Genomic DNA, 252,875 nt, shown 5'->3' with positions numbered 1-252,875 from the left:
TTATTTAGAAAGACCAACATGAATGTAAATGTACACATACTTGTATAGTTCACGTGTTCATACTTCCTCTTAATCTACTTTTTAATTATTATTCTAATGGATTATTTTGCCATTGCATAAAATTAACGCATTTACACTGCTATTTACACACATAGATTTTGAGATATTCCGGCGGCTTTCGAACCCTTTCTGACCTCCGGAGGTGTATTGGAGCTGTTGGTGGATCATATGGTGGAAAGTTGATCTCTTCTTAACGAATATAGTTTAGTTTATGATGTTGATCCTCCAATTGTGAAGAGAAGTATAGCTTATATTCATACACAAATATATACAATACAATTCAAAGTATAGATAAAGAAAAATAACAACAAAAACAAACACACACACACGCTGTGGACACATATAAAACATACAATATATACATTTGCTCTGTCATTTGACAGGAATTGACGCTTATTTGAATTAAAGTATGTTTACCATTGTGTTGTGATTACAATGGCATTTATTGTCAATAAGTATTTCTTGCAAAATTTGACACAACAATAAAGCACTGGATTCGACATTCATCAGTGATGTCGAGATCGGTGAATCCTCTTAACATCTCAACAAGTTGATGGTAAAGATTTAATAAAATCAAGCGTCTAAATTGTTCTTCACCTTAGAGGTTTGTAAGTTTGGACCATAGTCGGCGTAACATTAAATATTGACCCCGTTGAAAAGTGACCCTGCCCGTTATTTTATGACCCCAGCCACGCATTAAAAATGACCCCGTTGAAAACTGATCAGTTGTATGCAGGTCATATTTCAGCTTTGAAAATACAGCAATACATCCATTGAAAACGAATTACATGTTGCTGGGTTCAAATGCAAAGTTAAGAAATGCATGTGCACTCAAATTATTCGTAGACAATGTACTTATTGAAAATGTAACTTCGAAGAAATTGCTTGGAATTGTTATTGATTCATCATTGTCATGGAACCTGCAAGTTGACTTTGTCTGCAAGAAAGTAACTGCAAATGAAATGGCTTCAATTTGAATACCGTTGCAAATATCAAACGGCTGTTATGGTATATAAATCTATTAACAATCTTACACCGAGTTATATAAGAGACATTATAAAGTAATCAAACAATACAAGATATTGATTACGATCTTCTACGCGACAAGACATTGCCCATATTCGACATAAAACTCAATACAAGAAACACTCGTTTGCATGCTACAGCGGGACATTTTGGAACTCTTTACCAGAACGAATACGTAAATCGAACACGGAAAAGACATTTAAAGCCTGCTGCAAAAAAGTATTTTTACATCATCAATTGCAAAAACCGTTGTAAGAATTGTACGCATAATTCCATGACTATTGTTTTTACATTATATATATCTCGAGTAAGGTGTTAAATACATGTGTGACTGTCCTACTTACTCAGTTAATAAATTTTAATGATACGATTTGTTAACCTTTAGGTACAAATTGATGTATTGTTCGGCATTGATGTTATAATTAATGTATTATATTCATGTTTCTTTATGTTTTCGTATAACATTTTAATACGTACCCTTTTGAAATAACATAAATTTATGCTTGCGTTTTCATTCTAAGCATTTATGTGTGTGTGCGTGTGTATGTTCTTTCAGAAGGCCACATTGTAAATAAGTCGTGTGTAATGTTTGTTTATAATATGATGCCTATGTCTTAATGTGTTACCTTCTTTAAATAAAGTTATTATTATTATTATTATTATTATTATTATTATTATTATTATTATTATTATCATCATTATTATTATTATCACAATAAGCTTATGCAATACGCCTTTTACCATCTAGTTGTAAGATAAACATCTTTGCATCATTTTCATATTTTTAAGTGATTAAAGGGGCTCGTTCACAGATTGCCAAATTGCACTTTTTAAGATATTTTGTTTTATATTCCGAAATAAACTAATGCAACGCATTAGATATGTTAAAGTGACACTCTTATTCAAAAACAATACGTACACATGTATAAAAAAAACATCAATTTTGACAAATACACCTTTAACTACCTTCTAAATAATGCATTTAAGGAAACTATTTAATTACTTATAACGGGTTTGTAACAGGTTTTTTTTAAATAGCAGAAAGCGAAAATAAATAAATGATTATTGAATGCTAATACATTATTTACTGTGATCTACTATAGTCTCATAAGGTAGAAATACCGTGTTGGTATCCTTCATATGAACCATTGTTTTCGACATTTATTCATCCAATTAGGAATATTTAAACAATATTACTAATTGTGGTAAAACTTATTTGGGAGTAAGAGTGCATCTTTGCAAATTGAAGACTGACGACTTGATAATGATTGCATGAGCATTGACGCAGTGTAGCAAGGGACGAAAAACGGTCCTATTTGGTCAACCTCGTACGGACGGATGGACGAACGGACAGGAAGATCGTTGTTTGCCCTCCCGCATCAGAAAATGTATAGGGTTTAAGAGCAATTTGTCTCTGCCACATTCATACCTCATTTATTTAAATCATAGCACACCATAACTAAGATGCCCGAATTCTGCCAGGTCTTATCGACGACACTATAGAGCGACAAACAAGCTCTTCGCAGCGACAAATGATAAAGAGCGACAACGCCATTATAAGATGAGTATATGAAAATCATATTTACTTGCACTTACGTTTTGTTTATACCCAAGTCACTGTGTGGGAATGGACACCGGATATAGCTAAAAAATGATCAATCGATAAGCGTTTGATTTTGACACATGGTCACTTTTCTATCATTTTTTGTATTTTATGTTGATATATTTAACAAAATCGAAGAGTTTTGAATTACTTGATACTGTGCAATATACGACTATGATGGAAATATGTCTCCTCTTTTGTATAATAGCCCAATTCACTGCGAAAGTTTCATGATCGCTCACAAATGTTAATTTATGTGGTACGATTTCAAACATAAATCAACAAATTGAAAATAAGAATAAAAACTGAATCGAGCGATTTCATTGTAATTACATTATCTAGTAATGTGTAAAATATCAATATGATATATTTTGTTGTTACGGAGATATTCATACCTTTTGATGCCCTGGCAGTGTACTGGGGATAGATGAAGCAAATAAATAACTGCACAGGGGATAGCTATTAAGTGGACTGAGGATAGTAACGATGTATTCAGAATAACGAGACTGTGATAATAATTACGGCTATTTATCTATACGCGAGCTCGAGGGTAATTGTCCATATCGAGGGATGAGAGCAAAAACATGTTGTTGATTTTTTTTGTATCTGTATGCACTTAAAACTGTTTCATTCATACATATTAGTTGAAATACGCCGGTAATCTGATTTATTGAGTAACACAAAACATATGGCCGTAGAAATTTTGTGGTGTTTGCTATTCATATATATAGTATTGCTTTGTAAATCAAGTAGGTACGTTTTTGCACACAGAAAGTCACCAGTAAGGAATGAGATATTGTGATCAAATTTGGAATACTTAAAGCTTTTTTCTTAGCTTGGGTCGATTTTGGTATTACTTAGAACAGAATAATGGTCTCTCTTCGTTCATTTCAGTGAGAAAGAATGTATTGTGACCAACCCTGATATTTACGCAGCGTGCATATACGTTCATTTAGGAGAGCATGGATCAAACTCATTGTTAACTTAAGTTTGCTCAATAATTTCTTATCAAATTGTACTCTCACTTTTTGCAGATTATTTGAAAGTTTGAAATAGACATATACATGTATATTAACAGTGTTACTATCAATTTTTGTCCCATTTTATATGTTATCACCAGGACACAAATTTCTCAACTTTGAAACTATCCCCAGTACAGTACTGTGAACATTTCTAAGGGCATTTCTTTAACTGTTTAAAAGATACATTACCATATTTCTCAATAAAATTAGTTGAGCTTATGCTAGTGAAATCCTTCGATTCAGATTTTTTATTTATTTGATATATTTCCTAAAAATAACAATACTTGTCGAAATTCTGTAAGTTTGGAGGTGATCAGCTCAGATTTAAAGAAACATTTTACGAAGTCTGCTAAATCGTAAGCACTTTAAAGTATACCATAGGCCAAATTGTTTGGAGCGGTATTTGGTTCAAAAATGAAATTGGCAATTTGTTAACATTTATATGCTTTATTAATAATCTGTTTCAATACATTCCATTCATGTATTGTTTAATTCGTTGTAATAAAGTGTTAAATCGTAAATTACATTTCTGTAACTGGCTAGCAAATTTCATGATGTTACAAACCGCTATGTGTCTAATGCTAAACGCCAAACCGCTATGTGGCTAACGCTAAACGCCTAACCGCAATACGCCTAACTCGATTTCGATTACGAAACTAAACATGTAAATGTCAACTTATCACTGTTACTTCGTTTGATTTCAAATTGTCTTCTTAAATTGCAAATCGGAATGTGTCTATTGCTTAAGTTCAAACCGTGATTCGATATTACTAGAATTTGATTACGAAACTGAAGATGAGCTTATCAATGCTAACTCCAACTAATCACCGAAAAGTTACTTCCCCTTACTTTGAAATTGCCATTTGTTCTATGGTGGAAATCACAGGCATCTGGAGCATCGAGTTCCTAAAATACCTCGGCCAGTATCAAACAGGAATTGGCCTCGGAAATAATATGGTCCATCATGGCCTACCAAGGAGATGTTCAGACACCCAAGCGATATGTTAGACCAAAGACAGGATGAGGGAAGAACTATTACCACCTATTTGTGTGTAAGTGTACATAGCGACAATCAATTATGGATTTATATAATTGATTATCATTGAACTCGGACATAAATAATCGACTTTCAACTAAATTATGAATGTTGAAGATTCTTGGTCCTTTCTATTGCGACATATGGATTTCTGTGTTGAGAATTTTATTCCAGAGTGCAATACTAAGGGGAGATGTAAAAAACCAAAATGGATGGACTATTACTGTGTGAGAAAGGTCAAGAAAAAGTATCATGCATGGAAGCGTTACACCTACAGCCGTAGTTATAGGGACTATCAATCATACTGTAAAATAAGAAATAGTACAACTAAAGCTTCTCGGTTCTCTAAAAAGAAATACCAAAAAGGTGTAGCAGAAAGTTCAAAAACAAGTCAAAAATCGTTTTGGAGTTTTGTAAAAGGGGAGACAAATACCAGGAGTGGGATTGGTGATCTAAGAGATAAGAACGGTAACATTGCTACTTTAATTAAAGACAAAGCTAACATTTTAAATGATTTCTTTGCATCAGTATTCATGAGGGAAGATAACTCTGAAATTCCTAATTTTGAGGATAAGTTGGATAAAGAAAATTTCATCTCGGATATTATTGTATCACCTCAGTAGTGTTAAAACATTTAAAAGCTCTAAATGCTTCTAAAGCGTGTGGTCCAGATAACTGCCATCCTTTCTTTTTAAAGCAATGTGCTGAAGAAATATACATACCGTTGAGCGAAATATCTCAGAAGTCAGTTTCCACCGGGATCCTACCATGTGATTGGAAACTAGCAAATGTAACATGCATTTTTAAAAAAGGTGACAAAACAGACCCAGGAAATTACCGCCCCGTGTCATTGACTCCTGTGATTTGTAAACTGCTTGAGAAAATAATTCGGACTGTTATAGTTGAACATTTGTCCCGTCATAAACTTTTGTCAGACTGTCAGTATGGCTTTCGTAAGAACAGAAACACTATTATCCAACTACTGTCAGTATTGGAGGATTGGACTGAAGCAGTTGACAATAATATTCAAGTTGATACAATATACATTGAATTCAGAAAAGCTCCTGATAGTGTACCTCACCGTAGACTTCTTAAGAAATTAAATGCATATGGTATTTCTGGACAAATTTTGAACTGGCTTGAAAACTTTTTAAATGGACGCAAACAAAGAGTAGTTGTTGATGGTCAAAAATCTGAGTGGAATCCAGTTTTGTCAAGAACTCCCCAGGGCTCCATACTTGGGCCGATTCTTTTCATAATTTTCGTGAACGATATACCGGATGAAGTTGGATGCCTCTGTAAAATGTTTGCAGATGACTGTAAAATCTATAATGATATTCTTTCCGCAACTGATCAACAACAGCTTCAGGAAGATATTGACCGTTTATGTCAGTGCAGTAAGGACTGGTTACTGAAATTTAATATTAAGAAATGTAAAATTGTGTCATTTGGTAATGAAAATTTTTACAATGACTATAACATGATAGATGAGAATGGAAATGTTCACAAACTTGCAAGGGATTTTTCTGAAAAAGACCTGGGTGTGCTCTTCACAAATAATTTGAATTTTGAAACCCACATTAATAATACAGTCAACAAAGTAAACAAAATCATTGGGCTTATTAGAAGGAAATTCACCTTCATGGACAAATCCTTGTTCTTAATATTGTACAAGTCTCTTGTTCGTTCCCACTTGGACTATGGAAATTTAATATACTTCCCATACACGAAGAAATGTAAGCAAGTTCTGAAGAATGCGCAACGTAGAGCCACAAGACTAATACCTGAATTTCGTGGACTTTCCTATCAAGAACGATTGAATGAACTGAATCTCCCAACATTGGACTACCGTAGTTAAAGATTTGATATGATACAAGTTTTCAAAATTATTCACGAAGTTGATGACATCAATGCAAGTGTATTTTTCAATTTTGCGGACAATAGTGGAACAAGAGGCCACTGTTTGAAGCTTGCAATGCCTAAAGCTCACAAGTCTATTCCACATAATATTGTTACATGCAGCACCGTGAACAGTTTTAAATCACAACTGGATAAATTATGGGCACACAAACGTTTTGATCTAAGTGATGTGTATTAATTTCATCAGCAAACAATCAGACCGGAGTGAATTTCAATATTTTCATTGATAAACAAAATCAGATCGGAGTGGAGATTTGCATAAAAGTAATCTAAAGGGATCAACTAGCCTAAAGGGCTAAACATTTCCCTAGAAGACACAAGGTAGGTAGGTAGGTAGGTAGTAAGTGTTATTTTATATACCTGATATATTTTATTAAAATATAAAAAGTGCCCATATGAGAAACTTAATGGAAATGTCTTTAATTTTAGTGGGTGGGGTTAAGTCTGCTTCCAATTGACAGATCCTGAGATTGTAAATAATATTTTTTGAGCTCCAGTGACCAGTGATAAAATTAAGAACACAAATACTTGTCAATACTTTCTTTGAAATACAAATAAGTCTGAATCTGACTTTACTTAAATTGATAGTAGGTAAGACTTTCTTATAATGCACCAGTCAATTGTAACCATGGCCCACAGGTCTGGGGGTATACTGGGGATAGCCGAGCAAACGGGCCGTGTTTTTACCTTTCAGGTGGCCCTGCAGTGCTGCGTGAATGCGTTGGTTTTATCTTCGCTTTAAATATAGTGGGAATGAACCTTACCTAGGGTCCCTTGGGGCAGGGTTATTTGGCGGGAATTTTACCATCTGTACGTTCCTGAAGGGCAAGGTTTTAAGTCGGGGTTGGCTGGACCAAAAGTCAAAGTCCCCGCTATTCCCCGGACCTGGGGGGGCAGTGGTTACAATTGACTGGTGCATAAACACAGTGTTTTTACAAACTTCATTTTTTATAATTAAAATTTACTTTTCTGTAAGTTTAACCATAGACGTTTGGTTTATATGTCCGTGCTAAAACATACCTCTTCTCCAAATATAATCTTTGACTGTTAGTGACATAGTTAAATACATTTATTCATCAAAGTTTTTAGTTTTAGAGTGTTTTGATAACTGAGAACTCAATGTAATGGCACAATTGGATGCCTGTTCACTAATATAGCTCTCAAAATAAATTAGATCATCATGCTAGTGGTCTAGCAAAATGGGTTTGAACACACAAACCAGCACACATTTCTTTCAAGGTTAAATTCTATAATATCAACCGTTGGTGGTGATGCAGAAACATTGCAAGATGCTGACATTTTTACTGTGTCAATGAATATTGCAGACATTTAAATTTCAATCTTATCGTTATTTTCAAAGGGCAGTATGGTACCAGTGGTGCAACCGGCTCTGAATTCCTGGCTTGTTCTGATGAAAAATGGCAGAAGGGGTAATGGTTGTGTTGTTTTCAAAATTCGGACAATTATTAAACAATTAAGTACCCTACTGGTTTTAACCAAAATGTACTTGCATGTTTGTACAATTAATCAACAAAGAATGATGGTTATATCAACATTGTATTGGAATTTCAACATGATAACAATTTCATTTTACATCAAATCTTAAATTTGGTCCAAAGTTTAAAGCTGCTCTCTCACAAATTGACAGTTCTTCTTGGTCGTATCTCAAAAGCCTTTCAATTGATATCAAAGTAGTAAGGGAGGATTTAAATTAAATGTATACAAATAGATGGCTTAAAGCAATATGGAAAAATGATTTTTTCAGCAGTTTTCCAAACAATTAAAATCTGTCATATTATGTGTGACCTTATATGACTAAATTGAAGGATTTATGCCAAATTTTCAAACTTGAATATAAAAGGCTGTGGTCTGATATAATGTCAGCAGTCTAATATAACTTTCTAGACATTTGCACAATAATTGCCAATTTGCCTGTTAAAAGACAAAAATAAAAAAAGGTGTCAGAACAGTAAATCTGTGAGGATGCAGCCTTAAAATGGTGTGGCACTTAATAGTTTTTGAATAATTTCTATATATGTTATTGTACAGGCTTTTAAAATAATTGATCTGAAAATCTCATTCCTATTAGTTTTGTTATATTTTATGATTTTTATTTCAGGCACTGGAATGTAATCAAATATGCCATTGTACTGAGGATTGACCTGCAATACATGGAAAACATGTAACACAACTGCAAAGCCAACCTGGAAGGGAAAATAAGTACAAGATGGAAACAAAGTGGAACAACATGTTCAGTGGAACAACTTGATGTTTGAGGACTTACATACTGATGTGAAGTTGCAGATAATTGTCAACTGTTGGCCTGTGATTAGTAAATACAAAAAGTATCATTGATCCCTCGATGCCTGAAGCAATACAATCCGAAGCTGGACATTAACTTTACAACCTAGTGTCACGTAACGGAGTTACGTATAAAACACTTTAAAGTAATAACAAAAAATTAAAAGTAGACTTCAAAGTTTATTTGGAACGAAAAACAAATATTTCATCATAATTATAAAGATAGATTTGTATGTAAATTGCCTAGACCTAGCTGTTGACAGATCGTGATAGCCGCTGGCTATTAGTCCAATTAGCTTGACAGTTCATGACTGTAAAAAGACGTTCTTTGTATGTAACCAGAAATTAAATGGGTGGTTGATAGGCACGCCTGTCAAGAGCTAGGAGTATATATGAAAGCATGTTGGAAAGATAGTTAGACAGGGGTTAGGCAAGGCAAGGAAAGCGGCCTTGGGTCCTTAATGGACGGCAGTTAGGATGCGGGATTACCTTAAATGTCATGCTGTACTTAGACTTGATTATTATACTTAGAAAGAACTGGAACAATAAAGAACTAACATTCGAACGGTTGTTGTTTAATAGCTAAAAGACTTCCAACAGTTAAAGTGAACACTTAGAGAGTTCTGTAGCTGTTACGTCACACTAGATAGAGCCAGACTCCTTAATTATGCTTGGTAGTGCTACTCAGTGGTAACCCTCTTGCAGTCAATTTTTAAACAGTTAAATATATTTTTCAGAGTATTTGAGTGAACTTTACATTTAATCCGGACACATATTTCTTCACTGTGGATCATTTTAACAATGGAAAGTGCATATTTATATATATTCATGCAACTGTGTGGTAAAGGATTCATCTACGCTTAAAACATTTTTCATAAGAAGGAGAGAAGATAACAGAAACAGAAACAGATGGAATTGGCAGACCAATTAAAGAAAAACGATTTTGTTTAGTTCAATTTAAAATAATTTAGTCTCTTTAAAATGTGAAAAAATGAATGTGGTCTAGAGGATAAGCCTAGGTGTCAGCCTCAAATCCAAGGTTGTGGGTTGACGGTTCAAGCCCCACCGAGATACTTTCTGATGACCTCAGAAAAAGGATGTCTGTACTAGTTTCTACTAAGGCTACAGACTTGAGAGTGATTATGCAAGCTTTCAGCCTGCCTAGCAATCTAGCTGAAATGATTAGGTTTAAAATAAGATACTTGCTGACTTTCAAACAGTTTTTTCCATTTGTGTTGATTTGTTTTTCAGAATGTTTATTAGAAGTGATGAGCATTGCTTACTGCAACTAATATTCATTTTTAGCTCGACTATTCGAAGAATAGGTGGGCTATACTACTCGCCCCGGCGTCGGCGTTGGCGTCGGCGTTGGCGTCCGGTTAAAGTTTTAGGGCAAGTTGGGATTTTCACTAATATAAGTCCAATATCCTTCATTCAATTGACTTAATTACTTCACACAGTTGTTCAGGGCCATCACATGATGAGGTTAGATCACTCCATGTTATTCTTTACACAGATTATGGCCCATGATTGACTATGGAACTTAGGTTAAAGTTTTAGGGCAGGTTGGGATATTTATTGATAACTTCTGTACCCTTCATTCAATTGACTTAATGCTTCACACAATTGTTCAGGACCATCACATTATGTGGTTACATAACCCCATATTATCCTTAATACAAGTTATAGCCCCTGATTAAGACTTAGGTTAAAGTTTTAGGGCAGGTTAAAGTTTTAGGGCAAGTTGGGATTTTCACTTAAAACTCCAATAACATTCATTCAATTGACTTAATACTTCACACAGTGGTTCAGAGCCATCACAATATGAGGTTAGGTAACTCCATATTATCTTTTATACAAATTATGGCCCCTGATTGACTATAAAACTTAGGTTAAAGTTTTAGGGCAGGTTGGGATATTTATTAAATACTTCTATACCCTTCATTCAATTGACTTAATACTTCACACAATTGTTCAGGACCGTTACCCAATGAGGTTACATAACTCCATATCCTTATTACAAGTTATGGCCCCTGATTGACTTAGGTTAAAGTTTTAGGCAAGTAAAAGTTAAGGGCAAGTTGGTATTTTAATAAAAAAACTTCTATACCGTTCATTCAATGCATTTAATAAAATTCAAAATTATTTACGACCATCTTACAACAAGAAACATAACTCCATTTTAATCCTAAATACAAATTATGGCCCTTGATTTATTTTTAAATTTCTTTTGAAAGGCATATTTGTATATTCTTAACCACAATTTAACATAGGAAATCAAGTTATTTGAATGACTAGCGTCATTGTTCGGGCGGGCTGGTGGGAGGGCAGCATCAATGTCACCTTATGTATCGAATTATTTTAGTTAGGTTTGACATAAAGAGACCACACTTGGTAATATTACATCGTTATTGTATTCACTTCTAAGTCAAAGCGGCGTAGTCGAGCGCGCTTTCTTATGACGGCTCTTGTCTTTATTAAGTTGAATTTAACGTACATAACATGACTTGTGATTTTACTGATACAATTTTAGCTCACCAGAGCAGGATGTGCTCAAGGTGAGCTATTGTGATCGGTCTTTGTCCATCATCTGTCTATCAACAATTGCTTAACAAACATCTCCTCTGAAACTACCTAGCGAAATTCAATGAAACTTCAATGGAAGCTTCCTTGGGTGTCCCTCTAAAAAAATACAACAAAGGGTTACGATTGATTAACAACAAGAACAACAACAAAATGGCCTACTTCCTGTTTTGTTTTAAAAAACAGCTCCTCTGAAACTACCAGTCCAATTCAATGAAACTTTACAGGAAGCTTCCTTGGGTGACCTTCTACAAAATACAAAAAGGGGTCATAAGTGATCAGCAATAACAACAACAACAACAGTAACAACAACAAAATGGCTGACTTCCAGTTTTACTTCAAAACATCTCTTTTGAAACTACCACTCCAAATTCAATGAAACTTTACAAGAAGCTTCCTTGGGTGACCCTCTATAAAATTACAACAAGGAGTCACGATTGATCAACAACAACAACGACAGCAACAACAACAAAATGGTTGACTTTTTTAGCTTTAAAAATCATTTCCTCTTAAACAATAGTTTTAAATTCAATGAAACTTTTCAGGCAGCTTCCTTGTGTGACCTTCTACAAAAATACAACAAGGGGTCACGATTAATCAACAACAATTACAGCAACAACAACAAAATGGCTAACTTCCTATTTTGCTTTGAAAAAATAAGTGACCCTCTATAAAAATACACCAAAGATCATGATTGACCAACAACAACAAAATGGACAAAATGTTAAAACTTAAAGTTATGTAAAGAGCAGCAAGTCTTGCTACATGTATATGGTCTCCCTTTTTGATGGAGATTCCACTTCTTTCTATTTTAGTACCAATGGAGTAGATTTTAAATTTTATTAAGTCTTCAACATAGGTTCTTAAAATTATTGCTCATTTTTTAGGTTCATAGATTCAAATAATTATTATAAATTTTATTCTTTAGAAGGAATTTCATTTTTACTAAATAATAAATTTAATAATCAGACTTTCCCATTTAACTTCATGTAGATTATTCTAAGCTACAATCTGATCTTCTGTGTGGATAGTGAATAAGCCTTTATGGATTTAAAGAAAATTTGGTTTTGAACATATGAAGGAAGCAATGATATTTGTGCAAGGTGCTTAATGTGTTCTGATATTTGTTTATTAGAGCTAAAGGCACTTTATTGATTTTAATGGATGCTGCATTGTTTGTTGTTTGTGTATCTATACTAAAAACTCTTTCAGTGTGCAAGCAATTTAACATAGTTTTGTTAGTGTGCAGGCAATTGAACGAAGTCCTGTGTGTGTGCAGGCAATTGAACAAAGTCCTGTCAGTGTGCATGCAACTGAAAAAAGTCCTGTCATTGTACAGGTATCTGTACCAAGTGCTGTCAGTGTGCAGTCTATCATCAAGTCCTGTCAGTGTGCAGGCAACTGAACAAAATCCTGTCAGTATGCAGATATAAGAATCAAATTCTGTCAGTGTGTAGTCAATCATCAAGTCCTGTCAGTGTGCAGGCAACTGAATGAAATCCTGTCAGTGTGAAGTCAATCACCAAGTCCTGTCAGTGTGCAGGAAACTGTGACAAGTCCTGTCAGTGTGCAGGCAACTGTGACAAGTCCTGTCATTGATTATCCAGGCAACATGTTAGATCAGTATATTTTTCAATATTCTTTGAGGACAAATATCAAGCTTTTTTTTACAACGGTTAAACTCTTTTACTCAGGTGAGCGATTTAAGAGCCATCATGGCCCTCTTGTTATTTTATTGATTGTATGGGTGTATTTTCTAAAATCATTAAATGATGTAATAAAAGTTATTCTGAATTTCCTTGTTCTTGTTTGAAGAAAATGTGTTGAGGTTTTGGCAAAGCATAGTGTCCTCATCATTGTTTTGTGCAAAACAAAAACATTCAAACAATGTAATAAAAAAATATGGTCAAGCCAAGTACTCAAGAGGCATAAGGTTATTGCCAAAGAGACTGGTAATTTATTTAGACAAATAAAATGCATAGAAAGATCTATAACTCAGTTGCATAGTTATGCTATTGTTCTCTTCTTGTTAGTTTATGGTGAAGACTGGGACATTCAGTATTTTTATAATTAAGATTTAATTTTGTATTGGCAACTTAAAGCTATGAATAGGGGGTAAAAAACCAGAAAGATTGTGTAGTCTTCCAAAATACTCAATGCACTTAAAAGGGCTTTGCACAGAAATGAAATTAAAAATAGGAGCCAAACCTAAATTATAATCAATATTGCATTGGATTGCATACTGATGGCTCCATCATTGCTTGTCTAATATTTGAAATAAAATTTAGGGATGTTGATCAAATCTGAGAGTTACTGGAATTACCAGTATAATTGTTTGCATTTTATGGAGCTGGACAAAAAAAAGTCATTATATGAACAGTGATCTATTAAAAAGGCTAATTATTCAAAAAGGTTGTTAAGTGTTATTGAAAAAAGGTCTGGTGATGATAAGCTTAGTAACCTAGCTATATAGTTTGTTTTAGGCTTTTATTTACCAAAAATAAATGTTCACTTGAGTATCTTATCAGTTACTGTTTTGGTTGTTATTTTTTAATAAAAAGGGACAATTTACTCATATATATTAAGACTAATAATTATTGATTTAGATAAATATTTTGTTTATGGAAACTTAATGAGAGTGTTTATTCAAAGACTAAAAGAAAAAGTGGGCTCTATGTGAAGCATGATCTACCGTGATCAAATACTATTTGAAGAAAAATCAAGTTCTGCCAATTTAGCCAACACAAAGATTTGGACGAACTCCCACGCACTTGTATGGTATATTATTCATTGAGCATTGAGCGGCAAGTCACCACCCTATCCCAACCCAACGTAACTTATTACACAAAAATGTTTAGTTTGCAGCCCGAACCCAATAATGCTGAAGGCATGCATGGGTATCAACTGATAAAGCTGACGGGGGGGGGCAAGCTCACGCCCACTCTATTACAACACACAGAGTTCTGGACAATGCAATCAATGTTGTTGTTTTTAAACAGGATAGTAATGTTTTTTTTGAATGGCAAGGAAAGCTGAAAACACACACGCAATCTATGACTTCCAACTTACTTTACATAGGGTAATCGTATGCTGGTTGAGAAAATGCTGACATTTAGTCCATACATGCATTTAATCTGATATATTGGTTAATGCATGCCATGAACAATATGACCATTTTGATTATTGTCAAGTACATTTTCTGTGTGTTCACCATTTTTCTAGAGGGAAAAGTGTACTTCAGGTATAAAAAACATCTAAATATTCAAATGCGAACATTCTTTGATGTTACAATAAATCTCTTCTCTTATACAAGCACATTTAATTTAACACTATCCATTTCCTTGTTGTTACAATGGCCGGATTGAAAATGGTGTTAATCGCCGTATAGTAATTTCGTATATCCCTAATACTATTTACGTGGTCTATCTCGAAGCTTGCCAGAGAAGGCAGAGTTGTTACGATTGCTAAAATACATGTAGGTTGTTCCTAAAATCGTGCCATTTGTCATTTTCTGATATTTCCATGAAAATGTATTATCTATTTACAGAAGCATAAAATCACATCAATATTTCTGTAGTTGTTTACACGGGGACATTGAAAATTGGAATTTGCTACATACAGTCTCCGACTACAGAATGGGATGATTGAATTTGGCTTGTCTGTGTAAAACCAATATAGCTATACCAGCATATTGCATACCATTATAAAAGGTAATGACTCCTCTTTTCATGTCATCTTTTGAAAAATGGATTATTTCTATGTTGATTAAGCAATTTAAATAAAACCGGAATCTACCATGAAAAATAATAATTTTAAGTTACATACCTTGTTTCTTTCTTGTATATCAAAGACATTAATTATCTTCAGATGTGTTGTTTATCTCATTATATGTACCCAAAATGATATTAATCAACATTTTAGACACAATGAGCCAGATGCCTTGGTTTGAAATCAGATTTGGACAACGCATCGATGTAACGATTATCTACTACTGGCCAAAGTTCACCTTATTACAAACGTGAGCTATATTTTAAGCACTATGGTCAAGTATTGTTACTACTTAGTATCTTAATGTTGTCAAACAATATGCACTAAATAATGTTGTCCATATAAAGGGTCCACATATAAACAGCCACTTCAGACATTTGACGTTTTTTGAATTCACTAAAAAATTGACATTTAGACACATGTAAATTAAAATACGTAAACCAAGAAAAGAAAAACAACATGAGTTTCACAGGACACACTTGAGGATGAAATTTCATAGCGGTAATATCAAGTATGCAAGTATCAGTTATTTTAGTTGAAACGCAAAAAAAAAATAAAGATGTCTCAATATTGACGTCAATGGTATATTTTGATGACTCGTAGCTTCAAAACTGTTTTTCGAATATTGAAAATGTATAAACAGTCTCTAATTAAACCTATACTGTTTTGATTGCATACCAATTTTAAGACATTAACTCGAAAATATGTTCAGCGTTGCTTTCCACCTTAATATAATGCACCAGTCAATTGTAATAACAGCCCCACCCCCCCCCCGGTCCGGGGAATAGCAGGGACTTTGACTTTTGGTCCAGCCATCCCCGGCTAAAATCCACGCCCTGCGGACACAAACAGATGGTAAAGTCCCCGCCGAATGTCCCGCACCCCAGGGACCCTAGGTTAGGCCCATTCCCAGCTATATTTAAAGCGAAGACATAACCAACGCATTTACCCAGCACTGTGGGGCCACCTGAAAGGTATAAATACGGCCCATTTCACCGGTATACCCCCGGACCTGGAGGACCGTGGTAACAATTGACTGGTGCATTAGCAAGCAACAAAACAACGTCAAATGACTCTGACGCGGTAGCCATTCTAAAATGCCGTCCAGGCTTTTTTTTAAATGATGTTTAGCCGGGATATAAACATTACAAAAAAGCATGGACGGCATTTTAGACTGACTAATGACGCGGCCGTTTATATGCGGACCCTATATATGGACTATATATTATTACTTTCGTTTGCCAACATAACTTAATGAAAACAATACTTGACATTGGTACGGAAAATATCACTCACATTTGTAATAAGGTGACTTATACGTTCATTTGGGCAGTTGTAGATAATCGTTTCATCGGCCCTGTTGTCCCCACAGGGGCAGGTTGCGTTGTTTTGACACATCACGCCCCCGTCCGTATTTTTTTTTTTTTTTTTTTTTTATCAATTTTTTTTTTATCAATTTTTTTTTATCAAATTTTAGTAAGAATATGATGTGGTAACTGCTACTTGTGAAAATTGGCAATTTTCACAAGTTTCAGTTACCACATCATATTCTTACTAAAATTTGATAAAAAAAATTTGATAAAAAAAACAAAACGGACAGGGGCGTGATGTGTCAAAACAACGCAACCTGCACCTGTGGGTGTCCCAACTTAGTATAAATGGCAATTTTAAAGTCAGGGGAAGTAACTTTTCCGTGATTAGTTGAAGCTAGCATTGACAAGCTCATCTTCAGTTTCTTATTGGTCAAATTCTGGTTTTATCGTATCGCGGTTTGAACTTAAGCAATAGACACATTCCGATTCGCAATATATAAAGACAATTTCGAATCAAACGAAGTAACATTTCAGTGATAAGTTGACATTTACATGTTTAGTTTCGTAATCGAAATCGAGTTAAGCGTATTGCGGTTTGGCGATTAGCGTTAGCCACATAGCGGTTTGGCGTTTAGCATTAGACACATAGCGGTTTGCAACATCGTGAAATTTGCAAGAATGATACAGACAGTGTCTATTCATGAAACATGGAAAACATAATGTAAATAACGATATAGCACTTTATAACAAAGAATTAAACAATACATGAATAGAATGTATTGTAAAAGATTACTAATAAAGCATTTAAATGTTAACACATTGCCAATTTCATTTTTGACCCAAATACTGCTCCATAAAATTTAGCATTCAGCTATTTATTCAAACACTTGCTTCATTTGTGGATACGGTAGATATGCGTTTACACAGCAAGATCTTACCTCTGGTTAAGAAAAACAACTGCATAATTGTCTGTTTACTTTTTACTTTTTGAGCTATATCCGGTGTCCGTTCCCACACAGTGCAAGTGTCCACCATATGGTTGGCTGTACACGCTATTCAATACAGCTCCGAGTCTCTAACACCCTTTTGCCGTCGTTTATCAAAGCCCCAGAGTCCACTGTGTAGCCTACACACAGCCTTCTAAAGTTTCGTTTTTCATGAACATTCTTCAATCGGCTGGGATATTTTTTTTAGAATATACGTTTTAATTTCTTTTAAATCATCCACCATGCTTGCTGGCTAGGAAGAGAATGTGAATCGTTTTCACTTTGGCGCGAACAGAACAACATCAAAGGCAGTGTCGGCGTCTTTGATATTCTTCTTCGGCATCGTTGTGTTAAAACTTGGCACTAATCACTGGGCGGAGCTTTTCCCAAATCATGATGACACATGACAAATCAGAATAATACCTTCACTTACTGTTCACCGTCACGCCAGAGTCACGTTAAATTTAGTAAATATAGTTTTGTTTACAAACACCACAACCTTTTCCTGGAAATCTTTACTATATGGTCAATGTTTTATCCTGATGCTGTTTGACATAGACATTATGAAAATAAAAAATGCAAAAAGCAAGAAGTAATGTTGACAGGGCGGGGTTTCGAACTCACCCAAGAATAGTATATCCAACGCGTTTACCACTCGACCGTGGATGTTTGTAATTGACCTGAGAACTACATTCGATATAAAGACAGGTTTGCATGGCATTACTAACGCTTAAAAACTCAGGTTGTTTCAAAGACACTTTTTGACCATAAAAATATATCCACATAGTTTGAAGAAGTCCAATTGTCAATTCTCAAATGCGATGCATCAGTTTATTTCGGAATATGAAACAAAAATATCAAGAAGTGAAAATTTGCAATCTGTGAACGAATACCATCTATGTCGTTAATGAGAAGTTAATGCTGACATATTAAAAATGAATGTTTTATGGCTCTAGATCTTACACTTTTGTAGTTTTGTAGGACATGTATTTGATAATTAAGTCGGGATGCCCTGACGCATGGTCTGGAGGGCAAATTTATATTGTATTACTCCTCTCTTATGCACGGAAACGTACAAAAATGTCACTTTGTGCCGTAAAGGGTGTGGTGGCGAAGGGTCTGGTCCCCTGGAATTTGACAAGCCTTTCATTAAATATGTTCATGCCCCCCTCACCACTCTCAAACTTAAATCGGACCCCTTTCGATATGGAAGGTTCCCTTATTGATAGCAATAGAGACCATGCATCGGCGGTGAAACACTATATTGTTCTCTCTTTCATAAATAATTGAGAAAGAAACACTTTTGGTTGTCAGTATTTCGGGGTGAGTTTGATCCCCCGGCATTGTAGTCTGGATCCGCGCATGCTTTATGTTGTATAATGGTGTTGTTGTCATAGCTTTTCTTGAATTGCTTGAAATTTAAGAACGCCTCTTTGCGTTCATATACTTCCACCTGTTAAAAATGACCTCTTTTGTGATAAAAATTTAACGACTGATCACTTTTCAACGATATTTGAATCAATTAGTAAAAATTTAATGTTACATCTGCATCGTTCATTTTCAAAATAATTATGGACAAAGGAACACCTTATGTAGAACGATTTCATTTGTTACTGCCTCACAATGATAACATGTAATCTTGTATTTCCTTGCAAATAATTAGCATAATAAACCGAACATTGAGAAACATTGCTTTTCATAATTGAAGTGAAAGAAGGAGAAAAGTATGCGTTTTTCTTGTTTCGCAAGTACTCGATCTCCCATTTTTTAAGTTTGAGTCTTTTACCAGTAGTCTGTTGTCTGCATATGTTTTCATAGTTTGTTTAGCTTTGAAGTCATTATTTTTTTCTGTTGGTACATTGCAGATTTTTCTTTTCCTTTGGGTGCTTACGGTTGTTTCGTGTTAATGGGTCTTCCAAAGAAAAGTTCATATGGAGTTTGCTTTGTACTTGAATGCGGTGTTACGGGGTAATTTCTCAGATATGAGCGCATCACTTGGTTTCCTGGAATTCCTTCTGTAGTTGCAGAATGATTTATTAAACCGTTCAACTTCTGCATTTGCTTGCGGCCACATTTGAGTTATCTTTCTGTGTTTAAAACCCACATATGAAGCTAAATGTGTAAATCCATATCCATTAATCGATGGACCATTGTCCATTTTGAGTACTTTTGGTATTCCATATTCAGACATTATTTCATCTTAGATAGGTAATACTGTCTTTGATGAAAGTGACTTGATGATTTTAACTATCAGGAGTATTCGTCAATATATACCAATAGATACTTTTCGGGAAATGGACTACAAAAATCTGGCAATGTTTGATCTAGAACACTGAGGATTTTTGCTTATTTTTAGCGGTCTCGAGTGTTTGTGTCAGAAGATGCCAGACATGGGATGCAGCCTTTCCATTTTAATTCAACATGCTTGTCTTTGCCTAGAAAATACACCTTTTCTCGTAACAACTGCTTGGTTTTGACAATACCCTGATAACCTTCATGGGCAATGTTCATCACTTTTTCCTATAGTGACTTCGGTATAACCAGTTTTGAATCATGAAGTTAAACTTCACCATCTCCAAGTTATGCGACTATAAGTGCGTTTTTACACCGTGCAAAAGTCTCTATCACACTGTTTTGTGACCTATTAGACAACACCGTTTGTAAGCCGTCGTCCTTGCGTGTCTCGCGAATAATTTCGCTCAATTTCACTGCCTTTGGGACAACATGATGTGCTTTGAATGACGCATATTCCTCGGCACGTTTTGATTGCTTTGATTTATCTGCGTTTGGATGTCTACTCAAGTAGTCAGACATGTTTGACTCTCCTGGTCTGTATTCCACCTTGAAATTGTATGCTTTGAGCCTCATTCTCCATCGTTCAAGTCGTGCTGGTGGTTTCGACTTTGGATTTGCATAGATTTGTTCTAAAGTCTTTGCGTCACTAATTACAATGAATGGATGTCCACACAAGTAAATATGTCAATGCTCTATGGCACATGCATGGTTTTCTCGTTCTATTTGCAAATACCGCGATTCCACACCAGTTAATGCTCGCATAAAATACAACTTTGCCATCCTGTAGCAGTATTGCTGCTATTCCAACGGGATTTGCATCGACTATGACTTATCTTTCCAATTTCGGGTTAAAGTAGGTCATAACAGTGTCGCTACTTAGATTATTTTAGCCTTTCAAAAGCATCTTGCTGTTGTAGTCTCCATTCCCATTTTATGCCTTTCTTGTTCAGCCTTCGTTCAGTTAGTGTGACGTTTTTCGGATAAACCGTGATACGTAGTTAGTCATGGCTAGAAAACTGCGTATTTCCGATAAAAATATCCGGTAAAATACTGTATATCTTCGTTCCAAAGTTCAACCTCACAAACTTAAAGTCATACTTTAACCTAATAAATATTGTAGGATAAGTATTATTCATATTGTGAGAAACTCGACAAAATAACACGTTGGTCCCAATATCACGAAAGTTCTTAAGCGGAAAAAGCCTAAGTAGCGAATTTAATTAAGCCAAATTTCTAACTTAATCTTGATTTTACTAAATAAAAAATAGTTTGTTCGTGATTATCACAAACTTATTTTCCTTTTACAGTCAACTACAGTTAGCATATAGCCACGCCTACTGTTTGCATACGCCAAGGCTCAATTTCAATGTAAACGCTGATTTAAATGACGTCATAATACCTTGGAGAAAGTCCTGCAGTGATTTGCAGATATTCTTGACAGGCGCACCGCATATTTTTTAAACTGATGCAATTTTTTAACGGCTAACACTTGGTCGCTTAGAATTAATTTAGTAATTTCTTCGTAAATAAACCACGGTCGCTTCGGTGCGCTCCGCTCCCTAAGGCTACTTATTCAAGAATAAGTTACTTAAAAAAATCTTACCTATACGTGAAAATTGCTATACATTTATATCGAGCTTATTGACTGTTTTTAACAATTACATACGAACATTTTATGTTAACTTCTGTTGTCTCGTTGTCTCTGTATTTGGCTCATGGTTCGTTTTTTAAATGACAATAGTATTCTTATTCGAAAACTGTAGTGAATGCAACTGACAAATTTTAACCTGCAGCCAGGCCCCAGTATATACAAAAAGATTCAGTCAATCCACAATTTCAACGTTACACATTTTACCATGGAACCGCATAGCAAGATATAAAATTGTATACAATTTGCTCTCTAAAATCACATTCTCTCAATGCAAAACTTTGTCAATATACTACAGAAAAATAGGTATAGAGCAAATGCTCTATAGTTTAACCAGACATTTTTGAGATTTTATTAACAACTGATGTGACAACATGTTTGTTTTGTGCTCAACATCAATGTAATTCTCATAATATAAGGGGAAATATCTCTTTCCTAAGAGTTTCCAGTAGTCTGTTAGAGTGATCTCTTATTGTTTACATTTGAACAGATGACCTTGAGAGTTGAGTATTAAAATAATTGCATCCTGGCAAAGAAAGATTGTTTAGGAACTATATAGTGATGGAATTACAACTGCAAGCACAATTTCATAAACTACAGACATTCCCCTATCTACTGTTTACATGGTTGTGAGAAATATTGGGATGGACAGGGAATAGAGCATAAGAATAGAGCAGGTAGGCCTCGAAGTTTGACAGTTGGCGATCGGAGGAGGATGGGTTTAGTCCCAAAACAGGAGATTGGGTGTTTCCAAGATCAGGTGAAATGATTTAGAATGGGCAGTGCCTGTACCCAAAGAGACCCTGAGGTAAAGGGTTCATTCCATAGTATGGAAAAAGAATGCAACGCCATCGCTACTCATGAGGCCGTAGCGGTAACAGATGAGATTAGATTGATGTTTGCGTCACATAGACTATAACTGTGATAATGTGATACTCTCTAATGAAAGGTCAGTTTGGCTCTACCAAAATGGCATGAAAATGTGGACTAAAGAAGACAAATTACCACTTTACCAGCACCTAAAGCACAGTCCCATGTTCCATGTGTTGGTGGGGTAGGTCTCTTTGAAGTGATACCGCTGTGTGTCTTCGAGGAAAATCTTACCAGTGAGTGATAAAGACATTCCTCATGGGCATTTGATTACAGCCCAGGTTTTGTATAGAAATGGATTGGTTTTGCAAAAAGATAATGACCCAAAACATACTGCAAAACATGCAAATCTTGGTATTTAGAGGAAAAAGTGAGAGTTTTATGTTAAAAGTTTTGGCTACTGAGCTTGTTTCTGCAGTTTTCACGTAAGTATTTGGAGTGGCCAAGCTACAGTCCTGATCTGAATCCTATTGAGAACATTTGATTAATGAACAACAATATCGACCAGAAAAACCTAACCACCATCGATGCTTGGAAGCAGGAGGTAGTCAGTTTCTGGGACACCATGGATCCGGCTTGATTACATTTTTGATAGGGAGTATGCCCAGGAGGATTGAAGCATGTATTACTCAGGAAGAAGGAGTTAAAAAATATTGAAAGCTGGTATTTATAGTGTCAATAGATGTTCAATACAATGATATAAACAAATAGTTGATGCTTTTTTGTTCTAGTGTTATGCATAAAACATAATTATGAACAATTTCTAGTGTTATGCTTAAAACATAATAATGAACAATTTCTAGTCAAACTATTCTTGAGTCCAATTTACTCGTTTTGTGTAATTGCAAGAGTACATTTTTCCCGTATGTAGACTATTGAGTAATGGCGTTGATCGATATGATGTGGAAATAAAGGCGCTTTACAAAAGGTAAAACATAAGTTATTTTGAACCATAAGTTGATAACAGCTGTTATATGGGGAAAATGAGTTGAGATTGAAATAGTATTGTGACCTGGTCCAAGTATTCTCTACTGTACTGGAACAGTATTTCGTTTTTCATTTAATTTATTTTCTGTTTGTTCTGAAAGACATTTAAGCTTTCTGAGGCCGCTTTTGTCTGTTTCATTAATTATCAACCGAGTTCTGAACCTTTACACTTCTTTAAAACGGTTGTGTGCTACCTTGTTGTTCGGCCATTTGCAAATTAGCGAGCTCTCGCTCTCAATAAATTTAGTCCTATTGCCCTATTGTGGAAGTATATTGTTGTACAACTATTAGCATAATGTTTGTTATATCTTAATATGTATATCTGTAAGTGAGTTGAGTATTGACATTTAATGCCACTGCCCTGCGGCCATTTTTTCTGCAAGACTTAAGTAGTAATTAGGACGAACATTATTCTATACTAATTCGGATGTACTGATTTTTAACTTAAGAGTTTATCAATTAATTGGTGCTTAGCTCAATTTTATAGACTAAAGGTTCAATGAAGGCGTACTAAAACATGATTATTCTTAGGTTGATTTTTCTTTATTTTGAATATGATTTAGATTGTTCTTTTTGTAATTTACAGGCACTATTGAGACATTGTATAGAAGATCCTCCAATTTTATGCAGATCCTAGTGTGTGCACGACGTAGGTTTAACTTATTTTGGAAGTTTAGTTATATAACAATTGTTTGTTAATCCCATGTATGTTATCATCATTTAACTTTAAAACGGGTAATACGCTTTGATGTACATGAAACTTACATATGTTTTAAATATAAAAATGTACGACATGTATTGATTAATTACATTGTGTTTACGATTGTGTTATTTGTATTTTCAGTTTTTACCACTCTACGATAAGTAAACGTACTTCATTATCGTTTGGGTTATCTTTCTGTCGGCTAAGGACAGCAAATCTACTATTGTCAAGTCTTTTGTCAACTGAGTACTAAATCAAGTGTGTAATGTTAACATTCATTTTCTCTCACCGCGGACGGAATGCATTACAATGGAACCGACCCTATATTGAGTAAGCAGAAGTATATTTTACTGAACTGTTTCGATAAACGATACCGCAAAGGAAGATGTATTCAACATGCTCAAGCAATGAGATGGTTAATTAGAGTATATACATTATAAACATCTATAATTGTTTATATTCTGTAAACTAGTATAGGTTCTCAAAAAGTCACAATAATTAAGTCCCTTTTTCAACGCTGAACATTAAATATTTGTAAGTCCGTATCGCCCATGAGGCAAACTAATTCATGATTCCACACAGTGAGACTCTGGATGGGCCGAGTTGCCTCGGAATGTTCGGCTATGATTGGGTAATCACTTCTATTTTGGCTTCAACTTGCATTCCTTTTGGACAAAATCATGATAAAAACTTATTAAGAAAACACATGCTTGAATATGTAAACTTTTTGGTGTAATGGTACAACCCATCGGGTCAACTGCATTCTAACTTTGCGTTCAAGTAATTTACTTTAACTCGCAATTAAGTTAATACAGAACATACAATGCATAATCATATTTTCTAAGTACAGACTTTTTACATTTGATACATTGATTTTCGTAGGGAGTTATAACTATACATGGGAAACGATTTCGAGTGTTGATTTAAATACAATGATGCAACATTCATTTAAATCAATTGAAAATTAATTGACATCTACGAATTAGACCCTGACACCTGTTATATAACGTTTTCTTAAATTATATACACGTAATCAATACATTCTATTAAACTTCTTACCTTAACATTTCCATTATGTTATGGTATGTACATACAAAATAGATCATCTATAATTCAATGATTTTTCAAACATAAATCGCGATTGGGTTAGATTGTGGTATAAAAAGAAAATGATTTAGGCTATATCCATATTTTATTCCATCAAATAATTAAATGAAAACATTGTTAAACGATGTTTCCCCCTGTTTCCTGTTTAGATGGAGTCAATATTTGTGGTTTGTTGTTGACTTAGTAAAAAGGTGTTTTACACTCATAGGCGTCCGTGAGACAAACTCGTCCTTAAATCTTTTCTCGTGTTATATAGTTGGAGCCCAAAGAAAAACCTCCATCGAAAAGAAATTTCAAAATCATGTGGACCTTCTGGGAGCAATTTTAACATTCCCTTGCCCCAATACCACGAACAATATTTATATAATATGTTAGTGTGATTAGAATCCGAGCTTTTAATATCAGTTAACTGATTTTCATTTTCAAGAAAATGCTTTTGAAATGCGGGCTGCTGCGGGTTAGAATTTGTCTTAGGTGGTCCTTTTAGTAGTAGCTTTGGAATTACCACGTGGATATGCTTGTGAATAAAGCACACACTTGGTAGTATTTGATTGCTATTAAAAACAGTTTTAAGTTGTTAAACTTAATTCGGATGGCGTGAGATAATAAAATGACACTTAATTGTTCTCACTTATTCGATTATAACAGTGTAGTAAGGCACAAACACACACGCACACGCACACGCACGCACATACACACACGCACACACACGCACACACACGTTCGTGTGGCGCAGCGATTCCTCCCCCCCCCCCAAAAAAAAAATGATATTTGAAATAAATAATTTACAATGAATCTTATTTTTGTATGTATTTGAATGTTGTTTTTATGGCTATTCGTGTTTCAGTGCTTGTTTTAGTATGAATTATTTGGAGTATTTTCAATTTCTTGATTCGGGATTCGTTCTTATTGTTAAATGCTATTAACTCTATTATTGTATAGATACATCATATACGAGTATAAATATAAGTTGCAAATGTTACTGTTTTTGGTTCTACATATTAACTATTCCAAACAAAAGATCCTGTTCACCCATTACGATGAAAAGGGTGGTGAGGCATAGAAGATACATAAGGACCACATTGTCTTTCGTCGCTCGCGTTACCATTATGTTTCTGATTAAAGTGTTCAGAACGGGCGGCAAAGGTCAAGGGCGTGTTGACCTCAACTTGAGAACGGTTTCTGATTAACTATACAAATAAAACAGCAGGACAATCACAGTCAAAATATAAACGAATACCCTGTTGGAGGCAAAATGTTCACTGATATTTAACGGGAAACACTAAACTCAACAAACCGACAAAATATGAAAACATCCTATACAATATTAATGAATGTTGTAGATACCAACGAAGTTAACAATTTTAATTTATGTCTCGTTTATGTCTCGAGTATAACCCTTTGCCTGGTACTGAAAAGACTTGTCCCTTTTCAAATTCAAATCACGCCAATCTGATGTTGTGTGAACATAAACTGCATTAGCAATGAATCAACGTCCAATAGTTTTATTGGCTCATATTTTTTAAAAAAAGAAGTCGCGATATTGTCATATATTTGGTGTTGGCATGTAAAACTTCAACCTTAGCCATACCTTTTCATAACGCTTTGTATACCAGTGGTAGTATATACATATATATATGTAGCAACGCGCATGAAGCTGGCTTAAGTGTTGGCTAAATACGAACAATTCGACCAGTCTTGCACAGGTACAGTACGAGGCAGTGTCATGAAACAAAATAAAAGCATTTGCTTATACTATTCATGATTTGGTCACAGTGTAGTGTAGGCGTGATAAAAAAGTCGTTCAACTATAGAGAATAATTGTATCCACATACAGCTTATGAAAGAGTATGTCATATGATAGTTTTATTTTCACAGTTTAAACACCTTTCCACTAGTATCCATGCATGAACTGATGAACACGTAAACTAAATAATACCAATCCAGACATAGTCAAAGATGTCTTTCGTTCATATAATTAAAAAAATAACCCAGTATATACAGTGTTTGAGTTGGCATGTCCCAACATAATGATATACTTGAAATGAATACAGAAACAAAACCAATTAGTGTCTTCTATCTGTGATAATATATATACCAAATAAGTCCAATGCTCCCTAATATTAGAACGCATAATCACAATCTGCATTCAATTAATTTTATTATAACACAAATGTTCAAGTATATTAGAATGCAGAATGATTAGCTTCTTTCTAAAAATGAACAACAGTTTGTTATTATATGCAACCAATACAATTATCACAATTAAAAATGGTCCCATTGTCATCAAATACTGGACATATATCTGAATCACATTCTCGTGCATAGATCGAAACAGATGTTTCATTAAAGGAACATTCGACGTGTTTCCGACACGAACCAGGATAGGAGTATGGATATGGCAAATACAGTGTTGTGTTGGTCGTGTTTGTCACTTCGTCACAAATTGACTCTGAAAAAAACGAATGTAAAAAATGCATTAGATAAACATCATTTTTAAAAATGAAACAAATTACAGGGATATGCCCAGTAACATTAAACCTAACAAGTTTTAAGCACAAGGGTGAAGACCAAACACTTACACAAAGAACGAGGCACGTCACGATACAAGACAACAAACATTAAATAACTATCAGAATATCGTCATTGGTAATTGTTAGGACGACCTCTTCAGCTCGGTCGGTAAAAGTTGACATACCTCATTGGGAGTTTATAAACCAGTCGATGTTAATGTTAATTCAAAGACACTATTAAGTAATATTAATACGTAACGTTAAAATAGAACAGTATGCATGATTAATCAAATGCACAACCTGGAAGGAGTGTAACATCGTACACTGGAGATGATACCATAGGATCGGTAGATGATGCATTCTGGTAGACACTGCATCGTATTTTGGAATTATTGTAGGAATTGTCAAAATTAATTTGTTTGTATGTAACAGTGACGTTTATTTCACAGTTTCTTGACGTCGTTTCTGGTGGCTCAGGCATTGTCAGGTTAAATGCACTAAATTCGGATTCACCGCTCCTTTGGATTTCAATTTGAACGACACGGTTTGTGTCAGAACCAACGTTTGCAAGACACCACAAATAGTCTAATGCTGTATAAGGAGTTGGGATATTTTCCACAGTCGTCAATGGAATGGACAAGATAGGTTCATTCGGGTCCACTGCAGAACAAAAAAGAAAAAAACAGTTTTGTTTTGTTTAATAGGATAAATGTACCGGTCAAATAACATTTGCCGTGTTCTTGCGATGCAATGACGTTCATATGATATAACAAAAATGGAGCACATGCTACGGACGCGTTTGTTGGACCGACATTTACCCAACCATAACTTGTGTTCACTTTTGTCGTATTGTCAGCTGTGAGAAATGTTTGAAATAATCCCGATTTATTCATGAACGTGCTTTCGACGTAAATCTCTCCTGGTGGTGAACGGACTTGGCCCTTGCATGAAAATAATTGTTGCTATAAGAATCCAATCTCTGGTATACTCGCTCAGCCATTGTGAGAATTGGTAAACTAGACGGGCCTAAATAATTAGTATCAGCATAGTAAATTAATGCTAATTAATGCTATTTACGTGTTGGAGTATTGACGATTCGTAACTGTTCTTGGCTAGCGACACATGTGAAAATACAATATGATCTAGAGACTCATTGTTCACATACATAACACTGAAAATATTATTGAATATACATACTGCCATACATTGAAAAAAGTTTAATTTTAAAAATGGGCTTAAAGACACGAATTTAAACTAACTCATATAAATAAAATAATAAATAGAATTATATAAAAATGACTGCAAAACATTTCTCTAATATGGTGTTTTATTCAATATATTAAACATTGCAATAAACCAAAAGAAAATAAGGTACTAGTGCCAGAATTAACTCACTTTGAAAAGTTATCTTAGTTGTATCCTGGCCTAGAACTACGTCCCCATTTAGAGCTGTACATGTGTAGTTTATTGTTCCAGATTCCATTGGCGCATCAGAACAAGAGACGTTGTTAAAATAGACAACGACCTTAACTGCAGTGTCTGTTAAGTTCGAGTGCGACAAATCAACGTTACTCCCATTCTGCAAATTGTTTGCTCCATCAGGAAACACTTTGACAAAGTCTGCATCGTTTGGCTTCGAAATAACAACCGCAGTCCAGTTATCAATGTTTGCCACATCACATACGATATTCCCGGGTTGTCCAATCTTCAGCAAATATGAGGATGTGGGAAAGGCGACTGGAAAAAAAACATGCATAATTTTTCAATTTGTTAACAAGTGATATATTAAAATATTATATCTTTTAAAATAGGCACGTCAAACCATTTTAGTATAAAAGTGATAAATTCATTATTATGTTAACTGTCATTTTAACAAAATGTAAGCTGAGACAAAGTAGCCATAAAATTGATGATTGTTAATATTTGACATTTACCGTATGAGGATCGTATTTCAATCGTTCTGTTTGATGAAACCAGAGGGGGACCTTCGACTGTGCTAGTTTCACAACGAACAGTAACTTCAGTAATATTGCTTGGAAATGTTGGCGCCATAAATACGGCCTCCACGTATCCATCACATTGTGGGTTGATTTCTTGAGTATCTGTATTGGACATCTGTAACGAGGAATATAAGAGAGGAAAATCAGTAACCGCAGTTAACTTAGTCTGGTTTTATTCCGGTTTTAAATTCAATGTGATGCTCAAAACAGACTACAACAACAACAGCCTTTTATGTAATGGAGATATTACATTGCAACACTAAATCCAAACAAACGCACAGCAAAACAGCATGAGGGTATCCATTTACCATGTGTAGTTATGAAATTCAATATTGAAAAATCTTGGAGGAGATGATAAAAATGTTTCATATATAATTATATATATTGAGGTTTATCTTAATAGTACATACAATAATAATTACATGAATTCTAAATATTTATGACTACAAGATGTTGATATACTACATTTGGTCACTTTTTGTGTAGATGCACATGCACTATGTTTTTATACACAGACTTTTGATTACAATTGTGAAGGCAAATACCTCGCCGGTTGTTACAACTAATGACAGGTTTCCTGTGAGCCCATTCTCATTCAAGCCAACATTTCCTGTACATTTTATTTCTCCTCCATGGCCAGCGTTCATAAATTCTGGTGCCGAAATGTTAGGAATAGTTGCATTTCCTGCAAATAAGAAAGTTACTCAAGAAGTTGGGGGGTTTTATCTGAAAGAACTGCAAAATGTGGAATAACAATTTTAAATCCGTAATCACGCATTCTCATTATCAGCAATAAATCGATATTACAAATGCGTGAAATATGTAGCATTGACTGTGTATATTGCTGTGAATACAACTGTGTATTGACGATAGTCATGATTACAACATCGTCAACCCGAACATAATTATGCAGTCCGTCAAAACCAGGCCACAGGCAAGTATGACGTTATGGAAGAAATATCTTTCTTCCAGCATGCATAAGCGTACCATTCGTTTTCTTAATATATTTTTGTTAGTTGACGGTAAACATTTAACCACTGTCCCAGTGATGATGAAAAAACAATATGATTACTTGCCTTGCTGCATTTTCACATCTGGCCTGGTTCATATATCTATATTTAAAGATCCAATGTTTTGAAAGTTCAAATGAAAAAAATGTAACATTTGAAAAACGAATTAAATTTTCGTTCGAATACATATAAATTAAGTTTTATGTATCATACCTGTTAAGGAAACTGAGGCGTTCGCAGATTTCACAATAGTGAAATTACCAGCTTCAACTTCGCATATATAAATGCCGGCATCGTCACAAATGATAGACGATATGTTTAAACCAAATTCGAAGGTCGATTCCAAGGAATGAAACGCTGTGTATGTATGAATGCTAATCTCATCAGTGACTCTAACAGATCCAGTATCATTCCAAACACTGAAAATGGTTTCTCCGTTCTTTTTCTTCATGACAGCATGCTGCCAGTTGGGGTTGTTCGAAATGATACATTTTATAACGGCTTCCTGACCACTTGGGAATGCAAACATATCTCGTTCAAATGAAATTTGACCTTAAATAAGACAAATCAGGATCTTTCACTTTAGAATATTAAAAATAACTATTTTTTATAATAATCTATTATTTGTTACTTAGAAATAAAAGTAGTCGCAGAAGCGGCAGCAGAAGCAATTGTAGCTATGTTAGTGATGTTGTAACATATGTAGTGTTATTGTTATCCTAATGTATACCATATTTATTATGCAACTTTGCAAATTATTACATTAATGCTTTATAACATCAGCTCATGTGTTACTTACCCTGAATTTGACATTCAGGAGCTCCTATCCATCCATTCTCTGTACAGTTTATCTCTCTCACTGAGCCAGGTGTAAAGTCAGTGCCGGGAATACAGGTCGGTATAATTGACCCGTTAAAGGGCGCCGTCGTATTGTCAACGGTAAATAAGCCCCTTTCGACCACATCAAAAGATATACAACTCACAAGTTCACAAACAACTTCTGCTGACCAGCTACCATCGTTTTCACATATAGTGATCGCAGTACCATTTACTTTGTAGCCGTCACTGCAAGACACATGTACCACGGAGCCTATTTCAGTTTGAGAATCGTTTAAATATCCATGTTCTATAGTTATTGGTTGGCAAAATGCTAAATCACACTTAGGTATCTCAGTCCATGACCCATTTTGCTGGCAATCAACATTTGAAGAACTATTTAAATTATATAGATCGAAACATGTAACATTCGCACGTCGGTCCATGAACTTAATGTTTCCGTTTGTTATTGTAAGAGTGGGACACACCACGTTTTGCTCACAAACCGGAACATCGTCCCATGACCCGTTGGCTAAACAACGAACTTCACTATTTCCAGTCAGTGTGTAATTATCATTGCATTGTACTTGAACAATATCTCCGAACTCAAAAACAACGTTCGTTTCGTCACTGATTGAGCCATTTCCTATGTTCAGCTTTAGGCATTTCACTTTCTGGCAAGATATACTTCCTTCCCACATTCCGTTTTGCGAGCAAACAATTTGTGCATCACTTTCATTGGAGAAGTTATAACCCTCGTCGCATTCGTAACTTATGGACGAATTATATTGTCTTGTAAAATTCGCAGATATGTTCCTTGTATTCTCTATAAAAGGAATCGTCCCACACTCGATCAGAGAACAATTTCCAAGTTCTAACCAATTTTCATCATCCATGCACATTGACGTATTAATTCCTGTGAGGTAGAATCCAGGTTTGCATTTGATTGTTGTATTAGAACCAAATGTGTTTCCACCATCGTCGACAATCTCGGCGTTTTCAGGAACAGAAATATCGGCGCATGTTATAACTGTGCATGAAGGAAGATGTGACCAAGACCCATTTGCAAGGCATTGAATCTCAGATGAACCTTCTACCTTAAACCCTTCATTGCAATTGATTGAAACTTCGTTGCCATACGAATAAAATAGTTTTGAAGGTGAAAACGTTCCATTTTCAAGTGAAATATCACCTGTACAGTTAACTGGTTCACAAGACAGCTGTTTGTTCCACATTCCATTTTCATCACATGTAACATTGCTTTCATCCAACAAATCGTAACCTTCATCACATGTCAGGTTATATAATTCACCTATTAGAAACATTACTTTATCTGGGTTTGGTCTTCCATTTGATACGTTTTGTATTGTACACATGATTTTTTCGCATTCAGGAAGAACAGTCCAATTTCCGGTCAAATCACATGTCAGAGTTGTGTCGTTCGTCGTAAACTGATATCCTTCGTCACATTCCACCTGAATGACACTGTTAAAAGGATAAATCTCTCCATTAGAATCATTTTGTGTACGCATGTTCTTCTGTGGCATAAAAGGATTACATGTAATAGTCTCACAACTTCCTATTCCGAGCCAAGTACCGTTCTCACACAGGGCAGACCCATTTCCATCATGCATATATCCGTACTCACAGGTAACGGTTGCAGTAGAACCATTTGATGTTGTAACAAATGTAACATTCCCATGCACAATAATTGGACTACTGCAATTTATTAAACTGCACGTGGGAATGTCGGTCCAGTTCCCATCAACTTTGCACTCAATCACATTGCTACCATCCAATGTGTATCCTGCCGCACATGCAACTATGGCAGAGTCTTCAAACGAATAATTTGCAGTTGAGTTCGCTATGTAAATATTAGAACCAAGCACAGAAGGACAGCGAATGAGCGCACACGTTTGATAGTGACTCCAGCTACCGTTGTTATGACAAGTTATTTCTTGAGTTTCCAATGGTTCATATCCATAACTACAGTTAACCACTGCCGTTTCGCCAAACAGTGTTGTGTTGTTAATATAAATAACGATACCGCTGTCTATATTTTGAATTTGCCCACAGTCGACTTTGGTGCAGTTAGGAAGAGTTCCCAATTCACCGTCAATACACTTCACTATAAGACCAGAAAGAGACTCATATCCATCATGACATTTGAATTCTAATGCGGTCTCGTTAGTGTTGACAATTGAACCGTGGTCAATATCGGTTGATCCATTACATGTAACTCTTGAGCAGTTAACAACAGGCCAGTCACCAGTTTCAGAGCAGGTTAAAGGTTTCTTTCCAACGTAAACAAATCCATCATTACAAAGAATGTCAATATCTTCTCCGTATTTAATATCTGTGATGGTACTTCTGTTTTGACTGTTTTCAACTACATCAAAATTGGTACATGTGATGGGGAGACATTGTCCTATTTCTGACCATGTCTTATTTGCTTGACATGTAGATATATTCGGTCCAGGCAAGGCATACCCGGGATCGCATGAAATAGTAATGGTGCTATTAAAATCATCATCTGACCCATCCAAATTGCCGTTTGTTACTTGTTCATGCTCTCCGCAATTTATCTTGACGCATTTCACTCTAGTTGTCCAGGTTCCGTTTGATTGGCATTCAGCCGTCGATATAGTAGGATTTTCCATTTTAAAGCCGTCCTGACATTTAATCGTTACATTTTCTTTAAAGTATTGACCGACATAAAAACTATCATCAATGTCACCAAATTCCGGTGGGATAAACTTGACACATTTTATGGCGTTACATATTGGAAGATTAGTCCAAGTTCCATTTGCTTGACATGTGACCGACCTCGTACCGTTAATTATATATCCAACTCCGCAGGCTAAATCAACAGTTATATTGTAGTGAAAAAGATTTGCGCTTCCTTCAGAAATTGCAAGGTTTTCAGGGAGGATTTCTTCGCTCAAATGTGTACAGTTGATGGGGGCGCAAGAAGGAGCATTGCTCCATGATTTGTCCACTCCACACTGAATAATTCCCGATCCCTCAAGTGCATAACCTGTATTACACGTGACTGTGATGTTGTCACCGTAACTACTATTGTATTGGCTCGTTTCGGCGTTCATTATGGTTTCTCCAAAGGCTCCACATGATACAGCCTCACATTCTGGAAAAGGTGTCCAGTTCCTATCGGCTTGACATGTCACTGAAGTTGAACTGTTTGTTTCATATCCTTCCTTGCATACCAATTCAACTGTATTATTGTAGGAAAAAGGGTTGGTGCTTCCCACAGAAATCGCTACGTTTTTAGGAAGGATTTCGCTCAATTGTGTACAGTTAATGGGTTCGCAAGTAGGAGCACGGCTCCATGATCTGTCCGCTCCACACTGAATAATTCCCGATCCCTCAAGTGCATAACCTGTGTTACACGTGACTGTGATGTTGTCACCGTAACTACTATTGTATTGGCTCGTTTCGGCGTTCATTATGGTTTCTCCAAAGGCTCCACATGATACAGCCTCACATTCTGGAAAAGGTGTCCAGTTCCCATCAGCTTGACATGTCACTGAAGTTGAACTGTTTGTTTCATATCCTTCCTTGCATACCAATTCAACTGTATTATTGTAGGAAAAAGGGTTGGTGCTTCCCACAGAAATCGCTACGTTTTTAGGAAGGATTTCGCTCAATTGTGTACAGTTAATGGGTTCGCAAGTAGGAGCACGGCTCCATGATCTGTTTTCTGCACACTGAATGATTTTAGCTCCCTTGAGTACATAACCTGTGTTACACGTTACTGTGATGTTGTCGCCATAATTACTACCGTCTTGGCTCATTTCAGCGTATTCTATGGTTTCTCCGAAAGCTCCACATGAAACGGGCTCACAAGAAACTTGAGTAGTCCAGTTTTTGTTTGATTGGCATACATCAGTGGTCAATGCACTATCAGCATATTCGTATCCTAAATCGCAAATCACTGTTATAGATTCATTAAAATAGTTGGCAGGAGACTCGCCCTCGGCGATATGCGCATTGGGAGGAACAGTGTAGTTTTTGCACATAACTGGCACACATTCAGGAGATATTGTCCAGGTTCCATTGGATTGACAAGTTACATTTGCATTTCCCTTCATTTCGTAGCCAGTAAGACATTTTATGGTTATGTTGGACATGTATGTGTTTTTACTTTGGTCGTTTACCTCGATAAAATTGCTATTATTGGGCAGTTTAAATGGAAGGCAAGTGACAGGTGGACACTCGGCGATATCGCTCCATGTACCACTGCTTAAACATTCAATAGATTCACTACCATTAAGTTGGTATCCCTCGTTACACATTACCGTCAGTTTGGTCTGAAATACATGAGAGCTGGTTTTATTTTCAATATTACCATTTAATGGAGCATCGGTAGCATTACAGGAAATTGGCATACAATACCCAACAATTTCCCAAGATCCATTGCTGTGGCATTTGATGTCTTTCAATGTGTAGCCATCCTTGCATTCAACGATGCTGCCGTTCGCATACGCTTGTTCAGGAAGTGTCAAGTTTCCGCAATCTGATTGGTTACAAATGGGAAGTGCGTCCCATTCTCCGGTTTCTAAACACGACACATGTTCTTTTCCAATGATGCTAAAACCATCTTCGCATGCAACAAATATCACACTTCCAAAAGTAGTATTTGCTTCATCTTGGATCTGTCCATTTTCAATTGAAATATTTCCACAGTCCTGAATTTGGCAAACTGAATCAGGGACCCAGCCTTTGTTACTCTGACATTCAGAAATGTTCTCAATAACCCTATATCCATTTTCACAGACAATTTCAACTCTATCTCCAAACCTATATCCTGTAGAACTTGATTTTATTGCATGTTTCGGGAAAGTATCACAATATACTTTGTCACAGGACGGACGATAATTCCATGTGCCATTGCTTTGGCACTGAATTATGCCGTCTTGTGGAAGCTCATATCCGATATCACATTCTACTACAGCTGTATCACCAAAAACGGTCCCGTCGACATATGTTATGTTTCCATTAATGAGTGTGGCAATTTGTCCACAGTTCTTTCTCGTGCAGACTGGAAGTGAGTCCCACTGACCATTCTGACATTTAACAATAGTGTTGTCATCCGTTTCATATCCGTCATTGCACTGGTAGATTAACGTGGTTTCGCTTGCATTTGATATTTTACCGTTGTCAATATTTGTTGTGCCACTGCAAGCCACGGGGACGCAACTGATATTGGGCCAGTCTCCATTTTCATCACAGGATAAAGAAGTGTCTCCGACGTATTCATGGTCGTCCTGACAAAGTATTATTATTGGTTCATTGAATCGGATATCATTGACAATACTTGTGTTTTTACTGTTTTCAACTTCTTCAAAAGTTTTGCAGAGAATAGGATTGCATTTTCCATAACTGGTCCAATTCCTATTTGCTTGACATGTCGATGATGATTCACCTTCAATCTCATAACCAGGATTACATGTTATGTTGACAGTGTTTTCATATTCGATTCCATTTTCAAATATGACACTATCATCGGGAGCCTGGAAACTTCCGCAGCTGACTGCGGTGCATCTAACGTTGCTCGTCCATTTTCCATCGGATTGACATGTTTCTGTCTTTTCAGCTGGGTTTTCATATCCGTCGACACAGAGAATTGTTACATTCTCATTGAAAACCGATCCAACAAATGAGTTTGGGTCGTATCCAAGTATATGGCTATCGATTTGAGCTGTATAATTTCCACAGCTTATTGGACTGCATCCTGGTAAGTTTGCCCAACTGTTGTTATTGACACATGTTACGTTAAATGGATTCTGATCGCTAGGCAAGGCATATCCCTCATCGCATGTCACTTTCAAAATTGATCCGTACAAAGAACCTTCCGAAGTCGCAGTCGCTCCGTGTGTCACGGTCGGTTTCTGTCCACAGTCCACTGACGGAGTAAAGCATTTGTTTAAAATGTGGTAAAGCAATTACACACTGCTTTATACAGGCGCGTAGCTGCCTATACTTGAGTACAAGATTCTGACAAAAAAATCAACCAAAGTTGCAGTATGCGTACTTGACTACATGATCCTTAAACTGTCAATTTTCCAGTACTAAATAAAGCAGCGCAGACCGCCCAGAATACACCAGATTGCACCATGGTTTTCTTTTTTTCTGAGGGTGCATGCCCCCCGAAACCCCCTAGCACAGTTATGAATCCGCATGAATAGAGGGTAGCTACGCCCCTGTTATATCATAGGAAATTTACAATTCGACTAGCATTATCAATTTTATCGTTTTTTATGTCATTCAAAGGCTATATGTGTGTATTATGTTATGTTTAATATTACAACGATCTGCAACGTGAGTATTGTCCGACAAAAGTATCCTGCTTCTTTCGTTTATGCATGGGTAAATTAAACAGTGGTGAGTTTTATAAGTTTCCGTGAGCGAGTAATTATGTCATAAATAACGCGCTGGTTGACTCTGTCTTGTCCATTGATAATCAGATGAAAAACAAATTTTCCTTTAATAATCAATTAAAAAAAGCTTGTATAATTTTGTCTTCCCTATAGCTAAGTGGTGTTCAGGACTGCTGATATACAGTTTGTCTATAAATATTTAGGTTCGAAGCCCAGTCATACCAGCCATGTTCCATTTTTTATTGCGGACTGAATATACTTTCCACACACACAGTAAATTCGCATATTTAATCTAAACCTTTTATATTAATTTGGAAATACAGGAAACGTAGACGTTCATTTTAGCCAGATTAGAAATAATAAGATTTAAACACTTATATAATCATATGCAGTTAAAATAAATTATCTAGCTCCTATCTTAGATATTGAAATATACTCGTATATATCAAAGACTATGTGTTTTATTGTAATAAAAGATAAGAAAAGATACGAATATGCCTTTCAAAACAATTCTGCTGTGAAATTATTCTCATACAGATTTATAGGAGGGGGGGGGGGGTCAAGTTAATTTGGTCGAGCAATACATGTCCTTCAATAAATGTACTTACATTTAAGTTAATTTGGGCGAAAATGCATATCAATGCAGACATGCCTATTACATGTACCTGAGAGTAAGTTTTAATTAAATCTTTTTGTTGTCTGATTTACGCTATTTCTAACCTTTAAGACACGAGTCGTTTACGAAATTGTAGTATCTGTTTTGTGCGCATGCGCATGTTCCGTTCAAACACTGCGCAAAAGAAGTTTCGCATTCTTCTCCGGGCTGACAGGTACTGTTGTAAGAAATCACTGAAAGTAAAACATATTACGTTTAATTCATATTAGTAATCGTCAAATTAATCACAAATACATCGTAATTGAAGGGACGTCCTACGTATACTCTACGATTTATAAAGGTTACACACCACCATTGTCATTTCCTCTATTATTCAATGTGAAATGATTATTTTTAGACAACATTTAAAGGCATTTCGAGCGAATGCAGACTATGATAAACATATTCTTAAAGTACAAGCTTTAAATTACCTTTTAAGCAAATAAAAAAGGGGGGTCAAGTTATTCCTAAGAAAAATCTCTCCACTTGAAAAACAAACTTTAAAAATTGCACAGTCCGCCATGACAGTTCTTCCAAAATGATCTTTCAACTATAGGGCAGCAGTTTATGCTTAAATCACTATTCTAAATAATAAATCAAGCAATAATAGATACTCAATGTATAAAAGATTCAGGAATAATGTTATTTTTGATTTACAGTGTATTGGGCATGTGAAAACATGTCTATCAGTCATAAAAACATTATTTTTTATTGAGAATTTTCCACACAACGGAAGTACATATGACGCAATGGTGACGTCATACCTAAAGCGAAAACATGCGGTATGCAAGAATATTCGATAAATAATTTAATTTATAATTGATTTAATTACGGAAAAAATATTTTTTTGGTCGAACGGTGATATACAAATGTATTAGAATGCATTTCGAATACTTATTTTATTACTGTGTGTGTTTTGTTTATCGCTACTACAAGACCGACACTTATATATAGAAAACATTGAATGCTCGTTTATACCTCAACCACAAGATAAAAAATAAATACTTTCGCACTTGCAACATTTAAAAAAAAACATGTTAATATGATGTGTTTTACTTGTTGGTAGTGGGTTGTCTTCGGCGGTCACCACAACAATAGCCTGAACTACGAATGTTTCAACGTCAATAGTGTATATTCCGATATTGACTGTCCCCGTGTTCCTGTCACCAACGCCGACCAGTATCTTTACTTGTGTCTTGGTTGGCGGCCCATTGTTCCCTCCGTGAATAATCACCACAGTGAAGTTCACAATAACGCTCCCAGAACTTAAATAATGATCATGCAGGGTGAATAAAAGATATATAAACCATTTCATTGATGTATATAATGCATTCAGTTTCGGCGTAAGTTTTGTATTAATTGTGCTGGGGCCGTTTCAAAACAGTAATTATTATAAAGTGTGTTGGGGCCGTTTCATAACATATTTTACTTGTCGATCTAAGTGGTAAATTGAAACGATCTAATTTTCACACATTGTACTAGTATTTTCGTCAATCTTCAACATAGTTGTGTGAAATTGACTTTTGGCAACATTAAAATGTACAAAAATTTGAAACAAATACAACTTTATTTAAATATACATGCTGATGCTATTGAAATGAACCTTTTCTGAAAGAGTAATCTCGGAATACAAGAATAACAAATTCTAAAAGAAACGCAATACCTGAGAGACTGAACTGTACACCCAAGGAGATCCTTGACGAGTCCGTCGGTCTGGTTATTCTCTGCCATACTAGCAATTATCTGTAGCAATAGAAAAACAAGGGGCGTTCGTTATATAATGCAGTTTTTGTTATACAGTCGAAACTCGCTATGTCGAACTCTGTTATCCAAAGATCGTCCAAGTTAAATCCTGGAACCGCCCCTGGTGAACATCATACCCGCCGAGGGAACAAACATCGGAAACAGCGTGCTCTACTCTTCTTATAAAATGAACATATTATATTGTTAAACAAACACACACTGACATTACTGATTACCTGATCACAGAAGGTATGTGTGAATTCGTAGTATTCATCTGAGTTGCTGTCATTCAGCCCGGGCGTGAAGTTGAAATTGTTGATTTCCGCTTGCATGTCGATCCTTTCCATTACGTCGGGGGAATCGCCTGAGTCTGATTTGTACAAAAAACTTCATCAGGCATGGGGAAACGAAGTTGACCGGGAGTATGTGTGGAAACGTTGTATGAGTTCGATATGTTGTTAGCTACCTCGGGCGTAAAGATGAAATAAGTGACAAACATCTAAACGTAGTTTCAATCTTATAACTGATATATTTAATGGCTGCTGTCCTGAAGCGCAGTGTCTCTTGGTGTTTGTTTGATTTTGATTTGATATATAATTCAAGTATAGGTTAGAGTTTATCAAATAATTTCTTCGTGAATAAGAGACCTAAGGAAGCGGAGCGCAGCTATGCGACCGTGGTTTCTTATTCACGATTAAATTACTTAATAAATTCTAACCGATTTAGTGTAAGCCCCTCCAATATTGCATCGGCTTTAAATTTTAGCCGTGCGACTGTCAAAAAGACTTGGCAATCAATTTAATATATTGTGACGTCATTTAAATCAGCGTTTACACATATGCAAACAGTAGGCGTGGCTATATGCGCATGCGCAGTTATAGCGTCGTCTTCAGAAATAAGTAACGATTCTTTACAAATAAGAAACGAAACATTTTAAAAATCTAGCGCCCCTGATTGGCTGACAATGTGGGGCAAACACTAATGTGAATTATGCTCATACACATCAGGGGGGTCAGGTTAATTTGGGCGATGTACCTGAGAGTAAGTTTTAATTAAATCTTTTTGTTGTCTGATTTACGCTATTTCTAACCTTTAAGACACGAGTCGTTTACGAAATTGTAGTATCTGTTTTGTGCGCATGCGCATGTTCCGTTCAAACACCGCGCAAAAGAAGTTTCGCATTCTTCTCCGGGCTGACAGGTACGGTTGTAAGAAATCACTGAAAGTAAAACATATTACGTTTAATTCATATTAGTAATCGTCAAATTAATCACAAATACATCGTAATTGAAGGGACGTCCTACGTATACTCTACGATTTATAAAGGTTACACACCACCATTGTCATTTCCTCTATTATTCAATGTGAAATGATTATTTTTAGACAACATTTAAAGGCATTTCGAGCGAAAGCAGACTATGATAAACATATTCTTAAAGTACAAGCTTTAAATTACCTTTTAAGCAAATAAAAAGGGGGGTCAAGTTATTCCTAAGAAAAATCTCTCCTCTTGAAAAACAAACTTTAAAAATTGCACAGTCCGCCATGACAGTTCTTCCAAAATGATCTTTCAACTATAGGGCAGCAGTTTATGCTTAAATCACTATTCTAAATAATAAATCAAGCAATAATAGATACTCAATGTATAAAAGATTCAGGAATAATGTTATTTTTGATTTACAGTGTATTGGGCATGTGAAAACATGTCTATCAGTCATAAAAACATTATTTTTTATTGAGAATTTTCCACACAACGGAAGTACATATGACGCAATGGTGACGTCATACCTAAAGCGAAAACATGCGGTATGCAAGAATATTCGATAAATAATTTAATTTATAATTGATTTAATTACGGAAAAAATATTTTTTTGGTCGAACGGTGATATACAAATGTATTAGAATGCATTTCGAATACTTATTTTATTACTGTGTGTGTTTTGTTTATCGCTACTACAAGACCGACACTTATATATAGAAAACATTGAATGCTCGTTTATACCTCAACCACAAGATAAAAAATAAATACTTTCGCACTTGCAACATTTAAAAAAAAACATGTTAATATGATGTGTTTTACTTGTTGGTAGTGGGTTGTCTTCGGCGGTCACCACAACAATAGCCTGAACTACGAATGTTTCAACGTCAATAGTGAATATTCCGATATTGACTGTCCCCGTGTTCCCGTCACCAACGCCGACCAGTATCTTTACTTGTGTCTTGGTTGGCGGCCCATTGTTCCCTCCGTGAATAATCACCACAGTGAAGTTCACAATAACGCTCCCAGAACTTAAATAATGATCATGCAGGGTGAATAAAAGATATATAAACCATTTCGTTGATGTATATAATGCATTCAGTTTCGGCGTAAGTTTTGTATTAATTGTGCTGGGGCCGTTTCAAAACAGTAATTATTATAAAGTGTGTTGGGGCCGTTTCATAACATATTTTACTTGTCGATCTAAGTGGTAAATTGAAACGATCTAATTTTCACACATTGTACTAGTATTTTCGTCAATCTTCAACATAGTTGTGTGAAATTGACTTTTGGCAACATTAAAATGTACAAAAATTTGAAACAAATACAACTTCATATAAATATACATGCTGATGCTATTGAAATGAACCTTTTCTGAAAGAGTAATCTCGGAATACAAGAATAACAAATTCTAAAAGAAACGCAATACCTGAGAGACTGAACTGTACACCCAAGGAGATCCTTGACGAGTCCGTCGGTCTGGTTATTCTCTGCCATACTATCAATTATCTGTAGCAATAGAAAAACAAGGGGCGTTCGTTATATAATGCAGTTTTTGTTATACAGTCGAAACTCGCTATGTCGAACTCTGTTATCCAAAGATCGTCCAAGTTAAATCCTGGAACCGCCCCTGGTGAACATCATACCCGCCGAGGGAACAAACATCGGAAACAGCGTGCTCTACTCTTCTTATAAAATGAACATATTATATTGTTAAACAAACACACACTGACATTACTGATTACCTGATCACAGAAGGTATGTGTGAATTCGTAGTATTCATCTGAGTTGCTGTCATTCAGCCCGGGCGTGAAGTTGAAATTGTTGATTTCCGCTTGCATGTCGATCCTTTCCATTACGTCGGGGGAATCGCCTGAGTCTGATTTGTACAAAAAAACTTCATCAGGCATGGGGAAACGAAGTTGACCGGGAGTATGTGTGGAAACGTTGTATGAGTTCGATGTGTTGTTAGCTACCTCGGGCGTAAAGATGAAATAAGTGACAAACATCTAAACGTAGTTTCAATCTTATAACTGATATATTTAATGGTTGTTGTCCTGAAGCGCAGTGTCTCTTGGTGTTTGTTTGATTTTGATTTGATATATAATTCAAGTATAGGTTAGAGTTTATCAAATAATTTCTTCGTGAATAAGAGACCTAAGGAAGCGGAGCGCACCTATGCGACCGTGGTTTCTTATTCACGATTAAATTACTTAATAAATTCTAACCGATTTAGTGTAAGCCCCTCCAATATTGCATCGGCTTTAAATTTTAGCCGTGCGCCTGCCAAAAAGACTTGGCAATCAATTTAATATATTGTGACGTCATTTAAATCAGCGTTTACACATATGCAAACAGTAGGCGTGGCTATATGCGCATGCGCAGTTATAGCGTCGTCTTCAGAAATAAGTAACAATTCTTTACAAATAAGAAACGAAACATTTTAAAAATCTAGCGCCCCTGATTGGCTGACAATGTGGGGCAAACACTAATGTGAATTATGCTCATACACATCAGGGGGATCAGGTTAATTTGGGCGAGCAATACAATGTCTCATCTCCCGACAGGCAGGTAATGTTGTAAGAAATCAATGAAAGTAAAACCGATTTCGTTTAATTTATATGAGTAATCGTCCATTTAATTAAATGGAGATCCTACGTATACTCTACGATTTGTAAAGCGAAAAAATATGGTATGCAAAATATTCGATAAATATTAATAAATACTATGTTTATCTTTCAAATAGCACCTGATTGGTGATCATGATAATTTACCCCAATATACTGGATGAACTACTAGCGGATTCTTTTTATTTCAATATAGGAGAAGAGAGTAATTAAATACGCCCAAAATGCACCCTTTCGGAATAGAAATTGATTTAAATAACTGCCACCACTTTAAACCAAATAAATTTCGTTTCTGAGGGAGGGGCGCAAGGCAAAAGAAATCGTACCTAAGTTACATCCCCTTTAGCGTCCAAATCTGGATCCACCACTGTGAACTATCAAAACCGCATAAACACAATGCGTTCACCAAATATGCCACGTTTGATAGCTCTAAGGTTTACTAATATCTGAACGTTACCTTTCTTCCTGGTAAGGACAACAGCTGGCACAATAGCGGCGGTTAACACAAGGATGACAAACAGGATGATGAAGCCGACAAGGCAGCGCTTCTTGAGGCTCTTGTGGTCATAGTCGTCACTGAAAGATGCGTGGTACATTTAGCTTCATCAAGATTGTATATAGCTTATGTAGTATAGTAGTGCGGCTGAAAACAAATAGAGGATTAGCCGATAAGGCAGCGCTTTTTTTTGGCCCCTTGTGGTCATAATCGTCACTGAAAGATGCATGGTGCATTAAGCTTCATCAAGATTGTTTACAGCTTATGTAGTACAGTGCGGCTATTAACAGATGGAGGATTAGCCGATAAGGCAGCGCTCCTTGAAGCTCTTGTGGTCATAGTCGTCTCTGAAAAATGCGTGGCGCATTAAGCAAGAGTGTATGTAGCGTATGTAAGCGTATGTAGTACACTAGTGCGGCTGATAACAGATAGAAGATTAGCCGATAAGGCTCTTGTGGCTCTTGTGGTCAAAGTCGTCACTGATATGTAGTATATAGTATGGAGATATTATCCTCGGTCAACAAAACGAGTATAGACAGTGTGCTGAGGACGATAAAGCATGGTTTTAGGCCATAAAAGTTATGAAGTACTTAATATTTTACAAAAAAATATGTATTACTCTATTTTGGTCGCTCGCAGGACACATATAAACAGCGTGGTCAAAACGGCCAGGCAGGGCTTCAGAAGTGCTCTTCAAGGCGGTATTCAAAACAATATTAAAAAGTATAGATAAATCAAATATCACTATGTCGAAGTCGTTGGGATCTTAGGGAAAACTTCGGGATAACGAATATTCAATATAACCGACATACCATTCATGTCTCGTTAAACTTAAAATATTCGAAAAACGCTCTACATAAACGGACATCGAGATAACAGAGTTTGACGTAGCGAGTTTAGAAGTTATATTACTGTTAATATATGTAATCACTAATCAGTCAATGGCCAGGTTGTTCAGAGTTTAATTTTACTTTACAGCGTTGATAACTGCATTGTGGTTAATTTTCAAATTTTAAATACTCTGTAAGTTTAATGAAGACACCATGCCACTAATCTTATGATCGGAAGTATTTGTAACGTGCCTTAAGACAGCTGTTTCAGTGGTACTTATTTAATTACAATATATCAGAACATCATCAACTATTTGACGTTTAAAAGTTAATGAGGATGGCGATTATAACGTTGTTAACGTGACCAAATCCTGAACAAGGCCCTATGTTGTATTGTGACGTTGTGTTTTTGTTTAGTGTCTGTCAGGTCTTGCACCTTATGCATCAGTCAATTGTAACCACGCCCCCAGGTCCGGGGACGTTAATTTTGGGTCCAGCCAATCCCAGGTGAATTCCCCGGTCTGCGTCTACAAACTGCTGGTAAAATCCCCGCCAAATGACCCCGCTACCCCGGAAACATCCTAGGTAAAGCCTTTTATAATGTACATATTTAAAGCATGCGTTTTGATCTCGTTAAACGAACGGTTATTTCCCGGCACAATGCCACGACCCTCTACCCACTATTTTCGGCGCGTAAACAAAACCACCGGATTCACTCGGCACTGCGGGGCCATCAGGAAGGTAAAAACGACCCATTTCCCCCGCTATCCCCGATATACCCTCTGACCTGGGGTGGGGGCGTGGTTACAATTAACTGGTACATTATGCCTCTTAGTTTAAACTTTTTTTATTTAACAACGATTGTGAAACAAGTTTTTACAACATTATATTACTTACGCACATTTGACACGAGCTTACCTTAAAGATTAGTCTTATGTTGTGGGCAAAACCGGGGTTTCCGGAGGAAAGCAACTTGACCAGCGAAAAGCAAGAAAAAAACTTCAACATAACTTTTTCATTATCCATCCTTAAAGGGACTAGCCACCAAATCGTCCAAAGATCGGCAAAAGTACAGTATTTCCTCAAAACAAGCCAGGCTTTGTATATGTGAACTAGTAAGAGGACGATAATACATGATTGAAAGAATATATATTGCTGTCTCATCTGACCATAATGGTTTCCCTGTTTGAATCATGTATTTTTATGGGTACAGATTGATATATCAACGCTATTTTCAAACTATCTGGGATTTACGTGGTAGGCAACCTTAGTAAATTTCGAATTGAAAAAAATGCGTAAAAAATGCGAAAAAAGCATGCGTTGTAAGCTGTGTGATACATCAGTGGTAAGACAACGATATCAATTTTATATGTAAGATTTTGACATTTTTTGTTGAATTATATCATCTGGTGCCTCGTCCCTATAAAATGAAAACTGACAAAGGTTGAAGGTGTGTACCTGTCAGAGCGGGTTTCGGTAGAAGATGTGTCCGTGCTCTGTTCGTCCCACTTATTGACCGAGCCAGTCTCACTGAGGCCTGAACTGGGGGCCCATCTCCTCTTGATCTGGAAGCAGCAAGTTTATAAATACACAATCATTATCATATACAGGCGAAAACGCTTGGCTCGATATTCCAGGAACCGGCCAAAATTCTTCGATGTACCGAGCAATGCGATATCGAGCCAACGGGTTTTGACTGTAATGCAGTTTTGGTTATACAGACGAATTCCTACATGTCGAACACTGTTGTCTGGAATTTTCGTATTTGTTTGGTATAGTTACCCATGTTTTGTGTTTCGGTATATCGATGGTTCTTTATTTCGAAGTATTTCCCGCGTTCCCAACTACTTCGACATAGCGAGTTGTAACTGTACCGCAAGTAGCTGATTATTATGTATACATCGATTTGATTTTCTTATAGTGAACAACCAAGCCTTTTAATTGTGTTCTCTTGGTGTGAATTGTGGTCCAATGTAAAAATCACTAGTCAATTTCGGGACAACAGACGTGTAGCTTCCACCGGGTAAGTTTTATTATTTTTCGTTTATGCGTTATTTACAGTCGAACCCTGTTGGCTCGAACTCCTAGGATCGGTGAACATACCTCGAGCCTTGTAAAGTTCGAGCCAAGCGGGCATACATGCGTTCAGGATAAAGAAATCGGTTCTTAACATTCAGTTCGAGCCATCGAGGAATTCGAGCAAATCGAGTTCGATCCATCGGGTTTCGAATTAATATCAGAACGATAATCAGTAGGCAAAGCTCTTATCACGCAATAAGTATCATGCGGATAATTTGCGATATTTAAACATACACATGTTCCCTTTTTCACGTTAAATAGTGCCAATATTGCCACCCGCTTGTCTTTAAGTTACAAAGACTGACATATATAGGCTATTTTACTTTGAAAGCCGCTCGCGCATGCAGAATATATATAGTCTTCAGGTCATTGGTTTCTTTTGGTAGGTTAATTGTGTTTACTTCATATCGCACGTTCTTTGGGCATGTCACATGATACCGTTTCCTGTAATATCAGTTATGTGGGTTTTAATCCTAAACAATGGAGGGCGACGCCAGTATGAAGATAAAAGAAATGGTGACAATGCAGCGAAATTTGAGTGCGGCTATTGAGTGGCCTTTTCGCGGAAGTAAAAATATATATTAATCAAAGCGCGAGGCGCTGAAAGACTATCTGCGGGCAAATATGTGAGAGCTGCAAATTTTATTTGAACTATGGGAATGGGTGAAGGGCACATTGATAAAAGTGAAAAATGTGCCGAGGGCCAAAAGCGCTTTTGTCCACACTGGGCGAGGAAATAATAACATCTTTACCTATTTTATGGCGTCTTGTGTCATTTTGTTTATGTAAATGTCACTTCAATCGTCGTAAACCCCCCTCCCCATGTATTTAATGTGACAATGCATGCTAAAGATTTTTCGTTGCTTTTATTAGATATCATACGATAGAAAAATACAATACATCATATATCATTTCCTTTAATGAACATACACGTTTTGTTTAAGGAAAATCATTTTTTACAAACAACTTCAGCAATAATTCCATTCAAGATGCACAGCTTATCACTTAAGTCAACGTATCCCCATTTATTTAAAGATACAATCAGAGGCGTAGCCAGACTTTACCGAATGTTACGCACTAAAGGGGGAGGATGTGGGATGGGGAATATCCCTGTAGCCGGTTGGGGGTTCGGGGGGGGGGGGTCTACCCAGTGAAAAAGAATGGAAAATGGAACGAACATGTTGAGCTCTGAGGTGTATTTGGAGGGATTAATAGGTTCGAGGCCGCCGACTTTGTAGTTACCAAGTGATTGATTTCGGCTCAGAAAGCTATCTATCACAGGGAAGCAACGTTTTCTTTGGCTGCTCTTCCTTTTATTCTGATATCATTTTTTAGCTTAGCCCTCGACCTTTCATTTTTCAAATTAATGTTACGCACATGCGTAAGTGCGTAACGCTGGCTACGCCCCTGACAATGCATGCCCCTTTCAATAGCTTCTAAAGATTTTCAGTGCTTTGATTATATATCATACGTTCTGCAAGTTTTATGAACATACACGTTTTAACTGTTAAAGGAAAATGATTTTATTTTTACGAATAACTTTAGCAATAATTTCTATCCGATTGAAAATGCAGAGCTTATCAGATGGTCGTTTTCCCGCGGTTGGGGCAAACATGTGGTCAGTTAATGTATGTAGAAACTATTTTTAGAAAATCAGTCAGTTAATATGTAGTTGAAACTATTTCTAGATTATCAGAAATTGTCCGTTCTAAGAATTGGAATATGATTGTGCCTTTTCAATTATTATTGATAAATAAATGTTATTTTTGTGTTATGTAAGTATCTGTGTAGAAATAATACTAGTGCTGTTATGAATGCTTCGCACTCTTTGGGTGTTTTACAGGTTAAGTCCGAACTACTTTGCTTCATCAAAAGTATGCATAACTCACTGTCATATCAGGAAATGTGTGTTAGAATTAATTGAAAGGCTAATGTCCAAAACTATGCCAAGAATACACCTGAACGAAGCTTTTACGCAAAAAATGTGAACATCTTATTAGAAAAGTATACGCCTAAAAATCATAGAATGAATAGTATTTTGTTTTTGTATAGCAGGCAAATCATAGTATTTGAAGCATTAGCAACGCGAAACCTGGGATACGGGTATTTTGACTTTCAGACAATCATTTTTGTTTCTTATCTCATAAAAGTTATATTAGAAATACACCCTTACAAATAAGCGTGCTTCATGGTCACACAAGGTTATAATAACAAACCCTGTAGGCGATGGTACACTTGCGGTCGGTAATAATTTCTAAAACATCTTGGTCTGAACTCAGAGTGAATATCAGTATGTTACCTTCCTACCAGAGCATCTATTATTTTGACCCACACTAATCTGATAAATATAACGATCTATAAATAGTTATATTCTGCTAAAAATAAAACGTCGGAATACAGAAATACAGCGCGGAAATAGCCGAACAAGCAAGAACTCATACTCGGATAATCTATTTTTATGGTTTCGACGTCATTCTGCTACTAAACATAGTAAAAAAAAAACTAGACAAAAAAATGGGTTAAAACGACATGAATAGAAGTAGTTCTTTGGAGTTTGCGGTCTTAAGACTACCTGATCGCATGCGCAGATAGTCTAAAAATAAGGAAAACATTTTTATTAAAAAAAAAAATTACTCAAAAACCACAGCGCTCGAAACCGACGTCAAATGCAATGTGTCTTTACGCAAGCGGCGGGGAGTGGTACCATCCCACCGATTAAGCGATTTAAGCAGTTTTTCTTGTGTTTCTTACCACATTGTGTAAGAAGAAAATATTCATACCAGTAAGATTTCCGTTTTACACACAGTGTTTTCTGATTCCGTTTTAAATCTACTTCCGAAATACATCTCGGAATTGATGGGGCGTTTGTTGTCGGATCGAGAGGCTTTTGTAAAATGTTAAAAATATTGTTTTTTGTTGTTGTTTTAAATTATTAATTCGTTATTATAAATGAAATACATGTTCAGACATATGAACTCTACCAGTGGTAGGTAAAATATACCGCTTTTGAGACCCTTCTAACGCCATACCGCTTTCCCGTCGAAATCTTCCGATTTTTGAGCTATTAAAAAACTTCAAAATTATATGAAATTGGCCTGAAATCTTATTTTAAAAACTTCAAAATTCTATCAACCATGCTAAAATACCATATAAATCTGTCACGTCATCAGAACATAGTGCAATAAACAACTTGTTGATTCACTTCACACTTCGGCCAAAATCGTTGCTAGGTTACCAGTACGTAACAAAAGACCATTAATCAACATTCTTTGTTAATTGGCATAGTACTAATCAGCATTTTTGTAAATATCAGAGATATTATAAAACTGTCAAAACACTAAAGAAAACATTTCCAATGTGTTATTGTAATTATCTGCAGTGTAGCGGCGGGGAGTGGTACCATCCCACCGATTAAGCGTACTGCCAAGTTATCATCACCGTACTGTCAAGTTATTATCTCCGTACTGTCACGTTATCATCACCGTACTGTCAAGTTATCATCACCGTACTGTCACGTTATCATCACCGTACTGTCACGTTATCATCACCGTACTGTCAAGTTATCATCACCGTACTGTCACGTTATCATCACCGTACTGTCACGTTATCATCACCGTACTGTCAAGTTATCATCACCGTATTGTCAAGTTATCATCACCGAACTGTCACGTTATCATCACCGAACTGTCACGTTATCATCACCGTACTGTCACGTTATCATCACCGTACTGTCATGTTATCATCACCGTTCTGTCACGTTATCATCACCGAACTGTCACGCTATCATCACCGTTCTGTCACGTTATCATCACCGTACTGTCACGTTATCATCACCTTTCTGAATTGTTAACATCACCATACTGTCACGATATCATCACCTAGTGATGAAACGATTATCGATTACAATCGATAAATCGTCGTTGACAATGTTATGTCGGCGACAATCGATGTCGCTTATGTTATTTCCGGTAACTACGTATTTTTGTTATGCGGTAAAAGTAGACTAAATATCTTTTTTTTTCTTTCCGGTAAATTCTCGTTGAGTTCATTTTAACAAGGGGGTCACTATCTTTCACAAAAGCGGTGAATGTAAATACTTATACATAAAAACTTACAAACTCTTCCAAAATTACAAATTGTTTTTAATTGTTTATATTTTTCATAACACATCAATAATCTGTCTTTATGGTGTATGAAGAGGGTCCGGTCTTATCTGCAAATACCGGAGATTCCGGCTCGATGCATTCTGTTTTGAAACCTTTTTTAATTGGTATCGTTTGTTATCATCATCGTTATATCGCGTTATTGTCACCATACTGTCGCGTTATCATCACCGCACTATCGCGTTATCATCATCGTACTGTCGCGATATCATCATCGTACTGTCGCGTTATCATCCCCGTACTTTTGCGTTTTCATCAATGTACTATCGTCCTATCATCATCGTACTGTCGTGTTATCATCACCGTACTGTCGCGTTAAAATCATTGTAATCTCGCGATATCATCATCGTACTGTCGCGTTATCATCATCGTACTGTCGCGTTATCATTAACGTACCGTCGCGTTATCATCAACGTTCTGTCGGGTTATCATCACCGTACTGTCGCGTTATCATTTTCGTACTAGCACGTTATCATCAACGTACTGTCAAGTTATCATCATCGTACTGTCACGTTATTTTCACCGTACGGTCGCGTTATCACCACCGTAGTGTCACGTTAACATCACCGTACTGTCACGTTATCATCAACGGACCGTAGCATTATCATCACCGTACTGTCGTCCTATCAGCATCGTACTGTCGCGATATCATCAACGTACTGTCACGCTATCATCTCCGTTCTGTCACGTTATCATCACTGTACTTTCGCGTTATCATCACCGTACTGTCATGCTATCAGTATGGTACTGTCGCGTTATCATCATCGTACTGTCGCGATATCATCAACGTACTGTCGTATCATTATCAACGTACTGTCACGCTATCATCTACTTATTGTCACGGTATCATCACCGTACTTTAGCGTTATCACCATCTTACTGTCATGATATCACCATCGTACTGTCACGTTATCACCATAGTACTGTCACGATATTACCATCGTACTGTCGCGTAATTACCATTTAATGTCGCGTTATCACTATCGTTTTGTTGCGTTATCACCATCGTACTGTCGCGTTATCACCATCGTACTGTCGCGATATCACCACCGTTCCGTCGCGTTATCATCACAGTACTGTCGCGTTATATTTATCGTAGTTTCGCGTTTTAATCATCGCATTTTCGAATATTGCGTTTCAGATCAACACATTCACAGGTATTGGCCCTAACTGAATTCCGTAGGAAAAAGCCTTGGTATCTTCGCCTGTGCTGAGGTAGTTGCATAATAATTTAGAATGTTGAAGTGATTATCAACCATTTGTTTAATGAACACCTTAGTGCATTTAATTTTAAACCATAAAAAGAATATTGTTGCCATGTGTTTTGCAATTCATATGATTAAATAAAAGAGCGCAGTTACCGCGAAAAGTTTCCGATTTTGATAAGTAAGCATCACGGAATTATTTTTCTACATTGTGATTATAATAGATACATATTACATTGTGACTATAATCTATACATATTACATTGTGACTAAAATCTATACATATAACACTGTGACTATAATCTATGCATATTACATTGTGACTATAATCTATGCATATTACATTCTGGCTATAATCTATACATATTACATTGTAACTATAATCTATACATATTACATTGTCACTATATTCTATTCATTTTTCATTGTGACTATAATCTATACATATTACATTGTCACTATAATAAATACATATTACATTGTCACTTTAATAAATACATTGTGACTATAATCTATACATATTACATTGTGATTATAATCTATACATATAACATTTTGACTATAATCTATACATATTACATTGTGACTATATTTTATTCATATTTCATTGTGACTATAATCTATACATATTACATTGTGACTATAATAATAATATACATATTACATTGTCACTATAATAAATACATATTACATTATCACTATAATAAATACATATTACATTGTGACTATAATCTATACATATAACATTGTGATTATTATCTATTCATCTTACATTGTCGCCATAAAAAATACATACATGTATTACATTATGACTATAATATATACGTATTACATTGTCACTATAATATAACATCGTGACTATAATCTATACATATTATATTGTGGTTATAAATTCGAATTATACGCGCATTTACAGCATTTCATAATGTTCGGTTAGTAATAATCTTATTTGGCACATATTTAGTATTTCATTACTAACGCTTTTATTCAAGATTCGTTGAAATGTAATAAAACGCTATGAAATGACGATGCACCTTGATGGTGTGTTTCGACCTTGTCATATCAAACCAGACGAGACGAGGGATTTCCCCTGTTCTTCAATCCTACTTAAAAAAATCTAAACAAATACAAATTACATATTTGTATGCATTCTTTGTAAACGTTGCAATTTAAAAAAAACCTTAGTGCGCATGTAGTATAAAATCGGCATTGCATTGGTAGGGTAAATACATGTATTAATGACCTTTGGAATTAAACAGCGGTATTTATGGAATAGTATATATGCCTTCTTTTGATAACGTGATTAGCAGATAATCGATTGCTTATTTTCCATTCGGTAAACTATAATTCACAAAAGCAGAAGACTGAATGTCTTTAGAAATGTTAAACAATGTAAATACATATTTAATAGAAGAATCGTTGGTGCGGCCAAAACTTCCGTGTTTAAACAGTATTTCAAAAATGATTTGTCTCTTTTGTAATGCTCGTTCTTCCTGGTCGATGCGTCTAATTTTAAGTAATAGTTAGATGACATGAAGTAGTTTTTTAATAATAAAGAATGGGCGGAGTGAGCGTAGCGAACGAGCCCTTCTTAATCATTAAGACATTACTTCAGGTCATATAACTGACTTAGAATACAACCTTATTGGATGATACATTGTCAACGCAAAATCTGACGCAGGGAGTGGGTACCGGATGATAAGCAGTCGGCGGAATTTGAACAACCGCAGAAGTTGAAATTCTTAATGATTAAGTCTAGTACATAATGATTGTCTATCTGCAATTTCATTGGCTGAAAATTGAGGTTGTATTCTAAACCTAGTTACACCCAGAAAAAACACAGCTTCCTCATTTAATAATATAAAATTTCGATTGAGTAGTTAACAAAAGACCTGCAAACATTTACATAACATTAGTCAAACAATATTTTTTTCCTGGGAATAAAAACTGCCTTAAAATGATTATATTATCCAGCGACAGGTTTTATGTGTTTTGAAATTACGATGACGAAAGTCAATTAATTTTGTATTAGAAGAATCCAGTCTGATATCTTCATGCGTATCATGCTGTTAATCGTGCTTGACAAATGCATTTATCTTTCAAATTATTTTTGTATAACTGACAACACTCGAAATGCAATCTGTAACAATTCAATGTATTACGACGTGTTTTATATTTAGTTTTTTTTAAATCATTAAATCTTACTTAAAATATCGTTAGTATTTTCTTGAATTTAACTTTAAACAATTTAAGTCGTTTCTGAACTTTAGTCAATTTCCTAAATTTTCAAAATCAAAACAACTAAAAATAGAGAATAAAGTTTTTAACATATTTTTACATTGAATGCAATGAAAATGAAGTAATTCGGAAACCAGTAAGTTTTTGTAGCATATGATAAGGAAGAAAATTAATTTTAGAAAATGTCTTTTTAAATGTAAATAAATGACTTTAGAATTTTCCCGAATACCGACCCCGTTTACGATCATACTGCGTAAGCCGGTGTTAAGGGCGTTGGTGGTGTGTAGTTAACGACTTAAATATGTCAATACACATTCCCAGATTCCTAAAACGTGGTCTTCTTAGATTGTAATATACCCAATTCACATCTTCAAATATAAAAAACAGGCATTCGGACGCTCCGGGACGATGGCTTTTTATATATGATTTTGCATTACCAATCCATTAACATATAAAGGAGGTACTAATTCAAATGCTTTCGACGTATCGTATTTTTAAAAACACCGTTCTCAGCGGTCTATGGGCACGGTCTACGGACGCGGTCTAATGCAGCGGTCCACAAATCACGTGTTCATGTAAACGGCCTTTAATGAACGGTATGGTAATGACAAGAATTACAGGTTTTATATGTATTGATCACAAACGACCAAAAAATGTAACTTTATGGACAAAGATTGTTTATGGCCTCCTCACAACGATTATCGTAACGTTGATGATAACCACCACGTACAGACGTTTATAGACGTACCGAAAGGTCACTCTCTCATTTGGATTTACCAATACATGTTCACATTAGGATTACATGTATAAACTGGAATAAAACTAAACGTAAAAATGTACGTAAACTGTTGTAGAGCTGGCCCCAATATCACGACAATACTTAATAAGTCAAATCTCAAACTAAGCGCATTCTATCATAGACTATGTTGATAAAAGCCTTTGGTCGAATTCCAAGGGAAAAAAATCTACAGCCAAAAATGTATTTGAGTACAATTGTGTATTCTTTATAAAATACACGAATATTTTTTTGCTGTAGAATTAGTTTTCTTTGAAATATTGACAAACAAAATTATCAACACATTCTATAAGAAAATATGCATTCAAAAAGTATAAAACATGCAAGATATTGAAGAATGTTATGCTTTTATATGGTGACATGAGTTGAGACTGAGTTTGAGATTTGACTTAAGTATTTTCGTGATATTGGGGGCAGTTGTTACTAGTTAGACATTAAGTCTAGAACCGACTATTTAAAGACACACACTATAAGTTGATGCAAATATTTATTTTTTCAATTTTAATGCATTACCATCTTGGTTAAACTAATTTCACTTTAATGATAAGAAAAAAGCTTATGCATTATGTACAGATAAAGCATATTGGCCTATATATATAAAGATATGTTTAATCAATAGTTATGTGGTCGGAACATCCCCAGTTAAATGGCGCCAAAATAATATTCTCTAATCTGTACCTAGATGGTATGCTTTCTTGATTTGATAATATAGCCAAATCAGGTTTTTCCATGGCAATGGTAGAAGAGAAGTGTTCTTAACCTTTATGATAGTACTAAAAGTAAGTACTCGAACGTGTTAACACAAAAGTTACGATGTTATATTAGTATATATTAAGTGTCTGCTCATTCATTAAGCATCTACACAAGTAGATATGCAAATAACATTTCAAGAAATGTCCTTGTTATACAGATATCAGAAGGAAATACATTAAGAGATGCATGTGTATGTGTATGTGCATGTGTATATGCATGTGTATGTGTATGTTAAACCAGGCATGTAAACGTTAATAGAACTCAAGCCTGAAAAAAAGTAATTTAATTATCCAAATATGTAAAGAAATCTCTTAAAGCTGTACTCTCACAGATTGAACGTTTTGACGAATGTTTTTACTTTTTGTTATGGAACGAGACAATTTATGCGAAAATGCATGGAAATGATTTAAGACTGCTGACAAAAAATCAGATCGCAAATTTTCATGTTTAAGTTCAAACATTGATGTCTTATGCATTTTTTAAAACCGTTAGTAACGCTTTTAGACATAAAATAATTATTTTCTAACAAAAATATAAAAATCTACGATCTTATCTTTTGTCAGCAGGCTGTTATCACTGGAGTGTAGTAATTACGTAAAAATTGGCTCTTTCCAAGATAAAAAAAAAAATTAAAAAAAAGTTGTCAAAATGGTAAAGCTGGCAGAGTGCAGCTTTAAACCTAGAACTTCAATTACATAAAGTTATTAGTTTATCAGCTCATCCTCATATTGTTATTTTTACATTTAATGTGTTCACGTATCATGGTAAATTATTCATGTACATATATTGACATTGCATGTATCTAATCTATAATGTGTAAACATGTTGATTTCACGTTATGTAAATGTATTTATATTGTATGACTATGTACCTTGTGGGTATATTTCAAATAAAATTAATTTTCTGTTCTGTTCTTTCTTTTATAGAATTTACAGTTAAAAATCGTCTTTAAGCAAATCTTTCGGATAATTTTATTTAAATTAAAACGTTTATGAAATGAATCCATTTATTGATGCACACATTTTGAATGCTTGTGTCACATTTATATTGTTCTGCAAACGTGAAAAACGCCACTACTGAAACATATTGAACATTTTAATTATCGGATGTTTCTACATTCTTGTAAATACAATATTTCGTAACGAATCAGGCAATGCGCATTTTTTGTCAGGGAAACTTACCAGTTGAGTTGCGGGCGGGAATGTATGAGGAAAACTATTTCAATGCATTCAACTTAATCTAACAAATCTAGAAATATATATCCGACTTGCGTGCCTTATGTTCATGGAAACATGTTCATTTACTGTTTCTTTATACAGACATGACACGCACGTTCTTTGCCATTGAATATATTTCTTATTTTGAAAAGAAACGTGCTCTTATTCCCATATTAACAAAAGTGAGTCATGAGTTGCCGGTGTTAAAGCTTGAACGGCTCCCCCGCCCACCACACACATGAAAACATATGAGGCTTAGCCACCACGCCCCACTCAACAGAAGAAAACGCATCACGTATGACCCCTCACCCACCCCACCTAACAGATGAAAACGCATCACACATGACAACTACCCCACCAATCACCCCCCCCCCCCACCGACCCCCCCCCCGCATGTATACACTCGGACAAACAGTGGGTACGCAGTGAAATCTAAAACGGAAACCGTTGTCAATATATAATGAGTATATAATGATTATATAGTGAATGTGTGGCCATACTACATAAGAGGTACTGCTAATGACACACGTTCGACGATTTTTGTGCTTTAGAATAATCTCTCTTCAAGATTCAATAATCATATGCAAGGCTTTACTGACCTGATCAAACTGACGGTAAATTTTATCAGTAATGTTCCTATTTGCCATCATCGTTTTCCAACCATCTTTTCTATCGTAGGCTTCGGTGGCTATTCCGTCGAGCTCAGCTGGGTTCGTATAATCGTATGGTCTTGAACCACCCGGCAGTACCCTTTCGCTCTCTTCTCTCAAAGTCGACAGTTGGGTCATTCCGTAGGGATTTTGAGTATAACGGAGATTTTGCCCACTACTCCCCATTTTAGTTTTACGGAAATTCTGTTTGTCAAACGATGATTTTCCATTTGTAGACCCAAGCTGATGTCTGTCGGATGTTCCCATAGGTAACCTGGGATCATAAGGATTTTGATCATCTCGGTTGCTGGTACCATTCCTCCCACTTGTACGAAAATCCTTACCCCGGTCGACTGAGCGCCAACCGGACGAGGTTTTTGTTGCTCCAAGTATATCAGGGTTACCTTGACCTCTAGATACGCCGTATGGACCTCCGTGGCTGGAGCCGCGCGTTGCTCCTAATCCATTTCCTCGCCTGTCTCCATAGTCACTCTCGTCGTCGTCATCCTCGGAGTAAACAGGTATTTCCGGTTGAAATCTTGTACCTCCAAAATACGCCATCGCTAGATCCGCTCTGTACGTTTTTCTCCAATCTCCACTTTTATCCACATTACCCACCCAGGTAAATCCTATATTGTCGTCGCCTGTAAATTCAATATACTCTGCAGCTTTAGGCACCGTTTCCTCTGTCCATCTGTCTTGGTTGGAGGTATCGCGTAGACTCTTAGCTAGCGAATAAGCCATGATCATTAAATTTGTACCTGCACTACTTCAACATCCTGGAACAGGAAAAGAAGTTTAAATATTGAATTTAGATAGTTAAATTTTAATCTGTAGCATAATTGCGCACTATATTACAGAACATGGTTCACATGTGTAGATATTGATTGCAATTGTTCACTTTATTATCAAATCAAAAGGCCTTTTTACACAAACCATTGAATTCGAAATTCATATTCAATAATGCTTTTGTACATTTCGTTTTGCTCTATATGTGTATTCAATTGTGAAGCGTCGTATTACTTTAAATAATTGAGACCAATCAGTCGTAAATAAGACTGTTATATGATAAGTAGTATCCATAACTCGAGGAACTCCACAAAAACAACACTTGGGTCCCAATAGCACGGAAGATCTAAAGCGTACCAGGCTTAAGTAGCTTATTTCAGTAAGCAAATGTCTTACTTAACCTTGATTTAACTAAATAGAAAATAGTTTGTTCGTGATTATCATAGAGATAGTTTTCTTTGAAATTTAATAAAACTCTTTATTATTGATAGTACTCAAATTATACCGAAAAAAATAAATTCATTGTATTTACTCCCCTTTGATGAAAACTCGTGGCTTCTATGACATTCGTAAAATGTAATACAATATGACACTGAAATCAACAAATCTACACTATTAAGTTTATGTTTTCCTTTGGTTTATAGAGATTAATCAGTGAAATAAATTTGATATTTCACTATTTTGAAACAATAAAATAGCATTTTGAAACAGTGAAATAACAATGTTTTTCTGAAAAACACTACTTTTTTCGACCTTTTCCGACTTGTTCCTTAATCAAGCTACAAGTGTAGTTGCTCACTTTGTGGTAACGATATGAAATAAAATCAAAATCTTTTCTTTGAATAGAACATATGAACTTTAATTTATATGTTTTCCATGCGTTTGCTTCAAAACATAAATAGAAAATAGAGTTAGATAAAGAATGATTTTTTTTTTGCAAATGTACAATATAATCTGCAAACCTAGCACTCACATTTGTTAATATAGACGAGCATCTATAATCAGTTTTCATCACCAAATCTCCGAGGCCTTCTATTTGTTATTAGCTGCGTTAATCTTCATACCTTCCATTGGATCTCGCTCACGGTAACCAGAAATATATATATATATATATATATATATATATAAAGTCAATCGACAAAGTTTTGCTCAAGAAATATCAAGTGTTGCTTATTATTGAAAAGGTTATGGATTGAGCTCATCAAACATGCACAGTATTTCAAGATCCCCTTTAGACTAGGAGGGAAAATGTCCCCCCCATCCCATCCCAAGGGGCAATTTTGTAGACCATAATTTTATGAAACATACTTACAAACATTTTAGGACTTTTTTGCCTGTAGTTATCTTACATTACATGCAAACAATTTGACATGTGTTAACGTTATGTGTCATATACGTAGGTTGAAAAAAAAAACGGGAGCGGGGTCAATTGGCATCTTAAGGTCTATTTGGTTGTGTAAAAGAAAACTGTGATCAAATTTGACTAACCGGATTCTGGGCCTATCCAAAGCGACGCTCCTTTCTTAAAGGATAGAACAGGTGACTGGATTTTTGTCCGAAATCGTTATTTTTGTCAGTATTTGGTTATGAAATGACCTTAATAATTCATTTCAGACCAAACACTTCCTCAAGGTGGCATATCTAACTCTCCGCCTCGGCCTTCCCTCGTCCCTTGTCCTCCTGTATCAAAGATTATGTTTACACCTTATTTCTCTTTATTCAATCTTAATAATGTAACAACGCTTCTTTATACTGCTATTTAATAGATACTAGCAGACTGCACCTCTAAATTCCATTGGCAGGTAAGATGTCATTTAGTGAAAACCGTTTTTGAAAAGCCGTGTTGACTGTTAAGAGTACCTCACTTCCGGTTTTTGACAGGTCCAAACAAATAATGTATTTAAATTTTAATCTGACTTTCTCGTACATTTCAATAATATAAGATCTACATAGTTATAATGCAAACTGCACAGCTTTGGTTTGTCTATTTGTGATATGCTTTAGATTGTATTCGAAATGGATATTGCTTCTAACTTGGAATTCGTTTCGATGTGGCTATATAATTATTTAAGAAATATAGAACGAATAAGTAGGACTGTACAGGAAAATATATGTCATACAAACACCAAAAAATATAAAGATACTGAAAAATATTCAAATTGTATTAAGTATTTTATGTTTGAAATGGATTATAAAGGTTTATATTCATATTTTACCATGTAAGTGCAAAGCTATAGTCAGTTCAAAAGCGCTTGTCGCTTATGTTATATTGTTAATTCTGACTTGCCGACTTAAAATAAAACATATCTTATCTTATCTTAGCTTTTTTGTACAAAACAAGCATTAAATGCATTTAAGCTCATGATTTACCTTTCCAATAAAACAAAACTTGACTGACACTGACAACAATTATGCCAGGCAGAACAACTCAACCCAATCGTTATCACTCAGCCACCTACTAAAAGCTTCGAGATAGACCTCGTAAATACAAGCGTAACAACTCAGCCATGGCCAAAGTGTTCCGATGGTTGTAAAACTGTGAACTGCAGCCTTCATGTATAAAGGTTATGTTTTGACAGAATGAAGTGAAGAAAACCCCATCAAACTCATAATATGTTGGATATTTATTTTTCGTGTATGGAACTAAGATAAAATTACATCATCTAGTAATATTTCTTGTTTTTATGTATTTTATGGACGCAATATGCTTTAACCCGGAATCCCGATCTGAATAACTACCCACTTTCGGTACAAAACAATTTGTACGTGAAGGATTTGTTTAATTATTCTATGTTCTTTTTGTTTCAGAAAACAAGTTGCCAGTTCTGCATCTGTCAAAATTTGTAGCAGGGCCAATAACAGAAGTTAATAACACTAAAGGGGTTTAATTTAAGTCCTCTGCTGTCCTCTTGTCAGATGACCAGTGAATGCAGTTCTCCCACAGGGGTTGGGAATTTTTTTATCAACTACGCTACAGATATTCAGTTCATTGATGACATTGACTGTGTAACTCTCAAACAGTGCTGTGTGAGTTTACAGAACTGCGAGGCATCAGCTGTGTCTGATGTAGACAAGTCTTATTTTCCTAGAGCATTTACTGACATTGACATCTTGGAAACAAATTCTGAAGTATCCAATTCTAAGATAGCTAAAGATACAAATGTTCACGCAGACAATTTAATCCTACCCGTTACTAACAGTACAGTAAACGCAGAACACAAAGATATACCAAAAGCAAACATGGCTGAGCGACTTAACAATGGAAGCGGTTTTCAACCTGATGTCATTGTGTCCACTTCTCATCAGAGGGCAGGGCCAGACGGAAGCCCCTCCCTTATGCCGCCTGCCTCTCGTGCATATGCTCCTTCCATTCTGAGTGAGACTGATAATATGTTTAATCCAGTTAGGACACTCACTTTCTCTGACATTGATCAAAGTTCTCACATTGAAGACAGTTCCATTAACAACAGTAGACTGGTTTCCACTCCAAAGAAGGGTGACATTACAAAGGGGACAAGCCTGTACGATTATAGCAGTATGCAGTCAAGAAACTTTTATTCAGTAGGAGGAGCCAACGGCAATCAGGATAATGATGGGAGTGATTCTAGTGATTCTGATGATTTATTAAATGGTGTAAGGGGAAATATTTCACCTGAGTTCAGGCAATTAGAAGGAGAAGCAGATAATGAAATGGGTAACACTGGACCCTTTCATCCATCGGCTCATGGGCTAAGCAAGGAGTTCATGGACCAGTTTGTTGGAAAAACAAGCAATCCAGCTTATGGTACAGGTAATGACATATTTTCTCCTCTTGGAGCAAATGCCTTTGAAGTAGCTGAAAGAAGAATGCAATGTTCTACCCCACCGTTGCATTCACCTGGACCTAATAGCCCTTACGCAAAATATGCCAATGGTTCACCTGGTGTGACAAAATCCCCAAGGTCTCCGTATTATAGACAGTCACCAAGATCACCAAGAAATAGACAGGATTTCAATGCGGATGTTTCATCACCAAACTTCAATGCTGATGTACCATCACCCAGTAGTAGACCAGATGTGAGACCGTTTAACAGAGAAGTTGTAGGTAATGGATATGGGGCTAGCGATCCTCAGTCATTCAGTCATGGTTTTTCACCCTCAAATCCTAATACTGTACAGATAAGGGGACGACAGACACATGCAAGCAATGTTCAAGTTGTTAAACCTAAGACTCATAGTCCAAATAGTAATTACACTTTTCAGCCTATCGGAAAGCAGGCACCAGTTCCTGTTCCAAGAAATATTCCAAAGAATCTTAATGAATACTTTGAGCAACATGACAAGCAACAATATTATCAGCCCCAACCTGGCGGTGCATACATGACTGTTGACAATGATGAAAGACAATCCTATGGTTTTGAACATGATGACCAAGACAATGACCTTGACATTCAAAGTCGCCAAGGCGATGGATCAGACAGTGATGGTGATGGTCCGCAAAGATTTCAGCAAACATTTGGAAATCATGCTGTCAGAAACACAGACGTACATGAACAATCCCACTCGCCCTCTCCGCCAAGACCTGTGCAGAGAACCCAAGTGTCTGTAAAACTCCCACAGGCCACTTATGATACCATATCAGCAAATACTTCACATGATGAGAGAAATGCTGGTCAGAGATTTCACCTTCAACAACGGCGGAGTCCTAGTCAACCACCTGATGTAGCCATAACAAGGCAGGATGACGATAACGGAGGAGGCGATACCTCAAAAACTGGTCAAGGGAAGGTGGATTTACTTCAGAATCAACCAGCTGGGGCTAGAAATTATGACCAGAATAGTCACATGGAGTACAACAGTAGGTCTAATGTTCTGAATAACGGCGGCCCTATAAAAACTGCACAAGGAATAAGTCACAAGGCAAAAGATTTCGGGAAAGGGAATTTTGTACCATCAAATGTAGAAAGAAATAATCAAGAGAGTTTTTCCCAGAGTGGTATTCCTACAGCATCAAAAGATGATGAGGAGAATGAAGCTTATGAAAAACCTTTCAATCAGTCTGTCAATCAGAGTTCTGCAAAAGCACCTATAAGTCAATCGCAAACTCAGGCTACTCAAAGAAAGCCCGTAACTGTTCAAGTTACCCAACCAAGCCAAGGTGTTGGTCAAACACAGTCGAGTACACAAATATCATCAAGACTACTTCAAGACACTGCTTCACACAGGAACAAGACTACGCAGAAATATGTATCAAATGTTCCAGGGATTTCAAAACCAGCTGCAGCCAATCAGAACAAAGAGTTTAAAAAACCATTAGATGTTGCTCCAAGAAATGTTGCAAATGGTACAGTGAACGAAGGAAACATCAATAAAAAAACACAGCAGACTGATTCTGCTCCAAAATTTAAAGTCTCAGACAAAACCAAACCAAGATCTATGTCGATGGAAACTTTAACCCAGAAAAATAAAAACCAACCTAACCAGTCTAAAACCATAGACTCCTCAAAGACAAACCAGTCAGAAAACCAGTCCAGCAGGTTTACTTCCTCACAGAGAGTTAACCAGTCAGGTGAAGGTCAGGACAGAGCCGAGGGTGAAGGTCACAACCTGAGTGGACACAGTCTGGAGGAGATGGGGGACATGGGAGCAGGAAGGATTGTGACACAGGTTCAGAACACCAGCCCAGTCCCTGTAGACCAGCATGAGCCAGTCGCAAACATGGCCGACAAGGTGAGGACATATATTGGTGCTAATAATATTGGTGATTTACATTTGTTTAGAATTTTGTCACTTGTATTTCCCAATTTGCAGAAACTACAGGTCGATTGACTTAAGATACTTTATGGTAACAGTCATAAAAAATATAAACCAAAAATTATTTAAAAAAAAAATAATAATTTGAAATTACTTTGAATTATTATAATCATTAGACATTATGGTAGATAAAAACAAAAACAAATTGAGCATTAATTTTAAACTTTGAAGTCCTAAATAACAGTTGTCTTTATACTCATCTCTATTAAAACTATTATGTCACTGGGCCAGGTTGTAAATGATAACCTAACCATGAGCCTATTACAATGTTTGTCGTATTATTGCAGACCGGGGTGGCTTATTAGAGCATTGAATCTGGATTCATTGTTAATTATTGTTACTTTGACTACAGGTGGACACGAGCCTGGACTACCAGGGTATGGAGCAGGTGAGGAAGCAGCTACAATCCATGATGAGGCTATCCAACGCTCAGATGTCCCCACAAGGTATGTACATAGTCTATGGTAAACATACAATAGCTTAGACCTTGGGTGGAATCAAGCCTGGACTACCAGGGTATGTAGCAGGTCAGACAGAAGCTTCATGTACAGTCAATGATGAGGCTCCCCAAGGCTCAGTCTCCACAGGGTACTGTACATACTATGACTGACGGTGAGAGTATATAACTGCACATTGACAGCAGATAATCCTTTTTCTAAATTTTATCAATATGTAGGGGTTTTACATGAACTTGGCAGGATGTTTATATCTATCCTTTTCCAAAATAGCTGGAAACGCTCCTGTTTGGTGGAGTAGGATTTCTGCAGGAACATTTTCTGTCGTAACTTCCAATGTATAAGATTCAGGGTTCGACACTAACGGTAGTCCGGTAGTCTGAGACTACCAGATTTTTAGTCGGACTACAAGACATTTTAAGTCAATAGTCCGACGGACTACTAGAAAAAAGTTAATATCACATCAGTTAATTGAGCATAAAATCTTTATTACGCTTAAACTTGCGTAAAGCTTGCCGAAGATGGCCCAGCAGTTCCAGACAACGTAGACTGTTAACCGAATTTCGCGCGCATTTCGTATAGCCTTTCAATCAATGTTTAAACCAGTCAGTAAAATGTCTTTATTTAGAAAGGGAAAAACATTTTCACATTCTATGGTGTGTTTTTATCGTCAGACATGTGCACTTTTGCCAATGACAGCGAGGTAGATTTGGGTCCAAGTAGCAGAATTTCTAAATCCCTTGCATTTTCAGTCAAAAACAATGAAAGATACGATGAAGACAAACACTTGACGGTTGTTACTATTTTTAGATTTTCTGAAAATATGTCATGGTTATTATGGTTTAGGGTATTGCCAAATGTCGGTGTTTATATAAAGCAAACAGAAGGAACATTTTGTCTGGCTTATGAAATCTTTTAAACTGGCTGAGCAGCTGAGAAATTAATCATACTGCCAAAACAGGTATATTGCAGTGTAAGTGCAGACGACGACAGAATTGTGTGCGTTAATTTTTGCGCCAAAATGTCGTCACATTTTATACATTGAAGCTAAGGCCAATAACAATTGACACCATGCCGTTAACTATAAAGGCTACACCTACAGTGTCACATGACCTCTTAATTAGGGACCTCTGACAAATATCCAGAAGCAGACAATAATAATACAAAATTTATCAATGACAATCAGATAAAAAATGCATGGAACATGGTAAAACATAGCAATAAAAGTAAGTACATGTATAACATTAAATAAGTTCATTAATATGAATTGTATGCAATGTATAATTCAGGTAGAAAAATGTCTAGACTTTAAAATAATTTATTTCTAAATAACATCGGAAACTTGTTACAGTACAATAACAGTCTCTATTTTAAAACTCAAATAAAGGGAAACAAATAGTGTATTAATTTCCTATCTGATCAACAAAAAAAGATGTTTGTATAGATCCATTGTCAAAACTCAATGGATTTCGCTGTTTTTCTTCCTTTGTCGATTCAGAATGACCTGTTTTATACAAGTGTAATGCATTATTATCATTATTGATATAACTACCTTATTGTTTCTCTCAATGAATTAATTTCCATATTAGATGAAATGCAAAACTGTTCTAACAATCAGCATAGAAATTTTGGAACGACCATAGTCATTATAAATGCAATTGTCTTGTGTTGTGATGAAAACCGGAGAACCCGGATAAAACCCACTTGTCCGGCTTTGTGACCACAAACCAAATTCACATGCGACCAAGCCGGGAATCCAGCCCAGGTCGCCTAGGTGAAAAGCAATGCGCTAACCGGACAACTAACCCGGTAGTCAATAAAGTTTTGCACCAGTCAATTGTAACCACGGTTTTTACTTTGATTTGCGTCATTTAAAAATATGATTTTGTTTTATCTATACGTATATACTTTTTGTGACCTTAAGTTATATATATCAGATATTTAATTAAATTTAATAAAAAATGTAACTCACATAAACTGAGGTGTCTTTTTCACTAATAATTATGTCAAACAAACTTAAAAGCAAATGTATATGCTTCGGATTTAAAACTTTTTGCACAATAAGGAGACAAATTTCAAAGTCAAAATAAATCGCAAGATATCAACAATATTGTACATTAATTCTCATAATGATAATTCTTATTTTAAGGCTATTAAAACGGAAATATACGTATATTATGTACGGTTACATTAAGACATTTTGAGAATTGAATAGTCTACTAAACAGTCCCTTGTTATCAATTATAGTTTTAGCAGCATTAAGGGAAAATGTCAGTATTTCAGATTTCTTTAACTGTCTTTACTATCTCTCAATTATGAGACATAATTTGTGTTAAATATATATAACAGCGTTATTACACTACTGTTGATATGTGAGGATTGTTGGAGGTCATGGTGGATAGCAATGGCAACTGATAAGCCCTGCCTAATCTGGACGCTGATTGGTCAGTCGGGTATTGATCAGCTAGTTTGACTGACAGGCAGCGTCATGTTAATTGTTATCTTACTCCCATATAAGAAATAATTAATGACACTTTCGGAATTTATTTCATCATGTTTTTTAATCATTATAATATATATATGATATGTCGTTTAGATTAACAAAGAATACTGAATAGCAGAATGCCAATAATCAAATATTGCTTATCAGTAGGATGTGCCATAACTTAGCAACCATCTTGGTCGAGGTGTTTTAGTGTCAAATGATTTATTGCAACATTTTCCTGAAAGTGTCAGATTATGGGGTATTTTAGCATGGTTTTTAGATTTTTAATCTGAGGTATTTTAGCATGGTTTTTAGCATTTTTTAGGTTTTAAAATTAAATTTAAAGGCCAAAAATTGTTTGGGAATGTGGAAATTTTAAGATTGAGACAGATAAAAATCATGGCCAATCAAAGGGTTATAAATACTGACAATGTTCTAAGGAGAAAGCTGAGTCACACAAAACACTGAAGGAATCTGTTGTAGGCTTGCATTTTTTTGGACTACCAGAAATTTTGCTGGACTACCCAGATTTCAGATCCAGTAGTCCGAGGGACTACCTTGTGAAAAATGTTAGTGTCTAACCCTGAAGATTACATCACATTTTTGCGAGTTGGTCATGGTAGGCCAATCAAACTGTCTAAAAATGCACACATATTAATCTGGTTGGTGTATGTTTGCAGAGCGGAGCAAGTATGAGCACTCTGACATCCTGGCCGGGTTTGGTGTGGAGTTCGGGGATCAGCCCAAAAATGTAGACCTGTCCTGTTCACAATTCAGGTAAGGGTTCATGTGGATGTGAAACTTGAATCAATATCAATGAGATAATCTAAGGTGTTGATAGCAATCAATTTATTCATTATTGGTTTTCCGGTGGCTCCTACAAATTTATAAGTTGAATAAGAGTTTTGATATTTTTCACTGCTTTGAAATTCTAGCAGGCTCTCAATTCCATATCAAATATCAGCACAGAGCCGGGGCACAATTTCAATGGGGCACAATTTCAATGACTTTCAATGGGGCAAGATTTCAATGACTTTCAATGGGGCACGATTTCAATGACTTTCAATGGGGCACAATTTCAATGACTTTCAATGGGGCACAATTTCAATGATGTCATTTCCTAAATGACTGAATGATTGCTTTTTGCCACACTGTTATGAACAATTATAGTAAATTGTCATCTGAGGAATATAATAATAGAAAAATTGTTTGTTTCAGTATTAGATCGCAATGAATTTCACCTCGTGAACACCAAAGTCAATAATTCACTTGTGGTTACGCCACTCGTGAAATAAACCTTTTGGTGCTCACAGGGTAAATTATTGACGGAATTATTGTTCATTTTTGAGTAAGATAGTTATACATTTTATGGAGTGAACACCACAACTTATATTTCACGAGCTGTACTACCGCATGTGAAATATTCACTTTTGGTGTTCACAAATTAATTGTGTTCTGTTTCCTTATAAAGTTCTTGATTTTATTTTTCTCTTTCACTACAGGAAACCAGGGGAGGATCTAGGTGAGACATTTCCGTCATTCACGTCACAGTATTTCACGGGAGACAGCGGTAATGTGTCCCGTTCTGACGCCTCCGTCCGTGCTGAGAACATGCGTCTACGGGATATGGTGGAGAAAGAAAGATACAGGAGAAAGGTGAGCGATATTTTATTGGGTTTAAAATTATTATTATTTTTCAATGAAAAAAGCATGCATGAGTATCCAAGGTCATATATACAATATCAAAACATAGGATTGGACTGAAAGATGGTCAACAACTTATGGAAGACCTTCCTTAAAGAAATAATCTGTTTATAGGGCTTGGTTTAAGAATGCAATCATTGAATCAGAAAAAAAAAATTCCTTATTTTTGAATTTCAGCTCATTATTGCATCAGGCAGCAGTATTTCTAGTTCGCTCTATGTGTGCGTACATCTGTAAACAATTGCTTGTGAATGCGATAAAGGGTTCAGTTTTTATATTATCATTATCAAACTTTTACAGTAGTTAGATATCCTTGAGAGCCTAGCTCCATTTTTAAACCAGCCAGATCAGCACAAGCATTACTGGATTATGGCCCATGAAATTATTAAAAAATTGGTATTGTTGACAATTTAGAAATTACAGTTAAAGGGAGACAACCAGAATATCATAAAGATCTTCTCAAGATGGCAAGTTCAGCATGTTTTAAAAACAGGGATGATACCTTTCAGGATTAATGCTGAAGTTAGGGTTGAGAGCTTGTAATTTTAAACTGTTATACAATAGTAAAGATTGTTTTTTTGCTGAGCATTTGCATTCACATTAGTAAGAAGTACCCTGAAACCGATACAAATGGCTTCGGAAACAGGTTCAACACGGGTCTAAGCCCTTTTACATTGCTTAAGTCATACTCAATCTAGAAATTCAGAATTGATATTTTCAGTCTGCCATCGTCCCTGAAAGAAATGTTCACTGAGGATGCATTGAAAATTCTCAACTTATTCTTAGTTAGGGTTTAAAAGAAATATTGTTTGCTTTTGTGTTGCACTGGCTGCTATTGACATGCGCTTGGTTATAACGTACCTTGGTATATGCTATTTTCATTTCAGCATTGTGAACAGTACATCCAGCAGCTTAATGTCAAGGTAACACTTTCTTTGCTTTGTTTATGCTCAAGCTTAATTTCTTTGGTTATAAACTTGTTGTCTTGAGGTTTGATATTATTGTTTCCTTATCTGTGTCAACCATTTTAAAGAAAATGAATGTAGTATGAAAAGTGTCAAAGTGCTGGATGAGGAGGTATTGTGTAGAAGAGGTAATGTGATGGAATGAAGAGGTAATTTTATACCACTTTGTTCCTTTTCCAGTTGTTAGAGACCCAACAGCAAGTTGCTGTGGCGGTGTCCACTGACAAACGCAAGGACATCATGATAGAACAACTAGACAAGGTATGTGTGTTTCAGTTGTTGCTTTTATTGAGAATATTTGTCATATTCCCATTAATGGCCATGACTTTTCAATGGAATATCATTACTGTTGTATGTGTATGATCTGATATTAAACTCTGTTTGCAGATTTTCATAAAAGCATTTTCAAGATGTATTGGAACTTATGTAGTTATTAAGTAATTTGTATGCAACCAATGTGTGCCACTTTCCATAAGCTTGATTTTAAAATTTGTATCATGATATCCATTGAAAAATATTGGATTGCTATGTCATGATCCAGATACTCTTACTTTTTATATAGCAACTAGCGCGGGTAATGGAGGGTTGGCGGAGACGGGATGCTGAAAAAGACGAGGTAGTAGCAGCAGCCGAGAGAGATAAGGCTCAAATAGAGGAGAAAATGGTCAAACAACAGAAGGTATTGAAGGGGGTGGAGTTTGATACCCTTAGCTAGAGGGTCCATTTTAGTAGAGATCTTAGCTAAACTTAGTTGTAAATCAAAATTATTGTAGTGTCCTATATTCATAAGTTTGCTTTTTTTGGTTCGAAATTGAATCTAGCCAATACAAGAAATAAACTCTTATATGATAAGAAATATTGCAGTCTCTTAGTTCAATACAAAAAATGAAAAAAAGGAAAAACCAAAACCGTTTTGGACAATTCTGACTGATTTAAGATTGTTGAAGTAAGGAATAAAATCCGCTTTAAGATTTTGAAAGTGGTCTAGAGATATAGACCTTCATCTCTCACCCAGGATGTATTGTGTCTACTAGCGGCGTTGAGAATGGTTTTTGCTTAAATTTCACTATTCCCAAATTGTGTTCTTTTTTTAATTAAAGGAAGAGTTGGGCTAAATTCATGTTTGAATTTTCAAATAAAATATAGGAGCTCTCCCTTTTTTGATAATTGAGCTATTAAAGAGACTTAGTTTAAATAACTTCAACATTTCAATAATTTCAACTTATAAAATATTAGAAAACTTTGTAAGTTACTTTATTAATAGTGTTCAGCCTTAGTATTGGCTTCTACAAAGGAGATAGTCATAGGCTTGATTCATATAAGTGTTAAGCTGTCTAAAGTAATTCAATGAAGCTTAAATAGATTAAGTATAATACTAATTGGTCTAGAAATAATTGGGGAAAAATCTTCTTTTTTTGGAATTTCCATGCCAAGTTCATGTAAAACCACTACAAAATAATGAAATTTAGAAAAAAGATACTCTGAGCTGGCAATGTTCCAGAAACACATATTGGGCCAATTGTTCAGAACTTTATTCAAGTTAACAATTTCATTAACCACATCGTCGTAAACCTTTACCTGTGTAATATTTGATGATCTGCTTAAATTATCTGTAAATATAAACAAGTCAAGCTGAGACAAACTTTGTCTACAATCTTATAAGAAATACAGCAGATCATGAGCGGTGATGATCTGAATGTTAACAACGACCACGTTTACAACACTGTTATCTATAACCAACTTCTGAACAAACAGCCCATATTGTGCTGTCAGCTACTGGTACTCTCTGCTTCAAAGTTACACCTTTGCTCTTTCTTGTATTTCAGATGATTAACAATTTTGAACATGACATGTCGGAGGCTGTAGATGCCCTCAGAAAGGAGAAGGAAACAGCTGGTCAGGAGATTGAAGAGCTGAAAGCAAAGGTACATGTACACTTGATTTCATCATTATGTACTCTCCCTTAAACCAGGAACTCATATTTGCTTCCACATAGTGTTTATAACAAGGCCCAGTACTCTGTTGCCCTTTTGACTGTCGAAAATGTGCTATGCTGACTTATTATCTTGCCGCATGCGCCGTATACCTTATCATTGTCAGTATTTGCTTAATAGTATAGATTTTTTAGCACTGTATATATGAAGGTATAATTTGGGGGGGGGGGGGGCAGGATCTGCCCTATGTGAATCTTCTTGCATAAATAGCTTGCCTGAGCATAGTGTGCTCATCGTTATTTTTGTGAAAGGTGCAGCAACTCTTGGCTCGTAGTTAAATATCAGAATCTTTACCACTTACAGCTCCAAAACCAGAAGACACAGAGGGCTCTCATTGAAATACTACTAGAGAATAAAGTCTTAATTCCTTCAGCAAGAATTTTAAGGCCTTAGGGAGGCACAGCAACTCTTTGTCCACAGTTAGTTTAATCTCTGTATGAGTTAATTATCTGTATGTATATCCCATATAGCTCCATGACCAGCAGAGGCAGCTAGCTCACATTGAAGAATTACTAGACGGGGAGAGAGAGAAGTCTGAACTACTTCAACAAGAATGTGAAGGGCTAAGAGAGGGGCGGACAACTCTGGACAAACAGCTGGACAACATGCAGCGGCGGCTCCACCGGGAGCAAGATGAGTGGTTTCAGAGAGAACAGGAACTGTTACAGAGGATAGAGGAGGTTGGAGATAAGAACACCAAGATACTGCAGATGGAGAGGGTATGTTCCTAGTGCCTCTTAATAAGGTCATCATTAACTTGTGTCTACTGGTCTTAAGGGGACTTGACCATGTTTTGTAAAATACACTTTTTTATGACGAAATAAAGTGTGGAAAATCATAAGCATTGTTAAAACTAAGATACTGATTACTCCAAACACAAACCAGGGTTTTTTATTTTCTTATACTAAGATTGTATTTTTTTGGCAAATTCAGTATTAAAAAGTGAAGTTATTATATGTGTTTTCAGATCTAATACCATGGAAAGTGATTATGGTCCAAAGACATGAGCGAATCCCTTTAAACCTTTAAAGTTTTCATTGTACTTTGTAAACAAGTGATTCTCATTAATTTGTCTACCTGTTTATTGTAGAGTAAAAGTTAGATCATTTTCATACCTTGGTTTAGCCACCATTAATTTTGTAGTTGCTACCATCTCGCAGAAAATGTTGGCATAACCTTAAAACCTTTCAAAGGATTCATATGAACTGACCTCTTGTATAGTAATAGTTGACAACAGTGTTTTCGCTTTTGGTGAAAGGCAGGTATTGTTTATTTAAAGACGAATTCATCTTTTTTGCCGGGCCAGTGAGCTTTTGCCAATTTTGACCAGCAAATATTTCCTATCCCTCCAGGCTAAGAATGAGGAACAGGGCAAGCTAGCTGAGGAAATAATGGACCAGTACCAGGCTTCAACCACACGTGTGAAGAAACTAGAGATGGAATTAGACGATGCTCACAGGGAAAAGGTAACAAATGGCTTTGTTGTTTAAATTAGATGTATTTTATAATAAACCACTCAGCTGAGGGAGTAACGGACAAGTATGAGGCATACACCGCACATGCCAAGATACTTGAAATTTATAAAGGTAACAGCTGGTCATAGTTTTGACATAAAAAACCTGCAAGATACAGGATGATAATATTGAAAGTTTATTCATTGAATCTCATTTGCTGTTGAAAATTAATCACAAGCAAGCTTGGTAAGAAGGAAATCGTAACTATGATTCATTAAATAGATTTTGTCTCAGTACCAGAAATGTGTCTCAAACTGTATGATATATACATTGACATGTTGTAATAGCTCGAAGAAGCTAGAATGTTGTAATCAAATGAAAATGAATGCCCATTAAAAATTATCTAAATATCTATCTGTCTAGGAAAGCCTGAAAGTTGAGATGGGGATTATGGAGGCCAAGTTTGAAAATGCCCAGCGGGTCCTGGAGGCCGACCTGCACGCTGACATGGAGAAACAGGTATACAATCTGACTGTATTTAAGGAAAACCTGGTACATATATGTTTTTATAGTAGTCAGTAATTTAATTTTGTCTTAAGTAATGTAATTTGTTAAGTGACATTTGTCCAATTACCCTTCATTTGTATCCCAATAGTTACAATTTCCCGCAGATTTCATTTGATTTTGATATCCCTTTTGGACGACTCTGCAAGACTGTTGTATGTACTATAGGTTCAGATATTTAAATTCCCTATTGCAGGCACTATTTGATGTGTTTATAAAACCTCTGAGCTATTGTCACATCAACTTGGTATTATAATCAAAGATGTTTATATTACCTCAGATCTCAGAGCAGATAGCGGAGGTACAGTCCCGAAATGAGCAAACCCTTGAAGACCTCCAGGAGAGACACCGAGCCCAGGTCCTTGAGATAAGCCAGCGACATGGGGCAGAGTTGGAGAGACAACTTGCCCGGTTCCGAGATGAACTTGCCAGGAAAGAGGATGAGTTCCGTAAACAGTTCCAGGAACTGGAATCAAGGTGAGGTTTAATTATTTGAATGTTTGTGGGTAAATAGCCTGATTCTGTATTTTAGAACTTTTACCTCAATCTGGTTTTGGAAAAAATAACTGCCCAGGAAATATTATATAATTTTATTATGTTCTAGTCTTGTGGACTTCATCTACTATCAATTTATGTAAACAAAGATTACACCTAAAATAAATAATGGTTTTGATTATTCACCTATATAATTGTTATGTTAAGCTTAAAGAGTGCCAATTTTGAGTGTAGGTAATAATCTAGGATAGATCATATGCACGGGAGTAAAGGTGAGAAAAACTGGGTAAAACTCTTAAAACTACTTTTAGTTTACAGGGAAAGAACGATACAATTTAATCTATGTCCATTAAGAATTATATACAATCTATAGTACGCAGGCAATAATTGTATTCTGGGGAGAAAAACTGGACTATTTATTGGACAATTTTGCAAGGATTTTGATGCTGTTTGGATGTTGAATAATGAAAATATTGTGTTAATGCAGTATTTGCAGACTTTTCTTGAAATGTTTGCCTTCATCGTTGCATTATTCTGTCTACTCAGGTTGATGGAATACAGAAATGAAAACGCTGACCTGAAGAGAACCAAACAGAAGCTAGAATCTACTAGGTAAACCAAAACATACACTACATTTTTTAGGCTTGTCTGAAATTCATTAGAGGCCTTGTCCTGTTTTGATGTCGTTGGCATCATGTGAAAACTTTATTGTTTGCCATAGTTTGGAAACAGTTGAAGATATCTGCATTAAACTTTATACATATGTTACCAATGACAGTATACATATGCTCAGGAAGGCCCATAACTCTGACTGAAATGATTTTGGAATTATGTTAAGCAAAGCTGTAACCATGAGCATCTGTAAGATTAGCTTTATTTGGCCATTTTAACTAAAAACATAATACAAATTGTATGACTTTGTACAATAAATTTTATTTTATATCACTCTCAGACTGGAGATCCTGACAAAGCTGCAGTATGCCATGCAGAGTCAGTGGAATGAGGCACTCTCCCTGTTGACTGCCACCCCACAAAGACAGGTGGGTTACTTCCCCTAGATGATTTACTATGTTCCCATAACTGTTGACACCCTACACGGACATGTGAGATTTCCCTGCACCGCCAGTTTATATACACTGTTCGCTCTGACTAAGTTGAATTATACAATGCAGAGTCAAAGGAATAAGGCACTCACACTGTTGACTGCCACTATCACAGAGACCAGTCAGATATTCTACATATTAAACTTCCTCTAACCTTCCCCAAAAGTCTAGTTGACAAATTTGATTTACTAAAAAACTTTGATATTTGCCAGGCCTTTCACTTGCCTCTCAAGAGTTTCAATAAAACTTCAGTCACTTCCTGATTTAAGGCATATTAGACCCCAATATCACGAAAATACTTAAGTCAGATCTCAAACTCAGTCTCAACTCATGTCACCATATAAAAACATAATTTCCTTCAAAATCTTCCATGTTTTATACTTTTTGTAAACATATTTTCTTATAGAATTTTTTGATAAAAAGATTTTTTTTCAATATTTCAAAGAAAACTAATTCTAGAGCAAAAAATATACTTGAGTATTTTATAAAGAATACAGAATTGTACTGGCTGTAGAATAGATTTCCCTTGGAATTTGACCAAAGGCTTTTTTCAGCATATTCTATGATAGAATGTGCTTATGCAACTGTAAAAAACATATATGATTTTTAATAAAATTTGATGCTATGTGGTATAATGTGTTGAGACTGAGTTTGAGATTTGACTTAAGTATTTTCGTGATATTGGGGCCAGAGCTAGACTCAGAGATCTCTTTTAAAATACCATTTATATTTTTGGCAGACACATTAAAATGAGTTTCGCAGTCTTCAAACTTGGTATGTGCATTGGTCATGGTCAGTACAGGATTAATGATGTGTAGTTTCAAGGAAAAGGTCATGGTGACATTCCATGCAATAATTCCTTACTGAGCGAAAATTCCTTTCAAAGTTATCAAAGGGAATAGATACTTGATACAGGAGCTTTTATACAATTTTAATGTTTATTGTATTTGTGGAATGTTGTGTTGCCTTATATATAAAGGTTAACACTTGTGTATTGATTTTCAGACCACACAGAGCAGAACTGCTGGAGCAAGTGATGCCAACACGTCATCAATGTCTGTTCCTGCTGTCAACTTCAGTCTGCTCAGCCCTAGGCCACAGCCAGCCAATCAGACAACAGAATCCAGCCAACTAGCCAATCAGACAACTCCTCCCAGAAACCAAACAGCCAATAGAAATGATTGTAACAAATCAACCAATGATACTGATCCAAAATCCCTCTCAGCCAACCAGATCAGCCCAGTTCAAAGAAATCCAGCCAATGGGGATTATGTTGCGATGTTCAGTCCAGGAAAGGACAGTTTTGTTTCTCATTCAACAGAAAAAGAACCTGAAGATGTATCCATAGAAACAGCTGCTCTTTCACATCTGAGGCAATTCCAAGATTATATGAACAGGTTAGTAGAAATTTGGCAGTATGAGTCATTGATAAGTAGTATCATTCACAGTCAGTGCTAACAATAATAGAATAGGCCTAAAATGAGAACATTTCTTAATTGTTTGATTTTATTCTTTGTGAAATATTTAGAATGTACACCAAAATATCCACATTCTGAAAACTACCATTTTGTCATCAATTATTACTATTCTGACTGAAATTTCTCCTTGCTACATTCCAGTTTCACAAAGACACCCGATTGGATCTCTACCATTAACAGTCAACTTGACCTGTCTGGGTGCACCTCTGGAGTTCAAAGGGAGGGCTCCATACAGGGGACGCCCCGGCTCCCCTCCCCACCTGAAATAGCTGCTCTTCTCTCCACCCACCTCCAAAACATACAGCAGCAACACATGCCACAGCCTCCAAGGAGCACTGCTAATACAACTGGCCAATCAGTACACACCTCACAGCAGAAGCCAGCCAATCAAATGACTGGTTACAATTCTGCATTTAGTAGCCAATCAGGACAGAGCTTTTCACAGTATTTGGCCAATCAACTAAGTGCTAACACTTCAAGCATCTACAGTCAGTCGGGAAGTGCATTTTCTCAACCTGCTTCACTATCAGCCAATCAAAACCAAGAAGGAAACTCGTCTAAATGTTCAAGTCTGCCACCAAATTTAAGCAGCAAGCCAATAAAACAACAAATACCTTTTAATCCGACTGAGATCCCACCTCAAAGTCATCAACAGATTGAAGTATCTCACTCGAATCTGGACCAGACGGATATTACAGTGTACAGTGATGTAACCAATCAAACAGGAGCAGAGGGTAGTGCATTATGGGAGGAAGCTCCTGGACTACCAAGAGCTGTCCCAATAAGGCCCCCACAACAGGGTGATGACCCCTACTTGAATGACGACAACCATTCTGTCATGTCAGGTACTTTTAGATATTTTTATACACTGTTACATGTGATCATGTTCTAAAAATAAAGCCTGTATAGACAGTGATTTGATGAAGTACCTCATTCTGTTAAGGTTACATTTCCATACTTGATTAATAAACACACATGAAGTTTTTAACTACCCATTGATATGTTTTGTTTCATTATCTAAGTAAAATGTATGGATCTTAGATAATGGTGTTGCCCTTAATTAAGGTAATGCATTTGAAATTTTTTAGTGAAATTGTTTCACATTTTTCTCTCTGCAGGTGTTTCGATCGGTCCCATCCGGGGTTACTTCCAGGGTGGACAGAGTTTTTCCCCACCCACCCGACAACACAGGGACAGTGATAACAACTCCGTGGATGATCTAACTTCACAGTCTCACAAGTAAATATCACCTGCGTTTTTTTATTGAAGTTAAGATATTGACATTATTTAAAACATTTAAGCGGCAGGTTGACTGAGTCATGTAGAAATTTGAAGCTTTTGTCTTTAGAATTATAACATTGAAGACAATTACAGGAAACTTAGAATGAATATTACAAATAACAATATTCATATTTGAAGGTTAAATGCTGACTACAGTGAGCTTTCTGTCCGTCTAGATGAACATGAGTCACATCAGAATGACCTCCAACACTACATACAGATGGTGAGGCCAATTGTGGTATTAAATTTGCACCTCTTTATAATTGATTAAAAAAATCAAATTTAGTTTGTTAGTTAGTAGATTTCAAAATGATTTGGGGAAAGTTACATCCATAGAACAAGGATGCGTCTGTCTGTCCAATCAGTTTGCCACGTTCTGATTTCATTATCGGTCCATAATTTGCTATTATCAGGATGTGAGTGGTAATCCTGTGGCACGTTTACCTTCAGTGAAACAAGTTCCACTTAATTTCTTTAATTGTTCTATCATGGCAGTATTTCAGACACTTAAGTATGTGGGGGAATCTATGAAATTTGTGAAAGCTGTAGTTTCCCTAGGAAGGAAAGAAAATTGTGCTGCTTGTTGAAATTAAAAATGTAAAAGACTATCTTTATTTAGAAAAGTGATTTGAGTTGGTGTTGGAGAATGAAGAATGCGATGATAGTTCGAATATATTTGTTGTTGCAGCTGCTAAGGAGATCCCCAGGAGAGGCGGACGCCCAGCACAATGATTCCCTGTTCTCTCAAGGTAATGGCAGGCAGTTTTTATATCAGATTGCAAATACGCAGGTAGAGCAATGTTTTATGATTGACTAATATATATTTTTGATCAATATTTATCTTAAGGCAGATTTTTTTCTAAATAGATAAACGAGAACTATTGACAAGCACATGATATAAACATTACAAAACATTAATAAATACAGAAAGATACCTACATCTGGAAATTCCATTAAAATATAAGATTGCTTTTGCTAGATCTGCTGTTCAAACCATAAACTAAAATGGAACTTTGTAGAAATTGAACTACACCACAAGATGAGAGACTTTGTATATATTGTCTGAATCAAAATTTGACAGTGATTGATTGTGAATATCATGCATTCTTTAAATGTCCTAAATTTGTTATTATTCATAGACAATATCTTTTGAACTGGTATTCATCTGGTAATAATTTAAATGATTTCTACTCTTTAATGTATACTGAAAATGATAATACAATATTTATGTTGACAATCTATGTATACCATCTGTTAGACATGATAAATATGTAAATCTTATGTTGCAACTACAATACTATTTTTCTTTTGTAAATTTTGTGAATTTAGGGCCAGTGGCATCTGTTTACTTGAATAAACTGAATTGAATTGAATTGACCATTGAAAGTTGTTAAATGATAATTTAATGAAGCTAAAAAGCTTTTAGTATTGTCATCAAACTAAAAAGATAATGTGTATAGCCAGATTACAAACAAGTTTCATAACTCTCAAGTATTTTACTGCAGTTGTTGCCCTTTGCATTGTTCTGACATTATCTATCTGACACTGTATGACATATCTCCAGATGAGACAGACATGAATGACACAGCGCAGGCGGCCCAGCTACAGCGGGAGTTGGACCGAATACAGGAACTGAGGCACCGACAAGAGAACAGACAAGGGGAGGGAGGGGCGCCAGGAGGGGGAGGAACATCTGTGGGGGAACAACACACAGGTAGAGTAGTGCAAGCAATCCTGTTAGGTTGATTGCATTCTCACGAAAGAGTTGACATGTCCTGATACTGATTTGAAGCTTGTCTGATTTTCAAATACAAAAGTTGAGGTATTGTGGCAGTTGTGGTGTCGATATCAGTGGCATTCAAACCCTTAAACCATGGCCATAACTCAATAAATGCTCAAGCTTTTAACATGATTCTTTGTACACAAGTTGCCAGCTACAATATGCACATGATTATCTGCCCTTAACTGTGCCTTTAATAATGTCTCTTTTGGACGAAAGAAAAACAGATGACAGTTGACGTACCCTTGGAGTTCTCTTGTTTCACTGACTTTGCTCAACACTTTTAATTTCCTTAGATATTGAAACAACTGTTTCATATATATATATATTTAAATATATTACATTATTTTATATAGTATGTATATACTGTGAAATCATTAATGTTCGTGGGGCATTAATGTTCGTGGTTTTCGTGGGTTGGGTGATCCACGAATTCAAGATCCCACGAAATATAAACACTTTGTTCACTTTTTCAATTGCTTTGTTACGTACATACTCTAATATATTCTTTACAGAGGTCGCAGTATACAGTGTTAAAACCTGTCTCACTGTATAACTTACGATCATTATTCTGTTAATATATTATAACTGCCTTTAACAAATAATGAACCAAATCAATTAAATGTGTTTAATGCAGCAAATGATAGTTATAAGCACGTGGTTAAATGTGTGCTGTTAATGAAAATCTCCAAGTTTACAAGATGTGCGTGATGAGTGTCCATACTCAATTTTTTTATTTAATGAAATAATTAATCGATTACTAGTACATTGAAGATTAATGAGCACTGAACGTGACAATATACGCACCTTTTCGGTGTTTTCACAGTTTGCAAATTCTTAATTGGCATTCAATGGCTTCCCCTATCTGTATTTATGATCAGGGTACATCTTCTTTTATTACCTTTATTCCCAATTAAATCGATAAGTGACATGGGTATATGCACTAATTGGCATGTCGTACCACATTAGCGAGTGTCATAAACCGAGTGACGTATAAGACGGAAATCACGGGCCAGCGCGTGGATATTATGCAGACGATCTAGGACGATCGCATCTTCGATTTTTTTTTTTTCAAAAATGAAAATCCACGAATTCAAGTACCCACGAAATTGTTTTTTTTTCGGCAAACCACGAAATTTCATGCCCACGAACATTAATGATTTCACAGTATTCATTTTTTTTTATCTTAACATTACTTTCTGTAAATTGGCAGCTTTATATTTCTTTTTTTTCTCTTCCTGTTCAGGAAGACCACAAGACAAGATCCTGAGCCCGGACCAGCTAGCTGAGGTCACCAGGCTGTTGAATCAAGTTAAAGGTCAGGGTCAAGCTGCAGGAGAAGGTCAACAGTCACCTAGCAACCCACAAGTCACAGAGCTTCTAGAACTGCTGAAGGTATGACTCCATGATAGTAAATGAGTGACCAAGGTTGTCAATAAAACTGCAAAGCACACTTGCACTTCAAGTAACCATATTTTTAGCTCGACTATTCGAAGAATATGGGGAGCTATACTACTCACCCAGGCGTCGGCATCACACCTTGGTTAAGGTTTTGCATGTAAGCAACTTAAAGTCATTATCTCAGTAAATACATCATGTATTGCATTAAAACTTTAGATATGTATTCCCAACTATCTAACCTACAAAATTAATGAAGTTAGATAACTCTAGTTTGCATTTAAAGCAAAAAATGGGCCTTTATTATTTGACTTAGAATTTCAAGTTAAGGTTTTGCATGTAACTACACATAGGTTAATTTCTCAGCAACTACTTGATCTATTGCATTAAGACTTTATACAATGTTTCTCAACCATCCAACCTACTTAATTAACCAAGTTAGATAACTCTAGTCTGCATTTAATGCAAATAATTGCCCTTTATTATTCGACTGAAAAATTTTGGTTAAGGTTTTGCATGAAACCACATTTAAGTCAATATCTCAGCAAATACATCATGTATTTCATTGAAACTTTAGATATGTATTCCCAACTATCTAACCTACTAATTTAATGAAGTAAGATAACACTTTTTGGAATATAATGCAAATTATGGGCCTTTATTATTTGACTTAGAAATTCTCGTTAAGGTTTTGCCTGTAAGCACACATAGGTGAATATCTTAGCAACTACTTGATGTATTGCATTGAGACTTTATACAATGATACTCAACCATCCAATCTACTTAAATAACCAAGTAAGATATCTCTAGTTTGCATTTAATTCAAATTATGGCCCTTTTTTATTCGACATTGAAATTCAAATACATCATGTATTGCATTGAAACTTTATACACAGGCTCCCAACCATTCAACTTTCTTAATTAATCAGGAAAGATAACTCTATCTCGCATATTATATCATTTTTGCCCCTTTATTATGCAACTTAGAAATTATGGTTAAAGTTTTGCATTTTAGCACACATAGGTTAATATCTCAGCAACTACTTGATGTATTGCATTGAGACTTTATACAATGGTACTCAACCATCCAACCTACTTGAATACCTAAGTTAGATAACTGTATTTTGCAAATAATGGCCCTTTATTATTTGACTGAAAAATTCTGGTTTAAAATTTGCATGTAACAACATTTTTGATAATACCTCAGCAAATACATCATGTTTACAATGGTCCATGTTTCGCCAAAACTTTTCAATCCTTACACTGAAAAGTGGCAGCATAGTCGAGCGCGCTGTCTCTGTGACAGCTCTTGTTATCAGGGTTCGAATTTAGCACTCGCACACTCGCAAAATGCGAGCCAAAATTGAAAAATGCGAGTTGAATTTAAAAACACACGCAAAAATTTGCGAGTTCAAAATTTACAGAAAATATGCAATCCTCGAAATAGATATGATCATAATCGATGATCAATTCCTGCACAATAGATATAAAACTAATTTTAGATATGCCTACTTTCGTTTTCCGATAATCACGCAGAAATTGAGGACGTAGATTAACGTTATGCGCACAGACAGGTACTCGTTACTATGTGGCAGGTACTCGTTACTATGTATTTTTGTAGACTGGTCATTCGTTTCCATTTTTGGTGGCGGTATTTAGCGATAATCGTATCGAGACATAGTCTGTATAATGATGACAAGCTAAAAGATAAGTTTTTTTACGCGTGTTGATTTTAAAATCGCCGACGGCTGATGGCAATGATCAATCAGTTCAAAAAAAGAAGCCAAAATGAAATAATTTGTCCGTTAAAACTGTTACTATTTGGAAGAGGGAGTGAAACATTAAATTGACCCTCAACACAGATGATGAAAGGAACGTTTTGCACAGACCAATACTGGCCTGATCAGACTTCCGCAGTTCGTACTGTCAGTGTTACATATATATATGATGATATCGTTGATTGTACAATTACATGATCATTCATTAAAACAATTACACTATACCTTAAGCATTTGTTTTCCATTAAATATATACTTTTTCCTAGCAAACATAAAGGTTTGTCTGAAAAAATGCGAGTGAGTGTCTGGTTTTGCGAGTTGAAAATTTGAGCACTCGCAAAAATTTGCAATATCAAAAAAAGTTAAATTCGAACCCTGGTTATCTAAAATGCTTATTCAGTTCTGCGTCTTGGTTTCAATGATATGTTTGCAGTGCGCATGTTATCTCATCTTGTTTAACTTCTTCGATGGAGTGTAAAGATATTTTTTTAACAGATTGAATAAGACACTTTCTTTGACAAGTCCTTAATTTGTTTTAAACAATCCCCTGGAAGTTGTTTGCCTTCATTAATGACCATTCTTTTCACATGAATTATTATGCATGTCTGTGCAAAAGAGTTTTAGAACATAAATTAGTACTTTTCCCTTAAACATTTCCCTAGTACATATGATATGTTTCTTTGACCAAGTTTCCTTAAAGTATCTCGCACAAAGGTTGGGACACGGAAATCTTCCTGTCCAGTCCATGGAAGATACTTGTAGTCTGACATGTCTTCCAATATTGCAGCACGCCCAGTTCGGTAAGGGAAGCCATACAGGCAAAGGTCACCATCCTGATGCGGGCAGGAAAGCTGGGAAACAGACAGCTGGTTCCCACAGACCAGCGGCTCCCGGGATTCGTCGGAATGTGCAGTTTAACCCTGGCAAGGTGGGTGGGGTGTTGGGATGGGACTCTGGCTTATGTATGATCTTATGAGCTCCATTAACCAAAGAAATTTTGGATCGTAAGATTTCGACATTGTTTTTTTTTTTTATCATATATTTATAAGTTGCTGTCAGTTTTAATATAAAACAGCCTGAGAAAGTCCTTTATGAAGCAGAGGCCTTTAATTGTCAGTCCATTTTCCATTTGCATTGTAGCCTTCTGGAGTTCTTATATTCGAATAATTTTGGAATTAACAAAAAGTTTTTTATCATTCCCAAAGAGTGGAATTATATTAACTCACTAATACTTCTAAGCTTTGTAAATACTTTGTCAGGTTTAGTATTTTTGCTATATAAGATATACATTTTGTATTTAAACAAATTATCTCATGCTTCTCTTCAGGGTGCAGAGTCAAAACAGGAAGGAGGGAAGAGTGAAAAGGATAAGGCCCCGTCCAGCTCCAGCAAGCCCAGCCAATCAGCACAAGCCAAAAAGGTGGAACGGAAGGTCGCTGGGTCAGCTACTAAGGGGGATAAATCAAATAAACCTGCTGCCTGGAAATGATAGCGGCCGACAGGGCTACCCTTAACAATATGAAAGTGGAAGTTTGAATTTCCTTTCCTTCACTTTAAGTTTTATTGTGAATTTAGAATATGTACCAAAACAAAAACTATACAAAAGTACATTGAAACAATCAATTTTATTTGAAACTAATTAAAAATGTGACAGTGAAACCAGATTTTGATATCTTAAACTTCTAACCTTTCATCTTTGGTCATTTTATCCCAATGGTAGAAAGTTTCTGTACTTCCAAACAATAAACTGGAAGTTTTAGCAGTTTTTATGGTTAATTATTTCAAAACTTCCTTAAAAGGAATCCTTGGGCTTGGTTCCCAGGGAGGGAGAGAAATCAAATGCTTACTGTTATTGTCAGAGCTCTTATTATACCCCCCAAAACAAAGTTTGGGGGGGTATACTGGAATCGGGTTGTCCGTCTGTCCGTCTGTCTGTCTGTCTGTCTGTCTGTCTGTCTGTCCATCTGTCCGTCTGTCCGTCCGTTTTTTTTGTCCGGGATTCATCTTTGTCGTTATTGAACAAATCTTTTTCAAACTTTCAGATATTAATGGCCATGATGTAAACTTGCGCCTCTGTGAAATTGGTACGGGTCACATGACCCTGACCAGAGTTATCTCCCCTTGATGTGTTAAAGTAGGCAAAATAAGCCCTGTCCGGGATTCATCTTTGTTATTATTCAACAAATCTTTATCAAACTTTCAGAAATTAATGGCCATGTTGTAAACTTTCGCCTCTGTGAATTTGGTACGGGTCACATGACCCTGACTGGAGTTATCTCCCCTTGATGTGTTAAAGTAGGCAAAATAAGCCCTGTCCGGGATTCATCTTTGTTATTATTCAGCAAATCTTTATCAAACTTTCAGAAATTAATGGCCATGTTGTAAACTTTCGCCTCTGTGAATTTGGTACAGGTCACATGACCCTGACTGGAGTTATCTCCCCTTGATGTGTTAAAGTAGGCAAAATAAGCCCTGTCCGGGATTCATCTTTGTTATTATTCAACAAATCTTTATCAAACTTTCAGAAATTAATGGCCATGTTGTAAACTTTCGCCTCTGTGAATTTGGTACAGGTCACATGACCCTGACTGGAGTTATCTCCCCTTGTAGGCAAAATTAGCTTTGTCCGGCCTAACTCCAGGGCAAACAACCTAGACATGGAGGGGTGGGGGGTATTCGTTAGCCTATGGCTTACAGTTCTAGTTAGTAGTGGAATTGATGTCAAAGTGTTTTTGTTTGATTAACATAATAAATGAATCATATCATTCTGTTTAACAGATTTCGTGAGTTTATACATGATCATATAAATTGAGCTTTTTTGTCTCTTTTTTTCCAAGAAAATAGTTAAAAATGTTGTAACACTATGTTATTTGAAGATGTGAACATTAATTTGCAAATGTGTTTGATCAAATATAAACATAATCTAACCATATTGACATCGTAACCTTGCCATTAATGTCTTTAATATGTATTAAATATTTACAGTGACTTTGTGCCATTCAAACCTCCAGACTGGTGTAAAAGATAATATTGCTGCATTACTGTATGTGATAAATATAAATGTATGCATTATTTTCCATTGAACTGTGATTGTTCATTGTGAGAATGAATATTTTTTAAAAAAACATGTGCTACTAAATGTGTTCTTTGCTTTGAATCTTAACAATTGAATGATCTGTTGCACTTTTTGTCAATAAATAAGTTTTACCTGGATATAATTTATTGTAAAAAGGATTTTTTACGTTTCCTTATTTTTCTGCATTTATCTTGTGAGATTTTTACTTCATCTTTCTTTCCTTGACATTCAATGTTTCATTCATTGTAAGGAGACTATTTATTTATTGCCATCATATACCGATTGTAAATATCTATATCATCGCATAAATAGATTTAAGCTTTAAATATGCGACATGTTTTCCATTCATCATTTAGTATTACTGTGATATGTAAACCATTTTGTTCCTTACTGAACGTTAACTTTTGTGTTGTGCTCACATGGGTATTTCTGTGGTCACTTATTGGAATAAAACCTGTGAATTGACTTTTGTTTCATTATTTAAGTGTATGTTTTATTCTCAGTGATGTAATGGTTTTGTTTGTTGATAAATGAGTAACTGTTTACATATTTCTAAACCAGAATACCCCCCTCGTTGGTTGATACTTAGGTAACTGTCCACATATTTCTAAACCAGAATATCCCCCTCGTTGGTTGATACTTAGGTAACTGTCCACATATTTCTATCCCCCTCGTTGATTGATACTAAACTGTAAACCAGAATATCCACCTCGTTGGAGTTACTGTCTACATTTTTGAAAACCAGCTGATACCCCTCGTACGGTACTTAAATTTTTCATGCGACCAACACTTACATGTAAACTATTATGTTGAAAAATTACTGCCACACAACGTATTGCGACCTATATGACTTTCAAACTGGCATTAACTGTATAGTCAGTAAATATCTTTGTTAGAACGGTTAAACTCACACCCATGGTAATGCAACTTTGCAGAAAGGTTGTACTTAACCAGTACAAGACGTCTAGTGTTATGTCCAAGAATTAATTTGGTAAAGTTCCAAGACAGTGTTTGTCTTTTTGACCAGTTATTTTCGAAAATTAATTCCGTTGGTATGGTGTAATATTACAAGAATCATGGAGTTATCTTGTAATATTACAAGAATCATGGAGTTATCTTGCTATATTTACAATACACCATAACAGGCCTTGCCCCAATTTCTCAAACAAGTCCCCTACAGCAGGATAAAGCGAAGCCCACTATTTCCGTTTTGATAAAAATCGTTTATTCTCCTTTTAATGAGTTTTTAGAAAGTATTTGTAAGAAAATCATGAAAAACTGTTTTGGTTCATAAAATTAAGTTTAAATCAAGCGATTTAGTTTATTTTTTATATATTCTTAAACCTGATATGCTGAAGATGTTTCAACAAACTGAGCCCAGCTGATCAATATAAGAGAAAAATAACAAAATCATTGTAATACATATAAACGTTTATTTAATATACACAAATGCTTGTTGCGTTATGATGTCACAACGAAAAACTAGCCTCTATTTTTCTATTTGAAAATCAGTTTAAGGCATTTTACACATTCACAAATTTCAATACATTGCTCATAATTAGCAGGAAACAAAACGTTCTCTAAAAAGTCTAACAATTTAAAAAAAAACACAACAAAACAGGTATCTGTCTTGACGCTATTGGAAGAGGCATCTAGTAGATGCATTATTGGTTAATTATCTATCATGCATAAATTCTTAATAAATAAGGAAAATTTGACTAGACAATTAATTACATAAAAAATAAATATTACAAATACACTAAATTTTAAGCAAGTAACTGTACACGTATTATGATTTCTTTTTAAAGTTAAATGAATGTTGACATATTTGTTAACATAACTACATATATCTATTTATAGTACTAACAGTTTGAATATGTCTTATGATTGCAAAGTTATACCAAACATGTTTGCTTTTGAAGCTAGTTAGAAACAAAATGCCTATTTGAAAACTACATCAAATATGACTTAAGCTTAGTCTAGAATTTACCCAATAAAATCATCAACAAAACTTCTTTAAATGCTTGACCACAAAATAGTTCCAGTGTCCATTAGATATATTTCACACCGTTTCAAAACCATGCCAAAATGCTACATACAAGTGATGAAAATGTCGTTGTAAAAACTGTTACGTATTTTTTTTTAAGTATCTTTTCCTGTCTATTGCAGGACATTGTCTCCATCAATAAATGATATAACCATTGAAAAAAAATCTTCAAACCATTCAACTTTCAAATAATTTCACTAGCTCATTTATTCAGGTACAGCCATTTACCTTACAAAGGCTGCACCATTAGGAGGAGTTCATCACTCAAGACAAGTATAATATAGTGGGGTAGTCCATATAAATAGCGGCCTTGGCAAACGGCAAAATATGAATGACAAATGGTAAAAATGCTTGATTGTGGCTAATACTATATATATACAAAAACACAGTTAAACTGCCGTTGTTTTTAGATTTAAGGCCTTTTGATTAAAAGCTGATAAACAATTCAAAACCGTATGATCCAGTGATACAATTCTGCTAAATTTGTAACTTAATGCGTTAAAATACTAAATGAAAAACTAAATTGCCGATAAGTATAAACTAACAAACAATAAACCGTGACAATTTATGACGAAAAAGCTTTCTTGGAATTCTATCAATGACTTACGGATGTGTTAATATGTCTAGTTATAATTTCAGTGACGAATAGCGACATAAGTCATCTCCAGCATCATGTTTTACCGACAAAGTAAATTCATACTAATTTAGACAATTGTTTTGAATTATACCATTAATTTGATAACCGGAATTTTTAATTGATTTATAATTAGACATTGATTTTGTTTTTAAGCTACAAAATGATTCCATCAGTTGCCATTATATTCCTCGTCCTCCTCATTCACCTCTTCCCTGTCATCGCCCCAGTTCCGGATAGCCCCGCCCCTTTTCATCATAATTTCTTTCTTCCATGCTGGTAGCGTGTCCCATTCATCCTCCAGTTTTGACTCATCAATGCTAGTTCGCTTAGGGGGTGGGGCCTGGGCCGGAGCGTGTGAGGGGGCATGGCCTGCAGCCGTCTTCGCTGGGGCATTCTGAGTCTGGCAATGGAGAAAGGTCATTGGTAAGAATAATATTGTGATAAGTGTTTGGTTAGGACTCGTAAGAATTTATATTTCTACTACGACATCTGTTACCAGTTAATATATAGAAATAAATATAGGAGGAAAAGCAAAACAGAGTTTCTATTTATTTTAGCCATGGCCAGAGAAATTAAAATATTTTATGGTGAGTTAATTGATATACGTTTTGAGTTGAATTAACTACAGTGGGACTATTAATAAGATTTCAAAACTGATCTTGGGGAATTTTAATGTGACAGGAAATTGCAGTCACTTATATCTATAAACTCCTGTGTCTTTTGGCATTTACATATTCTTAGTCGAGATAGGACACACGGTATGGTCAGCCGTTATGCAGCAAATTTGCACAGACATACCTTTATAAAACTCTTAACAACAATAGCAACATATCAATGTGGATAGTGTTTGCTGTCTTTTGTGTCTTTTGATGATTTGACTTTGACCTTTAAACCAAGTTTTGAAAAAGTATTTGGCTATTGGACTATGTCCCTGTAGTTTCCATTGCCATTTACTACCAGAAACATATAAACTTACACTACCATTTAATAGGAGTTGCCAAATGTATGCTAACGAGGGCTCAAAGATGTACTACATCGAACACTTCAACTATTTCAAGAACAAGCACTTAGTAAATAATTTGTCCATAAAACAGTTGTATAAGGTATATTGGACAAACACACGTTTTAAACAGCTTATGTTTTAAGCAATGCGTTTTAAAGCTGCATTCTCACAGATTGAACGTTTTGACAACTTTTTTTATTTTTTTTTGTCTTGGAACGAGCCATTTTTTTTGCAAAAATCCATGGAAACCAGTTATATAAGACTGCTGACAAAAAATAAGATTGCAGATTTTTATATTTCCATTCAAAAATTGATGTTTTATGCATTTTTCTTCAACCGTTAGTAACAGTCAAAGACATAAAACATTATTTTTCGAACGGAAATATGAAAATCTACGATCTGTTTTTTGTCAGCAATCTTATATCATTGGCCTGCAGGTATTTACGCAAAAATTTGCTCTTTCCAAGACAAAAAATAAAAAAAGTTATAGAAATGGCAAATCTGTGAGACTCTGTAAACTTAAGAGATTGAGTTTTAAAGGAAACCAACTGGTAAGGAGTCAATTATAAAAAAGAAAACAGGGCAAGAGTTGAAAACACAATTACCGGTAAAGGTACAGGGAAATATAAAATCAATAAAAAGATAAAATATCCTAAATGTGAAAACACACACAGCACGCAACTTATATGGCATGTTTTAAAAAGTGGATCAATATGAAAATGATAACCGTTTATTTATAACAGAGTGTCTATTTTCATAAAAAATACCCTCAGGTAAATAAAAATATTCAGTTTGTCGTCTGCATCATAACCACATACTTATTCACCTGTTTTATTGAGATGGAATAATCCCTCATTATCCACTTTTTATAAACATGCCTGTACTCACATTTTCCAGCATACATTATTTTACACTAAAACAAGACTCACTTTCAGGATGAGTGTGGCTTTTTGTGCATACACTTTAGGCACGTTTGACACCTGTAATACAGCCATACAACAAAGATACAAGAAAGAAGGCTTAGGTCTAGAGATACGACATGGAAGGCTTAGGCCTAAAAAATGTATTGTTTCCGATTTCACTGCCAAAATATGTTTTTTATATAATAGTCATGGAAGGTCGGATTTTGTTAGGTAAGGTTGTGTGTAGACATTGTTGTTACATTAGAATTTCTCGTCTGGATTAAAGTTAAAACAGTTTTATGCGTCGTTCTGAAACCAGAACCTGGCATAGGGGTAAACCTAGAAGGCGAATAAATAACAGTCAGAAAACATTGGATCAAGGCAATAACTTATTAGGGTGGGATCGAAATAAAGGGGAAGGTCGGGAAACCAGAAACAAACATAATTTTTATGTTATGGCTTAGAAGGTATATATGTAATATACAACATACTATTAGAGTGACTTGCAATATACACAAGTAGTATTGTGTTCATATAATATGTGCAATACTAGATTATACTGATATCTACAAATCTACATTTTACACATATGCATTTTCATATTAATCAAATTAATAAAGAATCTAGATAGTAAGAAAAGTTATAAATCTAAAACCTAAGGTATCCTGTGTACACTTATTTCCATTTAGATGCCTATTTACTCCATATGATTTTTGGTTTCTTTCTCCCATCGACTTTGGTGTCATTCTCCTATTTGAGTTTGGCATCATTTGCCAATATAGATTTGGTATCATTTTCCCATATTATTTTTGTATCATTTTCCAATACGATTTTACAATCATTTACCCATATGATTATGGTATCAATTTCCCATTTGATTTTGGTACCATTTTCCCGTATGATTTGGGTATCGTTTGCCCATATGATTTTATTATCATTCTCCCATATGATAATATCATTCTTCCATATTACTTTAGTATCATTTTCAAGTATGATTTTGGTATCATTTTCCCATATGAAATATGTATCATTCTCCCATATGATGATGGTGTCATTCTCCCATACGATTTTAGTATCATTTTCACATATGATTTTGGTATCATTTCAACAGGTTTTATTTGTAGAGAAAGAATATATAGGGTTTGTACCGAAAAAATATCACAAACAAGTTTTATGGCCTTCTCATGCCCAAATTTAAATTTAAATAAAGAACAAAACTATAAACAGCAGTAAAGTTTCATAATTTTTACTCCAATAGTTAATTCAGCCATTTATTTTACACATTAGTAATCAGTGAATGATACCCTTTAAAACAAGAGCACCGCGGAGTGGGTGCCAACGCTCGTCCGAGTTATGAGGTAAGGTTAAAGTTTTTGGACGACGACGACGACGCAGACGCAGACGCAGACGCAGACGACGCCGACGACGCCAAGGCTATCACAATAACTCGACTTTTTTTCTTCGAAAAACAGACGAGCTAACAATACCATATGGGGTCACCGGGCATGGAAATGTAACATTATAGCCAAACGGGTGATGACATGAACAGCTAATTTGTACATAAGATACCTTACAGTGAACTATTGTTATGGAACAAAATGATAGAACAAAGTGAAGCAAAGTAATATTGAACATGGCAGACTACTGAGCTACAAGAGGATCAATCTCTCTTGACTTAAGCCAGCAAAGCAAGAGACGTAAAAGCAAGTTCTTCAAGAGAGAGAAGGCTAAACCCTATTTTGGAATATATACCAATACAAGAGCATCAATGCTTCTGTCATGCATGAATAATTATGTAATTGTGGTTTTTGCTTGAGACTTAAATATCTGTTTAATTAAAAAATATAAGACACTAACTCCGCGTAGGTCAAATAGTAATTTAGTCAGGAACGATTACAAACCGTTATCCCGAAAATTAAGTTTGAGTAAGATGGATTCAGGCCCAAAGCACCCCTGTTAAAATTGATATTAAACACCATTTATAGCCATTTTTAGGTACGATCATCAGAAATTGCGCTGTCAATTCTTTAAACAGGACTACTCCTGTTATAATCTTCCATATAAAATAATAATCATATTTTTCAAAGTAAATAAGACTTTGAAAATAAATATTAATGCTACCCTAAACTATACAATCAACTGAAATAAAAGAAAGAAGGTGGAACTAAAATTAAAGTTATTACATGTATACAAATCCCACTCTTCACCTCGACTTACATCTGTATTTTCAGGCTGCCTTGCAATTTTCTGTGCAGGAGGAACATGCATATTTTCGTTGGGTGTTTTAGAAATCTTTGTGGGAGATTTGGAAATCTGGGAGGGAGTTTTTGCGGACTGCATGGGTTCTTTTGGGGGTTCGGGAGTGTATGCGGCTGCAGCCTGTAATGTCAAGATATCGTGAGACAACATGAAGCTAGCATGCACAGGTTGGATAAATATATGCTTTTTACGATGTAAGATATCTAACAAATGGCACAGGATGTCACCTACATGCAGATTTGTGCATATGGTCAGGAGATGCATGGTAACATTGCTAGGTTTACTAGATTTATTATATGTTATCCACTCAAGCTGGTCAAAACGTAAGCATTTACTTGGTTTTGTATACATACATCACATATACATCTCTTCAAAACCTTAAAACGTAGTTCAATTTCCATAAGGGCTAATATCATGAACGGACAATTAACACGAAATAATCAAGCATTTGGCATAAAGCAGTGCGTTGCTTTCAAACACAACAATTATAGATGCCACATAATTGCGTTCAGCAGAACTTGGATGATTGAGCTTATACAATGTCAACAATGGCATATTAAGCAATTGCTCTCTAATATGTAGGGGCAGAAGTCTATCTTAAAACCGACGGACAGCACATGCAGACACATATTTGTGCATAATGATTATATTGATTCTTATGTACGTGCATCATAGGCGACATTTACATTCAAAGGAAATTGTACACATGTGTGTCAATAAAATAATGTCACCAAGAAAACGGTTGTAATCACCCAGATTACACACAGATCAGTGTTCCTAAGGAAACGAAGGTGTCAACAAGGAAGCAATCACCTTAGTAACACATGGATATACGTCACTGAGGAAGTAATGGTTGTCTGCATAGTTACACACAGACACACCAAGGAAACAATGGTAATCACCATAGATACACACATACACTACAAGGAAACGATGGTTATCACCATATTAACATATATATATATATATATATATATATATATATATATATATATATATATATATATATATATATATCACAAGGGAAGCAGTGGTATAGTTACACACCTGGAAGCAATCGCAATCACCATAGTTACACGGTCACCAAGAAAATGATCACAATCACCATGGTTACACACAGTAACCAAGGAAACAAAGAGTATCACAATTTTAATCTAAGACATATGTCAACAAGAAATATGGCAATCACCATAGATTCACACTCAAGTTTCGAAGGAAATGATATTTATCACATTAGTTTCACACCTGTCAGACAGACATCTCCCATGAAATGATAGTTATCACCATAGATACACACAGACATACGTTACCAAGAAAACATACACACAGGATGTTACCAAGAAAACATTCACACAGACAGATGTGACAGAAAACAATGGTAATCAGTACAGATATAGCTTACCTCAGCCTCCTCCAATCTCTCTCGCTCTTCTCGCTCCTAAAATGTAAATTGTATCCGATGGTTGTTTACTTATAATAATGAAATAGTGTGTAAAGTTAGCAATAAAAGGGTATAAATGAATATACTTGTTCAATTGATAATTAAAGGGCTCGACTTACAAATATGAAGACAAACATTTCTACAATGAACATCTGTTTTAATTAATAGGAAATAAAGATAAAAATATTAGCTGCACCATCATGCCTACCAATGGCAAACACAACTCTGTGTTTGCTTGTTCAAGTTTTATTAATAAAAGTTGCTTTTTTACCAAGTCAGTTATTGTAACTTTATAACCATTTATATAAGAAGTATCTTTTGAAAAATAGTTTCCATTCTGAAGCTAGAAATCGTACTGGTTAGATTGTGTTCAAAGAATCAGTCAAAGGTAGAATCGGCCGTGTTTGTTTGAAATGTCAGGGTTGTCAACAGTGTCAGGGTTGGTATCGCCAAAAGTCTCAGTGTATTAACTAGTATACTTCCACAGGAAAACACTTTAGAATCTTCTTGTCAGAAAATCAGACAGCACTGAACTTATTTATTTAGTGTGTAAATGTGTATCAATAAATGTTTGTTCAAATCATGTGCCTTACGTGTAGGTCAGAGTTAGCCCTCCACTAGACATAACATGTAGAGTTAAATACATATCGTCTTTCAACGGTGGTACATATTGCCCTGAGGCTCAAACTTCTTTGACAGTTGCAATACACCATAAGGTCAAACATTATCTCCATGCTTCTCAGTACCAATAATAGGTTGTTTTTTACTCTTATTTCTTCAGATTTGTATTCTGAATTTTGACATTATCCATGCAACTGGTATATGTATCAATGTCCATCATATTATATTTAATTCAAGACCTTAATTCACTTTACTGTGCATAATTAATACCTCATTTACTTAGGTGAGCTAGAACAGCTCATTTCATGCAGTACTGAGTGTGTGGACTGCTGGATATTTTCTTACCATTATTGTAGACTAAAAGCTCATTTAATTCAGTAAATCACAATGCTTGGCTTTTTCATCTTTAAAATATGTGGGTATTTTCAAGATTTGCAAAGTTATTTTTGGACATATACTTCCAAATTTCATAACCATAACCTGCAGCCATTACCAGTGCCATGCTAAACTCGTTATTCATCGGGTCTGTTTATAAACATTTTATTCAAACACAAAACAAAAATAAAAACACACACACTGGGGGTTCATACAAACAACAAAAACCATGCCATCTCAGAGATTCATTCTTTAATATTGATATAATAAAAAAGGAGCAGACATTGAGGATTTCAAAGAGTATTCAAGAGTAAATAACAAATATTAACAAAAAGACATCCAACACAATGCATTATGTAAAAAATACATTTATGCAAACATGTGAGTGGAATCGCAGGTATACAAATAACTGGATGTTTTATAGGATGCATATCTCTAAGTGTAAACAATTTGTTCAGATAACCTCAGTTCTGCAAATATAGTTGGACAGGAAGATAATAAATATGATTTTGCATTACAAGTTTTACAAATTTTAGCTGTAAAAAAGCCCAATATTCTAAATTCCTCTATTTTAAATGTTAGTTGCTGGTTGTTTACAGTTTAAGAAGTTGGTAATAAATTGCAGCCAATCCTATAAAACTTGGATAAGTTGTCAAAAGTTTATATTTAGCCAGTTTGCACACACGAAAATCAGATTGGTTAATAGAAATTATTGGATAAATATTGACCAATCAATAACTATTTTCACTTACTTTCAGAAATCAAAAGAATTAACCAGATGTACACAATTTGCTGTGGAAATTCTGACCAGGGAAAATAATTAACCAGTTTCATACAATTTGCTGTGGATATTCTGACCAGGGAAAATAATTCACCAGTTTCATACAATTTGCTGTGGATATTCTGACCAGGGAAAATAATTCACCAGTTTCATACAATTTGCTGTGGAAATTCTGACCAGGGAAAATAATTCACCAGTTTCATACAATTTGCTGTGGATATTCTGACCAGGGAAAATAATTAACCAGTTTCATACAATTTGCTGCAAATATTTTCACCTTTGTGATAACAATTAACCAAAATGACTGTTCTCTAAATCTTCAGTATTTGCAATAATAAACATATTAAAAAATGGAATGATTAAGACTCACTTTAACAAATATTGAAGCTATTTGTTTAAGCAGAATGTTACAGCAAAATCATTTTTGTGAGCATTTATACGCAGCAGGAATAAACAAGAGCTGTCACAGAGACAGCGTGCTTGACTATTCCGCCGCTTTTCAGTGTAAGGATTGAAAAGTTTTGGCTAAACATGCATGGATCACTTTTAGATTAGATTTCAATGCAATACATGATGTGCTGAGATATTAACATAAATGTGGTTACATGCAAAATTTTAACCAGAATTTTTAAGTGTAATAATAAAGGGCCATTATTTGCAAAATACAATCATCTAACTTGGTTATTCAATTAGGTTGGGTGGTTGAATACCATTGTATAAAGTCTCAATGCAATACATCAAGTAGTTGCTGAGATATTATCCTATGTGTGCTAACATGCAAGACCTTAACCAGAATTTCTAAGTCGCATAATAAAGGGGCAAAAATTATATAATATGAAAGATAGAGTTATCTTACTTGATTAAATAAGAAGGTTAAATGGTTGGGAGCCTGTGTGTAAAGTTTCAATGCAATACACGATGTATTCGCTGAGGTATTGACTTAAAAGTGGTTACATGCAAAACCTTTTTCTATGTCGAATAAAAAAGGGGCCATTATTTGAATTTAATGCAAACTAGAGTTATCTTACTTGGTTATTTAAGTAGATTGGATGGTTGAGTACCATTTTATAAAGTCTCAATGCGATACATCCAGTAATTGCTGAGATATTAACCTATGTGTGCTTTCATGCAAAACCTTAACCAGAATTTCTAAGTCAAATAATAAAGGCCCATAATTTGCATTATATTCAAAAAAGTGTTATCTTACTTCATTAATTTAGTAGGTTATATAGTTGGGAATACATATCTAAAGTTTCAATGCAATACATGATATATTTGCTGAGATATTAACTTAAATGTGGTTACATGCAAAACCTTAACCAGAATTTTTAAGTCGAATAATAAAGGGCAATTATTTTGCATGCAAACTAGAGTTATCTTACTTGATATATTTAGTAGGTTGGATGGTTGAGTACCATTGTATCAAGTCTCAATGCAATACCTCAAGTAGTTGCTGAGATATTAACCTATGTGTGCTTGCACACAAAACCTTAACCAGAATTTCTAAGTTAAATAATAAAGGCCTATTTTTGGCAATAAATGCAAATTAGAGTTATCGAACTTGGTTAATTAAGTAGGTTGGATGGTTGAGTACCATTGTATAAAATCTCAATGCAATACCTCAAGTTGTTGCTGAGATATTAACCTATGTGTGCTTGCACGCAAAACTTTAACCAAGGGGTGATGCCGACGCTGATGCTTGGGTGAGTAGTATAGCTCTCCTTTTTCTTCGAATAGTCGAGCTAGAAATGCCCAACAAACACACATATGCAAATGTTAGTAGCATGCATGTCTGTTATGTTACACTGTTGACACTATGGGCTCATGCCATCTTAACAAAATATATATATCACAAGATCAAGAATTTCAGAGTGGGGTTTATGCTGTAGGGTCATGGAAGGGTGCTGCACCCTGTCCTTTTCCAGAAACACCCTTCTGCCCTCATGGAGTCAAGAATGTGCACCCTTCTGCCTTCATAGAATTAAATGCTCTTGAAAGTCACTGCCAAAAAATATTTTGTATTGTTTAAAACGTTATAAATAGAATTATAAATACACTCTTTACATATCTGGCAGTTGAAACCTAATATTACTTCAATTAAACACAATTTCTAACATTTTCTGCCAAATTCATTATGTTGAAATTCTTCATAGCCCAATTTAATTTGCCCTTTTTACTCTTAGCACCCTGTCCCTTTTCTGAAGCACCCTGTCCCTTTTCTGAAGCACTCTGTCCTTTTTAAATCCTGGCTGAAACCCTAAGTGAACTATTCAGACAGAGTCACATTTTTTAATCAAATTGAAAGTTTACTCGCAAAATATATAAAAATTGCAAAAAAATAACCAAAAAATCCATTTGATTTGAAAAAGATTTTTAAACTACTAGTACACTGGAATATTTAATACAAAACATTCATACGGTACGGGCATTGACAACATGGCCCCTAATTGCATGTAAAAGCTCCAAATACTGATTACATAATCTTACAAATATATACCTCTGACAGCATAGGGAATAATATCTATTTTTAGTTTAATGATCAACAAATTAAAATGATCAACGGTCAATGAGATTAACATTGTGTCCAACTTTTATATTTATAAAAAAATAAAGAAAAAAATGCCCTGGTCGCATCTATATGATTAAATATATCTAAAATAATTTATTGCAAAAAAACTATATAAACAATTACATGTTTACTGAAGTGGAGTAGTATTTTATTAAAGCAATTTGTAATACATACAAAATGCTTAAGCAAAACGTCAATACTATATAGACTACTATTGCACGAGATAATAGTAAATATTTACATAAATATATCTGAATGTATGTACAAAAAATGTATGTCTGGTTGTAATGCAAAACAAGTCTTTATATTTTAATAACTAGCTGTATCTAGTTTCAATTAATTTTCTCCTTCAAAGCTTGTTTTAAGAAAAAGTTTATATTATGATACAAAAGAATCAAATTTTAACAAATATCAAAAGATTAGAAACAATTGTGATATTTATTTAGTTATTTATATTGTTTGAATATTCTGCTTAAAACTCACAGTCCAACAAACGTCATAAAATGTGAAACCAGTATAATGTTTTAGGTAGTTGCTACTTAATCACTGCCTTTTTATTATCTTACCATTATATTTAACACTAAATGAAATAGTAAAAAATGTTATTATAAATGATTGCGCTTCAAAAAATATACATAAATAACAAAGAAACAAATATATTAGTAAGTTAACAGTCCGATGCTCTGCTACAAAACACCATGCACAAATAATATTAATGATAAAACTCTAATGATATCCTAAATTTTTCACTTAAAATAGAGGCACAATTTCTTTTATGTACATCATTTATATATACAGTCAAATCCCTGCAGGCTCAAACTCCTAGGGAAAGGTGAAAAATTTTATGCCTCGGAAAAATCAAGCAAAGCTGGAATGCTTACTTCAAGTATGAAGAAATTATTTTTTTACATCTAGTTCCAGCCAACGAGGAATTCGAGCCAAGCAAGTTCAAGCCACAGAGGATGGACTGTATGTCCATTTACAACAGAGTCAAAGAATTTCTTTAGTCAAAAAATGTAAACAATTCAACAACTATTAAAGCCATAGTTATAGGCCTTGTCATACATGTGTGTATGATCTCTGGCAACATATGTACCAAGTTTTGTTTGAATATTTTTAAAGCTTTGAGTAATATGGCCAAGATTAAAGTTTTTGTCTGAGGCCAACAATGACAAGAAGCCCATCGAAATACCTCAACGTTTTGTCTTCGAAAAAAACTGATGAGCAAAAAATGCATTTCATGCAATACAAAACATAATGGGTCAGTACAGCCGTAGACATACATCAAACAAAAACACTCTGTACATTATCCATCAAACATCACACAGAACTATTATACCACAAAATGCATCACACATAAAACCTCAACCTGCACGTCAATCACACAGCCACCTGCCCATCATCAATCAACGAGGAGGGTTGCTTTTGCCCACCTGATCATTTTCATCCTCCCTCTCATCGCCCCAATTTTTGATGGCTCCGCCCCTTTTCATCATGATTTCCCGCTTCCATTCCGGCACATCCTGCATTTCCTCCTGCATTTTACGCTCCATTTCCTGTTGCTCCCGGATACGAGCCTTCCTCTCCTCCTCAGCCTCCTTTGACTGAAGAGTATATAAGAGTGGATATAACAAAACATATAAAATCTTACTTATTTAATAACAGACATTAATAAGTTTAGTTATTCTAGTTTCTACTAAAACAGGAACAAACATAACTATGCAAATAAATTAAACTTTTAATCATGCACTAATTTTTATGCCAATTTTTTACTGTACGTTATATTTAATGAATGATAAATGATTAACACTAGCATTTCTCTTTGAATTTGTCAAACTACTGTGTATAAATAACAACAATAATTTGATACCACATTGAACTTTTGTAAAAAGTATTAAGAAAACCTAAAGAAAATCTAATATTTCAGTAGCAGCTGTGACCATTGAATGTTTATACAATATTTATATACTACTATAAGTATATATATATTTTGTTATTTTTTATTGGAGGATTAGAGAAGAAGATTAGTTAAGCTTCAATTGCCTTAAGTATATAAACAGAATTCCATGACAACAATAATTATTCATTTAAGGTCACCATGACCTTGACCTTGACCTTTGACCTACTTACACTAGGTGCCATCTACTGACCATAACCAGTCAGCATACTGAGTATGAAGACTCTACAACAGGTCATTCAAAAATCATTGATAAAAAAAGACAGTATGATGTCAGCAACACGGACAATGATGCTGGACATTTTAAGTAATCCCTATGTGTCTGCCATGCTCTGTAGAAAGTGTAAAGTGTTCTAGTCTAGAATGGAAGTTGTATAGTAATATTATATTTGTCAGGGGTCTACATATAGGATGGAAACTGTATCTATTTATACTTGCCACAGGTCAAGAATGGAAACTCTTATCAATAAATCTTTGTCAGGGTTTTAGAAATGAACATGTACCAGCTTTTTTACACTTGCCAGTGTAGTAGAAAGGAAAGTGTATCGAAGAGGTATCCAAGGGAATGGAAAATATATCATTTAATACTTGCAAGGGTTGTAGGAAAAATGTTTTATTGCAAGAGTTCAAGAAAGGAAACTGTATCAGTTTATATTATGATGACTGTAGAAATTAAATTTGAGTATGAAAAGTAATTTATTTTAATATCAGGTGTAAAAAAAATATTCCAAGGGAAGTGTATGCATGTCCAGTATTACAGAATGTGTTAGTAAATGGTTTATTAGTTACCCGTATCTTTTTGTTGGCCTCTTCCTCAGCAGCCTGGGAAAACACAAGGCAATTCAATCATGCATTTGATTCATTCATTAAAACAATATCAAAACAGTATATAGCGTTATTACTTTGACCTGATCAAATCTGAACATTTTTGTAGATGAGGAATGGAGTCAGGGCTATGGTTAAAGGTTTAAATCCTTTAATGGCCTGGCCTGAATATTTGTATATCCACAAAACAAATTCATCAATATAGTCATTATAAAAAGGGCCAGAAGCATGCAGGTCAAAGTAAACTCACTATATAAGGCATATGCATATATATAGAACTGCCACAAGCAAAAGTGAGTCTTATTGTTAAGGTTTTTAATTGTGCAGTTTTTAGCCTTGCACCAAATAAGTTACTGACAAGTTTATGACCTTGAAAGTATTTCTGAACTTCCACATGGGCGCTGACATTCCATTTGAAGTTACAGCAAAGTCCGACATCATATTACTCACTTACATCATATATTCTTTGAGACTCGTTTCTGCTTGTCACAGTTTGTATAGAACACACAATTCATATAGAACACAAGTCAAACCCATGTTCAATATATGTTGTTCAGGCATAGGTGGCAGAGATGGAAAACAAACACTCATTTGGGATATAATTCTATAAAATCCAAATAAAGTTTGTTCATCATCTTCACTGATACTGCCAGCTATGGTTTCAGTAGGGATGTACAGATCACTCATATACCATTGTCACAAGCTTAACTGGGCCATGCCTTACATGACTTCCATGTTCCAGTTACTTTTGATGGTAGGTTCAAAGCATGAATACAAATATGGACAGAAAGCTGATGTAGTTTTCACACTGTTACCTGTCTCCTGTATTGCATTAGATAGTCTTCTTGTGCCACTTCTTCCATTCCTTTTTTCTGATCGATAAAGTAACAAGTCCAAATTTCAAATGCTTTGTCCAACAGTATAAAATACTGCAATATGTACAAGCTAAAATGATTATTGCTACGATAAAGCTGTTTTGAAATCAATCTACATGAATCATAACACATTTTCGCTCTCTGATAAATAGTGATCTTAATAACATACACATGCCTTCAACGTACCACAGCATTTTCCCAACAATGCTTTCTTGGTAAGTTAAAATAACTAATCTACGGAAATAAAGGGAATAGACACCAGATGGTCCCAAAAATCGAATAATGCAGTATATCCTCAAAACAAGCCTAGAATTGTCAATATTAACTGGTATTTACATGCTAGACAAATGGCTTATATTTTTAATTGGAATTGGAAAAATAAGCAAAAACTGTAAATTATTCATGTGGTGTTAGTGATACATGAGTAAGTATTAAGATTCAATGCATTGTATACACTGATATCAATTTTATGTTTATGTTTCAAGTTTTTTTGACAATTTTTTTTTTTTTACTTGCAATTGTATCATCTGGTGTCTAGTCCCTTTAAATGCACTCTCTGCCAAACTATTTCTATCATTCTGATGCCGCATCCATCGCATGCTTCATTATACTACATGTATCTCCATGCAGCACCCATGCTCCATACTATTCATGCCCCTACTACCCCCAACGACCCTAAGACATCATGCCGTACCCATTCAACATCTAATTCTTGCCTCATCAAACCTCATATGCCATAATATTACTTATTGCCCATTCACCATATGCACAGCAAGACTCGACCCTTTACCCTACATTGTCCCAACCATCTAAAAAATCTTAATTCCTTGCTCACTCCTAGCTGAAAAGGCATTTGCCATCATCACATTCTTCCCCAACCACCAACCTAAGTTACAGGGGTCTAACAGGAATCTGTTTTGAGTGTAAGGGGTTCATGCCCAAAGGAGGGTTAAAGGGCTTAAACCCCTTGCCAAAGTCATTTATATGCATTTCAAGGTACTTTCTACTGTGGTTGATGCAAATGTCTGACAAAAATACAATCTTTACATGTGTACTATAGTCTGAAATCAAAAGATCTGAATCCTATTTGAGAATTATTTCTGAAATTCAGAATGCCGTAAGTCATGCCTTTCATACCTAAATCCCTATAATACAATTGCCAAGATAAGCTGTGTCTCAATGCTCCTGCCCACTATTTCATCCACCCATGCCAGACCCAATCCTCCTTTAAACTCCATACAACACAGCCCAACTCATCTATACCATTTTTTGCCCTACCCACCATCTGTTGATTCCTTGGATGTTTTCTGTTCCTGTTTCTGGCCTTCTACGTGGGCAGTATCTATTGTCATGCCCCTAACTATTCCACTTACCCTGTAACATACCTGCTCCCATACCCAACACTTTGACCTCTAAGTCAAACCATGCTCAACCATCCACTGCCCCAAAATCTTTTCATCCTCTGTGGATAACTCTTCCTTACCCATATCCAAACCTTTCGATATCCAACCAACTTGTTCAACCATACCCCTCCCTTATTCTCATGGTTTGACCCGAGGTCATCATTTCCATGCCCCACCCACCTTCTGTTGATCCACAGTGGATTTCTGTTCGTCTTCCTTGGCTTTCTCCATCAGTAGTTTTCGTTTCCATGCCGGCACGTTCTTCCATTTCTCCTGCTCCTCTTTCTCCTTTCGCTTCTTCTCCTGCAATATTGATATTTCATGTGAGGACATTTTTAAGTGTTAGTTCATTTTAAAAGGACATTTTTAAGTAATCCGTCTGGAAGATTTCTTCTTCAGAAGCAGTTAATACAGGCTATGACAAAAAATGCCCCAGAATGATTGAGTCAAGCCCTGCTGTACACAAATATACTTCACTAAAAACAATTGCATTTTTTATATATGGTTTTTGAGTAATAACTAAAAAAGATATTGCACAATGCTGCGACAACAATAACGACAACAATAACGCCAATGGTTCTGAGACTGTGACAACACCTGGACTTGATTTCTTAGATAAACTTGCAAGCTCACAAAATGGCTGTAAACTCGTCAGCACCACAACAATTTCAAACCGTCAGATACTGATGTATTACCAAGTATTCCTCTATTTTTTCCTGGTTCTTTTTCTCGATCATGTCCCGTTTCCATATTGGCGTGCTTTTGGTAATTGGAATGTAGCCCGGAATCTCTGTCACATCTGAAATACACACTGTACATGTTAACTTAAATAAAAGTTAAACAAAAATAAAATATTGTTTTTATTATTTTCATAGCTTATTGGTGTTGATGGCAAAAGTTAAGTGTCATCTCAACATCATGTGTTCCAAGTTTCATCAGAATATCTTGAATGGTTTTTGAACAAGAGGGCCAAATGGCCCTGAATCGCTCACCTGTCATATATTGCACATTGGTTTGATAAGAAATCTGGATGGTTCAAAGTAGTTAAGATTTTTTAGAAGTCTGGGTCATTTTTTATCCCAATGCCAAAGTTTGGACAATAAAGGTAGAGGTCCACTTAATGATGTATTATGCCAAATAGCTCTAGTCCTTGTGAATTCAGAGAGAATTTCTTTTAATGCTTCTATTATATACAAATATTGAAAACCTAAGCCTATGAACATGGGGCGTGGCCAATTTTGACCCCAGGGCTAAAGTTTGAACAATCTTAATAGTGGTCCAATAAACGATGCTTCATATCAAATATCTAAGGCCTTCGCCTTTTGGTTTCGGAGAAGAAGATTTTTTAAGTTTTCATCATATACATATATAAGGAAACCTATGACCGCCCGGGTGGGGCCATTTTTTGACCCCAGGGCCAAAGATTGAACAATATTGGTACAAGTCAACTAGATGATATATCATGCCAAATATCTAAGCTCTTGTCACTTCTTGATTTTACGTGTGTATCTATATATGTATATTTGTTATTAATTGTTGTATGTGGCCCATATTGAAAATTGGTTGTGTACTAAATATGTTATCCAGTTTAAATTAAGACGTTACTTGTCTTTGTGAGTTCGGAGAAGATTTTCACTATAACACATATAGAGAAAACCTATCAGCCCCAGGGCGTGGCCAATTTTGACCCCAGGGCCATAATTTGAACAAACTTTGTAGAGGTCCACTAGACGATGAATCATGCCAAATATCTAAGCTCTAAGCCACATAAGTTCAGAGGAGATGATTTTTGAAGTTTTCACTATAAACATATAGAGAAAACCCATGACCCCCCAAGGGGGCGGGGCCAATTTTGACCCCAAGGCCATAATTTGAACAATCTTTGTAGAGGTCCACTAGACGATGAATCATGCCAAATATCTAAGCTCTAGTCCAAGTAAGTTCAAAGGAGATTTTTGAAGTTTTAACTATAAACATATAGAGAATACCCTAACCCCCCGGGGCGGGGCCAATTTTGATCCCAAGGCCATAATTTGAACAATCTTTGTAGAGGTCCACTAGACGATGAATCATGCCAAATATCTAAGCTCTAAGCAACATAAGTTCAGAGGTGATTTTTGATTTTTTTTACTATAAACATATAGAGAAAAACCATGACCCCCCGGGGGCGGGGCCAATTTTGACCCCAGGGCCATAATTTGAACAATCTTTGTAGAGGTCCACTAGACGATGAATCATGCGAAATATCTAAGCTCTAGTCCAAGTAAGTTCAGAGGAGAAGATTTTTGAAGTTTTCACTATAAACATATAGAGAAAACCCATGACCCCCCGGGGCGGGGCCAATTTTGACCCCAAGGCCATAATTTGAACAATCTTGGTAGAGGACCATTTGGTGATCCTACGTACCATATATCAACGGCCTAAGCCTTGTGGTTTGGGAGAAGAAGATTTTTAAAGTTTTTCCTTTTGGGTGCCACCCTTCCCTAAATTTGCCACGAATTGGACGTGGAAAATGGGTGGCAGTTGGTGGAGTATTGGAACGGGTGGCACTTGGTGTAAAACGATGAAAAACAGAATAAAATGGGACTTTGATCTAATTTTTCACCATTTTCCACCAAATGCCACCCCAACGTGGCAGTTGGTGGAGTATTGGAACATTTTCCACCAAATGCCATGTGGCAAAATTTTTCACCAAATGCCACCCCAACGTGGCACTTGGTGGAGTATTGGAACGTTTTCCACCAAATGCCACGTGGCAAATTTTTTCACCAAATGCCACCCCAACGTGGCAGTTGGTGGAGTATTGGAACGTTTTCCACCAAATGCCACGTGGCAGTCGGTGGCAAATTTTTCACCAAATGCCACCCCAACGTGGCAGTTGGTGGAGTATTGGAACAATTTTCCATCAAATGCCACATTCAGTTTCTTTGATCTTTTTTTCACCAAATGCCATGCCAATGCAAATTACGTGGCACTTGATGGAAATAAAATCATGGGATTTATGAAGTATGCATACAACAACCTAAGAACAACAAAAAACACAATTCTTTGCAGTCATTTAGTTTCATATGTACACAAAATTACAAAGGATCACAGTTGATGGTGAAGAGCTGTCTGCATTTCTACATTTGGAGAAATCCTGAAAACAGTTTAAGTATTATTTATTTTGAAGGTTTCATTTTAGCTATCATTATTCAAAATATATTTTAAAATTAGATGCATAAATAAAATGACAACATTAAAAACATACTCTTAAATAAGTTTCTTCAACTTTGGGCCTAGCCAGATTAATACCAAGTATAACAACAAAATGATATACCATAACTAAATATAGAATTCAGCCTCATACATTGAATCATTGCAAATATGTTTTACAAGAGCACTCGTCTGTTGTATTAGCAATGACAATACAGGTAAAAAGTTAATTGAACTACCGGTTTTGGTATTTTGAATATTGAAATGTCAATAACCTGTTTCTTTTCTTTCGTGATGCACAATCGGTTGTTGTTTTCTGCAAGTTTGGCTATACTTCTTCTGCTATAGAAGTCCTCTATTCATATTTCTTTCTGAAAAAAAGTGATCATTTTAATAAATCTGTTCAATATAACAGGGTTTGCCTCACAGCAGAATGTTATTTGTTCTACAATTTGTTCTACAAATGTCTTTGGAAACATGTGTACATCAAGATTCACTTTTATATCTTTATTTTTTCAAAATCATGCAGCCAACAACATGAATAACACCAAGGCTTTGTCAATACCTCAACGATTTTTCTTAAAAATACACACACACTTTAGATCATACATCTTCTACATCTTTTCTTGACTGGCATTTAATATTGTTTATCTCACCCTTCATAGCACTTAGCACTTTAAATAAGTATAAGCTAATAAAATATGATAAAACTATGAGGTCAGTCTTCATTTAAGTTATTGTAATATTCAAATATTTACCAAAAAGGTCTTAGAATCTTGTCCAAGTACATTGTCATCCTTATGGGGGGGGGGGTTGTCTGGAAAAAATGTGTATAACATTTCTTTATACATCTTCAACTTCATTGTACAAATTGAATGATAATTTTTAAACTTAGTACATTGCTTGACTGAGTATTTGTCAATTATTTTGGAATAAAGTGAAACATACTTGACAGTACATGCATAAAGCTTATCTCTTAGTCAAACTTTAAACAAAGACAAAGAGCCTAATATGTGTAAAATAAAATAAAATGATAAGTCATGATCTTTTTTGGATGTTAATATGATAAAAAAAAAACAGTTACCTTATAATCAATCCATTTTATTAAACAAAACTGCACAAATTTTTTTCTCACTATTCAAAGTTCCACAAAATTAATGCTAGTAACTGTCAGAAGATTCAAATATTTAGAGGAGATTTTCCAGCAGAGAGGTCATTCCGAGTTTAAATCAAACATTAATGGGATCCCTGTACCTTTGGGGAAATAGCAACAGAGCACATGTACACAGAAAACTTAGTTTAACTCATCATTATCATGATCATGATAATCATTATGTCTCCCCCTCTCTGGGGGAGACATATTGTTTTTGCCCTGTCCGTCAGTCCGGTAGTCCGTCAGTCCGTCAGTCCGTCCGTACGTCACACTTCGTTTCCGATCGATAACTGGAAAACCGCATGACCTAGGATCACCAAACTTGGTAGGGAGGTTGGTCGTGAGGTGTAGAGGATCCCTATTGTTTTTGGGGTCACTAGGTCAAAGGTCAAGGTCGCGGCGACCCCCAATATAAAAAACATTTCTGCTCAAAATCTTGAGAACGGTTTGACCTAGGTTCACCAAACTTGGTAGGGAGGTTGGTCATGAGGAGAAGAAGATCCCTATTGTTTTTGGGGTCACTAGGTCAAAGGTCAAGGTCGCGGCGACCCCCAATGTAAAAAACATTTCCACTCAATATCTTGAGAATGGTTTGACCTAGGTTCACCAAACTTGGTAGGGAGGTTGGTCATGAGGTGTAGAAGATCCCTATTGTTTTTGGGGTCACTAGGTCAAAGGTCAAGGTCGCGGCGACCCCCAATGTAAAAAACATTTCCGCTCAATATCTTGAGAATGGTTTGACCTAGGTTCACCAAACTTGGTAGGGAGGTTGATCATGAGGTTTAGAAAACTCCTATATTTTGGGGGGTCACAAGGTCAAAGGTCAACGTCGCTGTGACCTCTAATGTAAAAAAATATTTCCGTGCAATATCAGGAGAATGCTTTGATCTAGGTTCACCAAACTTTGAAGTGAGGTTGGTCATGATGTCTAGATGATCCCAATTGTTTTGGGGGTAACAAGGTCAATAGTCAAGGTCGTGGTGACCTTCCATGTAAAAATCATTTGCGTGTAATATCTTTATGTCTCCCCCATTCATGGGGAGACATATTGTTTTTGCCCTGTCCGTCAGTCAGTCCATCAGTCTGTCAGTCAGTCAGTCAGTACGTCACACTTCGTTTCCGCCCAATAACTATAGAACTCTTAGATCCAGGAACTTCATACTTGGTATGCTAGTTGGTCATGACTAGTAGATGACCCCTATTGAATTTGGGGTCACTAGGTCAAAGATCAGGGTCAACGTGACCTTGAGGTGAAGAAACGGTTTCCACTCAATAACTAAAGATCCTTTGGGTCCAGGAACTTCATACTTGGTATGCTAGTTGTTCATGACTATTAGATGACTCCTATTGATTTTGAGATCAAAAGGTCAAAGGTCAAGGTTACCTTCAGGTAAAAAATGTTATGTTGGCAGTGACCTTAAGCTTAAAAATGGTTTCTGCTCAATAACTTAAGAAAGCTTGTACCCAGGAACTTCATAGTTGTTCATGACTAGTAGATGACTCCTATTGATTTTGAGATCAGTAGATCAATGGTCAAGGTCACCGTGACCTTGAGGTGAAGAAACTGTTTCCGCTCAATAACTAGAGAACGCTTGCAACCAGGAATTTCATACTTGGTATGCTAGTTGGTCATGACTAGAAGATGACCCATATTGATTTTGAGATCACTAGGTCAAAGGTCAAGGTTGCCATGACCTTGAAGTGAAGAAAAAGTTTCCGCTCAATAACTAAAGATCCTTTGGTTTCAGGAACTTCATACTTGGTAAGCTAGTTGTTCATGACTAGAAGATGACCCCTATTGATTTTCAGATCAAAAGGTCAAAGGTCAAGGTTACCTTCAGGTAAAAAATGATACATTGGCGGTGACCTTAAGCTTAAAAATGGTTTCTGCTCAATAACTTAAGAACGCTTGTACCCAGGAACTTCATTCTTGGTACGCTAGTCGGTCATGACTAGTAGATGACCCCTATTGATTTTGAGATCAGTAGGTCAAAGGTCAAGGTTGCCATGACCTTGAGTTGAAGAAATGGTTACCGCTCAGTAACTAAAGAACACTTGCACCCAAGAACTTAATACTTGGTATGCAAGTTGGTTATGTAGATGATCCCTATTGATGTTGTGATCAGTAGGTAAAAGGTCATGGTCACGATGACTGTGAGCTGAAAAATGGTTTCCGATCAATAATTGAATAACGCTTGCGCCCAGGAACTTCATACAATGCAAACTTCGTTTACATTTTCCATGATTAATCAACAACACTTTCTTCTCTTCACTATTTAATATAATCGAATAAACCAAACTTCACTGTTGGTTTGTCTCCAGTCCAAAGTTACAAATTTCATGTCCATCATTTATTTTTTCTCAGCTACGACCACACAATTGGGGAAACAAGCGCTTTTTCAAAAAAGCAATCTCTAGTTATCACATTGTTGTTGTTGTTATCATCATCATCATCATCATCATCATCATCATCATCATCATCATCATCATCATCATCATCATCATCATCAATAACAACATGTTGTTGTCACCACCACCACAATTATCATGATCACTATCACCACCACCACAATCATCATAATCACCAATACCACCACAATCATCATAATCACCAACACCACAATGAACTACCAACAACACCACAATTGTCAAAATCAACCACCACCACCACCACCACAATCATCATAATCACCACCACCACAATCATCATAATTACCACCACCACCACCACCACCACCATCATAATCATCATCAATAGAACCACCAACATCATAATCATCATCAATAGAACCACCAACATCGTAATCATCATCAGCATAACCAGCAACATTACCAGTTAGTTTTAAATAGTAGCATATGTAATGATGCTAAAACAGCAGCATGAACAGGAACTGTCGTAAATGCTATTATTATTCCATGATGATAAGTAATGGTTCCATTTTACAGAACTCTTGAGATTTTCTAAGTCTTTTTTCACCAAATGCCACCCAAAAAATTAACTAAGTTCATTTTTTCACCAACTGCCATATGAAAAATTAACTAAGTCCAACTTTTTCACCAAGTGCCACATGAAAAAAAAAATGAGTTCAATTTTACAACAACTGCCACCTCCAGTTAGGTGGAAATTTCATGGCAGTTGGTGGAATTCTTGATATTCCACCAAGTGCCACCCATTTTCCACCAAGTGCCACCCATTTGCCATGGATCTGGGTGGCATTTGGTGGAAGTTGGTGGCAAATTTAGGGAAGGGCATGGCAACCAGAGTTCTGCATGGAATTGAATTCTTTGAACAACTTTGATAGAAGACCACCCAAGGAACATCCCTATGAAGTTTTATTAATATTGGCCCAGCGGTTAAGGAGGAGATGACTTTTAAGTAAATTGTTGACGGACGACGCACGACGCACTACGCACGCCGGACAAAAGGCAATCACAAAAGCTCACCTTGTCACAAAGTGACAGGTGAGCTAAAAATGACTCGGGTTAAAAAATGAGAATGACAATGTTGATGCTGAAGAAAACACCAAGGCTTAAAGACATGCCTAGACAGTTATTTTCCTACAAAAAGCAAGCTAAAATAGATGATCTACTAGGTTGTCTGTCTTTTTATAAGATACACTTAAAATCAGGAAAACACTAAACAGTTTTAAGCATTCCAACCTCACGCAAACAACAACACCTCCTCAAATATGTAGAACAGTCAGACAGGAATCTAAAAACTATACTTGCGAGAATGTTTTGTTCTTTCCATTGAAGTTACATGTACATCATCAAAATATGAGATAGATCAGAGAGTCTTAACAAAATGATGTCAGATTTTATTTTGCAGGATTACATCCATTGAAAATATTATACAAATGACTTAGCAAAGACAATTAAGTGACTTACCTATATTATCTAATGATATCTCCATACTGGAATCTTTGGAGCTTTTACCTGGAACAAAACAAGACACATAAAACATTTAAAAGACGAGCATGAAACTGAAAGTCATTGGAAAGATATCTTAGGCATTTGGCTTCTAACTTATTCTTCGATTTTCAGAATTCAACAATATTGTAGTGCAAACAATACTTCAACATTCCCAATGTACCTATCTTACTTTTGCATTGAATTTGTACGTAATCGTTATGAGCAATTGGTCTGAGGCCAAACCTTTTCATCTGCCTTAGGTTTGTCTAAGATTGTTTGTCTAAGATTGTTTGTCTAAGTTTTTTTGTATAAGAGCTGTGTGTCTAAGGGTTGTTAGTCTAAGGTTGTTTGTCCTAGGTTTAAAAAGGCAAATAATTGGGTAATCAAACCATGTGCAATTAGAAATTATATACCTCCAAAGCATAATTATTTTATTGGGCAACTAAATAAATTATTGCAACTAGTTAATTATCAAAACTTATGTAGTTTAAAAGGCCTCTGTCTGACCACATAGACACATCAGAAGTCAAGATCAAATTTCATGAATAATTATCATTATGAGAGTAGCAAACTATAATTTCAACTTAAATGTACATGTATGTAAACATTGCATGAAATGTATATTCCTAATCTGTTTGGCACCCACTGACTCCTACAGAAATAATTATAGATAACCATCACACTGAAAGCTTACTGATAAGCCACTGGCTTTCTAGAGATGATAATAGTGATAACTTGGCTAGTTCTTGGAGGGGTTATCATTAGAATTTGATGGCTGCCATGGGAATGTAAATCAGAACAAATAGAACTGAGATGTACATATTGTAGCAATGATGCATAAAAAGTAAAGTTAAAAAATACCACTGTAAATAAAACGCTTGTTGATTTTTTTTTCGGACAAAGAAACAATTTACTATGGCTGTGAACAGGTATGTTTCAAGCCCTGATTCATGTTATATTTCATAACATTCCCCACTTAAAAATAAAATGAACAAATATCAGAAAACAGCAATTTATAATTATTCTCAAGATTTGGGTGAAAATTGCAGAAACTTGATATACTGCTATGCATCTGACACCCACGGACTCCTACCAAGATAATTTTAGACTAACATCACACTGACAGCACACTGATAAGCCATTGGGCTTGATAGGGATGATAACATGGCTTGTTCTTGGAGACGTTATCATGAGAATTTGATGGCTGGGCATCAGGTAAAGAAATACACAAATACTGTTGAAACATATGTAAAAAAATAACAATATATATGTCTGTGCTTTTATATATTTCAATCCCTTAGTTACATTTTCTATTTAAAAAGTCTGCAGATCATCAAAATAAATAGGGATATTAGGAAACCAGATAATGATGACATTTCCAGTGCATATCATCTACAACTTAATACACATTAATTAAAATGCAGAGAACCACATCCTTCTGATAAGATTCGGATTATAAGTCCTTTGGAGTAATTTAAAATTAGAAGATTCCGCAACACCAAGAAAGAGCCCAACAAAAAATTGAACAATATAACACAGATTCCACAATGCAATGAAAAACAAACAAACAATTCCACACATAACAAATTCCAGATATCATTATTGTACCAAAAAATAAACACACAACGAAATTACAACAAGCAGTTTTCAACCTAGAAAATCAATAATACAGCACATTCAACAAAATGAAGTTCAGAAATCTTCAATATACAAAAAATAACATCTTCAATATACAAAAAAACAATCATACAAAGAAATAAAAAATACAATATGAGAAGCAATCTTCCACCAACACACTGAAGATCAAGGAATAATTGACCAAGTTCCACAGTTTTTACAACCAACTTACCAAAGTTCCTATCTTCAACCAAGACATTAATAAACATATTGAATTTGCCTAATAAATACCACAGTCCTATAAACCATGGACTGGCAACTGCCCCATATCGGTGAAATGATAAGAAATAATAATTTACCCACAATCCTTAGCCGCTTGGCAAATATCGGAAAAATCCGCCGAATCTCCGATCGTTGATTAACGGCGATCTTCGGTTATTTCCGCCAACTCTGCTAATACTGCCTTGTTCGTTATAGATTTAATTATAATTAATAACTGTGACTTTAATCAGATTCAATTGGACTATTATCAACTCAAATGAAAGTACCGCGCATTTGAGTCAATTTTAATTAATGTTTTCCTACATGTATATATTCGGCCACTGTCGGACGTCTCGAATATAACCACACGGTAAGATCTCGGAATGAAATCCCGCTGCACGCGTGAGTTTGAAATTATCGCATTAACACAGATGAGAGTTGCCAATCCATTGTTTATAGGTCCGTGTAAATACTAATTCTTTCAATGTATTAATATGTTAGATATATCATGAACAAATCCAGTTACCTCGGAAATAGAGAGTGAAGCAAGTTTCTTCTATTGTCAAAATGTTGTGATGACTATTACTATAACAACATCATTTTTAAGTAATACTTCTTTTGAACATATAAAGGAAATAATAACATTTATCAGTGCCCTCTCTTAATTAAAAAAAAGACATTTCCTTGCTAAAACACTCAAGTGTCAATTATCACTCATAATTAAAAGTAGAAAGATTGGTCTCATTCTGAATTGGTTATTTAAATATAACAAGCATTAAAATTTTATCTGATGGAAGACTAACACATGCAATTGGTGGATGATATATTGTTGTGTATTGCCGTTACATGGCGTTTATAAACCTTGCCTTGAATAAACACAGGGACATGTTCAAGACTCAGCATGATGTTGTACTGGTTACTATGATATATGACACAGCATTTAAATAGCGATACATTAAATATCATAATGCACAGTCTGTGCTTATTGTTAATATTCCAAAGGCCCGGCCTGCCGGTCCCGGGAGAGACATTTTAAAACAGATTTTTCAACACAAAAGTTTTAAAGATTTTTTGTTTTACATCAGTGCAGACTATATGTTTTTTTCTAATCGTCGGCTGAGAGACTGTTCGATTTTATTTTACTGACAAAAATAACCATGAAAATGAAATATGACTTTAAAGGGGCTTAATTTAAAAGGAAGAATCAAAATTGTCAAAAACTAACATAAAACTGATATTGTCGTGTACAATGCGCTGAATCCCACCTACTGATGTACCACATCGCTTATGACACATACGTTTCTTTCACAGGTTTTGTAAATTTACTGGGATTGCAACTTTTAGCTTTTGCTTTATGCCATGCAGTCTGTTTGGGAAAGACTTCTCATCAAAATGCAGCTGCAATGTTTTAATCACTGGGATCTCTTAAAACTTAGTTTTCATTCATAAAGCCAGAGCCAATATATTGTTAGCCAAGATTTATAACGGCCAATTATTAACACCTATCACCACCTCATATCTGGAAAGTAATAACAATCCTAGAACAATGCTCCCTTAACAGTGAGTATATTATAAGCTCGCCAACGTATTATACACACAATAATAAACTGTTGTTCATGTTCTGGTTCCAATTAGCCTTGCAGGAGATTTCCAGACATTCATGATGTATTGTACAGTGTAACATTCATTGATTTTTTATGTACCGTATAAAATGACTGGGTATTAGACACACTTTTCCCTCAGAATTTGATGTAAAAATATGCCTGCGTATAATACCCAGTAACAATTTTTTGAACTTCTTTTCTGAGGTCGATTTCAAGCCGAGAGTTTGTTTAGTTTTATTTAGAAAGGGATGTTACTCGCGTCATATTGATCGAGTATATACGGGTAAAAAGGGCAGTTGAAGATCGGGATACGGTATATCGTAAGACGTTAATAATTTAAACAAAAATATTTTTTGATTCAAGTTATTCAATATTATTTTGAATAATAAATTGAATTGAACAATAATTAAACATGCATATAAAAGCAAAGTTTCGCACTGTCAAAATATTTTTTGTCAGTTGTATGATATGGTGTGAAAAACTTGCATTGCCTTTTGTTCTTTTTAACATACCAATACTACAAATTGATGCGGTAATGGTCTTGTTTTTTTCACACATTTACCGGAACTTTATTCTTTTCTGTAGGTGTTGACATTTTGAGAACAAACCCGTACAATATAAGGTTTATGCATAACTTGACTTCATTCTCGACAGGTTATCGTTTACGATATACTGTCAAAAAGAAATTTTACATATTTTCATAAAAGGCACCTTTCAGTGCTATCCAGAAACAAATGGTCACAATCAGTTCTTTTAAGTGCCTTTCCTAACATAAAACGAATTAAAATGAAACACATTTTGCATTATCATTGTATGGTTTTAAAGATAACCATCGCCAACTTCACGAAAACAATATTTTTCGTCACTGTCAACAAACATGGTGGCCGAAATTGACAGACGTTTTTGACATATTTTCTATGCGTCCTTTAACCCAAAACATAGATTAAACGGTTTTTTCTCAGATTTTTCATGGATTTTTTTGTCTGCGTCTAATACCCCCTATCGTCTTATACCCAGTCATTTACAGTAATGGGTAAAGCTAATATGTTCACAAGCATTTTCTGCAGATACCTTTCTCCACAATAAAAAGGTACTAAGGAGATAGAATTATAATTGTCACTTTTATAACAATATTTTTCACTGCTATTTTTTGGGAAGAGAGAAAGTAGAATGTATAGTTTTATCATAGCCTTAAAATAATCATTGTTATATAGTCCAAGACTTTTAAAGAAACTAGGAATGAAGGTCATACTGACTTGCAATTTGGTATGTATGTTTACTATCGTAATACTGCCAGTGTGTACAAGCCCCATCACTCTCATCAGAATATCCATTGAATGAACCTGAACAAAAGCACTGTGGAGAACCACACTTACCGTGAACTGGTCTATTCTCATCTGTTGTTTTTTAGTCCAACAAGGGACATAACTCTATGGTTGCTAAAGTCAAGTTACAGGTTTTTTAGTTATGGCCAAGATTCAAGTTTTTACACAAAACTCTGCCTGAACGACACCAAGGTTCAAGTTTTTACACAAAACTCTGCCTGAACGACACCAAGGTTCAAGTTTTTACACAAAACTCTGCCTGAATGACACCAAGGTTCAAGTTTTTACACAAAACTCTGCCTGAATGACACCAAGGTTTAGAATGACAACATTTCAACTTTTCTTCTCAAAAATAGATTTGTTAAAACAACACAAAAACATTGACGTCTACAGTGATTTTCTTTGAATTCTATAGAACCCAGTTTAATGACTGTACATGACTTCAATATTATGTATGAAACCAGGCACCTATCTGATACAATATCAATTTCTATAAAGAGTTGCCATGGTTATAGTGGTATATAAAATTATTATGATTTTCTACAAAATGGAAAAGCATAAAGAAAGCTGTAACAATTATACAGATCTGATATTTCATATTTGCTGGCAATCCAATATCATAATCATACATTGTGACCATAGCTGTGCAGTGTAAGTGAGTTTTGTACACGTTAATAAATCACCCTCATGATGTAAACATTCTAATTGGTCAAAAAAGTTTGGCTGAAAGTTGCTCAATTTTCTTTTTCTCTCCAAAGATGTAAAAAGAATATTTTCCTGTTGTAATACTTACAGTTTTAAATATTTGATGATGGAAACAATTTAATTGCTAAAAAAAAGAATTGGCCAATAATTGGTTTTCTTTTTTCTCTCCAAAAATGTTTTCAAGTTGTAATTAATACTGATGATGTAAACATTTAAATTGCTAAAAAAAATAATTGGCCATTATTTCCCTTTTTCTCTCCAAAAAAGTAAAAAGCACATTTGTAAAACATCTACTACATCATCTGATATCATCTCCCACCATGTATTCGTTTCTCTTTACTCTCACCCTGCCAAGACCCAGTGAACTCCAACCAAAAGAAAGATAAACATTCTGACAGACACTGGTGCCAACATAAAGGTGCCACCAGGTTACTCCTGAATTTATTGTCTTTCTTTTTGGATAATTTATTGCCATACATCTTTATAGAATTTCAATAAAATGCTACATTCCAATTTGATTAAATTTCAATTCAAATGCCAAGTGCCAAAAGGTTGTGTTCCCAGTAAAATAACCATGAGTTTTACAGCTGATAATTGTCAATCCTGCTGTGGGGGGATCTGTCAGTTGAATATAAGGGATTCATGCCCAAAGCTGGGTAATGGGATTTAGACCCCTTTTGAAGTTGTATCCAATGTTTTGATGCTGTACTTATAATAATAGTCTGAAGTTAAACGCTCTCAATCATGATAACGGAACTTAAGCTTTGCCCAAAACCCTGGTTACATCCACGCTGCTAGCTCCGTACGAGAAGGTTTTCAGTTGAAATTACAAAAAATCTATACATTGTCCATACAGACATGGTGGACTCATGTGCAAATCTTACAAATGTTTTAACTCATAGATAATTCAGAGACGCAAATATTATTCACCGAGATCCTCGGTTCTCGCTGAGCTTGTAGAAATTTTGTGAGTGAGCACCACCAAAGGGCTTGTACAGGCATCGCAAGATGTAAGTGCCAATAAACACCAGGAGGACTGTAATAGCTTGCCGGTGCTCACAGGACTGTTGTAGGGGAGTCGCAGGGTCAACGTTAGGTGTCTGTATGATGCTACAGACAACCAGCAGGGAACTTTCGAAATGCCCAAACAAGCCCACAGGTAGTTACATTAGCCATTCCTTGAGGAATAAAGTTGGTATAACACCTGAATATCTTTTGAGTTACAAGATTTACGGGGCTCGTGAAAAGCATGTGACCAGAAGCTACAATTGTATGGAAACATACAGATTTTATAAGTTGATGAAATCGTACGATTGTATAAACCGTTTGGTAATCATACTGATATATGATTGAGGTATAGGCTGCCCAAATAAGTTCTAGGTTTCCAATTATATTTATTAACCACTCCAAGATATAAATTCAGATGGTCTTTGTTTGTGTTCTAAATTTTTTGCAATAATTGGCAGAAAGGTAATAAATGTTGTTTTATATAATAAATATAGTTTTCAAAGAAAAGTAAGAGTTCAATATAAAATGTATGTATTTTTAAAAGGTTAGAAAATGCAGTGGTGTATTTTCAAACTTTACACCTGCTGAAAAAATCCAGCTCCAGCCACAAAATTCTATCTGATTCAATCCCCAGACACATAAAGCACAAAAAATTCCAATGAGGCCCATATGTTATTTGTAAATACCACTTGAAAGTGTGTACATGCCTAAATTACCTGTAGTAAACTGTTAGTTCTCTGGAACCATATACAAATTAACAATCCCCTCTCTCAGTTAATGAACACTCCTCCTAGAAAAATTCTGAATCACTTAAATTCCAATTACATGAACACAAACTGGTCTGCCAGTGTAAACAAAATAATTTCCTATGATTTTTTTATTATCCAAATTTGAATAATCTCACTAACTCTGAAGCACTTTTGTGAAAACTTATCAAACGCTCCCTAAACTAAAAACCCTAGAGCATAATAGTCTTAAGCCATTATCAAAATATTCTAAGATTTCAACTCTTATCACATCGTTTTACTTTCAAAATGTTTATCCTGAATTTAATGCCTTATTACTTGGAACTTTCTCAACATACACTGGAAACAAGCGATAATCTTAACCTATAAATACAGAAAGACACATATGAAATTTTATTGTCAGACTTCAAAATAGTTTTTCTTTTATAATCTAAAATCATCAATTTTATTCCAAGAGTACACACACACACATTTGATAGACCAAATGTTATAAGAGAACTGTTTTAATCAGAGGTTGCACAAATCTCTGCAACTGGTAATAATGAGGGAAAACAGCTTCCAGCAGAGAAAAGAAGCCCTACCATAGCTGTTCTAAATAACGAGCACATGGCACCAAGATAAAGGCTATTTAAAGGTCTGGCAGTCTTGCAGGTAAGTTCCTTCATAGACTAGCTGCTGCTCTAAGAAGATATAGTGCACAGAAAACAGGAGCACAAACTAACAATTGTATGATGCTCAGCAGAAAATTAAAATATTAAGGGAATGACAGATCAAGTATGTGGCATGATGGACAATGTTATATGGCATGGCAGAACACATATGGGGCATGATGGGCAATGATACATGGCATAATATGACAAGCAGGGACATGATGGACAATGTTATATGGCATGTGAGAACACATGGGGCATGATGGACAATTCTATGTGGCATGTCCGATTAAGTATGGGACATGATGGACAATGCTATGTGGCATGTCAGAACACATTTGGAGCATGCTGGACAATGTTATGTGGATTGTCAGAACACATGTGGGGCATGCTGGACAATGTTATGTGGCATGTCAGAACACATATGGGGCATGATGAACAATGAAACATGGCATAATATGACAAGTAGGAGCATGATGGACAATGCTATGTGACATAACAGAACACATATGGGGCATGCTGAACAATACTATGTGGCATGTCAGAACACATATGGGGTATGCTGGACAATGTTTTGTAGCATGTCAGAACACATATGGGGCATGATGTCAGAACACATATGGAGCATGATGGAAAATGCTATGTGACATGACAAAACACATATGGGGCATGTGGATTAATGCTATGTGGCATGTCAGAACACATTTGGAGCATGCTGAACAATGTTATGTGGAGTGTCAGAACACATATGGGGCATGATGGAGAATGTTTTGCAGCATGTCAGAACACATATGGGGCATGATGGACAATGATACATGGCATAATATGACAAGTAGGGGCATGATGGACAATGCTATGCGACATGACAGAACACATAAGGGGCATGATGAACAAGGAACATGGCATAACATTACACATATGGATCATGTTGGACATTGTTATGTGGCATGGCGGAACACATATGGGGCATGATGGACAATGCTATGTGACATGACAGAACACATAAGGGGCATAATGAACAATGCTATATTTTTGTTGCATGTCAGAACACATTTGGAGCAGCATGCTGGAAAATGTTATGTGGCATGTCAGAACACATATGGGACATGATGGACAATGCTATGTGGCATGACAGTGCACATATGGGGCATGATGAACAATGCTATGTGGCATGTCACAACACATACGAGGCATGATGAACAATGCTATGTGGCATGTCAGAACACATATGGGGCATGATGAACAATGACATATGAAATAACATAACACATAATGGACAATGTAATTCCAATGGGAATGAACATGTTTGGGATATGACATATTGTTATATAAATGGGGCATAATATATATAGACTTATTTTTAGGGGTCATGACACAATGTCAGAATGCATGTTGGACATGACAGGCATGATATAGGATAAATGGGCATGATAAGACAGGTGTAATGCATGACAGGAAATCTGTGGGAATAGTAGATCACCTTTGAAGCATGAACGTAAATATCTGAGGCATTAGAGAACATGCATGGAGCATGACAGCACCGATTTAAATGCATGATTTGATATATCATCTATGTGATATGTCAAACTGTAATTGAGCATGATAACACCTGTATACTGCATGCTAGGTTATATAGGGCATAACATATTTTTGTTACCATCTATGGGACATGAAAGAATATGTCAAAGGTAAAAGAGAACATGCATTAAGCATGAGAGACCAAGTTTAAGACAGTACATATTAACATATATGGAGTTTGGCATGTGAAACTACATGAATGACATAAGTGCCTTACTTTGCAAAAAAACCCACACCTTACAAACATGTTTTTTTCAGATGTTGTTTGGTGCACTTATTGGAGATGTATTGGTAAATCAGGTATTACTGGAATGCTACTTACCACTAGCAGATAGTGAATTAACTGATGGAGTATTGCTATAGAAACAACACCAAGCACTCAGGTAACTTCTATGTATTGGGGAATAGTCTGCCTATATATTATTGACATAAGCTATGTGCAAGATCTTAGGTAACATTTTTGAAAAATATTTTGTTCAAATGTACAGCCAGATACATTATATTTCAACAAATAACCTGCAGCCAATGTATAGAACTAGACAAGTTACCCTGAGGTTATCTTTCAGATAGTTTGCAAAACAAGAATAACATTTTGGCTAACTTTAATAAAATCAAAGAATTAACCAGTTTTATACTATCGGCTGCTGACAGCTTCATTATTGTGTGTTTTTTTATTTCTATCGATTCATATCTAATACTTTTTTTTATTTATTGGATAGAATAATTTTCAGAGCTGAACACACAAAGAAAATAGACACTGAAACGTGTTAACCTTTGACTGATTATAATTACTTGGTTCAGTTTCAAATTGGTCATGTTTAACCTCTAAAAAAATGATGAAATAGATATGAAAAGCCTTCAGGTTGTAGAAAACACATCAAGGGTTTCTGAACAAAGACATTTCAAAATATTTATATCTATCTGGGCTGACATTTATTTCTTGCTCCACTGAGGAGATTGCCACTGGGTGAAATTGGCTCATCAGTTTATCAATGAAATATTTTGATTCCAATTTTCTAGGTTGTATAAGACATTTTCAGGATCTCCAAACAGATGCATTCAGACAAAGTGATTTAAAGTTGTAGGAGTGCCAACAAATGTCTACCAACCCTTATGTTTATAGACTCATTAGTAAAGAATTCTTTGAAAACATACAGGTGACTAATACATAATATACCATTGTATGAAATCATGGAAAAAAGCTTATATCTTCAGACTCCACTCACTTTAACAGGCCCAACTGCATTCATACCCTGATAATGACATCAATCCCACAATTCCATTATCTCTTAATTTGTAAAGAATTCTTTGAAAATATACAGGTGACTTATACATAATATACCATTGTATGGAATCCTGGGCAAAAAAGCTTCTAGATCACCAGTCAACTATTTGGTTAAATGTTGAGGAGTAAAGAATAGCAACATGCTCAAGGTCATGTCAATGTGACTATGCCAACTTGCAGTGCCAAAACAAACAACAACAAGAGTGTGGAAACATAGAAAAAAATCTTCAATCTTAGCAAAGAATTTTGTTTTGCCAATGGCAAAGGGAAATATGAAGGATAGAGTTTTATCAAAGAATTAATCTCAATAAAAATTCTTAGGTAACTTCCAGAAAATTGCCATAAATAAACTTCAATTACTCATTACCCAACTATTCCCTAACAGTATTTTGGTTTTGAATAAAAATACAAGCTGCCTTGTGCTTTGGCACTAATCAGATAAACTACAGACAGTGTTTGAGCATAAAGGATAAACAGGCATTTCATTCAAGCCACAACTTTTTCTCTGAATCTGTATGAGATATTCCTTGTGTATCTTCTTACAGCACTTCATTGTCCTCACTGTATTCAAAATTTCTGGAATCCCCTTTCAGGAAATGCCCATAATCTTGCTACTTATTGTGACCTTTGACCTACTGACCCCCAAATCAATAGGGGCCACCTTCTGACCATGACCAATGTGTATACCAAGTTTGATGACTCAAATTGCAACAAGTTGTTAAAATGTAATCGATTAAAGCAGAAGAGTGGTGCAGCCTTCTTTGTGGCAAACTCCAAAAAAAATAATCACAATGTGTCTGCTATGCTTCTGAGGCAACACTCAATCCTAAGAATAAACTAGAGATCTTTATGTGTATATTTTTCAGTATCATTTAGAAGTTAATTTAGAGTACCATCAGCCATTGTCAACACCTGGTGTCATTTCTGTAAACTGAGATTAGAAAAAACAACCTGAAATAATTCAATTTATCCTAATATCGGATGTTTAGAAATTGATCATATGTTTTTTTCAAAGACAACCAATTTAAAAAAAATGTTTCACAGGTGCAAAGTAAACTTTCTGAATTTGACACATTAATTAAAAATCTTAACTGAAGCTGCTGCCATGCCAGGAGTGTTACACTTCTACTTTTCCTGTAAGATGTTGAATAGGTTCTGATGCATTCTCTAAATCAAATACACATCTGAGTAAGAGCTAGTTGCGCACTTCAAACAGGTATATATAGAATCTCCAGGCAGGGATAGATTATTATCCTATACCACTACATTATTTTCCCTAGAATATTTTAATTCTTTTACAAAAAGATAAAAAAATATGCTCTGCAAAATCAATCCATTATTTGGAAACCTACAAATGTAGCATTTTGCAAAAGACCTATAGGTTAATGTGAAGACCTCTACTATTCCACAATCCCACTTTCTTAACTAAGCTAACTTGTTATATCTGATTAAAATTCATATCACTTTTCATACTAGAGAGTGTAAGCTTTGGCTAGATTGCAACTAGACTTGCTAGCTTAATAACACTTGTTATATAATTTACAAGACCTTGAACTTCAGTCATGTGACCTTTGACTTACTTAACCTTGTGACCTGTTGCTTACTCTAACTCGTGACCTTTCACTTACCTTAAGTATTTATCTTTGACTTTAAGTTAACTTAACCTCTGACATTTAAATTATGGCCAGTTGCTCAGCGATTTCTTATAAAATCTAGGACTATATAATACAACAGCTGACAGTAAAATTACAATGGGTCTAATCATTTTTGAACAGGGTTGTTTTCAACCCTGTTCAGTGTAGCCACAAACTCGACACTCACAACAGAAAATTCCTATTAATAGTAACAAATGTCGCCAGCCGATTTACCACCAAAAATATAGTTTGAAAAAGTGCAGACTATATCAATTGCAAGCTATGTTTCCTGCAATAACCGAGGTAGATTTGAAAAAGCAAGAAGCAATCATAACGCAATATCTATTTAAATAATTTAATCTGTTGAACTTAGATAAAGATAACATTAAAGTAGTATCCCCGCGCCAAAAATGAATGAACATCGAAACGTAAACAAAGAATTACTATCCACTCAAAGCGCATCATTCAATCACGTAACACAACGATGAAGCCAAGTGAATTTACACTCGAAGAGAGATAATCATGTAATGAGATAATGCAGTTAGTTAATCAGATTTCTCTCCCTTACCATTGTAAAGAAGAAGCGGGGGAAATCCCAAGCTTGATTAATTGTCGTGCACAGTTGAAGCCTACAGAGATGTTTGTTTTACTTTGTTTTAGAAAACTTGATTGTTTTACTTGGAATGTGATGTTCTGCTGGTTAGTATTGATATGCATTTGTAGTCTTTTGTGTTTGTCTTTGGTTAGCAATGGATTGGAATGATCATTCATTTAGCTGCATTTATTTAGTTGTATCATGTATTTTTACGCCACCAGCAGATTTTGTATTTAAAACGAGAATGGCAGTTCCGTGATATTCTTTTAGCCTCTTTCCATATACTAATACATGTGGGTTTGGTTACAGATGATAACATGCATGGATAACAGAAGTCACCATGTAAGTACGAGGGGTTGGAGTGTTTGATTCCATAAATCAGTAAGTTCCATGTCAATGTTTTGTTTTATGATGTTCTGTGTTGTTGTTCTTTAGCCATTTAATTTAATCTGCAACTGCACACAATTAAATTATATAAGATATTAGACTGTTTACGATGTTAACATATAAACATGTTATTATTCATTATCTTATGATTGTTTATATTTATATTTTCAGGACGCTCCGATATTATAGCTACATTCGATAATGTTGAATATAGAGATATTGAAGTACACTGTGTTTGAACTCAGATTAAACAGCTACATGTTGTAACCTGGACATATAGACCCACCCTCGCTTAGGAATTACAAATGTATTCTCATCTTAAACCTGGAATTACCTAGAAAGCAACAATGGTCTCATTGATCTCAATGATCGCACAGTTTCCCTGCTTAAAACATCATGCGATAGGCCACTTGGGAATAACAAACGTGCTAAAGTGCTGAAGAGTTACTTGACGATATTGAAAAAGAAGAGAGTTGCTGACCATATAGACAATGAAGGAAAACAAGTTTTGAAATTAAATATTTTATGCTTACTTTATTTTATATATATGCACTTTCTATAGTGAACGTATAGACGGATGTTTGTGCGTTTATTTTTGAAAATGGAATTTTATTGAAATGAATTGATTTCTATTTTTGCTGGTTTGAAGAAAATATGAGAAAATATCGAGGATTTAATAACTTTTTTAGGTGTTTCATCTACAATTGTTTGAAATAAATCATTACAATTTTCATCTTTTTAATTAAGAAACTATTTCTCTTTAATCTGTTGTATTTTCGAAGTTGTTTTGTGAATAACAGGCAAACTCTTTCCAATGAGGAAAGTTTGATTAGTATATATATATATACTCATATGTAACACCATATGATGGAGTTCTGCTTGGATTATTATAGTTACATTCTCCATCCTTGTTTGCTTTCTTACACAGCGACATTAATTTTATTGTCAATAAAATATTATTTTTTCATTTACCAACATGCTTCAATAAACCTGGGGCGGCCCCTGTGGTTGTTTTACACAGGGACTCTTAGATTCACTGTGCAACATATCAGCACCTTCTTAATACACAAATTATCGTGAATCATAATGGTGAAAACCCGTATAAAACCCTGTTCATGCAGCGCTATCAGCGCTTTGATTAATCCTGTAAACTTGGTTGAGAAAAGTCAATCATATATAACCTGTAAATTCTTTGGTATTGATCAAGTTAACCAAAGTGTTTAGTGATTGGTCGATATTTATCCAATACTTACTGTTGACCAATCAAATTTCTTTTACGTGCACACTAGTAAAAAATTAACCAGTTGATAATTTGTCCATTTATCTATAATTATACTAACTGTAGGCAGGGATAATTCTAGTAATTCTATCGCATCCAAATCACATAAATGCGAGATATTCTCGTGCTTGATAACAGTTTGTGTATTTTGTGCCTTTTCCCTTTGTTGTTTTACAAAATAAAGCATCGTAGTCGCAGATGGCATCTTGTTTATATTAATTGAATTACTGACGAATTGCCTCCCCTACATTGAATGCATTTGTCTTATCAAATGTTTTGATCGATATGGTCCATGCACATGTTTTCAAGCATTTTTGCGACCCGGAATAATTTTGTTTACACTGATTTCACTGCATTTTAAAGGCGTCCACAATATCGGAAGCGTCAAAATGTCTAATCAGAGTATGTTGTTTGCATTCCTTGAAAAAAGCCTCTGGACCAAAATAAAATACCAGCTTCAGATGAAAACAAAAATGGAAAGGCTTCATCTCCCCCCCAAAAAGTCAATGCACCTTTCAGCAAAAATGACTAAATCCTATTTTTTGCTCAAGTATGATGAGTATGAATGTTCATGATGTCTGAACTGTTCACAAGTGTTTTCTTCTAGTCAAACAAGTGTATATATTATATCTATATATCTATATATTGTAAATTTGTAAATTATTGATATTCATGAAACAAGTTACTGTTATGCATTGTTTTATCACTGCGTTATCCATGTATTATAAAAATCTCACTGAAATTAAAATTCTCTCACCAATTTTGGACAAATGGGAGCAATTCTCTCATTGAAAATCTGACATAGAATTATCCCTGTATAGGCCTTTTGTTCACCATTTTACTTACTGGCATCCTCCATCTTCTTGAACAGGTTGACTGCCTGTCTGGGTGACACGACCTCAGGGTCCCTCTCTTCTTGTGGGGCTCTTACTGGGGTCACATATTGGGACTCAGGTTGGGTTGCAAGTGTAGTGGGTGGGGCCTCAGGTGGGGGAGGGGCCTGCTGTGCTGGGGGTGGGACATCGTCTGTTGTTGGCTTGAGGCCTGGGAGGGAATGGTTACAGGTGTCAATTAAAAACAAAAAAAGTGTCAATTTAAAAAAATGTTACCTTGGTTAATTGTTATTGATATACCATGCTATGAACAAAATATCACAGAATTTGCAATGCACAAAACATGTTTCTATAAAAGCAAATGCAGATGTTATTTTTCATATCATAACTATTCCTTTTAATTAAATAATAAGCTTAAGCATTGTTTTTGAGTCGCAAGCAAAATTAATTAAAACAAAAATGCCCTTTTTTCCTATGCCTTGTACAGACATTTCATTCTGCAAAAAAATAATATTAAATTATTTCTTTAAAACGCACATTCAGCTTCATGCAATGTTTTATCTTTGCAGATTTATAAGCTAAAGAATACAAGACGAGCAATTATAATGTTGTGCAATTTAAAATTAATAAGCCATGTCAAAGTATAAAAAACACACATAAGAAAAGAAACACATATACACTGTACCATCTTTTTCTAACAGTTTAATTCTAGCTGTGGTCTGGCGCAGTTTAAAGTTAGACAACTCATCTTTTGCTGACATCATCTCTTGCCCGTCTGCTTCCCCTTCTAACAGACCAAAGCAAAGGACTTGCAATTAAAGCAAATTATGTTAAAACTTAAATATTATTGTTAATATGTTGTTACACTTAAGCTTTTGGTTAAACAAATGTGTTACATCCTTAATGAACCATGCTTACAAATCATGCATTACTTACACAAAAGTTAATTCAAATCAAATTTTTTGTTTAATTCAATTACTTAATAAATCATAGCACAATTGCCTATTAAATTCCTTATTTTCATACAAGCATGGCATGCAAAGATAGAAATGAACTTTGCACATGCACTTGGAATGTTCACTCAATGACTAGTATTGTCAAAACATGTCGCTCATTTAAGCACTTCACAAGGGGCAACATTTCATCCAAAGTCTAAGAGCACATTCTCGCAGAACAAGCGCTTATATTAATTTGTCTGATAATGTCAATAGCCATTTAAACATATCAATAAAAGATAATTTAAGGAATAACAATATATATTAATTTAAAAAAAATTAATAACAATTTTTAGTGAAGGTATACAAAATTATATATAAAGTTGTTCATTAAGGGCTTTTAAATAATATAAAGGAATTATTTACATATCAAAAGTAAGACTCTTTTTTAGGTCAACCTACCCGTTCTTTTCAAATTCACTTTATTCATTTCCTTCAGCATTCCTTCCATAGGTGACACCTCCCTGGAACTTTGAGCTACAGAGTTAACTGCCCTTCTCTGTTCAGGCTGATTACCTCCCATTGCAAATCCAGGGGCAGCCACTGCAACATTATTTGGTCCCGGAGAGTGACTTCCTTTGGCAGCTGGGGGCACTTGCCCTGTCTGTTTCTTTGGAATTGAGGAAACTGGTGGTGGAGGAGGAGGTGGTGGACCAGAAGGCTCAGGGTAATATTGCTGCTGCTGCTGCTGTTGCTGAATGTACTGCTGTTGTTGGGGCAATTGTTGTTGATTGTACGACATGGGAAAACCTTGTTGGGCAGCCATGTTTGGCTGCACGGACTGAGGCACATAGCTGGGATGAGCAGAAATTTGATTAGAATTTGTTGGTGGTGGCAGGTTTTCTAGCAGCTCAGGGGGAGGGGGAGGGAGGGGTGGAGAGGGGGCCCGGGCGCTTTGCTGGGCTGCACCCAGGTAGCTATCGAGGGGCCTCAAAGGTGGTGGGGCTGGTAAATCCACATCCTCAGTGTTATACGGCACTGATTTGCTTCTCTGAGAAAGTCTTTGTGGTAATACAGGTGATTGCACAGACTGTTGTCTTTGAGACATTTCAACATGCGGCACTGAATGCCGCGGTGTTCTTGGGCTGCCATGTGGGCTTGGGTACTTTGGCTTGATTACAGCAGCTGCCATGTACTGTTGACCCTGCATCTCCCCTGGTACAGGGGGAGGAGGCCCATGGGGTGGGGGTCTGTGTGGTTGGGGATTGAACACTGATTCAGTCTTTCCATAATGCATTGCAGGACTTCCAGGCACTACACCTTGGTCCGCATATTGCAACTTTCTGCCCATAGTTGGGCTCGGATGCGTTGGCCTTTGCTGTGCTTGGCCATGAAATTGACCATGTCCATTTTGATTGTAATTTGGCACATTTGGATCAGACACTGTGACCGGTCTTTCAGAATGTTTCAACTGTGGAGACATTAGCGCACCTGGAGCACCATAGGAAAATGGTTGGCTTGTCGCACGGCCTGGATCTTTGGGGTCATTTGGCATGTGTCTTGGGGACTGGTTACCATACTGCTGCTGCTGTTGGTAATACTGATGATTAGGATCATGGTGGTAGGAAGGTGATGTAGGCTGTCCATGGATTTCTTCATACATCCCCTGCGATGTCACAGACTAAAATACAAATACATCTTCTTACATTTTATCATTTTTCATGCCATATCCTGGGCGGGGAAAAATCCCCAGGAACTTTGATCAATCCCACATTCAAATTTATTATATATATTAGCGATTTTGACAATGCAAAAAATCAACGGTCCCAGCATGAAGTGAACATCATGTATGACAAAATCTGTATTGTCTGAACAAGTAAAATAAATTATGCAGTAATATTTCAAAAGTATTGTTAAATTACTGATGTAGTTTTGCTTTTTAATAATAAAAAATAAAGAATTTGAAAATAAACAAGAGGCCCAAAAGGGCCTATGCTCTACTGGCATGGCTTTTGTGGTCATAGCAATCCAGAGCATGTATGTATGGGTAAAAGCCAACAGACATATACTTTATGTTTTGTGTTTGGGTTACCTGAAAACGTAGCATGTTCAACATCTGAGCCCAGAAAGTATTGTAAGCAGATTAGTTGCATGAACTATTTTAATATGTGCCAAGTAAAAGTCATCTGACAAAAAAAAAATGCTTTCAAAACTGTACTCATAGTAAAAATTTCTGTTTTAAAAGTTAAAAAAAGTTGGTCAAAAGGTCAAAGTCAAGGGAATCCTAGGACAACATTGATCAATTTGAACAAACATTCACAATCAATTGTGCTAAGATGGATGCACGAACACACAAAAAGATTTTCAAACCTTTCCAGATTTATGTTTACCAAACCTGTGAACCCTGGGTGTGGCCAGTAATGACACCAGGTGCATAACTTAAACATTCACAACCAATTTTGTTAAGATGAATGTGCAAACTACAGAACTTAAAGCTAAAAAATGGCCTTTGGGCTTTCAACAAGAACAAGGCAGAGTAATTCACAAAATCAACTGCAGAAGCAAAAAGCAAATTGTCTCTCAAAATCCTAGAATTGCAAATTGTCTCCCTTAACTCTAGACTTGAATTTACATGTACATGTAAACTTGGCTAAAATTAGAATTCGCTCATGCAGACCTGGCTAAAAATAGAAAGCATTTCTTTAAAACTTTCATGGCCCATAATCTAGGCATTTATAGAAAGGAACCGAGCTCTAATGGATATCTATATATTGTACAAGTTTCATCGAGATACAATCAAAACTGAAGACTGTATCGTGTTCACAAGCAATTGTTTACAGACGCACGAACGCACGCCCGCACGGAGGCACGACCGCACGGATGCACATACTACGTACACATTACCATCGCATAAGCTCTTCTGGCCTTTGGCCAGTAGAGCTAATAAAACCAGGGTATATTACTACCAGAGTTGCTTTGACTTCAACCTTTGAAAATAAGGAGCTTAAAATGGATAATTCGAAACCTTGGATCACTAGCATCCTCGAGTTATCGCAATTTTACTGTTCTTAATACAATGTTAACAGCAAAATAATCAATGCTAGTTGAAAAAAATGCTCTAAAGTAGAGCACGCAAAAAAAGCCAGAACAGAACAATTCAAAATGACATCCCTCTTGAGGGCAAAATTCCCTTGATAGCTTTCAAGACAATACAGCATATATGAAATAAAAAATGTTTTTTTTTTGCAGATGTGTCAAAATTCCCCTGGGCTCATGTTGAAATCCCCTTGGGTAATGTCAACATAACCTGATTTATCTAATAGAAATCCCCTGAGGAGATCTCTAGAAATCTGACATGTATTGTCAATTTAGTGATCTTTAATTTAGTGATCGTTGTGTACCTAGTTATTTAAAAAAAAGCAGCAGGCTGGATGCATAAATATATCTAAGAAATTTTTCACAACCAAAACTTCCACCATATTGTGTCCCTTGTCCCACCTACCGACACTGAGGAAGTACTAAGTCTTGTGTCCGGATTTCGCTTTGGTGGAGGCGGTGCATGCTTCCTGTGGTCACCATGCTGAAAAACAAAAATTTGAACTATCATGTCATATACACATATTTTGCTTTATTATAAGCCTGTCAATTTCGCTTATTGTGTCCAATAGTGAAAATACAGAGAAAAATCAGTACCATGCAACTGTTGATTACTGATCCTGTATCAATCATGCTTATATGCTGTGCTGAAGTGTGTTGCATGTACACACTGATGTTTATTTAAGTTTATACGCTTCATTTAACCCAGTTGATTCGAACTCCCAAGGACCGGCTAAAATACCTTGAACCTGGGGAAATTCAAGCCAAGCGGCAATGCTATCTTGTTGCATGTTACCTTGAACAACTTAGGTATTGAATCCCTGATAAATGCAACAAATGAATAACAAAACATGCAACTGTTATAAAAAGATTTTTAATATGATAACAGAGAAATAAGTAAACATTAATAGCATATGAATGAAAAGTCTTTATTCATGAGTAACAAATCAAGATTACCTGCGTATCTGCATTAATTTGAAGATTGCATAAAATAAAATATATGTATCATAGAATACACATTGACTGGATGAGAGAAGTCATGTAGTGTTTGCGATTTAATTAAAACTGATTAAAGAATGCTTTAAAAACACCTATATTTATAACTTGTTTGTCATTCATTTCCAATGAATTTGTTAACTTAACAAACTAATTCATGGTGCCCTTTGATGCATCAATTGTCTTTCTTGTTTCATAGTTAAGCATATTCCAATGAAAGCTTCTTGGCATTGATATAACTGTTGCTCACAGTACCTGTTCATTAATGCCGGAGTACATCTCCCGGGGTGTGGGAGGTGGGCGATGCTCGTAACCAGCGTGACCATGGTGTGTAGGGGTCGGGGGCAGACCCCTCTGTTGGATGTGACTATTCATGTCCACTACATTAGCTTGACCATCATCTGAAAGAAATAACATTTATTCATATTTAAACATATAAATATCAAACAAGAGCACAGTATTTAGCACTTTCTAATGCTCATCCAGTTATCATCAAAATGACTAATGATTTACTCTTTTTAAAAGCATATTCTCTAATAGATTATTTTTTGTAAAACTATTTGTTCAATATGTTAAAGAAAAATAATTTTAAGTAAAAAGTTATACTTAAGTCCAGCGTATTGCTCATGAACATGTTTTGCTCCAGAAATAATTTTCTTTAGAATATTGAGCAATGTGATGTTTATCTATATCGTGAATAAGAGAATGCGAAAACATTAGTAATGTGGAATAAAGTCACACTTTAGTGTGGAAAACTGAATTAAGCTTAAGACTGGGACTTCACTGTAAGTAAAGAAATAATCGGTACAGGAAATCCTAGCACAGGTTACATCTTTTTACAGCAACAGCAGATTTCTCATAAAATACATATGCTATTGTTTTGAAACCTAACAACATCCATCCCAAATAATTCATGAATATAACAGGTCTACTGTTTGATAGTAAATTAGATCAGTTATTGCTGTAATTCTAAGTGTATGGCATTTCTGTGGTTTGTTATAAGTTCATGAAACATTAATGATACAACCGTTCTGTTTGCTTCATATTCATGACTAATAGTTGCATTTAGAACAAGACTAATAGATATTATTTTTTGGGGAAAAACAAACTATTTTCACAACCTCTGACACACGCCCACAGTTTGGTTCCAGAGTTTGAAAGATTTGTGAATGCAAATTTCTTGGAGCATTTAAAGGTCCATAAGTATCTTGGCAACAATTTTAAACTGAAAAGTATACGCACATGGATGTGATTTAGACCTTAAGTAGCTGAAGGGCTGATACCATTTTCACTATGGGTTTGGGGGTGCGTAAGGCACCCAATGGGGGCCAAAGAGGGCGTCAACCATTCTGCTGCAGAAGCAAAACTTGCTTTATAGAAGCCCTGTTTAGAGCTCTCTTGATTTCTAATTTGAAGCAAACTGGAGTGTCAATACTTAAACAACAAATAAAATAACAACCAGAGGCAACCAGTCAACTTTTATTAATCAGTCCCTGAAGCCATTAGATGCTCAGTAATTTGGAAACGAAACACATGCCTGTATGTAAAAAAAACAATTTCAAAGTGCTCTTTTGTAGGGGCAATAACTCGGTACAGGAAGTATGCAGAGTAGTGCATCTTCTTGGACATTAACTGCTGATAATGACTTAAGGATATGACTGAATTTTGAAAGGCAAAAGAACTCTTATTAGAGCTGCCATCGACTAGGTCTCAAGAAGGGTTCCAAGAAAGCAGAAGTCGCCAATTGTGATGTTCTGCATGGAACCCTTCTGTGGCCTTCCTTAACTCTTCTGGAAACATTCTCAGCCTTTCTGGCCAAATTGGGATCGAAAAACTTTGTGTACAAATTTTAAAAGTTTAAGAACTGCATGCTATGATATATTATATTATAAATCGAAAGAATGAGTCAGGATTTATACTTTTTTTTCCTGACATATTGTTTACTAAACTATGCGACTGTGTTAAACAATAGACAAAGACGCTTCCTCTTATAACATAACTGTTTTTTTAAGTACTTTCTTGTATCACAGGAACTTAAACTCAAGTGGATAATACGAATGTGAATCAGCTGTAGTATGTTTAAGTTGTTTTAACTATTGTATGAAAAGAACTATAGAGAATTCAGTCTGTCTGCTAAGACGTACATTGCTTTTCTTGTCTGAATAATAGTTAATTTACTAGTAAAATATCAAAATTCATTAAACATATACATGTCTTAAACATTGTATATAGGTCATCCATCATCATCCTCATCATCATCATGACATCCTCATCATCATCATCCTCATCCTCAACATTATCATCATCATCATCAACATCATCCTCATCATAACATCATCATCAACATCATAAGAGCATCATCGACATCATTATCATGCTTAAACATCCATCGTATTTAAATCATCATCATCATCATCATCATCATCATCATCATCATCATCATCATCATCATCATCCTCAACATCAACATCCGTCTTCTCCTCCACCTCCTCTTCCTCCTCTTCCTCCTCATCATCATCAACATCAGCATCATCAGCGTCATCATCATCATCATGATCATTACCATCATCAACATCATCATCATCATCATCATCATCATCATCATCATCATCATCATCATCATTGTGACATCCTCATCCTCATCATCAAAATAAAATCATCATCAACTTCGCCATCGTCGACTTCATCATCGTCGTCGTCATCATCGTCATCACCATCATCATCATCATTATCATCACCAACATCAACATCATCCTCATCATTCAATTCATCCTTGGTTGAGTCATCAGTCTAATTATTATATGGTTTATAAATATGCAAACATACCATATTCTAAAATAACATGCAAAATGTTTAAACCATCTACAATTACAGATCTCTTCAATAAAATGCCCTTTTAATTAAAATTTAATTATGTTTAGTATATCTGATTAATATTTAATTACTGTCCTATTAATGCAGCACTAATCTATTAATTAAAAGAAATCACTCATCTTCATTTAATTAAATGTTTTACATTGCATTAGCAAGTCAAAAAGTAACCAATGAAAGACACATATATATATATATATACCTTTAAAAAGCCAATTCTCAAAACAGTAAACACTTTATGTATGTATTATTTTCTCAAAGCAATTTATCTTTTTATATAACACAATATCCAAGGAACAGTTAGCAAATTTTACATTGTTCTACACAAGTTCCATACCACAGAAAAAAACAAACAATTAATAACAGTTACAGCACAATAACACATCACATTTCAAGGATATGGCCCAGTCATGGCTGCACATGTTTCAAACATCTGTTTTTAACTAGGAGTCGAAGACAAACTTCAAGGATCATGCCTAATGATTTTCCCCACAATTTCAATGATGTTAGCTAGTTCACAAGATGTTTGCTGCATGATTCTGTGAGGAAAATGAATTCATACTGTAATTAAAGCTTGATTCTTACTGATAAAGGGAAAGCGTAATATATACATATTATAACAGACTGCAACTGTGGCTAAGTGTCGCCATTTGGATTGAACCCACGACCTCTCGCTCTGTAGGCAGACACTCTTGAGACTAAGATCAATTTGAAATCATCTTAAGGCTTGTAGTGCATGAACCTGAAGTTATTTATGCTGGGTGCTGAATTAAACAGACTGCACAAATTGTGCCTCTGGTATGGATCGACCCCGGACCTCTTGCTCTGCAGGCAAGCACTCTACCATGTCGCTAAAAAGCAATCTCAAGAGAGAGGCAATACAAGTGCTGCTATATACATATTGAAAACCCCGGTATACTTCCCCTCTTATTTGAAATATGTCCCCAAATTTCTAAAGCTAAGGTCAATTTTTGTAATCACCTTGAAGCTTTTAACAGTGTAATGTGAATTATAAATGTAGGGTATCAAATTTAACAGACTGCAAAAATTGCTATATGCCTCCATTGGGGATAGAACCCATGACCTCTCGCTCTATAGGCGGACACTCTACTACGTCCCTAAATTAAAATAAAAGCTAGCTCAATACATCTGCACATAATTTTGTACATCATCTAACACTCCAATTCAATTAAAAAAATTTGCTAAAACACTTTGGCCTAATATAATCTTCAACAGCAAATGTTTTTTCAGTATCCATTTCATCTATGCAATTAGTTGTAGCACCCTGTAATATCCTGCTATTAAAATAACTTAATTAAGTTCTTTCCTGCATTGTTATCATTTAGAGGCCAAAAGTAAGAACAATGCATGGGGCGGTACATCATTCAACCACTCTATTGGTCAGTTATTAATAACAAGTAATCTGATTAAGACCAATATTGAATACCAACCCAGGAGAATGGCAACCAGCCCCAAACTGTTTCATGATTAAGTGACATGCATGAACAGTACACTCAACGAGTTAGACCCACTTTCCTCGCTTACTCCGAGGGATAAAGTTGATGATCGCGGATTTCCTCCGAGGGTAAAACTGTTGCCCTCGCTAAAATCCCCCAAGTTCCTCCGAGTGGCTGGCTTACCGCCGAGTTAAATATGAATGATCATGAGCATTGAGAATGGTCCAATTTTATGATGCCAACTCCGAATCTAATCAGATAAGCAAGAAATCATTCTTGTTTAGAAGTTATTTATTTTAATGCTTATGCACATTGTTAAGCGTAAAAGATTCTTACATGTGCCAACTTTTAATTTGTATTTGTGTCCGTAAACGCCAATTGAATATTGTCTTGAATAATAAACATTGAATCATTAAAGTATTGCCACTAATTTTATTGCATCATAAAGCAGTCGACTATTTACACGATTCTGAACCATGACCTCTGACATCAAGCACGTGATCAGTACAATGTACGAGGGCTGTCCGGAAAGTCCGTGCACACGATCTATAAAAATGCCCGCTATGGTAATTTTGAAACATTATCTACATGGTTTAAAACAACAAACATATCTGCACCAATGAAGAAAATTTAATTCATTTTCGTTGAGATATATAAAAATAACACTGTATCAAAGTTACCAATAAACACATGGACGGCGCACTTTGAGCACAACGTTAACGACACACGACGTGAAGAAGGCGTTTCATATAATGCCAGTGTTCATTCCTTCTTGAAATATTCGCCCTTGTGTGCGATACATTTCCTATGCCTTTCAACCCACTTGCTGAAAATACCCGAGTACCAGGTTTGATCGTATGATCGCACAATTGAACGGACAGGCCATGCGTAAATGGTCTAGATTTTCATATCGGTTTCCGAGTAAGTCTGCTTTAAGCCTAGGGAAGACTGCAAAGTCCATGGGTGCGAGATCTGGACTGTACAGAGCGTGTTGAAGTCTGTTGAAGCCCAGAAAATCGATTGTGAGTATAGTTTCCTGACAGCGGTGTGCTGGTGCATTATCTTGGTGAAATAACATAGCATCCAAGTTCATCTCAGGCCTTTCCTTCCGAAGTGCATTCATCAGATCTCGTCGTATGACCTAAACATTTACAGACACATTAAATGGACATTGGTACTCGATTTATCAATTTATTCTTTTAGAATATGATTTCTTCTGAAAAACATTTGTTTTTTAAATTACTTATATCTAAATGAAGTAAAAGAAAACATAAACACATAAATGAGTTTAAAACCTTTTGATAAAAAGCCGCATTAACTGTGGAGTCAGCAGGAACGGCATGCTGGAGGAGCATCCCGGCTGAGCCCATGAAGAAGATGAACATAAACTTCTTTGCTGACTTGGACATCTGGGCTTTCTTCGGTGGCGGGGACCTTTTCCATAACATTGATTCAACTTTCGATTCAGGCTCATATAAATGTACCCATGTTTCGTCCGCAAAAGAAACTGTTCCCCTTCACACTGAAACTGGCGCAGATATTCGCCCGACACATACACTCGCTTTTCTTTTTCTTTAGGTTTTAGCAAACGTGGCACCCACCTTGCACACACTTTGTTCATTTGAAGTTCAGATATTAAAATATTGTGAATCACAGAATGTCCTAAATCCAGTATGACACTAATTTCATGTACTGTCCTCCGACGATCGTCGTTAATAAGGGCGGCGACCTGCTGTACAGTGGCGGCATCTGTAGATTTCGGCCGTCCGCTTCTAGGCATATCGGCAAGGTTGGTATCGCTGTGAAGAAAACGGTTGTGCCGCTTAAATACAAGGTGTCAGTTACAAGTACTGCCTGTATTTCCACTGCAAGTAAACTTCCATACATGTGTCAGTAGGAGTCATTCCGGCGTTCACACAGAACTTTATGACGCTACGCTGCTCCGTACGCTCATTCGACATCATTTTTTCAAAAATCATTTGTTAAGCTTAACTTCCATTCAAACACGCACTTTCAATCCGATTGCGTCAAAAATTATACCTGACATCACAAATTATGTATTTTTGACGTCACGTTAAAATCATAGAATTTCCAGCTAAATTAGTGAAAATATAACAGTTCTTTTAACCTTGGTTACTGCAAACAAGAGGCCCAAAAGGGCGTATGCTCTACTGGCATGGCTTTTGTGGTCATATCAATCCAGAGCATGTATGTATGGGTAAAAGGCAACAGACATATAGTTTGTTTTGTGTTTGGGTAACCTGAAAACATGGCATGTTCAACATCTGAGCCCAGAAAGTATTGTAAGCAGATTAGTTGCATGAACTATTTTAATATGTGCCAAGTAAAAGTCATCTGACAAAAAAAAAATGCTTTCAAAACTGTACTCATAGCAAAAATTTCTGTAGTTTTAAAAGTTAAAAAAAACTGGTCAAAGTCAAGGGCATCCTAGGACAACATTGCGTCACCTTAGTGCAAGAACTCAATATCTGCTTTTATTTCTATATGCAGTTATTGAGTTATTGCACTAAGGTCAATTTGAACAAACATTCACAATCTATTGTGCTGAGATGGATGCACGAACACTCAAAAAGATTTTCAAACCTTTCCAGATTTATGTTTACCAAACCTGTGAACCCTGGGTGTGGCCAGTAATGACACCAGGTGCATAACTTAAACATGCACAACCAATTTTGTTAAGATGAATGCACAAACTACAGAACTTAAAGCTAAAAAATGGCCTTTGGGCTTTCAACAAGAACAAGGCAGAGTAATTCACAAAATCAACTGCAGAAGCAAAAAGCAAATTGTCTCTCAAAATCCTAGACTTGCAAATTGTCTCCCTTAACTCTAGACTTGATTTTACATGTACATGTAAACTTGGCTAAAAATAGAATTTGCTCATGCAGACCTGGCTAAAAATAGAAAGCATTTCTTTAAAACTTTCATGGCCCATAATCTAGGCATTCATGGGCAGATCTGGCTGGTTTTTGAAAGGAACCGAGCTCTAATGGATATCTAGATACTGTACAAGTTTCATTGAGATATAATCAAAACTGAAGACTGTATCGTGTTCACAACCAATTGTTTACACAATAGCATTTTTTTTATACTATCAAGGGCCATAATCTAGGCATGCATGGGCGGATCTGGCTGGTTTTCGAAAGGAACTCAGCTCTAATGGATATCTAGATACTGTACAAGTTTCATCGAGATACAATCAAAACTGGAGACTGTATCGTGTTCACAAAAAATTGTTTACAGACGCACGAACGCATGGACGCACAGATGCACATACTACGTACACATTACCATCGCATAAGGTCTTCTGGCCTTTGGCCAGTAGAGCTAAAAAACAAAGTGCGCCGTAAGGTGGGGTTGTTATGGCAACAGAAATATAGCAACTAATTTTAATTCATAATTTATTTTGGTTTTACTTAAAGTGTACATTCAAAATTAATTATGGGGCAATTTTTAAGACGAACACTCCACTATTATTCTCATATTCATCCTTGTGCAGGGACTTTTCGGACAGCCCTCGTAGAATATACTATTTATCATTGGTGATTAAAAATAGCTATGGCGTTTAATGGAATTTTCCACAGAAAACGAGGCAAGAAGGTCTCCAAAACCATGCGTTGTGAACTTTGAACGTGTGTTTCAAGACTTTCTGATTTTCCGAAAATGTGTACCTAGCCTTTCTCGGATGAAATGTGTTTATCAATGTATTCAGTCATTAGCAAAAACACGTTTATAAGATGCATGTGCTACTAGTGAAATACTGCGTTCTTGTGGTAAGCTAACTTCATGCAAAATGGACAGAGGAAAAAGAATAACAGCAATTTACTGGAGCCGTTGTAATCGGTTGAAAATTTTAATAAAATAAAATAACTTTAGCGTAGATTCTTATCAAGTGTCCGCGGAGTTAACCCCTCTGAGGAACGCTGAGTTCGTTATTCTTCGATCGACTGATCACCCTCCGAGGGCCTTAAATTCAAACTTCGAGGAACGCGGACAGTCATAAAAATCATTGTGTTGGCCGCGAAGCGAAAATTCGCGGAGGGAAACGGAAAGTGGGTCTAAATCGTTGAGTGTACTGTACCAGTATAGGGTTTCTATCTACAATGGGTGCATGGGCACCCAAATAAAAAACATACAACACTCAATTGAACAAAGAGTCATTATTCTTCCAGAAACTCCAAAGGGAAGGGCTCTTGTAAACAAACAAATGAATCTTCCATACTGCCAGATTACCAGGAAACAAGGACAGATGCCATTGTGTTACAGTGAGTGTAGGAATTGGAGATTCTGGGAGTCTATGAGCATCTCTGACAGTGTGACAACTCTGGAGACAATGCCATATGTCACAGAGGCATGACAATGCTGGAAACACCAGAGATATGGTTAATGTGGCATGGGAGAAATGCTTGCAATTTACTGAAAATATTGGAGCTTTGAAGGTGGCTATGAACGTCAATAAAATTTAGTTTTAGTACCCACACTCACTTACTGAATGATTCTTGGAAATACTTCAATATGATAATGTGCACTTTAGTGGTAAAAAACAGACTATAAATTCAACCAACAGTCTCCACGTTCAAGAATTGATCCCCAGAACTTTCTACCAACAGTCTGTTTTCAGATTTGATCATCAGAACTCTCAACCAACTATTTTGTTCCAGATTTGAACCGAAGATGACACATGCCCAACAGTATGATGAATTCTATCACTTATTTAAAAATATATGATTGCAGACTCTTCCAATATCACTTAATTGTTAGCTAAAAAGGAAATCTCCTAGCAATTGAACGCTGGGGCTGTCAGCCTACGGTTGCAGATTCGATATCCTGTTTTAGCACTAAAACACTAATTATTTTCCAAGAGGGAATATTAAACAGTCAACCGATGTGACAGTGCTATATTACAATTGCACAAATTAAATAAACAGGATATCTCTAACGAGAGTACATTCTGTCTGTGCAGTATGCCCATCAACATACCGTATTACAACTGACTCTCACCTTAGGGCCAACGACAATGTATACTGGTCTGAGGGACGCTGTAAAATAAAAAATTAGCAATGCACGCCCCCCTCCAGCCCCCACTCTTAAAAGCTACATTAAATTAATGGTAAACTATAATTTTATTCAGGCCCATGCAGGAACAACCATATGCAAGTCTTACCATTACCATATGCATCCCCTGTCTTCAATTCAATTCAAGTCTCTGCCTTTCAAGTCACTATAATGGCCTTGAGACTGCATGATACTCTCTCGACTATAACACGGTGGAGAACCCACGTGACTTATTTGGTAAAGTGCACGGCAACAAATGTCAACAAGTCTCGATTCAGGTAAGGTTTTTAAAGATTTGTAGAACATGAAGTAAAGCGATAGATTTGTCAAAAGCCGTGTACTTTGCCTTAGATTTCAAGTCTGAGAATTCATTTGGTCAAGATTTTCAGGAAAACTTTAGAATATTAGAGAAGGTTCTTTATTACCGTGGATAGAGCTCTTAAATGCGGGGTTTATGGTCTTTATTTCACAAAAATTCTACAAATATTAAGAAAGTTATCTTTAAAAACCTTACCTGAATCGAGACTTGTTGACATTTGTTGCCGTACACTTTACCAAATAAGTCACGTGGGTTCTCCACCGTGAATAACATGGCACACTAACCCAGCTAATGTAATCACTGAGGGAAGTGTTTGTATGAAGACTCACTTGTAATGGACAGTCTCTGGCATCAGAAAGGCAAATGGTTTGTTTACTGTGTTTTGGTATGGCAGAAAAATCAATGGCAATGTTAGTGTCATCAGTTGTTACAATCTGAAAGGGTGCTAAAAGCTTAATGCAAATTGGTTTTCACCATGATACATGACACACAGTCTTAAAGGAACTTGTACACATTTTATAATGTCGAATCATTCATCAAAAAAATAATTTGTATGAAATGTTAACAAAACTTGTTTCAATGAAACACCAAATTTGAGCTCCATAAAGTTTGTAATTTCATATATAAAAATGTACCAGAAAATTAATGCTCCGTTAAGAAATCCAAAAACAATCCAAAAACAATCATTGCCAACATATTATTTGTGAGTCCCATAAAGTAAACTCACAATAATCTGATCTGATGTTGACAAGAAACTAGCATTTACTTTACTATACTGAAATACTCTGAACATTCTTCAGGAACTGTTCCATGGCATCCGTTTAAAGGGGCTAGACACCATGGAGATTAATTGTCCCAAAATCGGCAAATACATTATTTCCTCAAGACAAGCCTAGAATTGTGAATGAGAGCTATATAGAAGGCCGATAATACATCATTTCACATAATTAAAAGAATATTATATGTTGCTGTCTAAGTTGAGTTAACCCATTTAAAATCAGCGCATATGATGGTTTCCCAGTTTATGGTGTGTATATTTTGCATGTGAAAGTCACTCAATTAGTTCAGATTCTTTATCTGATGCTATATTTTAATAAACTGGGATTTACACAGAAGACGCCACCAGTAAATAAGATTCAACGTGTTGTGCACAACGATACCAATTTTATGTAAGTTTTTGACAATTTTTATTTTCCTTCCAATTGTATATCTGGTGTCTTCAGTCCCTTTGATCTATACTATAAGCCAACAACAATGACCTTGTTTAATAATATAGATGCTAAATGAATGTAACTTAACTTCAATGACTCTTTAATCTTCCGGTTCCAGGGCAAACTTCAAAATTTCAATTTAACACTTAATAAACAATAACATTACCCAAGGCTTAACCATAAGTACACCTAACACTTCAGCTTAATTAGGAGAATCTTCAATTTCAAGATGATATTATTTTACCCAGCAGTACCAGAAAATGTTCAGATCAAGTTAGCTTAAAATCATCCCGAATATATCATGACTTTTAACCCCCTAATTTCTATGCTAATTCCTTGTTATTGATTAGTAAGACCCATAAAATCCCAAAGCTGTCCCATTTTTTCTGGTTTTCTCCCAGAACCATCTGTTGTCGTTGAGAACCTGGCTAGATGTTCAGTTTGCCTTAAAATCAATATCAATTTGAAATACAGAATATCTGTTGATATGGGTTGCTTTAATTGAGAAAAAAAACACATGATTTATATATATATATATATATATGGCAGACGCGTACGCTGACACAACATTGCATATCATCTTCCAGGAAGGACGCTAAATGGGGGTCCCTTGAAAAAGTGCTATACACTGGTGTATTTCAAAATGGGGGCCCTAATGTTACAGCTAAGTCAAGGGCCAAGACAGACAGACACACACACACACAGACAGACAGATAGACAGAGACAGTCAGACTGTTACACAGACAGATACACAGACAGGCAGATACACAGACAGACCCTAAGACAGACACACACACAGATAGATAGACAGAGACAGACAGACAGATGCACAGACCCACACACAGACCCGCACACAGACACAGACAGACCCACAGTCAGACCCAAATACAGACACACACACAGACAGACTCACACACAGACAGACACACACACAGACAGACACACACACAGACAGACACACACATAGACTCACACACACACAGACAGACACACACACTGACTCACACACACACAGACAGACACACACACAGACAGACACACACACAGACAGACACACACACAGACAGACAGACACTTTGAGTCTCACAACCATGCCAAAACAATATATGTCGCCCTTCATTTTAATTTAATTATTTTTAATTTCACAATAAAGTGTTTCACTATGGCTTATTATATAATAGAAGTATTTGCAACTAAAAAAAAACTTCCTTGTAAAGTGTCTATCCCCTTGAACTCCTAGAAAACATATCAAATGTCTGTCATGATCACCAGAGGACTTTCAGCTTTCTGCATAATGAAGTAATTTTCTCCAAATAATTTAATATTTCCATGAACGGAAGATAAGAAAGGAACTGAATGGTGTTTATGGTACGAGTTGCTTTAGGCTTGTCCTTTCAAACTAATTCTTAATATTTGAGCCAACTTGTTTACCAATCTGAGGTGACAATACGAAGATAAAAGCAGTACTATAAAAAACTGAACCATGTTTTCATGTGTTAGTTTAATAAGAAAACATGTAGGTGTGAATTTATTCTACAGTCCTTCAATTGGATGATTTAAAGATGGTAGCATGCATCCAAATAATAGTGTCAATTAACTGAAATGACTTAATTCAAAAATTCAAGGTCACACTATGTTCACAGTGGGATCAATACGATATTAAGGACTACAAAATACTTAAAATCGATCAATACTTCATCATGGAAATTGTCTGCAACAAAGAGATGCAGACGACAATTTCACATTTGAAGCAAAAGAAACACATTTAACCCAAAGAAAATTACAAACCTCAAAAATACAACAATATTGAATAAACTGCATTTCAATAAATCCGAAGCAATAATCCAATGCAATGTTACTTGAAACAATAATAAACTGATATTATTGTTATGTTTCCTTTTTCACATGTATTGGGAAAATATACTGATAGAGTGGATCAGTCCATATTTTCTATCTGAATCAGCATCCGCAACACTGGGGACATTCTATTTCACAGTAGCAGGGGTATCAAGTTGCAAACAATACAATAACGGTATTATTTTTGTGTTATGTTTTCGGCTTTTTTTACTTCAAGGGCACTGGTTTCGTAATTAAAACAGCATGTAAATATTTTCATGAAGTCATAAAAACACAAAGGGAGCTTATTGTTAATGTACTTAAGGTCAGATTGTACATAAAATGCACATTATACTCGTATTTCAGTTAAGGTTATTGAGTCAGATATTTTTGTTTTCAGTATTTACTCATGCATATTAATGAAAAGATAAACATCAACAAATTGGCCCTTGTCATAATTATCCGACATTATTGACCTATTCCACAATGCAACTGCTACAATTATGAACATTTAGTATTTACCATGCTGCTAGCAATATACCTAATACATCTATACAAAACAGAACGACCAGTTAAATACTTATAGCATCAAAATAGGCAGTCATAACAAACTCAATATTACAACAAAAACACACTAGGATCTGTATTCACTTATATGTTGAGGCTGAGTTATAATTTATATTTATTTTACAATGATTGTGAAACAAGTTATTACTAAATTATATTAATCACTCTGGTTGGCTTGATGTAACATAAGAGTGTGGTATTGTGATGTGGGGAAACCGGAGTACCCGAACGGGATACCCATTTGTCAAGCAAAGAGACTATATATACAAACCAAACTCACATGCACCCTGGGACCATAAATCGAACTACTGCACTTACCTGACAACCTAAGGCTGAGAATAAGACTCAGAAAAGTAAATTGTAAAACTCGTAAATTATCTTTTTTTATTTTCTTTGACAATTAATAATTGTTAAACATGGTATAATGCAACATGTATTGCCAGATATCCTATCATCGCTCTTCTCATCAAGATTGTGCATTAAATTCAATATCTTGAGTCACAGACTTAAACATTTTAGACATTAGTAAATACAGATTAAGGGTCCATATAACAGAAGCTCAGTTTTTGATTCCTCAAATTATTCCCTGTTTTTTATAACCCACAATTCCATGAACTGTTGTATTCCACAAGTAGGAAGTGTCATGTTTATTGTTTATAATCAACTCAAACTGAATATGGAAACTCAATGAAAACATCTTTTTAAAGTGCTTTTTTTTTCAAGGAATATTTGAGTTAAAATATATTTAAATATTCTTAAGATTATACTTCTGTAATATGGTCCATGCATGTTGATATAATGAAACGGTTTCCCATAACAAGTTTTTCTTACAAATTATCAGGTCATAATTATATACAAATTAGTTTTAAATGTGCAGTTTTGAATGTGCAGATTTGAGCGAAAGTAATGAGAAATCTGAGTATGCATATTACACCGGAGTATTAAAATTTCAACTGAGTGTAAATTCACTCCTTAAAGGCGCACAATATGGGTTGATGCCATTTTTTCAAAATTTTAATCCATTTATATTATTCTGTTTAACTCATTTTAATTGACTTTAATAATAAAAATCAAAAAAGCATATGATTAAGGTACAGATAAAAATTTTTTAGCCTTTATGAATATATTTTTTTTAATTAAGTTAAGCTACATAGCCTATATTGTTTAATACTGAGCCACAAATTCTTCAGTTAAAAAAGCACTAAAATATCGCTTATACTTTTTTATTTGGTTTCCATCATTAAAGTTAAATGTGTTAAAAATGATAATGCAATAAAATAAAACATTATTTTGCTTTAACCAAATTATAGTCTAACTGCTGAAGCTGTAAGAGGCAAAGAAATGATAAATGGAAAGTGAAAAAATCAAGTGAAGTGGTGAAGTGAAGAAGAGAAAAGTATCAAAAGGCTTTAACCTGACAATCAAATAGATGCACCATCTGTTGTATGAGCCTGGAGTCAGTTGTTGGCAGTCATTAACCCCCTCAACCATGTAACCATGGCCACAATGGGCTTAATGCCTCATTTCAGGTACAATGCAGAAAAGCAAAGCAAATCTAAAGCATGTATACAAAAGCCCCTCTCTCCATGACCCCCCTGGCCCTCCTCCCTTCCCCCAACTTAAATTGTTGAAGTTAATATTTCATGTCAATATGGTGAAGAAATCATGCATACATTGTGTGAAGATGCACTACTTTTGGATTAAAATTAGCCCACATATTTGTAGGGGAGGACCCTCGAACACCTTTTTGCCATGTTTCAAGCCTATTCATAAGATTCCTATGGCAGAGGGCATATGTTCCAATGTGCGCCCCTAAAGTGCGCCCACTTTAACGTAAAATCCTGGATCTGTTCTTGGTATAAATATTAGCTTAAACTTCATTTATTTTATGACGATTGTGGAGAGAGCTATATTAATTTATGCTAAGTCACTCTCTTAGTCACCCTGCCAGGTTGTTGCACGAGAGTGTGGTCTTGTGTTTTTGGGGAAAACCCACTTCTTCGGCATGGTACCCATCAACCAAACTCACAAAAATTGTGCCCACGCCGGAAACCAAACCAGGGTTGCCCTAATGAGCAGCAAGTGCACTGAACCACTGCACTAACAAGACATGGCTAACCATTACATAAATATTATGTACTTTATAATAAAAACTTCATCAGCATTGCTGTACTTTGGAGTATAATTATTATTGAACTTAATTCAGTTTTGCTTTACTTCAAAGGTATTTAAATATTTCAGAAATAAAGTCAGTTTTGTGAACCCCAGTTATAAATATATAATTTTTTATACAGTATTTTAAGTATAAGGGTGAATACTGCAAAAAAAATATTATTTCAAATAGGCTAAATGCATTCTGGTGGAACTTTTAAGTACAATCCTGTAATTGTGTGAATTTACGGGTGCAAAAATTGTCACTTACTGCTAATTGGTATCACGTTTCAACTTATATGTTCAAAATTTGTCTTTGATTAAAACTCAACAGTGCAATAAAAAAGTTAAAGTTGATCGAGTAAAATTTGAAAATAGGATTCAAAAGATTATATACAGGCATGAAGTTATAAAATTTACTGTTGAAAGTCAATTATGTAATCTCTTAGGCTTAATTATGCAACAAAGTAGAATTATAAGACACCTCTATGCATTTCAATGCTTGCATACTAAACATGGGGCCAACTGTTCAGAATTTTTGTAAAACATATCAAGGTGATAATTTAAGATATAACATCAATTTTATATATAAAATAATGATGAAGACATAAATAAATAGAGAACTATTTCATTGGCTGCAACCAATTTGACACCTTTATAAAAGCCTTATAAGGCAAGGCTTCCGTTTAAGGAAGTTTGGAAGTTATTATATTACTACTTAGAAATGGAACAAAACTGAATCCTTTGAAGCACAGCTTCTAAAATTTTAAAATCTCAATCAGTCCTGAGGCTTGTCAACCCTGACCCCCCCCCCCCAAAAAAAAAAAAATAATAATAATAATAATAAAATAAATAGAATAAAAAAGAAATAAATATTAATGAAAAAATAATGGTAAGTCATTGCCCTCAAGGATATCCTTTGTCTTTTTTGGGATGTGAGAATGACAAGCAATGTTTGTGTATTACTTTTTTTTACTTATCATTTTCTTCCTTTTTTACAGACTTGACTGAAAAATATAAAATAAAATGAAAAAAATTGAAACCACTTTTGCTGTAACTGAAAATGGTATTAGACTGGTCCAAATCGGTCCAGACCGGCAAATTGTCTGTCTTCTAAGAAGCCTTGCTTTGTGATATTCAAGTCACTTTCAACACTTGAATAAAACTTGCTTAGGTCTGAAAGCTTGGATGTTCAAAATAATAAAACCTATTGTCAAAGTTATATTTTATAATTGGTAAGTCTTTTATGACAATAAAATTATTTGACTACGACTATCTGTTGATCCAGATGGGACTTTTTAATAGCAAATTTTTCATATTTTATCAATGTACAATAATGGTGATATTTAAGTGTTTAACTGCCATGAGACTTGAACTTCTAGGTTTGGAAGAAAAACTTTCAAAACTGATGGTAAGGAAGGTCATACTTCCAATTTCAAATTCATAATGGAAGCCCTGTTAGTTCTACATTATATACAGCTGCCTATACGCAAGTACACAGCTAAATCCATCTGATTCTGACAAAACAAATCAGCCTAAGTTGCAGGCGTTCTTGACTACATCATCCCTAAACTGTCCATTTTCCAGTACTAAATAAAGCACCTCAGAATGCCCATAATGCACCAGATTGCAACATGGTTTTCAAAGTTTTCTGAGGAGGAATGCCCCCGGACCCCCTAGAACAATTATGAATCCACAAGAAAAGACGGCTAGCTACGGCCCTGCTTATCCATCACACAATGTTATATATATATGCTCCTGATGATTTATATGTAAGATATATAAACTCAATATTAAAAACAACAACATTGAAACAAAAGTTGGCAACATTTGAATGTATACAGTTTTTCTTTTAAAAACTGTTGTTGGTTGATTGAAGATGCTTAAAACAAAGTTATAACAACTGTCGGCACTTCCGAGAGGCCTTATACAACCTATTAGTTTTTATTCTTAATTATAAATTAACAAAGATGACCTTGACCTTTAATGTTAACAATGTGGGTTAGCCATAAATAAAACCTTTAAGAGTGTCCCCCTTTGTTTTAAATACAGCAGGTACCGCTAAAACAGCTGTCTAAAATCATGTTAGAATGACAGATCATAACTGTGTCTTTGAAACATTCAAAAACTATTGAAAACAAGATATTAAATACGTTGTTATTAACTTCAACAAAGTTCTGAACAATTGGCCCAGGGTTGAAATGATAAAACAGAGCCACTTCAATACATGGAAGCACAAATTTATTTGATTATGAACTAATCCATCCTCACCTCTTTCCGTTTCTGCAATAAAAGCCTCATCATAAAATCCCTCCTCCTCTTCAACAGGTGACCCTGATCCTGGGTGACCTTGACCTCCAAGGTCACGTCTGATGTTGGTAGACACAGCATCATCATACACATGGTCACCGTCATCAGAGTGAGGTTTTGACCCCATGTGACCTTTGGTTGTCATGACACTCAGGTAGGGGTTTGCCATGTTTGGAGGGGGTCTGGAGCTCGGCGGGGGTGGGGGAGATTTTTTTGTAGCTGCCTGGATTGAAGATGCTGTCTCGTATTCCGTTATTATATCATCTAGTGTATCAAGTGATTTTGTGATATTCTCTATCCTGAAAAAACAACAACGAATGAAAGAACATTGATGAATCCTGGCAATTCAGAATACATTATAAGCTTAAAGTCTTGTTAAAATTAACGAGTTCAAGTTCAATGTTTATTGGCAGAAATCGGCATACAAATGCCTATGGCCATTAAACACATAATATGCTTAGCAATACAGATTTAAACTTTAAGTTATAGAAGGCGAGGGGATGTTGCCTAAATTTGTATGTCGCAGCTGCCTATATGCCAGTACAGGGCTGAATCAACATCATTCTGACAAAAAATAAAACAATTCAGGTCAAGTATTCGTATTTGACTATACATGCTGTTTTTTGTTATAGACATTGAGATTAGAGATTTTATTTTATAGTTCAATGGCAAACACGACAGAAAATTAGAGTAAAGGGTTTATTTGTTGAATTAATATCATAAAACTGGCCATTTCTCAGTACTAAATACAGCAACTCAGAACGCCCCAAATGCACCAGGTTGTACCACTGTTTTCATAAATTTCAGCCGGGGGGGGGGGGCCCTGCCCCCTGACTAGGTCTTCAAGTGGTTTGGAACCTCAACCAGCGACAGCGACCAAAAAAAATCAAAAGTAGTCTCTAAAAATTGTGTCACATATTTTCGCGATGTGTTTTCTGTCAATAATTTTTAGCCGATTTTAGATTCACATCAAATTCTGCGGCGTTTCTAACAAGAAACACTGCGACTGTAATTAATTGTGACCAACGGAAAGCGGTCAGACGACAAAAAGTGAAACAGTGTTATAATACTAATTTGCGTAATGCTACTTTGGATCAACATTCAACAGAAAACCTTCATTGACAGGTATATCTATATGCATAATTAGGTCTTCTATAAGTTCAATATCGACAAGGATTTCTTCATTACATTTTCTTAAAATGACGTAAGCGGCGCTTCTCAGCTTTCAGACTCTGTAGTTCATCAAGCGTGTCGTTGTTGATATTTAAGCACGACTAGGTGAATTAATTCGGAATTTTAATGCTTTTGCGGATTAACAATGACAATTTCATTAATCATAATGGATTTTTGTACCAAAAGTATGACGATTGATACCATGAGAAAAAAGCTGAGAATCGGACATCACTTGGATATAATGAAAACAACAAAGTCAATTAACACAGATAGTATAATCGCCCTCAAGGATTTTCCCCTAGCTACAATAGGATGTGCCCTGGTAGTTAAGTAAGAATGTGGTATGACAAACGCTGTTTGTGTTTTACAATTTTTTTATTATTTTTTAAATTAGCCATTTTTGACTGGAACTGAGAAAAACAACAACAATTTTCGGATGGATTTTTACAATTATGAATCCACATGAATAGAGGGCTAGCTACGCCCCTGAAAATCAATATTAATTAGACAGAGAAATATTATTCATGAAGGAATATGAAGTTTACCTTTCTCCTCACATTAGAATCCTTTTTTTCATAATTTCCAATCAGACACACAAATACTGAAGCTCAATTTTTCATACTCTGTTTCAATCTACTTTTTTTAAACATTTTTTTATAATAAAATTACATTACCTTAATATACTTAAATACAGCTTTAGATATGATTAATCATAATTTTGATTGCATGTCAGTTAATCCAATATCAATATTATTAATGAATAGGCACTTTGTGACTCAAAAAGAAATGAGGTACAACTATGATTAGAGCCGGAACGTGTTCAATAGACTGTTTGATTTTCAAATATTTTTTCAGTCCTTCAAATAAACCCCTAATTTTGGATCTAGTCGCAGCACAATGGTTTACCTACCAATCCAGGAAGTAAAAATCATTGTTAAACATAAAAAAATAGTACTGTTAGATTATTGTTAGATTTTATCATCATTTAAGTGTCCAAAAATAGTGGGAACATTAAATATTTGTCATTTTGAAACTTAAGGTAATTTGATATAATTTTTGAAATAACTTCTTATAGCACAGCCTTAGCTGGTTTTTACCCCCATATTGTCTTCCAAATAGCATGTTACTAGTGCTTTACTTCTTGCAGGAAGGGAAACATTTAAAATTTTGATAGTTTTGGAGTTTATAAGGTCTGCCTGTATAAGCCTATTGGCTGCATTTAATGATGGCTTTACCACGTCTTTGTCACATGTACATAAATGCCAAAAAGGGAATGAGTTATACATCATAGCAATTTCTACTCATATTACGACTACCCTAAGATTACATATAGAAATGTTTTCTAATATTTTTTATGCAATATTTTTAATATTGTTCTTAAGATAAATTAAGTAATGGTTAAAAATTGTTAGTATTTGCTTACAAAAATAATTGGTTTGATGAGGAGCAGTTCCATAACCATTGATTTTATGTACATACTATTTTGCAAACTACCCACCTACTGGGCCAGCCACTGTTTATATCTACCGCTTCACCTGATTAAATCATTAACATCTGGCTGCTGATTTACTCAAATTAATGTATCGGCAAATTTAAAGTTAAGACTGCCTTCTCATTGGACAAATAAATATGTTGAGGACTAATAAAATGCTACTGAATTACCATTCTTGCTTCAATAATAAACTAATTCTTTCTTACATAAATAACAATCTTAATCTATCTTTCTTACATTAATAATATAATATCTTTCACAGATCTGTTGATAAACTAGGATTTTTGACAGGGTTTTAAAATTCAGAAAAGAAGCAGGGTGTAAAGGGTGAAAGGTCACATTGTTTTGGGCTGTGAAGAACTTAGATATCATGAACTTGATAGACAAAAGTTTACAACTTTAGGGAATGAGTTATACATCATAGCACATCATAGCATGGCCTAGTGGATAAGCGTCCGCCTACGGAGCGGGAGGTCGTGGGTTCGATCCCTGGCCGCGTCATACCAAAAGACGTTAAAAACTGGTACAAGTAGCTCCCTTGCCTGGCGCTTGGCATTTAAAGGGTAGTGCTTGGAAAAGTGGTGTACTCAGTACTGGTTTAACCCAGGAAAGTTGTACCCCGTGTATCGGTGCTTTACACCGAGCACGTAAAAGAACCAAGGGGTCTCTTCGAAAAAGAGCTAGGGTCTCGCACCCGGACTTCCTTGTATCCCACCACTGTCTCTTCAGCGTGCTGTCCCTTCAGCATAAACAAAGGACCCCGTTGGAAATAAGTGCTTGCACTTTCACGGGTTATCCTTGATCGCAAGGTCTAAAGAAATACATACAACTGCCAACTAAATTAAGTTTGTTTTAATGTAATAACAATATAATAAGCTTTTAAACAAAACAAAAGAACTACCAATATTTGATTAGATATCTGATTATCTAAACCGGTTAATTCAATGAAGGAGGAAGGAAACACGCTGGTCTCAATGCCCTGATAAGGATGCTGCCAAAAAGGACAGGATTCCGCACCCTTCTATAACTCTTCGGCTAAAAGGATGTGATTGACCTGGCGGCTGATGCGCTGCAACTATTTTTGAGATTGGTTTTTTTGGGGGCCAATAGGGTTCTAGGGGGGTGGAGCATCCTGCCGGAAAAGCATAACTGGCAGCTGAAACTATTTTGGCAAAAGGTTTGGAGCCCCCAATTGGGGTCAAAGGGGATGGCATCCTACCAAAGAAAGCACAGCTGGCTTTGAAGCTCTACTGACAATATAGCAAACTTCAATGTCAATACTATGAACTGGACATTTATCAAAGGGAGGTAAAACTTACTCTTGCTTCTTGAGTGTGAGTTGTCTCTCTTCCTCTGTCTGTTTTTCCCTCTCATTCAATAGGCGCTTGGATTTCTGGCGCGCAAGGAAACCACGCACCACTGAAACAACCAGTAATAGAATGCTCTACGTAACTACCATCAAAAACTATACATCTACAATCATGAAACTTCAAAATATGTTATCGGCAAGTATCTACAATTCAATTAATGTAATATCATTTATATTCATGGGCATGAAAACCCGTAAATTTTCGAAAAAGGACAATTTCATGGGTACTTAAATATGCGGACCCTCAAATACACAAGGTTGGACATTCAAATACACAAGATTAATAATCAGCTTGCATTTGAAGTAGGTGATCATTGATAATAATGACAGATTTACAAAAATTGATTATTTATGAAAATAACACAATAATCCTTTTCATTGATATCGTCAAAGTTTAAACAGATTATAAAAAAAAACATTAAAAAAACATAATAATATAAAGCTTTCTATAGGCAACTTTCAAGTTATTCACTAGCTATTTTTAGGTAACAATATAAGTGTATTGAATGACCTTGAATGTCATTTTTATATGACACAATGGGTTGATTGTTCAGAATGTTGTTTATAAAAGTTAACAACTTTAAAGTGACATTCATATTTAAATCAATGCATATAGTCACATGTACAACAAACATAAATTTTGAGTGATAAACCTTTAACTACTAACTAAATAATGCATTTATGGTAAATATTAATAACTTAACAAGATTGTAATCGTGTATTAAATAGCTGAAAACACACAAACAATAAATGACTGGTGGCTGGGTCCGAAAAGATTTACAGTAATCAACTATCGTCTCATAACATAAAAATACCGTGCTTCCAGCACCTTTCTTTCAAATTAAACACGGTATCCTTTATCTGAACCATTGTTTTCAGTATTTATTCATCCTTTTTGGTAAATTAAAACAATTGTATTAATTGTGGTATATCTTATTTGGGAGTAAGAGCGCATCTTTAATTATATCAGCACGTCATGAAGTAGTTTTCCATTAACAGTTAACAATGATGCCGTTAACAATGTTGTTAACTTTAACGCAGATCTGAATAATCGCCCTATAATATTGTAACATGTGCTTGGATAAAGCTTGAATCAATTTCAAAAACGAAACTGACGATGAATCAAAAAGGCTCTTTGGATAATTTCTAATAATCATCATGGTTTTTGTCTGGTTTGGAATCCGTTACAATCAGGGTAACCATTTTTGCGAATTCAATTTATTTGTTTAGGAATAATAAAAGAATGATCTCTCTGTGTAGAAATAAATTAGGTTTGTAAATTTTGCCATCTGAAAATACATTTCACCTGCCAAAAACATGGCAAAGGCCATAAAGTCTGATAGCTTCTAAAGCAGGAACGATGATTTGGTGAAAGTGGTGTAACTCACTCAATTTTCTTTTCCCATCTAGAGCCATCACAGGATGTGATATTGTTCCCGAATGATTTAATATTGACAGTGGAGGTTGGGGGGGTGATTGGGTAGGGGTACTTTTGGCGGTATGCTGGCAAGTCAATTCAGATAACTGTTTTAACATGGGCCATGCAGTAAAGTTTTGCAGTTACACCATTGGAACTTGATTACCAATCAACATGCATGTTATCAAATATGGCTAACAAAGATGGGTACGGGGTAACATCATCAATAATAAAACACATGATAAAACACCTGATTCATTCACTACAGCAAAGGCAGGCGACAAGGCTGACATAAAACACCCAAAAGCACTAAATGTTATATGGTATTGCTGTATGGTTTCGTACAGGGTACTTTTATTGTACCCAGATACCAGCCAAAATGTAACAGTCCTGCAGGTAATTGTCCATGCCCTCGATGTTAAACACTACTTATAACTATATTTTCATGATTAACTACATCTTTTCTGCTCATTTAACCATTTACAGTCGAACCTTGTTGGTTTAAATTGGATGTAAAGGACCTGCTTTTATACACTTAAGTTAGCATTCCTGCTTGGCTCTAATTTCCCAAAGCTCAAAGTATTTTTGCCAGTCCCTGGGATTTTGAGCCAACGAAGTTCGACTGTAGGTAAAGAGATGGCATTTCAGACGAAATTCAAAATAACAATTTTTCTTGGATTTCTTTACTGGGTATGCCAGGCGCAACATCCCCTTATTCCATTAGAGACCGCAAACATTTCTTTTTCCATTTAAAGATAATCCACCCACCTGACTGAGCCCTGGTGACCTTGAGTTCAAGTTCAAAGGTCAACTGATCAAGTCTGTCAGCATGATCCAGCTTGAAAAACACCTTTGTCTTCCCAAACTGAAACACATATAAACTTTTAGATACCGTAAATATTTCAGTAAAATTGATCAATCAAATTCCTTCACTATAATAAATGCCATGTTCGATAATATCAGTCTCTGTTTTATTGGGACTATCTATTAACTGTATCGACAAGTGTTCCACTGCCATATTCAATTTTTGAATCCAGATGTTCATTGTGCTCGTACTTAGAGCATCGCAATGACAAAAATCTTAGCTAGAGAAACATGATTCTTCATTCACAATGGATACTGCTTAGAGAACATACATCCCATATTCCGACTGTCAGTAATCACTCACCTGTACTCCAGTGAAGTGGTAGTACTGCAAGACCACCTCACACTTCTGTCTGTCCTGCATGGGGCAGAACTTAGGCAGGCTACATGCAACCAAGGCTGGGTACCTAGAACAGGATATACGAGGGTTGTCTGGAAAGTTTTGAGACTGCGTCTATATTTCAAAAAGTTTTTAATATAAATCAACGAACAATAAGCAGCTGTGTATATAGACTATTCACTAGTTTCCTTTTGAAAAATAAAATTATATAATCTCATAATAAGGAAGAAATGGTTGCCAAGACAACCCATCTAGCGCTTCACGGAGCACTTTGAAATTTACTCTTTCTGAAAATTGTTCACAATTCATGTGTACTACCCAACCTGAATAACAGATGACAAAACGTCACGTCAAAACATAAGACGACATTATGACGTCAGCTGCATCACACCGCAATTTATTAAAGCCATCTAACTGTAGACAGGTTTGTAACGAATCAATGGAAGCAGAGAGGTATTTCGAAGATATACGAAAAAACTGCAACGTTGAAGTAACGCACGGAGCAGCGTGCTATGATCAAACATGGTGTTCGCAGCGGGATAGCTCCTACACATACTTATACGTTTATAACACTAGATAAATCAAAGCCAACATGTTCAAGGGCTTTGGTATTTCGCTGGCATGGATGTTTTTAGTGACGGGCGTGAAAAAGTGAGCAATTTAAAGCAGCAGACTGTCAGTCGTGAGTGAAAGTGGCGTAAATTCAGTGCGGGACAGGTTACAAGAAGACCGGCGGAGGACAGTGAGGGAAATTGGTGACTCTGTTCAGTTAAAATGGACAGTTGTTCATAATATCATGGAAGACTTGTACAGACAAATATTTAAGCAATGTGTTGAACGCCGCTGTGTGTACTTGCAAAAGGAGGGTATTTTGAAAAAAAATATGACGTGAGGCAATGAGGCAAGGAAGTGCTCCGTGGCTTGTGACCTGTACTTTTTGTAATGTTTGTTGTGTTCGTTCACTTCATAGTATATTGTTGAGATTTCAGGATTTGTTTATATTAGATAAAATTGTCAGCTGCTAAAATTTTATATGCATCCTATGACTTGTATGTTTTTAATGAACGAAGTCTCAAAACTTTCCGGACATCCCTCGTATTGTACTACAACAGTACAATGTTGGGGCCAAACAGTTCTCGTGCAAGAAACATGCAACAAACACTATGCACCTACGATATAAGGTGATTTACTATGGCTCAAGCAGAAAATTGGCAAGCATACACAACCAATTTCAAATTAACAGGTGATCGAGCAGAACATTGGCAGGCAAAACACAACAAAAGAATAGTTTACAATCGCTCGAGCAGAACATTGGCAGACAAAACACAATCAATGCATAGTTTACAATCGCTCGAGCAGAACATTGGCAGGCAAAACACAACCAATGCATAGTTTACAATCACTCGAGAAGAACATTGGCAGACAAAACACAACCAATGCATAGTTTACAATCGCTCGAGCAGAACATTGGCAGACAAAACACAACCAATGCATAGTTTTCAATCGCTCGAGCAGAACATTGGCAGACAAAACACAACCAATGCATGGTTTACAATCGCTCGAGTAGAACATTGGCAGACAAACACAACCAATGCATAGTTTACAATTGCTTGAGTAGAACATTAGCAGACAATACACAACAAATGCATAGTTTACAATCGCTCGAGAAGAAAATTGGCAGACAAAACACAATCAATGCATAGTTTACAATCGCTCGAGCAGAACATTGGCAGGCAAAACACAATCAATGCATAATTTACAATCGCTCGAGCAGAACATTGGCAGGCAAAACACAATCAATGCATAATTTTCAATCGCTCGAGCAGAACATTGGCAGACAAAACACAACCAACGCATAACTTTCAATCGCTTGAGAAGAACATTGGCAGACAAAACACAACCAATGCATGGTTTACAATCGCTCGAGAAGAACATTGGCAGACAAAACACAACCAATGCATGGTTTACAATCGCTCGAGAAGAACATTGGCAGACAAAACACAACCAATGCATAATTTTCAATCGCTTGAGCAGAACATTGGCAGACAAAACACAACAAATGAATAGTTTACAATCCCTCGAGCAGAACATTGGCAGACTAAACACAACCAATGCATAGTTTTCAATTGCTCGAGCAGAACATTGGCAGGCAAAACACAACAAATGCATAGTTTACAATCGCTCGAGCAGAACATTGGCAGGCAAAACACAATCAATGCATAGTTTACAATCGCTCGAGCAGAACATTGGCAGGCAAAACACAATCAATGCATAGTTTACAATCGCTCGAGCAGAACATTGGCAGGCAAAACACAACCAATGCATAGTTTACAATCGCTCGAGAAGAACATTGGCAGGCAAAACACAACCAATGCATACTTTTCAATCGCTTGAGTAGAACATTGGCAGGCAAAACACAACCAATGCATAATTTTCAATCGTTTGAGTAGAAAATTGGCAGGCAAAACACAACCAATGCATAGTTTACAATCCCTCGAGCAGAACATTGGCAGACTAAACACAACCAATGCATAGTTTTCAATTGCTCGAGCAGAACATTGGCAGGCAAATCACAACAAATGCATAGTTTACAATCGCTCGAGCAGAACATTGGCAGGCAAAACACAATCAATGCATAATTTACAATTGCTCAAGCAGAACACAACCAGGCAAACACAACGGATGCTGTGTACCTTAATTATCAGGGAATTTATTATGGGTCGGGCAAAACTTGGGCAGGCAACACACAACCATTGCTTGGTACCTTAAAGAAGAAATATGCCTCATCATTCCAGTCAATTACAATAGATCTTTTAAATGGAATTGTAAGTGCCGATAAAGGGGACAGAGGAATCCATTTGGGGTCACAATGGAAATCACAAGAAATCCCTCTGTCCAAGATTTTTATACAAGTAGTCATATATGTCATACATTCTTTTTTATGCTTACTCAATTCCATTATCTTGAAGTGTAAATATTTAAATCCTGTGCCAAATGCATGAACTGAACTTTCCACAAGCAGGCCTGCCTTTTTAATGATTTTGATGCCTAAATTCAGCTCCCTTCCCAACCTAACAAAGTATAATTTCCCCCAATTTTACTCCTTTATGAAGAAAAAATTGATCAAAATTGTACAAATATAGCCAAGATGTATGCATTTGTTCACCTGCAATATGCTATTACTAAAATCCAGTTATCACTTTTTTTAATTATTTCTACGTAATTATCTATATGACACAACAATTCACATTTAATTTCAGATGTTTATTCGAGACTTCCTTTTTCTGGCAAAATTTTCTTTTTACATCTTTACTAAGAAAAATATGAAAAGTGCTAAACCATAATGAAATATGTACCCAAAAACTTTCATAAAGCTCTAAATACTTGTAAAAGATTATAAAAAATACCCTGAGTGGACGTCTACGACACACGCAACTCAAGCAATAGGACATCTAGAGCGACATCACTGACATTGACCTTAAAACCAACTAATTTAGCTGGCCGACCTCGTCAAGTTCATTGCTTAATGAAACAATATTTATTATCCATCCTCTACACAAATAAACTTATCAGATGCTTTCTTGAGCTTAGAAACAAACAAACCTGTTTAGAAAATGGTGGAATGTCAGTCGTAGAGGATAGCCATATTTGCGTATTTTGACAATCTCCCCTACCCCAGTGTACCGTAGCTGGGCCAACACATAATCAGGAACAAAAGTCAGGGGCTTCTTGCTGGTATTGGGCTTTATACAGCGCACAAAGTGGGGCTTGGCTGACTGGAGTTTGTTGATCAGGTCTGCCAGGGAATTCTGAAAAAGATGGATATAAAAAATTGTAGAAGGTATACTTCGATGAAAGTCTGGGGTAAAAATATAAATATATGTTTAAAAATAGTGTCAGATGTAATAAAACAGTACATAATTTTAAACTTTGGACATAACTCAATATTCAAAATATTTAAATTTTCACATTGTTTTTCAAATCACTTTTGTTAAACTTTTAGAATATTTCTAATTGTTGTTGCTGGTTTATCTTTCCTTTTTGTTTTTTAGATTTGACCAAGGTTTAAGTTTTTGCAAGCTGCTTTTGACCTGCCAATAAGACAATATCTAAACCTTTTTCGATACACAGGACAAACTTAAAAGCATAACACTGCAAGTTGAATTGGTCATTTCAAGCTGATATATCTACCTTCATAAAGTGAAAGATTCAATACAGAATTCCTGTTTTACCAATGTTAAAAAGATAAAATGTCTAAAAAATTTTTTTATCTGAAATGCAGGTCTGCAAATGTAATAATATTTTGGATTCATTTAATACAGTGTAATTGATGCTCCTACAATGTTTTTTACCTACCCTAAAATGGTAAGCCATAGTTGACGGCCCTTTCTTTTCAACGGAGACTGTCTTGCCCGCTTTCTTCCCCTCCTTATTACCTCCCTTAAGTTTCTTGAAGAACTCGAAAGGGGAGGCAACCTTCTTTATGGTTGTGCGTTGCTGGCGAGCGCTTGGGGCAAGGGAACCAGTCCGGTTCACCCTAGACTGGAACAGCTCCTTGATCAGTAGTAGGTTACTCGCTGTGAAATGGGATTATATTTTGTCAATTATTACTAGCACATGTTTGTATAATCCAATAAACACTTTGACCACTTCATACAAACAACCATCTACATGTGACAAGGTGGAACGAGGCTCCTATTTGCCTCCTGTTTACTGTATGCAAAACAGGTTCTCCTGTTAGGTGATGTTATATAATTTTTGTTCTTATATTTGAAAGGGAATCATTTCCCTGTTAATCAACTTTTTGTCTGCCTCTGGAATCACATTATTTTATGTACCTCTCTTTCATGGAAAAACTTTGAATTGATGTGCCCAAATGTTTGTAACAACAAAGTATCTTAGGACCAACTTTTTTAACTGAATGTAAACATTACAACTTGGCTCAAATTTCCCAGGGCTCAAAGTCCTTTGGCCGTTCCCTGTTAGTTTGAGCCATCAATGTTTGACTGATTATTACTGGTTATTACATTTTTTTTCAATCACTTTTTTCTTCATAAAGGAGTAAAATTGGGGGAAATTATACTTTTTTAGGTTGGGAAGGGAGCTGAATTTAGGCATCAAAATCATTAAAAAGGCAGGCCATAAATCTATATTGGTAAATGAACTGTTTCAGTATTATGCTGTACCTATTTACCCATTTATTTCATATGGTTTCATATAATAATATCAGCTTACTCTTCATGGTGTACATGATGCTGTTGGGCAGTGTGTCCCTGTTCTTCTCCAGAATCCCGGCCACATCGTACGTCACGCAGCCCGCATAGTGAATGATAGAGAAACGCAGACCACTGTCCCGCGGTGTCTTGTAGTATCTATTGTGTTTCTTTCCTAAAGAAAGAAAAAAGGTAAAGTTAGATTTGATTCACAAAGGGTGTGTTTCCCAGAGCCCTCTGTGGAAGCATTCTCAGGTTAAGTGCCAGGGTCTTAACTTTGTCTTGCGGGAGCAAACAATAACGCCTCAGGTTGAGTTTTCAGGTTACAAAACACCATGTTTTTGTAAGACATTTTCAGAATAACAGACTGAAATTTAAAAGGTAAGTAAACCCTCATAGCTGTTTTAGCTGTTGAAATTTCTGAGCTGAAAAGAAAGAAGAACAGATGGCAGGGATCCAACAGTCCCACAGTAGTCAACCCCTAAAACTGGGACATAACTTAAGGCATAACAAACAGTAATCTTGGGGGCTATTTCATCAGGATCCTAGCGGAGAGTTCACACCTAGGAGTGATTTTCAGCAGTGCAATACTACTGTTGAAATATACATCTTTGGTAAAACAATGCTCCAAGATTCATGATATAACAGCCCTCAGCATTTTATAGATACAGTGTCAGTAGCTTGGAAGCCAGGGGCTTGTTTCACAAAGAATCCTAGGAGTACTTTTGTTCCTATGATAGATTTAAAACAGTACAGTACCACTCAGGTATTGTTCCTAGAAATCTAGATGAAGTGGCCCCTAGCAAATATCCTGGAGGCTGTTTCATCAAGAACCCTAAAAGTGATTCTGTACCAAGGAATGATTTTCAACAGTGCCAGCCAGACTACTGTTGAAAATCCCTCTTAGTTAGTAAACCCCACCTAGGATTCTTGATCAAACATCCCCCAGGTTTGCGCGACAAACTGGGCAATGAAAGTTTATGTAATGGAATATTTCACTTACCAACATTGGTGTGCAGTTTGGAGGCCAGGGATTTGTCTGTTGCCTTGGGAAAATTGCTCTCTTCATCCAAAATGGCAAGCAGTCCAGTCGGTCTCTGTAAGTTCAAGAAATGGTATTTTGAGGGTTGAATGCCAGTGCTCCTGCCTGAATTCGATGTAATTATAGATGGGTTTCAGAGACCCTTGGCCTAAAAATCCGCACCTAATGTATATGCTCTACCATTGAGCTATTGGGGTGGTCAATAACAATAATCTTTTTAATGTCTCCTTTTATACCTGTTAATAAACATACCTCCAAAAACAGATCAAGAATAGCCTGGTTGTTGTTGTATGTGACATCGACCAATGGGACGCCCTCTAACAAACAGTCCTGCTGCTCTCTGTATAAGATGTTTTCATTGGTGTAGAGCTGTATCTGTTCATTGGCCACATTAATGCACATCTGGAAAACATAGATGTAGAATGAGAGATGATTACAACCAGTAAACTTAAGTGTTAGCAAATTATTAAATAAATAAATATTACTTTATGGGTATATTTAATGACATACTTCAAGAATGCTTAAACATTGGCAATATCAATTACATAAATCAATGAATCTTTAATTACACCATTAAAAGACCAAGTGATCACTTCTTTCTCCCAGGCTCAACCTGTAATGCAGCCAATGGGCATGGGCAGACCCTTATCAACCATATAGCGTATGCACAAATATGAATTTCTTGCATAAGCATTGTATTTTACCTTTCTGTAACTATTTTTCAATGTTATATTTAAATGACTTTTTTCATACCTGTTCAAAACTGTTTTGAGGAAAGTTCTCAAATCCAAATATGTCCAATATACCAATCTGCAGATCACTCCTGGAAATTAAAGATCATCTTATGTAATAGTATTGCCTAAAATTATCTTTGCTTTAGTTACTTATTTAGACTTAAGGAAAACAAAAGTACTTCTTACTCCTTAAAATTTTAATTCAGGTCATTTAACTGACTTAGAACACAACCTCATTGGCTGACACATTGTCAACGCAAAATCTGACGCAGGGATTGTGTTTCGGATGAGTGGCAGTGGGCGGACCTTTAAACACCCGCGAAAAGTTGAAATGCTTAATGATTAAGCATAGTACTTAATGATTGCCTATCTGCCATTTCATTGACTGTTAATGTAGGTTGTATTCTAAGTTTTGAATAAAGACATACTAATAATAATAAATACATACATACTTGAAATATTCAGCATTTACAATTCAACACAATTCCTTCCTTTTTTTTAAATTTTATAATGTTCTTTCAAACCTGACACATAATGAACCCCTTTTTCCCCTTAGCACCCAGTCCCTTTACGCATAACCCTGTCCGTTTTAAAACCTAGCTAAAACTGGTTGAGCTCTTATTACTGCAATAACTTACCTTGATGAAAATAAGCATGTCATAATAATAACCAATTAACTTAAAGACACCCTATTCTGATATAATTAGTGTATATGGCAACTGTCTTTGAATAAATATGAGTGTTTTTCATTCCATTGCATATCGATTGTTTATGGGGTTACTGCTAAAAGGTACTTACACCTTCTGTTATTTAATGTTGCTTAGCACCATCTGGTTTTTATCCCACAGATTATATTTCTACCAAGAATACAATGCTACATGCACATGCGCAGTACCAACAATGTTCACATATCAAGTCTTATGGCATAAAAACAATATATATTTTTATGGCCATCAAGTGATAATGAAGAACAAACAAACAATAACAATACAACGATTTAAATCAATGCAATTAATTAAAACATTTAACAAAAAACCACTACACTAAATGCATTATGGTTTATTCTTTGTTATTAAGAATTGATTGAACAGTCGAAACCTGCAATTCAGAAGTTAAAAGGCTAACATATTTTCTAGGATTTTTTTCTTCACTACATAGAATGGTTAAACAAAACACCAAATGGTCACTTATATGATATAGAAGGAAAACCATTGCCAGTGAATTATAAGGCCATCTTTTCTAAGTACTTATCAAATGATTGCTTTTCTGAAAGAATAATTGAAAGTTGTTACAAAATCTATTTTAAAACTAAAAATATTTTTGGTCAGCTCAGGTCAAGTTTTTTGTTTTATTTTGCAAGTAAAACTTTCAATTTGATAAGAGGCACTAACTAAACATTTAACTGAAATTATTTTCACCTTAAGATATTTTCATGTACTAGCATTGCTTGGATGACCCCAAAATCTTTAAGAAAGATATCATTCAATGAGAACAAGAGATTTTTACTGCTCAAGCCAGTAAACACCCGGATACCAACCACCACCTACCCTTCTTCCACCGGCTGTATCAGCTGGTTAATACCATTTACGATCCAGCTGAACAGACGCGCATACAGCATCTTGGCAAGGGCGTCACGACAGTCCCGTGCTCGCTCTACTGTCCGCTCCTTCTTTATCTGCTCACCTGGTCAACAAGCACATGCAAACATGCAAACAACATGCAAAATGCGAACACAAGACGGAATATGTAAATACTTTTAAATACCTCTATAGAGTTCTTTTATAATAGATTTTGCTTCAGAGATATGCAAAATCAATGCGAATAACAATTCAGTAATGGAATAAAATCTTAAAAGAAATGCGCCTTTAGTTTCATAAATCTTCAAAGATCTAATATGGCAATACGAGACTTGGTGGCAATTTTCCAAGATGGCTGCCATTAGGCCATATTAACAGATATAGAATGGGTCCAGGCTAAAATGTATTTAAAATAGCTACAATAACACTTGCTCCAAGTTTCATGCTTTTTTTTTCATTTTCTTATTTTTTTTACATAGTTTGAACTTGACTAAAAGCACAGAATTCAACCATGCATACAACACACAAAAGAATGCTACGGCAATAAACTTGCAAATAAGACTGTAATCAAGCAATGTGGTAATTCTATTGCTTGTACTAGCTTGTTTTAGATCAATAAAGAATTCACACTAAACATGCAAATCTACCTCTGGTCACTGTATAGTCTGCTACCAGTGCTGACCCCAGCTCCTTGGCCGAGACCTCCAACATGTCGGACACAACCTTCAACATGTCTGAAAGCATGGTAGTACCATGGAGTCAGAATAGAGAACATAACCTCCTATTAGTATGTTTTCTCAGTCGATACTTCAACAAAGCCTATTCCAAAATCATGTGTCAAGCTAATTATATAAGGATTGTCATAAGCAACATAGAAACATGTGTTTTACAAAGTTTCTTGTGAATATAAAAAAAAAACAAGATTTAAGTTTTTGCATGTTCACACCAACGCTTTTTTCATAACCTAATTTTTTTCAGTAAAAACAGACAAAATAAGCATAAATAAACATACACAATTATGACAATAATTATAAATTGGGTACAATAATTACCCCCCTAGTTTTTCCATTTGCCATTTACCTGTATTAATCGCTTGAGCTGCATCATCATTGGCCATACCTATTTAACACTATTTACAAGAATTACCCCCCAATATTTACCGACTTTCCATTTACAGGTACCAATTTTGCTGCATTGTTGTTCTCCCCACTTTTAAACTTAATTTCTCCCAAATGTATCACTGTGTACAATAATTACCCCCCTCGTTTCCCCATTTGCCATTTACCTGTATTAATCACTTGTGCAGCATCGTTGTTGCCCACACCTTTGAACTCAATTTCCCCTAGGTGTAACACTATGGACAATATCTGGATCATGCTTTGGATGTCCTAAAAATAATTATCATTGTAAAAAATTCATTATACAATTAAGATTTATTTTTCAAAGGAATTAATGAAATACTGTTCCATATTCTGCAGACCCTAACGAACATTTTGATGTATAAAGGTTACTGTTATTTGACGTAGACCGGTTGACCCCCTAAATCAGCAAGATATTTATTTCTCCCACCTCAGATAAGTAGATCCAATAATTTAACCATGCTTGATATTCTTATCTTGCCCACGGGCGAAAATAAAACGCCTGTATGGAACTCCTTTTTAACGGTCACCACATTATAATTACCTCCCTTGTTGAAGACTGGACCATCAGTAGCACCAAGGAAATCTTGTCTTATGGTAATATTTAGAACGCTAATTAATTATTTCTCGCTTCAAATGTCACCATAAAACAGTTTTCACGCACCATTCAAGAAATAATGCTTCATTTTCCTTAGAACTATTTAAAAAGACCGATTTGACTATTAACATCAACTGGATCACTGCGCACGTATCCATGGTAAACCTCGTTTCCGCAAAACACCCTACGCTCGGTTCGGAATGAACCTATCTTACACTCTCGGCCATGGAAGATACTTATACTCCATTTGCTATACTAAATTAGGTACAAATCCTGAACGGCATTAACTGAAGCATTTCTTAGCAAATCAAGATTATATATCGAAATAACATGAAATCCACTGAATTTCAAGGAATCTGATTTAAAAACAAGGCAAACATTTTTTTCTGTCAATTTCCATAGAAATTTAATTAAATTTTGACATATGCAGCTCTGCATTGGCAATTAGACAAACATACATCCCTGCTCAATCTCATTCAAAAGTTGTATTTGCTGTAAAATTATAAGCCTCTTACCCAGCCTTACATTTCTTTCTAGAGTAACTGCAACTCCTTTTGTATAACCCACTTCCCAATGTATAACTGTTGGTTACACAAAACTAATATTATAAACAATTATATATTGGCTCTTAATAAGGCCGCATAATATTGCCTCTGTCCCCCTATTAGAAACATGCAAGGAACATGTAGTATGAATGATCTGTTTATTTTTTCCAATTTTTATCAGCTTGAGAAATATGAAAGGGTTTCAAGCAAGCGAATATGGAAAATTAAGTCTGTATACATATTAAGTCCTAGAGTACATACAGTCTGTGAGAAGCCAATGTAGTGTAGACAGTCCTTCACCTTCCAGAACTTGGCCTTGTTGTCCGGCTGGGCGTCAACCTTTGTGCCTTGAAGGTACCTGTAGGTATCATACGTATGTGTAAGAAATTGAGTAAATCCTTAAAACTATGACTCTGGCCCCAAATTATTGCCAGTCCCTTATGACTGGATTAAGCTTATCCCACTATTATTGTTTCACTATAATTTGGCTAATATTTACTTTATTTAAGAGATTTTAGACTTCTATGATAATCACAATAAACAATTTTTCATTTATTGATATAAAATTATTTAAGTACGTATAATAGTAAAATAACCTACTTAAGCCTGTCAAACTCATATTATTCGTCCATAAAAAAAACACTTCTGAAAGAAAAAATGTATCTGAACTTTTGAGAATATACAAACTTCACCTCATCTTGGGAGAGTTTGCCCCATTATCAAGTAGGGTATTTGGAATAAAAATCCGCCCCCCCCCCCAATCCTTGATGAACAAGAAATGCCTACCTAAACTTGGCCATGTCTTTGAGTCCGTACAAATTCACCTCCTCTGGTGAAAGTCCCCCCATCATCCAGTAGAAAATGTGGAAGTTGCACTCCCCCCGTCCCTGATGAACAACACGTGATTTCTCCAGCAGATACTCAGATATTTTCCCTGAAGAGTTACAATACAGCAACAGTGATTTTATTTGTACCGTTAAGTTTTGACAATCATCTAGTTGAAAATGTAATGCAAATTTCTCCATTATCCACTGTTATATTCATCTTCACTGCAATATTAAGATATGACCATATTTATTTCTATTAAATCTGCTAAGTTCAGGAAAGTAAAAATAAACAAGAGTGCCACTGAGCTAATACCAATGCTCATTAATTTTATAATTTTAACAAGGGAGATAACTCGACAATTATTCAAGCCTGAGTTATGGGCCTTGCTTAACATGTGTGTATTGTCTCATAAAACTATATCTTCTTTGATAAATAGACAAGCTAAAAGAGGCATATCCCTCATTCATAAAGTCATTAAGTTATTGGCCTTGCTACTTACATAGATGCATATTGTGTGTGGTAAAATTCATACTAAGTTTCAGTTGAATATCTTGTACCGTTTTTTGAGTTATGGCCAAGGTTAATTTTTGCACAACAATACTAAGGCTATAACAAAACACTATGAACTTCATAAAACAGAAGAACGAACAAAATCGGCTAAACCATTCATATATAAATCATGAGCACCATGTGAAACCATTAGTCAGTCTATTTAGTGTTCCAACTCACCGCCAATCACATGGCCCCTGGTGTTAAAGCTGAGTTCAATATATTTCCCGAATCTGCTGGAGTTATTGTTCATCAATGTGACTGCGTTACCAAATGCCTCTAGCAACGGATTCACCTGTAATACAACAACAACAAAAATCAAGACACTTCATCATTCATATGCAATCATCTAGTACCATATTCATTACAAAATAACTTATTTTGTGTCTTTAAAGGTACTTTCATGATCAAAATGGAATATTGTGAAACTATATCAAAGCTGCACTTTTAAATGGCTCACTAAGTCATAATAGCAAACTCATGACATTGTTCCAAGGTTAGAAATGTACACTCAAACACGTTAATCAACGAAAATAATCATAGTTTTAAATCAATCTCTTAATTAACCCATAGTTTAAAATCCAGTTCCTTAGTTAACCCCAAGTTTTAAAACAAGTCTTTTAGTTAACCAGATGTTTTTAAACAATCCTCTTAGTTTACCCAAAGATTTAAACCAGTATCTTTAACCCAAAACTTTAATACCAGTCTTATAGTTAACCCAAAGCTTTAATGTCTGTCTTTTAGTTAACCAAAAGCTTTAATATCAGTCTTTAAATTAGCCCAAAGCTAAATTAATACCAGTGTTTTAGTTAACTCAAACATTTAATACCAGTTTTTTAGTTAACCCGAAGCTTAAATGCCAGTCTTTAAGTTAACCCAAAGCTTTAATGCCAGTCTTTTAGTTAACCCAAAGTTTTAAAACCAATTTTTTAGTTAATCACAGGTTTTAAAAGCAATATCTTCATTAACCACAATAATTAAACCAATCTCTAAGTTAACGCCAAGTTTTAAAACCAGTCTCTAAGACTTTTGCTCCAACTCACTTGGTTTATTTTTGTGTTGAGATGAGTCTCCTCACTCCCTGCCACTCGTAACAGATGCTGGACGATATATTTACACGTCTCTGTTTTCCCCGAGCCACTCTCTCCCGATATCACATGACACTGTGACCCGCCTGCATGTCGCAGGGCACGGTAAGAGTTCTCCGCTATACCGTAGACGTGTGGAGGTAGTTGGTCGTCACTCTTTGGTTTCTCGTGGTACTTGCTTGATATCTGATAATTGCAGAGTAAAATATTATTATGCTAAGAACACTGGTATATAATATCTAAATATTCACCATCTATCTTTTATAAAATGTAAATGAACTAAACAAGATATCACTCATATAATAGTTTTTATTTACATATCAGGAGCAAAGGAGCTGGGGCAGCCAGAGCCTGTGGTTTGAGGCCCCAATATTCAGGCAAGCAAAGGCAACGGGACGATGAATATTTTTTTATTCACTATTATTCACTTTTTAACACTATTTTTATTTGAAAACTGACAATGCATTCTGATGCCATTTAGCAATGGTATCAATCAGACAGAGACAATGGATTATACAGCCTTGTGCTATTATGAGTTGAAGAAATATAACCCCTTTATTGGTCGATTAAATAGGTGAATGACTACAGCAATGAGTTCATTGTAATGAGTGGTACTGAGTCCATGGAATTTCACCTCTAAATCAATATCATAATATTTTATCTCTCTTACCTCCCTTGAGTAATACTCCAACTCTCTTACCTCCCTTGAGTAATACTCCAACTCTCTTACCTCCCTTGAGTAATACTCCAACTCTCTTACCTCCCTTGAGTAATACTCCAAATCTTTGAAAGGGTTCACAGCGACCAGGACATCCCCAATGTAGGTCTAAATGTTGGGAAGTAAATAGCAAAGTGAACTGTCGGGAAGTAATAGCCAAGCAAAATGATGAAAAATGTATGGAAATAAAAAGAAAAGTTAAATTTAGGGAAATAAACAGCTAGGGAAACAAAGTGAAAGTGAAATATTATGCTTTATTTGGAAACTTTTTAAAATATTGCCCCTATTTGAAGATTAGAATATATATATATATGGATCATCACCATTACTTTTGCCCTTATATCGTTTAACAGATAAAATAAAACAATTACTACAAAATACTTATAGAATTAATCCTCAGGTTACTTGATAAGAAATGGTCAGGCTAGAGAACGACATAAATAAGTTTGTCAACTTTCGGTTTGTTCTTCTTTATGCCAACATCTTTTATTAGTTTTAAAACTGAGAGAATGAACATTCCGTACATATATCTGAGCAGCACTGTATCTTCTCTCCAGCTCCTTGAGAATGCCCTCCTCGGATATGGAACTCAGCGCTGTCAGGTTGTCTGTATTTGAACACGTCTTTAACTTGCCCTACAAATTGGGGGAGATGAAATACAATATGTTTCAAAATAAGGAGTTCGTTGTTGTCAGGTTTTCTGTGTTGGAATATGTATTAAACTTGCCATACAAGATATGATCCATCTTAATAATATGGAAATCAGCATGTCAGGTTGTCTGTATTGGAAAACCTCTTAAACTTTCCCTACAAGATATGATAAGACAAGATATGATCCATCTTAATAATATGGAAATCAGCAATGTCAGGTTGTCTGTATTGGAAAACCTCTAAAACTTTCCCTACAAGATATGATAAGACAAGATATGATCAATCTTAATAATTTGGAAATCAGCGATGTCATGTTTTCTGTATTGGAAAACCTCTTAAACTTTCCCAACAAAATAAGACAAGATATGATCAATCTTAATAATATGGAAATCAGCAATGTCAGGCTGTCTGTAACTTAAAACCTCTTAAACTTTCCCTACTAGATAAGACAAGATATGATCAATCTTAATAATATGGAAATCAGGATTAATAGCCTTGCTGTACATGAGTATTTTGCGTCTGGTAACATTTATAACAAGTTAAATTTAAATATGGTTTGGGTGTTTTGCCAAAATAAAAGCCTTTGCACACAGATGCCAAGGTCATAACAAAAATTAAATGTTAACATACAAGCTAGGAATGATAGAGGATGGTTTGGACTTCTAGCTTATAAAACTAGTTTGAAAACATCCTAAAAGTCATGTAATTGTATAAATATTTATTGTAACATAAAATTCATTTTCACACCTTTTTGCTGCTGCCTGACTTCCATATTGCCATGGAGTAATAGTCGCTATCCTCATCTGTCTTCTTTGGATGTTTTTGTTGTCCTTTCCCAGGTTTATCTGAATTGAGAGCAAATCATCCATAAGTATGACCAAACACAAAGTGCACTAGGACACTGACTGAAGACTGAAAGGCTGAAACCAATTCAATGAGGGGCTGGGAGGCTGCAAAAGAAATCAAGTAGCTTTTTATAAGCTCTTTAAGGTCTTTCCTAACTTCAAAATAGAACCAAGCTGGGGTGTAAATAAAATAACAACCAAAAGCAACTAGAAAACCTTTTTTAGTATTTTTTTAAAGGGGGGAGGGGGAGGGGGGAGGGGGGAGGTGGGAGTAGGGTGCTCATTGCAGCCCTTTGACTCGCAGAAATCCACAAATCCGCAGAAAAATCACATCCCTGATGGACTAGTGGTAGAGGTGTCTGCTTCTCTTAGTCATGGTCATAAGATTAATCACATCCTCACTGCCTCTCATATAGACACCAGGACTGAATTCCGTCCATGAAACAGACTCAAAGAGTGATTCATATCAGCCTTCAGCTGTCTTCACGATAGGGCTGAAGTGAATAAGTACAAACTGAACAATATGTTTGTACCTGCATGCCCTGAGGTGCAATCGGCGACTGCCTCGTACATGGCACGAGCTTCCTGTAGCTCATCTTCCTTTGAAATTGTCACATGTCTTGCTCGCCTGAAAACATACAGAAACCTTTAACAAGTCTCAGATAGAGTCAACAATTTGGTTTTTGCATGACAATGACACTTACAAAACCATTGACAACCACGATATATGAGTCAATGAACAAAATATTGATTTTGTAAATCAAGACTTAGCTTACATTATTTTACTGTTGATTCTGAAGAGCATAGCCTCTGGAGGTGGTGGTGGTAAATCCTCGTTCCCAATGTTTCGAGAACCTCCAGCGATCTCCTCGTACACACTCTCTCCACGGCCAAATAACTCCTCATCTGATGAATGTGTTTCCACAGTGTCTGGTACATCTCTCTTTTCCTATAACAGTAGTACATGTAGATAAGATTTTGAAAAACTTGTATTTTTTCTTATCATCAAGGTTCATATTATACATATTTCATCATAAGGATTCAGGAAATAAATGTTTGAACAAATGTTTTAAGACTGGTAGTTATTTCTTTCCCATGATAGTTGTAGGACAGAATGTTATCAAACTGGTAACTCTTTTTACATCAATATTGGTAAGACAGAATGTTAAAAGACTGGTACTTTTTTTTAAATCTACAATAGTGGAACAACACGATGTTGACAGACAGGCTTTGATAGCATTTTATTTATCTAAGATAGAGGAAAGACAGGATGTTAAAATCTAAGACTGGAAGCTCTTTTTTACCTACAATAGTGAAAGGACGGGATGTTGAAAGACTGATACTTATTTATCTATGATAGAGGAAGGACAGGATGTTGAAAGACTGATACTTATTATCTATGATAGAGGAAGGACGGGATGTTGAAAGACTGATACTTATTATCTATGACAGAGGAAGGTCAGGATGTTGAAAGACTGATACTTATTTATCTATGACAGAGGAAGGTCAGGATGTTGAAAGACTGATACTTATTATCTATGATAGAGGAAGGTCAGGATGTTGAAAGACTGATACTTATTTATCTATGATAGAGGAAGGTCAGGATGTTGAAAGACTGATACTTATTATCTATGGTAGAGGAAGGTCAGGATGTTGAAAGACTGATACTTATTATCTATGATAGAGGAAGGTCAGGATGTTGAAAGACTGATACTTATTATCTATGGTAGAGGAAGGTCAGGATGTTGAAAGACTGATACTTATTTATCTATGATAGAGGAAGGTCAGGATGTTGAAAGACTGATACTTATTTATCTATGATAGAGGAAGGTCAGGATGTTGAAAGACTGATACTTATTTATCTATGATAGAGGAAGGTCAGGATGTTGAAAGACTGATACTTATTATCTATGACAGAGGAAGGTCAGGATGTTAAAAGACTGATACTTATTTATCTATGACAGAGGAAGGTCAGGATGTTGAAAGACTGATACTTATTATCTATGATAGAGGAAGGTCAGGATGTTGAAAGACTGATACTTATTATCTATGACAGAGGAAGGTCAGGATGTTGAAAGACTGATACTTATTTATCTATGACAGAGGAAGGACAGGATGTTGAAAGACTGATACTTATTTATCTATGACAGAGGAAGGACAGGATGTTAAAAGACTGATACTTATTTATCTATGATAGAGGAAGGACAGGATGTTGAAAGACTGATACTTATTTATCTATGATAGAGGAAGGACAGGATGTTGAAAGACTGATACTTATTTATCTATGATAGAGGAAGGACAGGATGTTGAAAGACTGATACTTATTTATCTATGATAGAGGAAGGACAGGATGTTGAAAGACTGATTTATCTATGACAGAGGAAGGTCAGGATGTTAAAAGACTGATACTTATTTATCTATGACAGAGGAAGGACAGGATGTTGAAAGACTGATACTTATTATCTATGACAGAGGAAGGTCAGGATGTTGAAAGACTGATACTTATTATCTATGATAAAGGAAGGTCAGGATGTTGAAAGACTGATACTTATTTATCTATGACAGAGGAAGGACAGGATGTTGAAAGACTGATACTTATTATCTATGATAAAGGAAGGACAGGATGTTGAAAGACTGATACTTATTTATCTATGATAGAGGAAGGTCAGGATGTTGAAAGACTGATACTTATTTATCTATGATAGAGGAAGGTCAGGATGTTGAAAGACTGATACTTATTTATCTATGATAGAGGAAGGTCAGGATGTTGAAAGACTGATACTTATTTATCTATGATAGAGGAAGGTCAGGATGTTGAAAGACTGATACTTATTTATCTATGATAGAGGAAGGACAGGATGTTGAAAGACTGATACTTATTTATCTATGATAGAGGAAGGTCAGGATGTTGAAAGACTGATACTTATTATCTATGATAAAGGAAGGTCAGGATGTTGAAAGACTGATACTTATTATCTATGATAGAGGAAGGTCAGGATGTTGAAAGACTGATACTTATTTATCTATGACAGAGGAAGGACAGGATGTTGAAAGACTGATACTTATTTATCTATGACAGAGGAAGGACAGGATGTTGAAAGACTGATACTTATTTATCTATGACAGAGGAAGGACAGGATGTTGAAAGACTGATACTTATTTATCTATGATAGAGGAAGGTCAGGATGTTGAAAGACTGATACTTATTATCTATGATAGAGGAAGGTCAGGATGTTGAAAGACTGATACTTATTTATCTATGACAGAGGAAGGACAGGATGTTGAAAGACTGATACTTATTATCTATGATAGAGGAAGGTCAGGATGTTGAAAGACTGATACTTATTTATCTATGATAGAGGAAGGACAGGATGTTGAAAGACTGATACTTATTATCTATGATAGAGGAAAGACAGGATGTTGAAAGACTGATACTTATAATCTATGATAGAGGAAGGACAGGATGTTGAAAGACTGATACTTATTATCTATGATAGAGGAAGGTCAGGATGTTAAAAGACTGATACTTATTATCTATGATAGAGGAAGGACGGGATGTTGAAAGACTGATACTTATTTATCTATGACAGAGGAAGGACAGGATGTTGAAAGACTGATACTTATTATCTATGACAGAGGAAGGACAGGATGTTGAAAGACTGATACTTATTTATCTATGACAGAGGAAGGTCAGGATGTTGAAAGACTGATACTTATTATCTATGATAGAGGAAGGACAGGATGTTGAAAGACTGATACTTATTTATCTATGATAGAGGAAGGACAGGATGTTGAAAGACTGATACTTATTTATCTATGACAGAGGAAGGACAGGATGTTAAAAGACTGATACTTATTTATCTATGACAGAGGAAGGACAGGATGTTGAAAGACTGATACTTATTTATCTATGACAGAGGAAGGTCAGGATGTTGAAAGACTGATACTTATTATCTATGATAAAGGAAGGTCAGGATGTTGAAAGACTGATACTTATTTATCTATGACAGAGGAAGGTCAGGATGTTGAAAGACTGATACTTATTTATCTATGATAGAGGAAGGTCAGGATGTTGAAAGACTGATACTTATTTATCTATGATAGAGGAAGGTCAGGATGTTGAAAGACTGATACTTATTTATCTATGATAGAGGAAGGACAGGATGTTGAAAGACTGATACTTATTTATCTATGATAGAGGAAGGACAGGATGTTGAAAGACTGATACTTATTTATCTATGATAGAGGAAGGACAGGATGTTGAAAGACTGATACTTATTTATCTATGATAGAGGAAGGACGGGATGTTGAAAGACTGATACTTATTATCTATGACAGAGGAAGGACGGGATGTTGAAAGACTGATACTTATTTATCTATGATAGAGGAAGGACAGGATGTTGAAAGACTGATACTTATTATCTATGATAGAGGAAGGTCAGGATGTTGAAAGACTGATACTTATTTATCTATGACAGAGGAAGGTCAGGATGTTGAAAGACTGATACTTATTTATCTATGATAGAGGAAGGTCAGGATGTTGAAAGACTGATACTTATTATCTATGACAGAGGAAGGTCAGGATGTTGAAAGACTGATACTTATTTATCTATGATAGAGGAAGGTCAGGATGTTGAAAGACTGATACTTATTATCTATGATAGAGGAAGGTCAGGATGTTGAAAGACTGATACTTATTTATCTATGATAGAGGAAGGTCAGGATGTTGAAAGACTGATACTTATTATCTATGACAGAGGAAGGACAGGATGTTGAAAGACTGATACTTATTTATCTATGATAGAGGAAGGACAGGATGTTGAAAGACTGATACTTATTTATCTATGATAGAGGAAGGACAGGATGTTGAAAGACTGATACTTATTTATCTATGATAGAGGAAGGACAGGATGTTGAAAGACTGATACTTATTATCTATGATAGAGGAAGGACGGGATGTTGAAAGACTGATACTTATTTATCTATGACAGAGGAAGGACGGGATGTTGAAAGACTGATACTTATTATCTATGGTAGAGGAAGGTCAGGATGTTGAAAGACTGATACTTATTATCTATGATAGAGGAAGGACGGGATGTTGAAAGACTGATACTTATTTATCTATGATAGAGGAAGGACGGGATGTTGAAAGACTGATACTTATTATCTATGATAGAGGAAGGACGGGATGTTGAAAGACTGATACTTATTTATCTATGATAGAGGAAGGACGGGATGTTGAAAGACTGATACTTATTATCTATGATAGAGGAAGGACGGGATGTTGAAAGACTGATACTTATTATCTATGATAGAGGAAGGACGGGATGTTGAAAGACTGATACTTATTTATCTATGACAGAGGAAGGACAGGATGTTGAAAGACTGATACTTATTATCTATGATAGAGGAAGGTCAGGATGTTGAAAGACTGATACTTATTATCTATGATAGAGGAAGGTCAGGATGTTGAAAGACTGATACTTATTTATCTATGATAGAGGAAGGTCAGGATGTTGAAAGACTGATACTTATTTATCTATGATAAAGGAAGGACAGGATGTTAAAAGACTGGTCCTTTTGTTTTTATCTATAATAGTGGCTACAGTCATGTTGCTGAAACAATGATATCTATTTTTTTAACAAAAAATAAGTAAAACAGGATGTTTAAAGACTGACAGCTCTTTTTTGGCCAGAGTTTTTGTTTTTGAACAATGAAGTGACATACCTAAACAATTATTTGGTTGAAAATATCCAGGTGAGCTTAAAATACCAAACATTTAAATATTAAAAGTAAACAATATCCCCATACCACAAACTTCCTCTCACATTTGACAAGTAGGGCCTTTAACTCATCTGAGCTTGTGTAGGTGGATGGCTTACAGCCCAGGGAGTCTGCGATGTTGGGGTTGGCATGCCTCTTGAGTAGTAGCTCAACTGACTTCTTCTGCAATGTTGAATATAGAGTTTAAATGATACATGAAGATTAGTAAGGTCATAATTCATCTGAGAGGGTGCGGCTGAACAGTTTACAGCCACTGGAGTCTGTGATGTTGATGCTGGCAAGCCTCTTGAGTAGGAGCACAAAAGAGTTCTTCTATCAGGTAGAATAAGGTGTTCAATTTGAGTATATAAGCATGCATGGTCTTCACTCATCTGAGCATGTGTATGGGGAGAGCATACATTTATTATGTTTTATGAATACGGCCCAGTTTTCTATTGCAATATATACATATATGAACATTATCCAATACCATAACAAAACTACAGCCTACACTCCCAGCCCTTTACCTGGTTAAACCTTGCAGCCACATGTAGAGGAGTCCAGCCATAGGCATCCTTCTTGTTAACGTCCAGCTCATATTTGAACAAGGCCTTCAGGCAGGAACGGTACCCGTTGGCGGCAGCTATGTGTAGCTGAAACAAAAAGAATATTTGTTTTTTTGTTTTTAATCGTTTTAAAGAAGTAGTGAGAAAATCTTTATAAAAGTGTAGGCAGAACTGATGATCGATTACAAAGGTGTATGTCTTTTGTTGTTTAATCCTTTTAAAACAGTAGTGTCTTACCTTGTGATAGATGTGAGAATTTGCATCAAACATGAAACAGAGCAATATTTCATTTCTATCTATATTACTTAACATTGATTTTCAACGGTGTTTGATATTTGTGAAAAGATCAAAAACTCAAAACCCAGCAAAATATGAATGCTATTATTAATTACTTGCCTCACACATCTTATTCAAATTAGATAAAACAAACAAATTTCTATATCTAGATGAATCACATGAAATTAAACCAGTCTACAGTAGATAAGAGCAATAAATGTGCATCTACATCAATTACATTTTGATTGCAATTAAGCTGTTGTTGTTTTTTTCTAAATTCATTGTATTTACCAACAAAGAGCCTATTGTTAAAAACTTTGGTAAAGTTAACAATGTGATTAATGGTATCGTTGTTTACTCTTAATTGTTAACTTTTTGTTGATGTGCTCATAGATTAAAATAACAAAACAAGTACAGCTTAACAGTTGACTAAAATGTTGTTAGAAATACTTTTTTGATCATTTACCCTCAGACGAAACCACGAACACGATCGTAACAATTCTCTTTTTTAACATGTGTGTGTTATACATCCACACAGTAAGTATGAATAAATAAATATTTTTTTCTCAACCCCCCCCCCCCCCCCCCCTACATAACTGAAGGTGCTCATAGCATCACACTCAATGATGTTCTACCTCATCTTTGCCCAAGCCCAACCATCCAAAAGAAAATCCCACAAATGTTGGTACCTACCAAAGTCATTCCCTCTGATGTCAGCTGGTTGATGTCAACAGCCAGTGGTAGGGCCTTTATGTGGTTTAACATTTCTCTGGGGCGAACCAGTCTGCCTTTCTGTAACATCTCCTCTGTCATCCCTGGAGGAAAAGATAAAACTATTATGAGTGTGGGAAGCAAATTTTCTGTAACCAAATAATTTACCAGATGAATTATTTTCATTGTTGAGACTCGCTTTTGTCATTTACAAATAGAATCAAATTATTACGCATCTTGTTTTTATTGTAGGCAGGTATGATTGGTTATTTTAATACTATGTATCAGAAAAATATAAAATAAAGCTAAGGTAATGAAGATTCAATAAATATAAAACCATACCATCCCATTGACTCTTAGCTTTTTGTTTAAAATGCATTGTTGTGAAATCTCAAATCAACTTCCACAGTACTGTGTCCTAAGATCACCAACCCTTAACCTAAACAGGTAATGAGGGATGTTAGTGAACAGTTGTCAGCCTCCCACCAAAGAAGTCGTTGGTTGGAATAACAAATTAACAGACTTAGATATGATAAAGTAATTTATTTTTAATGTAAAAAAGTTTTTTTTCCATAGCTGTTTTACAAAAATATTCATATGTAAGTATTTGTGTACAATAACGTTAGAAAAAGGCTTCCTTAAGTTTTTTCCTAAAAGCGTAAGTATGCTTACATAAGGCATCATTGACCTTGCCAATGACACACTTTTTGGCAAAGGTCTTTGAAAAATGACACTTAAAGTGCTGGTAAACGGATTCAGGTGAGATTTTAACCCGTCGTCTTCCCAAAAGAGCTTAAATAAATTAGTATAAACTAACCTTGAGCCTCTAGGTGCCTGATGCAGATGGCACGAGACTCGGACCCCTCACTTGCCTGGTCCACCGGGAAATAACCATCCACATCTATGGCTTCAATACTCGCACCATTCTGAAGCCAAAGGCAAAGAGTTTAGGTTTATTTCCATTGAAATTCACTTGTTTCACAATTATTGTGAAACTGGTTGTCATTAACAAAAAATATTAAAATCATGTGTGTAATTTTACCATGGAGACAGAACTAGAAATTTGATAAATAAGAATTTAATAGCTAGCTGAGATTGGGACCGGGGAAAACTATTCGACAAAACCAGAAAACAGAGATAACAGATTCCAACATAATGGTGTGTTTGACAGTACTTTCTTTAGTTCTTTCCCTTTATATATATATCAGACCGAAAAGTCAAACCGGAATAACAACAAACCAAGTAGACTGAGAGTCTCAGACTATAAGAATTTGTGAGCCAGCTGATTTTTTGGCTCCTAAGCAAAACACAGACAATTGTAAGAGGCAGAACTTTGTGGAATACAAATCACAAATTAGATAAGATTCATTCAAGTCATTGCAATGGTTTGGACAACCATTAATTTCGTTGAGGGGTTTGAATGACTTTTAAAAACACAAATATCACCTATTGGATTAACACAACAAATTTTGACTGTCACAACATACATCAATCAGCAGCTGTGTAATTTCTACACTGTCGCAGGAGCAGGCGGTGTGCAGGGGCGTCCACCAATCATCATCCCGCACATTCACATCGGCACCCGCAGAGATAAGCAGTTCTGCTGCAGAAGCATTGTCCTCAGCTGCACACTGTATCAATAAATATGATATGATACAAGTGTATACAGGATTTATTTTGGCCAATTTGAATTGGCTTAATATCAAGCCCATACTAAAAGCAATCTAGTATATAACTCATCCTTTTTTGCTTTGAAATTCCCAACTTGGCAGGAAACACCAATATTCTTTTCTATGACTATGGGGTTTTTCCTAAATAGCTGGAAAACTCCCTGGCATACAATGTTACTTTAAGGTGACAACATATGCACAAAAATAATTATAAGAATATGGGTACCTTGAATTCAATAAAGATTTTGTTTATACAAAAAAATCATGATTGTACACAAGCAGGTGAATGTAATGATTTAAGTTACAGCATACCATGTTCCATGAAATGTACATTAGTCATGTCTTCTATAATCTATGAACTTGTTATAGTAAAAACACAATTTTCATTACCTTATGCAGCATAGTTGTTCCATTTCCGGTCGTGAAGTTTGGGTCACCTCCCTCATTTAAATACCTTGACACTGAAAACAAGACATAGTAAGTGTAAGTAGTCCATCTAAGGATATCAAATTGAAATTTATCAATCAATTTGAAATATTAAAGTTTGAATAAAAAAAATTTGATGATTGAAATTAATTTTATACCTTGAGTCTTGACAATTTATTAAATCTGAAGAAAACAAAATGTTTTTGTGAAAATTTACACATGTTTAACGTAATGCTTCATGGTGTGCGTCTTTTCTTATCATAAGATACCATATCAAATAGACTAGATCAATCCTTTTATTCCTCTATCTGAGTTAAAAATGCAAAGTTTCAAATCCATCACTTGAACATGTTATTTTTTACTGTATTATTTGGGTTATGTTACTCAAAAAAATACTGAAAAATAGCTGGTGCCTGTCATAATTGATAATATAATTGGCGCAGAGAAACAAATTCACAGGGTGATAAGTCTAACAAGAGGGCCAAGATAGCCCTATCGCTCACCTCAGTAAAACTTTGTGCTATAGACTTGTTGATAATTGAAGGGCAATAACAGGGATTTGGCTTCTCTAATGTATGAAATTGTTACCTCTAGAGTGTTAACAAGGTATTTCCATATTTGGGCTCTGTGATCTAGTTTTTGACCCCAGATTACCCATATTCAAACTTGAGCTAGATATCATCGAAACAACCTTTCTGACAAATTTCCAGGATATTTGGGCTGAAAATGTTGTCTCGAGAGTGTTAACAAGGTATTTCCATAATTGGGCTCTGTGACCTAGTTTTTTAACCCTAGATGACCCATAATCGAACTTGAGCTGGAAATCATCAAAACAACCTTTCTGACAAATTTCCAGGATATTTGGGCTGAAAATGTTACCTCGAGAGTGTTAACAAGGTATTTCCATAATTGGGCTCTGTGACCTAGTTTTTTACCACAGATGACCCATATTCGTACTTGAGTTAGAAATCATCGAAACAACTTTTCTGACAAATTTCCAGGATATTTGGGCTGAAAATGTTACTTCTAGAGTGTTAACAAGGTATTTCCATATTTGGGCTCTGTGACCTAGTTTTTAACCCCAGATGACCCATATTCGAACTCGTCCGAGTCATTACAGGGACAAACATCCTGACCAAGTTTCATGACAATTGAGGCAAAAATGTGACCCCTAGAGTGATAACAAACTAAGTGGGTGGACGACAGACGTCAGGGACGACGGACAATCATCAAACCTAAAAGCTCACCCTCAGCCTACGGCTAAGGTGAGCTATAAATCTATTAATAAGAATGATAAACGCTTCTGATCTAAAACTATGTTTCAAAATGTCAGGGTGTGTGCTGGTGCATTGAAGACAGACAATTCAATAATCATAACCACTCTCAAAAAGTTAAAAAAACACATAAATATTGATATAAATACAATGATTTGAAGAGCTTCTGAATCATGCAAACTAGATATAATAGATATAATGCTCTCTTTTGATTTCAGTTGCCGACAAGCAATGCATTTCAATAATTTTGCACCTTAAATATACAATGAATCTTAAAAGTATCTTTCATTTTAATGACTGTCAACACTTGAAAGTCCATATTGCAAGGTCGATTTTTTAGATTGATAGAGATAATCGCTTTTGTATTTATTGTTTATTGGACAAAGACATACTAGTTATCAAAGTTGAATATCATGCATTTTTTAAGTGTCCAAGATTTAATGACATCTGTGAAATTATTTGATTTCTTGATTTCTTGGCATCTTGGAAATAGTGACAGTTTTATTTCTATAATCTGATAGCATGGGGAAATTTTGACCCAATTAAATCCAGTGCTCTTTAAGTTCATAATCTCAAGTATTTTTTTTCAAAAACAAAGCAAACCACCATAAACACTTTTTTTAAACATATTAAACTAACATTATTTTTTGACAGAATAACAGCTTGGTAACAATAGAAATATATGGATTACTAATTTGTAAAAAAAAAGTGTTATTTGCAAGAAAATAATTTTGACATAGAATATAATTTATGTCATGCCCACATTCCTTCCTACCCTACCTATACCGTAGTAATTTTGGGGATTTTCCCCTTAGCGAACATTTTTTTTTTGCCTTAACTAATATATCTGTTTCAAAATTTAATTGAATGGCTCATTAGATTTTTTCATATCTATATGCAAATATATGCAAATTCTTATATTCCAAATAAATGTTTCCATAGCTTCCAAGTCTTTTTTAACATTATTGTAACAGGTTTCATCACTGGGCTTTTCCCCCAAAAATATGGAAGGTGACAGGACTTACCCTATTCATTTAGGGAAATTGTAGCACATGAAATTCTACCAATTGGGAACTTTTAGTGCATAAATGCCCCAAACGGGAAATTCCACATGTGCAATTATTAAAGACAACTATAGAATGTAACCATATCATGTCATTGATCGCAGGTTTCGCGGCATTTTGGGTACAAAACTACTCCTTTGTCGAATATCCCATCAACCGATGGGGGTAAAACTTTGGCTTCAAAATTCTGTTAAAGTCACACTTGGGAATGTGACGGGGTCAAGCCATAATGCAGCCATTATAGGACGTGGGCAGACCTTTATAAACTCAACAACAACAACAACAACCATATCATTGAATTATGTTATGGCCAGGCAGATGAACAAATGGCGTGGTGGGCAAAAGGCAGCCAGTACAGGAGTATTAAAGGGGTGGACCTTATTTTGGAAAAGAATGTCTGGAAATTAGGAAAAAATGCCCTTATCAGCAATGGGGAAGCAGACGAATTTCGGCCCTTTCTAAAAAAGGTGAAAAAGCCCTGCTTCACAACATTGTTTTTTTTGGCATAAGTTGTACCTATATTTAGAATGACTTGATGTATATCAGTTGAATTCAGCATAAAATTGTTCAGCTTTGACAATTTAAGCAGCATTTATAATATTTTATCTAGCGTGAACATTTATGTTACCATTTTAAGACATTAATTTTGCACCCATATAACACCAAGTTTTGAAAACAGTGTTAATCAGGTAAAATTGCATTCAAAATTATGTAACTAATACATCGAAATCATTAAAAGTTGCTCAGTGATTAACAAATTGTTTAAACATGATTCGGTAGACAGTTTTGGTATTTGTACAAAATACAATTTCAAATTATTCGGGAATATGAAACTTTTGACCGTACGCCAAATTTCTCAATTGTCATCAGAGTAACATTTAGGCTTAAGGATCTTACTTCATTTAGACAAATTCCCTAGTGTAACCTGGCTGAGCTTACATTTGTTTTTGTCATGTAAAAAATAGGTTCGTAATGAGCATCTCTTCTAAAGGAGAATATTACCAGTACACAAAATACACCAAAACAAACACAGCGTGCTGATGGTGTCCTTTTACCAGCTATAACAAATAAGGAACTTAAGTTGGTGTAACCTTAATACAATGCAGATTGAAACCGAGAATTTTGATTTCAGCTTTCTAAAACTGTCCATAAATACAAAATAAGTGTCTCTTTTTTCCCTTTTGATTATATTTTAATACAAAGGTCTTCTCCATATTAACAGGTGGTATTCATACCTATTCCATGTACATATGTACTGGTATATGCATGGTTATCTTATGTCCTTTAATGTCATATGATTATGTCTATGGTGTTCATCTTTTGTATATATACATCTTAGTTTTTATTTTGTTTCTCTGTGTATCCTTGCAATTTCCTATATAAATGCTATTCTTGCCCCATATGGAGAAAAAAATTAAAGATGTATCTATCTTATCTTATCAGTCTACCTGTAAGCCAGCATGCCTGCGTGCATGCGTGGGTGGGTGGTTGGATGCGTGTGTGTGTACATTATCATATACCAACCCAACCCAACCAAACCTTACCCTACCCAACCCAAGCCTACCCAACCAAACCCTACACAACCTGACCCCACCTGACCCATCCCAACCCTATCTGAACCAACCCAACCCTACACAACCTGACCCGACCTGACCCAACCCAACTCAACCCCATCCTACCCATCCTAACCCAACCCAACCCAATCCAACCCAACCCTACACAACCTGACCTGACCTGACCCAACCCAACCCAACCCCATCCTAACCCAACCCAACCCTACCCAACCCAATCCAACCCAACCCAACCCAACCCAACCCAACCCCATCCTAACCCAGCCCAACCCTACCCAACCCAATCCAACCCAACCCTACCCAACCCAATCCGACCTAACACATCCCAACCTAACCCAACCCAACCCAACCCTACCCTACCCAACCCAATCCAATCCGACCCAACCTGACACAACCCAACCCAACCCATCCCAACCCAACCCCATCTGACCCAACCCAACCCAACCTAAGCCTACCCAACCCAACCCAACCCAACCCTACCCAATCCGACCCATCCCGACCTGACAAAACCCAACCCAACCCCATCCTAACCATCCCAACCAGACCAATATCAACCCAACCCATCCCAACCCTACCCCACCCAACCCGACCTAACCCTACCCAAACCAAGCCGAGCCAAGCCAACCCTATCTAACCTCATCCTACCCATCTAAACCCAATCAACCAAACCCAACCCTACCCTACCTAACCCTAAATAACCCTACCCAACCCAATCCAACCCTACCCAAGATAAGCCACGCCAAGCCAAGCCAAGCCAACCCTACCCAACCCAACCCATTTCCCAACCCTTTCCTATCATATCCTACCCTAAGACCCATCCTCTCTTTCTTCCTTTGTACCAATCTATCTTTAATTGCTTGTTAATATATATTAGAAAGTAGCCAAATAGTTCAAAATATATGAATAGTGTTTCTTAAATAGATATTTCAAAAATGAAATAAAATGGCATTGATAAAATAAGCAATAAACCTTTGAAAAGATTCACAATCTGATCTGTTCAGAAATGACTTAAATCCTACCATCCGTATGTTAAATGATAGCCTGATTATACTTGACTATAATGGGAATGCAGAAAAATATGAAACGCCTTAGGCCATGATACAAAATATTTTCAGATTCCTATCTGCACTGACCACTTTTGTAACCTAAAAATCCAGCCAAAACAGTTTATAAATATTTAGAAAAAAATAAGGCCAATTGTTAGACAAGAGTGTTTTTTCAGAGCATACCCTAATGTTTGTCTACTGTTATTTTCAAGACAATACAATTATTGAAGCCTGAGAATAGGGATTTGATGAGTAATGCATATACTTAGATAAGATTTACATTTTACATTTTTACTTTATTTGGGATTATTGGGATAAGAGTCAGGTAGTGCACAGTCAGACTGGTTTAAACCCCCAGTAAATTTACATTTTACTGACCGTTCCTGAAGGCGGTTACACCTAACAATCCATGATAAACACATCTAGATTTTTATATAGTGTATTTATATGTACTGTGTAATGTTTGTGGAGTTTTGTGCTGTTGTTACATGTTTCTTGTTTGTGATATATTATTTTTGTGTTATTTGTCTTTGACGTTTACCCTGTTCATGATTAAACTTTTTGCTACTGACCTTGTTTCTGTAGTTTTTCATATTAATTTTGCTGTTTACATTTGTTTTGTTGCTGGCAACATGTGAACCAAACTTAATTTCAAGAAGATCTTAACATTTTTCAGTTATGGCCAAGATTATTGAAATTTTTAAATGTCTGTATACTATATCACCAGAATGTGTTCAAAACCTTGAAGCTTTTTAGACGTCATGTTATTTTAATCTCAGATATGAAAACTGCGTAGATGTTCCATCTGTAAGAACAACTAAATATGGGAAGAACTTTTTACGCTTTGAGCCAAGTCAGGTCTGGAACAGCCTCCCATAGCCTTTGAAAGGAAATATTTAGGTTCTCCCAAAACTACCTGAATTGAGAAGGCTGATCTGCACCTGGACAGGTCCCTCTTGTAAATGTTCAATGTGAAAATAATCTTTTATAACTTAAAATTTAAATAGAAATTGAGAATTTTAAGGGGTTTCACTGAATATCTTTTGTCCTTTGTCGCTACAGAAAAAGATTTTTGTTTTCAGTGGGATGGCCTACACCCACTGGACAAGATGTGGCCACAGTGGCATTCAAACACCAACAAAGATTTCAGCCGACATTTTGAATATGAATAAAAATATCAAATTTAAAAGCAAGGGCTATTATTCAGCACATGTTTTAAATTCATAAATTATTAAAATCCGTCTAACACATACAAATTCTTGTGTGTTTTTTAAAGCAAGTATTTGTTAAAGTGTTATGATTTAGCATTTTCAATTCATGTTCTTACACAGTGGTAGGTGCTGTTATTGTCAGGACGGTGGCCGGACAGAGATATGGATGGGGCTACCTGCATGTAGATAGGGATTGACTAAATCATATGGGCCACCCGGTATGATGCCATTGTACGCTACTGTTTCTAATAATATCAGCAAAATCTAGTAGTATTTAAGATAACATGATAAATAAAGCATCTCCTCTTAGCAATACTTTCTAAAGATTTTTATTATATAATTATATAACAATTTTACCAAATACACGTCACTGTACCATGCTGTAATTTCCATGTACATAATTGTTACTTACAATTTTGCTGCTTTGAATGTATTTGATTATCCATAATTTATACTTTTGAAAGAACTAACCATTTTACAGTGACTATGTCAACTAGAGGAACCGTATGCGAGTGGATTGCTCGTACAGTCAGGAAACTAGTTGATGGTAGTGTTATCACTGCATGTATACTGTGCTCTAATCCATCTTAGTTTTTGTAATTTTATGCATAAATATATTAAGAAGCAGCTTTCGTAAAAAAATGTTCCAATATTGTACCAATTTTAAAACAACATGCTTTAATTTCCAGGTCACCAGCTCATTGATATGTTTTGATATGTTATATATATATGTGTGCTTGTTGTTCATGTCAGAAAATAGCTCATTGAGCTTTATTTCTTGTTAGCATATACTGGTACCCAACCTTAAATAAAGATTCTTGTACCTTGTATATCTTGTAAAGTTTTTGCACATAAAAACAATCCTCAAACATTCTCCCTAACAGTATCATATCAACCATAATCTTTAAAAGCAACACCAATGCTATCACAGTACTTGATTTTTTCCAAAAAGTGAAAAAGAACATTTAGATGAGAATCTAAAACTAGTTTTCACCTGCCTTATGACAGACTAGATAGATTTTATAACTGCATGATATTTGATACCAAGTCATGATCACAACCACAAGGATTCATCTTTGTAAATAATATAGGTGTTACTGATTTTATCCATACAAAACCAAGCCAGCCACCGCTATGTAAAAACATGAATATCGGAAAAATTCTATTAAAACATTAAATGTATTTTAAGATTTAAACTAAATCATTGAATTTTATATTATAACAATCTTAAGTTGCATTCAAATTCTTAAAAGTACATGACTTCCAAATCTTTTATTCATACCAGTAAGCGATGCAGACTTATGCACAGTCACATTGTAGACATTAAGATCAAGCACATAAAATGCAAATCCTCGTTAAATTAAAATGTACATAGATAGGCTGAATACAAAAACCAGTATGCGTAAACCACATGCTATTTTAAAGCCCATTTAAGACTTCATAAAGGACTTAAAATTAAACACAATTATTTACAGGGTCATGACTTTCACCTTCTTGACTTGATTTCACTTCCTCCATTGTTACTGCGTGTGACAAACAATTGGTTAACCCTATTCTCACCTTCAAATAATCAGATACGGATGGTTTTCGTGAATAATGGTATCAATTTCAAAATAAACATCCTGAAAGGTGCTTTAATGCATGTAGGTAGATATCATTCTGAACCCCCCCCCCTCCCGATCAATAAGTTTGTACTGCATGTCATTGTCATTTGCATAATTTGCATAGCAGAACAGTTTGCTAATATATTTGGTTGATCCAAAGAGTAGGAATATATCAATCTATTTTAATACTACTTTCAACCAGTATTTATTTAATTGATGTACAAATAAGCTTGATATTTTAGCGGTTCCTGGTTTGCTGCATGGTGACTGCAAGGGGAAGTTTTTTCCCATTAATCATATGTAATATAAATGAAGGCGTACAAAAAGTAATAAAATGTTTGTTTCTGGTATCCTGACCTACCCGTATTATGTTGCCCTGACTCTAGACCCTTTAGTTGCCTTGAGAATTTTTTTAATATTTTTTTTCTTTTTTTCTTTTGAATGTTATACTCTGTTTTCTTTCACCACATCTATAAGTAAATATTTAAAGAGAACATAAGTCATGGATTTTTTCATTTTGTTTAAAACATTCCCGGCTTTGACATTTTACCAGTATTGAGGGCATTTGGGGCTTGTGCTAAGGCCATGCTAAGTTAATTCTATGTGCTTAGACAGGTGGATTTTAAGCCTTCAGAATTCAAAAAAATATTATTTTCTTAAGCTTAGTGATTCAAATGACAATCCTTTGAGTAAAGAAATAAATCATATCCAAAGAGTTCAGATTTCTAGAACTTTGGACCTATACATGTACGTGACACTTTAATTCTTATGATTTTTTCAATCTACGACAATATCTTTATTTTTTTTCTGCTGAACAGGACCAAGGTTTGAAACTATTTTAAATATCTGTAACCAATAATGTATGGCCTAATTTTTAACACTACTAAACATACTACATGTACCTTGTAAATCATCAAATTCATCTACAGCAGCCTGTAACAGCAGATTTGTTGAGAAGGTCACATTAACGCGTCGCTTGTTCTGCCGTCTGGGTTCCGGTTCCCGTCCTCGCTCGGAGGTAATGAAGGCCACATATTTCTCTATCTATAAGACAAGAACACATGAACATAGTGACGAGCACAACACATTTACTCTTCTCATTGTAACAGTGTTTCTTCCTGGTTTGTAAAAAAGGGCATGGTAACTTCTTCTTTGGGAAATGGTATGACTGAAATGCAACACTGTTATCGGCCAATATAAATTAGATATTTCATCCAAATATTTTTTAAATGTGGGTGAGGACATTTTTATCTTTTTTTAGATTACTGTTTCACCACTTAATATGTTTTCATGCTCTTTCTTGCATAAGGGACCATTATATTCAACAACACACACCTGTTTCTGCCTGACCTGTCTGCAAACTTTCTGTCGATGCTGGGGAGGCAACTCCGACATAAAACTCTGGTCAAGATCCATAACTCTAGTGTGTCAGTCCTGCAAAACAATGAACTGAGCACTGATTATGAAATGACCCATTAACACATATTGCAGTTGCAACCAGGCCTGTCCACCTTTATGCACCAGTCAATTGTAACCACAGCCCCCCAGGTCCAGGGACTATAGCGGGGACTTTGACTTTCGGTCCAGCCAACCCTAGCTAAACCTGCCCTGCAGGGATGAACTGATGGTTAAATCCCCGCCAAACGCCCCTGCACCAAAGAGACCTTAGGTTAGGCCCATTCCCCGCTATATTTTGCGCGAAGACAAAACCACTGCATTCACCCAGCACTGGAAGGCCACCCCGGTATACCCCTGGACATGGGGGAGGGGGATGTGGTTACAATTGACTTGTGCATTTTTGTTGCAACTTATTATAGCAAAACTTAGCAACGCAATTATTTCAATACATGTATGTCAAAAATATGTATATACTGTGCAACTAAACATCCCTTCAATAGTATGATCAATCAAATTAAATATTGTATATTATGTGTTATCAATCAAATATTGTATATTATGTTAACCACATTGTAAAATGTAATGAATAAAATGAGAAAAAACAACACTTAAAATAACATTATCAAAGTTATTTGAGATTCGAGTGCTCGACAGTATTATTTTAGTCTTTGTGGGTACGAAAACTTAATAATACGAACTCGGCTGAGTACGAAGATAAGTCAAAAGCTAAAGCATAAAAACAAACAAAATAAATGTTTACCTTTATCATTTAGCGTTAGATTTTAGAATCCTTTATCACAGAGTTTTAACCATTTGTGATATTATAATGAAACATTTATTTATTAATATTAATGCAGCTTATAAAAGTTTAACCATACTTTCCTCTGCTTCCTCAATTGTAAACAAACACCAACGGAATAAGGTTATTTGACACGCATGACTGCGTCGCATTTTATTTCAGATAACCGACTGATCACGAGAGGCCTGTTGTAAGTTTTTCGGTATCGGAAGTAGAGGATTACCTTATATGGAAAATGCTTAAAATAGCACATGACGTATTGCAAAGGTTACGATCTACGCACACTTCTGGAGAAATGACCCGGAAACTGATGCTTTCTGTCACGGAAAGCTCACGAGAGAGATTCGATTCGAATTTCTTGAGATTGAAACTGAGATTTAAGCTTGCTTAGATATCATCGCTGACCAAACTTTAAATCAAAATACTACTCGCGCCTTTTTTTTGAATATAATTGTGACTGAATTAAGTTCCTAGAATTATTTATCGCGTTTTCGCTTGTATTGTGAATCGTCATTTGATTTCGCGACTTTATTTTTAAAAAAACCCAGCAGTATTTGTCTATATTTTCTTTTCTGTCGAGATGCACATCCAGGTCGAGGAGCGTGTGTTTTCTTCCATTGCAGATTCAAGTGGATGTCTTGGTAGTGCGCTTGTGGCAGGTGATTCCAACGTACATCGTATCCAAGCAGCGATTCCAAATTGGTCCACTATTCGATGCCTCCCAGTATCAGGTACACACATTTTTAAAAGGCAAATGGATGTTATTTAAATGATTATGGCGAACTTTTTTGCTTCAATATTGCATAAAGATGTTAGTGAATGTATTATGACCCAAATAATCTGCCACAATATTCAACTTATAGTCTCCTTCAGTTTTGCAGACGACATATTTCATCAACCCGAAGACCTTAGCCTTATAGTATCCAATTTGCCCTGATATATTTGATGGTTATTACTGTAAACACTATGTTATGCACCAGTAAATTGTAACCACCCCCCCCCCCCAGGTCCGGGGGAATACCAGGGATAGCCGGTGAAAAGGGCCATGTTTCTACTTTCCAGGTGGCCCCACAGGGCCGGGTGACTACGGTGTTTTTGTCATAGCGCCAAATTAAGCCGAGATTGGGCTTCATGTAGAGTCTCTGAGGTGCGAGGGCATTTGGCCGGGGTTTAACCATCAGTTCGTTCCCGCAGGGCAGGGATTTTACCCGGGGTTGGCTGGACCGAAAGTCAAAGTCCCGGCTATTCCCCTGACCCTGGGGGCCAAGGTTACAATATTGACTGGTGAATTAGCGTAGCACTATTATCTCAAGGGTATTCTGTGAGGAAAAGTGTGTCCATGCAGTGTTGGCTTTCAACCCAGAACTGCTCGAACCAACTGAGCTTTCCGGACATGAAGGATTTCGTATCCAAACACTCTCTAATTTTCCCCATATTTACATTTAAGGGTGATTCTGGCACTCGGTTCTTTCTTTTCTGACACCAATAAAGACATCCGTGGAGGTAGTGAAAGTACCCAGTGTGGTGGCTGGACACATGAATACCAGAACAATAGCACAGCCCTCTAACCAATTGGCTAGCTGGGCAGCTGGTTTTTACACATGCACACACACACGCATATACACACGCTTCATGCCTTCCACCAATAACCTTTTAGGCTGATCCAGAGATTCTTGCATTTTACTTTTGATATATCAGTATATAAGTAGTCCTGCGAGAAAGAGTGCATCCTGTGTGTGGCTTGAACCCATGATTTGATTGCACTAGCATGGCATTCCAGTGATTAATTTTGTGCAAAGGCTTCTCAAGGCTGTTTCACTGGACCATAAATTTTATTTTTCCCAAATTTTTTTGTCCAATTTCATATTTGCAAATTATGTTGATTTATACAAATTGCAGTGAATTTTATAAAAAAAATCTTGACATGACAAACTTGTTCACAGCATAATGTTTGCATAAAGAAGTGATAACATGTCTATTTACCATTACCCACACACTGTTTACTCCACTCCGCCATTTATTTTGTAGCTTGTTCTTGCTCACACATTTTACACTCCTTGGCCCCAATTAACCTATAAGCTGATTCTGGCATTTTTACCTTTTATTGACACAAGTAAGGAAAACAATTTGGAGGAAATATTGTTTGTTTGAATAATAGCCTTCTTTTGGACTCAAACCCATGGCGGCAGGAACATTAGCACAGTTCTCTAACCTATTGAGCTGGGCTGGTGGTTCTTACCCACACAAGGTACAGATACATGTAGGCCAATATATTGCTAGAAGTAAAAATGTCATATATTGCCTTGTTTCTCAGCCATTTCATCTAAAGGTCCCTGTTAGCTCAAAGTACTTGTTAAAGTGATTGGTGTATACAAAATGTTTTTCTTAAGTTTCTAGTTAAAGACCTTCTTTCTTTTCACTTTTCCTGTTTAAACATCCCACATATCAGTCAAGCTAAACTGAATAAATTTTTTACGTATATGGACAAACAAGAACTCCACACGACCACTTTTTAAACAGTGTATTATGTGAAAAGAAAAGGAAAAATGTTTTTTTATTTAATACCAATTAAATTCCATGCGCCAATCATATCACAAGATATGGTACTGCATATTCCATTCCATATTAATTATTGAATCAAATGTTTCTTGATTGATTTGAACCATCCAATACCAAAATAATATTATTAATACATCAGTCAATTGTAACCACGCCCCCCCCCCCCAAGAAATGGTCCTTACCGGGGTTAGGGTTAGCAGTTTGTCCCCACAGGGCTGGGGTTAAACCCGGGATTTGCTGGACATGGTTTGACTGCCCCCTTTGCCCAGTGAAGTGTTCTAGAGAAGATTTCCTACTGGACCATTTCTGTCGACGCCATGTACCTGGAGGGACCAAATACAAGAAGAACACTGACAATTCTTTCTGTCATCGGGTATGTTAGATATTTACTGAGTAGTACGGTAAACAAGTTTTTTTTATATCAGTGAATGAGTTTTACCTCTTAGTTTATAATTATACATTTTATAATAAATTTTTCATAGTCCTTGGCATCTTCATTTCTTACATGACTACTTTGTAAGTTTTAATAAGTCGGCTATGATTAAATTGGTATATTTTGATCCCCCACCCCCTTTTCGGAAATTTCCCCCTGGCCCCTTAAATTTATTGACTGATATAAAAATGCTCAACACGGGTCTAACCGTCTTGCATATTTGTCAGGCATTGGAAACAGCTTAAATTGATACCAGCTGGTGTTGATGTAAACATTTACATGTAAAAAGGGAGGATTGTTACATTGTGTTATGCAATAAGACAGAGCATGAACACATATCCAAATGTGATACAGTCATTTATAAAAAACACACAACCCAAACCACTATTTAAAACAAGAATTTGATGAAAATGTGGCAATAAATTCATATTGGCGTAAGATACATTGGATTGTCTACTTTCTCTATGTGACATTCCCCCCATCCCCAGTGAAAGATATGTTTATAATTGTATATATGCATTAGTTTTGTTTATTTACTGAATCTTAATGCTCATTAGATAATCAATGATTCTTGCTTGTCAATAATTGTCAATTCATTGTAATGTTAATCAAATTTAATTGAATTAATGCCAAAAATGACAGATTAATATGTAATATTCATTATGTGCTTTCTGTCTAATAAAAGAAATTTATCAGTAAAACAAAATGGTTATTTACACTGTTCTGAATTTTAGTCAGTTTTAATGTCAAAACCATACTTTAGTGCAAACAGGGTCCAGGAACTCAAATTATAAATTTATGATATCCTTTCTGAAATGACATTTATCTTGCTCGTTCAGTGAAATAAATTACAATATTACATTGAAAAACAAAACAAGCATCATCTATATATAATGAACTTTCCATTAGGGTAATTTTAATGTTAAAATAATAAAAATGGATATTAATGTTTAATGAAATTATTTTATTACAATTTACGAACAAGAAATCAACGAAGAGCAGCAGAAGTCAGCCAAACTCGAAGAGCACCATTTCAACATCCAGCCTGAACCCTGTAGAAAAAACTTCACCTCCCCATCAAGGTTTAATTTCTTTCTTGGGTACTAAATCAAACATTGTTTATATAATTTTTTCATGTTATTCATGCTTCTTTTTGTCAACACTTACTTATCAACTTAATATCTGTGTAAAAATAAAAGTTATTAAGGCTCAAGTGTACATGAATTCAGAAATTTGTGATTTTCTTACAGATGAATTGGATATCGCAGATCACGCCGATTTCTCCAAATTAAAATTACTTTTATCAAATGATGTTGAGCAAAATCCTGGACCTGTGAGTTATAAAATATGTTAACATGAAAATAACGAAGAGATCAAAATTTATGAAATATAAAGTTACTATTATTAAGTTAAGTGCCAACCTTCATCTTCTGCATGTTATCCTAAAGTTTGTTTATGACATTTAAAAAAATAAAACAGTTTAAACTGGTCTTGCTTTAATGACTAATATTAAGAAACATGCAATATAACAGATTTGTAATAAAAATTTTGCATTTTCTATGGTCTGAATGAAGGTAATAATTCAGAAAAATATTAAATGATTTATTTACCATATAAACAAATTTCTTCTGTTTTTGTCCCCAAGACCTATCACTGTGGATGGAATAATTGTGGATTCATCGGGCTAACAACAACCAGAATGGGACAACACCTGCGACAACATGGACGAGAAGAGGAATGCAAATGGGCGCAATGCAATGGATTTCAGCGAACGAGCTACGAAGACCTGGAGTTACACATTATACACGACCACTTCTTTGATGTATGGTGCCAAAAATTTTTTGTAATGTTTAACTTTTTTGCATGTTTATAACACTAAATAGAAAATTAAAAATGTAATGACAGGGTTTATCAATAGCCATGATGATCTCCTTAACCTACTGAGCAATAAATAATTAGCTGTTTCATTCCCTTGTGTTCATGTATGACACTGTTAGACATCTTTCTGTCAATTTTATTTCCCAAATGATTTTTTATTTAGGACAGAATCACCTTTCCTTCCCTAGATGATTGGCTGGAATATCTCCCAGAAAAAAGAATCGACCCAGAAACCACTGATTTACGCTTCTGTCCAAAGGCCAGAGTGAATCAATTCATGTTTTTAGTAGTAAAACAGCTGCAGGTGACGAAATAGGATGGGAGTTTACATCATCAGTAATGAAAACTGGTTGCACTTTTTCAGCATACTGTCAGATGAAGGATGAACTTTACAGAACTCGTGACCCAAAGGCCAAGTTTATGGATGCAACAGTTTTTTTAAAATGGTGGTTTAGTTGGGCAGCTAATATGAACATTGATTTCAGACAACCATGTGACATTTGTAGGTATGAGCCTAATAGACTGTGCTGTGATGGAACCAGAGTAGGCGTAGGTTTCCGTCATTCAAATTTCACAGAAATAAGTAAACCTGATAGTTCTTTACAGACACAGCAAACATTGCATCGACGGATGGACAGATGTTACCTGAAGAATAAGCCTGGAGTTGAAAAGAGACAGATGATCGCTTATCGTGAAGCATTGGATAATATAGCCCGAACTACAGTTGCAGAATTTGAACCGTTAGATATTCCAGAAAATAATGATAGAATTAATTTACTTATGCAGGCTCTACCTGAGGAGGCTCATCAATCATTCCAGCGATTTACTCGAGGGATGTCAGAATTTGAAAGAGTAGCTTATGCATCTGTCCTTAAGATGTTGGCTACAACAGCATCTGTGACAAGCATTTTGTCACCAGAATATGCACTTTTCTTGCAGGAATTTCTAACTAATGAAAATCTTTCAGATTTTGAGTTTAACAGACAGATGTATGAGATGAGATCATTTGCTCCAGAAATACGGGACTTGATTGCAGAATCGATGTTGAACAATAACAACATTCTACCTGATGACATTAAACTTTTTCTAGTTCATCTTACTAATGAGTCTCTAAACTTACCAGTTTATGCCCCAGAGGATGCTACTTTTCAATTCGGAACATACAACCCTGAGAAGCTGGGCCGGGCTTATTACTTCAATGAACATGGTGTTAAACTGAGGAATGTACGCAAATTTCAGATAGATGAGGACCGAGCAGGCAGAAACAATGACCATGATGATGAAGCTATGGACTTTGAGCGATGCAGAAAGATTTACTCAAAAATACAACAATCAGCACCCGGCACATCTAACTTGTTTCTTTGGTTTTGTCCAGATCACGGTCATTGCTATGGATTCCACATGACAGTGGCTGAAGGCAGAAAAGATCCATCAGCTTCATTATACTCTCATCTAGCCAAACCTCCACAAGCAGTGTTTTATGACTTTGCCTGTAACTTACAGGAATATTGCCTCAACAGAGAGAGTGGGTACTACAAGAATGTTAGATTTTTTCACGATATTTTTCATGGTTATTCACACAAATGCTCTACTTCTTTTAGAAGCTCTCGACTTCAAGGATTTGAAAGTGTGAACTCAGAAATCTGCGAACAGTTCAACAGCTTCATCCAGATTCTGAAGAAATCAGCAAGACAAATGACACAATCTCATTTCTGTTTCTATCTTCAGTTCTTTATTCATGAGTGGACCAGGAGAAAAAGAGTTGCTTACAAGAGGAAAATCAGCACTGCACTAGCTGGGCTTTTATGAAATGTATAACAACTTTGATTTTCAGAGAGCTGTGCATCATAAAATGATCAAATGAACTATGTTTAATTTATATTTCATTCACTTCTTATATATATTTGTTTGACTTTCTCATTTGCGTATACTTTTGACTAGTAATTATCACTGCATCTGCAATTGTTTTCGGTTTCTGCTGTGTTTGTTAGTATGTTTCAGTTTGAGCGAACAGACTCCAACTTTGGCTTCCAGCTTTGCTGTTGAGAAAGGTCAACAAGTTCCACCAGAAGTTCCACCAGAAATACATCACGTCTTTGATTTTAATGTATGTTAATAATTATTTACATGGTTGTAAACTAAAAGTTCAAAGCATAAATATCTTATATATATAATTACATAAAGAAAAATGTTGATTGTTTATAAAGCTATGAATTAATATGTTTGTTATAGAAATTCATATCCCTCTTTCAGGTTTGAGGCAGATTTTCCACAGCGTCTTCATCCAATCTACTTGTGTCGGCATGTGCAACTACTTAATCTGAAGGCTTGGAGGGAATTGTAGCTCAGTGCTTCATCCTTTATGTGGATAAACAAAAGGGAACCAGAAGGATCGATCTAAAGACATTCTTTTCATAAATCTGTTGGTGTCAAACAATATAATTTTGATTGATCAGTCTTCTTAGTGCCTGTAGTGAACAGTATGTATTGTATTATATGTAGTATAATAATCAATTAAGTGTTGATAAATGTCTTACAATTATCGTATAACCCTTTATATCAAGTTTTGTTATTTAATTGTAGAACAGCAAAAGAAACATTTGTGGATTTTAAAAGATAAGGCAGAGACTATGTTTACACTGTAAATGTTCAACTGGTGAATTCCATTATTTGTTGCAATATCTAGATTTTGATAATGTAAGGAATGATTTCTGATTAAAGTATTACAATAGGAATCCAATCTCTGTTATGCTTAAAGATGCACTTTTACTCCCAAATTAGATATTCCACAGTTTATATGATTGTTTTTTATATAAAAAAATAAGATTCTTATGAAGGATACAGAGTTGAATTTGAAAGAAGGTTGCAGGAAACATAAAGATCATAATCAATCTTTTAGCACTCACCAATCATTTAATATTTTTAATTTTAGGAATTAAATACACAGTTACAATATTGTTATCAGGAATCAATATTTTCCATAAATGCATTATTTAGTAAGTAGTTAAAGGTTTATCAGTCGAAATGTATGTTTCATACATGTGTATATTTTGATTTTGAATAAGAGTCACTTGAAAGATTTAGCTAAAAATGTTAGAAGAAGAAACTGAAATTGCCCAATTCTGTACAAATAATTAAGGTCATACATTCGCTTATACACAATTTATCAATGTGGAATGTTAACTTAAATTGTTTCTTAAGTATGATATAACAATCTATATTGCATAAGTAATTGAAGATATTGTTAAATACCACTTGTATGTGTACATACTGGGTACCCCTTGCACATAATGAAAGCTAGGTATGAATAATATACGATTTTAAAATAATTGCAGTAAAAGACGGCAGTAAACTGAATGGAAGCTGTACACACACTTATAAGTACACATTCACGTGCTGTTTCACAACATCTCATGTAACTACTGAGAACACATGTTTACAGTACATATATTACACTGTTTTATTTGGACTCATTTTATAAAAAAAACCCATTTAATTCCTGTTTTGTTATTATTTGTTATAAATCAAATGCTTGAAGTCATGTTTTATGATCTTATAATAAAATTTTATTACGGGTCTAGTTGTTCGTTGTAGCATTGTTGAGTGAACGTCTCTGATTTTGCCTCATAATTAATGAATTTCACACGAACATGTGTATGGAACCTTCTGTAATGTTTGTGATGTATGAGATTTGCTGTTTGGAGACTTTCAGACGGAATTCTTTCCTTAGAATTAGAATGTACCATTGTTTATTATCGCAATGTCTGTTAACATTGCCAGCAAAGCACAATAGTAGAATATGGAGTCTGCAAAGAAACTGGAGCAAGTAAATGAAATGCTAATTATTACAAACTTTCAGTCGTTTATGGAACAAAATGTAATAAATGCCTCATTGGCCAAAGTCAAAAGCTAATACACAAAAAGGTAGAAGGTAAGCCTGATAGATACTTTTTATTCCTCCATGAAATGAAGAGCAAAACATTGATATATATACTAATAATGACACATATTATGAATTACATTTAACACAATAATATTCAAACAATACGAGTAAACCAAACATGCATATTATGTACACAAGTAGACAAACAGAATAAAATATCAAGTACTCTCGAAAGACAACAAAATTAAGCATTGGTAAGAAATATTTAGATTTAGAGCAGCCCTCTAATCCTAGGTATAATTACACACATGAATGCAAAGCTAGTACGAAAAACGAAATAACTAGGAAAGCAAAGTGTGATTTTACAATTTACCTAATTCTGGATCAACTTAATTCAACAAGTTATTGACACAAGCTACATATGATTTTAGCAAGGTACAAATTCTGAAAATTGATATCCCAATGTCCGTTTTGATCAGTCTGGTCCCTCGAGAGATTGTTTTGAAACTTACCATAGGGAGGTAGATCTAGGGTTTCTCGACCCTTAAAGTCACGCAAATCACTTCGATCCGAGTAAACTTCCCGCTTTGTGGTAGATTTGTCATATTTGACTAACTCCTTTTTTATTAAACTAGACCCTCGATCAGATAAAGTAATGGCTGTGGTCATGCTTGAAGGTCAATATAACTTGACCATGACAACATTCGTGACCTTGACCAACTTCCATATTTATGATAAATATCCCACGTTAAAAAAAAATCAGACTTCGATCCAAGTGTATATTTTGTACTAACTAAATTCTGCTGGTTGGAAATGTGTTCACCTATAAGGTTTGCACTGTTCAAATATGGCCATTTTGATCTCAAGACTTGTGGACGGACGCACACTCTTGATCCGTGTCATCTCAGGTGCCGCCGCTTTAAAATATTGAGAAAAAGGTGTTTTTTACGTCTTGTGTCGGTATAATTGACATACACGGCAAAGTCCCGATAACGGTTTTTAACTTTTATGGCCAATTTGAGGGATAAGCACACGAATTAAATGGGCTAAAGTATGGTCTTACAAGATGCTTCGAATGGTAGATTGCTAAAAGTCGTGAACACCCGGATCGTGCAGAAAAGGTTCAAGAGCGGGTTCTAAAACCTGGCCAATAAACGGGGGAATGGGCATTTTGGAAATGTATCGTTTAACTCATAAAGAAGTTTAAGGCTAATCAGTGATATGCTATCGGAATGGTTACAGCAATAACAACTGAGTGAGGGCTATCCGCTTTTCCTAGGCACCAGCTAAAGAGTAGAAACGGTTTAAACCGATGTACCATCTCGGTGCGTATTCAAGAGCGGTTAAGAACACATTGGACAAAAGATGAAAGCCCAAATAGCCTTAAATGCTATAATATTTGGCATTTTCTCTGAGAAAAAACAACATCATGTTACAAAAACGTTCATGTCTGCTTAATTGAAGTGCGGTCGTCCGTCTGTACGAGTAAAATAGGCTTTCAACGCTGACTGCGCTGGTGAAAACCCTTTTTTGTAATATTGTTCACTATTTTACACCTGGATTTGGACAAACTGCCAGGTCTTAATAGATATGATAATCCAATGCCGACAGAAAGGTCATTTGGACGCTAGAAAATCCGCCGTTATGGATTTTGCAGAAAAAAAGTGCAATGAGTTTTACCATGAATGCCACTTTCTCTTGGAGTAACAACTGCTACCGGGAACCGGGTTATACACATTTACCTGAAATTCTCTGTATTTTTCGGTGTCAAAAAAGATCATGAAAATCTGTTTTATTCTGTTCTGCTGGAAATTTCAATGAAAAAGGCTGTGGTCGGTCAAGCAAAGATTATACAAAGTATAATTCCACGTTAGATCGACCCTCAGCGTACTCGCATGATGAATTGGCCGACAGAATTATAAAATGAGGTTCTGTATACACAACTTTTCACAAAGTTACATTACATTACCTTATTTTTTAAATAAAATATTCTATTAGTCTATGATTTGCAAATTGTTATTTGTCAGTCAAATTTGTACCTATAAGTAAAATCGTTCGACTGCCAAATTCATGTAGCCATAGGTACAATATTGTCTTCTTACATTGAAACGGGGGTTTAAGTTGAATGCCATTTAATCACTTTTATATATAAAGGCAGCAATTCGTATGCAGAAACTGTAGTGTCATTTCAGAAATTATGTCATCGACATTGTGTTTAAGCTCTGTGCTTACCTCTCTTCTTCTTTCAATAAAGTGTGTCACCAATTAATAGGTATCACTGCACTGTTTAATTGTCACTGAGGGGATTGAATTTCATAAAAATGGAAATATTTTTTTGATATTGTCACTTTCTCAAACAATGAAATATCATATTCAAATGATATTCTCAAAATTCACTTCTTTCACAAGGTGAAACATCATGCAACATGATATTGAAATAAACATTTTTCTTTTACTATATCCACAAAAAGATGGCTATAAAATGACTTAATGTACATTCTATATGAAAGTGATTTTATTAAGGATATTGCACCGATGATATTGTATCCCAGCCCTGTACATACTAAAGTTCAATATAATGCGAGAACAGGAAAATTTTCGAAAAATTATCTTTTATATGTGCACTGTTTGAGATGATCAGATATCTGTTTTATTTCATGGAAATATCTTTTTAAAGCATTGGAAAGCACTCGCTGTTATATACAATGTAGATATGAAAAAACCTCATGGTATACCTTTTCAGGTTCAGTGGGAATCTAAATATGACTATAAAAATCCCTCAACTACTCAATGATCAGCCAAATTCAAACATACCGTAACATGTTCAGTATTTTATTCAATAATATAACATAGTACATTATAATAATTTTTCACAGGTCTATCTATGGCACAATGATGGTTAATGATTACAGAATAACCTAGAACTTAAAAAGAACATATAAAACAAGTTTGATGCTAAAATCACTAATGTTTCTCTTAAAGCTACACTCTCACAGATTTAATGTTTTTACAACTTAATGAAAGTTTCAAGTTACATAAAACATGAAAATCGATAGGAGATAAATGCAGTACTATAAATAAAATATGTATTAAAAATAATACATATTTTTAATACAAAGACACAAATTAAAGAAAGCAGACTGTCAGGCCATGATAAAGATTTGTGGAGACATAACCTCAAAGGCATACAAAGACATAAGACTGTGAGATGCCTTGTTAGTACATTTCAATGATTAAGAATGGATCATTAGTTCCACTAACTCTGACAGAATTTACTTCATATCATCTAACTACTACATAAAATATCAGAGGTCAAATTCTTAGGCAATACTAGCAAGTGCATACGTGCAAAGACACATAGATCATAATATATCCACATTAAACACATTTTTTAAAGATGCACTCTTACTCCCAAAAAGGTTTACCACTACTAATACTATTGTTTTAATATTGTGAAAAGAATAAATGAATGTTGAAAGCAATGGTTCTCATGAAGGATACCGATTTTGATTTGAAAGAAATGTGCATAAAACAACTCGTACCCTACACATAAAAAGTACAAGTTGTATTTAAAGATAAATTCATGGTAAGTAAACAGCTACAAATTTAAAAGAAGTGACACTCTTATTCAAATTAACATTTTCTGTTGTTTTTTTAACAATGTATCTTCTTACATTATGATGTAATATGTGCTTGTCAAAAGCAATAGAAAAATCAATTTAAAAAGTAAACAAGAATCGTGATGTGACAATAATTGTTTTGTTAAGGATTGGCAGAAGAAGTTCAGTTTCAACTGCTGTCTTCTATTTTTATAACAGTGACCTAGATCCTATGCGCCCAAAACACAATCTCATGAAAGTTCTCAATAAACTCTTCCTATATATCAAGTTTGGTCACAGTATATCAACCATAACTTATGGTATTCAGTACCAAAAAGTAATATTTTTTTAGTAACAGTGACATTGACCCTAAGGGGCCCAAGGCATTCGGAGCTCCTCGGCCATTTTTTCAAATACAACCTCGGATGTATATGGACGGTTTACATACTTAAAAAGTGGTACGTTTAAGTCCGCTGCAAATAGATCGCGTAGTAATCTTATTTAGTAGTTAAAATTTATGACTTAACTCTTGGGAATCGTAATTATGTTTGCAATAATACACTTCACTGGCAATCAATTTAAACTGAGAGCAATGAATAAAACTCTTAAACACTACATTTAATTAATGATTTTATTAAAAAAAATACGGACTACTTCAACAGATGTACCGGCATACATCCGAGATTGTTTTTGAAAAAATGGCCGAGGAGTTCCGAATGGGGCCCAAGGCATTCGAATGAAAGCTCTTCATTAACTTGTCATATATACCAAGTTTGGTCACACATTGTCACCCCTTACTTATTCAGTACAAACTATAATTGTACTTTTCAGCAATACTGACTTTGACCTAGATCATAACCCAAAACACAATAAACAAGAGCTGTCACAGTATGTGACGAATGCCCCCGAATGTGACATTGACCTACGAACAAGGCCAGTACATGAAAAGTTGATCTTGCCTTTATGTGTCAAATACATATGGCAAGTTATTTTAAATTTCCTCTGAACATAAAAAAATACCACCCATACTTGACAACCTACACTGTTATGTCCTTATATTCAGAATTCCCTTGTGAATAAACACTTAGTGTATCTTTCACCTTAGAGGTAGGGTCATGGGTCTTGCACAGGACACGTCGTCTTCGTATGTGGAACACGTGTGGCAAGTTATTTTAAAATCTGTCCATACAAGAGAAAGTAACAGCCCGGACACGACAACCTATACTCTATGTCCTTATATGCAGCACTCCATTGTGAATAAACACTAAGTGTGACCTTGACCTTTGAGGTAGGGACACGGGTTTTGCACGCGACACGTCGTCTTGGTATGTGGAACACATTTGGCAAGTTATTTTAAAATCTATCCATACAAGGGAAAGTTACAGCCCGGACACAACAACCTATACTCTATGTCCTTATATGCAGCACTCCATTGTGAATAAACACTAAGTGTGACCTTGACCTTTGAGGTAGGGACACGGGTCTTGCACGCGACACGTCGTCTTGGTATGTGGTACACATGTGGCAAGTTATTTTAAAATCTGTCCATACAAGGGAAAGTTACAGCCCGGACACGACAACCTATACCCTATGTCCTTGTATGCAGCACTCTATGGTGAATAAACACTAAGTGTGACCTTGTCCTTTGAGGTAGGGACACGGGTTTTGCACGCGACACGTCGTCTTGGTATGTGGTACACATGTGGCAAGTTATTTTAAAATCTGTCCATACAAGGGAAAGTTACAGAGCCGGACGGACGGACGGTGCAATTTTAATATGCCCACCTTCGGGGGCATAAAAAGTCTGTATGAACTTTCATATAAACCAAGTTTGGTCACAATATGTCGACCTTTAAGTTAATCAATACCAGTTCTTTTGCTTTTAATAGTAACTTTGACCTTTATATTGATCCCAGAAGCCTAAAACGCAATCTCATGAAAGGTCTTCATAAAGGCTTCCTACATACGAAGTTTGGTCACTATATGTCAAACCTAGCTAAAATTATTTTACACATAAGGTGACTTTGAAGACCCTTCCACCAGCCCGCCCAAACAATTAGCTTTCAAAAACCCTGTTAAGAATATATAAATGTGCCTGACATAAGAAATAAAAATGAAAAAAGGGCAATAATTTGTATTTAGTTAAAATGGAGTTATGTCACCTTATTGTAAGATGTTCATCATTAATTGTGCAAGGTATTAAGTCCATTGAATGAAGGCTATTGAAGTATTAACCTCATTATGTAATGACCCTGAACAACTGTATGGAGTATTAAGTGACTTTAATGAAGGGTTTTGCAGTTATGAGTGAAAATCCCTATGAGTGAAAATCCCAACTTGGTCTTAAACTTTAACCGGACGCTAAAGCCAAAGCAGATGCTGAGGCGAGTGGTATAACCCTCCTTATTATTCAAATAGTCCAGCTAAAAATGTTGATAAGGTACATACCAGTTTGATATTTTGTCCATTTAAAAATATAACCACTGGAGGGAAGGCATTTATTAAGTTTTTATGCCAACCCCATACAAAAGCAAATGTGCCTTTTGGGGTGCAAATTAGCAAAAAAGCCCAACCATATATTATTAAAAATCTGCCAAACCCGGTGGTTATATGTTTTAGGAGAATAGCCCTAAGTGTTAATTACACTAAATATCGCCTTATTACAGCTTTGTTATTGACTTAAGACATGAGATGTTTATAATGTGTATTAGAGAGGTCCAATATCTATCGTTTTTGTTTAAGTTTAAGTCCCAGTCTAATCAAGATATCAAACTGGTATGTACCGGTACTCCCATATTTTATTGAAATGATTCCAATAACACCCTTATCTCTGTTACTTAAAAATACAGTTGTCATAACAGAGCCCGTCCTCTTTAAGTCCACATTGGCAGTGAGATTAAATTAAAATGTGATTCTGTTCATTCTTCTTCAAACAGCATTCATCGTGAATCTCGGACATCTTTAATCTATTGGAAATAGAAAGAAGACCTTCATAGAAATTATTTCCATTTTCAGTTTTATGTATTTCATCATTATGGCAATTAAATAATAGTACAAATAATATCAAATTATTATAAAGATGATTTTGACTTCTGTCATCTTCATTGCATCTAATCCATCTACATTATACTATCCTTTTACAATTGACATCTTTTTTAAATATATATATATATATATAAATACTGAATGTCTAATAAACATTACCTGTAAAAGTGTCATGACTTGCACCCATATCTGTTTTAACTGAGTCTGTATCTGAAAAGAGTGCATAAAATCAAAGCTTCACATACAAATTAGCTTCATGTAATAAAGAAATATATAATGATGCTATGAAGACAAACATGCACTTATAATAAACTAGAGGCCTATGTTCTACTGGCTGGGTTTGTGTGGTCAACATCACTGTTTTCGAAAAGAACCAACCCCTTATGGATTCTGAATACTCATTTTTTCATAAAGGCCCATAATCTTATCATTTCAAGGTTTTTTGAAAGGAACCAAGCTCTAATGGATATCAAAATACTGTACAAGTTTCATCAAGATACAATCAAAACTGAAGACTGTATCTTGTTAACCAGCAACTGCTTACTGACACACTGATTTTTTTACTATCAAGGCCCATAATCTAGGCATGCATGGGCGGATCTGGCTGGTTTTCAAAAGGAACCAAGCTCTTATGGATATGTAGATACTGTTCAAGTTCCATCGAGATACAATCAAAACTGAAGGCTGTATCATGTTAACGAGCAACTGCTTACTGACACACTGATTTTTTATACTATCAAGGCCCATAATCTAGGCATGCATGGGCGGATCTGGCTGGTTTTCAAAAGGAACTGAGCTCTTATGGATATGTAAATACTGTACAAGTTTCATCAAGATACAATCAAAACTGAAGGCTGTATCATGTTAAAGAGGAATTGTTTACAGACGCACGGAGGCACATACTACGTACACACTACCATCGCATAAGACTAAATGACTAAACAATAAACCAGTCCATTAGTTGAATAATTAAATTATATGATTTGTAATGTTCAGTCAACATTTAATGTATTGCACAAGCTCATGGTTGTTTAACATGTTAAACTTGTTAGGAATTAAATATCCAGTTAATAAACATATTATTCTTTGGGTTTAATTGCTGTAACGTTTGTTATTCAAATTAAATGACGCAACATGTTCAAATGGTCAATTCAGCCCATTTCTAAATTTACCATTACCTGGTATGTTTGAATTGTGTTGACCAGGTGGATGAGGTTAATGGAGCAATGGATGATAAAGCGGCTGACTGCGAGTGCTGACATCTCTAGGCTTCAGGAACTGATTCAGAAAATTAATTGAAATTAATTCTTCTTGTATATTTATGTTTTTTCCCATTAATGATTTTAAAAAAAAACATAATTTCATTGCTTTTAAAGTATAAGCATGACAGCAAAAACAAATACTATAAATAAGCATATATATGAGAGACTGTCCAAATTTCATTAATCTGCACATTTGTAGAATTCATCATGAAAAATGGGCACATAATATTTGTTCTTTCTGAAGTTAACTGTATTACAAAAATTGTAATCAGATTTTGACTAGATTATGTACTGAACACATATGCCATGTAATAAAATAAAACTATGCCCTACATTCCTGTTTCAGTTCTTGTTTGGAGCACACCCAATATCAATGCAAAAGGTGCATCGCACATTTTTGTTCAAGATACATGTTTACAAGCGGCGCCATGTATAAGGCATTTTGAATAAAAAAAAATTTCCTTTTGTAAGTAAATGATTGAACACATCAATGAAATGACATACAGAATTATCATATCAACATTACAACAAGTTTATAATACTACTTGTTTTCCTACCACAGATTCTTCATGTTCTTTATGAAAAAGAAATTAAGAAAGTAGTGTTCATACATTTTGAATTTTTAATCCAGTGTTCTTTCTTACAATGAATGTAGTCAAATTATGTAGGGTTGAAGTATGTAGTTGCATTGAAAACATGAGAAAAGTAATGGGACATAAATCATTCAAAAAATTGTGTGCCTATGACAATCCTTTAAAAGAAAGAAGTTTGGAAGAAATTTATATACATAGAAAAAACATGATTATTTCATTTGTAGTACCGGTAATTCTTTTGCAAGGCCCAGAATCACGCAATGCATATCATTTGGTAAACAACACATTTTTCAGGCATGTGGGAAAAGGCTGTGACCTGTACTTTTGTTTTTAAACTAATATACGATACATTTAAGGAGGTTGCAATTATAAGTAACTTCTACTTCAATGAAATCGGCTCGGGTTCATATAAATCAGAAAAAGAAAGATACAGAAATCGAAATGTTATATACTTAATACTCTGTGTACAGCACTGATGATGATTGAATAACTGGTTATATACAAAACATTCCATATAATTTACATTGCATCAGGGACCCACCATCATCTTCAGTTTAAGGGGTTTCATGCGCTGCAGATCCTTGACGTGTGCAAGCTGCTATTGCCCTTCTCTCCATTTCTATCTCATTGGCTGCAGGCTGAAATTTTTTAGTCTGCTTAGCACATCATAGCCACTTGGCAGAAGGTGGAATGAATTAATATTAACTTCAGTTATTATTATATGCAGTTATGACAGTATACTATCCAATGTTCTTCTATTACTTTTGATGAAAGGTTCTCTTCAAAGGACAAAAATGATAATCACAATTCTAATTGAAAAATATTTGTAAGTCATTACATGTATGTGTACCTTTTTTTCTCACAACAAGAAGTCTGCACAGTTCAAACATTTATACGTTCTTAATGTTGTTACTTGGGATGCCTCCTAGGATGGCTCAAGGCACCTGCAGAGAAACAATACTTGTCAGATAGAATATGCATTCATATAAAACATTGGTTTATACACTCTTTTTTTATCTCACTATTTGGACCAGATATAATACCATAGTTTTATGATAAACATTAGGTTTATCTTTAAAGATCTTCCAACATATATTTATCCATATAAAGCACATAAACAAGGCAACCTGAAACTTAAGGATTTGATAAGAAATCCTCAAGTTTGTAAGCAGACAAAGTTAATTTGGCAATATTTGGACACATTGGTTAGAGTCTCATTGTCAATTAATGAAATAAACAAATGTATGGAATAAAAATACTCTGTCAATCAGACAACAGGTGGGATTTTTCTTGTTGCTTGTGAAAAAATACAAAGTACTTAACTGTTGTTTAATGAAATACCTTCTTTTTCATCAGAGGATTGATAATTATAAATCTAAGACAATGTTAAACATTGCATTATCACTAGTGTACGAGAATGATAAAATATATGCTATATTTCAAGCAACTCCAGTTATACCCCATCCCCTAAAGATCAGCCAGTGTTATATACTAGTACCTCTTCTTGACTTTAAGCTGAGAACAGTCATTAACTTTTTTTTCCTTTTCTTCTTTATGCAACAAAGTTTAAAATAAAATTAAGTGCACATTACACATCATTACAAAATATTTGAATTAGCTTGACACATCTACTCTAGCTGTTAAATAGATACATGTGGTTTACTTGTAACATTTTTGCTACCAGTAATAATCAAATATATTATCAGCTTTGACAGGTTATAATTTTCACCTACTGTAAAACCATTTTCAATTTTGTGTGGTATGAATCTCATTCATAATCCCTTGTATTTCCCACGTTTTTACAAATGCATCTAAATCCCATCGGAAAACATCCTCTTGTATACATTGATCGTATACTGAGGGCAATATACCAGTACTATTTTGCAAATATGTTGGTCAGTCAATAACAGTTGATTTGCACTACATCTGAGTGCAATTATTGTTTGTATCAGAATTTTAGGTTTTTATTTTTGTCTTCTTTGATCCAACAATCTGATCAATTCATCAAAAAATGAAAAAAGAAAGATTGAATTAATGCAAGCCATTTAAGTTCAAATTCTATGGAGATTAATTCTGTTACTACTATATATTTTAATGTTTAAAGTAACACTCTTATTCAAAATCAATACAAACGCATGTATAAACAAAAATAAAGTCTAAGTGATAAATCTTTATCTTCTTTCTAAATAATGCATTTATGGTGAGTGCTAAAGATTAACTGTGATCTACTATGGTCTCATTGAAATACTGTGATTTCTGCACCTTTCTGTTAATTAAACTTGGTACTTTATACATGAAAACCATAGATTTAAACATTTTTTCATACATTTGGTATATAAAAACAATTGTACCAATTGTGATAAATCTTATTCGGGAGAAAGAGTGTGCCTAGTTTATCATGCAGATTTTTTTTCAAAAGTTTACAAGCAAACTTAAGAGAAAAACATACAAGTACTTTACATAAATGATAAGCATTCTTAGGATAGCAGTAAGCCAGTTACTATCCTCACAAGAGACAATGCTCATCAAGGAATATAAATGCATAGGAGTGATTCAATAAAGTTAGCAACCATCTTTGATTTTGTCAAATCAAATATAGAAATCTCACTTTCAGATAGCTTTGAACATAACTGTAAACGAGAAGTTGAGCTAGACACAGGAAAGGACAGTGCGATTTTAATTTTTTTCACTCTCGGGGGCATAAAAAATACACCTCAGAAATCAGTGAGATAAATTGGTTTTACTTTAACTTACCCATAAGAACTCGATTAGGCCAAAGAACATTTGGATTCCTCTTCACAAAGAATGGTGGGAATGAAAGATGGTGTGTACTGTCCCTTCTGATGCACTGTATACAGGAATGATACATGTCTATTAATCATTGTTATCACTAACTACATGAAACATGGCTTGAAACGGGCCAATTTCAGCACAATTAAGAGAAAATAAATAATATTTATATGACCATAGAAAAATTGTTTGTATTTTGAAAGTCATTTTGAAACTCATATTCTTCACAAAATTGCAGTGTCCATTCATTTTCACTTAAGGCTTGATGGGATAAAATAGTTTTGAAACTATACCATTGAATTGCTTTCAATATTTTGGCTTTCCATGTCAAATATTTATTGTTATCATAGATGCAAATAAGTCATTGCCTTAACACAAAAGTAAGTACCTAAACAAGTAAATAATCAATTGAAAAGAACTCATATTGATAATTGGCTCCAAATGTAATCTTCTGTAAAAATCAACCTTGCCTTTGTGAGCATATCCCTGGATCTTTCCTGTGATGTTCCATCCTGAACATACTTTGGCTTTCACCATTCTGGAAATGCGGACAATGGGCCTGTAACAATTCAAAACAAAATTTTACAACTATAATATTAAATTGGGGTGGGGCATCATTTCAAGATCTGTTCAAAGACACAATTAAATCAGTGCCTGAATGTACAACAAGGCAATCCAAAGGACAGCTATATCCCCTGCAAATAACATTCTCGGATATCTGAACATAACGATATTTGTTATTCATATTGTGTGTACTAAGTGTAGGACCTTTAAATGTTAGATGTGACCTTGACCATTGAGTTATGGACACAGGTCAAGGTCACTGCAAATCATCCCAATGAGGACACATTTCTACCAGGTAATATGGTAATCCATTCCTGCAAGTTATACTCCAGACACGAGCATGTGTACTATGGCCTTTAAATGTCAGATGTGACCTTGAACATTGAGGTTTGGACCTGGGTCAAGGTCACTCCACATCATCTCAATGACAACATTTGTAAAAAGTTATATGGTACCCATCAATGCATTTGAAATATGGACCCGGATCAAGTTCACTGCACATCGTCTCAATAAGGACAACATTTGTACAAAGGAAAATGGTAATCCATTAATGCATAAGTAAGTTAAAGCCCGGACACGAAATGTTATGGACAGACAGACGAAATGCATTCCTATAATCCTCTCCCCACTCTGTTGCGGGGGAATAAAATCAGAAACTTTTTAACAATCATCATTCAATGTCCGTGGACTGGAGTTACAAATTCAAAAATATTACAACTTAAAGCTGCACTCTCACAAATTTACCGTTTTTACAACTTTTTTATTATTTGTCTTGGAATTAGCAAACTTTTGTGTCAATATCTGCAAACCAGTGATGAAAGACCGTTGGCAAAATGTCACATCGCAGATTTTCATATTTCCATTCCAAATTTAATGTTTTATGGCTTAGACGATTTAAAAAAATGCATAAACATCAATTTTGGAGAGGAAATATGAAAATCTGCCATCTGATCTTTTGTCATCAGTCTTTTATTACTGGTTTTCTGATATTTACGCCAAAAACTGCTCGTTCCAAGACAAAAATAAAAAAGTTGTCAAAACGTTCAATCTGTGAGAGTGCAGCTTTAAGTCAATTTACAAACTATCAAGGTACTGAGTATCAGTGAAAGTGGCTTAAACTTTGGCTTTCAAGGGGCTTTCTCACGTAAGAAAAGTAAGATGCTGGGTTTCAAATTTGGCCACGCGGGTTTGAACCCAGTCTCCGACACATTTTTTTTTATATCAAAGCGTTACACATTCTATTCGATAATTGTCCAGACATCAGATGGTCAAAAAACCCAGTAACTTCTCAAAAACAGCATAGAAATTTCCTTGTGAGCTACCATGAGGCAGATCATTTATAATGAAGATAAACCCAACAATTATGTCACATCACTGACATAAGCACAGTTTACCTGTTTAGAAATAGCACATAATGGGTTCCCAGTTAAAAAAAAGCATGGAATGATATGACCTTGCAAGTCATGTGATCATTTCATATCTTAAACTCAACTTTAAAGCATTGTAGCAATACATATAGCCCGGAATTAACATAACTGAGTTTTCCCATGCCGGTACAAATAAAAGGTGAATTTCAAGCTATTGAAATGCATGTAACAGTCCAATGACTCTATTGTTTCCAAAGTAACGTGTATATATTACAACGGTTTAATTTTGTTTGTACCGGAGGATTAGGTTGGGTAAACCAGAATAGCTATAATTCCGGGCTACAACTATTTGCTGTGACTTTCAGCAGAGTTGACCTTCACTGTGTCTATGTCGTGACTAGCCTTTCAGTATACTAACCAAATCTGTGATATTTATATATATAATATATGCAAATTATATAGATAAAAAGCATTCCTTTGGCTGCCATTTTAGAGCACCTGCTGACACTGTATAGAAACACCAAACCTAATTGTACCCAAAGACAAAGCAATAATAGTTCCCATAATTGGGTATTGGAACCATGAGTTCACTGGACCACTTTATTGACTTTTACAGCAGGGTATGTATTGATCTGTAATTCATTTTTTTTTCACAACAATATATAAAAGTTATGTAAATTCTAGACAATATTTTTAATTGTGTGCAATTGTATTATGCGGTGTCCCTTTAAAAGATTAATAGTTTCATATCTAAATCATGCTCCAGTAAGAGTACTTAATTCTTTTAGGTATTGGATTTGTATCAACGCTGTTAATAAAACAGTACTGTCATATAATGAATACCACTGACACCAAAATGTGTGATTTAGGTGTATAAAATAGTGTTTTTGTTTACTAAATATGTGTCTGTTTTGATGGATTTCTCCAACTGTTTGAACAAACTAGTTTGGTCGTTAGCTAGTGAAAAGGAGTATAAACATTGTTTCACTAAAAGCAATATATAGGTACCCTATGACTTGATATCAATATTATTCATGTTTGAAGTGTGTGTGGACATTTTTTTTAAAAAAGAAAAGATTACTATTACTATCTTTTGACTTTTCAATGTTATAACCCTAGAGGGTATTTAGCCTTTCTCGTATGCAAGGCTCACGCCTGTCATTTTTCGGCTGTGAATTTTAACAAATTCACAGACAGGCTGAAAAACAGACATTTTTTTCAAGTATTCTGTTTGTCATGTATAGTATACTATGAGAAATTCGTCCCTCAAACTGTCTGAAGAGTGACAATATTAAATTTTTGAAAAAGATGATCACACAAGTTAAATTGCACCAGTCAATTGTAACAACAAATTCCCAGGTCTGGGGGGGAAACCAATAACTGGTGCATTGCATGCCACTTCCATGAGACAGAATTGTCATATTCGGAGGCAATTGTGCAGAGACCATGAAAAATACCGTCATGTTTACATGTTGAAATTAGACTTGGAAGATAAACAACCCTGAATGCTTTATTTAACATGAACACCTTGAGACAACCACCTTATAAAATAGAAAAAAAATAGAAAAAGATGTAGCAAAAGGCAGATGTGGTAAACAAGAGTCCAGGTGCAATACCCTAGCTCTTTTACAAAGAGACCCCTTAGTTCCTTCACGGGCTAGGTGTGAAGCACTGATACACAGGGTGCAACTTACCTAGACTAAACCAGTACTGAATACACTACTTTTTCAAGCACTACACTGCCAGGCACCAGACAAGGGAGCTACATGTACTTGTACCAACTTTTAAAGTATTTCAGTAAGAAGTGGCTTGGGAGTTTGAACCCTGACCTCCAACTCCTTAGGCGGACAACTTTACAACTGGGCATCGGAGACAGTTATAGATATCTACCGGCAGTATTTATTTACTGTGACAATTCACAAACATGTCTTTTTCATTTCTTAACTCCTGTGTACATGGTTGTAAACATCAGTTTTTTGGAGCATTTTAAATGTTTGACAACTATTTCCTCATGATAAATTTTATTTTGTCCCATTACATGACAAGCAACCAACAATGTGGCTCTTACTTCTAAATAGAAGATTCTGATGTTGGTGATGAAATTCACATACCGTGACGTCAACTTTCATATAACCTGTTCTAATAGCCCCACAATAACTTACTGAGATGAAAAGAATTCAAACAGGAGTTATAGCAGGGCAGCTTAAAGAATAATTATGACATTACTGGTTGACCATACGTGGTATATTTCCAAACAGGGCACAAATACTGATCACCTACTAATTGTAACCAGCCCCCCCCCCCCCCCAGGTCTGACTTTCGGTCCAGCCAACCCCGGGTAAAATCCCCGCCCTGCGGGGACAAACTGATGTTTAAACCCCGGCCAAATGCCCCCGCACCCCAGAGACTCTAAATAACGCCCAATCTCGGCTTAATATGGCCCTATGACAAAACCACCACGGTCACCTGGCCCTGCGGGGTCACCTGGAAAGTAAAAACACGGCCCTTTTCCCCGGTATACCCAAAGACCTGGGGGAACCGTGGTTACAATTGACTGGTGCATTATTTGATGAATACAGTTCATTAATTTCATCTTGTTTGTTGAGTACTTTTAAAAAAAAAAAAATGCCATTTAATGTAAATACGCTTAAAAATCATAATGTAGCACACGCGGGAATGACCTCAGAAGATTCATGTGCATTTTTGAGGTTTTGTGGTTATGTTAACTTCAAGATATTTATAAATATAAATAATCTTAACATTTGAATTGCAATTGTTCCAAAAAACATTTGAAACAATAAATAACTTGAGTGAGGCTTATGCACCAGTCAATTGTAACCATGCCCCCCCCCTCCCTTTCTGGGGGATAGCGGGGATTTTGACTTTCAGCCCAGCCAACCCCAGCTAAAATCCCCGCCCTGCGGGCACAAACAGATGGTAAGATCCCCGACAAATGCCCCTGTCCGCCAGGGACCCTAGGTATATTTAAAGCGAAGACAAAACCACCTCATTCACCCGGCACTGTGGGGCCACCTGAAAGGTAAAAACACGGCCCACTTCCCCAGCTATCCCTGGTATATACCCCACCCACACCCCCGGACCTAGGGGGGCCGTGGTTACAATTGACTGGTGCATTACAGTAGTGTTTATTCAAAATAGCATCGGTATGATTTATAATTGTATTACCATGCAAGGAAACAGTATATGTGCCCTCCATAGCATAATTTTAATGGTGTTTTTCTTTCCATAATATGAACGATTTTTTTACATAAAAAAATATTAGGACGGGAATCTGTTGTCACATTAACCAAAGATGTTTCATACGAAATTTTAACTTACAACAAAAAAGATAAGTGTGAAAAAACACTTAAAAAGTGTACGGATTTGTATCCTTAGCCTATATGTAGTCAAAGTAAAAACATAAAAAGAACTAACAAATATTGAAATAAAAAACATCAATTATTATTTTGGAATTGGATCGATGCCATTTTCACCGTTGGCTACGACGCTAAACTCAATTGAACAAAGTATTTAAATTACACACATTTAACACCACTTATCTTCTCATGATTTCATACAAACATGCAACCAAGTATGCGTAAGTCTCGTTACCGGCAACACATTTCCTTCTTCTAGGCAGCCATTTTTGTTACAGTCAGCATCACGGTAGTGTAGCACCGCGCATGCCCACACCACGTGACTATTTTAATATTCCATATATGGTAAAAACCGAAAAACTTACCACAGCCTAGTGGAGAGATTGTCACGACTTCAGTCAGGGTATTACCACAGGCATCTGGATCATTGTTTGTCACTTAAATGTTGTTTAAAACCATTTGGGGTAGATACAATGAGATAAACAACACATCTGAAGATATTTAGTCTCTTTGATATACAAAAAAGTTTCTTTTTTTGTATATCAAAGAGACTAAATATCTTCAGATGTGTTGTTTATCTCATTGTATGTACCCAAAATGGTTTTAAACAACATTTAAGTGACAAACAATGATCCAGATGCCTGTGGGTATTACCCCTTCTATTAAACACGAAATATTACGGATTCAACATTAGTCATTTGTATTGTTATGTTAACGTGACTCTCTTATTCAAAATCAATACATGAACATAACAAACATAAATTTTAAGTGATAAACCTTTAACTACTTACTCAGGAATGCATTTATGGAAAGTTTTAATAACCGATAATAATATTGTAACCGTATATTTAATAATTGAAAACGCAAAACTATTAAATATCGTCTCATAAGGTATAAATGCCGTATTTTCTATATACCTTTCCTTTAAATTGTATTAAACTCGGTACTGGCTAAGGTCACAAATCCGAACACTTAGTTTTTACAGTATCCTTCATAAGAATCATTGTTTTCGATATTTAGGTAACTTTTTTGTATAATAAAATAACTGTAGTAATTGTGGTAAATCTTATTCGGGAGTAAGAATGCATCTTTAATGACGAGCATTGCGATGATCAGAAAGTTACACGTATGCAACAAACTGATGGTAAAATCCCCGCCAAATGCCCCCGCACCCAAGGGACCCTAGGTAAGGCCCATTCCCCGCTATATTTTGCGCGAAGACAAAACCACCGCATTCACCCGGCACTGAGGGGACACCTGAAAGGTAGAAACACTGCCCATTTCTCCGGCTATTCCCGGTATACCCCCGGACTTGGGGGGGGGGGGGGGCGGGGGCGTGGTTACAATTGACTGGTGCATTACTTACTTCGATCGGCGTTTGAAACGGCCTGTTCTTATTTGTTCATTCCAGTCCACCCCAAAAGGTTGGAGGGAGTTATGGCGCCAGGATGTAAAGAACATTAATTTGTGGAGTTTGTGGAGATCACCAATAATTGTTGTGTTTTTATTATGTAATGTGGTTGGCTTCAGAGTAAATGTGTTACGAAATAAATATTTTAAAACATCGTTTTTCTTTTTCTTTCTGATTATTATCCTATTAAGGTAAGGCTGCGCCCAGTGGCTGCATTATTGATTGACCCCACCACGCCTTAAATCTATCTATCTGTTTAAATGAGTCAGTAGTTAGAAGTGAGATATCTCGCTCTTTGCGAAGATACCTCTTTGGTTCTTTAACGTGCTTGGTGTAATGTACCGATACAAGGGGATACAATTTTCCTGGGTTGAACCAGTACTTAGTGTAACGAGCTGCACACATTGATATATGCACCTGTAGGGGTTTAAACCCACGACCTCTCGCTCTGCATGCCACAACTCTAACGCGTCGCTGTAAAAGCTAGCTCTATAACGAGGCAATATAAATGCCGCTATATACATATCGTATACCCGGTTACACTTGCCCTCCATCTAGAAATTTGTCCTCGAATTTCGGAGACTAAGGTCATTTTGCAGTGACTTTGAGGCTTATCGTGCGACGAGGTCCCCTGGTGTGGCGCCAAATGTTACAGACAGCACACATTGCTATTTGCACCTGTCGGGTTCGAATCCACGACCTCTCGCTATGCAGGCTGACAGTCGACCGCGTCGCTATAAAAGCTAGCTCTATAGCTAGACAGTATTTATAGAACACCATTTCCCAGTACTACCCTTTAAACACCGAGCGCTGGTAAGGGAGCTAAGTGGCACCATAGTTGAACGTCTTTCGATTTGACACGCTTGCGGTTTAATACCCGACCTTCCGTACCCAAAGTGAACGCTATACGGGGCTTTTTAAGGTTTAGGAATGTCTGGCTTGTTACGTTAATATGCTGGCGCAGCAGGGTGTCAAATTCATTATGTTCTGTTTATGTGCTACTTGCCAATACAGGCTGTGTTCAAAGAAAATGGGCTGTATGGCAAGCTGTTTGAACAATAAGAATGGCATACAACCTATTATATCTCAGCTCATGCTCTGAGAATCTAGGTAATGGGGAATAATTGTGAAAAAGGCCCGAGAAACCCACAGTTACTTGGTATTTGGACAGCATTTTTGGCCAGTCGAGCGACCTAATTCGAGCGATTTGGTCCTTGAGAAACCTACGGCGAGTGAAACTTGTGTTGTCATAGGGTTCTCGCGCCGTTTGCACAATGCAATGTAATTCATCATTACAAAGGTGAGCAGTCCTAACAGCTCATGGCATATCGACAGTCACCACTCTCTTATGAGATATATCTGCTACTTACTTAAATGAACACATTGCTTATAAATATTCAGACAACTACAAGACAAGGTACACGAATATTTTTTTTATTCTCTATATTTTATAAAAGATATTAAGTCGTTTTTAAAAAGAGAAAAAAAAAATGGACATTTATGTTCAATTCCATTAAGTGGGTTGAAAAGGGTTATACAATTTCATTTAACATAATGATTTCCTCGCGGCGATTACACGAAAAATAAATTAATGTTGATGTTGATTTAATGTCACGTTAAACAGCATCTTCTGATGTTTATATACGGCGTATGTCTAAGCATTCGTAATTCCATTCCTGGTCAAGGGTGTTAAGGCAACAAAGTTGGAACAATCTAGTCAATGAAGCCTTGGAACTTACTGCCAGATCAGTTTTATACGTTGATTATGATTTCACACTTCGTATTCCAAAGTCTATTTCGCTCCAAAAACTCTCGTGAACACCAAAAGTACGGTGTTTCTACAAAATATACAAAATATAAATATCGCTTTTGGTGCTTACCTGATAATGAATTAGACATCTCACTAAAACACACACGAATCGTTTATTGACTCGAGGGGAAAATGAAACGCGCGTTTTAATACATTCTCATTAACCGCAAATATTTGAGATATGGGCTTCCTTGTCCCGTGCGTGAATAACATTTGAACTGCCTCGACAGCATAATGGTATATACGTCAAGAGCTAGGGTATCGCACCCGGATATGCTTGAATCTAAATGCGTGTGTCTTTAAATTATCTGATGTTTGGTTGAAGGGAACGAGAACATACCCGTATGGGTGATGATCACTCCTCAATCTCCTGTCAATTACGGCATTGAAAAAAAGCGTAATGCCGTCTAGGTGGTGTCAAACCATTACGCTACCAATGGGCGTTGGCCTTTCTCATGCATCGGAGCTTTGATAATGATAAATCTGTGGTAAGCTTAGCATCATCCTTCTAGTGAACGAGAATGGCATTGGCATACTTTGATATACATTATGGCGAAGTATGCTAATTATTGAATGATCAATATTTTTGTTTGATATCATCATTCTTCATTGTGTTATGCTGTACGTCATGCCATACTTTGGTTAAAATTGTTTTGTTAATTGAAACCATTTTCATAATTTCAGCGTTGGGTTATGTACAAATTATTTGTTAGATGTTTTTACACCTGTTTTTTGAAATATGCAACTGTGTTTGTAGCAGGTTGGCAAACGCCAACGAATTAGGATGTTGCTAATTGCCAAACAAAGGAGGTGTCATTCGAAGCCATATTGACTTAAGCTAACTGTTTTATTGTTCATTTGTATCTAATTTAACACCTTTACATATGTTTTGATTAAGAATTATTTGAAATCAGAAGTAATTAGTTTGAGCTGAGCTGACAGTCTTTATGAAGTATTTCCTGTTTTTCTATTGGTTTAATTTATGGTAGGCATGACCGGGCTGCACAATATATGGTAACATATTTTTTAATTGTAAAAAAGAGAGGAGAAAAAATGTAGTTCTTCATAGAAAACGGACTCTTGAAATTTGTCTGAGCTCGAAGGTGGTTTAACCACAGTCCAGCAAACTATAGCGTTGTCGCTGTTGTACAATATATTTGGTGTTAATTTTTGGACTACACACACTGTGTTATTACATCAAGTATTTGTTAATGAAAGAAGAACATAATAAAATCGTGAAAAGAACTTGGTGTCGTGAAAAGGATTTTGTTTTGGACTTCAATAGCTAATTCCCCATAGGTGTCAAATAACGCGTTTATAGTTAAAAACGCACGGCACAACAATTGTGAGCCTTTCATGTCTAAGTTATCGACCTTTGGGATTGTGTGTCCAACTTTACTGACCATGCATCATCCACATATTCGGCAATCGCTCCAAAGTTTTCATATATGGTGTTGATATATGGGCTTATATATTCCACAGTGGTATTACATGAAACATTGTATGGTACAAATTACTGTGAATATAACTTTAGAAAATGCAATAAACAAAACTAAGTAATTAAATAAATACACGGTCCGTATCCGGGATCGAATTAACGTTACAAAGCGTTTGCTTATATGTGTTTTCTTTTGTACCGTCATCGTCAAAGTTCATAACGCCGGTGTCTTTGAACACTCCCTTTTTCTTCTGGAAATGTCTAATTTGTAGTTGGTAGGCATTTTCTAATGCCATCTTGTCACAAACACGAATCACTTGAAATAATCACAAGGCAATCCAAAGGACGGCTATACCCCCCGCCAACATTTTGTGTAACGGTCCGCTGTAGGCGGCATATGTGCGTTCATAGTATAACATTCCGTTATAGACGGAAGTACGTTCATAGTACGTATGTTTACTTGGTTGGTAATATGCAAATAAGCAAAGCACGGGTTCTATATGGATTGAGAATTAACTGTATATAAAGACCAGCGGACCCCTTCACGTCTCCGTGGGCTTGTGGTTAAGGCGTCCGCCTACGGAGCGGGAGGTCGTGGGTTCGATCCCGGGCCGCGTCATGACGAAAGACGTTAAAAGGTGGTACAAGTAGCTCCCTTGCCTGGCACTTGGCATTTAAAGGGTAGTGCTTGGAAAAGAGGTGTACTCAGTACTGGTTCAACCCAGGAAAGTTGTATCCCGTGTATCGGTGCTTTACACCAAGCACGTTAAAGAACCAAGAGGTTTCTTCGCAAAGAGCTAGGGTATCACACCCGGATATCTCAGAATAGATTCAGTTTTGTTTCAACCCCGTTTTTTGTCATATGTTCACAATTTCCTCCTTATCAACAGCCACAGCCACCAATCGTCCTTAGTCTGACCCTTTCTTTTTGATTAAATCTGAAATTCGTATGAAGAAATAAGTATGCCCCCCTTCGAAGAAGATGAGATATATTGCTTTGCACATATAGGTTGCTGTGTCCGTCGGTAGACGAAAGCTTATCCGGGTGATAACTCGAATAAAACAAAAAATTGTAGACTGTTATAATATTCATAATGACTTCTCGTTCCATGAGTCCGATCTGGACAGCAGCTGTTTAAATGCGATGATCACTCCTCAATCTCCTGTCAATTACGGCATTGAAAAAAAGCGTAATGCCGTCTAGGTGGTGTCAAACCATTACGCTACCAATGGGCGTTGGCCTTTCTCATGCATCGGAGCTTTGATAATGATAAATCTGTGGTAAGCTTAGCATCATCCTTCTAGTGAACGAGAATGGCATTGGCATACTTTGATATACATTATGGCGAAGTATGCTAATTATTGAATGATCAATATTTTTGTTTGATATCATCATTCTTCATTGTGTTATGCTGTACGTCATGCCATACTTTGGTTAAAATTGTTTTGTTAATTGAAACCATTTTCATAATTTCAGCGTTGGGTTATGTACAAATTATTTGTTAGATGTTTTTACACCTGTTTTTTAAAATATGCAACTGTGTTTGTAGCAGGTTGGCAAACGCCAACGAATTAGGATGTTGCTAATTGCCAAACAAAGGAGGTGTCATTCGAAGCCATATTGACTTAAGCTAACTGTTTTATTGTTCATTTGTATCTAATTTAGCACCTTTACATATGTTTTGATTAAGAATTATTTGAAATCAGAAGTAATTAGTTTGAGCTGAGCTGACAGTCTTTATGAAGTATTTCCTGTTTTTCTATTGGTTTAATTTATGGTAGGCATGACCGGGCTGCACAATATAAGGTAACATATTTTATAATTGTAAAAAAGAGAGGAGAAAAAATGTAGTTCTTCATAGAAAACGGACTCTTGAAATTTGTCTGAGCTCGAAGGTGGTTTTACCACAGTCCAGCAAACTATAGCGTTGTCGCTGTTGTACAATATATTTGGTGTTAATTTTTGGACTACACACACTGTGTTATTACATCAAGTATTTGTTAATGAAAGAAGAACATAATAAAATCGTGAAAAGAACTTGGTGTCGTGAAAAGGATTTTGTTTTGGACTTCAATAGCTAATTCCCCATAGGTGTCAAATAACGCGTTTATAGTTAAAAACGCACGGCACAACAATTGTGAGCCTTTCATGTCTAAGTTATCGACCTTTGGGATTGTGTGTCCAACTTTACTGACCATGCATCATCCACATATTCGGCATCATCCACATATTCGGCAATCGCTCCAAAGTTTTCATATATGGTGTTGATATATGGGCTTATATATTCCACAGTGGTATTACATGAAACATTGTATGGTACAAATTACTGTGAATATAACTTTAGAAAATGCAATAAACAAAACTAAGTAATTAAATAAATACACGGTCCGTATCCGGGATCGAATTAACGATACAAAGCGTTTGCTTATATGTGTTTTCTTTTGTACCGTCATCGTCAAAGTTCATAACGCCGGTGTCTTTGAACACTCCCTTTTTCTTCTGGAAATGTCTAATTTGTAGTTGGTAGGCATTTTCTAATGCCATCTTGTCACAAACACGAATCACTTGAAATAATCACAAGGCAATCCAAAGGACGGCTATACCCCCCGCCAACATTTTGTGTAACGGTCCGCTGTAGGCGGCAGATGTGCGTTCATAGTATAACATTCCGTTATAGACGGAAGTACGTTCATAGTACGTATGTTTACTTGGTTGGTAATATGCAAATTAGCAAAGCCCGGGATCTGTGTGGATTGAGAATTTACTGTATATAATGACCAGCGGACCCCTTCACGTCTCCGTGGGCTTGTGGTTAAGGCGTCCGCCTACGGAGCGGGAGGTCGTGGGTTCGATCCCGGGCCGCGTCATGACGAAATACGTTAAAAGGTGGTACAAGTAGCTCCCTTGCCTGGCACTTGGCATTTAAAGGGTAGTGCTTGGAAAAGTGGTGTACTCAGTACTGGTTCAACCAAGGAAAGTTGTATCCAGTGTATCGGTGCTTTACACCGAGCTCCTTAAAAAACAAAGAGGTTTCTTCGCAAAGAGCTAGGGTATCACTCCCGGATCCCTTGTATCTCACTCTGTTTCTTCAAGTCTTCCAAAGTCTGGATTTGACTGCGAATTGCTTACACTTCTATCTCATGTCACTTAAGGCGTTTAAACACAATTTAAGTCGTGATGGCGTCACGGCGGGGTCAAGCCATAGTGCAGCAAATGGGCGCGGGCAGACCTTGATAAACTCAAATAAACAAACAAACAGGGTCGAGCATGCTTTTCCCTGAATGAATCTGTTGGTGTTTGTTTGGCGTCGCATGTAACATTTGTACCTGACTGGCACGTTGAAGCTGACCAAAAGTGTACACTCTCACTGGTCAAAAGTGGAAAATTGAAGTTATTTGATCGGTAACCTAAAAAGTCTTGGATATATGAACATGTTATAAAGGGATATTTGATATTCAGATTGTGTGTAGTGTAGGTAAGATCAATGTCAAGGTTATTTTGGCTAAAATTAATATGGAAATGAGTCTTGGGGCAAGTTAAGGAGCCCGGTTTATCCTAGATAAAGACAATTGGGGATGCAAGAGTTCAGGCATTGTGACAGGTATACATTTTAATTAACGGATTAAAAAGTTTAGGACGGTTATTTCAAACAACCTTACCTTAAACTATATTTGCAATTGTACCAACTATTTTCTAAAAAATAAGATTTAACTGCTTCTGTTAAGGCACAAGTCCGCAGATAACCGATTTGACCGTTGTGTTATTATCCATCTCGAACAGTATTCAACCTTTGCATAAAGTAAGCCCGCCGTAAACAGTGTTTCCCGTTGTGTTATCGTCAATCACAAACAGTATAGTTCACTCTTTCACGCTATAGTAGTGTAACAGTGGTACACTGTTTATAGCGTTATATTGTGGTTGCGTAGGATTAGGGTTCTCCATGGCTGTATAAGATCCTGGCCCAATATCACGAACATACTTAAGTCAAATCTCAATCTCAACTAATTTTGCCACATAACTGTATGCCAATACTAAAAAATACTTATGTTTAATTATTTTCAAAAGCACACTCTCACCTACATTACGTTGATTAACATGATTGTTTAATATTCTAAAAAATATTCTACAGCACAAAATGTGTTTGAGTAAAACTCAAAACTAAGAAATTGGACTCAAGTACAAATTTTGCTCTCAATATCTTTTCTCTAAAATATTGACATGTTTTTAACAACATAATTAATGAGAGAATGCGATTTTAAAAATGGTAAAACATTAACAGTTTTGAATCGTATGATGCTGTATTTTGATAAAAAGAGTTGAGACTGAGATTTCATTTGAATAGTTTCTTGATGTTTTCAAAATCGAGAATGCAAGATACAATAACTATGAGCTTTGTACAGTCACATCATTATTCAGATGTGTTTCACATGACTTGCTATCCTTTGATATGAATCGCATAAATTTGGTTTGTACATATATATATATTGCATAATTCCATTAAAAACGAAATACAGATATTGAATTGAATTGATCGTACTGTTTTCACCATAACAAACAGAAACAAATACGAATAACAGACTGAGAACTGGTTTAGAGAAGTGGAGATGTATAGGTGTCACCCTCTTGCTCAACAGTTTGTGGTTTCGATCCCCACAATGGATAATTTGTCATGACTTCTCGAATATTGCAATTAATTGTTCGTGTCCAGAAAATGCTTATGTGCTATGCGGTAAGCATTAAATATACATCGATATACACAGAAATGTATCCAGGTATGTAGTATCATATTTATAAAACAGAGAAATATGTTTAAAGCACTTGTTATAATAAAATAAGTATTATTGGTACCTTTGTAACTACCTTCAACACTGACGTGTCAAGCTTTTTCCACAACAACTTAAATGTAACTTGGATCATTCTCAGAATAGATTCAGTTTTGTTTCAACCCCGTTTTTTGTCATATGTTCACAATTTCCTCCTTATCAACAGCCACAGCCACCAATCGTCCTTAGTCTGACCCTTTCTTTTTGATTAAATCTGAAATTCGTATGAAGAAATAAGTATGCCCCCCTTCGAAGAAGATGAGATATATTGCTTTGCACATATAGGTTGCTGTGTCCGTCGGTAGACGAAAGCTTATCCGGGTGATAACTCGAATAAAACAAATTTTTTTAGACTGTTATAATATTCATAATGACTTCTCGTTCCATGAGTCCGATCTGGACAGCAGCTGTTTAAATGCGCACTAATTGAAACCGTTAGTTTTTCTTTCGTATCTTAAATTTAACGATTACGGTTTTGCCTATTCCTTTCAAGATACACATTACTGACATCCATTATTTTAGTGATATGGTGCGTACATTTTCTAGTAAACTTTGCTTACTATTTCAATTTCAAAACTCACAAAGGCATTTTAGTGACTTTATTTCAGAGCTGGAGGGGATGTGCCCATGTTCTCGGTCTCGAACTTAAAGTTGACGTACTGGCTGACCAGTGGACTGCAAGAAGTTCCAAGTGAACCAGCCTGTCCCTCAAAACTGCAGAAATGGGACAGGCCAAGGGGGCGTAAAATCCCTACAAAGAGTTTCCTCCACGATAATCAGTCGGCCGGTAAATGAAGACCGAAAGAACCGCTGAACGCATACTTTACTGACAACAGGTATAATATTGAAAAAAATGAGTAGTGAATTTCAACACTTTAATCAATATACTAGGTTTATTACATACAAAGATTATGAATAAGTTACAATGCTAAGCAGAAATAGTGAATACAACTTCTTAAAAAATAATTGAAGATATTTTCAAATTTCCAAAATTACCCTTCATATATACACAGCATGAAAATACAATATAATTCGCTTCATTTCAGGAATGTTCAGCTGCCGGAGAGAGATGTAGAGCTTCTGGTGGCTTTGAGGGGTACACTACTAGGGTACTTAACATCCAAGCAATAGAAGACAGTGGCCACCAACAGCGGTGAACATAATTCAGGCTCAACACTAGAACATCAGGTTAGTTTTCGTCTTGAATAAGAAATGGCATGAACAGTTAAAACAGATTTGTTTTAGCACTGTAAATAGACTGATCTCTATGTTGTTGTTAACAATTTTGAACTTCTTTGCTCTAGATATTGCTCGCTAAACATGCACTATGTGTTTTGTAATTTTCTTGGTTAAAGTGACACCATCATTTGTCCGGCTCCAGGCGCATATGATGGAACAATCAACTTTAACCCCAGAGCTTCAATTTCATATTTATCAAGAACCCTTGATCTACCATGATGCCATACCATCCCCTATTTGTAGTCGTTTGCAGTCTATCAGATTTCTCAGTAAATTTAGCAATGATCCACTTCTCCTTGTTATGTCCTTGTCAGATATCGAACCTGAGTAAAACATATAAATATATGTAAATGAATCGCTTGAGTGTCTTATAGTCGGAATAACATTGGCTTTGAGATCTCAAAAAGCTTGGCCGCTCAACTTTTGACTCAGTTCCATCCAATATTAGCGTTGTTGTTTTTAAATTTAAGTCGCATACTATAAATAAATATTTCTCGAACTGGCCAAATAGGCACATATCCAAATCGATAGAACATGTGGTTTATCCATACTCGGAAAACCACCCCTGCGTCTCTAGGCGAAATGTTGAACAAGTGCCAAAGGTGTTTAAACTGGTGATTGAGTCTTAGTTTCATCATGATTAACAGTAACTAGTCTTGTAGTTTCATTACTTTTACAATCGAAACTGTTCTTCTCCAAATGAATGGACACTCCAGTTTATTCTGCACTAGAAAGTAAAAAAATGGTCATACACTGAACATGAACAAACCCAGTGTAAAACTGAAAGTTGTCTCTTATTGGACTACCCCGAACCCTTTCAACTGAGAATATAAAGTCATTCCCAGACAACGCGAACAACTTTCTTTTCCCAGAACATAGCGACAGGTAAAATCTAAAATCTTACCTGTCGCAACAAATTTTGCAGGTATATCATTCATAATAATATTGAAATAATACATGTTGCATTGGTATTAAGGCACAATTTGACGATCTAAACAATAGGGCTACCAGCAATAAAGCCTTCTTTGAAATACGCAGTATCCCACACTTAACAATATGTAAGTCAGTATAAATCATACAGGTTGTAGCAATAAAAGTCTAAAAGGAAACTATGTTTTAGTTTCCCTCAAAAACACAATATGCCAGTATACGTCATTCATATTTCATAATAAATTATACATTTGAATAAGCAGTTTCTCACAGCGAACAAAGGGTCTGTTAACACCAATTACAGAGCTGGTATGTATGGCTTTGCGGTGACTAGGATTCAAAATCTTCGATCTTTATCACTTACTTGTGCTAACTGTTTACATTTGATGTATACAATTCCTGTTCATTTTATTCAAAATGCTTAATGTTTCACCTTGAATTTAATATTGATCTAGTTGAATAGTTCAATATTGGAATCAAATATCAAAACCCATGCGTGAGCTATGCTCGTGATATCCCCAGAAAGTTAAACGTTCCGTCACCCCGCGCTCTTGAGAAATACTGTAGTATCTTCCGCCAGGAGTATTGCACATACGCTTATGAAACTTGAAAGGAATATTGTCGTACACCTGCGATTTCATTACACCTATTTATAGTTAGGGTCATTGACTAAGTAAAAAATACTCATAATTATCGCACTTAACACGTACTGAATTCCATAGGAATGTTGGTCAGTTTAGGTAGTTTCTGTACCTGTGTTGTTGTTGTTTTTTACTTCGTTTAACAATAGTTATGGCCCTTGACTTAGTAAGACATATACTGAAAACTCCTTTTACTTACAAGGATTATGGGTAGGATTGGTCAATTGTGCAACTGTGATTTCTTTGACCTTCACTTCTACTTACAAAAATCATGGTCCACAGGGTACTGTAATGTTATACATTCTTGTTGCTATGATGTGGCTGGAACAGTTTTCATAACGATCTACGTCCCATAAATGTGCAGAAGTCATCGCTGACTTTAACTCATCCTGTGGAGGTTTTCACGTAAATTACACAAATTATATTTAAGAAAGTAAAAGAATCACATGACACACTTGTAACAAGGTGTTAAATCGAAATCAAGACCTTTGACCTCCATGGATTGCTTACCTAGCAATCATCATGCCTGGAGAGTTTGTTATCAAATAATGTGTTTTTGGAGTCTGGGCAGAACAAGGGCATATAATTTTAATAGTGAAACTATACCTGTTCCCAAGGAAATTGTAGGGCAAGTTTTGATTTAATTCAGATAATAGGGAAAAAAGTCTTTTCCCCACCACTCGTGACGTCATAGACGTATCAATGCACTTACGAGTGGTGTTTGGACCACTATATAAAGGTGTTTTCGATATACATGTATATGTATATATATAATGTCCGCCCGGTTAGCTCAATCGGTAGAGCATTGGACTCTGAATTGGACAACCCGGGTTCGATTCCCGGGCGGACCAGGTCACTTCTGTTGTGATTGGTTATGAAATCCTTTCTACGGCCATTCGCACTGTACCACTGCCCCTGGCATGTACAGAAGTTGTCAGTTCCTTGCAGAGGTGAAGGCACCCAGCACTGGTTCTGCCCAGGATAGGTGTGCGGTGGTTGAACTGTCACTCTGGGACCCTTCAATGTGCTCACGCCGGGACCCGGAGTATAAACTACTAACACCACCACATGTATATACAAACAATGTAGACCGTTGGAATTGGGATACCTTTTACTACCTGATATAAGGGAAATTATGTAATAATCGGAAATGCCTGTGGGTTTCGGTAAACATTACCACCACGTTAGAAGTTCGCATCTGTCTTTTTTATGTTTTGCATGGCAGTTTTAGTTCACGTGTTACAGGCACGTGTAAGTGTCTGTATTCACAAATAGTGTTTTAAACAGGCAATAACCGGGTTTTTTATTCAGAAAAGTATTATTCGTAGTAAATTTAATTTTTCTGTCGTTTTCCAATATGCGACGATAGGTACGCCTTCTTTTAACACTGCGTACCAATATTTCCACTGCAAGTATGTTATATATGTCACGTGATTATGTTTCAATCAATTGGTTCTCCCATCTTTAAAATTGCAAATACAGACTTTAAATGTTTGTTAAAACCTACGTTCTGTTTTCAAGTAAAGAGGTCCATTTCAAATAAAGCGGCAACCCTTTGAATTCGTTGGTTAGATAACTAAAGAACACTTGTGACAGTACGGATATCTTCTGAGTACAGTCGAACCCTCTTGGCTCTACGTTAGCTCGAACTTGATTTAAAGAACCGATATATTTATCCTGAATGTAAGCAATCCCGCTTTGCTTGAGTTCCCCGAGGCTCGAGCTATTTTCGCCGGTCCCTGTGAGTTCGAGCCCCTGGGGTTCGACTGTATAGGTATAGTGACTGAGATTAGCTAACGATTCATAACATTGATAAGAATTTTGTGTGATGTTTGGTGTGCTATTTTGTATTGATGGACAGTCTTTAAATTTGTTTGAATGAGTTATTCAACTTCTTTTTGTTGTTTTATTTTCATTTTATCGGCAAATAACACACTATTAGTACTATGATGGTTTGGTGTAAGCCTCTCAACCAAGATGTCGTGGATCGACCCCAAAGATTCCCTGGCATCTCAAAGAAGACACTAGCAGTTGTTTCTATCCAGGAATCGGACCTGAGTGCTAAACATATCTTGATTGACAATACACATAACATAAATACGTATGAACTATGACACACACATCAATGTCGATGTTTGTCTAAACTATTGCTGTAAGGACATAAAAAAAGGATTCCACATTCACAAATATATTCTAATTTTTAACATAAATCAGAGTAAGAAACAATGAAAGAAATACGTTTGAAAACCACATATTCAAAAAATTGTTCATTTTTATAGTGAGTACAAACATTATGCCAATGTGAAATTTAGTTCGATAGATATTATTATTCGTTGAACAAAAATATTAATTACAAATTAAGTATGGGTCGTATGCAAATTGTCGGGATAAGACTTCGCGTGCTCCGGCGATGTTTTATAGTAAAACATTCTGGTGTTACGTGCTGAAATTGGAATTGGTACAGTTGTTTGAACTTTATTATCATTTTAAAAAACCGGACGACAAAGTCACACTTGGTATGATCTTTAAAATGAGGCGAGAATGGTTCACAATGGCGATAAATGCACTCAAAGCAAAAACTTTAGAAATGCGACGAACTTGAAGAGTAAGCGCCAAGGTGATGTGTTTACAGAGGCGAGATTGTATTAAACTATTTGTTAGTTCAACACAGACGAAACTATTCAGAGGAGTTGCCGATTCGTCAACAATGGTGGTGGTGTTTAGAAGAAGAAGATTTATACACATATGCGATGCTGTTAAGGGGTAGGAAATAAATTCACAAACAAGATATTATTTTTGAGAATTCGATACGTAAATAAGGGTGACATATGTAGGAAAAGTCTATGTTTAGGAGAGGTCGACAACTCAACAAGGGCAATTGTGTGGTAGAAGGCGATATCTGCACAAATGCGATTGTGTTTATAGGATTGCAATAATTTAAAAAAAAAACGATTATATTTTTGAGAAGTAAAAACAAAAAAAAACAAGGGTGATACATGCAGGAAAAGGCGATGAATTAACAGAGACGATTTTTTAAAACTACTCGATAACTTCTGTTAATAACTTTACAAAGGCAGTGCTTTGCGGTGAAGGCATAGTAGAACATTTCTTCACAAAGACGATACTATTAATGAGTCGTCCATAACTCAAAATATGCGAAATTGAGTAGTCGATAAAGCGTTGATGCTTTATATTAGGCGATAACTTCATAAAGACAATATTATGTAGAGTTAGCCGATATATCAACAAGGGCGATACTATTTAGGAGTAGTCAATTTCTTCCCAAAGGCAATCATATTTAGGCAATTACCTCGCTTGGTCGATACTCTATATGAATTTACGTTAACCTTGCAAGGTTCGATACTATTTTGAAGAAATCGATCACTTTGAAGAGAATACACTGTGTTTGAGTAGGCGATATCAAAAAGCCGATTTAGTTCATGGGTATTCGTTAACTTCACAAAGACGATACAAATAGGACAAGGAAAACTTCAAAACGGGACAAGGTTTAAAGGTAAATGATTATGCTCAAGGCGACTTTTTAAATGTTTGCTATGATAATTAGAGAATTTCACACAAAAAAGAGAAAGCGATACAAATAATACGCGACACCCATTCACAGGCGATAATCTACATCTGCAAGAAGTTATTCAATGATCGCCTTTTAAGAGTAGGCGATAACTTCACATAGTGTAAGGTAGTTGCCCGGAGGTGGCGTCACCTGTCGCAGACGGAGGAACCGCCCATTTCCGACCTTATCACACGTGATCCTCTGCGGCAGGGTGGGGTTGGAGGGAGGACCGCCGTAGAAGGCACAGAGCGTACCCGGGTTTCCTGCACATTCGGCCTCCGTCTGACACACGTAAAGCCAAATGTTGACATTACGTTCATCTGTGGAATTAGAAGTTGAACGACTTGAGTTTATAAAATGATTGAGATGCCATACTATGCTTTACACCAACAATGGAAATTTATAAACGAATTGATCTTTAAAATTAACTTTCATATTTCATAAAATACGAGAACAATGAATTATTTTTCCTTATTTTTATTTGGCAAAGTCGGGTTACCATTGTATAAAACAATTCACAACTTAATTATCTAGTATTTTAGATTGAGTTCACAAATTTAACGAAGTTGTCATATGTGTTTTTATATTACAATTACCTTATAACTGACCTATTGAAATAACACGTTGTAAGCTAAATACACTTTTTAAAAACTATTTACATGCCATTTCAAACAAAATATAAACTACATGACAATTTTAAAATTTTGCTAAGAAATTCCGATCCACGCACAAAGCTATGATTTATTTTTTTGCAACTATCATGGCGAATCTAGGCTATAATGCATAGTTCAGGGGTCAAAACACGCTTCCAAAAGCTATTTACATGCCACAAACTAAGGACTGTACGTACGTTTTAAGTTTTGACTATGGTACACTTACTGCAACACCCAGCTCGAAAATAGATGTCAACGGCCGTGACAGGAACAGGCATATCAAACTCCATCTGCCAGAAGTTGTCCGTAGATAAGTTGGTATGGGCACAATGCGGTGGTTTATCATAGCTTGTCGACAGTACACCGTCGTTGGCTCTATAGGCCCCTGCTATATTTTCTATAAAACTCGATGATGTTGCGTTAATACCAGTGAGTTGGTGTCCTGAAAAGTTCGAACTTCTTTTATAAGAAAATAAGATGACATAAATTCCTCTCAAAGGTACAAAACCAACAATCTCGGTTTAAATGAAATTGTACATTGAAAGTTATGATAAGTTAACTAGAAAAAACCTTAGCACCAGAGTAAAGGGAATATCTTTGAGAATGGTTATTCTTTATAAATCTAGTATATGATAACCAATGTATTCAAACTTTTCGCGGTTGCGACAAACTTCGCAGGTCCAGAAGTTTAATATGCTGTTGCAATAAGACTATTATTTGCAAATTTTGCGTTTACTTACACGGATTTTCAACTATATATTATCATTCCGAACACATATTGTTTAAACCGGTGACGTCTGCAATCGTAGTGTTGTATTCGACTAGGAGTCAACAAAATCATATATGAACTATGAAGTGATTTTTATTTTCGCGCATTATTATGATGTCATATGAGATACTGATTACGATTTATTTAGAAATCATTTTTGAAATGTTTGCGTCGACTAAAACGAAATTTCAACTGTTTTTATAGCGCCTAATGCGTTCATGTGTTGTGAGAAAGCAATTTCTCCAACCACTGATAAGTAGACCCAATAATTTAACTACGCTAGAAATTCTTATCTTGCCCACGGGCGAAGACAAAATGCCCGTATGGAACTTCTTTTTAATGGTCGCCATATTGTAATTACTTTGTTGAAGACTGTCGTCTGGAGTATCGTGCAAACCTTGACTTGTGGCAATATTTAGAATGCTTATTAATTATTTCTCGCTTCAAATGTCACCATAAAACAGTTTTCACGCACCTTTCAAGGAATAATGCTTCACTCTCCTTAGAACTATTTAAAGACCGATTTGACTATTAACATCATCTGAACCACTGCGTGCATATCCATGACAACCACGAATTATTGGATATCAATATGCAATTATTTTCACTAAGCGCAAAGAGTTCCAGTAAAAAATATTTTTGCTCAATTTTTGTTTAACTGATGTGGAAGAAAAAGCATCTACCATAGCCGCTCGTGTAAGATTATAAGTATCTTCCATGGCCGACAGTGTAAGATAGGTTCATTCCGACCCGAGCGTAGGGTGTTTTGCGGAAACGAGGTTTACCGAGTTTCTGCAAAACACCCTGCGCGAGAGTCGGGATGAGACTATCTTACACGAGCGGCTATGGAAGATGCTTTTTCTCCCACCTTAGTTAAACAAAATTAATTAAAAATGTATTTTTTGCTGGAACTTTTTTGTGCTTAGTCAAAATAATTGCGTATGGATATGCGATAGCACGTGGTTTTCATGGATACGCGCGCAGGGATCCAGTTAATGTTAATAGTCAAATCGGTCTTTTTAAATAATTCTAAGGAAAATGAAGCATTATTTCTTGAATTGTGCGTGAAAACTGTTTTATGGGGACATTTGAAGCGAGAAATAATTAATTAGCGTTCTAAATATTACCATAAGACAAGATTTCCTTGATGCTACTGACGACAATCTTCAACAAGGGAGGTAATTATAATGTGGTGACCGTTCCATACGGGCATTTTATCTTCGCCCGTGGGCAAGATAAGAATATCTAGCATGGTTAAATTATTGGATCTACTTATCTGAGGGGGGAGAAAGGTTTATCCTGACCCTCGCGCAGGGTCTTTTGCGGAAACCCGGTAAACCTCATTTCCGCGAAACACCCTAAGCTCAGGTCGGAATGAACCTTTCTAACACTCTCGGCCATGGAAGATACTTATAATATATATGTTTAGATAACGCGAGAATAGTATGACAAATTACCACAAGATACATTACCACATCAGGTACAATATATATATATATATCGATATATCCGACCATCTTACATTTCATACACATTGGCTTACTAAATATTTAATAATTTAAATACACAAACATTAACTGTCCTTATTCCCATTTCGAATACTTAACGTAAATGGTAAGCAAAAGTTAAGAGTCTTCAATTATTGATATTCAAACAAGTTTATTTGTTTGTTTGAGTTTACAAAGATCTACCCGCGAGAAGTGGTTGAGAATCCGTAAAAAAGCGCCCAAGCTCAAATATAGCACGATTATAAATACATTTTCTAATTTATTTAAAAAAAAACCACACTAGATTTTACAGGAATTTCAAAATGTTAGAGGAAACACTGTCTAAAGCGATGCTAAGCGTTGAATTTTCCGCATATTCGTACGTCATCCACGGATGAAATCAACGTTTCGTTATTCAACAACAATAAAATAAAATATTAATGTTGTTTTTAAAGACTTATCTGCTGATGATTATTCATGTCACTTGAAGTAAAATTGACAACATTTTATAGAGTTTTTGATAGAAAGCCATGCTTTTGATGGATGTCTTAAAACTGACGTCAGTGGTCTACTTTGAAGAGTTATAGCTTCAGAAGTGTTATGGAAAGCTCATATATAAATAGTTCCCAACTGGGCATATGCTCCATTTTATGAATATAAATTCGAAGACAGTTAATGTTCGCGTTCTACCTTTATATCATTTTTAGATTCAATGACTGGAAATCCAAGCACATCTGGTAACTCTCTTAGTTAAAGAATCAGAGTGAGATACAATGAATTTCGGATTCGATACTATAGCTCTGTACGAAGAGATTCATGGTCCTTTCACGTGCCTGGTACAAATTGATTAGATATGGCTTACGTGGAAGCATGTTGAATTCCATACAGTCGACGTATTCTAATGTAAATGCAATAATAATATGAGTAAGACATTTTCGTGCCATAAAGGAACACGCCAAGGCATATTAACACATTTAAGCTCTAACTCTTGTTGTATTTTTAAGATACCGAGGAAGACGTACGAAATGGGTTAAACATTTTCAAAATTATCGTCAAAAATGGAAATAAGTCGTTAATAAACCTAATGGCATGGTATTTAAATAAGGATGAAACTTGTAATTGAAATAGTTAATCAGTAAACATACCTTGGGATAAAGTTTTTCAATTTTGGCTCATTTAACATAACCATTGAATTCTCAAGTGACCAAGCACTAAAAGCTGAATTTGAAAACTTAAAATAAAAATGCCTCACCAAATTTTCTTCTTATTGTGAGACAAACTAATAGTTTTGATACTTAATAATGTTTCAGAATATTATTTTTTTCTTCGATAAACATATGGACCTCACCTTTATATTTTTAATTAAACAACAATGTCCGGTGTAAAAATTGGGCCAAAACAGAATGATTCTGTACACGGAAAATTAGCTAGAATTCACTTAATGTCAGTTGCTTGTCATCGATCATTTGATTAAGGTTAAAAGTAACAAAGACGAAAGAAATAAAATAAATAAAACTTACATACAACGCAATGTTAATTGGCATACAGATTCTTGCACAGTAACCAACAGGGCAATAAGAGTTGAAACGTTATTTGAATCTATGATATTTTCTGATGTTTGGCTTAACCAAGCGACTGGAAACAGAACATATCTTTACACATATACTGGGAACTAGAAAGAGAACTTGGTGTAAACATGAAGTCAAGAGCTACGAGAGTCATGAAGAATTTCTACAAATATATAATAAGGAAACTTTATTTTAAATCATTTCAGACAAACTAAAAAATAAGAAATTCAAATAATTTTCTCAAATGAAAACGTAACAATAATACGAAAACTATATTAATTAGTTTTTGAATGTTTTATAAGGTGTCAAAATAGATACTTAGATTTTTTTCTTCTTCAATACGATCACTTAAGCTGTTTAGAAATTAGTGTTATCTAGTTATACTATAAACAAAACTGCTATTTAAATTGTATAACCATTCTCGATCTTGAACATAAATATGTTAAGTTGATAAACAATAAAAGTGTTCACAGTAGCATTGCATATTTTTTAATTTAGGTTAAGAACAATGTTTCACGTCTATAAAATTGATTTATTACTCGTTATTAAAACTTACATGTAAACTTAGGTACCCGAAGCGATCGCTCAACGGGAAGGTTACAAGCTAATTTGATAAAAAGATGTTGTTTGTAGGCAATTATCATTCGGAACTCCTTGGCCATTTTTATCGAAAACAACCTGGGATGTACATCAGTCCAAGTATTTCGTAAAATGGTGAATTATATCATTAATTAAATGTTGTGTTTTAGAGTTGTATTTATTGATCTAAGTTTAAAATGATTTCCAGCGAAGGATATTATTGCATACATAATTACGATTCCCAAGAGTTTAGTCATTAAGTTTAAATGCTAAATAAAATTACTACGCGATCTACTTGCAGCGGACTTAAACGTACCACTTTTTGAGTACGTAAACCGTCCAATTACATCCGAGGTTGTTTTCGATAAAAATGGCCAAGGAGTTCCGAATGGTCAATTATAGCCCCAACATACACATTATGTCAAAAATTGACTGCGAAAGTCGAACAAATGAAAAGCATTTGTTCAACTTTAAATTTTAACATAAATTTTTCTTTAGCTTACGTAATAAGTCTGATCGTTAAAAGACTAATGAACTTTTTTTCTTCTAGTTTATTGAAAGACAATTTGCACCAAAAAGACTGAAATGACGATTAAAATTTTATCTTAATTGTAATAAATCGTATACAGAAATAATTATCCTGTTTCCTATTATGTACAGTAAGAACTGCGGTTACAAAAAACACACAATCAAAACGGTAAGAAAATACCATAACTATGTATGGGTCTATCTTTAGGAATTTCTTACCAATTATAAATGTTAATAATTAAAAGAATTTCCTTGTCAGTATACGATGAACAATTGTAGACGAGTTGGATGCATATATGTTCTCGATCTGTTTACCGTCCAGTGGCTAGAAAAAAAATAGGATATTCATGTTCCCCAACACCAGTCTATAATTGTAAACTATCTAATGTTTTGTAAATTATAAATGGCATCGGTAGACCGTTACAATACCTGGTGGACTGTCGAAGAAGTAGGTAGACCAGCTGTCATTGTGGTCAAACGTCGACCAAAGCGATTGGTCAAATGGGCTTGTGTCTAGCAGATAACATGTCCGTAGGTTGTGGTCATAGTTCATGATCTGACAGCCGGTGTTGGAACTGCAACGTATTCCACATCGTGCCAGACTTATCTGGCTGTACGTCTTCAACGGGGACACACCTGTGCACCGAAGGTTTTTTATTTGATTGAATTAAATTGATTTAACGTCTGTTAAAATGGCATGTTGGTATAACGATGCTATAACACACAGCATGAACAAACTTGTTACGTTTGTGTACATCTTGTCTTATATATCATTAACTTACATATATATACGTATCTGTAGTGATATCACTTCATTCACCTATCTTGGTATCAAGTAAAATGCTTACAGCGATATCAGACCAGCTCATTAGAATATTTCTAAGCCTTATGGGAATACGCCTTGACACGCCTTTTATAAAGTGGAGTCAAACTTTTAAATCATATATTTGAATCTGCTTGCACTTTGAACCTCTGTATTCTGAAGTTCGTAGCGGAAGCCTGTCTGGTTTTGTTTCCTTTTTGTCAACACACGTTTCCTTCACAAAGCCTTTTAAAAGCAAAAAAAATGGCAATTTCATTGCACGGCGACATGCCATTTCCGGTACGCAGGTTCTTTCAGTAGTTTTTTTTTTCGTACTAAAGAATCATTTAAGTTATTCATAGTTCCAATATTATCCCGCAGAGTATAACAAAGTGAATATACTAGTTAATGGAGATACATGGTTGTCACCGACAACATTAGGCTCATGATTGGCCGTATCTTTGATCCTCCATGCAATGCATCAGTCCGTCGAGGCAATGTCATGATGTTAATTTTTTACCTTAGCTTTAAGTAAAACGTTTGTTGAATTATTTTGTAATACAGTATACTGTATGTATAAATTGAATTGTTTGTATCATATGACATATGCACGAATCCGTGTAAACCCGAATGATTTTGACTTCCAAATAAACCCCATTTAAAATGTTTCATTAAATGAAGTCAGCATTGCAACTGCCACAATTGCTGTTGGAATGTATATATAGGAACTTATTCTTTAACCTGTGACGCTTTGTTCTCCCATAACGTATAACGAAAATAAGAAATATTTAACAGACTAGTAAAAAAGTTTTTGTTGCAATAAGTTATTATCTCGAGCTAATGTTATAGACTCGGTGCCGTCGACGACATGTGAAAATCCAATACGCAAAAACCCATCACGCTAAAATTCGACGCGCAAACACACAAAAAGTCGTCATTTCGAGAGCGATAACTCGAATGTTTACACGCAAATGTGAAAACCCGCTAGATTAATGTACTGTGTTTTTGCCCTCGATTTGGCGGATTTTCGCCTTTGATTTGGCGTATTTATGCTTGACTTGGTGAAAAACTGGTCAAATTACTACATTGTTGGGTTTTTATCTTTTCAGTCCGATAACTCACCAAAACGAACTGACAGCCGAAATACAAAAAATATCAAGCTTTTCATCATTTATAATAGCTAGTTTTAAGTTTCATGAAAGAGGTGAGGTATAGTTCTCAGAAAAAAACTATGCAAATTTCTTGCAGTACATTTGGGCGATAGGTGGCAATGTCGGCAATGAAGTTATTTTAATGATTTTAAGGGCAACATACTTACACTGTTAATTCAGAATGTCTGCAATATGCAGGAATGTCTGTGATATAAGGGAAATATGTAATAATCGGAAATGCCTGTGGGTTTCGGTAAACATAACCACCACGTTAGAAGTTCGCATCTGCATGGCATATTTTTTTATGTTTTGCATGGCAGTTTTAGTTCACGTGCTACAAACCCCTGTAAGTGTCTTTATTCACAGATAGAAGTTCCTAAATCCGACCATTACCTTTTGTTTCAGAAAAGTATTATTCGTAGTAAGTTAATTTCTCCGTCGTTTTGCAATATGCGACGATAGGTACGCCTTTTCTTAACGCAGCGTACCCTTATTTCCTCTGCAAGTATGCAATGTATGTCACTCGATTATGTTACAACCAATTGGTTCTCCCATTGTTATTCTCTATCATTGCAAATATAGACTTAAAAGGAGTGTGAAACATACGTTCTGATTTCCAGCAGAGGTCCATTTTAAATAAAGCGGCAACCCTTTCAATTCTTTGGTAAGATAAATAAAGAACACTCGGATATTGTCTGAGTACAGTCGCCCCGTTGGCTCGAACTCCTCCGCTCGATTTCTTTATACTTAATGTAAGCATTCCTGCTTGACGCAAATTCCCCGAGGCTCGAGCTATTTTCGCCGGTCCCTGTGAGTTCGAGCCCCTGGGGTTCGACTGTATAGGTATAGTGACTGAGATTAGCTAATATTGATAAGAATTTGTGTGATGTTTGGTGTGCTATTTTGTATTGATGGACAGTCTTTAAATTTGTTTGAATGAGTTATTCAACTTCTTTTTGTTGTTTTATTTTCATTTTATCGGCAAATAACACACTATTAGTACTATGATGGTTTGGTGTAAGCCTCTCAACCAAGATGTCGTGGATCGACCCCAAAGATTCCCTGGCATCTCAAAGAAGACACTAGCAGTTGTTTCTATCCAGGAATCGGGCCTGAATGCTAAACATATCTTGATTGACAATACACATAACATAAATACGTATGAACTACGACACACACATCAATGTCGATGTTTGTCTAAACTATTGCTGTAAGGAAACATAAAAAGGATTCCACATTCACAAATATATTCTAATTTTCAACATCAATCAGAGTAAGAAACAATAATACACACATGTAGAAATACGTTTAAAAACCACACATTCAAAAAACTGTTCATTTTTATAGTTAGTACATACGTTATGCCAATGTGAAATTTAAATAGATAGATGTTATTTATCGTTGAACAAAGAATATTCATTGGAATTAAGAATGGGTTGTATGCAAATTGTCGGGATAAGACTTCGCGTGCTCCGGCGATGTCTTTTAGAAAAAAAAACCCTGATGTGATGTGCTGAAATTGGGATTGGTACAGTTGGCTGAACTTTATTATCATTTTAAAAATCGGACGACAAAGTCACACTTGTGAAACCCGGAGGAAACTAATCAGGAGTTGCCGATTCCTCAACAATGATGGGGTGTTTAGTAGAAGGCGATTTTTACACATATGCGATGCTGTTAAGGTGTTGCCAGTAAATTCACTAAAACGATAATATTTTTGAGAATTCGATACCTAAATAAGGGTGTTATATGTAGGAAAACTCTATTTTTAGACCGACAACTCAACAAGTGCAAGTTTGTGTGGAAGAAGGCGATATCTTCACAAGGGTGATATATGCAGGAAAATGCGATGAACTAACAGAGGCGATTTTTAGAACTACTCGATAACTTCTGTTGATAACTTTACATAGGCAGTGCTTTGCGGTGAAGGCATAGTAGAACATTTCTTAAAAAAGACGATACTATTTATCAGTCGCCAATAATTAAAAATATGCGAAATTGATTATGAGTAGTCGATAATCTTACAAATGCGGTGAAGCTTTATAGTAGGCAATAACTTCATGAAGACAATATTATGTAGAGGTAGCCGGTATCTCAATAAGGGCGATACTTTTTTGGAGTAGTCAATCATTACCCAAAGGCAAAAAATATTTAGGCAATTACCTCGCTTGGCGATATTCTATATGAATGTACAATAACCTCACAGAGTTCGATAACATTTAGAAGAAAGCGATCACGTTGAAGAGAAGACACTGTTTTAGAGTAGGCGATATCAAAAAGCCACTTATGTTCATGTGTATTTGTTAACTTCACAAAGACGATACAAATAGGACAAGGAAAACTTCAAAACGGGACAAGATTTAAGGGTAAATGATTATGCTACAAAGGCGACTTTTTAAATGTTCCTTATAAGAATAAGAGAATTTCACACCAAAAAAGAAAGCGATACAAATAATACGCGACACCCATTCACCGGCGATAATCTATATCTAATAGGAAGTTATTTAATGACCGCCATTTAAGAGAAGGCGATAACTTCACATAGTTGTAGGTAGTTGCCCGGAGGTGGCGTCACCTGTCGCAGACGGAGGAACCGCCCATTTCCGACCTTATCACACGTGATCCTCTGCGGCAGGGTGGGGTTGGAGGGAGGACCGCCGTAGAAGGCACAGAGCGTACCCGTGTTTCCTGCACATTCGGCCTCAGTCTGACAGACGTAAAGCCAAATGTTGACATTACGTTCATCTGTGGATTTAGAAGTTGAATGACTTGATTTTATAAAATGATTGAGATGCCATACTATGCTTAACAACAACAATGGAAATTTATAAACGAATTGATCTTTAAAATTAACTTTCATATTTCAAAAAATATTTCAAGAATACGAGAACATTGAATTATTTTTCCTTATTTTTACATGGCAAAATCGGTTTACCATTGTATAAAACAATTCACAACTTTATTATCTAGTATATTAGATTTAGTTCACACACCCAACAGATTTGTAATATGTGTTTTTATATTACAATAACATTATCGCTGACATATAATAACACGTTGTAAGTTTAATTCACGTTTAAAAACTATTAACATGCCATTTCAAACAAAATACGAACTACAATTGACAATTTTAAAATGTTGCTAAGAAATTCCGATCCACGCACAAAACTATGATTTATTTTATGCAACGATCAGGCCGAATCTAGGCTATAATGCATAGTTCAGGGGTCAAAACACGCTTCCAAAAGCTATTTACATGCCACAAACTAAGGACTGTACGTACGTTTTAAGTTTTGACTATGGTACACTTACTGCAACACCCAGCTCGAAAATAGATGTCAACGGCCGTGACAGGAACAGGCATATCAAACTCCATCTGCCAGAAGTTGTCCGTAGTTAAGTTGGTATGGGCACAATGTTCTGGGTTGTAAAAGTCTGTCGACAGTACACCGTCGTTGGCTCTATGGGCCTCTGACCATCCTGCGTCTATAATGCTTGATGATGTTGCGTTAATACCAGTGAGTTGGTGTCCTGAAAAGTTCGAACTTCTTTCATAAGAAAATAAGATGACATAAATGCCGCTCAAAGGTACAAAACCAACAATCTCGGTTTAAATTAAATTGACATTGAAAGTTATGAAAAGTTAACTAGAAAAAACCTTAGCACCAGAGTAAAGGGAATATCTTTGAGAATGGTTATTTATAAATCTAATATCTAATAACCAATATATTCAAACTTTTTGCGGTTGCGACAAACTTCGCAGGTCCAAAAGTTGATTATGCTGTTGCAATAAGACTATTATTTGCAAGTTTTGCGTTCACTTACACAGATTTTCAACTATATTTTATCATTCCTAATACATATTGTTTAAACCGGTGACGTCTGCAATCGTAGTGTTTGATTTGACTAGGAGTCAACAAAATCATATATGATCTATGGAGTGATTTTAATTTTCTCGCGTTATTATGACGTTATATATCAGAAATTGTTTACGATTTATTTAGAAATAATTTTTGAAATGTTTGCGTGGACTAAAACGGATTTTCAACTGTTTTTATAGCGCCTATTGCGGTCATGTTTGTGAGAAAGCAATTTCTCCCACCTCAGATAAGTAGACCCAATAATTTAACCATGCTAGAAATTCTTATCTTGCCCACGGGCGAAGACAAAATGCCCGTATGGAACTCCCTTTTAATGGTCGGCACATTGTAATTACCTTACTTGTTGAAGACTGTCGTCTGTAGCATCATGGAGACCTTGACTTGTGGCAATATTAAGAACGCTTATTAATTATTTCTCGCTTCATATGTCACCATAAAACAGTTTTCACGCACCTTTCAAGAAATAATGCTTCACTCTCCTTAGAACTATTTAAAGACCGATTTGACTATTAACATAATCTGAATCACTGCGTGCATATCAATGACAACCACGAATTATCAGATATCCATACGCAATTATTTTCACTAAGCACAAAGAGCTCCAGCAAAAAAAACCCACTTAATTTTTGTTTAACTGATGTGGGAGAAAAAGCACCTACCATAGCCGTTCGTGTTAGATAGGTTTATCCCGACCCTCGCGCAGGGTGTTTTGCGGAAACTCGATAAACCTCGTTTCCACGAAACACACTACGCTCAGGTCGGAATGAACCTATCTAACCCTCTCGGCCATGGAATATACTTATAATATCTATGTTTAGATAACGCGAGGATATTACCACAAGATAAATTACCACATCAGGTACAATATATAATCGATATCGATATATCCGACCAACTTACACTTCATACACAATGGCTCATCATATATTTAATAATTTAAATACACAAACATTGACTGTCCTGATTCCCATTTTGAATACTTAACGTAAATGGTAAGCGAAAGTTAAGAGTCTTCAATTATTGATATTCAAACAAGCTTATTTGTTTGTTTGACTTTACAAAGATCTACCTACGAGAAGTGGTTGCGAATCCGTAAAAAAAGCGCACAAGCTCAAATATAGCACAGTCGATTATAAAAACATTTTCTTATTTATCTAAAAAAGAAAACACACACTAGATTTTACAGGAATTTCAAAATGTTAGAGGAAACACCGTTCTAAAGCGATGCTAAGCACTAATTTTCCGCATATTCGTACGTCATCCACGATTAAAATCAACGTTTCGTTATTCAAAAACAATAAAATAAAATGTTTATGTAGTTTTTAAAGACTTATCTGCTGATGATTATTCATGTCACTTTAGTTGACAACATTTTAAACAGTTTTTGATAGAAAGCCATGCTTTTGATGGATGTCTTAAAACTGACGTCAGTGGTCTACTTTGAAGAGTTATAGCTTCAGAAGTGTTATAGAAAGAACATATATAAATAGTTCCCAACTGGGCATATGCTCCATTTTATGAATATAAATTCGAAGACAGTTAATGGTCGCGTTCTACCTTTATATCATTTTTAGATTCAATGACTGCAAATCCAAGCACATCTGGTTATTGTCTTAGTCAAAGAATCAGTGTGAGATACAATGAATTTCGGATGCGATACTATAGCTCTGTAAGAAGAGATTCATGGTCCTTTCATGTGTCTGATACAAATTAATTAAATATGGCTTACGTGCAAGCATATTGAATAAGTCGTTAATGTTAATAAACCTAATGACATGGTATTTAGAAAAGAATGGAACTTGTAATTGAAATAGTAAACATACTTTGGGATATCGTTTTTCATTTTTCGCTCATTTAACAAAACCATTGAATTCTCAAGTGACCAAGCACTTACAGCTGTTTTTTGAAACCTTTAAAAAATACCTAACCAATTATTTTTTAAATATGAAAATAAATCTTCTTATTGTTAGACAAACTAATAGTTTTGATACTAAATAACGTTTCAGAAATATGTTATTCTTTGATAAACATATGGACCTCACCTTTATATCTTTTAAAAAAACAAACAATGTTAGGTGTAAAACCTATGCCAAAACAGAATGATTTTATATACGAAATATTAGTTAGAATTCAGTTAATGTCAATTGCTTGTCATCGATCATTCGATGTGGGTTAAAAGTTACAAAGACGAAAGAAATAAAATGAATAAAACGTACATATAACGCAATGTTAATTGACATACAGATTATTGCAACATAAATCAACTGGGCAATTAGAGTTAAAACGTTATTTGAATCTATGATATTTTCTGATGTTTGGCTTAACCAAGCGACTGGAAACAGAACATATCTTTACACATACTGGGAACTAGAAAGAGAACTTGGTGTAAACATGAAGTCAAGAGCTACGAGAGTCATGAAGAATTGGCAGATGGCATAATCCACAAACCACCACAAATAATAGTGCTGAGGGACGGTACTGCATAAAAATGAAAGAAAATGGCAACTTCGTAATACACTCGAGAACAAATCCCATTTTCTCCTAGAATGTACATTATCTTATGACAACAACTGGCGCATTTATCAAAATTTTCTCAAATGAAAACGTTATAATAATTAAAAAAAAATAATTTAGGTTTAGAACAATGTTTCACGTCTGTAAAATTTATTTATTACTCGTTATTAAAACCTACATGTAAACTTTGGCACCCGATGCGATCGCTCAACGGTAGGGTTACCAGCTAATTTGATAGAAAATTGTTGTTTGCAGGCAATAAAAGCCCCAACATACAAATTATGTCAGATATTGACTGCGAAAGTCAAACAAATGACAGGCATTCGTTCAACTTTAAAAATTAACATATCTTTAGCTTACGTAATAAGTCTGAACGTTAAAAGACTGATGAACTTTTCTTGATAAAATATATTGTTTTTTCTTCTAATTTATTGAAAGACAATTTGCACCAAAAAGACGGACAGTAAAATGACGATTTAGATTGTACCTTAATTTAAATGAATCGTACACGGAAACAGTTATGCAGTTTTCTATTAAATACAGTAAGAACTGCTATAACAAAAAACTATAGAAAAGGCAAGAAAATACCACAACTATGTATAGATATATCGTTAGGGATATCTTAGTAATTATTAATGTTAACAAATGACAGAATTTCTTTAACGAAGTATACGATGAACAATTGCAGACGAGTTGGATGCATATATGTTCTCGATCTGTTTACCGTCCAGTGGTTAGAAAAAAATATAGGATATTCATGTTCCCCAACACCAGTCTATAATTGTAAACTATCTAATGTTTTGTAAATTATAAATGGCATCGGTAGACCGTTACAATACCTGGTGGACTCTCGGAGAAGTAGGTAGACCAGCTGTCATTGTGGTCAAACGTCGACCAAAGCGATTGGTCAAATGGGCTTGTGTCTAGCAGATAACATGTCCTTAGGTTGTAGTCATAGTTCATGATCTGACAGCCGGTGTTGGAACTGCAACGTATTCCACATCGTGCCAGACTTATCTGGCTGTACGTCTTCAACGGGGGCACACCTGTGCACCGAAGGTTTTTTATTTGATTGAATTCAGTTGATTTAACGTCTGTTAAAATGGCATGCTGGTTTAACGATGCTATAACACACAGCATAAACAAACTTGTTACGTTTGTGTACATCTTGGTTTTTAATATATATCATTAACTTACATATATAAGTATCTTCAGTGTTCTCACTTCATTCACCTATCTTGGTATCAAGTAAAATGCTTACAGCGATATCAGACAAGCGCATTAGAATGTTCCTAAGCCTTATGGGAATACAAAAAATATGATCACATGTCAATTCAATGTTATCAAACTTACGCCGGTACGGGTTTGTTGTATTCTAGGAAATGCCAATCATTTAACACCAGTGATCTGTTTAAATCAACGGGTGTTTCCGGACCCGATTTGTTTAACAGCTATTATAAATGATGAATAGCTTGATGCAATCAATGATATTTTTTCCGAAATATTTTTTCACACGCCTTTTATTAAGTGAGTCGGACTATTAAAATGCATTTGAATCTGGTTGCGTTATGAAATTCTGTATTCTGAAATTCATAGCGGAAGCCTCTCTGGTTTTGTTTACTTTTTGTAAACAAACGTTTCCTTCACAAAGCCTTTTAAAAGCAAAAAAAAATAATTTCATGGCACGGCCCATTGCCATTTCCGGAAATTGTTCGGTACGCTATCAATAGGTTTATTTCGTACTTTAGCATCATTAAAGTTATTTATAGTTCCAATATCATCCCGCAGAGTATAACAAAGTGAATATACTAGTTAATGGATATGTTTGTCACCGACAACATTAGGCTCATGATTGGCCATATTGTGAAAAACTCTTTGATCCTCCATTCATTGTACCAATCCGTCGAGGCAATGTCATAATGTTAATTAAACCTTAGCTTTAAGTAAAACGTTTGTTGAATTATTTTGTCATTTTTAAATACAATGATAGTGTAACAAAAACATATTCATATTTATTTCTCACTACAACTAAAAAAAATGTTTAGGAATAATTGAAAAGGTTCTTTCAATACAGTAATACAGTATACTGTATGTATAAGTTGAAGTGTTTGTATCATATGACATATGCACGAATCCGTGTAAACCCCATTTAAAATATTTCATAAAATGAAGTTAGCATTGCAACTGCCACAATTGCTGTTGGAATGTGTTTATAGGAACTTATTCTTTAACCTGTGACGCTTTGTTCTCCCATAACGTATAAAGAAATATTTAACAGACTAGTAAAAAAGTTTTTGTTGCAATAAGTTATTATCTCGAGCTAATGTTATAGACTCGGTGCCGTCGACGACATGTGAAAATCCAATACGCAAAAACCCATCACGCTAAAATTCGACGCGCAAACACACAAAAAGTCGTCATTTCGAGAGCGATAACTCGAATGTTTACACGCAAATGTGAAAACCCGCTAGATTAATGTACTGTGTTTTTGCCCCCGATTTGGCGGATTTTCGCCTTTGATTTGGCGTATTTATGCTTGACTTGGTGAAAAACTGGTCAAATTACTACATTGTTGGGTTTTTATCTTTTCAGTCCGATAACTCACCAAAATGAACTGACAGCCGAAATCCAAAAACATTATTGGTATGTATTATTGTTGTAATCACATCCGAGTTATCAACTTATTAGAATCATTTACACGAGAGCACTCAGTATTTGAACTAGTCGTCGAAAAAGTGGCCGAATTAAATTTTACCGACTATGGTTGTTGGTGATCGCATAAGGTTATGGATGGCGATCGATCGTTACTTCGTTTTACGATTTATTAATGTGATTTATTGATAATTAAATCCGAAATCCTTTTTCCTCACTTTCCACACCAAAGAAAAGTAAAGAAATCCCTCAAACACTTTTTGGGTATCCAACTTGCATCGAACAAGCAAAACATGTCATTACATGATTCTGACAATATTCCAGACACAGTTCTATAAAATGAATACATTGTGTAAATTTTATATGCACGTGCATCATTTAGACGTCGGAGTAAAATTATATTTTTTCCGAACTCTGAATAACATTTATATAGGAAAAATGACTCCCGCTCTTGTTTATATGAACGAAATGTTAAATTGTATTTTGATATACATGTAACCGTAAATCTCATGAGCGTTTTTTGCCGAAATCCGACGACCAAAAGGATTTATTGGTGTTGACTTTTTCTTCTGATCTTTTATCAATGGTTTGAATAAATTGCCTACCTTTTGCAAACATGATTTAAGATTCTCGTCAATAATAATTTTATACTGAATGCAAGTTATATTTATTTTATGGTCATACATTATTGATTTCACCGTATAGGTCCGTTATTTATGACAAATAATCCGATTAGCTCCATCATTCCTCGATCTAATTAAGACCATTATTGAATACAACCACTGGTCATTCAATGTCTGGGCATCAAAAGAGAAAAACCCAGACCAAATATCCAATGCGTTCTATTTTTAAATGTTTCAACGAATAATGATTTCTGATAAAAAAAACATAAAACTTAGAGATCATGCCAATAGTACATTTACCCTTTTCAAGACAGTTGGGTCTGGCCCAACTACGTTGCAACAAGCGGACAGGACATATTTTTTCTGGGATAATTTAACACTCTTTTTTAATTTGAAACTGTAGATCAGGTTCAATGCTTTTTAATTGTACCATGTATGTAAACAAGAACTGTTTGTCAAGCACTATAACTTCTGTGCGTCGCTTTGTCGAAGGAAAGACATGGACCATTAAATAATGGTGTGTTAAAAAGAAACGATATGCATATCAATGGTTGCAAAAGGTTTCATGAAAGTAAGAAATATCCGGACTATTCATTTTACCATTGATGATTATCTTAACATTTCGTTTGTTGACCCAAATTCCCAAACAACCACACACAACAAAAGTGATCTTCTTTTGGTCAAAGGCAACTTACTACTAACATTTTCTTCTTATTTTGCTCAATAAGGTGAATTCTGTAACTTCTGAATTGTTTCACTGGAGAAGGCTCCCTTGACTTCAATACACAAGTACGTAACATATTCATACGCGCAAGCCAATCCATATTTGGACATTTGACAGATAGCGGTAAATGTAAATCAAATTGAAACTGAAAAATAAAAAGGAATAAAAAGTAACGTATATAATAAATGGTAAATTATGACAGGGCGTTTCTAGTGACCTCTCGTTCGGTGAGTAAACACGTATCTGAGTCGACCTGCGGTCTCGACGGATACCTGTTTACACACCGAACTCGACGTGATTCAGGTCATCAGAAAAGCGTTCTTTCATAATATATCTTATATAATGTATGAATTGTTGATATTTTTTTCTACATAAAACTTCTATTTAAAATTATATGCAATAATCATAGTTATTTGCTGAATGTTTATATTTTTTTAACTGAAACACGAGTAAATAATAACCGGACAAATTTTGGAGAACTATTTCTCCACAAGCCTGCGTTGTTACAGTTAACGTCATTGGCGTAAAACAACTGTTCATAATTAAAGGGGCATTCCACGGTAAGCCTAGAGTAGAAAAGTTTGGAAAAACTACGTATTCCGGACAACAAATTA

General features: G+C 35.5%; 4 protein-coding genes and 1 long non-coding RNA gene across 16 annotated transcripts; 2 read left to right on the top strand and 3 right to left on the bottom strand.

Moving 5' to 3' along the window:
• Nucleotides 1-27,044: 27,044 nt before the first annotated feature.
• On the bottom strand, nt 27,045-59,587 carry LOC128220215 (sushi, von Willebrand factor type A, EGF and pentraxin domain-containing protein 1-like). Of its 2 annotated transcripts, none has more exons than XM_052928503.1 (18): nt 58,625-59,587; nt 47,033-47,139; nt 44,706-44,824; nt 43,367-43,500; nt 43,051-43,130; nt 42,444-42,652; nt 41,454-41,582; nt 40,600-40,733; nt 40,284-40,363; nt 39,677-39,885; nt 38,686-38,814; nt 31,551-37,490; nt 30,965-31,303; nt 30,287-30,426; nt 29,676-29,856; nt 29,137-29,478; nt 28,042-28,401; nt 27,045-27,680 (listed from the first exon to the last, which is right to left on the bottom strand). In XM_052928503.1, the coding sequence occupies exons 1-18, from the start codon at nt 59,423-59,425 to the stop codon at nt 27,466-27,468; spliced, it is 9,648 nt and encodes a 3,215-aa protein (XP_052784463.1). In that variant the 5' UTR covers nt 59,426-59,587; the 3' UTR covers nt 27,045-27,465. The 2 variants fall into 2 exon arrangements, with proteins under 2 accessions (XP_052784463.1, XP_052784464.1); XM_052928504.1 differs by having other exon boundaries at nt 43,367-43,494.
• Nucleotides 59,588-61,324: 1,737 nt separating this feature from the next.
• On the top strand, nt 61,325-87,732 carry LOC128219945 (nucleoprotein TPR-like). 3 transcript variants are annotated; one of them, XM_052928139.1, is made up of 25 exons: nt 61,341-61,442; nt 61,883-62,028; nt 62,273-65,173; nt 65,610-65,703; nt 68,878-68,974; nt 69,700-69,853; nt 70,789-70,824; nt 71,047-71,127; nt 71,429-71,545; nt 72,693-72,791; nt 73,331-73,579; nt 74,213-74,326; nt 74,738-74,833; nt 75,159-75,355; nt 75,920-75,985; nt 76,326-76,413; nt 77,482-77,873; nt 78,096-78,799; nt 79,073-79,193; nt 79,374-79,458; nt 79,924-79,984; nt 80,800-80,949; nt 82,262-82,410; nt 84,979-85,119; nt 85,519-87,732. In XM_052928139.1, exons 3-25 carry the CDS (start codon nt 62,381-62,383, stop codon nt 85,678-85,680), a joined length of 6,246 nt encoding a protein of 2,081 aa, XP_052784099.1. In that variant the 5' UTR covers nt 61,341-61,442; nt 61,883-62,028; nt 62,273-62,380; the 3' UTR covers nt 85,681-87,732. The 3 variants fall into 3 exon arrangements, with proteins under 3 accessions (XP_052784100.1, XP_052784099.1, XP_052784098.1); XM_052928140.1 differs by lacking the exon at nt 61,883-62,028 and having other exon boundaries at nt 61,325-61,360; XM_052928138.1 differs by lacking the exon at nt 61,883-62,028.
• Nucleotides 87,733-88,686: 954 nt separating this feature from the next.
• Nucleotides 88,687-193,215, bottom strand: LOC128219899 (unconventional myosin-XVI-like). 8 transcript variants are annotated; one of them, XM_052928047.1, is made up of 45 exons: nt 193,078-193,215; nt 192,255-192,353; nt 191,822-191,963; nt 183,114-183,184; nt 182,541-182,684; nt 181,871-181,979; nt 181,036-181,157; nt 180,028-180,153; nt 179,549-179,683; nt 174,513-174,685; nt 174,270-174,364; nt 173,639-173,736; nt 172,765-172,875; nt 172,283-172,348; nt 171,478-171,708; nt 170,615-170,729; nt 169,844-169,991; nt 169,319-169,415; nt 168,061-168,163; nt 167,423-167,509; nt 166,746-166,881; nt 165,218-165,287; nt 164,717-164,866; nt 164,426-164,519; nt 163,445-163,597; nt 162,566-162,786; nt 161,813-162,018; nt 158,174-158,276; nt 157,774-157,870; nt 155,539-155,638; nt 151,516-151,853; nt 134,012-134,157; nt 133,167-133,244; nt 130,127-131,345; nt 129,415-129,516; nt 128,743-128,940; nt 113,199-113,246; nt 105,658-105,761; nt 105,143-105,265; nt 102,649-102,681; nt 101,336-101,506; nt 95,518-95,553; nt 94,074-94,235; nt 91,884-91,934; nt 88,687-90,351 (listed from the first exon to the last, which is right to left on the bottom strand). In XM_052928047.1, exons 2-45 carry the CDS (start codon nt 192,333-192,335, stop codon nt 90,121-90,123), a joined length of 6,624 nt encoding a protein of 2,207 aa, XP_052784007.1. In that variant the 5' UTR covers nt 192,336-192,353; nt 193,078-193,215; the 3' UTR covers nt 88,687-90,120. The 8 variants fall into 8 exon arrangements, with proteins under 8 accessions (XP_052784007.1, XP_052784008.1, XP_052784010.1 ...); XM_052928048.1 differs by having other exon boundaries at nt 193,196-193,214; XM_052928050.1 differs by lacking the exon at nt 91,884-91,934.
• A 2,702-nt stretch (nt 193,216-195,917) lies between these two features.
• On the top strand, nt 195,918-200,721 carry LOC128220700 (uncharacterized). 2 transcript variants are annotated; one of them, XM_052929198.1, is made up of 6 exons: nt 195,918-196,048; nt 197,094-197,190; nt 197,359-197,441; nt 197,754-197,930; nt 198,175-200,093; nt 200,240-200,721. In XM_052929198.1, the coding sequence occupies exon 5, from the start codon at nt 198,326-198,328 to the stop codon at nt 199,793-199,795; it is 1,470 nt and encodes a 489-aa protein (XP_052785158.1). In that variant the 5' UTR covers nt 195,918-196,048; nt 197,094-197,190; nt 197,359-197,441; nt 197,754-197,930; nt 198,175-198,325; the 3' UTR covers nt 199,796-200,093; nt 200,240-200,721. The 2 variants fall into 2 exon arrangements, with proteins under 2 accessions (XP_052785158.1, XP_052785157.1); XM_052929197.1 differs by having other exon boundaries at nt 198,150-200,093.
• A 6,221-nt stretch (nt 200,722-206,942) lies between these two features.
• LOC128218774 (uncharacterized) lies at nt 206,943-211,313 on the bottom strand. Its single transcript, XR_008258455.1, has 5 exons — nt 211,219-211,313; nt 210,910-211,006; nt 209,692-209,791; nt 208,673-208,723; nt 206,943-208,434 (listed from the first exon to the last, which is right to left on the bottom strand). It is a non-coding gene; the product is annotated as an uncharacterized LOC128218774 (long non-coding RNA).
• Nucleotides 211,314-252,875: the final 41,562 nt, after the last annotated feature.

Source organism: Mya arenaria, chromosome 15 (genome assembly GCF_026914265.1).
Source record: "Mya arenaria isolate MELC-2E11 chromosome 15, ASM2691426v1".
Classification (NCBI taxonomy): domain Eukaryota; kingdom Metazoa; phylum Mollusca; class Bivalvia; order Myida; family Myidae; genus Mya; species Mya arenaria.
This window is presented reverse-complemented; position numbering and strand designations above follow the sequence as displayed.

What these genes read in the sequence shown, in the direction of transcription:
- LOC128220700 (XM_052929198.1), top strand. Translation starts at nt 198,326, where the DNA reads ATGAAAACTGGTTGCACTTTTTCAGCATACTGTCAGATGAAGGATGAA.
- LOC128219945 (XM_052928140.1), top strand. Translation starts at nt 62,381, where the DNA reads ATGACCAGTGAATGCAGTTCTCCCACAGGGGTTGGGAATTTTTTTATC. An exon ending in TTCCAGGAACTGGAATCAAG is followed by an intron (nt 75,356 to 75,919) that starts GTGAGGTTTAAT and finishes CTGTCTACTCAG; the next exon opens with GTTGATGGAATACAGAAATG. An exon ending in CTGCCACCCCACAAAGACAG is followed by an intron (nt 76,414 to 77,481) that starts GTGGGTTACTTC and finishes ATTGATTTTCAG; the next exon opens with ACCACACAGAGCAGAACTGC.
- LOC128219899 (XM_052928047.1), bottom strand. Translation starts at nt 192,335, where the DNA reads ATGGATCTTGACCAGAGTTTTATGTCGGAGTTGCCTCCCCAGCATCGA. An exon ending in CATCAGAGGGAATGACTTTG is followed by an intron (nt 180,154 to 181,035) that starts GTAGGTACCAAC and finishes TTTTTGTTTCAG; the next exon opens with CTACACATAGCTGCCGCCAA. An exon ending in AAAAAATAGAGGAATACTTG is followed by an intron (nt 105,266 to 105,657) that starts GTAATACATCAG and finishes TCAATATTGCAG; the next exon opens with GAGAAGAAGCGAAAGGAGAA.
- LOC128220215 (XM_052928503.1), bottom strand. Translation starts at nt 59,425, where the DNA reads ATGATCATGGCTTATTCGCTAGCTAAGAGTCTACGCGATACCTCCAAC. An exon ending in TGTCCTTACCAGGAAGAAAG is followed by an intron (nt 43,501 to 44,705) that starts GTAACGTTCAGA and finishes TGTACAAATCAG; the next exon opens with ACTCAGGCGATTCCCCCGAC. An exon ending in TGAAATACGATCCTCATACG is followed by an intron (nt 29,479 to 29,675) that starts GTAAATGTCAAA and finishes TTTTTTTTCCAG; the next exon opens with TCGCCTTTCCCACATCCTCA.